Below are 284,260 nucleotides of genomic sequence, written 5' to 3'. Positions count from 1 at the left end.
CCTGGAAAAGAAACACAAGAGAGAACAAACACGCAACTCATGACCACAGCAGTAAAAGGCACCAAATTAGCAGCGCACACCACCTATTGCATTTCTAAGAAGTATTTTCAAACGCCAGTCCTACATACGGGCAACCCCTTATGTAAATCACACCAGATCTATATACACAAATTTAATGACTCTCAAACAAACCTCGGAAATTACAACAGGATGAGAGCAAGTCCTTATGAGACCATGATAAACTGAAACGAAAGAAATACACAGGCGTTTTTATCTTGGGTGTAATAGTTTCCCATTTCAAACCTCGTGTCATTCCCTAGAGTATCATTTCTTTATTTAACGGTTGTGCATGAGAATATATCTCATTACCTTGGGTGCAATGTTTTCCCATTACAGACCACATGTCACTCTCTTAAGAATACGATTTTTTTATTGAGTTGTATCCATGTTCATGTGCCTTCTGCACAACAGTTAAACAAAGAAATGATACTTTTACTCAAGGTAAAAAGTAATGTTCAGTGGTTTTGCAACAAGTCGTACCATGTATTATTTTGTAACACTTAACATTTTCACTCTGTTACTATACTCACTGATTTGCGAGAGTAAATACTTGAGCACGGCTCCCTTGGTTGACAAGTTAAACAACAGCTTCACCAGAGACCTGTAGCAAAGGAATCTGGGTCCTTTGGTTAACTTGGGGAAGTGTTCAAACAGGACTATGATGAGTCTCTCGAGGGACACAAGAAAGCCGTCCGTGATCTGTTAAAAAAGAAGCATACCGTGACCAAGGGTTTTGATTGGTTCGTTACTAATTTCGCGCGCGGTTGCTCGTACAGTGACCGTATCAAGTGCAATTATTTTATGCAAAATAATTCTCTCTAAGTTAGAAAAAAAATGAAAAAGTTATATTGCTATCTTTCCTAATGCCAAAAATGCTAGAAAGCTTGCAAAATGTTCCTCTTCTATTTAGAAAACTTGCTAAAGGTGTGTAAACACCGATTACGACAAAACCAACCTTGGGAGATTTTTTTACCTCGTCAAGTTCTTCAATTTCTATTCAAAAAACTTGCTAAAAGTGTGTAAAAACCATTATAACAAAAGCAACCTTGGGCAATTTTTTACCTCGTTTAGTTCTTCAATTTCTATTCACAAAATTTGCTAAAAGTGTGCAAAAATACCGATTACAACAAACCCAACCTTGAGCAATTTTCTTACCTCTTCTAGTTTTTCATTTTCTATTCAAAAAACTTACTAAAAGTGTGTAAAAACACCGATTACGACAAAACCAACCAATTTTCTTACCTCGTCTAGTTCTTCAATTTCTTTTCAAAAAACTTGCTAAAGTGTGTAAGAAGCGATTATAACAAAACCAACCTTGGACAATTTTCTTACCTCGTCTAGTTCTTCGATGATAAATGACAAAGCCTCCAGGAAATTTGGAAGCTGGTGGATTCTGTCTTCAATGAGTTCTCCTTTGCTGAAAGAGTAAAAGGAGGGGAAGGTTTGTTAATGGTTTAAATAACCGTCCTTGCTTCCTAAGAGGGTAGCACTTAATAGCCAGTTACTAACAAACCTGTGGGACTCATTCCATAATCGAATTTTAATTATAGGAGTTGATTTTTGGGGAAGGAGAAAAACCGGAGAAAAACCCTTGAAGCATAGGAGAAAACCACAAAACGGAAGCTTAGGCTGCGTTTCATAATGTATGGCAGAGGAGGGGGGAGGGGGGGGGGGGTGCAGGTGAAAATTTGAAATGTTCAGAATAATTCTTAACACCCCCCTTAAAGTCATGCAAAAAAATACAATCCCCCCTAAGCAAGGCTTGTAGCTTCTTCTAAAAATTGTGCATGCCCCCCATTTTTCTGATAAAAATTTTCCCATCCCGCCTTTTTCCTACCAAAATTTTCCCGATCCCCCCTCAATTTCACCTGCCCCCCCTACCATACATTATGAACGCAGCCTTAGTCCAGAAGCTCGACAAAATAAATTATTAGTTATAAGACACATGTCAATTAAATATATTATGACCCGACACACAAGTTCATAATTTAATTACCAACCTGAGATAGATTTGCTCACTTCGCTGCATCATTTCTGTAAACATAAACTTTACATCCTCTGTCTTCATGAACATCTTACATGACTAAAATAATCATACGTTAATCATCCGTCGTAAGTAGATAGAATAGACCTATTTACCTTGGGCGTAAAGTTTTCTCATTTCAGGTCACATGTCATTCTCTTGATTATTATTTCTTTGTTTCTTCGCACGAGAAGACACATGAATATGGGTATGACTCAAACAAATGTGGTGTGAAATGGGAAAACATTACGCCCAAGGTAAAGAGGTCTAATTATCACGCGACCTTAGAGACACGAGGATTGTAACAGGAATGGGAAGGCAGAGGAGAGACGAAGAGGGAAGAAAATGTAAACATGGAAACGAGAAGAGAATCATGTTAATGCAGAAATCGTGCAGACCTTTACATAAAATTGAACGAAAAGGACACACTCCACTTATATTGACGAGGGCTTCCTAAAAATGGATTGGCACCTACAACACAATGCTTGGGACTGAAATTTGAGCAGTAAGGTGGGTTTAAAATGTCTTGATTAAAAAACCCGATTGCAATCACTGGGAAGGAGAGGGTAGGGGAGAGAAAAGGAATCATGACAGGTGGAAAGGATGGCAAAGAAGGGAAGCATACCTTAGCAAAGAATCCATAACCTTTAATTCCAATGGCCATTTGACGAGTATCGCTTGTGTTGGTGTCAAGAATAGACCTGAACTTCATGATGAAGTACTACAAAGAAAGTGGTTTCATTTTACTACCAATACCATAATTCTTTGCAAATTTCATTTCCTTATTCAAATTGTTACTCTCTCATGGGAATGGTAAGAAAATGGATCCCTCTAAAATGATTTTAGATGCAAAGCTAACACTAAAATACAAAAGAAATGCTACAAATTCCATCTAGAAAAAATGATTTCTTTAATTAGTATTTTCATGTGAGCCTCACATCCAAGATTCTTTTGAACAAATTAAAGTTTGCAATATAGGCATTCTGGTAGTGGTAGTATATGTCACTATAATGCAAATGATCTATTGATGTAACAGCTCTTTTGAAATATATATCTTGTTAATTAAAACACCGAATGATTCTAGTGATTTAGTAAGTTTATTTATTTTACCTTAAAAATCTTCTTGGAGTCCAACGTTTCTTGGGGTTGTGAAATAATGTACTCTGACACCTGATAATTACACAATCAAAAGTAAGTCCTTGTATGTCATCATTGTCATCAACGTTTATACCAACACCATCATCATCATCATCATTACCATTATAATCACCACCGTCATCATCAATTATTAAGATATCATCACATTATCTCCACACCATCATCAACACCATCGTAACTATCATGACCATTGTCATGACCAACACCATCACCACTATCCCTGTCACCATCATCATCATCATAATCACCACCACCATCAACATCATCATGACCACCATCATCAAATCATTAACCATTATTAACACCAGCATCATCATCATTGTCATCATCATCATGACCACCAGCAGCATCATTCCCTTTATCATCATCATTATCGCCATTTCATCAACATTATCATAAATAAAGTAAACTTATTTTTTGCCAAAGAAAGCTTACTTCTTTCAAAAATGAGTCCATTGCAGCAATACCAGCATACTTAGTTTCTGTGTTATGATGACAACACCAGCGATAAAAACAATCATACGAAGCCTATCACAAATCAAACAATGGGTGAATGGAAACATCAGCAATGCCATGCTTTTCTAACAACAAGGAGAGGTACAACACAATTAAAACAAGTAGAAAACAATACGATGGATTAGTTGATGGATTAGGTTTATAGGACCCTTCTAATTAGCTTGGGCTAATGTCTTACTATTCCAAAACTCATGTCATTCCCTAGAGTATCATTTCTTTGTTTAATGGTTGCACATGAGGAGACACATGAATATATATAAAAATCACTTTATTTAAGTGTCTAATGGTTCTAGCGCTTTTGCACTAATGAGGGACTCACACACTCACACGCACTACCACTACATTTAATGTTCTATGCACACAACGCTCAACTCACATGTTGATTTTTAAGGAGGGAGAAAACTGGAGAACATGGAGAAAACCCTCGTAGCACAGGAAAGAACAACACATCAAACAAACTCAATTCACGTGTGGCAACCGCAGGGTTCGAACCAGCGACATGACCTGTTGGACTCACAGTGGTGAAAGAGATGCATTAGCCGCGTATGCCACCATGCTACCCATGGATAGAACTTAAACAGAGAATCTTATTCTCATATGAATGAAACAAGCTCTGTAATGGGAAAACGTTATGCCCCAGGTAAAGACATCTATTATGTGGTAATACTTAGATTCAAAATTTATGACTTGAGTGAAGAACTGGTATTTTCTCACATCATGCACATTCCCTCCCTTTCCCTTCCTTTTCCTCATCCTACCCATGTTGCATTCTGTGCAACATTTGTGTCTGGTAGCAACAACAAACCTGATAGTCATTCGTCATGTATCCAATAAGCTGCCCAGCATGCTTTGCAAAAAGGTTAAGACCAGCTGAAAGAAAGAGAAAAAGTTCTTAAAGGCACTAGAGTAGATGTATACACACTGGTTGTACACACTGGCGACAAAGGTAAAGTTGTAGTTGTTGTTACAAGAATGGTTACTTATGATGATGTCTATCTTGATGCCACTGCTCCTGCTGATGACAATAATGAGGATGATGGTGATGATGAGGATGATGATGATAAAGATGGTGATGATAATGTTGATAAGGATAGTGATGATGATGATTATGTTAATGATAATAATGATGCTGATGATATGATGAGTATGGTGATGACAATAATGATTATGATGATGATGATGATGAGTATGGTGATATAATGATTATAAAGATGGTGATGATGATGGTGGTAATGATGATGTTGAAAATGATGTGGATGATGATAATGATGCTAGTGTTGATGACACTAAAGATGATCAAGGTATTGACGAATAATGCTTTTAGTAAGTATGGTGATGAAGCTAATACACCTGTATATTGATGAATGATGATGATGATGATGATGAAAATAAAGAAAATGAGAATTGATGATTCTGTTGATGATGTTGATGGTAATACTGTTAAAGATAACAGTATTCACACATACCTCTAGGGACTTCATATCGAGTCAGGTCAACCTATGAAACAACCACATTCATAATATTATGAGCAAGAAATCCATGCACATAATGATTGAAGGATTTGGTATCATATCTTTGATCATATGTCTCTGAAGTAGATTGCCTAATATCTTAAATTATTATTTGGAAAAGGATAAAAAAATAAATACAATCATACTTGAGGATCAACAGCTCTTCTTACAAATCCATAAATATCTTTGGAAAATTTTGAACCTAAAATAAACAGTTTTAAGACAAAAATGTGAGCCCAAATCATGCAAGGTTGCAAAAGGTACTTTGTTTCTGCAGCAAGAAGGGAGGTAACAAGAATAACGTTTTAGGTTTTAAACCCACACTGAGGGTACGTGATATTAAAAAGTATATTTGCATATGAGCATACAATAAATATATAGTACAGACTGTGTAAAATGTTACCTTCTTCAACTGACTGAGTAAAGTTGACCAGAAATGACGTCAGGCCCTTCAAACAGCCTGCAATCACTGTCATATCTGGTTTCTTTGATTTCTTGCTAACCATCTAATTTCACAAATGAAGAATTGTATATCACCCTTTATAGTGTCAAGGAATCAAGAGAACTTTTATATCATCCTGAAGTGGGGTTTGAATTACTACTGAGGAGGGGGTGGGTCTGAATAAGGGGCACATGACGTATATACATGCAATAAAATTCCTTTCCTATTCCAAAGAGAGAAAGATTGGATCTAACAAGGGGTGGGGTAGGTCTGTACAGGGGAATATTGTGCAGTTTCAAAAAATATCCATACCTCCTTATTGAGGGGGATTGGAATTTCCAAGGGGTGAGAAGGGAGAGGGTCTGAAAAGGGTTTATTGTGTAGTACCAGAAAATATTTATTCCATTATTCACCAAGAGTGATTTGCAAGGGGAGGTGCAAATACACTCTACTGAGGTGTGACATTCAGATGAAAATTAAAAGAAAGTTTAACATTATAAAAACCTACCTCAAATTTGAGTATGTTGATGTAAATCAAAAGAAGCCTGTCAGAATAGTTGATCATGTACTCAGGGAATTCCTCAGCAAAAATACCAAGAATTGCATAAATCCAATGGCGCACTACAAACAAACATTATACAAGCATTATACAATATAATTCATTTAAAACAACCCTAGCCTGCATAGCGGCACTTTGGGGAAGGGGGCGGAGAAGGAAAGGGGACTGGGGAGGAGGGAAGTCCCCCTCCCCTTACTCCTCTCCTCCCCTCCCCAATGTGCAGGACACAAGCTAAATCAACCAAACCTGTGGACTGTTGTTTTAAAGACTGCATACAAGCACTGAAATATCTGTAAAATTTTAAGGTTAAAGATTCATGCATCATCATATTTCACAAGCTTTAAAAATAAAGTATTACTTATTATAAAGTAATTTCACAATTTTGGGGGCATTTCTTGGCTGGGGGAAATTTGGGGGAGGGGGTGCAGAGGCATTCAATAAATCTCCCCAATATCTAGAAGAGACAACTAGCTAAAAACTAGTGTGAGCTGCATCTGTGTTTCTAATGAAACAGTAATGGCAAAAGGGTAAATTTAACACTGGAGTAAAAGACTCAGAAGAAGGACTAGTGCTGAAATGTCAGTAAGTTTTTTCATCTTTTCATGGTGTTAAATTTACCCTTTTATCATTACTCCCCAATATCTGTGATGGGACTAGATGATTTTACTTGTTCACTGTTCTAGTGATTTGTGATGGGTTGCCTCTTTACCTCATTGTAATATTGGTCACTCCCCGTCCCCCCTCCCACCACTGGCGTAGGCAATAGAGTCAGCTGTCACCTTGCAGATACCCCAATAATACGGACAACTATTGCAGACAAAAGCAAAATTCCCGGTGGAAAACAATGACAAAAAATGCTAGTGCGGACTCTACCTATTACGGGCATAAAGTGATGGTCCTGAGTGTTCCAGTGTTACAAGAGTTGACTGCATTAGTTCTCATTAGTTTACAGGTTTTCAAGCATGTAGGATTTTCACTCTTTTAACTTAAGCCGGAAAACCGGCGCATGTTAGTAAAAGGGTCACCAAAGGATACTTGTCAACCAATTTTGGGACATCCAGTTTGTCAACAACAGACTTCTCAAGCTTCATCCCCAGTAACTACATTGTAAATTTAAAATATAAATATAAATATATCTACAGTACTAGTTGAATAATGCTTATAATTATTATAAAGACAAAAACAGAGTGAAAGACAACAGCTTGATAGAGCAGCTTTTACATGACTTTGAAAATGCCATGCAATGTATGTGCTGTGTTGTGCTTTGCAATGCTGTGCCATTCCTTGACCCTAAAAGCTCAATGACCTTGACAACTAAATGACCTTGACAACTCCATGACCATGAGCTATGAAAATGAAAAATTCCATGTAATGTATGTACTGTGCTGTGCTGTGTCATGGTGTGCTGTGATTTGTCATGCTGTGCTGTGCTGAGACATGCTATGCTGGTGTACTGTGTCATGACCATGTTGGTACCATGCCAAGGCATGTTTATCACCTGCGCACCGTTTTCATGGCTTAATTACCTGAACTAATAAAGGAAAGGTTTCCACTTTTACTTTACTTGTTTGTTCCAGTGAAAAAAGCTTCACACAGATATCCTATAATGTGAAGATTAAAGATACTGTAGTCTCTAAAAAAACTTTCTACTGGTATTGTGTAGCATGAACCACAGGAAGCCCAAAACAAACTATTGAGCATCTCATACTCCCACCCCAGATAGCAATTATTCTGAGTTTGTAATAGTAAACAATATGACCTCCAAAGAGGTTGTTGGTAGAATATTGTGAGGTTTTTGGTAGATTGTTGGTAATATGTGGTGGAATGTTGGTAAATTAATGGTAGCTGGTTGTTGGTATATTATCTCTGGGTTGTTTGATAGGATATCTGTATGATGTTCATAGTTTGTAGGTGTCTGTAAAAAAAGTAATGGCAGGTTGATGGTAGGTTGTCAGTAGACTAATGGTGTGGTATCAGCCGATACCTTACTGACTTACTATCCAACCCTCCACTACTGGTAGTATGTTACATGTACCACAGGAAGCCCAAACAAACATATTTTAAAACTAGTACCTTTATTTCAACAGCATAGGGGTTAACATGGCTTTCCAGCTTTTGGATATATGACTTTAGGAACTTCAAGATTTCTGTCTTACTCTCTGCAAACTGAAAGTGTAGACAGAAATGTTGACAAAACTAAATATCTCAAGTCACCTGAAATATCAATACCTCCCTCATGGATGGGAAATGGAATTTCCAAGGGGTAGGGGATGTCTAAGAAGTGTATATTGTGTAGTTCCAAAAAAAATCCATATCTTCCCCATGGAGGGGCTTGGAATTTCCAAGGAGTGGGGAAGGTCTGAGAAGGGTACAGCGTATATTGTGTAGTTCCAGAAAACATCCATACCTCCCCCATGGAGTGGGATGGGAATTTCCAAGGGGTAGGGATGGTCTGAGAAGGGTATATTTTTAGTACAGTGTAATGAAACTTTCTGCAAGAAGGGTACATTCCAAACTACAGGTATATGGGAGGTATAGAAAAATCCTAGAGATAAAAATCTAAAGGGATTACTGTATACCATCATTGTGCATATATTGATGTTTTGTCATCCATTCCCAAGAGAGTCAAAGGACAAACACATGGCAGCAATGTTGGTGGCATTAACTAATATGGATTCCAAAGTTAACAAGGAATCATACAAAAGATTGTTACCACCAACCTGAAGGGGTAAAATGGGAGTTGGGATCCCCCCTTTTGGTCTGGGAAAATGGGATTTTATGCAATGGGAGTGGGAATAAAAAAAATAGAATGGGATTGAGATTTAAGCAAACATAGGCTGGGACTATGGGATTTGGTCAAAATGGGGGCTGGGAAATGGGATTAGCCCCCCCCCCTCCCCCCCTCGAGGACCCTCTCCTAATAAAGAATGGTTTCACACACCTCATTATTTCCCACTGTTTTCTGCAGGAAACTGATAATGCCATTGCTTTCATTGAAGAGCAAAGATGAGCAATAAGCTGTTAAGAAGTATTAATGAAACATTAATAAAATAATAGTGGTCTTAGTGGCCTAAGGGGAGGGGGGATGGTGGAAAAGGGGAAAGGGGAGGAGGAAGTGAAGTGACCAGTTTTTCCCTGTACTCTGTCTTTGTTTAACAGTTGCAAATGAGAACACATGAATATGGATACAACAAAATGAAGAATCTTATTCTCAAGAGAATAAGATAGTGTTAAATGGGAAAACATTATCCTCAAGGTAAAAGGGTCTAATATTTTGTTATTAAAGTTAGGTGGTATGTGTACTCTCATTAACCTGTCCTCTAAGATCTTCTTGTCGTTCACTCTTTCAATCCCTTAGCACTTTTCTTAGTTATGATTTTATATTGTCCCTTCGGGAATGGGGATATGTGACTCTTGACCGACAAAATATGCCGATCAGGAAGTCTTGACAAACGTTCTTGTCTTAAAGTAACAAAAATCGCAATTCTACAGGCTCTATTGTATCTTATAAAAGTATAAATTCTTACCCAACTCTGAGTCTGAAACGCTTTGAAGACAGAACGTGCTCAAATCGACCACATGATTCGCTGAATCGACTCCACGATGAGGAGAATTCATCAACAACAAGTCGTGCATATGATTCAGGCATCTACTGACCGTATCTGTCATTTTGGAGAGGTTTTTTTCAACTTCCAAAAACTTTCAACTCATTTATTCTTTCTGTCATTTCTACCCACTGAATGTTTACGATTCCCCGGGAAAAGTCACGTGACCGATGGAGCATTCTACACAGGAAACCCAAACCTTGATTCAAACATTTAAGAAACTAATAAAATAATGATGAGGAACATGAACGGAGCTGAAACGGAGCTTCAGCTATTACTTATATTCTCTTCGAAGTTATAGAAAAACATAAAGAAGTTTTCTTGTCCCCCCCCCCCCCCCCCCCCCCCACATTTCTAGACTGAGTCACTAAAATCGAGCTTGGGCTTCCTGTGGATTTTTTAGCGTTTCCATTAGAAAATTAAAAACAGATCTAAAAAATGATAAGATTCAAAATTCTGGTTTAGGAGAGTTATTTTCTTGTCAGTTTTCAGAGAAAAAGTCTGGTTTGATATAATTTTTAGTTGGGAAAAGTAAAGAAATTGATCGAGGGAGCCTGGGTGGATGTTGAGCCCGTCGTCCAATCTGCTGACACAAGGATTGACGAAGCTCACCATCTGAAGAAATCTAAATCCTTCACAAAAAAATCCGGATTTTTTTTGCTATTACTCTAAGATCGGTGGTCAATTCTTAAAAATTCAGAATGCCTGAGCTTCATTCTCTTGAAGATGAGGTAAGATCCCCATGTTTTGCGATGTTGTGCTATAAAAATTGATTTGTGCTTTGAACACGTGGGTGGTTTCTTACACAAGATCTTTGCTGTCTTCAAGAATTTTCCTTGGAAAAAAGGCATAAAAGAGTCAAAAAGTAACAAACAAAAACCATATTGCTTTCCCAATATCAATCTCTTGATCAATTTGCTAAATTCGTAGCTAAATAAATTGGTTTAGGGTGCACAAAAAATCTATGCAACTTCTAAACTTATTCTTTGGCTTCAACTACATGACTCAAATTCCCTTGGGATACGAGTAAGTGACACAGCCGCCATGTTTGTTGATCTAGCAAGAGAAGCTCATGAGGAATGCTTTATTACCGTCAACCAAGATGGCGGCTATGATGTAACATTCACCCCTAGAATAATGACAAATTGATTTTGACATGTTCTTGATATATTTTAAATTCATAGAATCTCGACAATGTACAAGAGACAGTACTAGAAAGAATAGTTGGATTATCAGAGATGTTTCCAGAAAGCCTATGTAATGCAGCATCTTCTATGACAGGGTATACCTTCAGCGGAGCAAAGTGGTTGTACAATTTCACAAGCCAAAGTCTTTGGATAGCCGGCACCTCCTTCATGATTCTTGCTCTACCAGTGATTTTTGAGGTAGAGCGGGTGCAAACAGAAGAAGCTCAGCTGCAGCAACAGCGACAGATTTTACTGGGACCCAATGCAGCGGCATCTGGTGGAATGGGGGTACCCCCACCACCAAGAAGATGAACAATTCAAAAACTTGTTAAACTTCTTAACAAAAAAGGCCTGAAAATTGTGCACATTGCATGTAAATATGCAAGTTGATTCAAAATTTGTGATAATATATGATGTTTAGCAGGGTTAAAAATAATGGCTGGTCAGTTGCTGGTCATAATAAAAACCCAAATTAGTTTTAGCTCAGTCATACTGGACCTTTTTTATGGGTCAACCTTACTGGTGAAAATGACTGGCAAGGCAAACATTTGACTGCACAAGTTTCAAATCTAGCTGGACATTGTCCAATGACCAGCCCTCATTTTTAGCCCTGTTCATTGATCTTTTTTCAAGACAAATCCAAATGAAACTTACCAATATTACCATTAGCAATATGGCATCATTAACTACAGCTACCAGAATCCTTTGCACACTTTTTCTGTTCAGTTAATTAGCACCAATTGTCTTACTATTCTCATTAGGAAGTACAAATGTTGGTAGTGGTAGTTAAATGCCATCATGTATTTGAATGGCCTATTCCATACTGTTGTCAGCTTCTTGTTTCTTTATTTATACCATGAAAATAGAGTCTTCTGAAAACGTTTTTTGAACAGAGCATTGTTTAAACTGTTTTGAGTCAATTCAAGAAGGCATAGCAAGGTGACTATATAGATTGAAACTAGTACAACTGTGAACAAGAATTACTAATTTTTATACCATACGTGTAGTTTCATCACTTCCACACTCCCATGCTTTTGACATTGATAGGAGACATGCCTTATTTTATGTGTTCTGTTCAGTAATACAGCACTGAACAGAACGCAAAAAGGGTTTTACTTATTTTATCATGTAGTTTTTAATGTTGTTTCTTTTACACTTCCTTGCCAGCGCTGTTGTGTATGCCCACATTGCATTAGCAGCAATGCTCCATTGCATGTGTATAGACCTGCCTTGCAGCACGTCGCAATGCAGCTCAATAATTGGAGGACATAACAATAGATTTCCAATTCTCATGAGATTGAAATTATTTTGTTTTGTCCTCCAAATTGAGCTGCTTTTATGTAACATGCAAGGGTCTTTTAGAGGTGCATACTATCCAACCTATACTAATAAAAATAGATCAAATGCCTTGTTTCTTTATTTATAACTTTGATAAAAAATGTTATGTACATCCAGTACTTTAATGAGTTTAAAAATTTTAAGTGAGCTAGTTGAGTCCATAGAGTCCTGAGGACCAAGTGAACATTTGACAATTTACTAAGATATTAATGGTAGATTCAGCTGGAGAATTTTACTCCAATACCAGAGCATTCTGAGATCGCCAGCACTTTATGAAAAACTTGCTTTTTTTACATCTATACATAAATACAACAAATACAAATTTATGAAGTTGAGGTCGAACACAATAAAATACTGTAAAATGTATGAACAAAGTAGGTCAAACTTTAACTTGGAGCAATTATTTCGTGGACATGGAAGGGAAACATGAGTTTCCTAATAAACAAACTGGTAAAGGTGTAATTGAAATTAAGCACCACGATGCGGCATCATCAAGAAAAAGCAACATTCCTGATTGTCATAGGGCACAACTAAGAGATGGAATAGCATTCAATAAAAAGCAGATGTTCAATGCCAGTCTCTTCACTCCTGATTTTAATACATTGTGCTAATCAGTCTGGACAGATTAGTTTGCAATAGACTAGAGTGCATACCATATTTTTTTGAAAAAGTCAACTTTGTACAAAATAAATGTCAAATTAGTACAAAGTTTTGTAGGTAGATGCAGTCTACTGAGATCTATTGAACTTACTAATGTGTGCAATTTTGTGATATATTTTACTGATATAAGGTATGCACTCTACCATCAATCAAACGAATCATTCCCATGTACATGCATCTTTTTCAAGTGTATGTTTAGTCTGTTGTTATGTTGCAAGTTACGACACTAAGAATAAAGTAAGGTCAAGTCTCTTTTCTCTGCAAGCTTCGATCATTCCCACATGGCTTTCCACAGTTGCCATGTGTGTGATTGGTCTCATTGAAAGTAGTATACTTCTGGTTAACCTGTTGTGATTTTGTTGTCACTACGAATGAAGTAAGGTCATGCCTTTATCTCTGCATGCTTCGAGTTCTCTTCTGACTTTGTAATGTTTCTAGTTCTTTTTCTATCACATTGCAATCTGCTGTAGTTGCTGCAAGCTTTAGAAATAGAAAATGAAATCTGTTATTCATTTGTAAGAGGAATTTTAGGTAAATGATATCCCATAATGGGTACCATTAATAATCAACAGTGTCGAGCTACAAATATACATTATATATATGTATGTTAGATGAACCTTAGATAAAATTGCAAAAAAGGAATAAAATAAATGCATTCAACAAAGAAAAAACACACAAAAGAAATGAAATGCATGGGATGGGGAGGGCCTGAACAGCAATGGAGGACAAAGCTCGAACAAACCATCAACCATATTAAAATGGCAAATATTAACCCCCCTTTCCAATAGTTCTGGCAATGGGCCTTCTGAGTAGAGTATGATAATAGCAATTTTTAACGATATTCTTAAACTAACCATGTCTAACAGAACATCAATTTTATACTTCAAATAGTTATTTTCTTCTTTTAACTGAGTATTTTGCTTCTGTAGTTTGTTAACTTCTGCGCTGCCTTTGCCTCCAACTCCCGGATTAGTTTCTATAAAAGAGATTCATAAACATGAAAAGGAATTAACTTCTGAATACCTGGTATAATTAAACCATACTTCGAATTTACAAGACTTGGGTTATTTAAAAAAAACTATCAGCGGAAGAACTTTTGGCTCAATTTAACAGAGGGGAATTAAATTTAAAATACTTTCGTACGGAAATCAAATACAAGTCAAAAAAAAGAGTAGACCTTTCGTGTCAATGCAATGATTTTGTCATAGAAAAGTTTATAAAGTTAGTTTATAAATCTTAAAGTTAGCAGATTTACAGGATTTACCTGAATACCATTCGCCATCTTGGAAAACCAGCTCGTTTCCCCCAAGAGTTAATTTTACAGGATTGTTTGGATCACTGGGGTTTCCACTATGTTCTGGTAGACCTAGTGAAGACTTTAGAGTGTTAGAAGCCCCCGCTTCTAGCTTTCTACGAGGTGATTTGTGCCTCTTTCCAAACAACGGCATTTTTTGTTTTTGTTTAAAAAATTTTGACTCCTTAGCTACGTTGCCATGCCTTGAAGGTTGGCCGCGCGTTGGATAGGAGTCTAGGGTCGAATTATAGCAAAATGATTTCTACACGACCTATCTTTTTCTTTTCTTTTCTTTTGTTCTTTCTCGATTCAGTTTTATCATTTTAATCTATCTTCAAGAAGAAATTATTCCAAAATAATGAATGATGCTTTTGTGCCCATAGCACGCATCGTATATTTTGGATGAAATAGAGCACGTCATAAAGCAGTTCATCAAGATTCAGAACCTTCTTTGTATTACTTTATTTGAACTTAGCAACTGAAAGAGTGTAAAGACGTTATTTTTGTGTGGGTTGTCGTAACGCAAATAACACACACTCATTAGAACGACAGCGCGGACCTTTTGATCAGTTTAGGCGATCATTTTATTTATCTCACTATTATTGTCTTAGTTTTGTTATTTACACTCTAAATCTTAAATGTAAAAGCCTTTGTTTTAGTAAGCTCTCCGAAATATAAGTCCATAGGGCTAATTTTAAAATTGCTGGGTTCCCGGCTTGACGTCATTTCCTGTCTCATGCGGAATGTTCATCAACTGAATTTATAGCCGACAGCACATTGTGGTTAGGGTTTCACCAGCTAGGCCGAAACTCAACAATAGACCTGTAAACTATAAACCAAGAGACCTCTTTACCTTGGGCGTCATGGTTGTCTTTCCCATTTCATATCACATGTCATTTCCATGAGAATAAGATTCTTTGCTTGAGTCATATCCATATTCATGTGTCTTCTCATGCGCAACTGTTAAACAAAGTAACAATACTCTAGGGAATGACAAGTGATTTGAAATGGAAAAAGATGACGCCAAAGCAAAAGGGTCTATTGCCAATTACGTCCCAAAAGGCCATTATAACTCCGTACGTCTTCTTTTGTTCACTCGGGCTACTTTGTTTCCTACATTGAAATATCGCAAGTCAATTAATCATTTATGGATACCGAACCTTACTTTTTAAATCGTCAGAAACTGCTGGAGGTCATCTAGGTACTTGTTTTTATTTTTATTTTTAATGACTGTGCACGACTGACGAAATGTAGAAAGGCAGGTAAATGAAATATTCAAAAAGGTTTAATTGGATACGTGCTCGTTTACACGATTTATTGATGCTTTGGGCTAGGCTATAGGAATTGTTAGCAATTAAAACTGGATTTGTTGCAATGCACGCTCCCTGTGTGGTTTCATTGATACGGCGTCGCCCGTAGGTCGGGAGAAATCAGCCACTTTGCACTGCGATCCCCATAGGCTGAACGTCTCGGTAGCACAGTTACCTCGAATTATTTTTGAGCCTTTAACCTATTCATCTTTTTATCACAACACATTAAATATTCACCATCAAAAACTGCCGAATCCTTACTGATATGTCCATTTTCATAGATTCTGCTTGCCTGCTTTAATAACGTACTATAAAGAACATTAAGTGAATAAACTGGTTGAGACAGAGCGCACCGAAAACAAGCATCCCTCAAGGGTAAGAATACGTGGTTAAAACAACGGTATGTAAAAACGAGTGAATTGTAAATTGTATATATTTTAGTATGTTAGTATCAGTGTCCTACGTGGCCTTGTAAATGAGAAGAAAAAGACCAAAAACGTGAATTATATTAAGATATACCATATGAATCATATTCTCTGCATGTTCCACGAGGAGTGGACTCTTACTACCAGTTTCAAACTGAATTCCACATTGTCCGATTTTATAATAAAATTGAAGATAAATTTCAGACTACATTTGACTAAACATAACGAGTAAATTCTGTCGAAAACGGCTATCCCATTTTTTCTGTTTTATTCAATGGCTCTTCGTGGCCACCTAATAAGAATAACAATTACTATATACGATCTCCGTTGAAGAGAGCATATTATTATAAAATGTACGTAGTGAAAACACCAAAGCTTATTTACTTATAAAGTATTTTTTTTTCAGCAACCCTGGACTCGAATATAGTGAAACAAGGTTAGAATAATTAAACGGCTTCCTTGCTAAATTTGTGTATAAGCAGAGTACAGAATAAAAGTAAATTTATCATGTGGCTACGCGGTGACTTAAAAAAAACCTTTCCCTAGAATGACTATTATTTTCATATTGGAAAAGCTATCAAACCTCACAGTATGGAGGGAGAAGGTAGACATGACAGAAGTATAGAAGAATAAAAATTCATCATCTAGAATCATATTTTGTAGGCATCTGTTATTATGGACTGGCTTGTAGTAAAATATGAAGAAAAATATATAATGTTTAGCATCAAATATTTTACCATGAAAATAAATTACAAATTTAGAAGCAATGAGATAATGGTCTAAATACTGTTGCTGTGGAAACGAAAAGTCAGGAAATGGAATGATTCGGACTGTTTTTTTTTTAACTTATTTTCATTCACCCTTGCTAACCGAAAAAAGAAATTAAGCAAAACAACGACGAATAATATTCCAAGGAAAATGTCATAATGGCGCCATTTTGTTATTTTAACTTTCATCTTACGTGTCAACTAGCCAATCTTGATGCTTTTGATCAGTCCGGGTTATTTTTAGAAGCGTCGCGTCCTTTCTTTGATAATTTATAAGCTACATTTGATCAATGCATACAGTAATTGGTATTTTTAGAATATAATATGAGAAGATCTAATATTTTACCAAAGCAACATGCAGGACTGAGCGAATATTCAAATAACGAATAAACAATCTAAAATAAAATATGTTTGAATTTCATATTATCAAATTGAGACAAGTGGTTTTGTTTCGGAATTTTTTCTATTATACCACGAAATATGATGATTCAAAAATAAAACGAGGCGTCGACTGCTATGTACGGCAGATGTGTTGAATTCGTTAAGTTCGTACCCAGGTCCACTCGGAAAGGGCCACTTTGGAAAACGAGGGAAAAAACCCTAGATTATGACTAAACTGACTTCCCTTTCTTTTGTAGCCCGAGAGTTGAAATCTGTGAAGCGAGTTTGGATTCCAATGCGGTATTCAATCGACTTCCCACGAGGTATGATTGCTTATAATGATATAAATAGTTATAGATAGTACGTTAGTGTTTATAAACTGATGCCATGCTAATAACGAGGTATAAGATCAAAGAATACTGGTTTTAACTGGACTGGGGATCAAGAATAAATAGAAATTCTTGGATTCTTGGATTAAAGTTTTCATTTAGGTAAAATGAGAGGCAACCCAGAAAGAAACTGAGAGAATAACTAATAATTCATCATTATTTCAGGATTACGGGTCAAAGGTTTTTGGACAAAATTAAAATGCCGAATGGTCAAAGATTGACTAATAAGCCGTTTGCATGATGGCGTCGTTACAACTACTGCTAAAATGCTTCGCGAATTTTCTTCAAATTTTTATTTCCTCAAGAGAATAATAAGACAATTGGTGCTAATTAACTGAACAAAAGAAAGTATGCAAGGGATTTGGGTAGTGGTAGTAAATGATGCTACAATGCAAGTGACCTATCATCGTACTATGTTTGGAGGTATTGATGGCTGTTTAACCATTCCCCAGAGAATTAAATAGCAAAAGACACGGCGGCCATGTTGGAGGATATAACAAAAGAATTCATTGACAATTCTTTTGTTAAGTTCCTCCAACATGGCCACCGTGAAGACCATCAATAGTAGAGTGGGGTTTATAGTAGCAAGGGAGGTATAGTAGAATTAGAGGTACAGTATAGTATTGGAGGCAAATAGCATTAGAGATTGAAAGGATATTTTAGATAGAAAATCATTTGCGCATGCGCATTCTACATTCTATCGCGATCCCGTAGAATCTCGGTGAAATGAAAGAGAAACAACAGGGGAAAAAAAGAGGTTGAAGGGACAGTCTGGAAAAGGGAAGTAGTATACGGAGGGGGATCAAGAAATTTGATCATGGCATACTTCCCTCTGCACCAACCTATCTGAACGTGCAGCAAAAACAAACAAACAACAACAACAAAAACAACAACAACAACAACGAATAATAATAATAATAAAAGATAATACTAATAATAACAATAATAATAAAAAGTAGAATGCCCTTGGCCTTGGTTTATTATTTCACTATGTGAACATGTAACAAATACTATCTAGTCAACAAATAACCAAAGCGATAGTAAACTTGTCCGGAGACGTATTTTATCTCGCCGTATGTTGAATAAAAAAATACCATCTGCTTGGTGTCAGATCTCATGATAAATGCTTAAACGCTAAGTTAGATTGATGCTTTTAAGAAAACGTACGTGTTGTGAGCTTTATTTATTTACCTTCAAGCTGTGTTCAATGGAGTCGTCCATTATATCTTTATTCATAATTTGAGCATGACATGCTAGTGCTATGAGCATTATTGGAAAATGTGACTCGTGATATTCAAAATGTCTTAAATTTGATAAATGTGTGAGCTTGGTATTCAATGATTGTATTCAGTTAGAAGGTCTCTCAAATACAGTCTTGTGTATATTACTTATTTCAATTAAAGTTAGTCACCAAAATCCTAGAAAGCTGTGATTGCTGAGAATCATGGGAAATATTTCATATCCAAAAAGTAAAGCTTTTGACACAAACTGCAGCAGCTGAGGATGCTCAGAGGAGGTTAACTTGTTACTGGTAAAAGATCTCAAGTCTATCAACAGTTATCAAGCGGCTGAAACATGTAAAATGTATCTATCTATAATCCTTGCCGGTCTCAGCTTTGTAGCTTTTCAGATGACTAATTTTATTGAAATAAATGTATATCTATGTCCTGATCCCCAAGATGGAGATTGAGATGAAGATCATTGAAGCGACTAATAAATTTTATTTACACTACACATGTACATGGTAATAATGATAATAATTATCATCCCAATTATTATTATATTATTATTATTATTATGGTGGCAATGATGAAGATGATGATGGTGATAATAATGATCATAATGATTATGATGGCAATGATAAGATAGTGATGATGGTGGTTGTTTTGATAAAGATTAGATAATGATGATGATGACGGTGGTGATGAAGATAGTAATGATCAAGATCATGATGGTGATGAAGATGATGATGATGGTGGTGGTCACGATAATGATGTTGGTCATGATGGTGATGGTGGTGATGATGAAGTTGATAACAGTGATGATGGAGCTAGAAGACGTTGATAGTGAAGATGATGTTGGTGTGGGGATGTTTGCGATGATGGTGGTGGCGGTGCTGCTGGTGATAATGATGGTGATGTTGGCGGTGATAATGATGGTGATGGTGATGATGGTGATGATGATGGTGATAATGATAGTGATGACTGACGATGATGATACAAAATACTTTTCCATTCACTTAATGCTTCGATTTTAATGTTTTTCACGCACAAAAAATCTACTCATATCTTAAATCTTTTATATCCATTAAAGCGATATCATGAAATCTTCAAATTGCTCCAAACCTGCTGTGCGCGTAGGCAAGATAAAAACCAATAAACTAAAAACGAAAAAACGATTCGTTGGCATATTCCTAATTCAGATGTACATATCAATATGAGAACTAAAAAAGCTTAAAACAGGGCTAGTCTTCTGTACGTTAAAAAACAACAGAAAAAACTTTATTGTAGTTGTTTTCTTCCAACTTTCACACAAAGTGGTAAGAAATAATGTCGAATATATATAAAAAACATCATTAATTATTAAAAGAGCTGTTAAAGCCTGTGGGCCTTAATGAAACTAGAAATTTCAACCGTGTAAACAGCTTCAAAATACTACCCTAAGTTTCAGCTGTTTGGTTGTTGTTTGCAGTTGCCTTAGATACGCTTTTTCAAAACGTTCGATTTTTAAAAATTCTGTATTATATCTAGTGCTTGTTTGTTAAAGAAATTTGCAGCTGGTCAAAATAAGGAAATGCATGGAGTTTGAGCTGCTATGGAAATGATGGACAGATTAAATAGGTAGTCGACATGTTAGGAAAAAAACAAGTCAGTGACAAATTAATGGATGGATGGATGGATGGATGGATGGATGGATGGATGGATGGATGGATGGATGGATGGATGGATGCATGGATGGATGGATGCATGGATGGATGGATGCATGGATGCATGGATGCATGGATGGATGGATGCATGGATGGATGGATGCATGGATGGATGGATGGATGGATGGATGCATGGATGGATGGATGCATGGATGGATGGATGCATGGATGGATGGATGGATGCATGGATGGATGGATGATAAATTTCTCGACAAGTCAATATAGTGTTCTCTATCTTGTCTATCTGATTATACTAATCAAGAAACTAGTATAATGATGATGATCTTTCCAATTAACCATTACGCAGCTTGTACATAATTAACGATGACGAAGCGATTAATATATAAGTTTTCTTTTAATTGACCTTATTAGGTAGAGAGAACCAAACAGTTCATCCCTGCGTCATTATCGAAAATACCTATTCAACCTGTCCTTGGGTGCCTATTGTATGACTCTTAGGTTGTCTCACGGCGTACAGGGCTGCCTGTTCACACTCATCTAATTTTATTTGCCGTTAATAACCTAAGTTATTCGTAGTGGGAGAACCTATATAGCACTCAGTTGATGTAATATATACTCACAAAATCTATTGTATTAGGTGTGGTTCATTGTATGTTTATGCATTATTTGAAAATGCCCCACAAGGGAGGTAATTATGCCCCAAATATGGGGTGTACACACGAAAAGGTATACTAATGTAGTAAAGCAGGTGTCTATCACAAATTCCGCTGTCTGATTGGCTAAGCTACAAGTGATCTATTAGGGATTGACTTGTAGACCATGATGGCGAGAGACCTATTTTTTAAATCTAAATCTACTAATCGGTTGAATAAATGGATACAAACAATTTTGAAACTAGGTTGAAAACGCGACTTAATTCCCATTGTTGTGGCTTTCAATACCGGAACTTTTCGCTACTAGTGGACTATATGACTAATAGACCACTTGTATGCCAGCCAATAAGAGTGCAGGATTTGTGATAGACCATTAGTAAGTTTAGATTGACTGATTATACTCCACAAAGGAGGTATTTGTGTCGTTACTAGATGTGTAAGCGTAAGGACGTATTCACGGTTGCCTCTAAAAAAACATAGTATATGTACTCTTCAAAAAATCATGAATATTTAATGAGCATTAAGACCTTTAGGTCCTTCAAATCCATCACGTGCATGGATCTTTACACCTGATAATAGCTCAACATGGATATCTTTATATAAAGATTCTGAAATCTTTGTAAAGGACCAAAAGAGTACAAGAGCATGTCACGAAAAAGAGCATGTCACGAAAATTATTCATGAGTTTTTTAAGCCGTTTAATAAACTCGCAGATCGTGTTTTTGAAAATTAAAAATTTAGGTTAAAATATGGCGGCCATATTTGTTCATTCAGTTTGTTTGTTCGATGGGAAGACAGTTTTTTATTCTATTAGAATAGAAAATTTCGATAGCATTTTTATTAAAAAAAAGAACTTTAAAATAAGTATTATTTATTAGCAATACAAAAAAAAAAATCGGCAAAAATCCATTTATTAACTTTTTTCGCTTGCTAAAGGTTGAGCCAAAAATATACGGACATTAGTTTGAGTTGAAAATAAATTTAAAAACATATGATAGCAGTTTGCATGTTTTGCCAAGAAACTTGCATATCAATATAAGAAACTGCAATTATTTTACTAAAATAGGAATGAAATAGGTAATAGTGTGATATTCATATAATGTTCTAACGTACATAACAAATCTTTAAGGCACGTAATTTTAGAACTACTTTTCTTATTAACTATTAAGCGTATAGCTATGACACTTGGACGGAAAAGGGTTAGTAATAAGCATTTAATATTTAGAGAATATTCAAATCATCATGACGACCCCTAAACGTCGCTTAATGAAAGCGTTTCCTTGAAATTTTGTAATACATCGAATCATACCTCGGATATTTATGATTCTTTTGGTACATCTTAATACTTAAGAAAAACTTAATAGCTGGTTAAATAAGAACAAACATTACTAAGGAATACATACAACCATCAGTGCAGATAAAATAGCATTGTGCATGTAAGATTCTTCGTATTTTTAACGTTTTAAAAAACGGAAGCAAAGACATTTTCCTTTAAGATTAAACATCAACCTTTATTTTACATTATACATTATAAAGTACATCATATGTACTTTAGATAAAAAGTAATTCGTGTTTCTTTGTAATATTATTTAAGCCACCCGCACCTGGTAAAAAGATGACCCGCTTGTACAATTTTGATTGACACTTCCTAGAAATTGCTCCTGAATAATTCCATAAATTTCACAAAAAAGGCATTTTTTTAACAGTAAGAAGAGCAAAGTTAGTTTCAACTCAGTCTCAATGAAATATTGAATTTTCAATAAAGACAAAGAAAACAAGCTGGATATGATAACCACAAGATGTTTGTCGAAAGATAACACGGCCAACTTGTAATTTTCAATTTGATCCGAAGCACGTCCCCTTTGATAATTCTATGCTGTCATATCATTGACTTGATAACATTTAGTTATTCTGTACATGACAAAACTAAATTTCACCTAATTAAAGCTAATTTATGTATAAAAAATAGCACGAAAACGCCTTTTTGTAATTACTGATTTTTCATGGGCATTTAACGAAGGGTTTCGGAATAAGATAGCCGTTCGCCCCTCTACCTCTTTAAAAGCTATATAAACCGGAGCAGTGGGGTCTACTTATTGAAAAGTTGTTGAACGTTTTCATGTAATTAAGTCACCCTGTTACTCAAACAAATAATTGAAAAGCTCATCTCGCTTACAGGAACAGTGAAGTGGAGACTTACAACAATGTGATAAGACTGAAGGTGAGTTGTTGCATGTTGGCTTTACGTTTTAGAAAGTCTTTTAGTTGTCTACTCGACGTTTGTTTTTCTTATTCTTATTCTTTCTTTTCTTCTTACTTTTACCGCTGAGTTGTTGTTGCTTTTTTTTTACAAAACCTGCTTTTTTTCCTAATTTTTTCTTGAAGCTTAATGTTTTATACTTGTTTTCATTAGTTTTACTTTTTGTTTTTTCCCTTTATTATCTTGCGGGTGCTTTGAGTGTTTGGATGACGATTTTTTTTGGCTTTTATTTCAACAAGAAAATACAGGGGGTAAACTGCTGTAGGAACCTAAGTATTCATTAAACAAAAAAACAAAAAAACAAACAAAAACAAAAACAAAACAAAAAACAAACAAACAAAAACAAAACAAAAAAAACAAAAAAAAAAAAAAAAAAAAAACAAAACAAAAAACAAAAAAAAAAAAAAAACAACACACACATTAAAAACCAACAACAACAGTAAACCAATACTAACGAGATGACATTGATAATGACGATAGTATCTACTCAATAAATAGGAATCTGAAAACAAAGTAAAACTACAAAATTAAAGAAAAAAGATTCCTTAAAAAAACTTATATCGGCATTCGTCATTTTGTGTACAATTTACTTGGCCATTATCCTTTTACTTTTACTAAGCCGGATGTCAGATTTCAATTTTGTAACTCATTTTTTTATCGGCGAATTGAGTCGCAGCTTTTTAGAAGCTTCAGGATATACTGGCTATATCTTTTACAGAAGTTCATTTAGATTGGTTTTCTTTGAAAGACCTTGCTTTAAAGCTAATTTCTATTGTAATTAGTCGGTTATTCTCGTAAAATGATCCAGTGATTATTGAAAAAATATCATATGGTGCAATCTGACCTATATTGACGTGGGTAAAACCAATTGATCTTTTCATCGAAAGATTTCGATAGATTCAATGTGTACAGAATAATAAAAGATATTTGAAGTGGATATATGATATGTGAGAGAACGGATACATATAGGAACAAAAATAACGGCGAAGGAAACGACTGAGTGAAGACAGAATAATTAAGGTGGAAAAGTATTACGCTTTTGGCTTAACTAAAGCGAATAATTACTCTTAAAAAAAGGCTCTTGCTAGAACGACTCTGGCCATGATGCCCAACTTATACGCCCCGCACTAACGTAAACCTCGTAATTTGAAATCCTGCTAACATAAGCTATACTTGGACTAATAATACGAATAATACTAAAGAATAAAAAATGGTTGTGAGAGTGATACTTTATTACGAACGGTACCAAATGCATTCCAAATTTGAAAAATCTTGATTGGATGGCGTCAGAAGTACTTCTGACGGCGCGTGTTTTTTCGCCGATTTGGCTGGTTAAGTTGAAAGCCATTCAAGTGTCGTGATGCCACATTTTCTACTGAACACGGTTATCTTAAAAAGAGCGACTTAAAAAGAGTCATAATTCACCGGAAAACCGCAAGACCGTCAACAAATGAGAACACGGGCAAGTCATTTGAAACAAAGTTAGGGCTTTTAGTTAAAATTACACAGAAATGAGGCATGAAGTATCACAAACGTTTTAGAAAATAACCCGGCGCCATGACGTCACAGAATACAATTTAGGGCGTTTTGGATCGTGATGACGTCATACACGGCACGTAAAGAAAACTGTGGGATCACGGAAATAGAAAGCTAGAAATTCAAAGATAGAAGTGAAAATCGCAATTTACGATGAAAATAGTAGAAATTGTTGGAAGCCGTACGCGTGCTGAGCTGAGAGTACCGTGTAATTTCATGATTGTCTTTCAAAAATCAAAAAATATTGCTCTAATTCCCTTCCCTGGTTGGAAGCCGTGCTGTGCTGAAAGTATCGCTAGTTTCAGGTAAACGGCCAATACCACGTGTATTTCATGGTTATTTAAACTCGGATCGGAAGAATTGAGTAACACATGTAACCATGATTTCCACTACTGGGTGGGAGATGGGGAAATCGTCACACCCTAAAGTTATGTTTCCAGTATGGGACGTACATGGGATTCCCATGGGGGTGGAGATGGGGGCACACCTTAACGACCCATCCTTCGATCCTCTCCTCAAAGACTCTCCCGAGGGAAAGGGGACTCATTTGAATCCTACGACCCCTTTCCCTTGGTTTCATAAATCGTGAATCAAATCGATTCAAATATTTCCTGTCTTGGGGCTTTTACTTTTGATCCGAGAGTTAGCCTGACCTAGATCAGCGCAGAGGTTGTTTCAGGGTTCTATCTGTGAGTTAGCCGTGCCCTAACTTCGATCAGCCCAGAGGTTGTTTCAGGGTTCAATCTGTGAGTTAGCCATGCCTTGACTTAGATCAGCCCAGGGGCTATTTCGGGGTCTAATCTGTGAGTTAGCCATGCCCTGACTTAGATCAGCCCAGAGGTTGTTTCAGGTTTTGACCTGTAAGTTAGCCGTGCCCTGACCTTTATTAACCCAGAGGCTGTTTCAGGTTTTGATAAAAATCAAAAGTCGTAAAAGGGTTTATTAATTCGAAAATCCATACTCATGATAATTGAAAATTTGATATTCACATCAATTCAAGACTAATTACCGGTCAACCCGGCAATAAGTTTGACCCCCAGTCAGCATTGGAACACTCATATCATTAAAAACTAACATTATACTCGTGTACTGGTTAAGAAGCTCGTTTTGGTCAATCGTATTTAACGTCTGAAAGCCCATCGGATGGGACGATCTTAGAAACCACTAGAATAGTCTTTCTATTTGTTATCAAGTTTCAAGTAAGTAGAAAAGAATTCGATTTTTTTTGAGTACGCCGGTAACGTATGGTAATCGAGGCAGGCCATAACGCTTTTAGCAGCGAATATCGCATTCCGAGTTTGCAAAGCGAGTCTCGCTTGTATTAGGGACCTTAAGCTGCAGCTCGGCAACGTGGTCGACAACGTCGGCGAAATTGAAGCGCTTCAACCTTCTACAATTCGTGTTTACCTAGTGTTTTACTCAATAAGCATCCCCGTTTTAAAGTGAAATGACGTCTTTTGTGAGCGCTTTACTTATAACGAAAATCAGCAAACATAAGCTTTTGGCGTAGCCGTTCTCTTATTAGTACGTAAAAATAGGACATTCCACGCCTTACTTTCAGCATAAGACGGCAATGATGCACAGTATTTCGTACATTCCAACGAGTATCTATTGAATAGCACAATTAGTGCTATTGTATGTTTGCCGTCGTCGTCGTCGTTGCCGTCCTGCAGCTTAAGGTCCCTATTATCAACCAGCGCGCACAACTTTTTTTCGTTTTAGAATAATATTTTTTCTTTTCAAAATAGAATTTGGCGCAAAAGGAATATTAGTTCTACAACTTTCAAAGCAGTGAGCGTGACGTTGCAGTACTGTAAGGAAATTTGAATTCATTATACTGATCCAACGAGAGTATATCTATCTTAAAAAAATTGTTGGAGCCAAACTGGGAATAAGAGATAGATCGTCATTATCCAGGAATAGCTTTTCTTGCAAGAAAACGTAGCTTAGTTTTGAAATATTCAATGTTGTTTGTAGCGACGAAAGTATCTTAAGGCCTCAATCATTTTTTTCGCTTTTTTAATTACAAAACATAAAAAGACAGAGAGCTCGTAACAGAGAGAAGAAGAGACGTGATAAGAGTTAGACACGTTCAAGATTACCGTCCTTGTTCCGGGCACCACTATCACCTTCTACACCCACACATGCATTGATTCACTCCAATCATTCTTAAGTTGCTTTTGTCAATGTTTTCATGCAAAAGAAAATCCTGCTTCAATTGTTAAAAAATTGGACTTAAACACTTCACTGGAAAAATATTTTGCCATTGAGTATTTTAGTGATGATATATTTTTTAATAGTTTTTTATTGTCCTAATGGACTGTATTCAAAAGAACAGCTCGACTTTTTCTTGGTAAAACCTTGCTTAACCGGTTTTACCTGTATAACTCAGTCGCCTCCATATATAACGCGCTGTCTGAAAGCCATTTTAGTGAAATACAAAGTAAATATATAAAATCGCTATTAAATTAAAAGAAAAAAGTAAAGCTTTTATTAAGGGGGGAAAAAAGAGGATTTTTAAGTATTCGATTTAACCTTGATCAATGCGCTACATTTTTAGATTAAAATGTTTCTTGGAACAGCCGGAACAGTTTGAAATTACGAACTCGTATAAATTACGTGCACAAAAGAGTGCGCTTTTAAGTAGTACTTTAGTCTAATTGAAGGGATATGATCAGTTTAACAGAGCTGGCTCGCCTGGGGACAGTCGGATTTGTACATGTGCGGATCGAGTGCAACGAAGCTCGAAATGAAAGACACCAACGATTTTTAAAATAATTAAGTCATAAAGGAAAGGTTTAAAGACATCAAACTCCTTTTAATGGCTTGTTAGCTAATAGGGTTAATATTTATCCAATCAGATTGAAGGAAAAACAATTTTTCAAAATGACGAACTTTTTGTGACATTGAGGATCTCTTTAAGCCCCGTTTACACTGGCGATTTCTGCGGTGATTTCTGCTGCGTTTTTTGTGGCAATTTTTGGAAATATGAGACATTCGTCTAGTAAAATCTTGGTATCCTGAAAAAAACTTTACAAGTAAATTCTTTACCATTATTTATTATGGACAAAATCGAAAAAAAAAAAAAACCGCAGCAAAAATCTGCGCAAAAATCGCTAGTGTAAACGGGGCTTTAGGGACGATTTGTTCGTTCATTTGCTTGTCATATCTTTCATTTTGGTATGTTTGCTTATTTGTTAGTTATTTGTTTTTCATGTCATTAGGTAGTTTGTTTATATTTTGTTTATTTGTTTGCTTGTTTATTTGCATGTGTCTGATCTTTCGTTTGTCTGTTCGTTTATATTATTTGTTTAGTAATTTGTTTGTTTACCATTCTATTAAGTACTTCGTTCGTTCGTTCGTTTGTTTATTAACTGACATTTGTCTTTTTACTTATAATGTTTCCTATCTGACTTTGAATTTTAAATGAATTTTTCAGAAGTTTTGATCCATGATCATTTGGTTCTTTGTCTGTTTGTTGGCTTGCTTCTCTTATCGTCGATTGTCTGCTTGCTTGTTTATTTGTTTGTTTGTCTGTTTGCTTGTTTATTTGTTTGTTTGTCCGTTTGTTTATTTTGTTTTATTAGAAGTGCTAGACTATTAGCCTTTTCAAAAGCATTTCGTTTTTTTGTTCGTTTGTCTGTTTGCTTGTTTTTATTGTTTATGATGTTAATCTTTATAGCTTATAGCGCCGTCGGTTTTTTGATCGTCCCCAAATAGCGCAGCGCACTGATTCTAAAGATAGCTTAAAGATTCGGACAAACATTGCATTCTGTTTAACCGCTACGAGGATTATACGAACCGATTTTATTATTTTTACTTAAAGTTACAATAATAACCCATGTAAACTATAAATCAACTTCGATAGGCTGTGAAAATTATCTGCTGAAAGTAAACTTGTAAGTTTGTTTGTCCGAATTTCGCCTTTGTCTTCGTTTTTATGACGTCACGACTGCGCTGCGCTATTCGCAAAACTAATTATCATTTTTAATCCGTTTCACGGTAGGACCGTTTACGAGGGTCGTAAACCCGTTGATGACTAGCAATTTCCATTAAACGTACCAAACATGCTAAGTGCTGACTAAGCACATATCTAGCCGTGTCTAGAATATTGAAATACGAGCTGCGCATGCTCTTAACACACTATCCAATCAAAATGATTTGATATCCGACGCAATATTCGACACGGGTTTTTCCTCATTTATCGAGAAACAAATTTTAAAATCTTAGTCTCAGCTTATTCAGATAACGAGATGGTGATAGCGGGAAAGTAAGAGATGGGGTCAAAAGAAATGGAATCTAAAATGGCCCTATTCGTACCGGTAGGGGTAGGTTTAGCAGGTACCTACCATCTCTAGAAAAGTGTTCTTGAATATCTCCAAAAGTAAGATTATAGTAATGAATGTATTGTCTGTTTTAAGGTATGTTATATGATATTCAACGGAATTTTGCAGAGATAATCGCTACAGACACTCAGTATTGAGAATTTCAGGGAGCCCATGATGTGGTCCAAACTCCAGACTCTCTTTTCAAAATGGGACAGAGTAGACCGTGTAATAATCCCAATGTTTGGTCAAAATTTAACAGAATTATTTTTATTTGTCACGCAGGAGCAGATAGATCCTGTCACGCAACAGTAACGCAATATGCAAAACTCGACTTTCGATCAGTATTTACCTCCGACGCCATCTTCGCTTGGACTCCACGCACAAAAAGAGCCCACACAGGCATGGTACTGGGTGATCCGAGCCACAGTTGGTTTCATTACAATCTTCAATAACACGTTAGTGGCTGTTGTCATAACAACCCGTCGCCGACTTCGTAACGTGAAGTCCAACTGGTTTGTCCTTTCTCTTAGCTTAGCAGATCTTCTTGTTGGTGTCATAATAACGGCTGTTCAACTCTCGGATGCAGTTCAGCTGCCAACGTTGCCTGAGATACGCTTCGTGATATATGACTTTCTAATGGACGCGACTATTCTGAGCCTGTGTACGCTGTCGTTAGATCGTTACAAAGCCATTGTCAGTCCGTTGCGTTACACAAACTATATGACGCAGTACAGAGCAGTTGTTTTGATTCTCTGCTCGTGGTGTATTCCTCTGTTCGTAGCGCTTCTTCGTATCACTATGATGTTCACGGGAATCAAAACGGAGAAAGAGCGCGAAAAAATGTTCATCGTCGTCCAGACCATCTTTTTTGTGGTTCTTCCTTGCGTGACGTTGAGCGTCTCGTATTTTCGGATTCTCTTGATAGTACGTCGACATAACAGAGACGAGAAGAAAATCCGTGCACAGGTCGACTACAACTACTCCACCGACAGCAATCTTCACTCGACCACCGACGACGAAAGTCGACCGCCGAACTCCAACTCATCAGTCGAAATATCTTCGGCAAGAATCGGAAGAAAGCGAATGGCCATCGAAGCTATAGATGAGGAAGTTTCGGAGAGTACGGCTGCGCGGATAATCAGCGGAATCCTGTCGCCAAAGACGGACAAGTCTTCGTTACCAGCGATCGGAGTAGTCATTATCCTCTACGATTGCTTTTGGGCTCTCGGGATTTATTCTTATGTTTGTGACTCGTTTCTAGATATGCGGGTTGCCCAAGACACGAAGCACATAATATGGCTTCTCATACTCATGAATTCCGCCTTGAATCCACTTTTGTACGCGATTCTTAAGAAGGACATTCGAAAGGAGATCAAAGCAGTGTGTCCTTGCTGTAAGGCAAGTGAGAACGGAACTGTTGAAATAACCATAGAAGTATCGCAACCAGTCCCGCAAAAAGAGAACATAACAATGTCCTTCAGCTCGCCTTCATAGGTTATGGCGCATGCGCAGAGCCAGACGTCATATTATTCGTCAATTGCGTCAATAAATGGAGCATGGGAAGCAAGACCCTTCCATTGGTCAAGTTTTCAAGACCTGAGCATGCGTAAATAGACGCCGACGAATTTGTCTTAAACTATGGCACGCTTCCACGAAAAGAGCATGCGTAGCAAGACGCCTTCGAATTCATCTGTTTCTTCCGCAAATCGATCATGCGTAGATTGACTTGCTCAGCAAGTGATGAAATACTTTATATTTTTATACAGTTGCTCTAAGACTTTAAACAATCAGTCAAGCAGGACCTTTGACTTCAAAAAGAATACATATCAAGCTAGAGAAAAATTAGAAGACAAGAGACATACAACTTGTAGGCCTTCCCTCCAAAGATCGAACACGGTGAATAAGATTGCAAGAACCTGGTGCCAAAGTATAATCGTTTTACAGTACTTTGGTGAAGCTTCGACATTTAAGTTATTTTTATGGAATATGTAAATATTCAACGGAGCCGATAAATTATCGATTTGCAGGATGCGTAAATGGAGTCGATGATATATCGATCTGCTGGATGCGCAAACAGATCCGATGATATATCGATCTGCTGGATGCGCAAACAGATCTGATGAGATATCGATTTGCAGGGTGTAAGAACAGAACCGATGAGATATCGATTTACTGGATGTGCAAACAGACCCGATAAAATATCGATTTACTGGATGTGCGAAAAGAACCGATGAGATATCGATCTGCTGGATGCGCAATAGCACTTTGTAAGACTGTAAGAGTAAAACTAGTTAAAATATGTAGACAGTCTATAATTTTAGCGTAAATTAGATCGCGCCATCACAAAAAACATTTAAAAAAATCAAGCGACAGTCTCTAAATCTTGAGAGTAATTTTCTAAATATTTATACGAACGTATTTCCAATAGATTTTAAGTATGTATGTATATATATATATATATATGTATGTTAGAATGGATTTATGTATGTATGTTAGGACTGTGTGATATCGTAAGTACACACTCGCAAAAGCTATTTATTAGTGTTGCTTTTACCACGGACTGCTAAGTATCAAAAATTCTTTTAAAAAGATTTAGATTGTACGATAGAAAGTCTATATTTATAATTGTCTAATAAAACGACCTAGCTACGTTCATTTGAGGCTTGATGTATCGCTGTGTCCTGACTGGCGCGAAGGAATAGTAACGAATTATTCCCGCAATGGATTCTGGGTATAAATTGTGGAACTGGATCGCGGGTAACAATATGAGTGATTTGAATGAAATAGTAATTAGATTTTGAATCAATAATGATAAAGAAATTTTAGATTTTTTAATATACGAAGAACGTAGAAGAGTACCAAGATTTTCAAGACTGGGAAGATAAGAAAAACCGCACAAAAATATTTTTCAATGATCTCAATTCAATGAAGACCAAAAATCGGATGGAAAACCACAGGGAGCCCAAACTAACGAACATACACACTAAAAAAATAAACAAAACAAAATATTAACAGATACAAATTTACTTATTTATTCCTTAAACCAATTAACAAGTAACTAAACTATTTTGAAGCATCTATTTTCACTTGCGTTTTTCGTACGGATTGTAAGGCTTGAACGTCGCTCTGAAGCCTTTATAGAAACGGTCATCCTTCGAATTACTGTAAAAGTGAATCCACATGAAATTCTGCGTGATGACGTCACCAGCGAGAGGACTGGGACCGGACCACGATATTTCCAGAGGCGCGGTCACCCAAGGTCCGTGAGCGACCTCAAGTCGATCGTAGGCATTTTCGGTGCTGAATTCTGGGATTCTTAGAGCGATTTTGGTATTGAGCATGCGCAGAAGCCATGTGCAACTGTGGGATGCCGGGTAGCCGTTAGGAAAACCGGGTGAGCGTATTTCACCTGACTGAGACGTGAACATACCTCCGCAATCTAAAAAAGTGGATTACTTGGGTTTAAAAACACTCGTCAAAAGTAGGAAAAAAATTCGGAAGAAACAAGCAGTTCGTGCGATTTTGTTCGAGCCATGAGTTGTTAAAACCAAAAAAAAAAAAAAACGACAACAAAGAATGACGATATTCATTATAAGTGTATTGATTAACGAGCAATAGAAAATGGTTTAGAATTTATTAGAACAACTTGCTCTGGGTCGTCGTGTGATTCATAATGGTATTCATAATGAATTTATATTTTTAAATAGATATTTTGGATGTTGCCTCAGAAACACGTTTAAACCGTAAATATTTTCCCTTCGTGTATTTGCAATAAAGAAATCAAAGAATAATAATTAATTCATATTAATTTATAAATATTACTAATAATAATTATTTTCGTTATCTTACCTGTCTGCTTGTACGACAACTTGAATCCGTTGTTCACATTCGCTCCATCAGAAACAAACCTGACCCGTAACGAATTCCCAGATGACGTCAGTGCACGTGGTTTGTCCTTGATACCGCTGAACACTATCATCGGCGTCGCCATTCCCGTGTCATATATGAACAATTTATCCTTGCCTTCTTCTGTGCGGAATTCTTGGAAGTCAATTTGTACTTTTTTTCCCTGAGGAACACGGATTTCCCACGTGCAGTATTCGTTGTTAGGGTAGTTGTTAGGGAAGTTGGTAGACTGAATCGTTCCTGAAGGACCGTGAACGATGCTTCCACAATTTGATGCTGAAATAAAAAGTGTTTTTAAATATTTCAATAACCTTTCAGATCCCCCCCAAAAAAATCCGCGCATGCTCACCACTGGCACCTCTCAAAGTGGGCATGAGCACAAGCATTTCTTATCTTGCACCCTGCATTTGCGCAAACACATTCCCGTACTCAGAGCTCATCGAATTTTCAAATTAGAGGAGCTCTGGGTACGAGAACGGCACGAATTTTTACATTATGATGAGATGAAAAGAATAAAGCTAAGCACAGCTTGTTCATTCATGTTAATTCAGAGAAGTCTTACCAACGCAGGTAGCCTGGGTTCCAGACCAGGCACCAGTCGCCTCGCAGACTCTCTGACTCGAGCCTTGCAGCTTGAAGCCTGGGTTACAATCAAACCACACATCTTTGCCATACGTGAACTCGGTACCAATCCTAAGGCCGTTTGCTGGTGTACCTGGATCGCCGCAGTTCTTAACTGAAATGGAAAAGATTTTATTTTTATTGTCAATTATTGTAAGATTATCATCTATTTTTGTTGATTAGAAACCACTCAATACTTTTTTTTTACGCTATTTGAAAATTAGTGAGACAACACAAGTTATGAGACATTTTTAAACAAGTGTAAAGACCTCTCGGTCTCTAGCTTGTCCGTATTTTTTTTCAGTAGTTCAGATCACTTCTAATTACAGTTTCTCGCGACCAAGATTCCTTTTTTCCTATTTGTCTCATTCATATTAATTAATGTATTTACTCAAAAATTACTGTCAAAGAAAGAAATAATACTTAAGGTACTGAAATATGTTTTGGACTAGAAAAACAATACGCAAATCAAGATGAAACTGTCTATCAGGCATTATGGTTTTTAGTTTTCAAAGTCTAAAGAAAATTGGTATTGAATACTGAAATACTGGATCAAGAAAGCTTCAATCATCTTGTTTCTAGAAATCTTCCACCATTCCATGCGATATTAGAGACGGGATGAGTTAGTCACCTACCCCCTCTCAAAATTCAAAAAGGTCTCCCTTACTTGTGCAAGTAGGTTGTGTTCCGTCCCATTGACCACTCATCTGACAAGTTCTTGATGCAGACCCGTGTATATCATATCCTTTGTTACAGGTAAACTTGACTGTAGCGCCGTGGCTAGGGTTACTTCCAGTCTTGATTCCGTTGATCGGGGTTCCTGGGTTCCCGCATGAGTTTTCTGCCATGTATTAGAAAAAAGAGATCTTTTTCCCAATATTCCAGTTTCGAATTATTCGTTGCTTAGAGTTCTATTCGTACTTCGTAAGGCTCAGGTCAAATGTCGAACCTCACATGAGCAGAACCTAATTACATCAAAGAAGACCGCCTTGTTATCCATTGCTGGTTTGGCTCACGTGAAGTTCGACGTTTGATCTGAGCATGAGACGGTCTTGGCTACTAACAACACCATATGACGCATTATGATTAAACATATCTGTACCCAAGCTAGACCAGAATGCACTATGCTTTCTATCTCAGCAAAGGTTAGATAAGGTGCATTCTGCTCTAGTTTGGGTACAAACATCGCAAAATGCATGTGATTAAAATATTCTGTACCCAAGCTAGACCAGAATGCACTATGCTTTCCATCTCAGCAAATGTTAGATTGGTGCATTCTGCTCTAGTTTGGGTACAAACATCACGAAATGCATGTGATTAAAATATTCTGTACCCAAGCTAGACCAGAATGCACTTCTCATAGTGCATCTAGGAATAGACCAAGGAACATACCCAAGCATCTTGGAGTAGATCCAGTCCATTTGCCATCAGCGCCACATTTTCTCTGTCTATCACCCTCAAGGAAATGCTTGGGACGACAACGGTACGAAACAACTGCATCATACGTGAAGACAGACCCGTCTAGATAGCCGTGCCACGGTGTACCAGGATTACCACAGTCGATGACTTCAAAAAGTAAAAAGTACTTAATAAACTGAAACACAGTTGCAAGATATTTCAATAGACCATATTCGTTGGTTCGCAATGTTTTTTTTTTCCCATTTCAGACCATGTGTCATTCCCTTGAGAATAAGATTCTATGTTTGAGTTGTATCCATATTCATGCATTGTCTTGCCCTCTAAATAGCACGTTTGCATGATGGCGTCATTGACCTCTACTACCAGATTTTTCTTGCACGCTTTCTTTTGTTCAGTTAATTAGCACCAATTGTCTTACTCTTCTCATGAGGGAATACAAATTTAAATAAGAAAGAAAATTCGCGAAGCATCTTGGTAGTGGGAGTCAAATGACACCATCATGCAAACGTCCTATTGAGCTGCATTGAGAAATGCCGTAATAGCGCTATACATTTTTTGTGACTTTTCTAAAAATCATTTTTCTAGAGATGTTTTTCTATATAGATTTCCTTTGTGGAGGATTTTTGTCGCGTCACGTGACCACTCTTGTCCAGTAAAATCAGAGAAAAACCCATAAATGCCTTTTGTTGCTTACTTTGGCAAGTAGGGTCGGACCCAGTCCAGCTCTTGTCAGACCCGCAGGTCCTGAAGGCTGCATTATCAGGTGTAACGCGATATCCCTTGTCACATGACACGCGTACGGTACTGCCGATCTCACGGCGGATTCCTGCAATCGTGCCATGCGTGGGAGCTGAAAGCTTTGGACAGTCAGCACCTGGAGACGCAAGGTTGGTAAGATTTTAAATGAGCAGGGTAATTGACCTTTCTCACACAGCAGCCATGATGACTAGAACTATAGATTTAGACTCGCATTCAAGCGTTTCAGGACGAGTTTACGCAGGTTTAAACAAAGTTTATTTTTTCAATTTTAACAGGAGTAACCATGGCGCCATGCTCCGTGATCAACGTCCATCCTGCCTAGAGTAGTGGAATACAGTATATAGTATAATCACTACCGTGGTTTAAAATAACATAAGACAAGTCAGCTGCTGCTAAGCATCACGGGATATGTTAGGGTAAAAAGTTTGCTTTTGTGAGGAATAGAAAAACCTACAGTGCATTGCGCATCACTCTGTGGACGCACGTGATGTCGCGTAACCTAACGCCTTCTTAATACTGGATACTCACGAACACATCTCGGCTGTTCTCCACCCCACCGGCCATCCTGTTGACATTTCCTTGTTGCCATGCCAACCAGATCATAGCCAGCCTTACAGGAAAACGAGGCAATGCTATTGTAGGACTGGCCAGCGGTTAGATGAACCACTCCATTCTTGATCGTTCCAACAGCAGCACAACGAACAGCTAGAAATAAATAGATATAAACATGGCTTCCATTTATAAACAAATTATTAAGGATTATTAAGGATTACTACTAGTAACTCACCTTCACAACGAGGCTCTGCCCCAGACCACTTTCCATTAGCCCGGCACGTCCTTGTAACGACCCCAACAAGTTTGTAGCCCGCATTACAAGTAATAGACATCATGTTACCAAGGATACCGTCACCTTGGATACGCTGCTGACCATTAACAGGTGCCGTCGTTGAAGGACAACGTAATTCTAAAAAAATTGAGGACAAAAATAAATACCGAAAAAACAGACTCTGGTAACGTTGGTTCAAAAAAGAAATCACTTGGAAGCCACTCGGAAGCCACTCGAAAGCCACTCGAAAGCCACTCGAAAGCCACTCGAAAGCCACTCGGAAGCCACTCGAAAGTTACATGTAATCGACTCAGAAGGCACATGGAAGCCACGACAGAACAATACTCATAAGAACGAATTTCATGACTGGGGAACTGAATGGAAAGGCCTTCTTGACCGTGCCGTGCGCGAGTATTTTGATTGGATGAACGGTAAACTTGCACGCTGTGCTTGGGTGGTTGGGCGTTGTCACTCTGTCCCGTCACCTTTAGGTTGATAATTAACAACACCATATCCCTAATATGCACGAGCATTTCTATTGGATGAAAAGTAATTTTACGCGCTGTGATTGGTTCGACGAATGTCAACGTTTACCGTGACCGTGTCGCCATAGTTCATGATCAATCTCACCATGCACCCTCATGCACACATAGACTCAATAGTAATGGAAGAGAAGAGAGAATAGGTTTCGTTACATACTACCTTACCTGCGCATTTCTTCTTGTCAGATTCCAAGGTATATCCTCCTCTACAGTAACAGGCTCCATTAAGGAACTTGTTAACGCATTCATGTTCACAGCCGTGATTACCGACACTACATTCATCCGCGTCTGAAGAACGAGCAGACAAGAATTGTTTTAAATTTGTACAGGGGGAGAGACGTAGAACCAATAATGATAAAATATGAAAGGAAACAGAAATTTTATGTGAAATTCCTGCGAATTTTCCAAAAATTAAAATGTGTTTTGAGGCAGGATTTCCGCAACAGCTAAATGAGAAATACTGCATCATAGAAAGAAAAGTGGATCCTTAAAAAGAAATTGGAAAACATGCAGAGAACTAAGGTAACGTATAGCAAGTAAGCCGGGGACACTGATGTCACACACGTTAAAGTAAGAAGACAAGGCAGTATATGAATATGTGATTTAAAGATATAAGACTATATGTACCTTTGCATGTGCGTTCACCACTGGTTAGCGTCATTCCTGCGGGACAGCTGCACACGACACTGCCAGGTTTATTGTAGCACTTGTGGCTGCATACTCCTAGCGCACACTCGTCTATGTCTGATGAAGAGATAAAAAGAATATTGAATAGAAAGGTATATTTACTCCTAATCTTGTGAATGTGAAGGTGTATATCACAACATATCTACTCCTAATCATGTGAAGTGAAGGTGTATATCACAACATATCTACTCCTAATCGTGTGAATGTGAAGGTGTACATCACAACCTATCTACTCCTAATCGTGTGAATGTGAAGGTGTATATCACAACATATCGACTCCTAATCGTGTGAATGTGAAGGTGTATATCACAATATATCTACTCCTAATCGTGTGAATGTGAAGGTGTATATCACCACACATCTACTCCTAACCCTCGTGTTTTCATACCATCACATTTTTTGCCATCACTGTTGAGTTGGTATCCGATCTGACATGCGCACTTGTAACTTCCATCAGTATTAGTACACAGCTGACCACAAACACCGTTGTCGCATTCATCGATATCTGCGGAAACAGAATTCCAACAAACTCACAGAATTTCCTCAATTCTTCAATATAATTTATAGATGATAAAAACGCGTACTTCCTTCTTTTAGTGAGTAATTTTTTGAGGCATGACAAGAATAGCAATACCCGGCTGACCTATACATGTTGGTGCAGTTCCAATCCACTGTCCTCTGGTACACGTCCTGGTCTTGGAGCCTCTTAGTTGGTAACCTTGGTTACAGTACACGTTGACTACGCTACCGTGATTGAATGACGTAATAGGGGTTCGTTGTCCGTTGGGCGGGGTTCCTGGGTCACTACAGGGCGCCTCTGAAGAAAAGCAAGTAGAAGATTATTGTTTCTTGATTACAGACTCATTTACTCAGGGTTAGCCTCGAATCATTGTCCAAATATTCAGAAATACCCAAGCTAATGTAAAGAATGCAATACTTCAACAATATAAACACCCGAAAATTCCACAGACCTTCACTGGGACGCATAATTATTCTGCACAAAATCGAGGCTAACCCTGAGCAGCCAAGAACTTGAAACTGTAGTACTGGAGTGCTAACATTAGCATAACTGAATTTGCATACAGGAAAATAACTTCATTTTCTATACAATCGATTTATACGAACCTATTTGACAGTTGTTTCCTTGGTAACCGTCAACACAGAGACAGCGGTAACCGTAGAAGAGCTGGACACAAGTGCCTCTGTTGACACAAGGGTTTGCAGAACATTCTGAAGATGCTGAACCTAGAGTGAATGGGACTTGTTGTTTTACATGACTCACAGGTAGTGATTAATCTCCCATCCCTTTTATTCACTTTCTTTCTTTTTCTCCCTTCCGATTGTATAGAGTGTTTTCACGTGACGTCACAGCGGCCATTATGGGTTACCGAAACAATACATTTTCTATCCTCCGGGAATTGAACTCTATTTTTATGCAGATACTGTGCAGAAAGTTTCTATCGTTTATGGCTGCCTTCTCACGTGAGTGAAAACGCTCTGTTCACCCCCTACAATCCTCTTTAGTTTTCAGACCACAATTACACAGGAAACCCAAAAATGAACAAATTGTGTGTGTCAAGAAAAATACATGATCTAATGAATTCTGGACAGAATGATCCATACAACTGAATAAAAATGCAAAGAACAACCAGTCAATCAAGTCACCGAGTCTGCGCGCGCTTATCAAAGCTACACAAATGAAAGATATTTATTTTACCGAGGACAGGCTTCAAAGGAATCTTAGCAGTCGCGATACTCGGTCCTTTCTTTCGACCTTTCTGCACATGCGCAATCCAAGCTGGCTTAGTGGCTCCTGCGTAGCCAATCAGCGCTAGGGATCCTCTGTACTCCGTAAGGATAGGACTACTAGCGCCCAGTCTTATCAGCTGAGGAGTGAGCGCCTTTCCTTGGGTCCAACCCTCGTCTTGGATCGCCACCAAGACTATTTCACTGTAACAAAAGAATCACAGGAAAATAGGAAAAAAAATTTGTGTTCAGTCTCTCTCGACTTAAATTGGAAAGTATTGGTAACGAGAATAGAGAGCTTAAGTTTCTCGTTTACGGCAAACGTGAAACGTCAGTTGAACATCAAAAATTCTTTAAAAATAGTGAAAAGGAATCGCAAAAATCTCCAAGTAGCAGATAAACAAAAGAATACTTGTCTTTGTCGAGAAGGTTTGCAAAAGGTAAAGTGAAATGTAGGGAAACGATGAAAACATGGTCACGTTTGCCGTTTGCGGGAAGGAAAAACGAGAATCTTAATCTGCCTAATAAGCCAAAACTTACTTTCCGGCGAAGCTACTAAGGAAATTAATAGCATTATTGGTTTGGGAGTTGCTACCATGGGTATCAAAGGAACGAGAGCTCAACAACTGACCTAAGAAATGAATGAATGGATAAATGAACAAAAATGACCGAATGAAAATAAGAAAGAGAGAAAGAAAGTTATGGATGGATAGTAGTATATATGGAAAATGGTGGATGGATAAATAGACGGAGGAAGAGGAGAAGAGAGGGAAGAAGGGAATGGTTGGATGGAGGGATGCATGGTCAAACGGACGCCGTATGGATAAAGTTCGATGGATGGATGGATAAGAGGAAGAAGGAAATAACTGGACCAAAAGATGGAGGGGAGAGAAGGAAGAAGGAATGGAGGGAGGGATGGATAGAAAGAGAAAGAAAAAAATGAAATACGGTTTCAACCTACCAGTTTCTCCATTCAGTACTACAATGTTGAATCCTCGTTTCTTGAGAGAATGTTCTTTGCCATTAACCTTGATATACGCATGACCACACCCTCCATTCAGTTTATTCAAATCCTCACAACCCTCGCTACGAACACTGATATCCAATGGCGCTGGTGCTAGCATAAAAGACGCGAGTGAATCAAGCTAAGCATTTACTGGCCCAGATATAAATATAGCTTGGGTGTAATGCTTTTTTTCATTTCAGACCACGTGTCATTCTCTTGAGAATAAGACTATTTGTTTAAGTTGTATCCATATTCATGTGTCTTCTCATGTGCAACCGTTAAACAAAGAAATGATACTGTAGGGAATGACACGTGGTCTGAAATGTGAAAATATTACACCCAAGGTTAAGAGGACTATTTCTTATGGCCCTCAAAGCGTTGCCTACATTACTTGGTGTTAAGCGGTTGTTGCTAGGGTGAAGGGGAATCAACTTATTAACCTAACGCAGTTGGCCGGCGCAGACTCGGTGATGTTTGTGACTGATTGTTCTTCTGCACACGTGATTAAAAAATGATACGAATATATTCTGAGTTAAATGAAAATGATAACAGATGAATAAATGAAAAAATGTCTAGTGGGAAAGTAAATGTCAATAGATAAACTAAATGTGAGGGAAGTAGAAAGAAAAGAATGAAAACGAATAAGACAAAGGTAGTGAAAAAAATTGGGAAATGCAATAGTGAGAGAAATGATAAATAATTTTGATTTCGAAAACAGACCAAGGAATGAATAACTTAAAAGGATGCATGAAAGAATGAAAGGATGGGATTATATGAGAATGTAACTAGACTTCTGTTACCTTTCATGAATGATGGAGAGGAACCTGTCAAAGACAAATCACACATAACGTTAGACAAACTGTTTTGTTTCATGTTTAGCTTTTCACATTATTAAGGTTATGTTGTCTACATCTGACGTCAATAAAAACAAGAATATTGACGTCATTACGAAAAAAGATACATCTGACGTTGTTATGAAAATATGTATAACTTACGTCATCACAAGACAAGAATATCTGACGTCATCTCGAAACAGGTACGTACAGGTACGTTTGAAGTCATTATGAAAATTGGTACAACTCAGGTCATCACAAGACAAATATGTCTGACGTCATCTCGAAACAAGTACGTCTGATGTCATCGTCAAACAAGCACGTCTGACGTCATCACGAAAACAAGTAGGTCTGACGTAATTAACTGGTCGATTTACTTCATTAAATATTATAGTTTAAATTATTATTGAATATTTACCTATTTCACATCCATGGACGTCTACACGAAGTGCGATACGACCGTGCCATGCCTGTGGTCTGAAGCGAATGTAACGAGCTGGGAAAATGTGAAGTTGATGGAGAACAACCGTGCTGTCGTCACTATTGCCGGTTAGTGTCTGGGAAGGGAAAAGGATGAGTAGATAAGTGGGAAAATAGGAAAAATGAATCAATGAAAAATGGGAAAGTTAGGATAACGAGTAAAGTTGATAAAAATGAAATCAATTAAGTAAATGAAAAGTGAATGAAATGAATATTCAAATGAAAGTGAAAAATAATTGACAAAATATGACAAAATAAATGAGAATTAACACACAAAAAAAAAGAAAAATATAAATATAAAAACGAAAGTAAAAATGAAAAAATGAATAAAAGGGAAAGCAGTGGGATGAAATAAATGATGAGAGATCTTACACTGGTATAATAGTGCCACTGAGATCCATCACTGCTGTACTCGAGCTTGTATGACGTCACCCATTCAGATGAACCGTCTGCTCCTTGGGTAGCCACGCCTGATATCTTGTACGGTCGCCCAAGATCAATCTAGTATATACACAGATATCAATATGGTTTATATAGTTTTATTATATAGCTTAGGTAGCTGGTGCGCTGTGATATTGGTCGAGAACTGTGCTGTATTGGTAAATAGACCATGGTGCTGACACCATCCATATATGAGCAGTCGGCTTATATAGTCCACGCGCTCTGATTGGTCGAGAACTGTGGTGTATTAGTGAACAGACCATGGTGCTGACACTATCAACATGTGTACAGTCAGCTTAAATAGTCAACGCGCTCTGATTGGTCAAGGACTGTACTGTATTAGTGAAAAGAGCATAAATACCTGTAAATACTGTTGATTGTTGTTAGCACTTGGGCTCCATCCCCCTCTACTATTGGACATCCCGGTTATACCAGATACCCGTGGATTCTGTAGACGACCTTCTTTTGCACCGGAAGTGGAGTCAAGAGAGGAAGAGGCAGTCAAAGAAGAGTCTGGGATAGCTTTAGCCTCAATTCCAAGGGAGCCGAGGCAATCTGTTGAAGAGTCAAAATATGACAACTGAAAAAGGTGGTCTGTATATAACTAACGTTCACCTAAAACCCCCGTAATCTGGGGGGGGATTGAATTAAAGGGTTATGAATCACCCTCCTCTTACCTAACACATGTATGTTACAAAATATACTATTCTTCGTTTGCACATGACGTCATAGCCGCCATCTTGGCTAAATTTATCCAAGTCATTGCCAATGAATTATTCACTCTTTTGAATGATCGAAAGCCTACGATTGCTTGGCATCAATTAATTAAATGAGTCTCATTACCGTAGCAGCCAAAAATGACTGGAAAACACTGCCTATACGCTTACTGAGAACTTGCTATTAAAAATTCCCACGGGACCGGAAATGACGTCTTTTTTTGGGGTTCCTATTGGTTCATTTTATCTTACCTGTTTGATAGAAATCAAAGCCCTTAGCCATCACTAAGGCACTGCTCCCTTCGGCTACAGCTCTACTGAGATAGCATCTTTTATTAGCTCGGTCATAGTCAAACGATCGGCATGGGAAGCCTGTCTCGGATTCACAGGCCTGCGCACACTGTTCAGCGGTCTTACTGAGGAGAGTTTTGTGGTCTTGAGCTGGATACCGTGAGTCGTGAGTGAACTGGTAACTACGGAGTTTGCTGTTAACTAAAATTGGAAAAAAATTTGGATTTTGTTTCATTTCCAACACAACAATCTGAAATAGACTTTTTATCTTGGGGTATAATGTTTTCAGACCACGTGTTATTAAGATAATAAGATTCTTGGTTTTCATGTGTCTTCTCATGCGCAACCGTTAAACAAAGAAATAATACTCTAGAGAATGACATGGACCAGGTCTGTAATGGGAATACATTACGTCGAAGATAAAGATGCTCCATACTTACAATCACAGGCATGTGATCTGCTCGTTTTTACGTAGACCCCCTGAAGTCCAGACAAAAAGTCGCCCCAGGCCTTCACGTTGCCTTCAGAGGCCTGGCAGTTGTATACAAGATTGGCCACGTCATTTGCTGACAACGCCCGATCCCATACATTCATTTGGCTAATGTCACCGAAGAACGCTTCCTCTGGAGTGAAGCCATCGCCCAGGTTATCTTGTTCTTGGCCTAGCACCATGACACCTCCGCCCTTGATGACAGCGTTAGCTTGGAAACCAATGGATCTGAAAAAAATGTTTTATTAAAATAAAATAATTCATTAAAGACTTTCTAATTTAGAGAACTTTGGAAAACTAAAAGAAAAAATTTCAAAAAGATTATTAGTGTCCTCAATTTTTTTTGCGTCAAAGCATGCTTAAATGGACGCGTCAATCAAGGCGTTTACATGACATTCTATAACCGCGTGCGTCCTTGAAAACTTTGTGCCTTCCTACAGTGTCATGGACACATTTTGGTTGACGTGCACACAAACCTACTACGCTTTGTCGCGACGATCATCCCACACGTGCTATAAAAATATGAGAATATGGAGAGATAACTAGGTAAAAACTTGTGTGAGCTGCGTCGGTGTTTCTAATGAAACAGTAATGATAAAAAGGTAAATTATACACCGTGAAAAAACGTACTGACGTTTCGGACGCTAGTCCTTCGTCGGAGTAAAAGAGAAAGAAGTGGTAGAAAGGAGCGTTTATATGATAGAATAAGACAAAAGAAACCAATGAGAACAAGGTAGGCAAGGAAACAAAAACAAACAATCAAAAGACAAAATATGGAGAGCGATTATCATCACCTTTTCACTTCACTACCATCCAAGTAGAAAACCCACAGTCCATCAGAACTTCGCCACGTGACAGCCACGTGATGCCAGCTCCCATCATTGGCCGACACACCAATGAACTGCTTCTCGTTGTTGACATGAAGAACAAACGCTCCGTAGTCCTGTAACACTAAAGCGTTATCCACAACCTTCCCTTGGTCGGTGGTCGCGTATGAGAGTGGCGTGCCTGGGTTTGATAAATCTGTGGTTCGTAGCCAGAACGCGATGGTAAAAGCTCGTAGGTCCGGGATATTGGTTACTGATGATGATGACGTAGCTACACGAAGCGGGAACGTGACGTCATAGTCCGTGGAAACTTCTGGAAAACAACAACAAAAAACAAGATGGTGACTTTTGGCCATTTCAAAAACGAGCAAGGGACTGGGGCAAGTTTTGAATTTGAGAGCATCTCAATATAAGTAAGTCTGGTAAATTTGAACCCGTTTTAATGCGAAGAATCAGAATTGCGAAGTTTCAAAAGTGCCAAAAATGTACAAAAAATGTCCGTGCTAACCAAGCAATACGAGTCTTTCTTCATAAATAAATGCTCATACTTTAATTCAAAATTTAAATATCGCTTACTTGTTTGACATGTTTTCCCAGCAAAGTTAGGTCTACAGAGGCATTCGTAGCCATTGATCTTCTCTACGCATGCGCCATTGTTTTGACATGGGTTGGGATAACAGTTGACAGTGTTTTTCTCACACCTTGAGCCAGTGAATCCATCTCGACACGCACAGCGATATCCATCAACATCATCAAGACAACTCCCGCCATTCTGACACGGATTGCTCGCGCATTCGTCGACCTTTCGTTCACACTGATCACCTGTATAACCAGGCCTACACGTGCACTGAAACGAGTCTCCTACGTTTCTACATAGTCCTTTGTTGAGGCATCGGGACGAGGCACACAAGTCAATTTTCATTTCGCAGAATTCCCCGCCATAGCCATTAGAGCATTTGCAGACCTCCTTGGGAGGCTGTGCCACGCACGTGCCACCGTTCCGGCATGGATTCGTGCTGCAAAGACCAACAGCTACGTCACAGTTCTTTCCGGTGTAACCATGGGAACAGACGCACTCGTATCCATCGACCTACGAAACAAAAAAAAAAAAAAAAACAACAGAAAAATAAAGAATAAAATGGTTTTATTTACATCTATACACACCCTCTGGTGATTTTTATACTCCCCACGCACTAACAAATAAAATTGTTTGTTCTTGTCTAAATTTTGTCACAGTTGTTTATCCTTCATGGGTCATCTCTTTGAGGAATTAAAACCGTCATGACCATTCTTCTCCGCCACCTCTACACCTCACTTACCATGTGAACACCTTGTCACACTCGTCATGACCATTCTTCCCCCCTCCCCCTGCTTACTTACCTTGTCTACACAGGTAGACCCTTGGTAGCACGGGTCAGACAGACACTCGTCTTTCTCTACTTTACACTGTTTTCCCGTGAACCCAGCAGCACATTCACATCTGAAGCCATCTTTCTCGTCCACACATCTTCCGCCATTATTACATGGATTGGACGCACACTCATCAATATCTGGTGGATAGAATTCAAGATAAAGTGATGTATGGTTGTCTGGGTAACACATCCGGGAGACCACAGTACAGATTTTAAATGTGAGGTCAATCGCATGTAAAAATGAGTTTCGGGTCCAAAACGAAAAGCAGTCCTATAAAGTTCTGTACGTTTTCTTCACGACAGGATTCGATGTCCAATTTTCTAATTGCTTTAGGTGAACGTTATATCATTGAGAACATTTTTCGCGGTTTTTGTAAGCAGTTGGACCAGGAAATACATCACTACTTAAAAGCTGTAAATGTTGGCAAGTAATGTAGATGAAAGGTTTGACCTTTTAAAATGAGGTACCAAGTTAAGTTACGTAACTGATGTCCGCCATTTTGGATATGGCTATTGAAAATATACTGGAAAGTCGAACAAAAGGAGTAATACATATGCTTTGCTACTAACCTATACACATTGCCTTTGAATCCGCACCAGGACCGTACGTCGAGTGAGTTCCCTCACACTCTTTACATGACAATGAGCCAATAGCATCCTGGTAACTACCCTTTGCGCATGGCTGGCATGGCTCAACACCGCTGGCTGAAAAGGTACCGGGGGCGCATTTCACTAGAACAAAGATATATAAATTAGCATTTTTTCTCAGTGTCTAACAATTTAAAAAATATTTGTAACTTATTATTTGTCTCGTATTATCCAATCAGATCCCGCAGTCAGACTATTAAAGTGAGATTTTTTACTGCTGAACAGTCCAGCTGAGTGGTGAACGCGGCGCGTATTTTTGATGGGTTTGAAGAAGAATCGGGGTTTTGGGGTTCCTGTTTCGGCCAAATGGCCAGCGAGAAAAATGGGACCTAGCAAAAAAAAAAAAAACAGTTTTTCCCCAAACCCACAAGAACGCCTGCTTTGCAGGCTAAGCTTGAAAGAGTAAAGCAAACATGGCAGTAAAGTGAAATTTTTAAAATTCTTTCTTTCCATATTTCTGCTTTATGTAGTCATATGCATATATATTATCTTAGCCAAAAGAAAACAGAAAAATACGGGAATGACAGCTAAACGCGCTGTCATTGGCCGAAACAAAATTCACCACTCATCTGGTAGTAGGAACGCGGAGAAGCTTTAGATATGAAAGTGCGTTCCCATCCATTAAAACTTTTAGAAATAATAATAATTAATAGGGACAGATATACTTACTACCGCAGTCCTTCCGGCTGGCGGCGGCGGCCAACACTGTGGTTGTTCCTTGCGGGCATGTTGTGCACTGTTTGTTCATGAAGCCAGAAGAATACGTACCACGAGGACACAGGAAGCACTTGGCGAGTCCATTGTAAGAAAAATAACCTGGCTTGCACTTCTCTAGAACATATTATGGTATATCATGACGTCATATATACGTTATTGGAGATTGACAGAGAAGTTTTATTTTGGCAATGTCTACAAGAGGATATGATGACCACTAGGGAATCAAGGGTAGTGTAGCAATAAAGCATTCGCCTCTCGCCTTTGGGGTCTCAGGTTTGATTCCTGGACTCGTCATTACAAGTGAAGTAGAGTTTGTTAGGTCTCTACCTTGATTCAAGGTTTTTTTCGGGTCCTCGGGCTCTCTCTCCATTTGATAATTATTCATAAACTTGCCAATGTATATATCTAGTATAGTTTTAGACTTGAATATAGAGTTTCTCAAGCTGTGATTGGTCGAGCGACCGGTGATTCTGAGACAATAGTCACCGTTGGAGCGGTGATTATGAGGTTTTCCAAAGTTTTTCAAATCGGAAGCAATACTAAAAGGTATTTTTTACCCTGAATTTCGACTTTTCTCTGATATTCAAGTCTAAAATTATGCTAAAACAATTATTCCCCTCAGGCTCAGTGATTATATTTGTATATTTGTTTCTTCCACGTTATTTATTTTATAAACAATTGTTTGATATTTGAAGCGTTTGTAACAACATATTCTTAGCGATGAATTCGTAGCGCGAAAGCTTGATTATAAAATACATAACGTGGACGAAACAAATACATAAATAATGGTCAAACCTACGTACCAAACCATTCTAGAAATTGTGAAAAATATTTTTGAATAAAAATTCTTACTTCAAATTCTTAATTCAACGAATTATTATTATGACTTAATAAACGTGAATGGGTTAAAAGAGACAGGTACACAAGTACTCTTAACGTAAAACTAAAGTAACCGACCTCTACAAGATGTGAAATTCTTTGCTTCTTGTCCGACAGTCCAGGTTCCTTCGGGGCAGTCGTTACAGTGGAATCTGCCCTCTTCGTTTTGGAACGTACCGGGTTTACAGTTGATACATTTCTCGTGGAGTAGATCGTAGAAGGTTCCTGCGGGGCATCGAACTAAGCAAAAAAATAAAAAAATAGAATAAAAGTTTTGGGTATTTAATAACTTCCGATAGATTAATCAGCACTTTCTTAGCCTTTTGACAGTAAAGCAGCCCCCAGCCAGTCAATCGGACGGTCGGTCGGTGGTCTGTCCATCAATTTCTTATTAGTCTTTGGTCATTTAAACGGTCGGTTCGTCAGTCTCGGTCGGTCGGTCACTCAATTAATTTCTTAGTCTTTGGTCATTTAATCAGCTGGGTGTTGGATCGAAGTCGGTCTATCACTCAATCAGTAAATCACTGTCAGTTGGTCGGTCGGTCAGTTGGTCGGTCGGTCAATCACCCAACCAGACGGTCGGTACGGTTCAGCTATCGCCCTCTCAGCCGTCAATTCTCCATTTCCCCACCCGATACTCACTGCATTTTTCAATTTTGCCCACTTTGGAGTTACAAGAGCATCTGGGTTGTAGCTTATTCTTCCCGTCACACCCTGTTTCATATGAATCACATTTCCCTAGAACAGCGCCTTTATCAGAGCAATAAGCGTCTGCGTGTGATAAGCTGTAACTTCGGAATTCCAGCCCAGTGCTTGATCTTAGTGGCTTCCAATTAGTTTTCTTTGCTTCGGTGTCCAAAACTGGTCGTGCTCGCGTCTCCATGGTTGATTTGAGTTGTGCTAGTGTCTTTGGAGCTGATTGCTTTTCTCTGGCGACAAAATTGACCTGAAAAAAATGAATGGGAGGAATATTTGAACATTTGTGATGGGAAGCACTAGTTGTGGGCTTTCAATGCGCCAGGCATTTCTCGCCGCTCGATTATGAAACGATCTAGTCATGTAGGTTTGTTAGCCACAAGTGCTACCCTGGAAAGGCAAGACAATAATAATGATACAATAATAATAATAATAATAGTAATAATGATAATAATAATAATAATAATAATAATAATAATAACAGTGGTGATACATACAATGATTTGATGATGATAATAATAATTATTATTATTAATAACTAATATCAATCTTAATAATGATATTAATATTAATGATAAATAAATACCAATTCATGGTTTACCTGGATATAAACTTCTTTAACAACGGCTCTCCTTCTCCTCTTACTCTTGTCAGTTTCACCACAGAATACATTGATGTTATCAGCTTTGCAAATCGCTTGGTCTGCGCAAGCATGCCCGAAATTTGCCACCATTCCCGTTCGTAGAATATTCATAAAGTTGCTCTTGATTTGCGCTTGGGCTTCTGCGTCGTTACAGTTTCCTTCATAGTAGTAAAACTGTGGCAGAAATTGAACTTTAGCTTGACTTGGATCGTATCGGACTGTGAACAAAGTGTAAGGATGTAATGAGTTAATTAACTATTAATAAGTAACTGTTGAATATAAACCCCTTGAATATAAACTCGATTCGGAAGACCCAACAATAGGCTTCCAATTTCGTTTCTTTCTTCCAATTCCTTCTTTTTCACTCTCCAAGAAAGCCTTCCTTTCTCTCTCCCTCTCCCCCTACCTCCCTCTCCTCTATCTCTCTCTCGCCCAATATAGCCTCTTTCCCAATCTTCCTTCAATTATTATACCATCCTCCCTTTCTTCTTCCCTTCCTCCTTCAATCCCTTCTTTAATTTCTTCATTTATTCCGTCATCCATTCAAACACCTCTCCTTTTCATCCCTTCTTCATTTGTCCCTTCCTCCTTCCCTTCCTCTTTTCTTGTTTTCTTTCTTTATCTCTCGTTCATCTTACCTGAACAGTCAGGCCAAGGGAATGGTGTACCAAAAGGAAATGCTTGCCAGTTGCCATTAGAACAAAGATATGTACTTCCCGGTGGATAAGCAAAGTCATAGTTGTTATTACAGCTGACTTGACACAAGCTGTTAGCATTGCCATAGGCGTTACAGGCCAGCGCGCCATTCCTGGGGGGCTTGGTAACTGGGCATGTCTTGGCTGAAATAAGTAATGGCGCGATTACAAGAAGCAATTTTCCCTGCAACTTGTCTCGCAACGGCGTTGCGACACAAGTTGCATGGAGCATTGCAACGTGTAACCTACAGCACAATTTGAAAAAGTGTTGCAAGGCAAATTGCAGCAATCGTCGTATAAAGTAGAATTCGTTTCTACTTTTCGCAACGTTTGCGTCCCGTTGCACCGTGTAAACACTCTTGCAACTTGTGTCGCAACGCTGTTGCAAGACAAAAGTTGCAGAGAAAATTGCTTCACGTAATCGCGCCTTACAAGATGTAGATTGAAGTTTTCAGTGTGGCTTTCATAGTTTGGGGAAACATCTTTCGGGTTTAAAAGGAGTTCTATGAAGATTTTTCTTACATTTTCATCATGACAAGATTTGTCGTTGAAAGTTCTAATTGTTTTACGTGGATAACATTGAGGATATCTTTTCGCTTTATTTCCGAGTATTATTTGTGAGCAGCTGGAACCGGAAATACTTCACAACCTAAAAGCTTAATGGGAATATGTTTCCAGAGGTGCATTCCTCGAATACCATGCATACCTTTGATATGGATCTTAAATTGACACGATGAGTTGGTATTCCCAGCCTTGTCGGTGGCATAATAAGTCACTATATGTTCTCCAACATCCAAGATAGAGCCCATCCCAATAGAACTCTTTACGGCAGGCGGTATTCCAGAGTTGTCTTTAAAGGAAGGTGTATTCCACCTCACTCTCATACTACTCGCTCCCACTAATTCATGGGTTTGGTCTTCGGGGCATGACGTCACTTCCGGTGCTTCCTTATCTAGGATCATTAAATATGTGGCAAAATTAAAATTGATAAGCTGTAACATTAAAGTACGCATGCGCAGAATTTGACGAGCGCATGCGCAATCTCGACTTCAGCGCAAATATCTTAAGTACCAACTTGGGCCGAGTATGTGCTAGAAACTTAAATAGCGCATGTGCAGTATATTCAACTTCAAGTCAGGATTCAAATTGCGCATGCGCTAGACTTCACTCTCGGACGCTAGATTCCATTCCCTCGTTCCTAGCGTGAACGTGAGTACGCATGCTCAAACAAATACTTATGGCGTCATCGTACTCACCTTGTACTTCGACGTAAAAGAAGCATTGCTTTGAAAGATTCGCGCCGTCCCGAACAACATAGATAACCTTATGCTTGCCAATTTCAAATTTATCAGTCGATTTGAAATTCGAGGTAACCGTTAATTCAGCCAGAGGATCTACCCCTATGGAGTTATCGTCAGCTATGGGCTCCTCCCAGCCCACGATGACATATGGCTGGCGAGGGAGAGTAGTGGCTAAGATGTTACGAGGGCAGGTAATAGAAGGCTGATACACATCTGAAATCAAGAAAAAATAGTCATTCAATTTGATCTGCTAAAAAGCGAAATTGATCAGCCCAGAGGTTGTTTCAGTGTTGAATCTATGAGTTAGCCGTGCCCTGACTTCATCAGCTCAGAGGTTGTTTCAGAGTTCGATCTGTGAGTTATCCATGCCCTGACTTTGATCAGCCCAGAGGTTGTTTCAGGGTTCGATCTGTGAGTTAGCCATGCACTGACTTAGATCAGCCCAGAGGTTGTTTCAGGGTTAGATCTCTGAGTTACCCCAGAGGTTCTTTCAGAGTATATCGACAACGGTTTCTTTTACCTACCTACACAAGTATGATACGGTTTGTCCCACAGGCCACTAGTTTCACAAGTCCGTGTTAGGCTTCGTTCGCTTGTCCCGTTCATAGCATACCCCTTAGGACAGGTAAAAGAGCACTGTTTGAAGGCTGATATGTCTGTCTGGATGCACTCAGCTGGACTGACTTGTGTTAGAGGGATGGAATTCAGCTTTGGACAACGAATCTCTGCCAACAAAATAGGAAAACATTTAACAAACCATGCAAATAAAAGACTCTACATTCCCTTTAAAAGTTCCCTGCGCCATCTTGATAGTTAGCCTAGCCGTGCGTTTGCACCGAAGCGACACCTTGGACAATTATTGACATGTAAAAATGTAATGGTACCCAAGCCTTCGTAAATATACTTAGTAGTCATCATGTTGATTGACTTGAACGAAAGATATGTTCTTATTATTATTATGGCCTTGTTCCTTATTATTACTTTATTCTAATTGGGTATGAGCACCACCTTGAAAGTCATTGTTGTACGCGTAATATGTCACGTAAATGACGTCACGAACGTCACCTTTATAGTCATTGTTGTACGCGTGATATGTCGCGTAAATGACGTCACGAACGTCACCTTTATAGTCATTGTTGTACGCGTAATATGTCACGTAAATGACGTCACGAACGTCAACTTTATAGTCATTGTTGTACGCGTGATATGTCGCGTATATGACGTCATCAACGCGTCACTTGATGACGTCACTTCCTGCCAAGTCACGTGATTACCTTGACACACGGTGTCCTCGCCAGTCCATGTTTTGTCTAGTTCACACTGTCTTACACTGCTACCCTTCAAGATGTATCCAGCGTCACATTTAAAAGTGCATTTGCTTTTGTATGTCCAGTCACGAGGGACACATGTACCCCCCTCAGGGTCGGCGTGGGAGACTTTTAGCGGTGGACAAACAATCGCTACCAAAAAAAAAAAAACACATGTTTTAGAAATAAAAATTGATGATTCAGCAAACTTTATTCAAGTCAGCGGGCACATGAACCACTCTCACGAGTAGCGTGGGGGAGTTTCGACGACAAATTAACTATTTATATTTTAAAAGTGACAAGTTTCAGATATAGAAAAATGATGATAAACTCTGGCACCGAAAAACATTTTCAGTACAAGTCGGGGGAGGGGTGGGGTCTTTCTGGCTGACAGCACATGGTGGTCAGTGTTTGACCAACATTTGAATCAGATAATGAGATTCAAAGATATTTATCAGCTTTTTGATACCCAGCAATTCTACTATCATAATAATAAGCATAGAATTCAATTTAGAGAAGATAAAGCAGTACATACCTCTGCATCTTGGTTCTATTCCACTCCATACGGCATGTCCCTGGTCATTCAGTATGCATGTTCTTGTTCCTGGCCTATCCAGCTCGAATCCTTCCTGGCAGACCAGCTCACAGGAAGACAGGTAATCAACGTTACATTTTCCACCTCGTATTTGGCCGTGTGGTGGGACCTTAAACGCGTCACATTGCTTGACTGGGAATGGAAGAAGGAAATCGTGAGAGACGTAAAAGGAAAAGCAAATGACAAAAACGTTACAGTCAAACTAAGAAAACTGTGAACATCTAAAATATGTCTGGAACGTTAAACGTCGTGTTCTGATCAATCACCTGCGACAGTTAATCAGAAATGACTTCATTCTCGCATGTGATTGGTCAGAACAGGATGTTTAACATTCCAGACATATTTTAGGTGTTCAGGGTTTTCTTAGTTTGACTGTAAATGAAATTAAAAAAATTAATGGATGAATGAAATAGGAAATGGGATGAGAGAATGGTTGAATAGAACGATATGGGAAAGTGGGTGAGAGGAAAAGGATAGAAGGAAGAAACGGGACAGTGGCTGGTTGAATAGATGGAATGGAATGGAGTGGAATGGATGGATGGATGGATGGATGGATGGAAGGAGGGAGGGATGGACGGATGAATGGATGGATGGATGCATGCATGCATGCATGGATGGATGGATGGATGGATGGATGGATGGATGGAGGGAGGGAGGGAGGGATGGAAGGATGGATGGATGGATGGGATGGAGGGAGGGAGGGAGGGATGGATGGAGGGAGTGAGGGAGGGATGGATGGAGGGAGGGAGGGAGGGAGGGATGGATGGAGGGAGGGAGGGAGGGAGGGATGGATGGATGGATAGATGGATGAAATTCAACTTACCAGAACATGGCCCGTCCTTCTCCACTCCAGCCTTTCTTTCAAATCCTGTTTTGCATTTACAATCACTTTTACTGTAGCTAGCCGTGCGAGAATGAGCAGAGTTGTCAGGACAAGGAGTGCAAAGTTTGGCAAAACCATCAAAGGATTTGTACGTAGATACGGGACAAGCTGGAAGAAAATAAAGAAAAAAACACGAATGTCACTAGTGATAAACCAATATACTAATTCTAATATCACCATACTACTAGCATCACCACCACTACTAACACCATTAACACCACTACTACCATTACAACTACCACTACTAACACCACCATCGCTTTTACCACCACCACCACCACCGCTACTAGTACTACCATCACCACTACTGCCAACCCCAATACTAGGAATACCACCACTACTACATCGTCTAGAAATAAATGATTACTTACGGTGGCAGTCTCCAATGTACCCGCTACCATAGTAACCCTTTTGACAGGCACATTTGTACTCGCCAGTCAACAGTCCGCATGCGCAGCCTGCAGACGAGTCACATGATCCACAGATACTCTTGGGTTGAACAGCTAGCCAGTCTGAATCGTAGGGATCTAAAAACGGTTAAACAAAGCATTGTTTTCTTGATCTCAGTTAGTGTCTGTCTGTCTTTACTGCCTGTCTGTCCGTCTGCTCAATCCAATATGACTGTCTGTTCGTCCGTCTGTCCAGTGTGCCTGTCTGTCTGTTCAATCTGCCTGTCTGTCTGTCTTTACTGCCTGTCTGTCTGTCTTTACTGCCTGTCTGTCCGTCTGTCTGACTTTCCTGTCCATTGTGTCTGCTGTCTGTTTCTCCGTCTGTCCATATTACTTACCTCCTCTCAAGTAATAAGCGAGCTCTCTGAACTGTTTAAAGTTGCTGTACCTAAAGGCCCGTCCGGGAGACGCAATCTGCCTGAGCACTCCAAAATCCACACCTCTAGTGACACCAATAGCAAACACCTCTATCCCATCATCACGTAGGTTCTTTGCTGCAGCATAAGGGCTTCCTCCGACATTCCAGTTGCCATCAGTCAACAGGAACACGGCTGTCTTGGCCTGCTTCGTAGGCCTCTTGTTACCACTCAGGTCACCAAAAATCATCCTCTTGGCCTGTGCAAAGGCTTGGTTCATGTTAGTCATTCCATTGAGAAATGGAAGATTGTTGAAGGACTTTTGAAAGTTGCACTTATGGTTATTAGGGTTGGGATAGCTGATATAATTGATGTTGATGGAAGCACTACTGCTGAAAAGAATGACGGACACACGTGTAGTCGGAAGACTCACGCGAATAGTACTTAACAAAGACTTCACGAAGACTTTCTCGTCGTCAAAACCATTCTTGATAGTATATCTCCCATTCATATAAGAAAAGTAACGTAAACTCCCAGATACATCGACAAGAAAAATCAAATCAGAAATAGAGTTATTCAGACTGTGATCTCGTTGGAATTTGGTCAATTCTGGTTGTCCTTGAAGATTGCAATAACATGACGAAAAGACAGATAAAGCGATGTAGATGCCACATAGAGCGAGAACAACCTGCTTAGCCATGTTGGGCCGAAGTGGTCGAAGAGACTGAAGAGGATTATTTCTAATACTTGATTAATTAGGATATTTGATTTGAGTTTAACATCTGTTTGGTTCACAGGTTACTTCAGGTGTTCATACATGTCGTTCTTTCTAAACTATTACAGCTGTTATCTTTGAACGTTTATAGTTTACAAAGAATACAACAAATTTATAAGTTCAACCACCGCCAAAAAAAGCAAAACAAAAAACAAAAACAAAAAAAAAAAAAAACACAGAAATACAGAGCTAATAAGTAAATTAAAATAAATTTTAACGGAGGCATTTTCACGGAGTGGCTCTTTATCCACACAATTCCAATTGAAATTTCGGATTTTTGCGGATGCGGAGTTAGGAAAACCTGGAGAAAAACCCTCAAAGCATAGAAAAGATTTTCGTTTCGTTTCCAAACACACATTATTTCTCGATTTCAATAATGAAAAAGCATTCAGAATTCGTTTCCAAATACGCACAAATTCAACAGAAAAAATAAAAAATAAAATAAAATAAAAAAAGAAGAAAAGATCGCTTTTGTCCCTTGGTTTTGACTTGCAGTACGTTGAATACTGGTACAAATCATTTAGTGTGGATTTAGATCAATAGGCGCTAATACTTGCATGGTTCATCCCAATAACAACATCTTTTATGCATGCTTTTTATTGGTCATTGAGTTCGCTACTTTCTCAATAATTGAGTCACTTAATTTTGGCGTCATTATTTTTTTGGCGACTTAATTTCGCGTTTTTCATGTAATAAGTTATTTCAAGATTGTCAGAGATATAAAGTGAACTACTCTCTGAAATTCAGTGTTTTCTCAGTCAAAATAGTAGAACGGCTCAGATAGTTCGACTAGTGTGTATTTAAGCTGCAGCTGAGCCAACTAAGAAAAATAAATTAAGGACGTAAATAAATAATCTTAACGCTACGAGAACTAGTTCGAACTTTGTGTAACTAAACTACTAGAGAATTATGAAGTTACTCCATTAAAAACGTTCAAAAGTTTTATCAAAAAATTTTCTTTAATCACCTTTCAGTTGATTAAAAATGACATACGATTCGTGTCCTCTATTTAGGTGTTTACAAAGCTGTTTACATAGATATTCATTCGGCAAACATGTCGAATTCTTTGCGGTGTTTATCAACAAGTACTCAGTTTGCTCTTTCACTAAAGATGAACAAACAATTTACAGAAATGAAAACATCTCAAAATAAAAGTTTATAAATTTCTTAATAAAACTTATCCGGTAAATTATAGAATTCAAAGCTTTTATTCTACGCTAAAGTTTAATGATTTTAAGGAAAATATCTCAAACAAATCGATAACGAAATTAGGTTTACATGTGAAAGGACAGTATAGGCTGATGAGAAAAAGTAAGGCGACCCAAGACAAGTGCCATTTTCAAGCCATCAACGTATTATCAGTCACAAACGTCATATTTTTTTACATTTCACTTTAGATAACGTTTTTATAAAATTCTAAGCATCATGAAATGTAAAATTACGCCTACGCTGTAATTTTTACAGGAATTTGTTATGGTCGAAAGTTTTAAATTTTCAAGCTTCTTCAAGCATCTAAAAGTACATCAATAGAGGATGCGCACTGTTCCGTCCGTGACTGTAAAATGGCTTCCTCCATTTGAACCAATCAAAACACACTAAACTACACAAACAAGCCAATCAGAATCCTTGAACACTACTAAGTATTTGTTCACTTATAGTAAGCGTTTTTTGAAGCGCAAACAAAATTTTAGAAAACGCTGTTGGAGGTAGACGGAATAGATCTCCTTAGCATGGGCGTAATGCGTTTCCATTTCAGACCACGTGTCATTCCCTAGAGAATAAAGTTCTTAATTTGAGTTGTATCCATATTTATGTGTCTTCTCATGTGCGACCGTTAAACAAAGAAATGATACTCTAGGGAATGATACGTGGTCTGAAATGGGAAAATATTATGCCCAAGGTAAAGAGGTATATTAAAATAATTCTTAAGGGTTTCTGAGTCTTGATATATGATACTATAAACAATTCAAAGTGAATGTGTTTGAGAATGATTTTTTTTTACTTTGACTTTAAATTTAATTGGATGTATGGATGGATGGACGAATAGGCGAAACAACGAATGTACGAACAAACGTCAGGAAAATTAAAATCCTAAGAGTATAAATCTTAAGAGCTGTTTTGTAAAAAGAAAAAGCGCTCGCGGCATTATATTCACTTAGTAAACACGGAAATACAACTACGCCAGAATCTTCGCCTTGTTCAAAGACCGCATTTCCGCGCCTCGGATTTGTTTTTCTTTTGTTCTGTGCGTGCGCCGATGAAACGGCAGTAGAAAACGATTGAAAAAATAATTAGTTTGAAGTCGATGCTATTTAAAAGAAATGTATGTTGACTGATCAACGATAAGAGAGTTAGAAAATAGCTAAAACGGCTATCATCTAAGTTATATCTTTAACTTGAATTCGATACTGTCTGACCAGATATATTTTTTGGATTGATTTTTATAATCGAAAGATTCGGTCGGTCGGCGAATTTGATCGTAGGGCATAAACCACAGTAGACTACAGTTTGAACACGACCATTTAGAGCCATCAATATTTCTATTCCTTGAGGAATAGCAAAGACATTCATCTAAAAATGATTTCTTCAAGAAGAAAATGTGAGCGACTGCTCATTAAATTTTTTGACACCATAGAGTTGATTATTTTTTAATGCTCATTTGATGCTCTGACGTCATGGTCAATCTTCAACGTTGCCTAGCGACGAGCGCGAAAGGGTTCCTTTGATGTCGTAAGGCATGTGCAAACCATTAAAGTATCACCCATTTGTTTCGTTAATCTACTTCATTTAAAATGTTTTGAAAATAGAGGAGAGTTGATATTTTGGAAAGATCGAAAAAGAAGTATTAAATCGATTTTCGCTCGACAGTCGATTTAATTTAGAAAATTTGAAGGTTCAAAGGTTTTTGCCATGATAAAAAGTTAAGAAAAAAATCGTGGAAAATACTAGTCAACTGACGACCACGTAAGTACAAACTCATTAACCGTTTGAGTATTGACGACCGCCATGTAGTGTGATACTTCAATATATTTAACTACACCGCAAAATTGGGCTGGAAATATTGTCACTGGTATTGACAGGTGAACGTGCCAAAGACTCGAAGATAAAAAAAAAGATACAAAAGAGTCAAGGGAAAGAAATTATTGGATTTGAAGACACAATTCTTTCAATCGATGTGCATAATGATATAGTTCAAGCTTTTAAACAAAAAGAAAAACACAAAATTCGTATTTTGAGCAATTAAATGGCTTATGAGTTGAGACGAATGAAGCACTGAAACTCAACTTGGAGAAATTTGGGAAAAAATGGCCGTGGAAAAAGAAACAGCGATTGCTCTTTTAATTGGAGGATTTGTTGCTTTTATTCTGGTATTTGTATTGCTCGTTGGGTGCTGTGTTTGTATCATTCGCTTTCGACCGAACGAAGAGGACGAGACTTCAATCTGTGCTCTACAACGAACGCACGACACGGGAGCAGAAGACGAGGAAAACTATCTGAACGAAACGAGGGCAACAAAAGGTCAAGAACGTATTGAAATGGACATTCTTTGCCGACCGAATCAAATAAACGGCGAATCTACGAGCATCAATATCCTTTAATTTTGCCTTGCTGCGTGAGTCGGTCAAAGCGGTTTCATCTTACCTTTCCTTACCTTATCTTCATTGTCTTAATTCTCAAATTGCTTAGACTCAAAGATGACACATAGAAGAGCAAACTTTTAAAGCTAATAATGACAAACGAACTCATTTTTTCCTAACAGAGACTTTTATCACTTAAGAGAATGTGTCGTGTTAACCCTAACACATCGTTATTATAGTGGATGTTTGTCATTGAAACCACATCAACAGCACTGAAAAGAACCAGAATGGCTTTAGTCTTACTACCATATTCACTTGTATATTCGCACACGAAAGAAACGAAACATAAACGATAAAAAGACTTTCTTTTTACCATTCATGAAGAAACAAATTGTTAAGAATTTGCTCTTAAAAGCTTTTGCTTAATAGCCATGTCGTTAGTGGATTCGAGAACTCGAATTCACGAATTTTGAAATATAATCAAAGATGGAGACATTATCTACCTTATTTTGACCAAATTGCAGCTTTTTAATCAAACTACCAATATTAAGTAAGTTGACTTAGTCGATAATCAAATCAAGCCATTCGTGATAATCCCATTCTTAAATGGTTGATTTTAATACAAACGGTTTGATCTGGTAAACGATAGCCTTGATTTTTATTTACTTACGTTACTAGCCACTTAAATCTGATTCGTTTTACAGTCAAAACTTATGTTTATCGCATTTCAGAATTATCTTAGAAATTAGTCTTAACTTTAGGCTATCGGCATGAGTCATCGTTGCGGCTTCTAGATCATTCTACGACGTAATTGGAAAAAGAACATTTTGTTTTAACTACATTGAATGAGGTGTTTCCTTCTATTTTAATTCAAAGGCCATTTCTATCTAAATACGGTTAGTCAAGTTATTTGTCTGTGTTCCTCAAGGTTCTATTCTGGGACCCTTTTTATTGTCGACTTAGTACGATATTCTTCTTGGACACCTAACAAAACTAATGACAATCTAAAACTGTCTATAGATTTTTCATTGATTGACTTTATCGTTTTGTAATAAGGTACTTTGCCTCTTCAGGTGTTCCACACTGTTCTATTCCAGGTCCCTTTTTTATTTTCGACTTAATACCACATTCAGCTAGCGAACTTCAGAAATCCACCAACTGATTAGTAATTCCCTAAAGCTACCTAGAGCCTTTTCATTGTTCGATGTATCATCGTTTTAGTAATAAGTTACTTTGCCTCGTCAGGTGTTCCACACGGTTCTATTCTAGGACCTCTTTATTTTTTCCCCGCATGCTCGACTTTCACTGATTAAGTTACTGAAAACTAACAAGCTACCTGAAGCTTTTCATGTTATTATCGTCATTACGTTTTATGCTGAATTGTTACATACCAAGTGTCAAAGTTCATTTAATTTTCTCTTCTCATTGCCAATAGGGTGGTACGTGATAGTCATCAACATTTACTATTACCCAGCAACCAATCCGAGCTGCCGGGAGACATCATATTTATTTACCAGGGAATAACAAAACCTGGAAATGTAAGATATTCGAAGTTTTTAAAATCAAATACGAACGAATAAAAAATCGAAAATTGTTTTTTTGTTCTTTAACACTTGGCTTATAACAAAACTCGACTCGGGTAAAATCATCGGTAGGTACCACAAAACAGTGTTTCCCTCAGTCCGGGAATATAAGACTTAAACGTCGTCTCAGGTATTCCTGTAGTAGTATTGAGTAGTATTGATATAAAGATTTAACAAGATGAACGGATTTATTAATTCCTCAAAGCTCTATTCTGGGACCATTTTCTTGGAGGAAATTTGTTCCTAACAGTTTAAATTGCCGACGATTGTTGTAGTTTACGTTATTCGTGTCGTCAACAAATCAAATGAATTAAGTATTCATGAAAATTTAATCGCAAAATTAATCGACTCGCTTAAGCTCTCAAAATATCTCAAGCTTAATTGGTCTCCATTGGCTATTCGATAGTTTAAATGCGCGGATATGATATTGTACTTCACAAAAACTTATAAGAGGAACTTTACCGGCTCTTGAAGAGGGCTTTCAGACAAAATGTCAAATTGTTTATGGTGTAGTAATGCATAATGGAAGACGGTTATAAACTCAACTAAGTGAATACATTAAATCTTTTAATATAAATTTATCTTTTTCTGGATATTGAGTAAGGCTTCTTAAAGATAACTAAATAGGTAATTTTAATTTGTCATGCAAAATATAATTGCAAAACTGAAAACAAAAAAAAAAAAAAAACAAATAAAAAAAACAGCATTTCTTCTACGAGAGAAGGATTTTAGTCTCTTTAGAAAGTCGCCCTCAACTTGTAAGCAAAATTTCTTAAAATAAAAAAATGCAACAAGATTTTGTAGTCTTTTTGAAAAGCATTTTAACCACACAAAAAAAACACATGGTTATTTTGTCTGATGAAAATTAAATGTTTGAAAAATAGTGCATTTATTATTCATTTCAGTCGTATTTTTACTCGCTATGTAAATTTATTTTTGATTCCGAAGAAAATGTTTGAAGCGCCGGATGCCGGATGCATTAATTACCCAGCTGTATGGACGCAGACCAATGCGTTTTGTTTTAGCGCGGGCCGCCAAGCAAACTTGTATTTTTTGCGGGAAAATGTTATTTCTTGGTATATAAATATCCAATAAATGAAAATATATTTATGAAATGTAGAAAGAAACTTTACGAGCTTTACGAGCTAGGAATAGGCCCTTTGCAGTTAACGGTCACGTGTCTGTACTGGACTGCAAAATTTTTGTTTTTATAATAACAATATAATACAATATAATATAATATAATATAATATAATATAATATAATATAGTATAATATAATATAATATAATATAATATAATATAATATAAATCATATATCATATATCATCTCATCTCATCTCATCTCATGACCACCTCATCTCATCTCATCTCATCTCATACCACCTAATTTCATCTCATCTCATCGCATACCACCTCATATCATATCATATCATATCATACCACCTCATATCATATCATATCATACCACCTCATATCGTATCATATCATACCACCTCATATCATGTCATCTCATCTCATCTCATACTACCTCATATCGTATCATATCATACCACCCTCATATCATATCATATCATACCACCTCATATCATCTAATCTCATCTCATATCATACTACCTCATATCATATCATATCATACCACCTCATATCATATCATCTCATCTCATACTACCTCATATCATATCATATCATACCACCTCATATCATATCATAGCAGACCACCGCAGGAGCCAGCGCACTCATACACGCAAGCGATCGAGGACAACCACTCATTAGAAGGCAACCACCTCATAACTCATCTCATTCATCTACACTACCTCATAGCAATATCCAATCATATATACCACCTCAATCAGAGCATAGCGACCACCGCATATCATCTCATCCATCCAAGACGACCGTCATATCATATCATATCATACCACCTCATATCATATCATCTCATCTCATACTACCTTCATATCATATCATATCATACCACCTCATATCATCTCATCTCATCTCATCTCATCTCATCTCATACTACCTCATATCATATCATATCATACCACCTCATCTCATCTCATCTCATCTCATCTCATTTCATCTCATCTCATCTCATTTCATCTCATCTCATACCACGTATCATGTATCCATAAAACAGTAGAATTTTCATTATCGCCGTGGACAAACCTATGACTTAAAAAAAAACAATATCGGATTTTATCTTAAACAACGCACTAATGATAACATTCATGTTATACGTTGAGTCTTATCTAATTTACATAAAGTAGTCTCGAATATTTATATTCTTTTATTCTCGTGCAAGATAATCGCACTTTGCATCGCAAACACAAAGTAAATGCATCGACGCAAGGTCTCAATGATCCACTCTTCAACTAAGTACATACGTACATACATTTATCAGATATACATGAGTGTTTTACTGGGAAACTTTATGGTTTATTTAGGCTCTACGCATTTGCTTTCACTACATCTCATATCTTATCTAGCTTTATCTGTTTGACCAAATAAGTATTTTCTTTCTTTTCAATTAACCTAAATATATAATTTAATGTAATCTAACATAAAAGGAAATGTGAATAAAGATGTATTGTATATTATATCGTATTGTATTGAGTATTATCTAACTTACGTAAAGTAGTCTCGAATATGTATATTCTTATTATTCTCGTGCGAGATAATCGCACTTTGCATCGCAAACACAAAGTAAATGCATCGACGCAACGTCTCAATGATGCACTCTTCAACTAAGTACATACGTACATACATTTATCAGATATATATGAGTGTTTTACTGGGAAATACGCCATTCGTATTTTTCGTACAAACTACATCCGGGACCTGAGTAACATATTTTCCATTTATTATATAATTACCAATGAAATATCTATTTTTCTCTATTTCGAAAAATTGATATCTTCACACGTGAAAATAACATGTTATTTTCACGTGTGAAAATAACACCATTGCGATGGCTATTCAAAAATACACGGAAAGAATTGCATGAAAAAGCCAAAACATACTTTCATTGATAATTATATAATAAACAGAATATTACATGGGCGTTTGGAGATACGAAATTTATCTTCTCGTGTTGAAAATCTCTCACTCGTTCGCTGCGCTCACTTGTGAGAGATCTTTTCAACACTCGAAGATAAATTTCGTATCTCCGCGCGCCCATGTAATATCCTCTATATCTTCACTAGTGAGGATATCGATGACGTCACTTGCGATGTTTTCCCGCTCACTTGAGGCGCATTGCAATAGTTTTTTTATGCCCTCACTGGTGAAATATTTTTTTACCACTGGCTATATTATATATTCATCCATTTATTTCAAAAATAAAATAAAATAAAATCTAAAATATTAGTTGTTCTTTTCAGAGCATAAAATTAAGAGAAAATGAATTAAATTCGTTATTTAAATAAGTAGTACAATAACTTCATCCCAGCATATATTATATATTCAAAAATACAAAAATTCACTTCCAGCATTATCAACAGAAATCATGCTAACATCTGCGCGTTTGTAAGCGTTTTTCTCGATATGTTTAAGAATGAAACATTGAACAAACATAAAACGAGTGCTGTGTGCAGTCATAAAGCCGCGACGCCTGAGAATTCGATGGCAAAACACGTATGTATGTGTGTATTGTGTGTATGTGTGTGTGTGTATGCGTGTGTGTATGTATGCGTGTATGTATGTGTGTATGTATGTGTGTATGTGTGTGTATGCGTGTATGTATGTGTGTATGTGTGTGTATGTGTGTGTGTGTATGTGTGTATGTGTGTAGTGTGTATGTATGTATGTGTATGTGTGTGTGTGTGTGTGTATGTATGTGTGTATGTATGTGTGTAGTGTGTGTGTGTATGTGTGTGTGTATGTGTGTGTGTATGTGTGTGTGTGTGTGTATGTGTGTATGTGTGTATGTGTGTATGTGTGTATGTGTGTAGTGTGTATGTGTGTGTGTGTTGTGTGTATGTATGTGTGTATTTATGTGTGTATGTGTGTGTGTGTTGTGTGTATGTGTGTATTTATGTGTGTATGTGTGCGTGTATTGTCGTAAAGCACACAGCACGGCAAAATTTCCTATTTCTTTTCATGAAATACAATAGCTCTTCTTTAGGATAGCAATAGAAAGTGCACGCGCGTGCTGTGTGCTCCCATAATGCACGCGCCACTAACCAATCGGAAAGCGAGATTTATTACAGTTATTTTTAGTTTGAAAATTTGCTACACCATGTATTCGGGGTCGATGGACTCTCGGCCTTTTCAAGATCGTTGTATCTTCGACTAGAGTTATGCCACCGAGCTTGTTTTTGTAGCCTGGTAACGAGTCGTATTGCAAGGCGCGCCTGTTGTACACTCTTGATGGCAGTCTGGACGTTTGTCAATCGCGTCGAATGGTCGAACTCTGAGATCTCATCCGAATCATCATCAGGCGGCTTGTAGTAAAGTACGAAAATTCGGTATACTTGAAGCATCACCACCAGAGCATTCTTAACGGTTAAAAAGTACAATGTGCTGTGACTGACTTTGTAGTATGCGATTGCGATAAGTCGGATGGTAAGATAAGGACCATCCTGCATCATTAAAGGCACAAGAAGGTTAACGAGTTCGACATAGTCCTGACATTTTGCGACGAATGCAACTAAAAATCCCTTGAGACGAAAGAAATATCCCCTTGGACGCCCTGTAGCGTCATTTGCCTTTTCCGAGTCTTCGTCCAGACTCTCTTGGGTATCTGGCTTCACTCCGAGTCCATTCTTAGTGTGAATATATTTTAGCTTGATTTCTTCGACACTGTGATGGGAAGCAGACCGCTTATAAGTGTACAAAGCAGGCGCAATTTGGTTTCTTCTCCTAGCTTTCTCGAGGTCTTTGAGCTTTTTGATCTCTTCTTGAAGTTGCGCTTTTTCTTTCTCGATTCGTTGGGCGCTTCTCTCGGTAGCTGAAATGGTGAGAGTGAACTGGAAGAGACTGATACTCCAGAAGAGTATGACTGCGTTAACGAAATGCTTGTTCATCAGCATTTTTGCGTTGCGGATCTCATCTTCCTTAATGATCTCGGTGAACTCTATGATATCCGCTGCCACTCCAACGTAGACTAATAAAAGTTGAGATAGTTGGTCGCGCGATAAGGTTCCTTTGGGCAGAAGCCAGCGGCCAATGACGAGAATGAGAACTAAGGCTTGTTCTAATGTGTAGATGACGACCTCGTCGTCTGAGTTGGGGAATACTGACATCAAGGCCTACCAAAGGGGAAACAAAATATTATAAAGAAATTATGTGCACACTCCAAACTTTACCTTCAAATTTTATTGATACACCTAATTGAAAAAACGTAGTCGGGTTCGAGAAGGTCATATCATCAAAGCTAAGACCGAAAAGGATTTTGGGTACTCCGAAATGTGTATTATATTTGCATATTGACATGTAAAAATGCACAGTAGAGCAAAGTAGGTCGACCTAGATTAACAACATGCCAAAGCCATGATGCATAAAATGTGCACAGGAAGGGAAAACTGCAATACGCATGAAATTAGCATAATTGTTTGTCTTCCCATGCTCCCCTTCAGTCTTAGCTTTGATAATATAACCTTTTTTTTGAACCCGACGTTTTTTCAATTAGGTGTATACCCATGGCTAACTCACAGATGGATCCCTGAAACAACACTCATTAACATATTGGAAGTATAAACCTTGATATCTCCAAGATGCATCACTGGAATCATATGAAATTCTTTTACCATTCAAATACTCACTTTATGTAAATTTAATACTGAAAATATCAAGTTAGGTGGTATCGGCACTTTCGATTTCGACTTTTTTAGCAATCCGTTCAGTATCTCATGCGCGCGCGCGGATGACGTCAGTATCTGACCGCGGGCGACACGAGTGAAAAACGAGTGAAAAATTAGTCAAAACATAAGTAAATTTGACATTCAAACATGCCTGATAAATTGGACTTCACAAAATGCCAAAACTTAGTGTCCATGTTTGAAACTTAAGGCTAATTCTTTCATATTGTGTTTGTTAATACAGTATCTTGGTCTGACAAACGCATACTCTCGTATACTCTCAAACATTTATTTTCCCACTTAAACTCTTCAAAATTCTTAGAAAACGTGCTGAAGTGCACGCATGCGCAAACGTTTTTCTCTAGTGTCACCGCGGGCAGATACTAAGAAAATATTGCCTGCTAGAGAAGCTAATCAGAACGCACGATTGATAGGATACAGGAACGGGAAAAGAATTTATCATCTTATTGATATTTTATTTACCTTTCCAATACTTGAATTTATAGCGTTCTTACAGACGGAGCCAGGATTCTGCGCTCTTGTCTCTACTATGCACTTGAGAACCTCTCTTTTTGCGATCCAGTCGCAGGGAATCACAGCCAGTAGATAGAGAAACATACTAAGACAAAATCTGGATATAGGAACCAAAAAAGGGTTATGAGGTAGGCTTATTAGTGTGCCATAAAAATTTAAAGTTGAGATTACGATGATATAAAAAAAAAATTAAAAACTATAACTTCAGTCTACTATAAGGTTATGAAAGCAAGCAAATAGCTAACACGCTAAGTTGGTAGGTAATGAAATATTGTACGTAGTTCTGTACGTGGTCAATAGATAGTTAAGTAGGTAGGTGGGTAGATAGGTAGGTAGGTAGGTAGGTAGGTGGTAGGTAGGTAGGTAGGCAAGCAGGCAGGTAGGTAGGTAGGTAGGAGGTAGGTAGTTGGTAGGTAGGTAGGTAGGTAGGTAGGTAGGTAGGCAGGCAGGCAGGCAGGCAGGCAGGCAGGCAGGCAGGCAGGCAGGCAGGCAGGCAGGCAGGCAGGCAGGCAGGCAGGCAGGCAGGCAGGCAGGTACTCGACAATCGGAAACATCTTCCATTAACGGAAAATAAGTTTTCGATAAAATCAAAGCAATCTTTGATTTCCTAATAAGAAACGGACTAGACACGCTGTCTCAAAACCTGAACATCCGCTCTCATCCGGCACAGAAAGAAAAAATTATTTACATTTAATCCGCTAATAACAATGTTTCTTTCTTTTCTAGCAAACAAAAAAAAAAAAAAACGTCCGAGTACGTGCACAGATTATATCAACCCACGCGGTACTCTAGTGCGCATGCGCTATCCCTAAAATTCACAAACTTTACAAAACCATATGTAATACTTTACTGGACAAGCGAAAGTTGAAGCTATGTATATATAAGGATATATCTATATATGTGCAGTTTTGCATGTTTTTTTTCCTGAAAGTCTATTGAGTTTATTTATTGAAAAACGACATTGATACAATGTTTAATTACTAATATCTAACGAATTTCAATGAACCTTAACTTAAATATATAAAACATATAAAATAGACTTTAAAGTAGAATAATCACACTCATTTTAATTAATACTTTCCCTTTACTTGCGATAACTGACCCTTGAATTAATAAGCTTCGAATATAGAAATCAAAATGGTGGAGTGGGCGAGCGAAAATATTAAGTCCGTTCAAAAGAAATTCGGCGCCAACTCAGGATGTGTTGTATTACAGATTCTTAGAACTAAGAATGTGAAGAATGAGGTTACTTAGTAGGAAGATAAAACGAGAATATCGATTATTTAAGACGTGATTTGAGGAGGGAAGTTTTCGTAAGTGAATCTTTGAAATCTTATGATTTACAGGTGGTGAGATGTTAGCGGAAGGGCAAATATTCTATGATCAGACGAACTTGAAACTCTTACTTTAGAAAACCAATCCAATGTTTATGACGGGGACGTGACAAAAATTCTTTTACCGAGCCGAATAATATTTAGACTCTTTTTCAACAAGAAGCCAAACAAAGTGAAAACTTTTGTCTAAAAAGACAGTGCACGGAAGTCAAGACAATATCCCACCCTTATAAACATTTCACGGGTCGTGTTCGTTATTTTTTCAGAACATGTCGAGAAAGTCCAAGAGTGTCAAAACACAAAGTCGGCAAAAGTAGTCCAAAATGATAATTTATCACTCCTTAAGTACGAAAGCTCTCACTTACAATGAGAAATTTCTCTTTAGTTAACGATGACAGATCGAGTTTATGATTCTTATATTTAATTCAGAAAAGGAAAGCGCGTTATTCATTCAAACTCATGAAATTTTCAAAAGTGCGTGATTCTGAATAAAATTCTTAAAAAATCACACTAGAGTTCTCCTCATACTTTACGTTACCAAACGACTTTTTAATTTAAGAAAAACAATTCAACGATAAATTCAAAATTGTAATTATTGTCTTCATTGAAGTAGTATTCTGAAAAAAGTTTTGAGTTATTTGAAAAACTAATTAAATTTACTTTTTCGTTCAGATCTTTTTGATAAGTTTTAGCATGTGTTTTGGGTGTACGTCTGTTATAATGTCAGAGAGTTTCCGACAAGCTGAACAGACGTAGATCTTCTCAAAGTAGGCTATGGCAATTAAGTGTGGAAATACCGATTTCAAAACAACTATTGAATTTTCTCTGAATAAAGTAATTTTTTTGAGGCAATTTGGCCTGTCAGGGCTTATACAGCAATACGACATCGAGAAGGCTTTTTTAAAAGACTGACGGCGTTAAAAAATTAGCGAAAACTCATGAATTATAAACTACTTTTACGCCTAATTTTAGGTTTTCTATCACGTTAATTACTAGAATACAAGGAAAAGGAATGTAATAATGAGATTTGCTTCGATTTATAAAATATTTATTTGATGTAATCAAACTTGAATGACTCCAAATAGAGTCATAACAATTTTTCCATCTGCTAATAACAGCATGAACTCGTGAAAACGAAGTGAGAAAACTATTTTCCACACAACATTTACTACCCAAAACCTAGCTAACATACTAGTTAGCTACGACAAATAAAGTTAGAAATGCTTTTAAAAACAAATACTTATATCTGTTAGAAAATTTTGGATGGAACAAAGAGAAGAAGAAGTATTTTCGTTTTTAAGATGTGAATTTTCAAAACTCTTCAGTGTATTAAATCATGTCAAGAGACCTAAGTTATTTTTTCTAATTTAGGAAAAGTAGGTAAAAATAAATGCCTTAGAAAGCACTACGCTGAATAATGATATTTTCTTTTTCAAAACAAAAACAAAACAAAAAGAAAAAAAAAAAAAAAAAAAAAAACAACAACAACAACAAAAAAACGATATAAATTTGAGAAGAGCGGTGAATGTATTTACTTACCCATTGTGCTCGTGTCCTTTACGAAACACCACAGTATAAACTGTTTCAAGGACAAGAGCCACCAAAAGCACCAAAAACACGAAATAAAATCCATTACCCTTGATAAGAACAAGCCAGCAGATCATCAAAACAGCGTGAATAAGGAAGAGAAATCTTGTAAATACTGCAGCAAGATAGTGAAATATCTGTTCCATCTTTCCCAAAGTTCAAATTGTGCATAGCAACGATGCACAACACAACTAAAAAGCAGTTGAAGTTAGCGGATAAAACTGCATTAATATTTAATATATAATTGATATATCGAATTGTATCCGACTGCAGATTTTTTAGCAACTAGTAGTGTACCTTATTTTGGCAACGATCGTCGTCAACCGGCTTAATTTATTCATACATGCAACTGGAATAATATGCATTTGTAAATCATAGGAGGGGGTTGCAAACGAGGACAACAGGTAAGAAGGAATTATTGAAAAGCCTTCGGGCTCCTGTGAAAATCTAATTAAGAATTCTTTTCGAAACCAGCTGGTTTTGAAAATATCGCGTTGAAACCCATTTTAATTTTGCCATAACCTGAAATATATCCTACATAATTTTGTTAAGATATTTTGGGAATATTTTGTAGGTAAAAGCGTTGATCAAACTGGAATTTCTCAAAAGAGTTAGGAATCAGGAAACGCTTTTATTAGGAAATAATAATAATTGATAATAGCCACTAAATAACATCAAAGTGTTGGTGTAAAGTTAGGCAATGGTACAGCTCAAATCTATCTTTTTCCTGACAAATCAGAATGAAATTAAGACACGAAAATACGAGAACAAAACGACAACTTCAACATTAAATTCGTATGACATGGCAAGAGTAATGTCAACAAGATTTTCAATTCCAAACCTTTTTTATAATTTCTATACAATAAAACGGAAATTAACTTTTCTTGGACGAAAACATGTCTTTTAATGACTTCCCTTCTATGAGCGAAAAGTCTGAATAACCGACTTAGAAGTAGGGAGATGAACAAACATCTAGAAGAAAAATAAATAGGATTCTTGGATGGTACGAATAGATATGAATGGTGTGAATCCTTGGTTATGAAAATTAATTCATTAGAATAAATATTGACAATAAAGGGATAATTTTAGAGAATTAATTGATGACGTTCAAGGATTTTTGTTCAAGTACATTTTTCTGTTAAAAACAAAACACTTTTGAGAAGAAAAGGGTTCTTCCGATAGTGACAAATGTTGAGAGGGTAACGTTCCAAGGTAAAGTAATCTTGAAACATACTTTTGAGCTTTCTTTCTTTTCTTTCTTTCTTTTTTCCTTCCTTTCTTTCTCTCTTTCTTCCTTCCTTCCTTTCTTTCTTTCTCTCTCTCTCTCTCTTTCTTTCTCTCTCTCTCTCTTTCTTCCTTCCTTTCTTCTTTCTTTCTCTCTCTCTCTCTTTCTTTCTTTCTTCTTTCTTTCCTTTCTTCCTTCCATTTTTCTGTCCTTCTTACTTACTTTCCTTTTTTGCGTTTGTTCTTTCCTTTCTTATTGCCTAATTAATTTCTCAGTTCTCTCTTTCCATATTATCATTCTTTCTTCTTTCCTATTTTTTTTCCTATCTGTCTTTTCCCGCCTTCTTCCTTTTTTCTTGTTCCTTCTTTTACTTCTTCCTTTTCTGTCTTTTTGCTTCCATATTCTTTTCTTTCAGGGGAAAAAGCAGATGTATTCAAAAAGACGAAGCAACAAATCGTTCATAACTATAATCTTTAGCTCAAACAATGAGTACACTCAGACATCACGTAAAGAATTCTCTATATCAGAAGCAAAAAAAAGAAAAGAAAAAAAAAAGGAAAAAAAATGCGGGAGCTCAGCACAGGACAGGAATAAAAAGTAGAAAGCCGGATAGGTCATTTACATAATAAGCATAGTTAGCAGATTATCTTTGAAATACATTTATTTCTTTTTTTCATAGAATAGCAAACAAGGTACACAGAATATCATCCCATCGTTTCTTGGAAGTATCTGCTTTCGTCTGAGAAGATTTACTACACCATAAACGCTTTCCTAAAATGCGCCTTCAAACGCTAAAATATACGCCGACACGTCTCGAATGCTTCATGACGTAATCACAAACAGCGTGACGTAATCTCGATGTCTTAAGAGTTTTAAGAGCTTTAAATCTCTCGTGAAGCAATCGATCACAACTCTGACGAAATTGATAACTTTTAAAGCACTATTTACGTCAGTAAATCAATCACAAGGTTTTTCAGTAAGCTGTCAATCTCTGACAAATTGATCAGAAATTCCACAATCAGATTGAAATTCCCTTGAATGTTTTTCTTTCGTTAATAACAAACTGCGACGTTGACGCTTCTATCTTTTCAGTCAACGACCATGTGTGGCATTCCGGTAATGCATCTGACAATCCCGTCATGCTCCAGTCCATCCTGAGATACACTGGTCAATCCCATCATGCACCACTCCATTCTGAGATGCACCGGTCGATCTCTCATCATGCACCACTCCATTCTGAGATGCACCGGTAGATCTCTCATCATGCACCACTCCATCCTGAGATGCACCGGTCGATCTCATCATGCACTAGTCCACCCTGAGATGCATCAGTCAATTCCATCATGCACCAGGTGAGTTTCACCAGTCAATCCCATCATACATCGTGGGCAAACCCGCCATGTATTGACAAGTGTTATACATATATATTTCATATAACACCTTTTATCTTTGTAAAACAGACTACGCTGTTTCAAAGTTGAACCAAGTGTACCTTAAATCCTTGCATTTTCCTTCATATTTACACTCAAAGTATGTTTCCTTCTTACTTGTCACTCATCCCAGACAATTGAATCAGCTGTCGGCCCAAACCCTTGTTCGCCAGCTCTGCCGCTGTTTTCTTTTGCTGCAAAGTGTACAAAACTCAAATCAAGAGCCAAACTCAATCTACGTGTTTTTCAATCTTAAGTAATTTTTTCTCAGTTTGCCACAGGAAGCCAACTTCTATCTTTAAAAGACTGATAAAGCATGATGATGAATAGAGTGTGGTTTAAATTCCCCTGAGTCCCTATCCCTACCTTGTTTTTGATTGTCATATCAGCCCCATGTTCTACTAAAAAGACAGCTATTTGGGACCTTTCTTCTTCACAAGCCATGTGTCTGTTCAGGGAAAAACATAGAAAAAAATTTCATGTATTTTTTTACAAACATTCTCAAATGAACATAGTTATCATCCAACTTTCAAAATCTACCCTCTATATATCTTTAACATCAAATGGGTAGAAATGAAGTGTGGTAATTGGCACTCAATAATGGGCCTTGGGTTTGATTCTCATACTCTGCATCACATGTGAGTAGAGTTTGTTAGGTCTCTCACTTGAATCAATAGTTTTTTCTGGGTTCTCTGGTTTTACTCCCTCCTCACCATATCCCAACTTAGGTCAGTCCAGAGGTTGTGTCAGGGTTGAATCTGTGAGTTGTCCATGCCCTGACTTTGGATGGCCAGAGTTTGTTTCAGGGTTCAATCTGTGAGTTAACCATGCCCTGACATTGGACGGCCCAGAGGTTGTTTCAGGGTTTAATCTGTGAGTTAGCTGCGTCCTAATTTTTTATCAGTCCAGAGTTTAGTACAATTTTTTTGAGACCACGTTTTCAAGTTACTTACAATGCAGTGTTTCCCTCAATATCTACAGCTTGAATATCACAGCCTGCATTTATCAGTAACTTGACCATGTTAGAATGACCACTATTTGGGGGGAAAAAATTAAAACAAAAGTGAACAATTTAATATGACAAAAACATGCAGATTGCACAGAAGGCAAGAAGATCTTTCAGCATATTTGCTGTAATCAGGGGGATCCAGGATTTAAAAAAAGGGGGGGCAGGGTGATTGTTACAGGGTACCTCACACTACTACCACAGAAAACCCATAAAAAGGTGAAAAAATACTCCAGTTTCATGTACTCTTTTGCTCAGCCTTAGTCTCGCATTAAATACACAAACAAATTCAAACAAATACGTAGTAGTTTCCGTTATTATACTTAAGGCTTCCAAAATGTGTACCATAAATTTGGTGTCTCATAATGGCTATTATTTAGTATTATGAGTTAAAACAAATTACACTCAAAAGCCTGGGATGACAATACAGTCATTAATATTTAACATATTGGAAGTATAAACTTTCATAACTTAAAGGTGCAACATTCAAATGAAGAAATATTTCATCACTCAACTATTCACTTTGGAGAATCAATAGTGAAAGTATCATATCAGGGGTAAAGTGCACTTAAACAAAATGGTCCTCACCGAGAAGCAGCTCTATGCAGAGGAGTGGCATTACTAGTTTTGTCTCTTGAATTTACATTTGCTCCATTTTCAATCAATTTTTCTGCTATCTAAAAATGAAATATAATTTATACTATCACAAGTAATGTCAAAACTCTCTTCAAGAACAAGAATGAAATTTATATCTTAATTATATTTTTTGTTATTATATAGCTTAGATATTTTTCTTTCTTTCTTTCTTTCTTTCTTTCTTTCTTTCTTTCTTTCTTTCTCTCTTTCTCTCTTTCTTTCTTTCTTTCTATATATCAAAGCATCAAAGCACTTACTGTAGGAAGCATCAAAAGCACTCAAGAAGTGTGAAAAGGGCTAGCTTAAAAATTGCACTTCTCTTCATGCTTCCATTGTGCTTAATATGTCACTTTATTCATGTGCTCTGTAAACAAAGCACATAAAAAGCTCTTTTTAACTATATCTCACCTCAAATCTGTTCCTAGATGCAGCATAATGAAGGCATGTCTGACCATTGAAGTTGCAAGCATTAACGTTCGCATTAAGTCCAATTAAAATAGTTGCAATTTCTGTCCTGCCTGCAGATGATGCTATCATCAAAGGAGTCCAACCACACTAATGACAAAAAAGTATTGAAATATTAATAGTACTTTCATGAATTGGACCTTATAATTTTTTTTATCCTCTGACCCCCTATACCCCTTTTTAATTTTTATACGTCGGCTTACATCATCAATGTCGTCCACTGGAGATCCATTCTTCAGAAGGTAGGAAACTAGTTCAGTGTGACCACCTGATGCAGCCCAGTGTAAAGCAATTCTTTCATTCTGAAAACGATTTTACAGAGAAAATTAGAATTGAAATTCAAGAAAAACTTTCAAAATAAATGAGGCTATACAACTGCAGAGAGAAAAGATTTCGTACTGTAGTTTTCTAAAGACTAAATGGCATGCCGTTAAAAGTAAAATTTCACTAAAAAATACATAAAAAACAACTTTTTGTACTTGCCTGATCTTTCTTTGTAACAAGATTAGGCTGTGCTTCTATTCTTTCATAAACTTCTTTGAATTTTCCTTCATGTGCAAATGCACAAACATCGACATTCGACATTTTGACTGGAAAAGATTAAAAGACTTGCAAAATGCAAATACAACAAGGCGTTACTTGACTGAACGCTAGAAGTCTAGAACTAGTTTTAGACGCAGGAAGCCCAGTCAGCCCATCCACTTAAAGAATAAAAAAAGATTGGCTTAAAATAAAGCAAAAAGTATTAACGATAGATATTTTGAGAGAAGCAGAATTGATTGTAAAAGAAAAAAGGGTAAATATTTGCGAGTTGGTACTTGTATGTGTTGGGAACCCTGTGTCTGAATCACAAAGGAAACCCAGCATGAGAAAAAGCATTTTTTTAAAAATCAAATCTATCGGAGGTACTATTGCTTCAATGGCTGGGCAAAGATCTGTCTGCCTTGTTCTTGTTCTATTCACACTTTATTATATTGAAAGCAAGGCATTATCTTTAAAAGACTGCGTGAATAATACTCCTATCACATTGTACACAGCTAGAATCAATGCCAGTATGGAGGTGAACATATTGAAACATTTCTGGAAAAGCACTGGTTTTTGCCCACCAGACCCCCATCAGGACTTCTACAAGTTCATGTCAACCAATGATATTGCACAGAACATAGTCTATATTGGCTCTGTACCCAACAATGGCATTGAACAAATCCGTATTCATTGGTTGTTAGACTTAATGTCAATGTCTATATCTCATGATGGTACAAGGGAGTACTCATTCACCTACCTGGACAAGGCATTGAAGTTGTTGCTTAGCAACGGGCTCAGACCAGGATTTGAGCTGATGGGAAACCCATCAGACTATTTTACAGACTTTGATGACGAGAAGGAAATCTATGCTTGGAGGGATTTGATAAAGGCACTGGGACTTCACCTTATAGGTATTATCATACAGATGCCTATAATTATATATATCACATGTGGTTCTGAATGAGTAGCTCCTATTTCCCTCCCCCCACCCCCCAGAGGAGTACATTGATCTCAGATCCTAAGGATTTTTATTCTAGGATAAAATTACTAGGCATAACATTCATGTGCTTTTCTTGTGAGGGGCTCACTGTGCTTTTGTCAAGGCTGGACCCCCCTAGATCCAATCCATGGAACTCTCTCCCACTGTGAATTTCATTTATTGTTTTGGTCTTTTTATGGGCTTCCTGTGTTTTCTCTTTCTTATAATTGAGAAACCAAAAGCCTACTTAATAGACCTATGTTAATAGAACTCTGTAAAGTAAATGAGGGATTGTTCTCTAGGTATTCTAGTTAAATACTAGCATCCATGTTTCTGGCTGGCCTGATATGGAGGTAAGGGTGGATCCAGGGGGGGGGGGGGGGGCAAAGGGGGGCTGAAGTCCCCCTTCAGCAAAAAACAAAACAAAACAAAACAAAACTGAAGAATTAGATGATTTTTTTATTGTTTTTCATTGTGTTGATGGAAGAAACTCAATTAGCTCCCCCTAAACTCAATTAGCCCCCCCCCCCCTAAAATTTTGGCTGGATCCACCCTTGGGAGGTGGAGTCAATGAACCCTATTCTTATCAAGAGTGCAACAAATACAAGTTAAATACCTGCCACCCAAGCATTAATAAACATTTTTTCAATGCTAAATTCTTGTTAGAGCAATATGGACTGGAAGAAGTCTCTCAATGGAATTTTGAATCATGGAATGAGCCTCAGAACAAAGAACATTTTGATGGAATAAAAGTCTCTCTGCCCGGATATTTGAATTACTATGATGCTTGCTCTGAGGGGCTACGTATGGCACACCCCACTTTGAGACTTGGTGGTCCTGGTTCTGGAGACCCTGAGACACATCCAATATTCTATGTGAGTGGTCGAGAGCTTGGTTTTCCTGTCATCCTTGAAGCACATTATCATCATGATAAACATTTGTTAGCATTTAGTTAATCATACTATAATCATCAAAAATAATTATTATATTCATCATCATCAATATCAACATCAGCATTATCATCGACATCATCATCATCATATACCATTGCCTTCATCATCATCATCATTATCATGATAATCATTTATTGGCATATATGGATCATGCTATCATTATCAAAAACTATTATCAGTATTGTCATCAGCATCATCATAGCCACACACTCATTATCAATATATCACTATCATCACCATCAATCATCATCATCACCATACACATCACTTTAGATCACTATAAGGTTTAGATCCTGAAATCACATTGTGTACATTTTCCCTTAATTTTTTTCCACCTAGTCTCTTCTTGATCACTGTCACAATGGAATCAACTTCTTCACCGGCAAGAAAGGAGTGAGACTGGACTTTATTTCCTTCCACATCAAAGGGCAAGGACATTCAAGAACTATACTAGAGACAGAACAACGTGTACTCAGTACCATCGAACAAAAATTCCCCAAATTTGTTGGGATCCCTGTGTACAACGACGAAGCCGATCCCCTTGTGGGTTGGAGTAAGGAAGAGGAGTGGCGTGCTGATGCTAGGTATGCGGCTATGGTTGTCAAGGTAAGGTAATGCAAAAATGTAAGGCCATTTCATATAGCTGACACCAACAGACATATATAGCACTGAGACACTAAACTAACTGGAACCACTTTCAACCAACTTAACGAAGTTAACAAATTATAAAAACAAAGCAATCCAACTTTAACCAATCAGACAACTTAGAAGTTATCAAGGAAAAACCACCTTGTATTTGGCTATTTTTGTTTTCTCCTGATTATCTTCAATTTTTTACTGACATCGTGATTGGTTAACTTAATTTGTAAAAACGATCCTAGCATGTGTGTCTACACCGTAATGATTTCTTTCAAAAACTATCTGCTTTTTTTTACTGTACTAGATTATCGCTGAACATCAAAACCTCTTGATACCGACTCATAGAATGAAGTAAGTTTTACTGATGGTTTTACTACGAAAACGTATGATTCAGCCTTTTTTTGCGACTACACATGCCTTGCCATCCATCTTTTCACGTTTTATTCTTTCGCTCAATTTTTAAGAGTCCCACATGGAAAGGAGTGACCTTGGATATCAAGCCATTGGTGACGCAAGTGAAATATCGAGTTTGCTGGTCATAGGGGTTAATCATCTACGGTCTAGGGGCCGACTAACCTCTCCCTTAGGCTTCGGCCGAGCTTCCTGATCAGTCAGTAATTCTCCGGATAGCGGTGTCGGGGCCGAAATCTCCGGCGTAGCCGTAAATGCTTCGCGCTGCCATACGACGGTTCAGCACTCGATGTCTGGAAGTATGGTCCTGGTTATTTAATCTAATATTTTTAAAAAATCCCAAAAACCCATATCTCTAGCAGATACATTTCAATATATATGTGAAATTTATATACATTAATCTGGAAACGAGAGAAATCCCATTGCGCATGCGCGTCTTGTAGTTCTCAACATGTACGCTAGTTAGCGCGTCTCTCTCCAACAAATGTATTTTTCTCCACAGATACTCTCTACTTAGTAACGACAATGGATTCATGGGCTATCCTCCCTCTTTCTTTTCTCAAAGAACTCTCCTGGCTCGATTTCAAATGAACACGTCGCATCCCCGGAAAGTTGAGTTCATTAAGAAGCCTGTGTTTAGTGTGATGGGGCTGCTCTCCATTCTTGGTGACCGACAGGTCTTCACTGAAGTTTCCATGGTGACCAATTGTGTAAGTTAGCTGTCAGTCGTAGACATGCAACCGAGGCCGAAGAACATAAAATACTTTAAATAACGCGTTTACTTCTATAGCGGAAAAACGTTCCTTTATTTGCCACAATGGCAATACAAGAATTCCAAGGCTGAGGATGGACAAGCGCGCGATTTCGCGAAGTTCCCTCCAAACCCACAAAAAAATACCTCGGAATGCAGCTCAATTTGGAGGACATAACAATAGGTTTCCAATTCTCAGGAGATTGAAATTCTTTTATTTTGTCCTCCAAATTGAGCTGCTTTGACGTCACATTCAAAGGGTCTATTTAGTCGGACGGAGAATTTTTGTTATCCCGACATAAAGTCTGATAAATAATTTTCTAACATTTGTTATTTTTGCCTTTAAAATGAGACAAATAAAAAGCAACATTTTAGATGCGGCGCAAACCTGCGCGATTAAACTAATCTGTACGTACCTAAGAACTGCAATATTTATACGATTATTTTTTTCTCTAGTTCGCTAGGAACGATGATTTAGGACTACTTGCCTCCACCGTTCACGACCACGGCATCCGATACAACAACTGGGAGCTTACAGTTATTGCTTATAACAGTAACGACACGACTAACCGTACTGGGAAAGCTGTGGTAAACCTAAACATTAGTGGGGTACCTGTGGTGAACGAAGTATTGTACGTTGTATATATGATTGACAACAAGCATGGCAATCCTTACGGCACATGGAGAAAGATGATGTCTCCGGTGTTTCCTACGGAAAAGCAGTTCCACGAGCTTCGTCTAAATCAGGTAACTAGTACTTTTTCCTCTCTACTTCATAACAACCTAAAATTAACAGATCAAAAACAGTTTTCCGTGTTTGATACTCTGATCCCGTGTTTGATACTCTGTTCCGCTACGCGTCGTGGTTTCCTACGCTCCTCTCGTGTTCTCCCAACATCCCGCGTGTTTTGATCAGAGTATCAAACACGGAAAACTGTTTTTGATCTGTTAATTTTATTGCAAATCTGACAGTTGCAATACTCGCGCGCGCTAAAATGACGCGAGCGTGTTTTGATACTCTCATCAAGCATGGTTTTCGACCAATCGTAGCGCGCGTACTATCCCAATTATTTTATAAAAGACTTTAAAGAAGACTTAGGAAGCTGAGAATTGGAAACCTATTGTTATATCCTCTAAATTGAGCTGCATTTTGACATGCAATTGGTATCGTATTTCCCAGGAACCTGTGCGGGTGGCTGGCCCGCTTCCCCTTCCTCCAGAAGTGCGTCCAGGGATCATTACGTCTCGCTTAGAAGTGGCTTTACCTGGTGTGGTCTTGATGCATTTTTGTGCTAAGCCACTAACTCCTCCCTCAAAGGTATGAGGTAAAAGTTAAACTCATATTATCGTGGTTCAGTATTTTTTTAATTGGTTTTTAGGGACGTGCATGTGCTAGGTAAAAGTTAATCGAAAGACAGAAATTTGTAACACGTACCGTTACCTATTTCTAGATTGCAGAGGTTTCGCTTCTTGATGTTTCAAGCAACGAGGTCCTGGTGTCATGGAAACACCCTGGAGCCCGGTAACCACGTGATATATTGATTAGCTAAATAATATCTAATAACATCAATAGTGATGAAAGCCATTGCTTAGTTTCGTCACGACACATCCATTATTTTAATATCTTAATACTATCATTCAGCGATTAGTTATTGCGCAAGAGCATCATCAAGGCCGCATCACGTGACACTTAAAATATGTTAATAATATCTTATTAATATTTAAAAATACCCATTGCGCAGGTGCATCAAGGTACCACGTGGTACATTAAATATTTCTATAATATCGTATTAATATTATTAATTTTCATTGCGCCGGGGTATCACTTGACATAGAAGATTTTAATAATATCTTATTAATATTAATAACATTCATTACGTAGGTGTATCAAGACATATAAAGTTCTATACTCGAAGACTTTCGAAGCCGGTCCTTATGTAGTGGTGAACCACGTGGATATCATCTTCCTTGCCTATCAAGTGGTCGTTGAAGATGAGAAAGGTAATAGACCCTAACCCTAATGAGGTTCATACTTAAACTACGACAATCCTTTTCAAAATCTCTTTTATATTCGAATGTTAAAGTGCAAATGAACCCTTCGACAATACGAAGAGATAACTAGCTAAAAACTAGTGAGAGCTGCATCTCGAAACGTCAGTAAGCTTTTTCATCTTTTCACGGTGTATAATTTACCTTTTTATCATTACTCCTTCGACTATACTTCCAGTACTGAAAGTATTGTCGAAGGGTTCATGTGCACTTTAAAACTCTTTTGAGAATACCAAGATAATAATCAGCATAACAAAAAGCTAATGAAAGGGATTATGGAAGCGTAGATATAAAATGTCATCATGCCTGAGGTTTATTGAATTTCCAGACTTGATATCTGATATGACTCCAGCTGCAAGACATGTCTGACAATCCGGCATTAGACCGGATGGATCAACCGATGGAAAGATGAATGGATTAAAAGATGGATACTGTGACATGGAAAGATCGATAGGCTGAGGGAGGGAGGGAGGGAGAGGGGGAAATGTAATGGGAGGAAACGTAATAAATGGATGGATAAATGGATGAACGGATGGGAAGTATGGAATTGATTGCATGGATGCGCAGTACGTAGATAATTAAGGGGGTAACAGATGGATATAGGGATAAATGAATAGATGAAATGTTCACATGCTTTATACATAAATAATGGTAAATAAATATATAAATAAGCTTATATCTTATGTGTTGCTCACTGTAGTCAGTTGAGCCATTCAGTATTAATAGTGTTTGCTGACAGGAATGGATCCGGCGAACAAGCTCAATGTCTCATAGCTTGTTTAACAGAATCAGTAGCGATCGCTAACGATATTTTTCCACAGATCAAAGACGCAATTCTCACAAAGGTTGGTTCAAAGTACGCGCCGTCGATTACTGGGATCGGATTGGACAAGAATCGAAACCAATTGAATGGAATAGTCCTATTGGAAGAGTCTAGTTTCTAGTTTAACTGGTTAGTCACGTGACGAGGTCACCAACAACGAAAATACAGTAATTTTAAAAAGAGCTTAACGTCATTCTCTACTTTCACATCCCCATAATGCCTTGCGTCTTTGGGGGGTAACCAAAGGGTAAAAACCCACTTATTTTGCTGAAGGCTGATCAGACAATGTTGACAATGCCTTGAAGAAACTGTACACGCAAAAATAGCTTGGAATAAACTGATAATCAGTATTGTACAGATTTAAGCAGGTATAGTATAAATTCAATTAAGAAACCTTTCAACTTGGGACAGTTTTTTGATTGGTTACACCCCCCCCCCTCCCCCAAAGACGCAAGGCATTATGGGGATGTGAAAGTAGAGAATGCATAGGAAAGAGTTGGGGTAAACACTAATATATTTCCAGTCAAAGGAAAAGGAAAGTTGTAGTTGAATATCGACCCACCCCACATTACTTTCCGCAAAAAAACCTACAACTTTGGTCACCTTGTTTTTCTATTAGACATTCGGAGGTTGAGGGAAAACTTGGTTCGAGGTGGCATTGCAGAGCATTGTGAGGCTGTTTTAAGAGACGTATTTCCAAGATGGCATCTACCAAGTTGCACTGCCAACTCGAACTACTTTTCTTCCTAACCTCTGAATGTCTAATAAAAGCTTGATGGAAGACTCCACTCAGACGTCCAGCCCAGTTAATATAATGAATACTCTGTATTTTCCATTAGTGGTATTGTCTTATCTCAGTACAATCTATTTACCTATATCTATCATCTTAATACTCGTCCTAGAGATTCTGTTATGGAGTGAGTCTTATGGTACGTCATTAGCGGCTTATTACCGATTCACCCTAGATAGGATCTCGTTTGAAATTAAGGAAGGAAGCTTCAATCTCATCCCCCTTCAGCAGTTCCTGTTTTGGTTCTGTTAAGTGCATTGAAATTCCGCGTTTAAAAGCCATTGGAGAGTTTTGTTGGGTCGAAAAAAACAAGGGTCACGACAAACTTGGAAAAATCTCCACCAAGAATCCCGGGAAATATTTAGTTATAAAAAACGTTAGTTGTAAGAAAGCAGCTTTTTTGTCAAATAGTATTTTCATGAAAATTAATCGTAAACTTATTTCGAAAAATTTGTAGATATATATGAATAAAATAATGTACTAATATATATAAATAATATTGATATTCTATGGGTTTTTGTTACTGCTGACTAAGGCCACATCCACACTATGCCGGATAGATTTGAATCCGCAACTTTCACACCGAAACCGAAAAAAAAGTTTTCCGTCCACACATGAAAACGGAGAAAATGTTTCGCGTCCACACTAGTCCGATCAGAGGCGGCAAAAACGCTTCATTGCACATCTGAGCATGTGCATCGAAGCTGAAATCGAGCCTGCGGTGAATTTTTAGCCTTCTCGCCATGTTCCCATAACAATCATGACGTCATTGTATTCGAAAAATTTCGGATACGAAATGTTCTCCGTCCACACTAATGCGGCTAGCTGGCGTTTTCAAATTGTTCCACTCTGGAGACCGTATTCGAAAAAATTCGTTTTCGGTAAAGAATTGTTGTTCCGGATTCGCCCGGACTAGTGTGGACGGTAGGCCTAACCGAATGAATAAATATTCGGATTCAAATTTCTCCGGCATAGTGAAGCCGCAATTTGTCAAAAATATACTAACATTTCTCAAGTGATATGCTTATGAATTCATTAACTCAGTGTCAAGTGTTTATTTTGATTTTCGATAATGATTTCATTGGTTAAAAGAGAACAAAAAGCCAAAGTGGCACTCCTATGCCAAGATTACGTGCCAAAATCTTACATGACGTCATACTCAAAAAAATATTTCTAGGAACATTCTACAGCAATAAAAAAAGCACATCTTGGACTTTTGATAGTTTTTTTTCTGTTTTGTCTTAAAATCAATTTATATTTATTTAAATTAAATTTGTTAGAAATGATAAAACGACGCCCGAAAAACCTAGCTAAAATGTCTCTGCGTTGTCATGACTACTAATTTTGTCCAGCAATGACGTCATTGGTAGGAGATGACGAAATAGAAATTTACCCTGATTGGCTGAACAAAACATACTTTAGTTTTGATTCCTAAAAATAGCTCTGCAAAACTCTTTTTTTTTGGCGGGATGTATAAGTATATGTACTGAAATTTCCGGTCTAATTTGATCCATTATGATTATGCTAGTATACATTACGCGAGTTTAAGTACGATTACCCTTGCTTAAGATAGTTGATAATACTTAATCACCAGTAAGGACAAGCATTTGTAAGATCTATTCTTTTGAAACACAAAGAAAAGAATGCCTCGTTCCCTGGGGTGTTGGATTTAAGTGTTGTAATGTTAAAGATAGTTTTACTCGACCGTATAAAGGTTTCGATTGCACTACTTTGAAGACAGCTCGAAAGTATAAAAACGAAAAGAAAATTTCATTACGAAGCGTTGATATTTTAAAAGTTTTTGTCTTAAAAATACTTTCTTATTTCTTGTGGTTGCGCTGCTTTGTACCCGGAAACCGCTAAATTGTTTTAAAAAACAAAAAAATTACATTCATCCGCTTTTCTTACAGGTTTTTAGTAGCTTGTTTATATGTTCGAAAACTACATGTTGAGAAAATTTCACCCGTAACAGAATACATCTTTGCCCTTGACCCTGTTGCCTTTCTGCAGGCCTTGCCTTTATTATATTCAAAGTCGTCAGTTGTCGAATAAATTAGCTAACCTCAACTGTTGAACGAGCAGAAACAATGAGACAAAGCTGTTGATATAGTACTGTCCAATCAGAGAGGACTAATCCCGCGGAACCTATATTTGCATTTGGCTGTCTTACATCGACTTGGCTCTAGTAACGCTCGCGTATGACGACGGCTGGAAAGGGAAACATGAAACTAAAATCGTCAGTAGAAAATCCAGTTTGACGGAAAGATCCCTTTCTATTACGGAAACTTTGAATTCGCGTTCTGCAAAGACGGGATAACTACGGCTGTTTGGAGAGACGAGATAAAGGTGGTTTTTCAAACGACAAACTACAACAGCAAGACTTGTCTTGCTAAATAGAAATCTATTTTTCAAGGCTGTTTGAAATTTGGGAATTTTGGTGATTATTACTGGTTTTTCAGTTTTGAAGCTGTTATGGGGAACGTGTTTTTCCTGTCGCTTCGTCGTATTCGACCGATGTTAAAGGTGAAAAGACCTTTTCATGTTGTAATGCTTGGTCTTGACAACAGTGGGAAGACAACTATCCTTTACCGTAGTAAATTCCGAGAATTCGTAAAGACTGTCTCGACTACAGCTTTCAACGTGGAAATAGTTAGGCCATTCAAAGGAGTACGATTTAAAGTGTGGGATATTGGCGGAAGAGACCAGAATCGGCCGCTCTGGAAGGCTTACGTTCGACACACCGATGCAATCATCTTTGTCGTTGACAGTACGAACGAGTCACGGCTAGAGGAAGCTAAAGAAGAGCTTTTCAATATTTTAAACTGTGCCCAGCTTAACGGAGCTCCAATACTCGTATACGCGAACAAACAAGATCTTCCCAGCGCCGTGTCGCCCAGAGAAATCGCGAATAGACTTTCTTTACACGATCTCAACTCAAGGCATCAATGGTTTGTCCAGCCGTCGTCAGCATTACTTGGCGAAGGCCTGCAAGATGGCCTCCTAAGACTCTCCGAAATGATCATACAATGGAAATTAGATTTAAAACGATCGAAAGCCAACAGAAAAAGAAAAAGCTTGGCTTCTTCGAGAACAAATTCAATCAATAATATTATATAATTCTGATGTTACCACGAAAATATTAATTTATAGCTTTTATTTTGATTATCTGAATTCTTTTAATAGAACATGGATTTAGTTCTTAGTAGTTTTGGGTAAATAATTCGAAACATTGTAAATAGATCGAATTCTGTTGCGTTATTTTACAGAAATCCGTTTTAGGAGGAGTGGTTAATTTATTTAAATCGAAGAAGAGTTGTTAATAACTCCGTTAAGAGGAAAGGAAAATTGAGGAACACATTTATTTAGTCAGGTTACAAGAATTCTTTAATTCATTACATTCATGGAGAGTCAACTATTGATCTTCGTACATCAGAATTTGTCTTTGTTTTTTTGTCTAGAATATTGCTCTCCGTACGATCTACACCTGTAACCATTTTTACGTTCACAATTTTGCGTGGGCAAATTAAAGACCTCACACCAATGATCCCGAGAACTATATTTATTTGATAATTCTGAGTTCAATGGAGTACATACATTAGACTTTGAAGTCTTCTTACAAGAAGTCCACTTTTTCAATGCAAGGAGTCAAAAGCCATCTCGGCGCTATCAAAAAGTTGGCAGGACACAATGGTTCTTAAAAACTCTGCAGCCTACGATCTATCACTAGGAATTTTCCTGTTACGACTTGTAGTAATAATATATCTACTCTTCATCTTCAGTTACTATTCTAAAAAAATTGATAGCTAGATAGAATTACATTTAAAAAAACGCCATAAAACTAGATTCGTTGGAGTTGCCGAAAAATTTTAGTGTAGCGTAAATTTTCAGTTTCGTCAAGCAATTATTTTTTACTGAAAAAAGTAAAGTAATTTCTCTTTAAGTTTCCTTTTCTACTTTTAGTTTTAAGTTATGTTTTCAGTTCTTCATCTTTAAGTTGAAGTATTTCTGTTTTATTCAACGAAAAACGAATTTAAACTTGAAAAACGATTTGACAATCCTGTTTTGAAATTGCAAAATACTCGATAAACGTATTCCAATATCATGCACCCAGTTTCAATTTGCTCGGGAAATTTCAACTTTAGCGTCAAAGCAAAGTAACACGCGATTCCATTATTTGGGCACTTCTAAAATCAAAAACATAAAACATAATCTTGATATTTTTCGCTAAATTCCAAAAAAGATGCTTCAGTTATGAATAATCAAGATTTTTATACAAAATATTTTTATAATCTAAGAGCACTGGAATGCAGGGGCTTACAGCAGGGAGCCGGCGAAACTCACAGCATTGCAGTGTTGTTTTTCCTTTGAAATTAATTTTAAGAGAACATCCGACAGCAAGTCTAGAATATTCACGTCTACGCTACGGCTTCTTTATTTAAAAATTACGATTTTCGTTGTTTTATATTTTTCTAGCACATTGAAAAACACGGGAATTATCGTAAAGGCACTTATTTGCTATCATTTGATGTGTTGCCTAATGAAATGCCTAATGAAGTGGAAAAAGCAATGTCAGTATGCGTGCGAGATTCCTTCGAGGTATTCGTGAAAAGAACCACGCTAGTATGAAAACAAGTCTCAATTAGCTATTCATAGGAATTCCCCAGGATTGCTTTCAGATTTCGGCATAATTGAAGCCCTGTATTACTGAAATTAAATGGCTTTTCAGCTCAAGTAAGGATTTTCTATTTCTTTGAGAGTTCTTAATATGGTAGGTCTTTCTAAAAAAAAGTCATAAATGATGCAGATAAACTGCATCAGAAAATCTCAATATCAAAACACAAATCGTGTCAAACCAACGTACACGCCTCAAAGGCAAAAGAGTAAAATACATAGCAAGTTCAGTGCGTTTAACGAGGTATTACTGACGCACTCAAGGGGAAAATTCTGAACCCCATGCCAGAAAATGGCTGTTGGCTAATGATTAAAGGACTCAAGCTTGGAGCAATAGTGGTGGAGTTTTGTGGTTTTTAGTGATTTTTGCGGAGAGAGGTTAACCGTAGTGCCCGGGAGAATAACAAACGAAAATTGAAACAAAATGAATTTAGCGCCGCTCTAGTTTTATTGCTGTTAATCAGCTCCAAATTTGTACCTCATTTCCGCCCGAGTTCGCGTGAAGTCGAGGATGGATCTAAGGATTCAACTTCATTCAGTCCATTTACTACATCTTCAGTAATTAAGTCCAATTTCGAATATAAAAACAGCCCTTGAAAAGGTTTATTAATGCGTATTTAATTTTCTTTCTAGAAGTCAATCTCTTTAAGTATGATATTTTTAAAGAAGAAATCCAAATGCCACGGCTGCTTTTCGAACAACATAGGCGTGTCGAAATTTTCTCTCACAAAAATGTCCTCAGAAAAAATCTTTGCGCAAGTCCGAAAATATGATGTAACACCGAAAAGGTTTCTACATTCACGCTCTTTCATTGCATAGTACGCTGTTTTCTTGTTTGTGATTCGTCCAGGGTGGAAGCCATTTTGGTGTCAGCAGCGGGGCGTTTCTCTCTCGTACAAAATCCAAACTTCGTCTCCGAATCAAAAAACCCGAAAAATTAAAACTTTATGCGCTTGTCAAATATATACGCATCAATATATATCTCTACCACGAAGTATTAATATTTAATCGAGGAAGAATATAAGCAGCGACGCTGAAAAATAACCGCTTAAATGCTGAACAAAGGGATTAAAATTACGGCACATGTTGGTGAAGCACGCAAGTCAAAGGAATACACGAATACGATTGATTACGAATGATTTGGAATAGGAATTGAAAATATGAGCTATAATTGATAGAACTACATTTTGTTGTCGATAAAAATAATAGCTCAAGCTAGAAAAGCAAGGATAAACTATATTAATCGTATCTGGTATTTTTTCTTTAATTATATTGATTGAAAATTCGCTGTTTGCTGATGCAGCTGCCGAAGAAATTGGGGGGAAAAGAAGCTGCTGACTAGAAGAGAGATAAAGGGAGATGAAGGTAGATGTAAGGGAATTTTTTCATCACAGTTACGATACAAAATGTGATAAACATTTTTACGCATTTTTAACGATCGAACTGGGATTCTAAAAGCTCTGCACGAATTCTAAAATAAGGCAGGTTTTTCTGTTACTTTTTTCAGTGAATTTTGTAGTTGAAGCTTGTTCAGTTTTCCTGGGATATTTGAAAAACATAGATTCTACTTAGCTACTTTGGCTGCTGTCCGTTCTGGCCTCTTAGCTCGCAAAGCCTTACCACGGATAGGGTACGAGTTTGCTGCTTCTGGGAAGTTCATAACATTCAGTTCGAAAAATCGTAAAACACTTGAGGTAAAAACAGATAATTTTCTAAGGCGAAGACGTTGTAAATTAATTTATATTTGATAAATTAAACATTGCCAGGCAATTACTTTATACTTTATATTTTATAAATTCTGAGACAGAGAATCACCTAAAACTATCCGAGGAAAAAACCAGTATTTGCTATGATTTCGTAAAAATATTTCAGAAATGATAAGAAATTCAGCAACTTCCACGGTTTGAAATAAAGATGAAAGGGAAAATTAAAGACAACAACTCAAGCAGTAATAAAAATATTGCTTTCCTTAATGGAAATTAAAAAACTTCCCACTGCGCGAAAATTGAAATAAAACCAATTTATAGATAGTGTTTAGTCTAAGGAAACACCTAAACCTGTTTTATTTAAGCATTATGAATTCAGTAAAGGAAGTAAACACGTCTGACAAAAAGATCTTTTATATGTAAAATAATGGCATTTTTAAAAACAATCTTTTGAGCGTTTTTCAATATTTAAAGCAGAAAATCTTTTTAATCTCATTAGACAAATGAGGAAGTGACTTGACAGAATGATTTAATGTATCGAAGGATTAAGCTAGGACTGATCTATATGGATTGGTTTAATACTTTTACTTGGGTTTGAAAAAATTTCCTCATGTCTCCTCAGGAACCCATTATGTGACCATTAGATATTAATAAAACATGAATATGATTTGTATGCATGGAGTGTTTTATTATTCTTACTGGGGTTTAAAAGAATTTCCTCATTCCTGAGGAACACATTTAAGTGTCCCTGTCACAGGACAATGCAACGGACTTTAGATATTATCAAAATATGAATATGATTTGTACGGAGTGTTTTATCATTTTAACTTGGGTTTGAAAGAAATTCCTTATTCCCGAGGAATCCATTAAAGTGTCTCTGTCAAAGGACAAAGCAACGGATTTTAGATATTTTAGAATTTCCTTATTTCTGAAGAACCCATGTCGAACAATGTCTCAACGGATTATAGATATCATCCAAAGTTCAATATGATTCCAGATAAATTAGGAATTAGGAAAAAACGGTTTAAGTATTAATATTGTGTAGGCGATAATATTATTTATAAGCAATAAATAATCTTAATACTACTATCATAAAAGATTGGCATTTAAGCGCATTTGATCATATTCACATCGAATTTGCGCCATATAAGTATTAAATCATTATTTATTATTATTATTACTATTATTATTATTGTTGTTGTTGTTATCATCATTACAGCTTATTTTTGTTCTTTGACATATCTTTTTTACTTAAAAGATCAACATTGCGGACACTACTCATTACTTTATCTTTGAAGTTTAACAAAAAAAAAAAATCAGTTTGATATTTGAAAATAATCTTTTTACAAAATTTGTACAAGATTTTAAATTACAATTTTTCCATATTAAGCGAAAACGATTTGTGCACCTATTATCACAGGGGTTAACCCAGGGAGGGGTGCTCCCCTTAGAATCAAAGGGAAAATCATTATTTTGTATTGGTTATATTCGAAGTATAGGGGCACAAAGTCGAACAAGGGAGGGGTGCGCACCCCCTGCACCCCTCCCCTGGATTCGCCACTGTATCAACTTTACTAGATACCATGGTAACCCGGCCAACTATTCCACCCACTTCTCTGGGCTACCTGTGTTAAAATGACAGGGAAAAAACCTATACCTTTTTTCCAACCTTTACAACTAAAAACGTTGTAAAACATCAAGATATGCGATCCCTGGGTTGAGAAAAAGAGGGGGACTGGTTTTGCCTAAATATGGTTGCATTCAGTTGTTATGGAAACAGGCTGTTGCCGGGTCTTCGTGTTGGCATAAGAACAGAACATCTCTGAATTTGTCCAATAGGGTCAAGAGTTTTGATCGTCGAAGATTCTCGTAGTACATTATCTCTTCAAGGTGGTGTTTGCCTCGAAAGTAAGGAACGAGCCTAGACATGCGATCGAGGGAGCATGGAGTTAAAAGGAATAGCCAACTTTCGACATGCGCTTTGCTTGTAACCGACGCACAAAGGTTTCAGTGCCAGGCTACGTGCTAAATAATTTTTTTTTCCTGTCACGAATCACTGAGTGTTATGCACATTAAAGCCTTTATGCGTAGTGAAGCAGAGCGAACCATTCTCAGTTCCCCTAATTTAACTCTTAATAACACTACTACCAGAATTTTTCTCCGAATTCTTTTTCATATTAAATTGTTTTAACTTATTTGGAAAGTCGCATGATAATGGTATTGACTAAGCGAACAAAAGAAACTACGAAAAGGATTCTGGTAGTAGTAGTATCAAGACGGGAAAAGGAGAATGGATAACTGGAACTTAAGGTTTAAAGAATTAATCAGAAAAGAAAATAGGCACATATTACGTCAGATGAACGGCAAGGTTGTCAAATGACGTGACCTGTGACATGAACATAATTTATGGAATAGTAAAATGTTTCCGACGCTCGACTTGTTCGCATGTTCGCAAGAGGAGGGTGGGATATCATTTGATACTCCTAAACAGACGTCTTCAACTAGAAAGATGGGGGGGAGGGGAGGGGAGGGAAAGTATACTTTTTGCCACTCCTAAAATAGTTAACTTACCTCGCAAAAAGCTTAAGATCTTCTTCATCAGACGCGACTGCCAATTGCATTATACTTTTCCTCTCAGCGAACGACAAATCTTTAACACTGTTAAGGATATTGCTGTACTCTGTCTCTTCATCACTATCATTATCTCCAAGGGGCGTGTCATCGTCTGCAAATGTGACAAGATCATCTGTGAAGCTGCCACCAAATATCCATCGGATGCGTCGTCGACCTCGTGCATTTCCTAATGCGTCAGACTGCTGATCCCATTGAGCCGTGGGCACCAAGAAGACGTAGGTTTGTAACTGATAATTTGAAACAAGTGTTGATAGATTAAACATAGTATGCGTAGCCAGGTGTTCCTTGTGGGTAGCAAAAGATAGGAGTGGGTCTGCTCCGACCCTACAACGAATGCCCGACTACGCAGGCTACATTAATCCTCGATATTTTACAATGAGTTGCGGTGTGGTGTAGTCGGATCAATAAGATTCACTCACAGCAGTTGGATGGGCAGAAAGGAATACAAGGGGGAGTAGGGTGGGATGGAGAGATGTGAACAGGGGGGTAGGGAAGGGAAGGCTTTGGCCAACCTGTATAAGTAGTCTGTGCTGCAACATCCAGAATACCATTTGAACCTCTTCTGCCTGAAAAAAAAGAGATTACTGATTAAAATCAAACAATACCATCAAGGTTAAGTAAAAGTTGATAGTTTATTGCTCTAATACGTACAGCTGCTTCCACAACCTTCCTCACATTTTTCCTTGAGGGGGAAAAAACCTTACCCAAAAAATGGATAAGTAAACCTGAGCTCAGCCCTCCTCCAACACAGTACATCAGGGAACCCATACTGAAGAGGATGGACTACCTTGCAGTCTACCAAAAGAGCTACAACAAACCCATCCCAAGACACTTTACCTGCTGCTGTGGTGAACCCAATGGATTGTGATGCTCTGCCAAAGGACTTGGTAATGAGAACTCAGCTAGCATTGCATGTAGGGACATCTTGGGAAAGCGTGATGAGAATTCATTAACAAGTTTTGATGATCTTTGAAAGAAGTTTAGAAAAGGATTATAAGGGGAAATTTTATATTCAATGCGAAGTAATGAATAATGTATGTGGCATCCACACTCCCTCCCCCAGGAGATTTTAGTTGTACTTACTTGTCTACTGATATCCCAGGAGCCACAGTGTAGACATTACTCTCACATAATGGGAAGATGATAGAGGCTTTACCCCAGTACACAAGATGGGCTGCAATAGCAAATATCTGAGAAAATGAAAACAAGAAAGTTTAATAATTGATGGTAAATGATGATAATGAAGTTAGGGGTGTTGATGATGATGAATGACAGTGATGGTGATGGTAATGATGATAATGAAGTTAGGGGTGTTGATGATGATGAATGACAGTGATGGTGATGGTAAATGATGATAATGAAGTTAGGGGTGTTGATGATGATGAATGACAGTGATGGTGATGGTAAATGATGATAATGAAGTTAGGGGTGTTGATGATGATGAATGACAGTGATGGTGATGGTAAATGATGATAATGAAGTTAGGGGTGTTGATGATGATGAATGACAGTGATGGTGGTGGTAATGATGATAATGAAGTTAGGGGTGTTGATGATGATGAAATGACAGTGATGGTGTGGGTATGATGATAATGAAGTTAGGTGTGTTGATGATGATGAATGACAGTGATGGTGGTGGTATGATGATAATGCATTAGGGGTGTTGATGAGATGAATGACAGTACGATGTGTGGTGTGTAAATGATGATATGAAGTTAGGGGGTGTTGATATGATGAATGACAGTGATGGTGGTGGTAAATGATGATAATGAGTTAGGGTGTTGATGATGATGAAGACAGTGATGGTGGTGGTAATGATGATAATGAAGTTAGGGCGTCGTTGATGATTGATGAATGACAGTGATGGTGGTGGTAATGATGATAATGAAGTTAGGGGTGTTTGATGATGATGAATGACAGTGATGGTGGTGGGAATGATGATAATGAAGTTAGGGGTGTTGATGATGATGAATGACAGTGATGGTGGTGGTAATGATGATAATGAAGTTAGGGGTGTTGATGATGATGAATGACAGTGATGGTGGTGGTAATGATGATAATGAAGTTAGGGGTGTTGATGATGATGAATGACAGTGATGGTGGTGGTAATGATGACTAATGAAGTTAGGGGTGTTGATGATGATGAATGACAGTGATGGTGGTGGTAATGATGATAATGAAGTTAGGGGTGTTGATGATGATGAATGACAGTGATGGTGGTGTAATGATGACTAATGAAGGTTAGTGGGTGTTGATGAGAGATGGAATGACACAGTGATGGATGGTTGGTAATGATGATAATGAAAGTTAGGGGTGTTGATGATGATGAATGACAGTGATGGTGGGGTAATGATGATAATGAAGTTAGGGGTTGTTGATGATGATGAATGGACAGATGATGGTGTGGTAATGATGATAATGAAGTTAGGGGTGTTGATGTATGATTGAATGACAGTGATGGTGTGGTGGTAATGATGATAATGAAAGTTAGGGGTGTTGATGATGATGAATGACAGTGATGGTGGTGGTAATGATGATAATGAAGTTAGGGGTGTTGATGATGATGAATGAAAGTGATGATGGTGGTGGTAATGATGATAATGAAGTAGGGGTGTTGATGATGATGAAATGACAGTGATGATGGTGGTGTGGTAATGAGGATAATGAAGTTAGGGGTGTTGATGATGATATGAAGTGATGATGGTGGTGGTAATGATGATAATGAAGTTAGGGGTGTGATGATGATGAATGAAGTGATTGATGGGTAATGAATGAAGGGTTCTGCTGAATGTTGCTGTGCCAGTGATGGTGGTGGTCATGCTGTTAGGGGTGTTGATGATGCTGCCTGCCCGTGATGGTGGTGGTAATGCTGCTGCCGTTCGGGGTTGTTGCTGATGTGCTGTGGTGGTCCTGCTGCTCCTGCCGTTAGGGGTGTTGCTGCAGTGATGGTGGTGGTACTGCTGCTAATGCCGTTAGGGGTGTTGATGATGATGAATGACTGTGCTGGTGGTGGTGATTGCATGATGATGATGATGGTGGTGTAATGTAATGCTAATGAAGTTAGGGGTGTTGATGATGATGAATGACAGTGATGGTGGTGGTAATGATGATAATGAAGTTTGGGGTGTTGATGATGATGAATGACAGTGATGGTGGTGGTAATGATGAAGATGATGAATGAAAGTGATGATGGTGGTGGTAATGATGATAATGAAGTTAGGGGTGTTGATGATGATGAATGACAGTGATGGTGGTGGTAATGATGACGATGATGAATGAAAGTGGTGATGGTGGTGGTAATGATGATAATGAAGTTTGGGGTGTTGATGATGATGAATGAAAGTGATGGTGGTGGTAATGATGACGATGATGAATGAAAGTGATGATGGTGGTGGTAATGATGATAATGAAGTTAGGGGTGTTGATGATGATGAATGACAGTGATGGTGGTGGTAATGATGATGATGATGAATGACAGATGATGGTGGTGATGATGATGAATGACAGTGATGGTGGTGGTGATGATGATGATGGTGAATGACAGTGATGATGATGGTGGTGATGATGATGATGATGAATGACTGTGATGATGATGGTGGTGATGATGATGATGAATGACTGTAATGATGGTGGTGCTAATGATGGTGGTCATGGCGACTGTGATGATTTTGATGATAATGGTGTGATGAAAATGTTATTGGCCATGTCGCAACAATGAAACATTACTATCACTCAATAGAAAGCTATGTTTCTCACGACAATCATATAAAATCTACACATACCTGAGACAAGGGAATATCTGTATCTTGTGAAAGTGTTGTGAAACTGAAATAAAGTAACAAAAAATCCATTCATCACTGGACAAACAAAATTTTTGCCAATTATTGGCATATTTACTTAAAGAAACTGATTCCAGGAATCATACCTGACATCCCAGATGTAAAAGCGTATGTACTAATACCCTTGATTCCCTTGGATATAGAAACAATGCCAAAAGGTCTCTTACTACTCTGTATTGAAGTTATCTGTTTTCGAATTCTTGCATCAATACTCTTCAAAAAGCAATCTGAGGACCTTTGACACCCAAGTTCACATAGAAAACAAATTAATCTTTAAACTAAATCTTAGTACTCTGTCTTGCCTTTTTAAAGGAGATGCTCTTCGGATGAGCCTCATAAGGGCTGGAGAACAGTCGCCTGGGAGTGAGGCTAGGAGGGTTTCCTCATCCACTAAGAACAATAATGTATGATAGGGCCTAAGAGAGAAAGAGAAACAGCAACATCAAAACATTCTAGTTAAAAATATTAAAAACAATATTAAAGCATCATAATAATTATTTTTATCAATTTTGATTTCTCATTTGAATTAAAACTTTTTGCTCACCTCATTGCTGCTAATGATGCTTCTATTGCCTTGGGCTGAAAATAATTCAACAAATTTGTAAAATTATGCATGCAACTAAGGTCATCTTCGTTTTGGCCATTCATCAATTATAAACAGTACTGCTGTAAATCAAGCCACAGTCTGAATGATGGAAGCCAAAAGTTAATCAAGTTAAAGCTTACTTTAATTTTTGAGAAATAAAACTAAATATTTTCTAAAGGAAATCAAAACATCTTAGAAAGATTAAAACACTGTATTATGGACATCTATGTTGGACCTAGCTGATATATATAAAAGATGTACTTGGTATTAATTCTCTTACATTGATTGTCAGCATTCCCTGGTTCAAGTTGTGTACTTTATGAGGTAAACAGAAACTGACATTGACCCATCCATTCACTTTGAGCTGTACAACTCCACTCTCACACAAGCTGTAGTACAAAGCATTTCATTTTTTATTAGATATTGTACAATTATACTGAAACTTTCATTTAGTTAAAAAATGCTCTGAAATCATTCCCTAGAGGGGGAGGGTCTGAGGAGGGTATATTGTGTAGTCCCAGAAAATATTCTTACCTCTCCCATGTAGGGGGATTGCAATTTTCAAGGGGTGGGAAGGGTCTGAGGAGGGTATATTGTGTAGTGCGAGAATATACCCATACCTCCGCTCTTCCCATGGAGGGGGATTTGCATTTTTGAGGGGTTGGGAGAGTATGAGGAGGGTATATCATGTAGTTTCCAGGAAATATTGGAACTTTGGCAATTTTTGAAGAGTTGAGGAATTAAATAGATGTTTAAGACTGGATTGGAGTGCTTACCTTTCAAAAGTATCCCTTAAAGCTCTTGCTAGAGAGCTTCTTGGCAACATGTGATGGAATGGGGATTCAGTTAAGTCTGTAAAAATGAAACCAGTTATAAGAGTGGTTTGAGTGGAGAGAGGAGTAGTCTCCTACAAAGCTGCTTTCATCAGAATACTATGTAACAGTAGTTGCCTAGGAGACTATGATAATAATAATAATAATAATAATAATAATAATAATAATAATAATAGATTTACAGTAAAACTAATTTAACCATGGCCACCTGAACAAAATTTCTACAAATTAGCCAATCGAAAGTGGTAAATGTAAACAATAGAATACCTAAAAACTGATTTCATGTAGAATGTGTTTTATACAGTTTCTAATTTGCTTCTAAGTCAATCACTATTGGATAATTTGTAGAAAATTTGTTGAGGTGGCCTTAGTTGGAGTAGTCGCACTGTAACAGCCGTTCCACAGAGTGGCTCTTTTTCCACTAAACTCCAATTGGAATTTAGAAGTTGATTTTTACTAAGGGAGGAGAAACCTGGAAAACCCGAAAAAAAAACCTTAAAGTACAAGAGAGCACCAGCCAGCAGCTCTTCTTGTAAACATATGACACCAAGTCTGGGCATCAATGCCCTGACTGGCATTGATGAGACTAGGAAGGGAGGGAGGGATGGGTGGAATGAGGGATGGAGGGAGCGAGGGTAAACCTCCAAGTCAGCCAAACAAAGTCCACTTGCTGCCACTGGACAAACTACTGCAGAACCAGGCCATTTTGATTTACTAAAACAACAGCAGGAGCTAGATCAATGTATTATGTATAAATAATCATATACTCACCAGCCTCTGGCATCGTCGACATTTCATCATGTACTGTTAGCATTTTTTCTCTTTGTGATGTCAGATAAAAACACCTGGTTTCAAAATTAAACAAACCATGATTAACATAGCAATTGGTTCTCAAGCCCAAATGGGCTATTGACTCATAGGCCATGAGGGGGAAAGGACTATTATTGTTTTAGTCAAATCCAACTATAGTGGGTCAAATACATAGAAGCAAACAATTAAAGTACAAATTTGATATTTGGGTTTTCAAAACCAGCACTTTTCACTATTAGTAAGCTATAAATCATAGCCTAGTAGAAGCTCATCCAATCAGAATGCAGCATTGATAGACCACTACTGATGCACATACCTGTGTTCTTCATGTTTTAGAGCTATGGCAAGTCTTTTAGAAAGATCATGATAACAGTTGATCACAGAGTTTTCTACTCCAGCCTATAAACAAAATATACAATATCAATAGCAGAAAAGATGCAGAATGCATTTGCATCTGCTTTCTTTGAATTGCTGCTCATTTGATCTTTGGGTTATCTGTGTCCCAAACAGCTAGCCCAGAGGTTTTTTTAGAGTTTGATTTTAGAGTTTGTTTTCAGATCAGCCCATAACCAAGGATGTTTCAGGGTTCAATCTATTGTTAGCTGAGCCTTGACTTAAGTTAAATTTTAAGTTTGCTTATAATTTGTATAGGAAATCACACGGTCTCAAGTACGATTTGGAAATTGATAGACACAAGTAATGTTTTGAAAGTTCTTGTAATTACATGAGCCTTTAGGCGAGTACAATTAAAGAACTTTCAAAACATTACGAGTTTATATTAATTCCAAATTGTACGAGAAGATCGTGCGATTTTTTGTTTATAGTTCACTCAACAAAATTTCAGTAAAAAATGCGAAGCGACGTTGTTCATCTTTGTCTATTTGGTGGCCGATTTTCAGTCCATCGTGCAACTGAAATGCATAAAAAAGATCAGTTCTTACGGCTTTAAAATTTTATTTATATGTTTTTTAAGTACAAAATGATAGAAAATAATTGTTTTGACATTGTTTTGGCCGTATTGCCATAGCGACTTAATTCGGTACTCTTACGGAGTACAATTAACGCTATAATTGTACTCCTCTTGACCAATCAGAGTCGAGTAATTTTGTTGAGTGTACTATAATGAATAAAATTGAAGGTTTTTAAAAAATTGATTGAAAGGCATTTTTCCAAAAGTGTACAAGTTTTAATACCTTTAAAACAAATACGATGTTGAAAAGTTTCAGCATTACATTTTCATTCCTTTTTGAGCTATCAACTCTCTGGAAAACAAAAAAAAGAAGTTATAATTACTGTATATAAATAAATTCAAATCGCATCATTATTCTATCTCACATGAAGAAAAAAAACTTCTAGCATTAGAAAAAGCAGGTACTCAAAGCACACAATTCGGGCTTTTTTTGGTACAAGTAAACTAGGTATGTTCTATTTACCTTTGATTCCTGTTTTTTTTGTTGAAGTTGAATAGGATGTCCAACAAACAAAACATTGTCTATCTTGAGCTCAAACTTCTTGCCGCCCAACTCTATATTGGGTGTTAGGATGTTGGCTAATGTACTGTCGGAAAAACTGCAAACACAGGAATTGAATGAATAGATAGATGACAAGATGGAAGGGAGGGATATCGATAGATGGCAGGATAGAACAGAACTAAATAGAAAGAAGGGATTGGATAGGTTAGGCTTAGGATGGATGAGTGGATTGATGGAGGGAGGGAGGGATGAATGAATGGATGGATGGATTGATGGATGAATGGATTGGATGGGAGGATGGATGGATGGATAAATGGATAGACAAATGGAATGGATAGAATGGATAGAATGGTTGGATGGGAAGATGGATGGATAAATAGAATGGATGGGAGGATGAATGGATGGATAGGAGGATGGAGAGATGGATGGTATATCGATTAATGGATGCAAATATATAATACATCATATATATGTATATGAGTATATATCTTCTGTACAAACCTGTAATTGTCTTCCACCTTTGCAGGAGCTATATAAAAATTCTTATAAATCTCTGAAAATCAAATAATAAAACCAACAATTAATTATTCTCTCTAATCCACACAAAAAAATAAATCTAGTCCAGATTATATAAAGTAAGCTTAGGTAGGTAGGGGTGTCGCAAGATAAACATATATTTTAAGCTTACCTTTCTTGTCATTTGCCACTTCTTGTCTTCTGTAGTGATCTGGATATCGAAACAACACTCTTTGCCCTCTACTTCCAGCAGTAACCAAAATAATAGCAACAGGATCGCAGCTCGTGTCTTTGGAATTCATCTCTGTTCATTGTAAAAAATCTCTATAACGTTTTAACAAGAACGATAGTCTTGATGATCCAACCCGCAGCCATTTTGAAAACCGAGTAGAGGCTGGGGCTTCGAACCACAGGACGTCCATTCATTAAAAGCAATTTTTGTAACTTTTAGTAAATTTTCGCAAATAATTAATAAACTACATAAAATAAATAAATTAATAATATAATATGTATTGAATTATAAAATATTGCGACTGAGAATAAAAGGGAAGCTAAGAAAAAAGAAATATACTAACTGAGAGTATTATTGAAAGAAAAATAAGCAAAAGAATATCAAATGAACAGAATGGAATAAAAGAATGTTATGGATCTAGAATTGATTGCAAATATTTTTAGGTAGATACAGGGAAAATAATTTTTTCTCAATTATGGTCCAATGAAGCGTTACGAAGTGTGACCTGTCACGCGGCTCACCAAGCGTGACATTTCTTAGTACCAAGACAATGAAAGCTATACTTTTTAATTTGCTTTTTCTAGTGTGTATTTTTATGGCTAATAGCTTTCAAATTCAATCCGAAAAAACAAAGCTGGACAAGAAATTTCAAGTACAAGAATCAAATACTTACAAGAATAAATTTCTACCCTCTTGGGAGTCTCTGGACTCTCGGGTGCTACCGAGTTGGTATGATGAAGCCAAGATTGGTATATTCGTCCACTGGGGAGTTTTCTCTGTACCAGCGTTCTATTCAGAGTGGTTCTGGTATCATTGGCATGAAAACCTTCCTGAGCTGACGACATTCATGGCCAGAAACTATCCACCAGGGTTTCAGTACGCGGACTTTGGCACACAGTTTAAAGCACAGTTGTTTGACGCTAATCAGTGGGCGAATCTTGTGGCTCGCTCAGGAGCAAAGTTAGTAAACAAAAGAAGCATTGTTTTTAGTATCAACAGGGTCCTGAAGGGAAGGGTCCTACTCCCATTTCCCAGCCCCCATTTTGACCATATTCCATAGTTCCAGCCTATGTTTTGCTCAAATCTTAATCTCAATCCCATTCCCATTTTTTGATTCTCTTTTGTTTGTTAATCCCATCCCCAATGCATAAAATTCCATTTTCCCAGCCCAAAAAGGCTCCCATGCATTTTCCCCCTTGAGGACCCTCTAGAGGATGGTTAAAATGTATTTACATATCCCAATAGTGTAGGCAAGGATCATCAGTATTTTCATTAAATCCAAACTTCTGACACCTAAGAAGACTGGCAAACAATGGGTAGTATAGGGTCACATTTTTTATTCCTTTGAAGAAAGGGTTCGGCTGTTGATTTTCCTATGAGACATGTGGATTTAGACTGATTCCAAGACGGTGTTTCAGCTCTTCGGCCGATTTTGGATATTGGTTGATCGCAATCCCCAAGAGAGTTAAAAGACAGCATGGAGGCCATTGTGGTTCCATTAACAATATAATGGATGGTAATAAGAACTCTATCCTTACCGACATCACAGTACACTCGTGCCATTGCCATGGTTTGTTCTTGCTAAAGACTTGTTAATCGTTATTATAATGTTCAAGGAACATGTTGCCTGACGTTCTGGTTCTTAAGCTCGTGTTTGTTTTCTTGTCGTCTTTTCAGGTATTTTGTCTTCACGAGTAAACATCACGAAGGGTTTGCTAACTGGAATACAAGCTATTCTTGGAATTGGAATTCAGTATCCATTGGTCCACATAGAGATATAGTGGGTAAGACTGGATGATGATGATGATGATGATGTTGATGATGATGATGTTGATGATGATGATGTTGATGATGATGATGATGATGATGTTGATGATGTTGATGATGATGATGTTGATGATGATGATGATGATGTTGATGATGATGATGATGATGTTGATGATGATGATGTTGATATGATGATAATGATAAATTATGATGATGATGATGATGGTAATGATGATGATGATGGTGATGATGATGATGGCGACGATGATGATGGTGATGATGATGATGGTGATGATGATGATGGTAATGATGATGATGATGATGATGATGACGATGAGGGTAATGATGATGATGATGATGATGATGATTATGTTGTCGTTGACAATGATGCTGATGATGATGATGATGCTGATGATGTTTATGATGCGCATGCTGACATAAATATCTACCTTCTCCTGGTCAGCAGAGGCTGACTTCAGTAATTAGTTCAGTTCATCTCCGTATCTTGATCCCAGTCTCGTCCCCGTATGTTCGTTCAGCCTTGAACTGCACTCCCGAAACATGAGCTCTCCCTATCATTCTTAATGCGCATGCTCAATATAAGATAAAATGCCAGGGACTCCGACCAGAGAACAACCGGCAACAATTTAAAGAATAATATGTAAGAGTGGACCTGGTTTTTTGAGTGGAGAAATGTTAACACAAGTTTTATTTCAGGGGAGCTCGCTGAGACGTTCCGTAAAAACCACAGCGACATTACTTTTGGCTTGTACTTTTCTCTCTATGAATGGTTCAATCCTCTTTACTTAAAGGACAAGGCAAATAATTTTACGACTCAAGAGTTCGTTAAAGTAAGGAGGCGCGTATTAATTTCAAAAAAAATTCATTTATTGATTTTTACACGAAAATATTTGTGGGAAATGATATATACATACACGTATATATTTATATTTTCTCGATCCATATCATGATACCTATGAAAACCCCAGTGAAATTAATTGAACGTATCTCTGATTATCTGTGGTTAAATCAGTTTATGTTGCAATTGATTTGGCGGGAAATGTGGGCGCCAAAACGCGCGCTAGACTCTTCCACAGTCTCTCGCTCGTCCGTTTCGTCTCCACGCTTAGAGACTGTAACGGTACAATGACCGAAAGGACTTATGGGTCCCGAAAACTTGGACCCAGCGTGCTTTGGGAACCAAAATACTCGTCCACAGTCTCTCTCGTTTTCGCCGCCATCTTGAAAATATTGAAACGAGAGAGACTGTGGACGAGTATTTTGGTTCCCAAAGCACGCTGGGTTCAGGTTTTCGGGACCCATAAGTCCTTTCGCCTTTCGGTCATTGTACCGTTACAGTCTCTAAGCGTGGAGACGGAACGGACGAGCGAGAGACTGTGGAAGAGTCTAAACGCGCGCGTGTTGCTCCATCTTCGGAATCGTACGTCTTTGATCTTCCTGAATTAACCACTAATAAGAAAATAAATGGGGAAATTTTTAATCTTCCTTTTCCTGGCTAAGAGAGTATCATTTGGTACTAATAACGTGTTTTCAATTGTCTCAGACAACAGTTATGCCACAACTAAAGGAGCTAATTGAAAGGTATAAACCGGAATACCTGTGGTCCGACGGGGACTGGGAAGCACCAGACGAATATTGGGACAGCAAAAAATTTTTGGCGTGGCTTTATAATGAAAGGTAAGGGAAGAAAGAGATGGAAGGGATGAAAATGTGGTCACAACAAAATGTAAGTGTATGAAAGGAACTTTGAATCAAACTCGTTTCCAGGCTCTTTCTTTACCTGAAGGAATTGCATTTAAGGTCTCCTTTGTCTTTGCTACGCGGAAAGCACTTAATAGCCAGTGGCTAAGACAGCCTGTAGTCCTCGTTCATGATTGAATTGGAATTTATAGGAGTTGAATTTTGCGGAGGGAGGAAAACCAGAGAACCCGTTGAAAACCCCTCAAAGCACAGTAGAGAACCACTAAACGACTGTAATTACACAGCGCTACTCCATCGCAGATTGTCCTCTATCTCTCGCCCTTAAACGTTCCCTACTCATGCGTAATGCTCGTTATTATTGGACTACAGCCCAGTGGCATCATCCGTCGTAGTCAATGATCGCTGGGGTATAAACTGTTCATGTAACCATGGAGATGTACATGTATGTATGGACAGATACAATCCAGGTATGTCTAATGAAGAAAAACGCGCATGGCTTTCAAGAAGAGTAGCATAAGGGGTTACTTGTGGTGCCAAGAACATATTACGCCTTGCGGTCAGCGGTAGTATGATAAGATCCTCGAAATCGCGGAAATCAGGACAACGTGACTGAAAGCGAGGGAGACTAAGTATGCTTAGTAGAATTAATGAGTGGCAAAAATCCTAGAGTGAATATCTTTCATTCAAAAGTATTTCCAAGAAGAAAGTAGATTTTCTTCACTTCCAAAAAGATGTTATGTCGATACAATACAACGATTTTAAGAGTCTCCGCATGCGCGGAGAGAACTTAGTTATCCAATCACTGAGCACGATGCATATTCTGTTATATATCCAATCAAAATTCTAACTTTGTTTAACAGGAACGCTGGACCAGCATAAATGGGAGAATGCTATGACGCTTTTGAACAATTCCTGGGATATAAGAAGAGACAGCAAGATAGAAGAGTATATGACGGTTAACGAGATGCTAAGAGAAATTGTCTCTACCGTCAGGTGCGTACAACTGTCTAAAAGTTCATTTCTTTCCATTATTAGTGTTTATTTGTATATTACTAATTTCTTTCGAGGGGACCCAACCTGAATCTCTGCAGGACTCCATAAATGCACCAAATTTATCGAAATCTAATACTAAAACTGCAGTGTATTCAAGTCTCTAAAACCTAGTGGAACCAAGATAGATCTCTGTAGAACCCTATGGATACGTCATTTATGATGTTGCTAAAAGTCTGTGGCCAACGCTCTATAAAACTGAAATGCAGAGTGGACCCAAAATGAATCAGTGAAGTACTCCATAGTCTCATATTAACATATTTTTAGTGATTGTTTTTAAAATGTTACGATCAAAATTATTTTTTAGTTGTGGTGGCAATATTTTAATAAATATCAGCCCAGCATCGGATGGTACCATCCCCGTGATATTCCAGGAAAGGCTTTATCAGATGGGTGACTGGTTGGCAGTTAATGGTGAAGCCATATATGGCAGCAAGCCCTGGAAGGCCCAAAATGATACGAGGGACCCCAATGTTTGGTAAGAACCATTGAGATGACATTTTGGTAAACAATGAGCAGAATTGTACAGTCTGGACAAATTAGAGGGAATTAAAGCTGACTAATGGTCAAAATTTAAAAATATTTTTTTAAATGTATGATTTGACTTTAAAACACTTTAATTCATTATTTACTATGGTTACCAAGTTCAAAGCAATGACGGAAAAAATGAGAGGGAAGCAGAAAATTTGATTTCGAATTGAGAAATGTTCTTCTTGTTCAAATTCTCAGGTATACAACTAAAAGTGGTAATGTATATGCAATCACATTATCATGGCCAACCTCTGGTACTCTCCTCCTGGATGCACCCACTCCTACCAAGATCACAAGGGTATCAATGCTGGGTTTGGAAAACAGGGTGTTTAACTGGAGATTTGAACCAGAAAAAACAGAAGAATCTGGACAAGCAGACTCAGATGATGAGCCATTGGATGAAACTGAGGAAGATATAGAATTTGCAAAGCCATTCTTCTCCATTTCTGTCCCTCCTATTGCAATTTCCGAGTTACCGTCACTTTGGGCTTGGGTGTTTAAACTCACTCATGTCAATTAACAAAACAAAAATGATGAATTGTCAGTGTCTGCATACATGTACATACTATAAAAATCACTTGTTAATATTCTGTTTATTTACAACATTGCGAGGTGGATGGATACATGGTGACTAAAGTTGGTGGCTCATTATTTTCACATCAACAGTTCTTTAAAAAAATCATTACTGTATTGCCTCAAAACCTAGAACATACAAGCTGAGACCAAAATGTATTTTGGGAAAATATGACATAATTATCCTCAGATGTACTTATTAGAGATACACAGTCAAGAGGAAATGTGTTGGAAGCCTCCATGCTTTCTGTAAGTGCAACTTATAAAGCAACATTCCATATTGTATCCAATAAAAAAAGGTGGGGATGTTGGTTGTACCTTTTAGGGTTCCAAAACTGTGAATTGGTACCTCTTAGGGTGTCACACAATTAAATGGACCATAAGACAGTAAGCAGTAGTACCTCTTTGGGTGTTTGTTGAGTAATAAGATACCTGAGATTATGTTAATGACAGCTAGAATGGTATTCGTAATTCAGGATAATTTAGTTTTGGTTCATCATCTGACTTTGGTCACTTGAGGGGTAAATATCATCAGTTGCCCTGGACAAGACTTGGGTACCATTTAAGGGTCACTTTCGAAATTTCCGACAAGCATCCCTGCCATTATATATTAATGTACTTCCCATGTACCATTTCAGTCCCAGCTTATCTTCTATATTTTTGAACCGGGCAATTAACCTTCAATTGAGTATTATTTCAGTATAGTATAAACAATTTGTTAAATATTGTGTGCTTGCATGTGCCATGTGCAGGTCTTTGGTGGTAAATAATGTGAATGATATCAATTTATTTCTAAAAAAAAACATGGATAAAAATAAAAATCTCTTTGCTTTGCAAAGAATTAGAAGTGCTAGTGAATTGATTTCATGGAAGAGGCTGCCCCTTACGAACTGCCTGACTTACAAGTGACTTTGTTGTATTGTGAGCATACCGTTCATACATTTGTATTAAGTCTTCTGTATCTCTGAGTGTCGGCACAACAGCCGAGTGCCTCTTGACTGACTCCCACCACTTATGGTACCTTGCAAACTCTGGTGTATCTGGGATTTCGAAACCTTTAAAGTGCTTTAAGACTGGCATGCGCTGAGCAAACGGTGCTAACATGATGTCGAAATATCCCAGGGATTTTTGCTGAAAGTAAGATCCTTCAGGCTTCATGGCTGCAGTTATTTTCCTGATCCCATCTAGGTATTGTTCCTTCGCTCTGTTCTGTTCTTCTTCGGTTTGTTTCAAAAGAATGGCATAAAAATGAGGAATTACATTCTTGGACAAGAAGTCACCCCAGATACGAGCATAAGCACGTTGATATGGATCTTTCGGAAGCAGTGAGACATCACTTGAGAAAGCTTCATCAATATACTCGATGCATACCGAACTTTCATAAACAGTATTGCCATCATGCACTATGACTGGTACGAGCCCAGTCGGACTTATTGCCATCCATTCTGGTGTCTTGTTGTATGGGTTTTGTTCAATATATTCAAAATCTACCTTCTTGGCCAACATTGCTATCCAGGCACGCTGAGCAAATGGGCAAAACCATGCAGTGTATAACTTTGGCTTGGAATCTGCCATAATTGAAACTATTGAGAGTTCCACAGCACAGTACAAGGTATTGCTGTAAATGTTGTTAATAACAAACTTCAATCACTGGTATTCTATATTTTACCCTATTATAGTTTTGATGTTTCTTTATTTTATAGGTGCAACTTTTTTGAATCGAATTAAATGATTTAAACTCTTGTTACATCCGTTGGTGACAAAACCACCCCATTAAAACTTCCTCCAGCCTCCCCAAACATGCAAACACACACATACATTAACCTTTTTATCATCACTAAAATCACTACGAACATGAGGAAGATGGAAAAAAAGAAAAATCGATAAGTAAGTATTATTTGGTATCAGACTATTAAAAGAAAACCCTGAACAATGAAAGATTGGGCAGACTGAAATCTTTGGATATTCTTCGTTTGCAATAGATGTCATAGCCGCCATGTTGGAAGAATTTGACAAAAGATTTTTCAATGAATTCTTTTGTTATATCTTCCAACATGGCGGACATCCCTTTTGTTATTGTGCTCTCTTGGGATTGATTGCAAACCAAGAATACTTATGATCTGCTATATCATCTTTTAGAAAATATCATCTCATTTAAGACAAATACGAGCTAATGCAATGAATAAATGGTTAGCTGCATTTAATCGACGTTTTCTAGCACGGATTTCAATAGTAAGAAAGCTGTTTCATTTCTAAAGCGATTTAATAAATATTTCAATCTTCTACAAAACTTAAACGAACCAGTTTGAGACTTGATCGTCCAAATGCAAATGTAATAATGACCTAATTCTATTAAAGTTATCATACTTTAAAGCTTTAGGATGAAAAGTTTATTTTTTTGAGACTAAATTATTTATTAACGCTTACTAATCATCACTTACCTTTACTCAGCAGATGGATCAACAAATAAAATGGCCGACGAAAAACAAGTCTTCCAACCACAGGTAGCCCATAAGAATCATATTTACTATCTACTCATAAATATTAATTAGGTATTTTTTATTAGCTGGCCCTGAATTTTGTCATTTGAGATAATGAAAGAAAGAATTGAAAAAAATATTATTAGTATATAATAAAAGAGAAATCATGAATCACAGACATTTGCCATTTTGATTTTTATTACAATCACAATCACAATCTCCACAAGTTTTTAACTTGAAGTTGAAAAATACTTTTCGTATCTTGCAATGAATTTTTCAATTGGGATCTGTGTAACTGGTATTATTGCTGGGTGACTCTTGACTGCATCCCACCATTTGTGGAACCTGCTGAACTCTGGCACTTGTGGCACCTCAAAACTTATGTAATGCTTCAAGACTTTGAGCAGATTTGCAAAAGGTGCCAGCATTATGTCAAGGTATCCTATGGTTTCACCCTGAAGAAATGTAGCATTGGGATCCATGGCGGCAAGAAACTTTTTCAGTCCGTTCTGAAAGTTCTCTAGCTGTTCCACTTGCTCTTCCTTCGTCTTCTTCTTAAGAGCACTAACGAAATGAGATATTACATTATTCCCAAGAAAATCTCCCCAGATACGTGCCACTGCTCTTTCATAAGGATCTTTTGGGAGCAGCAGGACTTCAGTAGAGAATGCCTCATCGATGTATTCAATACAAACAGCACTTTCATAGATTTTGTTCCCATTATGGACAATCACAGGTACTTTTCCAGTGGGACTGATGGCCATCCACTCTGGCGTCTTGTCATATGGGTCATGTTCAATGTACTCAAAATCTACTTTCTTGGCCAACATTGCTATCCAGGCACGATGAGCAAATGGGCAAAACCATGCTGCATATAACTTTGGCTTGGAATCTGCCATATTTGAAACAATCAGAGTACCACAGCACACAAGGTATTGCTGAAAAGTTTGTTAAGAATAGAGTTTCACCACTGATGTTTGAGATTTTACTCTCAGTACGTAGTGTAGAGTCCAGAGTTCATTTGTTCTTATTCCAGGTGTTGGCTAAGTAATCAATAGGTGCACCCCACACTCCCCCCCCCCCCCCTTCCCCTTTATAACCTCTTTTTACATTGTCATTTTTGACTCAGCCAGCATTGGAACTTTCTAGCCTCCCCAAAAAAATCCTAAATCTCTACCCCAGGGGGGGGGGGGGGGTACTACCACAAGGACCTCAAAACCCTGACCCTATCCCAGACCTAAAATTTTGATTTTACATACCCTACCCCAGACTAAAACTAAGAATTGTACACCCTATCCCAGACTAAAAGACGGAAAAGACGGTTATTCAATAGATTTCAATCAATATTAACTACATTTTTGTTTTTGTGCTAAGACTAAGAGTTTTCTTCAAAAAATATTATAAATAATATAGGCTGGAACCATTGAATGTGGTCTAATCTGATATACATTAGAAAGAATTCAGTTTCCCAGGGGAAAAGGACTCTATTGTTACGCCTCCTATCATGGCTGCCATCATGTGATGGTGCAAAGCCTTGATATGCTCTTGTACCAGAGATATTTGGACTGATCTAGTAATCTTAATCCAATACGAACTAATATAATCAATAAATAGCTAACTGCATTTTTTCGACACTTTCTATAACGGATTTCAATATATAGGCGGCTGAATTATTTTGTCTGTTTACAAACGTTTGAGCTCAAATTAAGACTTGAATTTTACGCATCACATATTTAAAGATGTGCTAAAACTAAGCAGTTTGAATATTGATTGTACGAATTAAAATGAAACAATGATCCAATTACATCAAACTTATCATACTTTGGAAACAAAATCGCTTATCACTTACCAGATACAGATCAACAAAATTTGATCGATGAACCTCGGCAAGTCTTCGAACCACAGGGTGCCCATAAGTAGCTATTTCTTATATACACATACTCCTGAATTAGGAATTTTAAGGGCTTTTTTTTCCGCTTTACTTAAAACTATCACCTACCCTATCATTTTGCTATCAAACCCGGAATTCTGTCCCTTGGAATAATGAAATAGATAAATGACAAATAAAAAATGATAAAAAAATACTAAAAAGCATGAAAAATGTACTTCCTTTGAATAAAGTGTGATATTCCTGGTGTGTTTATACATATATATAGTATACAAATCAAGAAATGTGTTTCAAATATATCATATTCTTTATCATTTATCACCCGTAAGGCATCACGATGGCAATATTTTTGGCATAGATAAATAAAATACATATTTACACTTAAAATCAATAATATCATATTTACAATAAAATCTAAAGTACATATATATATAAGATTTAAAATTTTGCTAGATAATATTACTAGATAATATACAATAAAGACATTATTATTATAATATTATTATTGTCTTTGTTTATTTAAACTTTCAGTATGCATAATACTTTACAAGAATAAAGTGGAACTTTTATAGTTCTAGGCTATATCCTTAGTGTGTCGCTAACAAATGTCTATTCAAAGGTGTAGAATGTCTTTACTATTTTGCAGTTTTGCGATATCACCCATTTTTGGCATTGTCTTATCAAGTTTTGTTCATCATCTATACCTACATGTACCTACCTACATACCTATTATTATTTCTTTATTGCACAGTAAAATAAGTATATTGCAAGTCTTTTGCTGGTGTATACATTAACCTTCAGCTCGAGAGAGTCTACCCAGCTCCTGAGAGCTAAAGTACTCTTCTTAAAATGTGTGCCGTGCTTAAAATTACAGATTTCTCTAGGTCTAACAAGCTCATACTATCTACACTGTAGTCTCTGAACATGACCCTTAAATTGTTTTGATATTGTTCCGAGCGATCCAATGACTATTGGAACTATTATTATTATTATCATTATTATTATCATTATTATTATTATCATTATTATTATTATGACAGCAGTGTAAAACTTTTGTATGCTCCATACAAGTGACACAATAGGGCGCTAAGCGTAACCTAAAGGCCAAATTAACCCTAATTAAATTCTAATTCTAATTGTTAATGAATGACAATATAATATGTTCTGTCTAAATTTATAGTTACTAATATTCCAAAAAAAATAAAGAAAACGTATGAAGCTTAAAAACTATTATCCTAAATTCTGAGTACATTATTATTATTATTATTATTATTATTATTATTATTATTATCATTGTTATTATATTCTTATATCATATCCAGGAAGTCCTTTGATTTGAGGGAGGCAGATGCGATGAAGGGATAATTGGTTAAGGTTATAGTGGGAGAGACTCCTCTTCTTCAGGATATGCCTTACTTTCACAGTTCATAATTTAGGGGTTAAAAACTGTCTTATATGTTGCAATGAATTTTTCAATTGGGATCTGCATAACTGGTGTCAATGCTGGGTGACTCTTGACTGCATCCCACCATTTGTGGAACCTGCTGAACTCTGTTGACTGTGGCACCTCAAAATCCCTATAATGCTTTAAGACTTTGAGCAGATTTGCAAAAGGTACCAGCATTATGTCAAGGTATCCTATGGTTTCACCCTGAAGAAATGTAGCATTGGGATCCATGGCGGCAAGAAATTTTTTCAGTCCATTCTGAAAGTTCTCTAGCTGTTCCACTTGCTCTTCCTTTGTCTTCTTCCTAAGAGCACTAAAGAAATGGGGAGTTATATTTTTCCCAAGAAAATCTCCCCAGATACGTGCCACTGCTCTTTCATAAGGATCTTTTGGGAGCAGCAGGACTTCAGTAGAGAATGCCTCATCGATGTATTCAATACAAACAGCACTTTCATAGATTTGTTTCCCATTATGGACAATCACAGGTACTTTTCCAGTGGGACTGATGGCCATCCACTCTGGTGTCTTGTCGTATGGATCATGTTCAATGTACTCAAAATCTACCTTCTTGGCCAACAATGCTATCCAGGCACGATGAGCAAATGGGCAAAACTGTGATGCATACAACTTTGGCTTTGAATCTGCCATAGTTCAAACAATCGAAGTACCACGACAAGCAAGGTATATTGCTGTAAAGGTTGTTAAAAATAAAGTTCAACCACTAATATTTTATATTTTACTCTAAGGACATAGTGGACAGAGTTTATATACTCTCATTCTGGTGTTGGCTAAAGTGATAGATGCATGGAATGTATAAAATCACGGGGGGGGGGGGGGGCATGGACCCAACCAATGGGGGGATGGAAAGAAATTGTGGGGGTTGTGTGTAGTCAGAATCATAGTGAGTTGGGTGGAAGAACGAGTTAAAAAAAGGAAGGTTTTTAAAGCACAGAACTTTAAAGCCATCTTTTAAACAAGAAACTGATATTAAATGAAATGCTTCAACGGGTTTAATGGCGAACAGCCCGGATGGCAGGCAGAGGTATGAACGTCTAAGCTGACAATCCACCATTCCCCAACAGACTAACACACACTGGATTTAGGTATCTTGGTTCTGGGAATGCTCGTTTACCAGCGATCAAATCAGTATACTTACTCGTATGATACCGTGAATAAATCCTTCCTAGGCAAAGGTTCTAGACCGGACAGCTGAAACCGGATGAACACGACGATAAAAGACTGAACCGTCTGAACCAGACTGATCACAAAGAGAATCGCGGGCTCACACAGGGAGCCCAACAGCAAAGAAAGGCAATACATATCTTCTATGATTTTTATTTTGTGTTTTCTCGTTATTTTATTATTTTCACTGCTTAGTTAAGTTTAATCGTAACTTAACACAGTTATTGGAGCAACTGACCTCTCGCGCTAATTATGGAGGGGGAGGGGGAGGGGGGGAGGGGAGGGGGGAGGGGAGGGGGAAGGGGATTCTTCGTACCACTCCCTTACAGAGCATAGGAGCTCCTAGATCCACCACGCGCAGTTTCGTAAGAAACTTGTTCTGGAAATTGCGGTATTGACGGCTTTCTATTTCTAAGTCCGCCTACCCTTTCGCGCCCTCCCTCTCCGACTAGTAACTGTATATCAGTCTTTCCCACCCTGTGAGAGGAGAGAGTGGATTGTCTCAAGTCTTTGTGTTAGCCTGCCTTCAGTCAGACACTAACAGAAGGATAGGAACGTTGTTCTTGTTTTTGAATTTTTGGAGTCCATAGTCTAAGAAACAGATAGATACAGTAGAACCTCTATCAAGCGTCCAGCCTCTTTTTAGCGACCAGTTGTCAATCTCCCATAGGGGGTTTTCACACTAATTTATGCCTCTATTAAGCGACCAACCTCTATTTAGCGACCAGTTGTCAATCTCCCATATAGCTAATAGGGGTTTTTCACACTAATTTATACCTCTATTAAGCGACCAACCTCTATTTAGCGACCAGTTTTTAATGTCCTAAAGAGGGTTTTTGCACTAACATATTTCTATTAAGCAGCCTACCACCTGATTTGGCGGTCACTTCTCAATCGGTCTCGAAGGATTATCGTAATTTAACAATAATTCTACAATCAGGAGAGTGGATAATTGTCCCACTACCCAGGCCATCAAGAGACGGAGGCTCACAGCCCGAGATTGTCTCAAACTTGAACCGCTGCAAAAGATGCGACAGAAATAGAAAGAGTTCTGTTCGAGCCAGCACTTCACCCATGCACCCACGGGGACCTGCGCTGAACGGAAGCAAATCCCCACCTGGTGGGGGAGCGTACTTTCCTTCTTCATCGAGGAACCTCTTTGGATCAAACTTGAAAGGGTCCTTCCAGATTGATGCATCGTGGTGCAAGGACCATAAATTGACTATGACCATGGTATCCTTAGAAATATGGTACCCTTCAAATAACGTCCCTTGGGTTGTCTTATGTGGTATAGCCAGGGGTGTTACGTAAGTCATTCTGAGGACCTCGGACGTAAAGGCTTCCAACAATGGCAACTCTTTTTTATTGGACAGCTTTGGCGTATCATCTCCTCCAATGATATCATCGATCTCTTCCTGGAGAAGATTTTGGATTTCTGGGAAATGGAGAAGAAAGATTATCGCCCAGCATAAAGTAGTGGCTGTGGTCTCAGAACCCGCGGTGAATATCGACGTCAAACTGCTGATAATATTGTCATCTGTCAGGAATTTTTTATTCAAATTGTCTTCTTTTTCTGCGGCGATTTTGGCTCGAATCAACGCATCTGTGTAGTCTCTGGTGACATTTTCATCAAAGGTTTCTTGATGTTGTTGGTATTTTAGTTTTAACAGCTCAAATCTTTCACATTCTGAAGACCTTATTTCATCGTCCAAATTATTGACCTTGACTTTCATGAAGTGACAAAGTAAAGGAAAGACATCCGTGACAGAACGAACTACATTAGTATTCGTTATCGTTTCATTTAGGCTATAAACTCTCAAAAATTCTGGATCATCCACTTCATATCTAGAACCAAGAATCTGTGTACAAATAACATTAGTAAGCGACATCCCAATTTCTTTATTTATGTGCACAGCCTTCCCATTAAAGTTTTCTAGTCTTCTGCAAAGGTCTTTAATCTCTGTGCAAATAATATACTGAAGGGTATTTTCTCCGTATACTTTGAGAGCCGAGTGGCCCATTCTTCGGAAAAGACGCCATTTTCTTCCATAGTCTGCCATTACGAGTGATGGTGGATGCGAAAATTTGACTCCCATTTCAGAAAACGAAGGCCTTCCGGCAAAAGCCGTCGGCTGTCTCACTAAAGCAACTTTTATGGCTCGACCACTTAGGACGACAACTCGCTGTCTTCCTATGAAAATCCTGAAAATATTGCCATATGTACGAGCAAGATTATGAAAACAGCTGTGCAAAGGTTTTCCGTGAATTTGAAGAAGATTGCCAATGAAAGGCAACGCTGTAGGCCCTGGAATATCCAAGGAATCTTTACCCTGCTTCAGCTCAGCATAAATAAAAAGAAGAAGAAAAACACATAGACAAAATTCAAGTATCTCTGTCAGCATGACTGGTTTCTGCAAGATCTCAGTTCTTCGCCTTTCTTTCTTGCCACTGTAAACTTTGAATACAGAAGGATTTTACAGACTGAATTTGTTTCAGTGTCAAGGTGCTGGTGACCAAATACATGAATTGTGTTTAAGTAATTCAACATGTCACGCATGCAGCTGTTCGTCTTTAATTTACCCGCAGTTAAGATTTCGTGATACTGATGATAGTGCATGATAAAATATCAATTGGTCACGAAGTGACTCTTTCACTCTTGGCCACTTGACAGACTAGTTGAGTCATGAAACTTAACTAACGGCCGAAATCTATTTCCAAAGAATTTCTGTCATGCAGCTTTCGTTGAACTATTTTACGCTGCAAATGGAAAGAAACGATCAAATAATATGCATTTCCAGATCACGTGGCTGTGTATCCAGACCACGTGTATCGTATTGAGGTTTTTCACCTTTGCCGTCACGCTATCGGTTGAGACTGTGTTCTAGACGTGCTTAGTTGAACGTGCTTAGTTGAACGCATGCGCTCTTATACCGGAAGTCCAAGAAATCCTGGTCTCAAAAAATGGATCATGCCAGAGCCCTTGTTCTTCACCGCAGGCCAGAAGAAACGCAGGCTCGGGGTACGCAGTTTTTAATTTTCTACGATTTCTCAACTAAAACGAATCTAATCGATTTTAAGTATTATATCTTTGTATAGAAACTTTAAGCAAATCTTTTTAGCTTATACATTTCAATTTGACACGTTTGTCTCATTTCTCGGCATAGCATATACGAATGATTCTTTTCGTGGCACTTCTTCTATGAGGTCGATGCATATTTCGTTTGAAGGAGGTACAATCAGTCTTAACATATTGCTAAAAGATGCCAAAACTGTATAACCTGATTCTTTCTGTATAACAGGATTCTAAATCCTGCATTTTAAGAGTTTTTTTAATTGGAAAATAAAGAATCGTGTAAACTAGACTGGACTGGACGTCGGACCTCGGATCGAAAAAATAAACAATTCTCGTCGAATTTTCAGCTTTTAAAAGAGCATGGATAGTAATAACACATAGGAAAAACATGCGCACCTCTAATATTTGATTTATACTTCTAAATTCTGAATCCCGAGAGATTTAATGTTGGAAAATCCGGAATCTTGGATTTTGGATCGCAAAAAAAAAAAAAAAAAAAAGAAACATTTTGCGCTTAATTTGAAAATTTTATTTCAATAACATATTTTTATGTTAAAAGTTTGCAAAAGTCAAATATTTACATTTTTTTTTCACAATTAAACTGTATAATCCACCAACAGTCAAATATTTTAGTACCTTAGAGAGTGTTTTCACATATAGTTAAACGAATATCATTGGAAGTCAAACACTTTTATCTATATATTAATAAATACGCCATATTTTGAAACAAATGTTCATTACTCATATAAGTCAATATTCTAATCAGATTTTTTATCAGATGAGTTATATAACTTCTCTGATGCTGACTAACACTTTTCGGCTTTCATCTATATTACGTCGGTATTCTTTTTTCTCTCTCGGCTACTTATTCTTATCTTCTTTACATAGATTGCCAGTTCATCTATTGTCCCTTTTGTGCGGAGTGGCCATGCTCTGAGAAGCTGGAGTAATTTCTACTCTAGTCGAACAAGATACAATACGCTTCATACATCGTCGGAACCTTACATCCTGAATCGCATAAACAAATGGATTAACCGTAGAATTAAGTAAAATCAAGGCCCTACTGGTGTTATACAGAATGGGCACGTTGTTAACTAGTGAGGCAGCTGTTGAAGAGTTGATTGGCTTGTACGCGTTTGCAACATAGTAAGATAAATTCGGCGTCCAACAAACGAACAGAATGGCTGTGACAGTTATGACAGATTTCGTGACTCTCTTGCGTGACTTCAGAAGCGAGCGCTGGGCCACATCATTTGCTTTGTTCTTTGAGCACCAAAGAGTTTTGATCACCACACCGTATAGTACTATCATAAAAGTCGAAGGAAGAAGGGACCCGGCTGTTAACCATACCACAGAATCAATTTTTCCACCTGATTCGATGTTCCATTTATATTCACAAGATTTGATCTTTGTGCTATAGACTAATACTAAAGTCTCGTAAAAAGTTATCAGGACGCCAAAAACCCAACTCAACACAATAGCAATTTTGACATGTTTTAGAGAGAATCGCGAAAGAGGCTTCATAATAGCGTTATACCTCTCCCAGGCTATCGTTAATAGGGTGAATATACCAGCCCCCGACCCCACCCAGGAGAGATTGCCATAACTAAAGAACTTGCACAGCAAATCTCCTGCAATTCCATCTGGATGATCATAAAATGCGTACATAAGATGACGAGGGATTTGGAAGATTCCTAGCACAATGTCACTGATAGCAAGGTTTACTAAGAGATAGTTCATCGGCGTCTTCATGGAATTGAAGCGCTTGACAATCCAACATACTATGGTGTTTCCGACTAGATCCGCGGCTATTAAAAGACCATAGATGCATGTGAAAATGATATCTGTATCTGATAGCGCCATTTTGGTTCAACCACCATTGAAGGGAGTTATCTTTGTCAGTTCCCTTATTTGTTTTTCGTTTTTTTTTAATAAACGATTTTTTTGGAGTGACCTTATTTAATTAATTTTTGGTTTACTTGAAATTGCTGGATTCTGTTCGTAGATGAATAAAGCTGTTTGGCGGCAGCCGCTAATCCGCACTAGTTTGAAGTATAAAGAGCTCTTTAGTCGTTATTACCCGGCCAGTCGAGAAACCATGCTCCTTTTCTGGATTGGTTTACTACGCAAGTTCCATTTAAGGTGAAGTGTCGTACTATTTCGCTGCCTGACTAAGTGTTCAAAAGCGGTTTCTCGAGGATCGGCTTACAACAATCTGATTAAAAATGGTGATGAGATAACATACTTTTGCAGACTTCCTAATGGAAAGTGTGGTATCATTCATCTTCCGAATGCTACACTTCCTCTAAACCCGATAACAGAAGTCTTTATTCTGAGATCTGAAAAATAAAAAAAGTAAAAAAAAAAAAATTTAAAAATAAAAAAAACTGAGAAGCATCATTAATTGGGGAAAAAAATTTCCTGAATGTTTTTAAGGGCATGCTATGTTTGTTGCCGTTCAAAAAGAAATGGAGAAAAAACAAACAGTTATCGAATCTTGTAATCCCAGGACTCTGGGTCATATGTCGAAATGAAACTTAGTTTGAGATTTACAGTGGAAGGAAACTGGACAAACCCAGAAAGGAAGTATTGAATGACGGATTCGACAACTAAATACGCATTTTGCGTTGGTTCCGAATAAAGGGGAAGCGAAAGACTTCTTAATAACTGCGAAGTATTGTAGAAATAAAATTTCAATACAAAATGTGATCATGGATATTTTATATAGCGAAAGAGAATGAGTTTCAGTTGAACCAGTTCTGCGAAGAAAGATGAAAAGCAAATGCCTAGAAAAAACTTCCAAACAAACGGAGAAATTTAATGGCGTTTTACTGGCTGCTCTCGGCTGGTCATCCGATGTTTTTCCCTCCATCAATTTTACAAGTATACCATGAAGTTTTTAGTTAATATTAGTTATCGATTTGTTGTAAGAAGTTATTTGTTATATTATACAAATGCAAATTCAGCTGCTATAATAATTATTGCATTGTAATCAGTTATTTTTGTATTGTAGAAACATTTCGTTATTCCCAAGTTTTATTCTGATCATATTGAAAATACTTCGGACAGACTACCTTGTATTTAAATGAAAAAAAGAAAAAAAAAAAAAAAAAAAAAAAAGGAAACGTTTTTAACGTACCTGTTTCATTAAGCAACTTTTAAACCATGGTGTGAAGAGTACTCATTAATATTTCTCTCCTTCTTCAGACAATTCGCAGTCAATTTTTTCACAACAACCACGGTGAAACCACTTTGGGTTCAACTCCAGTTATATCTCTGAGAGATCCCAGTTCTTTGACTGAAACAAATAGATGTTTTTTTCGTAGTCTTACTGAAGGATAAAGGTGCGTCAGTAATTGCTGATAAAAAATGCCATTGCCCACGTGACTTCAGAAACGCCAATCACCGCGAAGAATTTGTCTACGCAGTCTACACAGCCTCACCTCACCTTCATCCTTTAATTATACAATTATCTTAATTTGTAGAATAAATTACCTCGTACTTTCACCTGCTATATCTAGCGTGGCTCTTTCTTTTCTTTGCTTCTCTCCTCTCCTCTCCTCTCCTCTCCTCTTCTCTCTCTCTCTCTCTTTTACTTTAGAAAGCAATAGGGAGAAGATGGTGAAAAATTCAACGGGGAATCAACCGCAGAAGGGTTCAAATATGCCGTTCATGGTATACTTGTAACTAAGAGTGAGCTGACATAAAAGTCCCTTTTTATATTTTCTCATTCTGTAATTTACCGCTGTGTTTTACGACTAGGCTCATTTGCACAGGTTTAGCCTCGTTTAAGAGTAAATCATTTGCAAAAGTCAACTGTAATATGCGAAATTAATCTATTGCTCATTATGCTCTTGTGTCTCGATTGCCTCTTTCGATCCCTCTCTTTGAACGACTTGCAGCACCAACTTAACTGCATGGTTCACCGGGGTGCATCGAAAAGCTAATCATCTATCGTTTAATGCTGCATCACGTCTTACGTGCCACGGCGTTTTAGTCAACTCCTTTTCAAACGTTAATTCGAATCAACCATTAACCCCATAGATCGCAATTGTAATTAGTAACAAACTAAGCAAATTTGTGACACGAGTAATTCTATACTCTTTAAGGACAATACACGGTTGACATGTTTACATTTTTGGGCCAATCACACGTCGTTTGCGCGTGACAGCTTATTAAAATATCAGAAATTCCCACCCACCCCCCCCCCCCCCATCCCGTTTGACGTATAGACGTCCATAACCCATGCAGCTATCGTATTAGAGGAAGAGCAAACGACTTAGGTATTAACTACATGTCAAAAACAGAATGTTTTAAAGGGTATTTCTCACTAGAGGTGCAAAAGTCTGGAGTCTCTGGAACCAACTCCTAGTCTGTGTGCAAGTAGTTAAAAGAGAGAAAAAGAATCGATTATTTCATTCATACATCCATTTATCAATTCATCCTTTTATCCATCCATGATTCTCTCTCTCTCTCTGCCGCTCTCTGTCTCTGTCTGTTTTCTCTCTCTCTCATCCTCATCATCATCAGTGTCAGACTGTCCAATAGTTTAAAATCTTTTGAGGAATATTTCGTCTGTTGGATCCTTAACACTTTAATTACTATAATATTTTTGGGGGGTAAATGATAATTTTTTCATAATCTGTCTATATATTCTTAACGTTATTATCAGTTTTAGATATATATTACCTATCAACTTGGTTTTCATGAAAACCAATTTGTACATTGATGAAATTTCCCGAGAAAAATAAAAGACATCTCTCTGTTTCTTTCATCCTCATCATCATCTGTCTGTCTGTTATCTCTCTGTGTGTAAAGTCTTGCGATCGAAAGTGGAGAAACTCAAACAATTTTCTTATCAATAGAAAATATTTTCAATTTATAATAAACTTCCCCTCATTAGAAAAGGATGAAAACATCCTCGCCCCCTGAGAGGACATACAGGAAATTAGAAAAGAGTTGCTCATAAAATCGATCGGTCTTCCAGGTCACTTGATAGGATGAAGTTTGATTAGAAAAAAGAAACGAAAAGAAAAACAAAATGAAAATGATGAAGCATACTGAAATGTTTTTGACAGACGGTTCTTGTCCCCCAAATTACGAATGCATGTCATTTGACTCTCAGGTGAAAGGAAATGTATAGAGGAGGAAATTAATTTTAAAAAATTGTGAAAGAAGAAAGTGAAACTGGGAAGGGAAAGGAAACGAAGTGAAAGGACAAATGAAAAAAAAAGGAAGGAAGGAATAGAAAAAGAAAGAAAGGGGGAAAAGAAAGAAAGGGGGGGGGAGAAAGAAATAAATAAAAGAAAGAAAGGAAGAAAGAAAGAAAGAAAGAAAGAAAGAAAGGAAGGAAGGAAGAAAGATAGATAGATGGAAAGAAAGAAGCAAGGAAGGAAGAAAAAAGGAAAAAAAGGAAGGAAGAAACAAACAAAAAACAAATAAAGAAAAAGTGAGTGAGAGAATGAATGAATGGATGGATGGATGGATGGATGGATGGATGGATGGATGGATGGATGGATGGATGAATGAATGATTGTGTGAGTGAATGAGTAAATGAATGAATGAATTGATGAATAAACGAATGAACGAACGAATGAAATGGAACCTGTAGTCCGCTTTCCTTTCAGTCTGTCGTTCTTCCTCCACATATTAATTAAAGCAACAGCGAACAATGATTCAAAAATAAAACTCCCCTCATCAGCTGATGTGGGCATCGAAGCGCAACTTCACAATATTCATCCAATAATAATAATAAAAAAAGCCCGTAATTTGACATCTTAGAATGCGCAATTATCAATTGAAACATGAAAAATAAAGTAGAATCGTTTAGTATTATTCGCACCTGTCCTTGACTATATTACGATGATAGCACAATGATATTTAATAAGTAAGAAATATTTTAGTCAGGATAAACTTGTCTTAGGATTGATTACGGCGTTTCTTTCGATTAAGTTAAATTCGTAATATTGTCTAACTCGTGTGTTTCAAGCTAATCAATAAGATAGAAAAGACACTATGACTTACTCAAAGGGTATTTAGATGAAATTAAGTAATATTGCACCGACGGATCGAAGAATAACCTCAGGCGCCTTTTTGCGGTCTAAACTTGTCGCCATAAATTTTAAAACAGTCATATACAAAAGCAATGAAAAGACCTTTTTAGCTTGGATATGGTTTATTTTTCATTTCAGAACACCTGTTATTCTTTTGAGAATAAGATTCTTCGTTCGAGTTGTATCCATATTCATGTGTCTTCTCGTGCACAACCGTTAAACAAAGAAATGATATTCTAGGGAATGACACGTGGTCTGAAATGGGAAAAATATTATGCCCAAGGTAAAACGGCAGTTTAAAGAAGGCTTGTGCAATTTCGTACCCAGAGCCAACGTTTGTTTGTCATCAACTAGCGCGCGTTCTTTTTCTGTTTCGCGCACGGGAGTAGGGTAAGGCGAAATTTAAACTGCATCCGGTCTTTTAAAGCGCAATTGTGATTTGCATTCTCGCACAACAAGATATTCCCAATATAATTTAGTATGTCCTTCTTTTAAGCGTAAGACGGAGGGAGGGAGATCTTTTAGTGTAACTACTTGTCAGCTATGGAACAGCTTGCCTCTAGCCTTACGTCAAAACGATTCCTTGACTGCATTTAAAAGCTCTTTAAGAAATTATTTCTTAGATAATCAAAAAACTTTAAATCGTTTTATAGTATAATCTAGTGCATTCTATTTTTATTTTATTTTATTTATTTTTTAATTATGATTTATTAACTATTAGTTATAATTGATATTTTAGTGTAGGGGTTTTTGTCTTGTAATTATAATTTTATAGTTTTTTATACACACATATTCGTAGTTCATATATTAGAGGGCCACAGGTTTGTTAGCATATTGCTATTTAGTGTACCCTCAGTAAATAAAGAGTTTATTATTATTATTATTATTATCCGGTTTCTAAAAATAGCCTAACCGGGAATTTTCATGGGTCGCGCGATATTAAATAGTTTCCCTCTCTTATTTGTGCTTTTTGGTGGTATTCATACTGAGATGGCACTGAGCGAGCAGAGGAAAGGATACAAATCAATTCACTACCTGTGGTATAAATACTGAGTCTTGCATGGGGCGAGTACACATAGATAGGAAGTATTTGCCCTATGTCATCACAAATTATTCCCAATGAAATAATGCGATTACTGCAAAACCCCAAAGACAAGAATCGGGTGTCCTGTGAAGTATAACCTCGGGCTTCATATGAAGTCAATTTTTTAGTTCTTAAAACTCAACGCACGTTGCGACGATTGCGCGCAACTTTTCATCAACGTTCAACCTTGAAGGTTTGCGCGATTCGCGTTAAAAAACGAACGTTAACGTCATGTTACGCACATATGCGCACTGGTTTATAATATGTGCTGGCAACACACATGCACGCTGATAGAGAAATAACTATGTGACAGATAAATAATATATGAGTAGAGTTTCTAGTTGGATCTTTTTTGTGCTTGGAGGGTTAACCTCTAACCGCGTCATGTTACGCACGTATGCGCACTGCTTTATGGTATGTGCTGGCAACACACATGCACACTGATAGAGAAATAACTATGTGACAGATAAATAATATATGAGTAGGGTTTCTAGTTGGATCTTTTTTGTGCTCGGATGGTTAACCTCTAACCGCGTCATGTTACGCACGTATGCGCACTGGTTTATAATATGTGCTGGCAACACACATGCACACTGATAGAGAAATAATTATGTGACAGACAAGTGGTATATGAATAGAGTTTCCAGTTGGTTCTCTCCTATGCGTCAAGGGTTTTTCTCCGGGTTCTCCGGTTTTTCTCCCTCCCTAAAAATCATCTCCTAAATTCTAATTCGACCATGGAATGAGGGCCACAGGTTCGTTAGCAACTTGCTATTAGCTACCCTCGTAAAACAAGGACAAAAGCTAGATGCTGACCCTGTGTGGGCACGACCTATTTCGTGGAGTAATAAATTGATGAACTAGTAAATAAATGAAGAATGACGAATTGATTTGCGAAGGGTTGATTAATTGAATGACAAAAAATAAACTAATTGAAATTTGATGATAAAAAAAAAAGCTCAAGAAATAAAAAACCTTAAATCATTTAATCAGTACATTATTGAATGAATTCATTTAGCTCTTGGCGGTATTTATGTACTTATGGCTTCATCCACGCAAATCCTTCATATTCTATCGATGCATGAAACAACTTCTAGACTTATCGAAGTCATAGCACGGCTTACTCGCAGATGGCATTCGCATTTAACTTGTTGGGTTTTACGGGAGAAAGGAAACCGGAGGAACCTGGAAAACACCCTTGAATGAAAAACGAGACGTGACCAACTATACCAAGTCAAGGATCGAACCCGAAGCAATGATTCCCTAATTATAATACTTTTTTTTCCATCCTGAAAAACATTTGTTTTACAGTAACTCCATTTTGAAAGAGTAGAATTTTAAATGCGGATCAACTATCGTCGAATCAATGACCTCGAGCAAGATAGCTAGCTAGTAAGATAACTATCAGCACATCTGCTGTACATCCGTACGCACGTTTCGTCCAGTAAACTATCTTAAGACGGGAAATGAAAATAGAATATATACACTTATCTCATCTTGAAGCTTGATCATTATATAAGGGAAGATGGTCTTTAATTTTACAGCTATGTCAATACTTATTCTAAGTGGTCATTCTTTTCAAGATTCTAATGACTATCTTTATTAATGTGCTGGCATGGAAATAAATTTCGTCCTTAAATTGTCTGTTTAAAATGAAACAACTTCCTCTTGAAAGGAAGGCGAAAGCTGGTTAATCTATAAAGCTGTCTTGAAACAGAAAACAGATCGTTCGTTAAGTATAGTATTTATTTTATCGTTTTGAAGGAAGTACCAAGGGCTATGAGATAACCTCGTTCGTCCATGTGTGCATCCAACCATCCTTCCACCCTTGCATCCACCCATCCCTTCCATCCATTCCCTCAATCCATCTCTTCCATCCATCCCTTCAATCCATTCCTTCCATCCATCCCTTCCATCCACCCCTTCCATCCATCCCTTCCATCCATCCCATCCATCCACCCCTTTCATCCACCCCTTCCATCCATCCATCCATCCACTCTTTCCTTCCATACATCCCCTCAATCCATCCCTTTCATCCATCCCTTCCATCCATCCATCCCTTCCACCCACCCATCCATCCCTTCCACCCATCCATTGCTTCTATCCATCCCTTTCATCCATCCCTTCCATCCATCCATCCCTACCATCCATCCCTTCCACTCTTTCCTTCCATCCTTCCATCCATCCCTTCCATCCATCCCTTCCATCCATCCCTTCCATCCATCAATTCCATCCACCCCTTCCACCCTTTCCTTCCATCCCTTCCATCCATCCTGATGTTTTTCTCCTGATAATAACTTTTTACTCGGCTTTTTCTGGCCCTCTTGTGAGCGATCCTGTCTTCAGTAATTTAAAATGGATGTTTCGCCTGAGGAGATAAACTCAACACGCGAAGCGAAAAAAAGTGCTAGCTGCCAAAAAATTATTCACCCAGGAATCGACGACGCCAGACAATGTGTCATAAAGCACACACAAAATAACTTCCTTTTAGAAATGTTTCCTTCTTTGCTTTTGCAAAATTCACCCCTGGATATACAAGACAACGATTAGATACATTAAAAGATATATTAGAATATCACAGACTTCTATTGAATGTGCGTGAATGATTTGTTTTTGCTCGTCTTGTAAGGTGGCACTACGCTGTTGTTAATAAACTATGTTAATAATGATCGCCGCCGCGTTGGTAGCCGTTGGAGTTGCTGAAAGATGCTGAGAAGAGAGATTTAATATGAAATAAGGCTTTTTGAATGCAATTAAAATAAGGGTTGCCCCGTCTAGCTGTGTTATTTGCCTGAGGATATTTTAAAGTCAGGTATGTTTTGTTAAAGATCATTAGAACTTTGATGGATGGATGGATGGATGGATGGGTGGGTGGGTGGGTGGATGGATAGATGGATGGATGGAAGAATGGATGGATGGATGGATGGATGGAAGGGATGGATGGATGGATGCATGGATAGTTGTAGGGATGGATGGATGGAAGAATGGATGCATGGAGGGATGGATGGATGGAATGGTGATATTTTCACGCTTATACGAAATATGTTCTATCACGCGTGTATAAGATCATCAAACACTACGTGATAAACCCAAAGGACAATTAAATTAAACTTGATTTATTCGTTTTCCTAATTCATATTTCATTTCGAAAATGGTCATAAACATGGTCTATCGAATAATCTAGAACACGATAATAAGAAAATTTCGGAAACTTTTCACAAAATCTTTGAAGACCCCAAAGGAATAACTACTTGGAGCTGCAAATCAAATAAGCCTTTGAAACCGGTTTAACGAGTTCCATGATCGCAGATTGCGCATGACGGTGCAGATCGATTGGAAAGCTGTTTTTGAAATGGTTGTTAAGTGGCTAAGCCCAAAGATCCTTGATGAACTTACTTTAGATAATACAAAAACATTTATAAAGGTCCGAGTGCTGCTGGAAATAGCTATCTCAGAGCTATCGTTCTTGGATCATTTTTCTCATAGCTGGTTCCTCTATACTTGGTTCTGTACATGGTATTCAGACAAAAGCACGCAGCTAAAACCGGCGGCAACGACTGAAATATTTTACGAAGTAAGTTGATTTGTGTAATCTTTTTACTTCTTTATCTCAATGCGCGTGTTAGAAATACAACTGAAAACTAGAACTCTTTTTAGCCACAATGTTGTTAAAATACCTCAACATCACAAGTCGAATTTTTCAAATTTTTTTTTTCTTCTCATGCTAGCCAGGAGACCAAAAACGATATTGAATTGATTTAGAATAAAAAATTCAAATTCCTAGTTAAAGAAAGTCAATGTGGGATTGCAAGCTCACTAGATACACTGTGCTGACGAGGCCCAATACAGGCCGCGAAACAGCTGTCCACGGTTTCTAGTTGAGCTGGTTCATTTTTTTACGCGACTTGAAGTTGTGAAAGGCTGATCTGGACTTGTACTTATGTATAGTTGGATCTGGATTGTACTTATATGTATCGCCAGATCTTAGCCATATGTAATTTCAAAATCATATGAGAATAGGTTGTTAAGGCTGCAGAAGAAAAACTGGTTGTTAGGACATTGGTAAATAAATATTGAACGGCTTGAACTTCTCCTATTCCGTCTTAAGGTTTTTCGGCCATGATACAGCTTGTGCTTGCGTAGAGTAGCACTGGAGGATAAACTTTAATGTGGGGTTTAAATATTTCGTGCTGCTTTGCTTCATGATACTTTTAAATTGAATTCCCGCTGTGACCTTAATTTTATCCGGTCAAAAGATATACGGGTAAACTATAAGAATTCAAAATAAACTTCTGTACTTAAGCGATGTTGGCATCCTGATTGTAAAGTTGATCATCGTTATTCTGTAACCTGGGGGTCAAAAAATGAAAAATATCAACATCAAAAAAGATTTTCGTTCAGTCTTTTCACCCCCAGCTTGGACAGTTTATTCTTTAAGTAGGGGGAGGGGTAGGGAAAGGGAGACGACTGCTATGGGGGGAGGTGAGAGTCAAAATATTTAAGTTCTAAATTAATATTTTAAAGAACAGTAGATAACGAATATGTTTGTTCGACTTTGTGTTCTTAGCCTAATAAGAGTGATAAATCAAGAAGAATTATAAGGACAGGTAAAAGTTCTTAAATGGTATAATCATCATGTTCCTTCCGCTTTTACTCGAGTCGTTAAGGACGAAAATCGAAAATTGTTTTGTCCAATTTCGCTTACTAAGTGCGTCTTAAACAGATTGTAATTAAAGTTGTAAGCTGGATTTGTCATCGACAAGAATAGATTGAATCATGCCGGAAGTCAAGGACGATAGTGCAGCGGTAGTACACTCGCCTCTCACTTTTGAGGTCTGGGTTCGATTTTTGTACTCGGCATCACGTGATTAGAGTTTGTAAGGTCTCTTTCTTGATTCAAGGCTTTTTCTCCCTCTGCAAAACCTAGCATGCTAAATTCTAATTAAATATGTGAGTAATCTGTGAGCCTTGGCCTTACTTTGATCAGCGCCCAGAGTTTGTTTCAGAGTATCGATAAAATTTGAAGGTTTTTTCTATCATACTGTCCGGTGGACACTTTGTGTAAGATGTCATAGAATGGCTTGGTCGTACGTTAGGATCTAGTTGAGTATCGTTTCAAACGATGCGTTCTGAATTTAACAGCATCTCATGTTTAAAGGAAATCTTGGCTTTGAGATTTACTGAACGGTTTGTTGGGGGACGAGGGGGACTGAGTACTTTTCTATAAACCGTCTCATTCCCAGTCCTCCCCTTCCTGTAAAACCTACAACTTTACTGACCCCATCCCCTATCTACCCTGTGACACACACTGATCCATGCATTGCCTAGGTCAAGGAGTGGCTGTTTCAAGATCTATCCCCATCTGTACTTTTGCGCTAATCAAATTCCATGTTAGATCCAAGACGCAAAGGTTGAGGTGATACATGAAGTATATTCCGCACTTGGCCGCCATATTGGAAACCCAAGATCTCGTCAAGCATGCCTTATAAGGCCCGGTTCATACGTCGAACTTTTCATGAACCGAACCTAACACGTTGAAGATCGACCAAAGACCGTCAAATATCTGCTTTTGCTTCAGACGTCGTTCCAAATTCAGTCGATCCAATTAGATTTTACCAAGTCAAGCATTTCGCGATTAAATATAATATATGCATTAGGTTCGGTTCATGAAAAATTCGTCGTTTGAATCAGAGTAGCTCCGAAGTCGTAATTTCCGACCGCTTCAGTCGATCTTAACGATTGGTTCGATCTCAATGTTATGGTCAAACTTAATTGGTTCAGACGTCGTACTTTTCATGATCTTAATTTTTAGCATTTGGTTCGGCGCATGAAATATTCGACGTACGAACCGGCCCTTAGAGAAAAAAACTGCCTTAGAAAGAAAACAAAAAGAAAATATGACAAATACATCTATATAGTTTCAGTAAGATCTCTGGATATGACGGTAAAGCCGGTATCGTTAAGCTTCGGGCTTTTAGAATGTTGTTTACGGCAAACGTGAACGGAAACGTTGGTTAACCATAAAAATTCTTTAAAATTAGTGAATAGGAATCGCAAAAAACCTCCAAGTGCTAGATATACAATCGCTATTATTATCCTTCTAAAAACCACAGTTAATAATGTTTAATATTTAATTTGTTTTTTTGTGTGGAAACTTCTAGTTTAGTAGTGACAGGCAATGATTTTCAAGTTTTTGGTTTTGAATAACTCAAAGCCAGATGGATTTGAATGGACGTTTTTAGATTGTTTATTTTTACCTTATTTTTTCTAACTCTGCCTTTTCATAAATGTATTATTCTTCAGTTTTAAGTTTTTCTTTATTGTAGGAAGCATGGAAACTTGCCGGATTCTTAAAAAAACACCTAAAATATGTGGTTTGTCTAAGTCACGAATCGATCATCGAATTGATTGTAATCCAGAGGGTCACGTGATCCTATGTTTCCTTATGCATAAGTTTTTTACCTGGCTTTTTCAAAATCCCCCAACAGAATTTCTACAAGCTTCTAAGTCTATTATTCCTTCCTGGTTCAATTAATCAAGTATTTTTAGATATAGCAGTATAAGATGAAGCCAACTTCGTTAACGTTGAACTGGGCTTCCTGTGGCAAGAAGAAAAACTGGGAAGGAAACTCCGTCTCATCACCAGTACCTTCCTTCTACCCGAGAATCCTAAATTATAAGTTCGAAAAGTTTGAAAGGTTTTGGCAAAAAATAGTACAGCTTTTTCTATTTTAAAAAAATCTTGCTTTTTGAGGGATAGCGTTCAAAACTAACCACTTGCTTTCCGCCTCATCGAGCCGTCTTGCATAAAAAATTTTATGAGACTTACAAGAAAAGATTACAGTGTTCTCAAAAGCCGATAACGTTGGTTTTAATCTGTAGTTTCTGCGAAAAGCTAAAAAGATTATGATTGACTATACAAAGATGTTTGTAATGGGGATTAATTTACGACTGGAAAACACGTTGGCAAGGTTTAGATGGTATTCGTAAAAGACAAAACTTAATAGGAAAAAAAGATGAACCAAAATAATAATGAAATATCATATTGGTTAGCTGTTAATATTAAGCCACGTTTACCCTGGAGATTTTTGCTGCGAATTTTGTTGCGATTTTTGTGGCAATTTTCGGAAATATGAAATCTTTTGTCTCATCCTTCAAAAGAGACATTCGTCTAGGAAAATCTTGGTATCTCTTTACCATTATTTATTATGGACAAAATCGCAAAAACATCGCAGCAAAAATCGCTAGTGTAAACGGGGCTTTAAAGATATTGAGATGGTGAACGACTTGATATGAAAGGAAAAATACCAAAATGAATGAATGACATGAAAATAATATAATAAAATGTGAGTGATGAAAATCTCTTAGAATATCGACTTGAGACAAACCACTGCTGCCAAACAGATTTGAATTTTTAATTTAAAATTTAAAAGAATTGATTTTTGATAGAGAATTTTTGGAGAGACCTTGGAAGACATAAAGGAAAGATGAAAAATTAAACATCGAGTGATGAATCAAACAAAGTAGGGTTCGAAACGCCGCTATATCAAGAAACGACAAATCAAAGGTTGGAAGGATTTTTCCTCTTCTTTTTTTTTAAATACCCCGACTATGAAGGTTCTATTTCTCTTTGGGCGGTTGTAAAGCAAACGCCGGAGGATAAATGTAATAATCTCTGGATACCAGTTTAACTTTTTTCGCAAGTAAGCGCTTTTTGATCTCAAAATAAATCACTCTACTGAATTTAACTCGATACACATAAACCGTATCTTTTTATAATATAAAAAAAGGTTTTATCTTTTTTTAAATGAAAAAAATACAAATACATCCAAGTTTCATTTTACCATACACTTTCCGTTACGTACGGAGCTCGTATATTTGGTTTTGTGAAATACCTAGCCTGCGTGCGTATAATCAGTAATCTATAGATGATGAGCTGTAAGTGGGAGGGTTTAAAATACGCGTTTAAAATTACACCGCTGTTTACCGCCTTTCCAATACTTATTAGTGTAAAACTGATATTATTTCGTATAAACTTGGAGCAGACGCAAGACTATGAAGTCATGGAAAATCCTCTTCAATCGGGTAAAAACGACCTGGTTTATAAGTATATATACGTATACTAGTACACATTCAAGTCGAAGAAAACTGACTAAAGATAGTAATGGCTTCAAATGGCGTCGTTTATCTTCGAATTTGAAGTAAATATCTTGCGAGTTTAAGAGGTAAAGTTAATACAGTTGTATGTACAAGACAATGAGCAAACACAGAATCTCATTCACACGAACTTTAAAGCGGAAAACATGTTGTTGAAGATCAAGTTTAAGGTGAGAAGAAATTCGAGTGTCACGGAAGTGTATTGATTTCAAAATAATTTTTGAAGCGACTTTAAGTAGCAACCTTCACGGAATGAAAAATAAATGAAGTTATGACAATCATATAAAGCGCAAGGATAAGAATGTAAACATTTAGCAAAATGTTTAATTGCAATCTTATAAATATATGAGTAAAAAATGAAAGACACTTACGTGATTATACGCGCTCAAACTCCTTTCAAAACTAGTCTTTAGCTTAACTTGTAAAGATTATTTTTCTTCTCCTGTTATAATTTCTTTCTTTTTCACTTTTTAAATTTCACTTGTTTTCCGACATTTTTTTGGGAGTATTTTTTTGAACATCATTTATGGATATCACACTTTTTCAGATTTGTTTCATCGATAACAGGTGTCCAATATTTATTGAAATATTGGTTTTCTAATATTTGGTACCATTAAACACATTCCTAAAAAGTCGGTTGAATACTGCCAAGGTGGTAGATTTGTAGTTTTTCGCGCTTTCTAGAAACTGATTCTCAATGTCTAAATATATTGATATGCATGTATTTTTCCGCGTGCCATATTGTTCAATAAATGTGTCGAAAATAGATTACTTAGTGGGCAATATGGCAAGCAAGTATCACACGTATAACTAAGTTTTTTATTAAAGCTCTTCCACGCGTATCCGTTTTCGAAAGGGTTGCATTTTCCAGTAGCGAATTCACCGGTTGTATGTGGACGGAAGGCCAATACGGAAATAAACTAATATGAAAATCAGTTTTCAAAAGTCTCCCATTACGTGTGGATGGGCGCCAAGTATCAAACACAGGACATACAACTAAACAATTAAGACTCGAGTTCCGCGCGCTCTTCTTTGCTGGAATTTTTTTTTGACATTTTTTCAAAAGGAGAATATCACTTTGACTTAAATGAGTATTTTAATTTTTCTCAAATCTCTGTTTCATTTGTTTTTTTAAAAGGGTGGGGAGGGGGGGGGGGATGACTGAAACGGAATAGTAATGAGACAAGCTGGAAATAACATATAAACTATATAAATGTCTGTAAAATTGATCTCTTTTTAACACACTGGTTTTTATGATGATTTTTAAGCATTTGTTGGACGTAAGAATTTCTTAATTTACGCATATTTACGGATTTCATCTTTCATTTAGATTTCCTATTAAAACTATACTTTTCGATGAATTTTTCATAAGTTATATTTTAGGAGTTCTGCAATTTTAGACCAAGAATTCAATATATTGAGTATTTGTCACTCCAGTTACTCCAAGTTAGTTTATAATATTTTTTAACCTGTTGGAAGCAACAAAGATATTCAGGTCGCTCAAACATGAAAATCGCTCTAATATATGACACAACCTAGTTATAGAACTCATCGCGAAATATGTCATTGCATTGAAAAAAAATCAAAGGTCTTTGAATAATAATAACATTACTGAATAACGTTTATTTTTTTAAAAACTTATTTCTAAAACTCAATGCTTTTTACAACAAAAAGTCAAAATTATAAAAGCAGAAAAAGAAAATTTAAAACTAATGAAATATATGTAATCCAATATAGATACATAACTAAAAAAGTAGATGGAAATAGCGCAAAACATGAATTTACATAAGAAGCTTTAAATGCCTTCTAGAGTAAAACTATATTATTGATAAACAAGTTGAAATAAATATGTCTTGAGCTTTGTTTTAAATATGTTGATGTTATCAGATAATCTATAGACCCTTCTCAAAATTATCTTGCATGCGAGGATAACTAAAAACAAAAACTAAAAGAAATTCCTTCAAGGAAAAATGTGATTTCTCTTGTGTTTTGATTTTAGCCTCGCATAATTTTAAGAAGGGGCCATACATTCACATACAGCTGGTTATCTCAGGACGGACTTGACCACTAATAAGGGTTTTTAGTATAGACGTACGTGCGTTTGCATCGTAAAGAATTAATGGAAATGGATGAAAATGTAAAACACAAATGACTTCCCCTGTAACAACCAATTACAGTCGCGCAAGCAATGTAAAGCAACCAATCAAAAACTAATAAGAAACCCATTTCAGAGTAGGAATTTTGATATTTATATCTTCATTGTTAGCACAGCATCTTCATTAATAATTCATGATCAATATTGGTTCGGAAAACCATAGAATCAAATATTTAGTAATTACTTCTTGTATTTAGAACCAGAGAGCTTCAAGGTCAGGTTAAACTGAGTCCTGGAAAAACGATGTGGTAAGACCTATTTTTTATTTAAATGCTTGAAATTTTAAAATACCTGTTTCTCGTCATTACCAGTGAGAATTTAAAATAAATAAAATGTGCTTAAATATACGTATTAGGATGAATATACGTATTAGAATTTTTACAGAAATTAGTATTTTCTTGGGCTAGCGGCAATCCTGTTCCGTTATAATGAATAAGAAGATTTTAAATTTAATTTTTGTAATTAGGCTACAACTGAATTTATGGCGTTTTTATAGGAAGTTAGTGGAATGAATAAGAACTAATGGTCAAAACATCATGTTGAATGAATAGCTTAAACTTTATGATTAGAATCATAATAAAAGGTTATTTGAAGACTGTGATAAAACCGAAAGATTCTCCTAGGATCGATTACTTAGTTAAATTTGCATGAGCTTCGAAATAATTTAACGTTATAAAAAGGGAAGTGACTGAAAAAGATTTAAAAAAAGCCGGCTATCTTAGCTTTATTTAACAAGACCACAAATATTTCACATTAATTATTAAGGTTTTCTTTTGTTTGTTTTTCATTTTCATTTTTTTTTTTTACCGCAAAAGCCGTCAATTATAGTGACATATTTTACATGTTAATACTAGAAATATGACAGACAAATGCTTTTAAAATCCCATAAGAAACCATGGAAGACATCCGTCGTAAAGATTTCAAATAGCTAGGCAATGTGCATTGCCGATAGATATAACGTGTCAAATATCTTTCAATAATAATAATAATAATAATAATAATAATAATAATAATAATAGTAATAATAATAGTAATAATAATAATAATATCTTTTAATATTTTAAAACAATTCAGTTGAAGAATCAGTTCCACAAAATTTCATTCAGAAGTATGCGACATTTTAGTTGATCAGTCCAAAACCTTTCTACTGTAATTAGTATGAAATTTAGCAGTATATTTTAAGATGACTTTGATCCAGGGGGGGTAAAAGGTATAAGCACCCCCGTAGCCTCCGAAGTGCCTTTTTACTCGTACCCAACATTTCAACCACGTTTAACGTTGTGCAAAATAACAGCGATCATTATTGCTATTTTTAAAACACGCTTAAAAATTATTAAAAGGCATTATTATTATTATTATTATTATTATTATTATTATCATTATCATTATTATTATCATTATTATTGGTATATGTAATAGGACTCCATGCTGTCCAATTAAGAAATAATTGGACGAGGAAAATTCCGAGGACTTCCAAAATTGGATGAGGCCGTAGGCCGAGTCCAATTTGGCAGTCAGAGGGATTTTTCGAGTCTAATTATTTCTTGATTGGGGAGCATGAAATCCCATTACCTATTAATTATATAGCTGCCTAATTAATTCCATATCTACAAGACCTGTCCGATTAAGAAAATAATTGGACAGTTACCTATATGGGATTAATGAGAGGCTGTATAATAATAATTATTATTTTATTCTTGACTTTTCAATAAAGTTCATTCAATCTGACCGGGTTTAAACCATAAACCTTAGGTATTCTAACTTTCCTAAAAAAATATAATGATAATAATAATCATTATTATTAGTTATTATTTATTATCATTATTATTGTACTCAAAGTGTGCCATAAGATAAATAATTTTTAGGAGCCTACAGATTTACATGCGAAGCATTTACGTTACACCCTTAGGGATAAATTGGATCATGAAGTGTGACGTTAGTTTGTTAAATGACGAACGGGGATAGTAAGGAAAGTACGCACTACTGAACAATACGAGTTTATTAAAATACCATGGTCTTTGGTTGAATAGCTGAATACAATAACGCACAACCGAGACTAAGGCTGAGAAAAGAGAAGTCGAAACTGGAGTTTTGCTGAATTCAAAATACTTCTCAATGTTATTTTTCTCTTGCAGCATCCTCTTGCAATTTCATATTTTTTGGCCTCCTGGATCCGCCCCTATAATGTTATTTAACATAGTGGCATTAATTTAAATCGATGTATAGGTGATATAGAGGAGCACGTGGGCGGATAATCACACGATAACTCAACACTCGAAAGGTTTCATTTGCCGTTTTTATAAACCAACCACATTGCGCCAAAGAAAAAAAGAACAGCCAATCAGAATGCTTGAATACCGCATCCGTATCGCAATTACTGTCCATTTATAATACTGAAATATCTAATCTAGCTTACAAACATATGGGAGGCCGTCCTCACCGACTATTCCATCTTTGAAGTGTTCCATATTTTCTGAGCAAGGGGGTGAGTTTCTCTATTTGGCTCTCGTCCCATTCGTGTAAGTTAATATTTTACGTAATTTCGCAAGCCATTACTATATTTTCTATTCGAGAGCTACAAAAAAAAAACAAAAAAAAAAAAAAACAAAAACAACAACAACAACAACAAAAAAATACCCACAATAGTATAGCGAAACGCTAAAAAAAAAAACTCGTCGTCAGTAGTTGCTTCGTGTCACCAGCCAATCGATCTCTGGTTGGTAGATGAACAACAAAAAGTCAAACGAAGTATAGCATTATATAAATCACAAATACATATCTTTTTACCTTGGGAATAATGTTTGCCCATTTCAGACCACCTGTCATTCTCTAGAGTAACATTTTCTTGTTTAATGGCCGTGCATGACTGAGATACATGAATATGGATATGACTCAAGTAAAGAATATTATTCTGAAGAGAATACTCCCTTTGCTAGATCGCGTAAGACCGCTGGAAAAAGATATTGGGGCGCGCTTCGATAACTTGGAATCGAGGCTATCCCTGTATACGAACTCATCTCTCTGTGACAGATATAAGAGGTTTTTAGTATTAGTTGCTGTTAAGAAAGCTTTTTGATCGTTTCAACGACTTATGGAGGTAAATAATACTAACAAGAAAAGGCAAAGAAGCCGAGGAAAGCAATGTGCAGCAGCAGCTTGCAATAGCTTTGAATACTTGAACGATGGAAGCCGTTCAAACATTCGGTTTTTCCAGTTCCCAGCGAAGGTATCTTTGCGAACTCGCTGGTGCAACTTGATCAAGAGGCAGCATGGGAGAGATGGATTTTATGTTAAGCCATCTACAGTGGTCTGCGATAAACATTTTCAGCAAGAAGACATTTACAAACCTCCAGGAGGAACGCGACATAGGTTACGGCCAGGTACGTGAGCTAAGTGATTATCGATCAAGCTGGATTTACTTTGTTTGATTGTTTCATTCAAAATGCTTACTGCATGCATGGAGCCTATGTAATGGCTTATAACATGTTCTTTCAGTCAAATGATAAGTAAAAAGTCAGATACATTAAATTCTACTTTCCTTGTGCCCATTATAGACTAGCTCGAACCTAGTAGCTTACTCAAAACTCGTTTCACTGTTTAAAATTACCTATTTATCACTATCGTTTCACTGTTGTTGCAGGTGCAGAGCCATCGATTTTCGAGTGGTCACCTCAACCCAAGAAAAAGACAAGAAGAGTTTTGACAAGAAGAGTGTTAAAAAGTAAAGAAAATGTGTCACCAAAGCCTCAAGAACAAAGCGTTTACATTGACATTGAAGAGAAAAAGGACCTTGAAGAGAGCCCCAGTGAACCTGCAGTAAATGTATGCGAGACTGACGAAACTGATATGCCTCAGGTAGTTACATACAAACTATTATGAATGTTTTTTTTCTTTTGCCCAAAAAATATACCCTTGGTATTATGGGTTTACCTTGCGAGTATAAAACTAATAAGTCTCATTTTATGTTGCACTGATAGCAGCACAGAATGCCATCCAAGTGCTCAAATATAAATGTTTGTAAAACTTATAAATGTGTTGTGCTGTTTTAAATAACTACCCATAATGTTATTGTTGTTCATTGCTATATTTATTATTATATATTTATGAGAGTAAACTTGACAAAAAACTTTCTTGTTGTATTGCAGGTACAAGAAAAATCCACACAGACTGACTGGTCATTTGATTTTCCATCATCTTCAAAGAATAATGACCATGATTATGCCTTCACCTTTACTCAAACACCTAAGTACCCTTGCGAATACCAACAGACTATGCAGGAAAGGCTAGAAGTCAAGTCAGAGATGTTGAACAGTCTTAGGGTTAAAGTGGGAAATTTACAGAAAGAACTTGATGACTACAAAGAAAGGGAATTCAGCCTTCAGAAATTTAAAGATGATGACTCTGCCATTCAGTTTTACACTGGATTCCCCAACTATGATACACTTGTGCACTTTTTTAATTACATTGAACCAAAACTTGAAAAAATGCAGTATTGGGGCAGTGGTGATGTAAAAGATTCCCAGACATATCAAGAACAAGGCAAAAAGAAACCAGGTCCCAAAAGGAACATAACATTTATAAATGAGTTTTTTATGGTATTAGTTAGACTTAAAGTTGGTCTTTTTGTCAGGGATTTAGCTGATAGGTTTAACATCTCTATGGGTCATTTTTCCAAGATTTTTTGTACCTGGATAAATTTTTTATATTTTGAATTAGACCAGTTATTTCCATTTCCTTCTCAAAGTGCAGTGAGAAGAAATATGCCAGAGCAGTTTGCTCTGTATCCAACAACAAGGGTAATAATTGATTGTACAGAGATATTTGTGGAGGTTCCCTCTTCTATGACAGCGCAATCATTAACATGGTCGAATTACAAACACCACAACACTTTTAAAGCTTTAATTGGTATTTCTCCAAATGGTCAAGTAACCTTTGTTTCTAAACTGTGGGGTGGAAGGGTTTCAGATAAGTTTATAACTCAGCAATCAGGCTTAATCCAATTTCTTAATACTGGGGATAATGTCATGGCTGACAGGGGGTTTGATATTGGAGACATCTTACCTCAGGGAGTACATTTAAACATTCCTCCTTACAAAGGTAGTAGAAATCAGCTTACTGCTGAAGAAGTTCAAGAGACAGTGCATATTGCATCTGTACGCATTCATGTGGAGCGAGCAATAGGGAGAATAAAGGGATATCATATTCTTGATGGGACCCTGCCTTTAAGTCTATCTCATGTAGCTAATCAGATATTTACTGTTTGCTCCTATCTAACTAATTTTTTGCCACCTTTACTCCCACCAAAATGTATCTGATTAATAATGAGATTATTATTAAGATAATTACAAAAGTATTTTTCTACTATAAAAGTCTTCGAATGACTATTTAGCTATCAAGTAACCAAGAACTTTTTGTACATTTCATACAAATCATGTATGTAAGATTTAGTAATAAAAATACAGTGACTTGTTTTGTCCAAAAACGTTTTTCTTAAAAACAAACCATATGTTGATAAAAATTTGTGCAAAATTGTTAATAGCCTGCAGTCAGTATACCCACAAAATACATGTACATGTAACTACTGACTGCACTTTAACTATATTTTACAAGGCTAAACACTTCTTTTGGCCTTTTGTGTCTTCTTGAAACTTTTCCAACCACCATGCTTATAAAGTGGGATGCCATGCTGAACTCTTCTTGTAAACACTTCGGGGAGAAATGCCCTTCGATAGAAGTATTCGATCCTTGGTAGAACAAAACTAAACCACCACTGTCTATCAAAGTATACTCTTTCAATGTTCAAGTTTGCTGGACCAAACCAAACTACAAAATCAATCCATTGTAGCTCACAGACAAACATTTGTCCCTGGACTTGATAGTAGTATTGATGACCATGTTTTAGTTTAGGAACTTGACCGTCTCGTATTGATAAACAGAAGTTTTTGTCCTGGCATGCTTCTTCAACAGACATTCCTTTCTTCGAAAAAGGACATTTCACTTCTAATCCACCCTGCTTCTGCCCATTAGCATTCTGGTCGAAAACCATTCTGTCAAGGCTTGCCCCATATCCTGGCCTGACTTTTGAAATAATTGTTCCTACTTCCCAGACTTTCAAATTTGCATTCCCCTCTCTAGCTTTCACTGCAATGTAGTCTTCAACTGCAACAGATTCATGCAACTGTCCATATTCAAGTGCTGGAACAGGCTTTCTGACATCAGGGATATACATCATCCTCTTTAGCAGCTTATCAGGTTCTGACGTCCTGACTGCTGCAGATTTGAAATTTGAAGCAGTCAGTTTAATCCTCTTTAATTCCCGCCAAGATGCATTTGCACTCTGTCCTCTTGTCATCCTCTCAATTGTTTCTATTTCATTGTCATCAGCTTTCTCAGTATAAATGTCAATCATTGACTTAAAATTCATAGTTGAAATGTCATAAAAATCATTGAATGGCAACTCAATATCTTGTTCTATTTCAATATCTGGTGCACTTTCAGGAACTGACTCACAAACATTGTCAATAATCAAATTCTCATCATCAACTTGCAGAGGCTTGATATCATGAAACAAGAAAAATGAAGAGCTTTGCATAGATTGAGCAAGATTGGAACACAGTGTTTCAAGTCTTCCTGTGTTTATTTGTCTGTCATCTGGAGCCCTTGGATCATACAGGCTGTTTTTTGCTTTTTTTCTTGCTTCTTTTCCAAAGCTATACTTTGTAATTACGATGTCATCCACTGGCTTAGGCTGTATCCGAACATTTCGAGGTACATTCCAACTACATAGCCTTGATGTGCATGACACTGGCTCACAGCTTTCCTTCAAACCTCTATGGGAGAAGTCTTCCATGGCAAATAAGACCCCACCAACATGATTACAATGGCCACGACCATGTACACCCCTCCCTGCTGGGCACATACAAGCAGCTTTTAAAACATCTCCAAGATGAGTGAAAGAGATAATGGCCTTGTATTTCTCTTGCTTCATGGAAGCCAACACTTCTGCTTCGACATACGTAACTCTCGTAGAACAACCGACTCGAATGTCTTTGATATGTCCCTCTTTAAAAAACTGATACGCTTTGAGTTTTTTGTAAGCTGATGTCTGAATAGATGTGTGGTTATACTTGGATGTCTTGGTTACAAGGTAATCGTAAAGCTGCACAAGGTTAAACGTGGGTAGGTTTCGTAAGTCCTTGCTCCACTGGCAGTGTGAACATTCACGCGATAGCTTTTCGTAGGTTGTTTCTTCGTTGCTTTTAGTGTTTGATACGATATTTACTAATGCTTGCTCTCTGGCTTGCGGTTTTACATAATGATCCTTGGTCTCAGCATCTCCTTGTAATCTTAAATCTTTCCTTTGGAAAGTTGTGTGACATCGAATCACAAGGTCAGACTTGTTTCCACTCGACGTCTGATTTTCACGACGTAAAATCTCGCGTAATTCCTTGACAGTAAACTTTTTTAGCTCATCAAGCGATGGAATGGTTTCCATTGAATTAGTTCACTTAAAAATTTCAAATAAAATCACCGTATTACTGACTTTTGCTACTACTTGGAATAAAAAACACACTCGTTGATAAGGGATTGTTGTTGTTGTCACGCCAGCAATACAGGGATAGCCTCGTTTTCGCGTTAGAAGCGAACACGCGGCTTAGAGTCCAGCGGTCGCTAACCGAGAACTCGAAACTGGAGTATTACAAATGGGAATTATAGGCCTTTTGGGACATAGGAGACACGTTTATTTGAATGAAAAAACTAAATTCTAATGCTTTATCTGGGAGCGTATCCCTGATTTCTTTTAGGAGAGTCACTTCCCACTGACCATAACAAACTACTCCTCTCTCCTCTGCCAAACTTATTACATGCACGTGACAGGGAGAGGGAAAAGCATCACAGGCACCCCAGAATACAACCCTGTTTTCTGTCTTTGATATTAAAGTGCTACTACGACGAAAATCGCTCAAACTTGGATTCAGCTGAAACTTCCTAAGAATACTCTTTAAAGGTCCAATAATCACTGTATGAAGTGTTTTCTCGATATTCAGTACGAAAGTATGATATTTTTACGATTATTTTTTGGAGTCTGTGACGTCATACACTCAACATCGAACATCGCTCCATACATTTCTTTGTAGTTTATGATCAAAATATCAGTAGTAAAGGGAGAAAGAAATACCCAAACACCCCAAAATATAAATTATAGTCACAAGTAATGTGAAATAAGCACATTAGCCACCCTTTGGGCTTCATAGGAATAAAATATATTAAGGATTTATACACAAAGAAATATATGTAGCAATGTTTGATGTTGAGTGTATGACGTCACAGACTCCAAAAAATAATCGTAAAAATATCATACTTTCGTACTGAATATCGAGAAAACACTTCATACAGTGATTATTGGACCTTTAAAGAGTATTTTTAGGAGGTTTCAGCTGAATCCAAGTTTGAGCGATTTTCGTCGTAGTAGCACTTTAAATAATCTTCATCATCATCACCACCACTAGATGCATCCTAGCAAATTTTTTGAACCTCACCCTGGACAAGTTCAGTTACTGATTAAAAGTAGAAAATAGCCAGTTTTCAAAAACATTTTTCGTGATTATTTGGTATTTGACCGAAAGTTTTGGCAGCAAGATTTTGGAGGCTCACCATCTATTTTTGAGCTAGTAATCCAACTGCAATGTTCAAATAGGTAAACTTTTGCCGCAAAAATCGAAAAAAATACTATTTTTAGATTTTTCTCCAAAAATCTTGGAGATCCCTGGAGTGCTCCTTATGCTGGTTCAACCTAGGATCTCCACCTTGTTTTGGGGTCACGTTAAATTTACGAGGCTTGCAAGTCTAGTGTAAGTTCTATAACTACTTGGAACCCTAGGTTTCAAAGTTAAGTCAATTTTTGAAACTTGAAAAAAAGTTGCCTAAAACATGACGCAAAATTATGAAACTTGCTAGACATGGTTTTTGAAGGTTAAGAGGAAGGTTTGCAAAAGAATCTGCATGAATTTCGTAATTTTACGCAAAATACAGCTAATGGTAAACTTTTTGAACAAGTTCAAAAATAATCTTTGGCTCTTTTCGACTATCAAATATATGAAACACACGACAATAATTATGGAACAGATAAAGATAAGCATCCTCTAACAGTGTATGGGATTTTTATGTGAAAGGAAGGCATTTTTATTTTTTTATTTAACATTTTCGGAAAAACAATAAGAAGCCATAAATCTTCCGAAATTCGTTTAAAAGGTTCCATACCTCGCAATACAGCTTAAAAGTGAACAAATAGTCGGGACAAAGCATGGGAAGTGACTAATTTTGGGATAATATTGAAAAAAATTGAGCTTATCCTCAGATGGGAATTCATGAAAAAATCAAAGAATATACCATGCAATTGAATTGTAGCTTGGATAATGCATTGAGTAAACATCCAACAAAGTCTGTCTATACGTTTTGAAGTGCCTAATAGATATTCTAGGCATCTTTTTAAAAAAAAAAACAAACCCCCGTTTTGCGGGGGGAGGGGTAGGGTTAGGGTTAAGGATATTTGGGATACCGATAGTATCGCCATTTTCAATCCTTATATATTATTTTGCAGGATTTAATACTTTTTCACTAGGACCTATCTTCATGCCCTTTTGTAGAAATTTTTTATAGCATTTGTATTGTGCGATAATGAGCCCCCTTAACTCGCACTCATTCTCTCAGCTCAGGCACATGGTTGAAGTTAGAGGTAAGTCATACTTTTGTCATACTATTTTTCTTATTTTAGCTTATTATGCTTGAAAAAAAAGGTGTTTAACTAAGAATCTTTAAATATTAGAATATTCTTTCAGATCTTGTTTCGATAAACGGCTGCTTGACATGTATTTAGTGAATTTATTGCATTTTATACGATCGACGAACGGGTCAGTTGATCATTATCGACAATTTCTGAAATATTTGCTTAATAATATGACCTCGTTTTCTTATGTTCTAGAATTTATGCACAAAAAGCTATTGTAAATAAAATTAATCTGGTAGAGTAGCTAGATTGCTAATTTTTTCATTCATATTCTAACCGAATACCATATATTTAAGGCCTTACCACAGGAAGCCAAACATATTTTCATCTTTAGAAATTTTTATTTATTTCATTTTTTATAGAATTTTTAAAATCATGGCGGAAGATGAGTCTTCTTCGATCTCAACCGAAGAAGAATGTAGAATGTATAGGGAATTATTACAAAAACGGACAAAGGAATCTCTTAAAAAGAATCCTAGAGTAAGTTATTAATTTTGTAATGAAGAAAGGCAAGTGCAAATCAAACTTTGAAAGTTGTATTTTTTTCTCAAAAGGGGCTACTAGGCTACGACAAGTCATATAGACAGAGGTTTGCAAACACTCTTAAAGACAACCCAGGCATGGGTAAGAACAGACTATTAAAAATTTAATCTTTTGTTTGATATATCTTACCATTTTACCGCTCCATTAAGTAAACTATGATTTCAATTGAAAATTTTATCACCGTGGGTATGAAAAAATATTGAACCGACGTTTCGGACGTTATTCCTTCATCAATATGCATAACTATTTGTAATTTGAAATGCGCTATATAAGAAACTCACATTAATCAATTACTTGTCATTCTATATCAGTTTCGATTTTTATTTTAGTAAAGGAAGCAGGGGCAACAACCTGGAGAGATATAATGGGTGAACCACTTGACGAAGAAGAAAGAGCAAGATTAGGCTATAATACTGATGATGACGTTGAAAAGGAAGATGGTTGGACATCCACTGAAGACGAAATAGAGGGAACAAATGAGAGTAATGTCGATGTAGATGAAAGGATAAAGAAACTTGAGACTATGATATCAAATTTGAGAAATGATAACAAGAAAATTCAGACAGAAAATATTAACCTCAAAAGTGAAAACGACAAGATAAAGAAGAAAATGCATGAGCAGAGAAGTCGTACTTTTAAGTCGTAAGTAGCGCTTTTTAACTCCCGTCAATGCACGAATTAACAAATTGGAGCAAAGGTCGTGTGATGTAGCAACAGTATTTTGCTAAGCTGAAAATAATTCATAAGCACGAAATAACACAGCACTGTAATATCTTTTTCAGAAAATACATTTACAGTTGTCCCGTTTGCAGCTATAAAGGGTTGAACATGAAGCGCCATGTGAGGAAGCAACACCCAAATGACATGGACCAAGTGAGCTTCGTATTCATTATTACAAATATGATTTAGAGAAACAAATAATAAACCAAATACAGCGATACCAGCTATTTTTTATTTATTTATTTTTTCTATTTTAGCTTAAAATACAAAAAGAAGAACAAAGACTTAGAGCAGCCAGTAAACAGCGATGGTGTAAACTATGCTCGGCTTATAAGGCCAGGATCCATCAACATCTACATGTAAAACATAAACTTCAAACGTAAGTTAAATGGCTCCTTGATTTATGCTTTAGAATCAAAATACTAAATATAATATGTGTATATATTTTTTGTTATAGAAACTCTGAGACCTATAGACAAGTATTAAGGGAGGCTCACAAAGAATTTTTCTCACGAAAACATTGCAAAGCAAGTGGCGAAGGAGAAGACGCTGAAGATGAATATGATCAGGAATCCGGCAACAAGCAGCACAGAAAGACGAACAAGCAAGGATGCAACGAAGAAAAAACAAGAACGTGCCAAAGCAACAGAAACCGGAAGAGACAGCTCGATAGCAAAAGCCTAGAGGGAGATATTGAAAGAGGCGAGAAAGCAAAGAAGAAAAAAAGGCAAGGTGCAGCTGGTTGCGAAAAGACTGAAGTTGAAAGTAACGTCAATAAAAGAAAGGAACAAGAAAAAAGACAAGGAAATGCAGAGAAAGGAAAAAGAAGATCCATTGATACTACTAGATGTGATTCTGAGATGGAAGATGTCGGCGACCGTACATATAGTTTAGATAATGATCACGATAGTGAAGATGATGACTATGAAGTTACACAAGAAGATGTTTCAGAGGAATATTCAACCGAAGATGAAAACAATTCAAGCAATATATTGGAAGATTGGAATTCTGAACTCAAGGAAGGGGACAGTTTGTACGTCAAAGTTCTAAAAGGCTTCTGCAAGCATTTACAAAATCCCGATGGCGGCAGAAAAACCATAAGAGATTCCATTCAGTGCGCACAGAGGATATTCAAAATGGCGACGATCTTATCCAACAACAAGAAGATAAACTTTAACTGGGTTGCTAAACACGACGTCATTTGGGGTGAATTTGTTGAAAAAGAATTAAAAAGAAAAGAGGCAAATCCAAAGTTTGGACTATCAGCAAAGTCTTTAAAAGTCTATCTCCTTACTCTTGAAAAGTTCCTTAAATATGCTCTTCAACAACGCATGATAAAACCAAAGAAAAAGCACGACGTGGAGCAGCTTATAAAGAAATTGCCAAGCTGGAGACATTCATTGAGAAGAGACACAAGAAAACAAGAAGAACAACACTTTGACAAAGACGTAGATGAAATGCCCTCGAAAGAAAATCTAAACGAGCTGCTGACCCACAAGACCGCCATCAGAATAAAGGAATTTCTTAAATCATACAACAGGAAACACGAGTGCACATTACCAGAAATATTGCTTGCAAGAGATTATCTTATTGTGAGAATGTTCATCGAAACTATGTGCAGGTCTGGTGTGGTGGCTCATCTTACGATAGAAGAAGTGTTGAAGGCGAAGGAGCACGTTGTAGACGGGAAGAAGCAGTACTCCATAACGATACTATCTCACAAGACGCTTGTCGATAAAGGATCATCTTATCCAAGCCTATCAAATGAAATGTACGAGCTCTTAAAGAACTACATCATAGAATGCCGACCTTTACTTGTGACAGACACCGAAAAGCCAAACAACGCCAGGCCAGTGTTTGTTAGCAGTAATGGAGAGTCATTTGATTCGTCTTCAGTAGGGCGAAGAGCTGTAGAATTTGCCAAGAAGTTGGGAATTCAAAGAAGATTCACTCCCACACTACTTTGAAAAACATCATCAACAGTAGTGGCAGAAGAAGACCCCAAAACTCAAGAAATTCATGCACAGCTTTTGGAGCATAATCTCTCAACAGAGATACGATTTTACCGTCGTCTCCATAAAGAAAAGATCCAAGCTAAAGCTAGTGTAGTGAACCAAGAAAGGTTAGGAATCAGTTCTGCTCTTGGACACGTGAACAACCAAAAACTATGTAAAAGGAAAAATGAAAAGGATACAAATGAAACCGAGGAAATTTCCACCAAAGTTACAACTAAGGAGCAGCCTATGCCACTAGTTTCAGAAGTGGAAGAGATGCCAATAACATTTGTTCCAGACTCACTTGAGCCAAAGCAAAAACAAGTCATAGGACGGCCTACCAAATTCGGTGAGAATGCAGACCAAGAAATTAAAACCTTGTTTGTACATTTCTTTAAAATTGGTGTATGCCCAACAAACAAGGAAATCCAAAAAATCGTCAAGAAATCAAAGGTTTTGGGAAAGCATACATTGGAAGAAATAAGAAGCAGAATAGCGTATATAATAAAAGACAACCAGCCAGAATTACCACGAGGTACTGTCGATCCCCAGACCCTGGTTCAGGACTGGCTTCAAAAATCTTCAATCGAAACTAAGTCATCAGCCGTTTCAGAAAGACGTTCATCAATGAAATGGAGTGGAGAAGACAGTGAGCTAATAAGAATTTCCTTTGAAGAGGACATGAAACTAGAGTACATGCCAAGGAAATCTAGAATACTAGAAGTTTTTGAAAGCCCATCAGCTACCGAAGAGTTAAAAGAAATCTTCAACAGGGAAGATAATAGTACATGGAGGCAAAGGTGCATTGAGAAAGTGAGAACAGAATGGAAAAGACTTCATGAAAAGCTGCCAGGTTGGAAGCCATCGCAAACCATGCCATAGAGAGACAACACGAAATCAAAAGTTTATTGCGACACTTAAGAACTGAACAAAGATAACATTAAAAGTTGTGTTTTTGAGAAAGTCGGCACCAATGGAAAGAGATCATGAAAAAAGTTGTGTTTTGAGAAAGTCCCGCACCACTGGAAAGAGGTCGTGAAAAAAGGTCAAGCTACGACAAAGGGAGAAAAGACAAAAATAAGAACTGAACTAAAGATATTACTAAAAGTTGCGTTTTTGTTGTTTATTATATAATAAATCTTATTTATTATTCTCATTTTGAAAGTCATAGAGGAACTCTATATGCCATTAACTTTTCACTACTTTATGCATTCGGTGCAAAGAATGTGTAATATTCTCTACTAGGTATGCTAAAAGAAAGAAGATCTTTGATTTTTGTTTCAAAACATATAACAAATAAATTTCAAGTTGCTGTATTATGATTTTGATTATTGATAATGATTTTCCATTCACAAAATCCTAAGGACAGGACTTTAGCATGATGGTGTAAAAAAGCTATAAATACGTTAATTGGACTAAAAAAATACATAAGAAGGAAGGAATTTTCTTGGGAAATACTATTTTGTGAAGACAAAGCTCACCATCTATAATTTCCTGAAATATGGGGGGAAAACGAAACAGTAAACATTTTGAACATGTTCAAGAAGAGCACCATGTTCAAAAAAATTACTTAGAAATAGGTAAACTTTTTGAACATGTTCTAAAAGTTTACTATGTCTAAGTAAGAATTTTGAACATGTTCAAAAAACTTACCTACGAACTAGGTAAACTTTTTGAACTTAGGTAAGAATGCATATGGCCACCATCATCATCATTACCACCACCACCACCACCATCTTCATCATCATCATCACCACCACCCCCACCATCTTCATCATCATCATCACCACCACCCCCACCATCATCACCACCATCACCACCACCACCACCACCATCACCATCATCACCACCATCACCACCACCACCACCACCATCACCACCACCACCATCTTCATCATCATCATCACCACCACCATCACCATCACCAACACCCCCACCATCACCACCACCACCATCACCATCATCTTCACCACCATCCTCATGGCGATGGTGATGATAACAATGATTGATTTATAATTGATTTATAATTCATAATAACATATCATCATCATAATGATGATGATGATGATTATATGATGATGATGGTCATAGTAAACATAATATGATGTAGGATACAAAAATAAGATAAAAAACTATTTTATCATATAATTATCCATTAAATACCTATATTTCTCTTTTTCGAAAAACTGATATTTTCACGCGTGAAAATAACATGTTATTTTCACATGTGAAAATATCGTTACCATGTGTATTTAAGCTATTAGTTTATAAATAAAAACTTTTTATGATAATAAGAAGCTTGTTAAGTTGATTTTATGGATAATTATATAATAAACAGAATATTACATGGGCGCTTGGAGATACGAAATTTATCTTCTCGTGTTGAAGATCTTTTCAACACTCGAAGGTAAATTTCGTATCTCCGTGCGCCCATGTAATATCCTCTATATAAAAATGGCTTACAAAATTAATGAGTTTTTAGTCTTGAGTAAATTGATTTGAAGCGGCAGACGATCTAATATCAGCCGATAAGAAGTTCCAAAAGGCACATTTCCTTGTCCTATTCTTTTCCTTCTGTTGGCCTAATGGCTTGGAGAAATTCAATTATGACAAAGAACAAAGACCTACTAACTCCGGCGACGGAATATACTATGTTACTATACTACTAGCGGTGCAATGTTTTCTTATTCTAAGAAGTTCAATGAGATTATAACATATTTTTTTGAGATTTCGTCTACACTAATGTATAATTTCACAAAGAAATACTTGTTAAAGCAATGGCACGTGAAGTCTCAATGGTTCATTACCATATGATCTACAAAACTGTTCGCCATTTAATTCAAGCTAGGTCGAATTCTTATCATAATCACTCTACTATCTTATCGAGAGGGTATCTACGCTGCTCGTTACTACTATGCCTTTTATCTGTAGTAAAGAAAGGACTAATGATAGAAAGAGTGGCGTGTGAGTGTGACAATGCGATCTAACTACCGTTATAGATACACCTACTTTATCGTATGGCCGATCTTTCATATCATTTATGATGTCCATAGTTTGGTCGTAGCTAATGTCTTCCAGTTTCAGATCACATGTCATTATCATTAGCTAGTATTAGGTATTATTAGAGTTATGCTCGAGGGCATGTATAAGTGCCACTATCTATATCAAAGTAACCACTAACTCAATGGTATCCATTATATCATCTACCATCATCCACTTTAACAGTTATTTACCGGATACTGACTTACATTGAATAAATAAAGACCAAAAAACCGGGCGTCTCAAATCAACTCGTTAGAATTATGGATGAAACTGATGGAGATATCAAACTGTTAAATTCAATTAATAGAAATGAACGGGATGGGAATTGGATGGAAAATGGAAATAAAAATAGGAAGAGAAAGATGGGGATCCGCTTCCCGTGAAACCCGATCCTCTGAGCAGCTGTTTTTGTCGTTTATCAGACACATTGTCTTATTGTATAGAGTTGCGTCCAGGCTTATTATATTTTCGACTAGCAAGCTAAGCCATTATCTACAATCTAAAGTCTTGTATCATTCCAATCATAGGTTCTATAAGGCTTCCAGTATAGTTATTTATAACTGGATAGGCAAATCCTTTTGTCCCTTTGAAGGAAAAAACCGTTTCATTGTATTTTGGTATTCCATCCTGTCATTATCATCCCTCAAACGATTGCTGGTCAAAATCACTTGGAATATGTAGATTTATTAATTCGCGCATGTCTAATGATTGACGCGATAAGGAGAACAAGGGCAGTCGCCTGTGTCTTTGAGAGAGAAAGTTAACCTGTTCTCTGCTGCGCGCGAATAAGATTGAGTAATAGAATAATTTTATATAGCTTGACTAATCTATTTGAAAACAATTGCTTTTAATTCTAGTCCAATTCACCTGCCCTTGGTAGAGGTTATTTGAAGCTGAAGTCAGAGGCGTTTGAAGCAGTTAGGACCACGCAGTCTAAAGATCGGGATCATTTAAAAGAAGGGCGAGACTAACGACCCTTTTCATACTCAGATTCATTCGAGAAGACTTGAAACAGGAAGCTTACCCATATAGACAAGGCTAACACATCTGGGGGAAAAAACAGTCTAAAGAGAAGAAAGAAAAAACTGAGGTCTTGAATGAAAGCGCAAAAACGCCATGGAGTCCATATCGAATAATTTGTCCTACAACAATTACTCCAGAGATAACATTGCTACTTACATCCACCATAGACCAACATGGTACTGGATTTCGATTTCGTTTGTGTCCATAATAACCACGTTGGGGAATTCTCTCGTTATTTTTCTCATTACTTCAAAGAAAACCCTTCGAAGCCGAGTGTCTCCGAACTTGTTCATCCTGTCGCTTGGAGTTGCGGATTTTTTAGTCGGATCTTTTAATATTCCTGCTCTTCTCCTGTGTCGTTTTGCGATACGTTGTGGCAACGTGTCCTTGTCGATTATATACTCTTTCATTCCGTTGTTTCTAACATCAGCGACGGTTAATGTTTGTTTGTTAACGTTCGATGTGTATTTAGGTGTCTTTCATCCATTCTTCTATCCTAATCTCATGTATCCCTCAAGAGTTCGCCTTTTAATCGCATTTGCATGGCTGCTATCGGTCATTCTCAACATCCCAACGTTTATAACAGTCTGGAACGAGTTTGATGATAAAAGCGCCGGTTTCGCAGATCAAATATTGACACTTATTTTCTCTGTTCTCGCTAGTGGGTTTCTAGTGTTTGCGTACGCTCGAATACTTCGAGTGGTAAGAATACATCGACAGCAAATCAAGAAACATGAAACACAGCTTGCTACGAACTCTCTAAGCTTCCATTCTGCTATAAGCCCGTCCATTGCGTCTGGACAGAACGAACAAGTGCGGAGAAAGTACAAAGATGGTACTATTACAGCCACAGGATTTGTGACACTGATATTCCTAGTGTGTAATGGATTTTGGCAATACTATTTAATACACAGAATCTGGCCTGAAGCTTTTCCTATTTCCTATCCATTGATATACCTGATTCGACTTCTGGTTTACTGCACGTCGTCTATGAACTTTGTCGTATATGCGCTACTGAGAAAGGATCTGAGAGAGGAACTTGAATCGTACGTTAAAAAAATTTACAACAAGTTTGCTGGGAAAAGGATCACAGCAACAACTGAACAATGACATTAGGCAGATAATTTTAAAATGGAGAGAATGAACAAAAGATATATTATTTGGGTGAGATATATTTCATGATATAGCACATGTATAGACCATGGTTAAAAAAAGTAACATTGCGACTATACACGAGATCTCGAGGCCGTATATCTTAAATTTTAAAGCGATGTACGATAATACTGTGAACATTTTGCGATGTCATTGAACATTTTGAAATCATGCCTGAGTATGTTCACAGTTTTTGGTTAAATGAAAAAATATACGAGTCAAAAATGAACTCAGGATTTTTAAAAAGGAAGGTTGCAAAATGGCCGCGACGCCGAGCTTTGTAGCTGGCGCGATTGGCTATTAGAAAGGGGAATTCCAATTTCATTCTACTATGTAGTACTGAGCAAAAAAAAAAACGTGGTTTGCTCCACCAAGGGAACTTGATGGAACCCATAGTACTACCCCTGGATCCTCTACTACTATCATTTATCTTCAATTATTACCTTTAAAAAAAAGTTTGAAATAAAACTATGTTTATAAGTAACTGGAAAAAAAAAAAACAACATGCAAGGCTATAACTATGTCAGTATTCGCTGATGTGGCATACATGTCGCATTTGACAACACGTACGTTTTTCCCTTCGCTGAGTAAGATATCAAGGAAGTAAAAATGATACTCAAAGAAATATTTATCGTATAAATAATTTTTACTGAAAGAAATATTGATAGTATATAAGATTAAGCCAATGTGAAGTTATAACGATTCAGTCGGTATGCATATAATTATTGTAGTATCAATATAGATTGATTACATTATTTGATTATGTACATACATATATATATATATATATATATATATATATAGAATGGTATCCATATTGTATATCGTTCGTAATTAAAGAAAGAACATTCAAGAGTCATAGTCCCTTTCAATTTTATTACACGAACGTAAAAGCAACATTAAAAAAACATTTTCTGTTGAGAAATGCATGCATGCTGACACTATAATGGATTCCATCTGGTATTTTGCGACTCCTATTATAATATTTAGGATATTATATATATATAGTTTTTTGTTTATATTATTCCAATTTCTGTTTATTTTCTACTTTCAGAAGAAAAGAAGAAAGAATTAAAAAAAAAAAAAAAAAAAAAAAAGAGAGAGAGATAAGAAATTTGGAAAATGAGCTCTTGAATTTTTGGGAGCCCACTGACACTTTACAGGCTTCCTTCGTTACCAAAATATTTTTCTCTATTCTCGGTTTTTTAACTTCCATTTATAATTTTATTCCTAATCTTCAAAATCTAAATTCGAAACTAGAATTAGAACAGGGAAAAAATGGGAAGATAAGTCCCCTTTTTCGAATTTTACTGCCACTTAAACGACTTCCAAAGCTTCTCACCATTCAGGATATATTTTCGCCTTATTTTAATTCTACTAAATTTAACTTCAGTAAAAAAAATTGGATTTTTTCAATGTTATCATTTTTTTACAGGCAATCATAGTCAATTTTTGCTCTATATTAACATTCCGTTCGAATTTCATACACTTTCTTCATATTTTTCTTGTTTTATTTTCATTTTTTATTTGTTTTGTGGTTTCGCCGCTTATAAACTCAATGACCTTGTTTGTTTTATCCTCAATTATGACTGAAAACTGCAACTATGAAAACCATCCTTGTTAGTTTTTAATGGTACATTCTTAAGTGCTCTTATGTCAATGTTACAAAATCCAAGATTTTTCGGTTTGAATTAATTTTAGCTTTTTTCAAATATTGAACATTTTAGGTTCTATCTTTAGTGTTATTTCACACAATACTAACGACGAAAATTTCTCCTTTCCTTATGCTAATAAATAAGTATTGTTTGTGAAGATCGGTTTTATAATTGGAATATTGATTATCGCAATATGAATCTCTCTTGTTCATCATTTCTCAATCTTCGATTATGGGATGACACAGCTGGTACTTTAATTACATCCATTCAAATTTTTTCGTCCTTTCTTTTCTTTCATTTTTCTCTTTTTGTACCATTGAGAAAAAATATACCATTCACCCGCCAATAAACACGCGTACGCGTGACATGTTTAGCTTTTTCGCCATATCCACAGGAATCCCGCGCATGAATGAATGAAATTTGGGTGCCAAGATAGGAGGTCTTGCAAAACAAAGAAATATTGCATAAATAGAAATTATATTTAATGTCTTTCACAAAAAAAAGAGAAAATGACTGAAAGTGTAAAATTTTCTTTTTCTTTCGGGGGGGGGGGGGGGGGGGATCGTCTATTTCATCCCCCTCCCTGCTCGTTGCGCCCCTGAGACAGATGGTTTGCTTGCTTTGCCGTCGTTTCAACTCCTTTGTAATTCAAAACCAATAAAATCAATTGGAAAATAAAATAGGAAAATAAAAGGGAATAAATTCCATCATTCATTAAAAACCTTTTAATGAAAAAGAAAACATTTCCTGTTAATCAATGATTCGCAGATAAGCAACGCAATGAATTGGTGTTTCTTTATTCCGAACGTTAAAAAGATAACACCGGGGTATTTTTTTGCTTACAATTGTTTTTTTTCAAAGAATAGGAGAGTTTCTGAGATGTTAAGCTTCCCTTGGGCAAGATAATTTATGGAGATTGCCAACCATTCTAAAAACAAGGATATTAAGATCATTTACTGCATTTAATGTGACAATGTATGAAAAATAAAGGAAAGAAGATCAATAAAACTACTGATTGTCATTCTTTTTATTCTTTTTAAAAGATTTCTAGGTTTATTAGGACAAGATCAATTAATCTACTATCAGCAATTTTGCTAGTTTAATTCTGCTTTCTTGTATTCTATCCGTTTCTTATGCAAATGCTTTATTTTGTGGGTCGCAATAAGTGAGGTGGAACAACACGATAATTGTTTGAGTTCCAAGTACTAATGTTCCGATAATTGCATCAGAGGTGTTATTTCGATTTTTCCTCCTCGCTGACGAAAGCCCTTTCAGAGTTTATATAGATTGTCTGGTATAATCGTTTAGATTTGTTGTTTCGTAGCTTCGATGAGCGAATAAAGGGTTATCTTTGAGCCCTCTCAAAGCCCCCTAGACATATTTTTTATTTTGCAGTAAGGATTTATTCTGCGTAGTGAATTATTTTGGAATGAATTAAGTTATATTACCCTTCCAGATACTCAAATGGTTGTGAAGGCAGCACTAGCACTCAAATTGATTCATTTTTTATTAATCCGAAAAAGAGAAACCACCAACATGCAAATCATGGCTTCCCCCTCAATTAACAAAACTCAGAAACAACTGGCCTCCACACTTAAATTGATTCCTTTTTGATTAATCCGAAAAAGGGAAACCACGAACATTTAAATGGTTTCCCTCGATTAACGAAACTTAAAAACAAAGATGGCCTCCACACTCAAATTGATTTCTTTTTGTGATTAATTAATACGAAAAATAGAAACCACCAACATGCAAATCGGTTTCCCTCTAAATAAACGAAACTGAGAATCAATGATGGCCTCCACACTCAAATGGGTTACTTTGCCATTAATCTGAAAACGGAAAACCACCTACATTGAAATGGCTTCTCTCTCAATTAACGAAACTCAGAAACAAAGATGGCCTCCACACCCAAATGGTCTTTTTTAAGAGAAGATGTCTGTAAAAACCAGACAATCGTGGCAAAGCTCAAAATATAGATTTTGCTCATATTTTAACCATAGATAGACCATAACATGAAACAAATCATGAGGTATTTTGTTTGAAAAAAAATTGCATTTTTTACGAGAAAATCGCGAAAAATGAAATTTCGTCAAATCGCTGCTTTGAGACGGTCAGATTTTAAGTCAACTTTGGTGGCCTCGTGTGGCAAACTTAAATACTCTTATGACTTCAAACCTTCTTAAAATTGTTAATTGACATCTTAAGTTTAGTCCAAAGGCTTTATAAAAATTTCTAGCTACTTTTTGATATTATTTTAAATTTATTTTAAAGTTATACTTTACGCCTTATGAAAAATAGTGTAAAAACAAAAAAATATTTTACTATGTGCTACCCAAAATTATTCAATAATATTTCGTATACTTAAAGTCAAGATATTAAATATATGACTATGAAAAAAACCGCTTGGGTAAATGTGATGGAGCGAAGTTATGGAGCTTCGAACTTTCGCAAAATCGTGCTTCGGTCTAAGGTCTACGGTCGCCTAAGATCTGTCAAATCGTCAAATCGTCAAGTCGCAACTAACAATTTGCATCAACAATCACGGGTTTTTTTCTTTTGCCGGCAAACTGTCTTTAAATCAAAACAACAAAAACAAAAACATATTTTGCCATTAAATTTCGTAGATTTCAACAACTTGTAGCTATAAATCTTGTAATTTATATAGTTCATATTTAGCCCGCCAGCGCTGGATAATTTATGCACAGGACTTCGATTAAATTGTAAACACTTTTTAAATTGCGGTTTTCCTTGTATTTGCTGTCTTATTAAAAATATATTAGTTTGATTTCTTTAGGGAATATGTGGACGATAAATTCGCCAATTTTCTAAAAAATATATATAAGCTTCGAAAGAACCAAACCCGACATTTGTTGATCGACACTAAGATAAGGATGGCGGGGACTAATTAACATTGACATGTTATGTGTGTTTTCCGACTACCCGACTAAAAGTTAGAGCAAAATCAAAATATTTTTAGATGGTTACGTTGTTTGGGCTTTTAACAAGTTCAACTCGGTGTAAAAATGGAGATACATTGTTTTTTTTAAAGCTGTTGCTGGAGGGAACTGTGGTCCTGATCCAAGAGATCGTCACAAATATTGTAAAGTGATTCCTTTCGTTGCATGTAAAAAGGAGATTTCTAGTCATGAGAATCTATTTCAATTTTCTGGACACGAGAATGAAGTAGATCTGATTTTAAGTAGAGCTGGATTATTTACACGTCCCAAAGATATCGAAACCTGGACGATTTGTGCACTTCATCGCGGAAAACTAGGGCTGGGTTGGACAAGGAAGCTTATTACAAGGTGTAGAGTACCCGTGCAAATCTCTAGTCATGGAAAAGGCAAAAGAAAGTGGCCGAAGGGTGAAAGGGGAATCGGTAAAAGAGATGCGCAATTTATCTTAAAGAAGACTGGCGTTTTTGTTCAACCTGGCTCAGGTAACATATTTTTGTCGATTCTATTTAATCAAGAGAATATGAACTAAGAGAAGGAATCCTACCTATATAGCCTTGTAACCATCATGTGCACAGTTTGATGCTATTTTTAGCTTGGAAATATTTTGAGCGAAGAACCTGATTGGTTGATTTCTTGAGGGTAGGCGGCTTCCAGTCTTGCAGTAATCAAAAGCCTGTGTTTTTGTTGTGAACGTAGCGAAATATGGCGCTTTTCGTGTCCTAAAACGAGGCATTAAAGGGAAGCATGATTATCGCGCGGGCATGGTAACGAGTTAAAAATAGCATCAATGATTCTAAAAATAGCGTCAAAGTGTGCACATGATGGTGCACGGGGATTCCTTCTCTTAGTTCATTTTCTCTTGATTTAATAAATTGATTCAGTCGCTCAGTCTAGTACTGGTTTTTGTCAGGTGTCTGCGTCAACTGTAGAAAACTGCTAAGGGAAATGGAAAAAGAAGAGGACGATAATCATGAAACTGAAGTCACCATTGAAATGAGTAATCTGAAACTGGTATGGATTGTATATTGATGTAATCGGCTGATAAATGCGATAATCAATCTAAGGCATTCATTTAGTCCCTCAGCCCCTCCCTCCCTGCGCCGTCGATTAGTATATGATGGCGATACAAACACAGGCATCCCAACCATTCGCCTGAGGTTATTGTTTCTCAATTCAATTAAAACTCTGAAACGGCATAGTTTTATTCACACATACAATTGTTTGTTTGTTTGTTTGTAAAAAAAGATTTAGAGAAGAAGGGATAATCAGAATGCCTATGCCAAAAAAATAATGAGCAGTAGAACTGATAATTTTGGTTGTTTCTATCTTTAGGAAGAAAACAAAGACGAAGAGGTGTCTTTAGGACCAGTATTTGCAAGTCCAGCACTCTCTCAAATAGATGATAATGAATGCTTTAGTCCAGATACTCCAAAAAGCCTTTACAAGCCAAGCCAAGAGTCACTTTTGTTTACTCCTGTTGCAGAAGAATCTCCGCGAGCAAAATTAAATGAATATCTTAGTTCCAGAGACATAAGTCCCGTCCGAAATACTCTGACGATTCCATGGGATTTTGCGTCGGAGCGTACTAAAAGATTGCATCTACGAAAGGCGCAACAAGTGGTTCATACGTGTCTCGAGGAAATTGCCCCAGGAGAATCAGCCCAGCTGTTTAATCACTTAGATAAAAAAAAGTTTGAAGGTTCTAACGTTGATTGCTCATTAATGGAGGCCCTGTCTGAATGTTATAATAACGCAGAACACTGGAGTTCTCGTCGCCAGATACTATCTATAATGGCTGATAAGGTTGGCTTTAAAGATTTGCTTAGGTGGATACCAACCTTAACTAAATATCGCTATGACATTGCTAGGCATCACATATTATTGCATGGCCGAGGCACAGCACTGCCACCTGTGAATAACACTAGGATGTGTGTGAAAAAAGAGAAACTCGATCACTTTCTTTCATTTCTAACGAGCACTCACATAGTGCAAGATTTGCCTTTTGGAGAAAAGACACTTAGGCTTTCTTGTGATGCAGAAATAAGGATCCCCAATGTTGTTCGAACATTGATACCAGAGCAGATAATCCGAAAGTATCAAGGCTACTGTAGTGAAATAGGATTTGAGCCAATGAGCCGCAGCACCTTGTGGAGAGTCCTTAACGTGTGCTCGGCATCCACCCGCAAGTCTCTGCAAGGTTTAGACTATTTTTCTGCAGTTGGAGCAGATGCTTTTGACGACCTACAAAATGTGATCGATAAACTTGGAGATGAATGTGGAAAGGGCCTTACTTGGACCAAAGATTTAAGTGACAGATTTAAACTTGCCAAACGATACCTTAAATGTGATTACAAGGTAAAGCAAATTTGAAATAACTATACGAAAAAACCTTAAAGCAACAGAAGACGCCTTTTCCGAGACTAGAGTAAAATCAACTTACATCATGTGTACGCGAGAAAATTCAACATACAGACGGGACGATGACTACGCCTTTTGTATAGTGTTATTTGTTTTATTCTTAATTATTTGGTTTTTCTTTCTTCATAGGTCCACGTTTCAAAAAGTTCAATGGTCGCCGATCATTGTAGAACTTTTGCACTCAGTGACCCAGATGATGACGATTTTACTAGTGATTGTGATCATGAGCACAATATGCAGTGTGACAGATGCCATCTTCTAACTGCTGCTATGGATGAACTACAGGTAGTTCTTGCAAAAGCCGAGTGTTCTAAGGAAGAAAGAGAAGAAATGGAGTATATAGTGTCAACGTCAGTACATAGTATCAGTGCTTGGAAAGCTCATCTCCTTAGAAACGTGAACCAAGATTCCGCGAGACAAGAAATTCTTGAGACCTTAGATCAACACTCTGTTCTGCTAGTATCAGATTGGGCAATGAAATTCTTGCCAAGGAAGTACCGAGAAAATCAAAGAGACTGGTTCGGTAAGAGGGGAATCTCTTGGCACCTTACCGTGGCTATTCGAAAGAGTGCTGATGGTGAAATGCAAATGCTGACATTTGTTCATCCATTCCAATCTTGCAATCAGGAAAGCTCTGCAATTTTGGCTATTTTCGATGACATACTTAAAGAGTTGAAAAACGTCAAACCAGTTGTGAAAAGCGTGTATTTAAAAGAAGACAATGCTGGATGTTATCATTCAGCATCAACTCTGCTTCTTATTCACCAAGTAGCTATGAAGCATAATATCTCTCTTAGACGCATCGATTTCTCAGATCCACAAGGTGGAAAAGGAAGTTGCGATCGTAAGGCGGCATTGATCAAGAATCATATGAAAATGTATTTAAATGCAGGCAACGATATCGAAACCGCTGAACAAATGAAGAGCGCAATAGAATCTTGTGGTGGCATAAGTGGTGTAGTAGTAGCGCTTTGTGGCCCGCAACCCTCTGTAAACTTAAAAGTAAAATGGGAAGGCGTGAGTCTCATTAACAATATTGAATACGACACTGAAGGAATCAAAGTTTGGAGGGCGTACGGAGTTGGACCTGGGAAATTCTTGCAATGGAGTAGTTTCGACTTACCCAAAAACTTGCCTGAGCTGAACAAAATCTCAGTAAACGAAAGCCCAACAGGCGCATTCGTTGCAATCAAGGCAAGAAAGAATTCCCTTTTAAGAACAAAGATAACCAAAAAAGCCGATGGAGGGAAAGGTGATGACAAAGATGTCGAAGCTGCTTCTGAAGGTGATGATGATGAAAAAGAAAAAGATGATAACGAAATGTTGTATTCCTGTCCTGAGGAGGGGTGCATACGGTCATTTCAGAGATACCATTCTCTGGAAAACCATCTCGATCTAGAACGACACAAATACGTGATAGAGCATGAAACACTGTACGATAAGGCGATGAACCTATACGCAAACAAATTGGAACATGGAGCTAGTACTATTTCTGAATCCGGTAAAGAAATGAACCAACCACTGGATAATGCAAAAGCACTACCGATGGGCTGGGCACTTAAGACGACAGCTAAAAAAAAGAGGTTCACCGACAGCCAAAGAAATTACCTGATCAAAGTTTTTCAAACAGGAGAACGGACAGGTCAAAAAGCCAACCCGTCAACCGTTTCAAAGGCGATGAGGACAGCTAGAAATAAGGACGGTGCTCGTTTGTTTGGGAAGAACGAGTTTTTGACACCACAACAGATATCTAGTTTTTTCTCGCGCGTAGCGGCAAAGAAAAAAGTCGACATCCATGATGGGGATGATGATTCAGAATTAGAACGACACCAACTAGACGTGGAAAATGAGCTACAAGAATTAAGAAAGAAAGTAATGTACGAGGTAGCTGTTCAACATCCAATTATGTTTCAAGCATACGACATTTGCAAAATGGCATCTCAGTCAAAACTATCAAACTTTTCCATTACAATGTTACAAGATATGTGTACCTCGTTGGAACTGGACATATCTTCTATTAAAATAAAGCGAAAGAAGCCATATGTTGATCTTCTCGAGAAATTGGTCGCCACCTGTAGTTGTTCAACGTCTAATATTTAAAGCGTATATCAGGTCTAGAATTTTTTTACGGTTTTGGCATCTCTAGATGATATAAATAAATATTCCAAAAAAAATTTTTCGATTTCGAATTTTTTTCACCTCGAAATCAGCCTTCAAAGTTAGATTTCTGGCGACGCCCAGTCGTGTTGGCCGTGTTTTAGGAGACTGGTAACTAGTGACGTAAATTCGAGAACCGAGAAAAGCGATTGTCAAGGATACGAGTAGACAAAGTATTGTAAACATTGACCCGTTAGTGACTTTCATTCCTTCAAAAAACATAAATTTCAATATATAATTTCACAAGATGGCTACGAACTATTACGGGAGTGATTGCAGCTCTGAAAGCGAGATTTCAAGTATATATTCAGAGGAAGAGGATGGAGAAATAGAGGACGAATGCCATCAACATGCTGAAACACACGAGTCAGATGATAGCTACCCCAGGTCTGAATCTCACGAATTGGTAGGACCATATTCTTCAGAACCACTTGCTGATGCGGAATGGCTCAGTGAATATAACGAAGAAATTTCAAAGATCGAGAAGAGAAATGAAAAGCTTCAAGAAAGATTTGATGGCGTCACGCCGAATAGCGCTTGGTACGTAACTATCAAGATCTAGCTACAAGCTCACTCTTTTTGCAAAATATTTAGTTTCGTTTTGATTTTTTTACTAACTCGCAAATCTAAACGTTTCCTCTTTTAGGTGTAGATGCGGTCATTGCAAGAAAGACTTACTTCAAAAACCTCAAGAGTGTAATTGCTGTCACGAAATAGAGGGTTGTCTCGAGTCACTGAAGTCTTCCGAAGTGCTCGAAGAATTGGAAGTACCTCCCATTTGTGTGACCTTACATCCAGGGTTTGAGCCTGTTTGTTTAAATCGCTGGTCCCTACGTTCATCATGTGCCAAATACCGCACTATCGACGGATATAAGTATAGACAAACTGGCAGTGAAGAAGAGTGAGTAAATCCTTTTTTTTTCTTCTAAGCTTAGTTTTAATTACATGGGCCCAGAACAAGTAAGATAACTATGACTAATGTTTTCTTCCTTATTTTCTTATATCTTTTACTGTTCACGTGCTTTACAAGTCATACCATGCCGTTTTAAAGTATTACTTATTTCCATGATAATGATGTAAATAGCAATTGTAACTGACAGTTGTTTATTTCAAGAATATATTCTTGTTTGTTTGATAAGTTTATATACTAACAAATTATCATTTCATATTTTAGGCTTCTCCGTGCAACAGCTTACAGGGAATTCACCCAATTGGTTCATGGTTATCAAGGAGGAGGATCCAAGAGAATCCCACTGCCTGCTTGTGCATACCACTCGATAAGAAAACAGTTTCCTAGCACCGATTTTTGTGGATACGAAGATAACGAGTGATACATATTATATTATAAACAGAACATTGCATTAGAGTGATTTTACTTGAAGCATGAAAAAAATTGCACTACATAGTAGTAGATATTCACTGTTTTCTTTTGTTTTACTTCGACTCTCCTCACTAATTATACAACTTTGTATCATGGGTCTAATAGAAATGACTCAAATTGCCTTTATGAGGGTTGTTTTGTATTTGTCACTTTGTATTGCACTTACAACTATAATAAGAAATTATAAAATAATTAATTGTAAAAAGTATTACAAAATGATACATTTCTACATATTAATATAAGAGTGAAGTCACTAAACCAGTGAAATGGATAGTAGACTAATACACCTTAGCACTGAGACTCTAATGCCATTGTTTTCTTTTGTGTCTATTTGACTATTACACCTTAACAAGTAATTTCTATTTCACGGGTTTAGTAACTTCACTCTAAAAGCAAGAGAGTATTAACTGCTTTTCTGGTTTTTAGGGCAGTCTTTCACATTCTTGTGTCCTTTCATGGGATTCTTGCAATGAGTGCAATGAGGGATTGATTTCTCTATCCTGCCTTCTCCAATCTTCTTTGTTTTCTTCATTTCGGCAGCTTTGGCTTCTTGTTCAAGTACCTGTGATACTGATAAAAGTAATGCACAAATTAGCATGAAGTGAATAGTTGATGACAAAATTGTTAGTTTATATTATACTTCTATTATGTTATGACTGTTAGATTATTCAACATATTAGAAATAAACCTTCATGACTTAGACACAACAGTCTAATTATGAAGAAAGATCTATAGTGAAAGCACTGAATAAGGACTTGGTGATATTTGAACACTGAAACAGAGTGCAGTCAGTATAATCAGTGAAATAGTACAAAATCTAAATAGTAGTAATAATTAGCACAAATTCATTTGTTTTCTTTTGTTTGGTAAGCACTATTCAGTGCTATTCAGCTAAGCAAATTTCACAGGTATGATGATGGCACTCTTCAAACTTAGAAACATCAATGGGAAATAACATCCTACTCACATGGTGTTGTGGGTGGTACATTGTCTACAACCATACTCTTTCTTTTTTCCTTTTTTTCCAAAGCCACAGTTTTACTTTCTTTTACCAGCATCATGTTCATTGATGGTGGGGTCATTTCTTTTAATTCTTTCTGTGCCTCTCTTAACATGTCTTCTTTCTGCAATGCTTCGAGAAAAGTGATGTATATCTCTTCCACATACCCTATTGATAAAAGATAAACAATAACATGTATACAAGTATTTTTTGACTTTTTGTTAAATCAGATGTGCCGAAATAGCAATTCTTACCATAATCTGGTTTTATTCTCACATCTCTTACAGTAGCCTCCCCATTTTTAAACTTCGGATAAATAAATCTCACTTGGTCTGATCCATCTGGCTTCTTTTTTGTCTCTCTAATGATATTGTAGTTGAAGTGGCTTACAGCAAGTATTTGTCTTGGAAGGAAAGAAAACAAAGAGAATGATTATAACAAATTATTATTCTTATTATTCGAATATCTTAGTTTGATTTCATTTGTTTCTTTGTTTTGCATATTGTAATTCAAGTTTTTGCAAGAATGCAAATATTTAGTCATGCATTTATGTCTTATTTCTTGATAGCTTTTATATGAGAATAATACTATGATTATAATATTAGAAAAATATATATAGCAAAAATACATATTGATACAAGTTATACACAGTACTAGATACCTGCAATACATTCCAGGGAAAGAGAATGCAATCATTTTGGGACAAAACTGATTTAGTAGCGAGTGAAATCCCTCGAGGCAACTTGTTTGCGATAAAGGAGAAGCCTGTTTAATGCCAGCAACAATTCCTTTTTTGCTCAATGCTTTGTCCAGTTTCTCATATGCCACAGAATCTAATAAAGAAAAATAACATAATTATAACAGTCAAATAGGTGCTAGGTACTAGGAGTCAACTTTTCTGGGCTAGAAAAATTCAATTTTATGCACCAGGTTTGGGATTTGCAAATAAGAAGTGGGAATTGGAGTTGCTCAAAAACATAACTAATTTGAGAGCATGGGATTTGGCCAGGAAATGGAATTTGGATCACTCTTCCAAAACCGTGTGAACAAAACAGTGGTGACAAATTTTGAAATTATCAACATAAAAATAGAGAAAGAGTACCAGGGATAAGCCATTTCCTAGGTGTTATGTCATCGGCATGTGAGCACTTATTGAACAGAGGGTCAGGTAGATCTTTATGCCTATTAAGAATGTGGCTTTTGAAGGAGTTGAATTTTGACCAGATGATTCTTCCGGTTCCACAGACAGTTGATGTCGCACTCCAATGGAGATGGTTTAAGCAAGGCTGAATCCAGTCCTTGATTAATTCACATCCTTTTTCTCTTGCAACTTTGTTCAGAGCCTTCTTGACAGCTGCAAATTAAATGCAATATATTACTATTATTATCATAATATACATATGCCATTAGAATAAATGTATTCATAAACAATCATTCTGACTCCAAAGGTGACATGAAAACAGGTATAGTTGACCAAGAGATATTCAAAGATAACTGTAGTAAATATTTACTAATATTTGCTTTGCCTTCATTAAATAAGTGGTGTAGAGGTTTAAAATATGTCACACCAATAATTAATAAAATATGATATTAATAATAATACCACTAGATATTCATACATTTCTTTAGGTGCCAAAGATCAAAATAGTGAGTAATATTTGGCAGCTTTTCTCGCATGTGTTTGGCAATGGAGAGATGTCTGTCAGATACGAAGGTGCCAATTGTAAGGCCAATTTGAAGAAGGAAGTTGATGCTCCTATTGAAACCAACGTACTCCATCGCCGTACTGCTACCAGTTTCATTTCTCTAAAAGGAACAATGACACAATGCAAAGATTAGCATTAATTATCTTATAGAGTCAAATAAGAATGTGTGTACAGAACATAATGAATGTAAAGTCAACAAAGTGCTTTTTTACAAGTTTAATTCTCACTACCTGTTTTGGCAGTAAGGACAGATATAGTAGAATCATAACATCCAATGATGATAACATACCTGTACGAGGGAAAAATGAATAATGTTCGGCAAATTACAAAGGAAGATTGAGTATACTCCAAATTTGGCGCTGTGTCCCATGCTGTCATGCCTGGCATCTCCAGATAGTGTTAGGGGCTCTGGCAGTGACTTTACTTCACTTAGCATTACTTTTTGGTACTTTTTCCAAAACAGCAGGATGGAAGGAAACAGCTTTTCCTAAAATTCAAAAAATAAATTTACATGGAAAATAATTCTCCTACTTCTCAGGTACAGAGCCCTTGTTTGCATTACTCAACTAAATTCAACTATGATAGATCATTTTTATAAATAAAGCATTTTGTAAACATTGCGTACCCCTTGATGTTTAAAGAAAGTAGTAAGTGTGATGCAGGCAACTCCCATGTGCTGAAATAGCCTGAAAACCTTGCTTGCAGAAGCACCTGCAGTTAGGACAGCAAAGCACAGGAGAATATTACCAGCTGGGATCTTAGTGCCTGTCATGTTGGGTTGGCTTCTCCAAGTATTTTCCTTCTTTGGGCATCTGGGGTTTTGGCATGTAGTAGTGATATTGACCATAGTCCCTACTTCTCGGTATGTCACAACAGGGTTTTCAGTCTTGCAGGAGTGGCAGAAGGAGAACAACAATAACAGCTTGGACAAGAAGACAATGTACTTAGGCTCAGTTCTAGTGCTATAGTTGCTTGAATTGAATCTGTAAGACAAAACAACAGCAAAACAAATTATTTTTTGTCAAGATTTAAACTATAAAGATCAAATTTATTCCATACCTCTTTCCTGTCATATGCTCTTCATCCTCCGTTTCAGTTTCTGTCTCTGTATCTGTGTAGGGGTGATAGTCAACGTCATCAGGGATACTCTCAGGCTCTTCCTCTGTAATGTCATAGTCAACTGTGTCCTCATCATCTTCCTCCACTTCCATATTTACATACTCATCGTCTTGTTCCAAATTCTCTCCGATCCTTTCTCCAAGACCTTCTTCATGGTCGTTCAGCTGTGTTAAATTACACTGAATACCACAGGACGATTTTGGAGTGGGTTCCTTTGCCAGAGAATCGATCTTGTTTTTTAAATCGATGCATTTATTATGTAGCAATCGTTTTTCTTCTTTGAGCTTTTTGCAAGCCAAGCAATCTGGAGTCTGGGTGCTGAAATCCCGCGCTGAAGAACAATCCTCGGCACTGATTACTGTATCAGGCTCCTCTGCATTGTCTACAGGTAACCTGTCTTCATTCTCAAGCTCTCTAACAGGTCCCATGGCTTCTCTGGACTCACCAGTACTAGCAGCGATCATGTCTCTAAGAATCTATATAGTAAACAAACGATAGTGCTACAGTTGGGGCATATAGTCCAATATGTGTGACATTTTTTTATTATCAATCGACGACTTACCTTTCGGCGATTTCTTTGAGAATCGTTGGCTTCAGCTGAACTAGTCGATGGAACTGGGTAAAGTTTTGGGTATGACACAATTCCGGTCTCATCCCTTACTAAGTGTGCCAGCTTTCTGTCGTCTTCTCCGAAAGAGTAACGCTGACTGTAGTCCTCTGGAGAAAAGTGCTCCGAGCATATTGCCGAAGTCGCCGTAGGCGTCCATTTTGCTCGTCTTTTCAACACAAAATCGACCCATCTTTTCCTTCTAGCCTTTGCTATTGGTCGGTCATCATTAAAGTAAGGGATCGTATGAAGTTTTATGCCTTTCTTCGTTATATTTGAACACCCTCCAACCACGCACCTACTAGGCATATTTACAATACTTCGAAAGGCCGATCTAAACTGTGTCACCGAATTTACGTCACAGAAAAACTAGTGCCAGTCCATTAGCGTCTCCCAAAACACGGCCAACACGACTGGGCGTCGCCAGAAATCTAACTTTGAAGGCTGATTTCGAGGTGAAAAAAATTCGAAATCGAAAATTTTTTTGAGGAATATTTATCTATATCATCTAGAGATGACAAAACCGTAAAAAAATTCTAGACCTGATATACACTTTAAAGTTGTCAACTGATAGCACGTCCGTTTTCAGGTATGTAAGGAAGTGACGTTATTAGAAAAAAAAGAATACAGGTTCTGGTTATTCGCAATTATTACAAGATCGAAGCTAGCTACCATAAAGTAGAATCCGCATGATCACTCCAATAAAAGTAATCTGAATCCAATGCTAAAATATATAAGGGAAATGTAGTCCCTATGTTTGTAGCATTTTACCTGAGAGGGTAGTCAAATCCCTCACCCGCGTGCACGCCCTATACCTTCTCGTTCTCGGGGTGTACATTAAAGGGGCCTTGTAGGAACGCAAATGCAATTACATGTTAATTATGCCGCCATCCTTATCTTAGTGTCGATCAACAAATGTCGGGTTGGTTCTTTCGAAGCTTATATATATTTTTTAGAAAATTGGCGAATTTATCGTCCACATATTCCCTAAAGAAATCAAACTAATATATTTTTAATAAGACAGCAAATACAAGGAAAACCGCAATTCAAAAAGTGTTTACAATTTAATCGAAGTCCTGTGCATAAATTATCCAGCGCTGGCGGGCTAAATATGAACTATATAAATTACAAGATTTATAGCTACAAGTTGTTGAAATCTACGAAATTTAATGGCAAAATATGTTTTTGTTTTTGTTGTTTTGATTTAAAGACAGTTTGCCGGCAAAAGAAAAAAACCCGTGATTGTTGATGCAAATTGTTAGTTGCGACCTGACGATTTGACGATTTGACAGATCTTAGGCGACCGTAGACCTTAGACCGAAGCACGATTTTGCGAAAGTTCGAAGCTCCATAACTTCGCTCCATCACATTTACCCAAGCGGTTTTTTTCATAGTCATATATTTAATATCTTGACTTTAAGTATACGAAATATTATTGAATAATTTTGGGTAGCACATAGTAAAATATTTTTTTGTTTTTACACTATTTTTCATAAGGCGTAAAGTATAACTTTAAAATAAATTTAAAATAATATCAAAAAGTAGCTAGAAATTTTTATAAAGCCTTTGGACTAAACTTAAGATGTCAATTAACAATTTTAAGAAGGTTTGAAGTCATAAGAGTATTTAAGTTTGCCACACGAGGCCACCAAAGTTGACTTAAAATCTGACCGTCTCAAAGCAGCGATTTGACGAAATTTCATTTTTCGCGATTTTCTCGTAAAAAATGCAATTTTTTTTCAAACAAAATACCTCATGATTTGTTTCATGTTATGGTCTATCTATGGTTAAAATATGAGCAAAATCTATATTTTGAGCTTTGTCACGATTGTCTGGTTTTTACAGACATCTTCTCTTAATCAATCCGAAAAAGGGAAACCACAAACATTCAAATGGCTTCCTTCTCAATTAACGAGCCAGAAACATAGTTGTCCTTAACACTCATTTGGCTTCTCTTTGTTATCCATCTGTTGTCAAGATATCAATCTTTCCCTCGTTATTTTGCTGGGCTATGTGACCAGTCTATCCTATCAATTTTCTTTTAACGGCGTTTTCTCCGTCATAAAGATTAACATATCAAAATCGACTCCCTTCCTTCCTCATGATACTTTTTGACGGTTATATAACGAGCAGAACATCTTGTCTAACGAAATAAAAAAGTGGGAAAAACTCACTGCTTTCTAAACATTATTCATGGTGTATGGACACAATTTGATATTCAGTATATAAAAATACTCTTCAAATTTTTGGTTTAAAAAATTCAAGAAAATATTCAGGTATTTAATTATTCCGGCAGCGAGAAAAGATAGACCTGTAATGAGCCTTTTACTTGAAGCATTTTATTATCATTATCGTAAAAAGTTTTTGTTAATACGAAAAATTGCTTAATTGTGCTGATTTCCATGAGAATAGAACAAGTGTCGTCAAACTCAGTTCTGAAGGTACTGATATAACCAGCTGATGTTATAGAAAATAAATAATCGTTTTGATACGGTGGAAAAAAGATAAAACAGCAATAATGACAATAGTTGGTTAATAATGACCACATATAGTCGTTTCCCTAGTGGAAGACGTTTTTTAGAACCATTTTAGGGGGTTATTGTTATCCTTTGATTTAATCATTCATGATGCGGTTTCTAGTTATCCATCCATCCATCCATCCGTCCATCCATCCATCCATCCATCCATCCATCCATCCATCCATCCATCCATCCATCCGTCCATCATTCCACTCTACCACCCACCCACCCAGTCATCCATCATCCATCCATCCATCCATCCATCCATCCATCCGTCCATCCATCCATCCGTCCATCATTCCACTCTACCACCCACCCACCCAGCCATCCATCCATCCATCCGTCCATCCATCCATCCATCCATCCATCCATCCATCCATCCATCCATCCATCCGTCCATCCGTCCATCCGTCCATCCGTCCATCCGTCCATCCGTCCATCCGTCCATCCGTCCATCCGTCCATCCAGTCCATCCATCCATCCATCCATCCATCATTCCACTCTACCACCCACCCACTCAGCCATCCATCCATCCATCCATCCATCCATCCATCCATCCACCCATCCACCCACACTTTTTTTACTGTACGCTAAACATATTTTATCGATATCGTAGCAATTTCACGCTCGGGTTTTAAAACTACTCATGATATAATAACACTAGACTAAAATTAGATCAACTTTATCCAGAACACTTCACATTATATTACATTTTTATATTTTGAAGTGCTGTTTTCCGACTGTTCGCTACGGGCGTTCACTGCGCCCAAGCTATTTTAAGGAATCTGTCATCAGTTGGCAGTCTGGAAGCATAATTATCGTTTGATAACATGGTGATACACTTAGAAAGAAGGCTGCGGTTTAAGAGCAAATACGATTAAGGTAAAAGGCCATTAGTTGTGAGAGGAACTAAAGAAAAAAACATATTGGCTGCTTGCCTAATGAGTAAAAAACAATTCCAGCGGAAAAAGGTGAAAATAGAAAAGATAAAAGCGAGAAAATAGAAAGGCATCATTCTTATAATCAGGGTTTTCCTTACTAGAGTTCAATTTCGGAACGGAATTTTAACTCCAAAAATAGGCTGTTGTTTTCCAAGCCAAACACGTGCACTGCTGTAAAACATCTTTGAGTACGAATAACTAATTTGTTCACAATTGAGCTTATCTGTGAGTTCGGTACGTAAGTTATAGCCTTTGAAGAAACAATTTGTATCCATATTCACGTATTTTCTCATGCGCAAATGTTAAATAAGATACTCAAGGAAATGACGGGTTGTCTGAAATAGGGAACACTATCTATGAAATCATTCTTTGAATCGTTCTTTTAACTTTATTGATATATCGTATGCGTAATAGGAAAAACAGAATTTACCACTGAAGGTAATGGCAAGAGAGGAAGGGCCTTTTTTGTGCAATTAAATGCGATTTATCGAGCCCAAAAACTTGGATCTATAAAACATAGAGCTATAGCATGTGGATGAGGTAAAAGCATGAGCTAAAACTATATTGATATAATTTGTACACCATCTCATCCTTTACACTAGTGCCCATTCACCATCCACTTAACTACCACTCCAAACTCATACCATACCATTCCAACCCACTCACCCACCCACTCACTCACTCACACACCAAACCTACACATATTCAGCATTGGTTTGGTATACAGAAATAAACAAACGAAGCCCTGATCAAAACTCAAAGTCGAAGGCTTAGACGCCAAATATTCTTGAAAGTAGGCGGGAAACATATGAAATCAAATACCATTATGTTTAAAATATCAAATAATAGGTTCATACGATGTTTTCGCGAGATCGAAGCTTTTACTTAATATATTCAGATTATCCTTACTGGCGGCCATGGATTTTTAAAAAATTTGGTCTAAAAAAGTGTCTAGATCCTGCATCGAGGTTGCGCCAAAAATATATGCGAGTAATCTTAACGACATCTCAATTTAAATCATCTCAAGATAAAATAGAAAAAGATTCCAGTCGTATTGCACAACTTTCGTCAATTATAACAGCCTACATCCTACCAATCACGTCTCACGAGATCGCTGTTCATAGAGTTAACGTCAAATCTTCAAAACATTTAGACAGGTCACGCGCACACTCTTGAAACTCGGTAAGCGCACTAGGTTCAAATGATGTACTTAATAATATTATTGCCAGGCAGCAGTGCAGTGTCGAGGACCTCAGTGGAATTACCTCATGGTATATGGTAAAATAATCGATGAGATTATTGGATAATTCGCGCCATAAATCTTGTAAAAGATTACAAGAGTAATCCAGTAGGCATGGTATCAATATTTTTCTTTTTTTAGCTAGTCAAATCGATCCGTGCCATAGTAGGTTCTTCTTGGTAACTTAGAGTGCAAGATTATGGTTCTCTTTGACTTAAATTTTTGCTGACAAGTCATTGGGTATATTTAAACACTTTTTTCCCCTGTCTTTTTGATAAAAGGAGAAAAATTGAAGGAGAGACAGAGCGCGTCACTTTCCCGCCTCGCCTCAGCCTTCCCTCTTTTCTTAGATTTTTTTCTCAAGAACATTATGAAGAGAAAAACCTCTCACTAACAGTAGAGTTCCATCTCCCTTCTTCTGAATTTCCAGATTTTTATTTTTTATTGTTATGATCAGTATTCAAAACAGTTCTCTCTATACCTTATTGGGCTCCCTGTGGTGACGTTTGTCAAGAGACTAAAAGCTAGCAGGTGAGTTAAGACTCGCCTTAATCTCTCTCTTCTGATTATTACCACAGGGATCCCATTATCATAGATATAGGAAAGGCAAAGAATGCACCAACAAATAATGTAAACTCACCATGTTAAGATCACTTGCAAACGTATTCAGTATTACATTTCAAATGGTCCAGTGAGGCAGCAGAAGTTCCTTCTCATTCCATGTAGTTCTTTGCTTAATTTATTACGAAGTCTGACAGTATAAAGACAAAATATGAAAAATAAGAGATTGCTTGTTTAGCAATTATTTCTTTAATATCAGAAGGTATTCTTTTTATTTAAACTATGACCAATTACAATAACAACATCGTGAAACAGGAGGAAAGATCCTCCTCCAGGGAGATAGACAGACAAGCAGACAGAAAGACTGATATAGACAAGATGGCTGGCAAAATGTAAACGATGTACGTACTAATAAACAGAAGGATGATAAACTGACAAAGAGTTGGACGTACGAGAAGGCTGATTGAAGGATAAAACTAAAGGAACGAACAGATAAGCAAATAAACAGACAGTCAGACGTGATGAACTAACAGCTGACCAACATTATTTACACATCACACATAATTTTATTTATTCATTAACCCTTGCGTCTAAACAGTTGGCATATTTTTTAAAAAAAAGTAAACACCAATCCCTCTTTTGCCTTTTTAGGTCTCATTAGATAGAGCAGGTTATGCATGGCAAGGAAAATGACAATTCATTCGTAACAGTCGCTGGACCTACGTTTTTATAAGTGTATGTTTATAGCTTTTTCTTTGCCATAGAGCGTTTTCACTCACGTGAGAAGGCAGCCATAAACGATAGAAACTTTCTGCACAGTATTTGCATAAAACTAGAGTTTGTTCAATTCCCGGAGGATAGAAAATAGATTTTTTTGGCACCCCATAATGGCCGCTGTGACGTCACGTGAAAACGCTCTATAGTAGGAATTTCTTTACGATCGGCAGCCGCCATTTTGGTGTCAGCGGCAAATTTAGGCCTCAGTAATACAGTCTTATTTTTTTATAAAGCAGTAGATGATGATAGAGTGACCACAATAAATCCGTGAAACTTGAGTAATACTAAATAGCACAATTTTATGCAAATTTTATTGTTTTCTATTGTTTAACTAGCACTATTCTGTACTATTTAGTAATTAGTGTTTCACGGATTTACTGTGGTCACTCTATGATAACGATGCTGATGATGACAATAATAATGATAATGATGATGATGATAAAGTTAATAACGCTGCTGCTGATGATGATGAAGATAATGATACGATAACGATGTTGATGATGACAATAATGATGATAATGATGATGATGATAGAAATAACGATGTTGATGATGACTGAATGATGAATGATAATGATGATGATAATAACGATGTTGTTGATGATGATGATAATGATGATGATGATAATAATGGTGGTGATCATGATCATGACAAGCGACAGGGGAATGGCGGAAAAGGTGCGTAAGTGAGACTGTAGATAAATTTATAATGGAAATAATAATACTGATATTAATAATAATAATAATAATACTAATAAAGGAAATAATAATACTGAAATGATAATACTGATATTTTGAAATCCCACGGACTTATAATGGCATTTGTGAAAAGAAGTTCTATAAAGATTTTTCACTCTTTTTACTTCATGTCAGGATTTGTTGACCAAAGTTTGAAATGTTTCAGGTGGAGATTAAATCATTGATAGCATTTTTCGCTTATATTTTATTGGTTTTTGTGAAGAGTTGGAAAAGGAAATGCGGCACAACTTTTAAAATAGTTCTAATCATGAAGTTTTGCTATCCACTCGAAACAACAAAGCCGTCACTTTCTTTCAAGACTATAGTCCCACGCAAGAAATTTTTGACCACATTTACATTAGACTGCGTTCATAATGTATGGCAGAGGGGGGGGGGATGTGTGCAGGTGAAATTAGGGGGTCGGTTTTACCGGTATCAAAATGGTGGGGGTTCGAAATTTTTTATCAGAGAATTGTGGTGAATGCTGTAACAAGAAGCTATAAGAGATTTCCCGGAGGGTTAGCAATTTTTAGGGGGACTTCTAGGGGGGTCTTTATCATTTTAAGATTTCACCTGCCCTCTCCCTCCCCCTCTTCCATACATTATAACCACAGCCTTAAAACGTCCAATATATTCAGATCTAATTTTTTGAAAGAGTCTACGCTTTTAATTGGTTTCCTATTTGATTGACAAAAACAAAAACCTTTGTTAACTTTAGGGCCACTGATGAAATTTGGCAGGTTCTCTCTGTACACAAACGCAAAAATCGCATTGTAAACTCCAGCTTTCCAGGTGGATTTTACTTATTCTTCCCGCGCTAAAAATTACGAATATTCTTTTCTCTAAAACCATCATCAAACCAGTCCAAAAACAATCAAGATTAAAGCAACTATAAACTGAGTAAGTACAAATCGAAAAATAATTGCGAAACTTGATAATTATCGCATGTTTTGACCGCCCAAATTTGGCGGCGTTTTTTTGGGAGCCAAGCAAGAGTGTGCCACATTAAAATCAACATTCCATATGCGTGCTTGAATTATTGCGGTTATTGAGAAGTTAATTTCGTTCTTGTTGCAATGTTCTTAACTTTTAGACTATAATTTTGAATTTTTAGCGCCTACTTTATAAAAGGATAATACTTTTTCTCGTGTGGTTTTTGCTTATCGAAGTTTTAATCAATTCTAACAGACTCGATTTGTTCAAGCTTAGTAACGGATTACTTTTATTTATCACGGCCGAAGCGATCTCTACCGAAAACAATTACTATCAGCTAATTTCTTTGACTTCTTTAAGCATTTTCTATTCTTTAAATTGTATCACCCTTGATCTTACTGGTATCGCGAAGAACTACAAGTTTGTTAATCTAGCTAGGTTTAAAATAAAACCTCTTAAATATGTAGCTAAAATTATATTCACCCATAAAAACGAATGTAAATCATAAGTCAATATCTCTTGTCTTTTTTCCTATTCATCATATAATTTTTATGGAATCAATTATATTTTAAGTCAAAGAATAAAAAAGCGATATATAATATCGTATTGAGGCTCGGAACTAAATTCGAATTTCAAAACGACTGTGGAATAGTTTGGTTTAAAAATTCCGCCCAAAAATCAATGTCAATCTCTAGAGATTAAAAAAAACTTCCTAAGGTTGATAAAAAAAAACTACACATATGCCAGGGTGTAAAATATTTTTCGCGTGCCATACACAAACAACATAAAATAAAAAAAATATATGAAGAAATAGGAATAGCAGTCACATTTCCGCATTGTGGCTCTTCATCCATTGAAATTCCATTTGGAATTTAGAAGTTCATTTTTGTGGAAGGAGGAAAACCAGAGAATCAGGGAAAAAACCCTCGAAGTACAGAAGAGAACCAACAAGCAACTCTACTCACAACGACACAATACTTGAAGTCATAATTATTAAGACGTCAAATTCAATACAATTTCTTTCTACAATTTAAAGATGCAGATTAGTAAAGTATATATCAAGAAAATAACGCAGCTGAAATTCTGACGTTTTGATTGTTCGAAAACAAATGATTAATTTTCCTCCATTTGGTTGGCATAGCAACTTTTTATTGAACATTCAAAATAGAATTTGAAAAGAAAGACACTGAAAAATCTTTTTTTTCTATTTTCGTAACTGTTATTTAACGAGAACTGTATATATTACATATACTATTAGCTAACGAATGTAAAATACAATTAAAATTAAATGAAAGAAACACCCAATTTTTTTTTCAAATGACTGAAAGAAAAAAAATGAATAGACATTTCAATCAGTTGTGAACTTAAAATAAAAACTAGACATAAGTATTCAGTTTTAATTTATATGCTAAACTATTTAATTTTCAATATTGTCAGTTATGATTATAAAAATTCTAAGGAAACATATTTTGAATCGAATCAAAATAGGGTGCCAGAGTTCTAATTTATCACAAGAATAATGGCTTCTATATTTTCATAAAAATTCCCTAGCTTGACATTCATTTCGATTTGAGAATTTTCATTGTCTATCATGTGACATTTTGATTTGAAAACGGCTGCCGACAGTTTGATAATAAATTGGTTCTCCATGCTGATTATATTTTGAGCAATTATAACTATTTTTTGGATGTAAAGGGGTAACGGACAGTACGAAAAAAATGATTACTTTTTTTATTTTTTCTCACGAGGAAAGAATTTTTAATCTTCAATTTTTATTGAAGCCTTGCGAAAAGGATTATGGTCGAAAGCACGTGTTATTGTGTCGCATCGGGACAGACTTCTGCCTTGGTAGATGACGACAGAAAAATTGAAAGAATTGAAACTAGAAGACAGCGCATTGAAATTCTGCACATATTTCCACAGCTGCTTGTCGTTGTCTCGGTTGCTGTTCTATTAGTTTATTTATGTCCTAAGTCATTTTTGAATCAGTCTATATCCTTAATAACAGCTTATTTCATACACCCTTCTCATAATGGCTGACAAGCGCACAAAAACGAGGTCACCCAGTCATCTTCCAAGGCTGAGCAAGGCTGCTCATTCAGAATAAAGGTGGATAGCACGAATACAGGTCAAAACAGGAGTTAAATTTCTATACTTTTCTCTTATAAACTCATTAATGTACTTTTAAATCTTGTATTGTGAACTAATGACTGGGTGACCTCGTTTTCGTGCATTTTTCAGCCATTATGAAAACGGTGTATTTTTAGCTTAAAATTAACGTTTCCATGATAGGATGTTTTGCATAATGGCGTCGTTGACCTCTACTACCAGACTACCTAGCACACTTTCTTTTGTTGAGTTAACTAATACCAATTGTCTTACTCTTCTCATGAAGAAATACAAATTTAAATAAGAAAGAAAATTCGCGAAGCATTTTAGTAGTGGGAGTCAAATGACGCCATTATAAAAACGTCCTATTATTCTTGTTATTAGTTTTCTCATCAATACTTCATGTCCAAAACGATTCATATAAAGAATTAATGAAATCCCACCCGCTAAAAGTTCTCAAATTGCATTTTTCTTATAATTATTTTACAGAAACCTTAAAACAGATGAGACAGATGTTTGACAGTAAGACATTTTGCCGTCAAATCTTTCAGTTCGCCAAAGGAACAGAAAACTTTCAATAGTCAATAGTCAACTGTCTCAACCGTTTGGGTTCACCGAGAGGAACTCCAACAGAGAAGCTTAGGTTTCAGCTCAGGTATACGCCCTACATTGACGCCCTACACGAAGCTGGGATCTGAAAAAAGTTGGCATAAGGTTATCGATGCTCTATCTTGCTAGCGTCCTCAGCAGCCACTGACTGGCGTACCCGAGGTACGTTCGGAAAAATATCTTCATAACTGATCTGCTTTCAAAAACGTTTGTGATTAGAGAATTTCTTGGATAAACATATGGAATCAATATTGAGAATTCAAATTTTTAAGTTCAGGAAAATAGGGCATATATCGCATTAGCATCGAAGATTTCAACCTTATCTGGTTTAGAGTGATTATTGCATTCTCCTGTACAAACAATTACCCATCAGAAGTTTAAAAACTGTAATTTGAATTCGTTCAAAACGTCAGTTCGTTGTCAGGATTGTCATTCAAAAGAAAAAAATTGAAGCTGCTAGGCGTATTAAATTCTGTTCAAGAAGCAGACTGACGAGAAAGCAACGAATGCATGAACACGTACAATTCATAAAACTGCTGAAAACAATAAGGTCACTAAGTTACGGATCGATCGAAGAAGACTTAAGGCAAGTTTTCTTACACAAAACGCTGGTCTTATCTGTTATTCGCCTTGAAAAGACTACTAAAGTTTACCAAGGATAAGAACCTGAGATTTAAAGCCGGGCTAGTGAAAATTGTGTTGGACTCAGGATTTCAAAGGAAGATTGCGTGTGAAAGAAGAAGATAGCTGAACGACACGTTATAACCAGTACGTCAGCAAGCCAAGCCTTTAAAGCAGTTTTAAGCGAGGTCACCCAAGAAAAATAAGCCAGATCTACTGGAGGTTGGCAGAGCAGTGAGCTAAGTTTCCAAATATAACCAACAAATGAACCCGTCCGGTATTTATATACGCTAAGACTTGTCCGACAGAAAACATCAAAGCTCTAAGACACTCAGGGTGAACGGCAATCAGTGCGCTTCATTAATCTAACAGAAAGATCTTGAATTAAGACTTGTCCGATTAAAAAAATCAAAGCTCTAAAAGACACCCTGAGTGATCAGTCATTGATCAAACAGAAAGATATTGAATTGTCAACCAATAGATTGACAACGACGTCATGGATTCCGAGTCAAAGACCATCGAAATAATTCGCTCAATCCAGCTAGCCATTATCGTGCCAGTTAACCTGATCGGTAACACGCTAGTCTGTATAGTACTGTACAGAACACCTCAATTACGAACACCTATGAACTACTTGCTAGTCAACCTGGCTATATCGGACATTATGGTCGCTTTTTTCATGACAGCCGACCAGCCCTTCTTCTATGGCTGGGAACACCCATCCGGCACTACCGGGGATTATTTATGTAAATTCATCACCGGGAAGTTATTCTCCTGGGTGGGGTCGGTAGCGTCGGTTTTTACATTAGTGGCGTTAGTATTTGAGCGGTATTACGCAATAGTATATCCGTTGCGCAGTAGAGCGCAGATCACGAGAAAGCAGTTTTACGCGATTATTATTTCATGTTGGACTTTCGCGTTCTGTTTTAACATTCCTCTGGTTGTTGTTCGTATATACAACACAAACGTGGCTGCCACGGGATATTTTTGTCGAAGCAACTGGTCAAGTGACGACATTGCCAAAGCTTATAACTTTATATGGTTGTTTTTTATTGGGATTCTTCCAATCACTGTTATGGGATTCCTGTATAGTCGTATTGCGCGCAGTTTATGGGGGACTGGTAATCGTGTCGGTCCCGAGCAATTTACATCTCAAGTGCGCTTCAAGGCAAGAAAACGCGTCACAAAGATGTTGATTACAATAACAATCCTTTACGCACTATGCTGGATGCCTAACCTACTCATTAATGTCATATCCTATTACTACACCCCTTCTGGGATATTCTCATACGGGTATCTTATAACAGAGGTCCTAGTGCTTCTCAACAGCAGTATAAACCCCTTTGTGTACGGAATACAGAGCCAACAGTTCAGGAACGGAGTGAAGGTCATCTTGTGCTGCAAGTGGTGTCCGAGAAGACAGAATGAAGCTCAGGGCAACGAGCAAAATAAGTTGGAGCTAGCCAATATGCGTAGCCCAAGAGCTTCCATGATAACAGCTGGGTTTGCTAACTAAAAAAAGCTTCCTAATGTTTCCATAGTAACATGAGTTTGTTAATTAAAAGTACTGCCCTAATGTCTCCGTGGTAATAACTTGCTTTTTCGCGGCGGTCAGCTGGACAATAGCTCCCAGTGGTGTGTGAGAACCGACTATTGCTAATAAAATGAACCTAATTATAATCATATACACTCCCCTAGTATTTCCATTGAAACAGCTTTATATTTTCCCTTATCAAATAAACCTATTTAATATTTTCATAGTAGCAATTAGGTTAGCCGTTCTTCTAACACTAGTTTTTAAGATACGTGTTTTTGAGAAATGAACTCAGTATAACGTTGTTGAACAGAAATACATTGTCGTATTGATGCATTTTAATAAATTAAAGGAATAATACTTTTTTGGTATCTCTAACACATGAGGGAAATAATATTCAACAACGCATTAAATATTCAACCGATATTATTTGAAATATTTATTCCTCAAAGATTTTGCATTTTCACATATTCTAGTTGTTTGTTACACTCCGATTTAGTTCCTTTTTTATATTTATTTTCTATATTTACTTCCTGGTCTGTGTTTGTTGCGAGAAAAAGAGATCGGAGCCTTCTTACCTCACAACATTCGCAGACGATCAACGCATGTTGTTCTTTTTGGATTTATGAGTTCAATTTATTTCTGTTTGTAACTGCTGCCCAGCTAGTGCGCACTCTCGTCTTTGTCTACTTGTCGCTTCCATTTTTGCCTATCCGAAGAAGAAATTAAGGAGAACTGGTGACGTATTAGTCGTATGGAACAGAATTCTGGGATTGAATTCCTGGAAGCAAACAAAGATTCGGCCATCTTGGATTTCCAGACTCCGATTTCTCGAATTTGCATTTTTTTATTTGTTTTGATGCTTTGCAATACGGAGTATGGTATAGAAATAAAACATTCTAACGTGTTGTCCGCTGTTATGTCATCTGATCTTCCGCTTGTGGGTTAATTACAGAACAAATTCTCTGCAAAGTGTAAACATTTACCACCGATAATTGTTAATCAACTCAAAAACGGATGTTTTTCTTCCTTAGACTTAAACAAATTAGGAATCACAGGTTTAATTGGTTAATGGCGAGCCAGAGCTAATGAATGTTTGATTGTCAAGCTGAAATGTCATCCTCCAATAATTGACATTTCCTTTAATTAATTGGTATCCCGACACTCATGTTTCATTATGCCTTGAATGATTCTATCATTCATTAGGCTCAGTTAAGGCTGATTTTGTTACATAACTTTGTACACATAAATGTTTTGAATGAATTTTGTTACGTAACTACATAAACTGTTTTGAACCAATGTTGTTATGTATCTTAAACAAATAGACATCAGTTTTTTATGTGTCTGTCCTCTTATTGACGATATTGCGTCATCAGATTGTCAAAGTAGTGTGGATCCACATATACTACTTTGACAACGTGATGACGAAATTTATCGTCAATAAGAGGACAGACACATAAAAAACTGATGTCTATTTGTCTTTTACAATAACAAAAACGATAAAAACTTCTCATTTTTAGCGGTCAAAACAAGCAACGGAAAGAGCGCGCGTTTGTTGACGTCTACTTTATCTGTCTGTCCTCTTATTTTTGTTAAAAAATAACCAATCAGCGCGCGAGAAATTTATCAGTTATTGTAAAAATACTGATAAACTGTTTAGAACCAATGTTGTTAAACCAAATTCTGGCTAAAACTCTATACAAGCAATCATCGGTAGATAAACAACAAAAACACGAAATATACGAAATTTCAAAGATTCCTCTCTTTTCTCTTCTTCTCTTCTTTTCTCTTCTCTTGTTTTCCCTCGTGTCATCTCCTCTCCCCTCTCCCGAGTTCCCTGGCCCTAAATTAGTGAAAAATAAAACCTATAAAAGGTACAAGAGACTCTCAACGCGTTGCTCAAATAGAAAAAAAAATCGAAGCCCAGCAGTTAAAAATTATTTGACTTCTTAAGTGCATAAATACATTAACCTGTTTGTTTTAACACACTGTCTACAGGCAGCCCAAGCTTTGAAATATTGTATTTACGTTTTATAAAATAGGGCGAAATTAAAAGGCTATACCGCGCCAAGTTTTCATCGGAGAAATCTTGAAATCTTGCCTGAAGATAATTGAACAAAATAAACGGGTTTTATGATTATCTTATCTTGTTAATGTTCAGTAGTTTAAGGTTATGGGACAGGGGATGGTTCTTTGGATTGCTCAAAATCCTATCTTGGGCTACCTGTGGTGGAGTATCACTTTCATTAGATCAGTCCCATGCGAACCACATGAGAAAGACAACAAAGCAAACAGTCTTAAAAACAACATATTTTCAACGAATTTTTCATTAATTTGGTCCGTGTTAATGACTCAGAATCTTGTAATTACAAGAATAATGTCAAGCTGACTAACATTCATTTTCCTCCGTCTACATTCGATAACAAAGTCATCACAAATTATCGAGTGTCAATCAAGACAAGAGCACACAGCTGTTCACAGTACGAACATCTAAAGATGCGACAGGAACAAAGTTTTGTCACGATACTGGCAAACATATATATATGTACAGAGTAATTTAACCTATTAAAACAAAAACTCCCTGAAAATCCTGGGTTTTTTTTCCGTCGAAAATCTCCTAAAAATCAAATGCATACTAAAACTTTCAAAACAGCGACAGAAATTTTAAATTAATTTGTTTTTATTTCTTTAATAAAGTGATCAAGTGCTTGGAGTTTGGATTTCAGACAAATTTTAATTACGCACTTCAAGGACAGTAAAATGAAATTGTTATTTTGGAATTAGGCTTAGTGTTTCGCGACGGTTCTTGCTCGCGCAAGTTTATTTCACGGTTTCATTTATCTCGTTTATTATTGTAATTATTCGCTGCTGAAGTGAAGGTTGATCAAAGCGTACAGTAAACCAAACCGTCCGGGATACCGTATGGGATTCATCTTCACGAGGTAAGAAACATTTGTGATTTTAAATAGTTTTAAAGGTCGATAACTAATATCAGTACTAGTAGCGCAACATTCGACGGATTCAAACTAAGTTTTTGAAATTGTTTCCATAGAAATAAAACTCTCGCTCGTGATTTTGATTTCTTACGCAATTCTGTCCCGTACTGTCCTGCTTTAAGAGGTATCTTTTTGGCTTTAGAGCCTGCAGCTGGGTATTGCGAGTGGGAAGAAACGTTTCTTCATGGGATATCCCCGTATTAACGCGTTCAAGTCGAAAGATCAATTGTGATCGCCTGCTATGAAAAAGCTGGGTTTTTTTAACGAAGTAAAATACATCTTTTTAACTCAATAACTATCCCTCTTTTAATTAAACATACATGACCGCTCATAGAGTTAACTTGCGCACCTAGTACAAACTTCCAGGAATGGTGATAAGACTACAGTACAAAAAGATTGCCCTTTTATTGGGTTAATTTTCCGATTTGTGGTTTCAAGATGAAGCGCTTATTCACCCTTAGACAAACAAGCTTTTTCAGTGTCACCACCATTGACAAAGGTGTGCAAAGAGAGAAACGAAGAAACCTTTATTTGTTTATTTTATTTCGAGGAAAAATTAATTTTTTTTATACTCCAATTATCCCAAGACTTACAATCTTCCCGAAACTGCAATATGTGCTTTGTCCGTTCACAAAGACAATACGTTGACACAAGTTTGGAAAAAAATATTACGAAAAAGAAAATTTTCTTTGTTTATCGTATTTTGTTTGAAAGGAATCGAAAAAAAAAAAAACTTTTGCGGTTTTGTATTGCGCGCAAGGGAATCTAACGAAAACAAAAAATATACGATCTGCTTTGGCTGATTTTGAATTGCACAACTTTAAATCATCTTCGCGCACTTTTGAGTCTAAGTTAACGAGATCGCAGTCTTGTTGAAATATAATTCAAAAACATATATGTATGGCTTTGCTGAGGTTGTGGACAGGCGGCACTAATGATTTCGAAAACAAGTTTCAAATGATCGATGACGTAATACCTTAATGAAGATTTGATTGAGAGATCGAGATCTAATTTCAATTTTGACTCCACAAATTGCTCTACAATTATTTATTAACAAAGTACTAAATTTGGTCACTTATGAATAGTCCCTTTCACAGTTCCCTGCACTGTCTTGCAAGGTAACCGTGCCTTTGCATCAAAGCTAGATGAACGGTGAGCTTGCAATGATAGCGACATGTGAATAAGGTGTTTAAAAGGTCTCCATCATTGCAAGCACACCGTTCATCTCGCTTTGATGCAAAGGCACGGCTACCTTTCAAGACAGCGCAGGGAACTGTGAAAGGGGGCTATTCTCTATTTAGAAAACCATCATTGAATTACTCTGAGAATGAAAACTGAGCAATGTTTGTCATAAACGAACAAACGGCACCCTAAAAGTTGAATTAATAAAGAGGTTTCAATTTCCTGAAGCTGTTCATAATCTATAGAGTTCATCTTATGGCATGTCGTCATGTTTACCGCGATTTACGTCATGTGTTGTCAGCGTGCGCACATGCGCAGTACGCATTTTATCATTCTTAGCGGTCATATTGGAAAGAAATGTTAACCTTCATGACATTTATACGCTGAAAAGTTCACTTCATATTTCATATACTTAATTTACTCCATTAGTTTAGACTAGTTTACGAGTTTCATGTAGGAAAAGCCAATTCAGTGTCAAGTCGAGTAACAACATTTAATTGGATTGTTATCGTAAAGCCAAATAAATGTCAAACTGCTACTGTATTACAAGTTTTTCTTTCGAAAATCACTATTCTAACTGTCACAGCTCGTCAAACCTTTCACGCGCAGTGACTCAGTACCTTACGCTCTGAAATCCCATGCAAGAATACCAAAATCATTATGAAGCCATTTCAATGTAGTTGGCATGCTATACCGAGTACTGTGATTTTCTCACCTCATATACGAAAACTTTTTAAATAAAGAAACGAAATGCTTAACTCGCTCTCTCTGCAAAACAACATGAATATTGAGGTAAAATTTAGCACAAAGTGAGAATATTAACCAAAGATATAACGATATTTCTTATTTCAGTGGTGATGAAAAGCCTGTTATGGAAGCTAGAACCTCTTACCTTTTTATTTTCTGTATCCTTGTGTTTCCTATTCATGGCATCGCGTTGACCAGGCAGCCAGATTTGAGGAATGGTGTCTTTGTACCTTCACGGCCAGGTAGGTGAAGACATTATCTGGGTTTGCCTGGAATACAGTGTGAACCAGCGACAGTAAGCAAGGATATTCAACAACCATATTGCTGGGTTTCACTCAAATGGTTTTCAAACACTGACTGACCACCATGTGCCGTCAGCCAGAAAGAATTCTATTGAAAACTTGCGATTCAGCTTAATGTCATTTTCCGTGTCTCGTGCGGAATAATCATCTTGTAAATATATATCGCACGTCTTCAATCAAAAATTCTATTTGGCTGATAGCACATGGTGATCAGTCATAGACTATCAGTGATTGTCCATCATTTGGAGCAATAAGATTCAAAGACTTTTATCAGCTGATTGAAACCCATAATATTCTACTTTAATAAAAGAACAAGTGTGATTGATCAATGCGGGTGCAAAATACATCTACAACATTGGTGTATTCGGGAAGGTAGGTTTTTATATGGGGAGAGGGGCTAAAGGGGAGGGTCATCAAACTGTTTTTGAACTTTTTTGGAGGGTGAATTTTTTTTATTTTGACGAAAGCTAGGTTCTTGCTGACTTAATAGAAGGGTCATGAATCTCTTACTGAGTGAAAGGGGGAGGGCTACAACCCTTATTAATACGTAAATTGCGAATCCCCTCCCCCCTCCTATAAAAACGTACCTTCCCTTGTAAGAACGAATGGCGCTCGATAGTTATACCCCTGCACACACCATCCCATCTTAAACATCCCATTATTACCTTACAGGTCATGCACTCAAAGGTTACGTGTTTCATCAGCTTCTGGTAGGAAGCGCCATTAGATGTGGTAATGCATGCCTTATGAATGACAAGTGTCAATCATATAACTATGGCAACACTGCTGACTCCGATGGAAAGTACATATGCCAGTTAAATAACAGTACAGGGGGCTCAAATCCGTCGGACCTCGTGGTGGATGAGGGGTTTTCGTATTATGAAGAACCGCAGTTACAGCCAAATCAGGTTCGTAAGGCGCGGGCAGGAACATTGGATGAAATTTCTTAGACATTCATCCAGTCCTATACGTTCATCCAATCCGTTTCGGGTACATTCTTATTCCTATGCGTCAATCCAATCCATTTCGTGTACATATCCCTATACGTTCATCCAATCCATTTCGGTTTCATTCTTGTTTCTTGCGTCCATCTGATTCAAGTCCATTCTTGTACCTTTTAGTAGGAACTAAGATTTTTTTTACACTATGATTTTGTAGGTAAAAATAAATTGTTACGAAGGTCTTTGTCAGAATGAAGGAACGTGCAAAGAAACGACAGAGGGTTACTTCGATAGATGTGAGTGTTCAACTTACTACACTGGGAAGTATTGTGACGACTCCAAAGGTAATATATTATGCCTTATTATTTACATAGCGCCCTTTTTTGCATATGAATATGTTGATAGCTAATACACTTTACCATCAGATATGAATTTTATTATGAGAGATGGTTAGTATATGAGGTGTAGCCGCTTGACCAAATTAAAAATGAAGTGCGCGCATGGACAGTACGTATGCATGCAAATTATGCGTTTAGAAAAAAATTCTCACCCAATTTCGCCGTATACTTCAACTGGAAAGCCTTGCCCCCTTGCATGATTGGCAGGACAGTAAAACCATAAAGCCAAGTAGGTCAGGTTACGAGACTGAGGGATTGAACTAGACATCGATTGGCGGATCTTGGATCGAAAAAAAGGTGTCATTTTTTAGCTTTTGAAAGGGTACGGAGAAGCTTAATGTACAGGAAAACCATGTCCAACCTTTATCATTTGATTTATGCTTCTAAATTCTGAGTTTTGAGTGGTTTTTTAATTTTGGAAAAACAGGAACTGTGCATGGCTGGACTGGACTGGACTTCAGTTGATTGGATCGTGGATCGCAAACCGTTTTTTTATGTCTAATCTTGAACTTTTATTTTATGATTCCTATTCTGATATTCATAACTAGTAGTTATATGCTAAAATCTTTCAAAAAAATGAAGATTTAAAAAAATTACAAATGCGATTACACGATAATCTGTATCCGTTATTTTAAAACCAGGTCAAAGTATACAAAGCCGACAACCTTTAGCCGCACGCTGATTGGTTTAAAAAAAGTTTCTATTGCTTTACTTGAGTTTTTGATTGGCTGAAATAAACTATCAAATTTATCCGAATTGAACATCTCGCGCGCACCGTAGTGGTATTTACTAGCTAAACTTATCTATTTAATTTCCAGCCCGCGATTGCAAAGAAATATTAAACATGGGTGGAACAAGTAACGCTGTCTATCCCATCAACCCGGATGGTCAGGGGATTATTCGAGTTCTTTGTGACCAGACAAGAGATGGTGGGGGATGGATAGTGATACAGCAGCGAAAAACTCCCTTCAATGCGAACTTCTATGCGAACTGGACCACATACGAAGAAGGTTTTGGTAACACTAGCTCAGAATTTTGGCTCGGTAATAAAGCGATACACCGTATTACTAAAACACCTAGACAACTCTTTATCTATCTTAAAAGCGACCAAAACGAAGGTACTGTGAAATACTACAATTTTACTGTCTCGGACGATTCTGGTAACTATCGTAATCAGTTCGATACCGTTCAGCAGAGCTTGGCTGCAGGGAATGCAATGTCAGACAACAAAGGAAGGGAGTTTTCGACATTTGATCGGGATAATGATTCAAATCAATACACCAACTGTGCAAGCATAATGAAGTCTGGATGGTGGTACGATAGCTCTTGCGGACACTCGGACTTGAATAAAAATCTACCACTTTGGGATACCTGGTTTGACTACCTTAAACTTTCAGAGTGTTGTATGAAAGTACGTTAGGTGAAAATTACATGCACAGCAAAGAAAGCATATTGATCATAAAAACACCGCGCACAAAAAAAAAAAAACAGATATAACTAGCTGAAAACTAGTGTGAGCTGCGTCGGTGTTTCTAATGAAACAAAAAAAAAAAAAACCACTTTGAACGACCTGAAGAAGATTCAAGGTAACTGTTTGGCGGTATAATGTTGCCGCAGAAAATATTGTTGATCTACTTGAAATGCGTGGCCTGGGAATCCATGATAGGCTACTTGGTTTTTTGTTCTAGTACATTTTGAAACGCCCAGCAAATAATGTAGATTAGATTCTTGAGCAAGAAGAAAGAAAAGGGAATAATAAAAAAATAGAAATAAAATAAAATAAAATAAATAAATAACGAATTCGGAAACAAACTGTTATATCAGCCATTGTGATTCCATTGTGTTTACTGAGACTTGATTCTAAGCACAGTTTATGTTTTTGGGCAGTATGTTACGTAAAATCAGTATATATACATTCTGAAGAACTTGAGATTATTATTAGCGATTGTATTGAAATGCCATTCTTTTTTTCTTTGTTTTGAGTTATTTTTAGAATTGTGAAGAACTGTTTGGACTACAAATTTCTAAGAATACCAAATCCCTTTGAAGACAGCACTTTGTTTTCCTAATTGGTCTGGATTATACTAGGTATTAGGACAATAGCAACCGACGGCACGTATTACTTTGTATGTGTATAACAAGAGCTGAACGCGTCTTGACGGATAGCTGGTAGAGTTGACCTGAGACTTGAACCTGTGCGCGTTTTTGCTCGTAGGAACATAAAGCAGTAATACGTGACTCACGATATCTTGACCTTATTGAAAACATGAATCGTACGGCTAGACTTTAAACAATCAGATAATGGTTTTACATGCATGAATATTCTTTGTTATCAGTTGTTTTCCTAAATAACTTTCATCTTATACCGACGCGTGCCGATAGGAATGAAAACGCTTGCGTAAGTGGGGGGAGGGCTACGGAGGATGATTAAATCCGCCTGTCCACATACAGAAAATGAACTATTATTTCGCTTTGGAAACATGACCCAGTCACGTCTGAAGTTTTAAGGACATATATCTAGTGACTTTAAACACGAAGGAATCGAGGGACTCAATATATGATCATTGCCGAATTGATCCTCTGATTGACCTTAATGAACAAATCTGCGTTCGGAATATACGAAAATTAAGGTAGCTAGTGCAACCTTTTCCCCATAGAGCACAAAACAAAAGCAGAGAGAATATTGATGTTTCTGAAAACAATTAACAAAAATTCCCCATCCTACCCATCATAAAAACGTTTGTCTTCCATAATAATAAGGGGGTAAGACAATGTAGCACGCGTCCCGACAAAAAGGGCGCGTGTTGAATCGGATGTTTTCCTTTCTCGTGGTTTTCATGAAAGATGTTTTTTTCAGAATCAACATGCATTTACCGGTACGAAGTAGAAAAACCTGGACAAAGAATTATATTGAGAGACTAATAAAACACCTGCGAGCACCGTTATTTAATAAACAGAAAGATTTTCCATACTGATATAACAGACCAACGCGTTGGGCTTTTCTGGATATTGGATGGACTGAAACAATGAAGATTCGAATACAATTTGATAATCAAGGCACGTGTAAAAATGAGGTAAATGGCGGAATCACGGGAGGGAACATTAGTTATATTTGCGTATGTGCATTCTATCAGCAGTATCGAGATGTACTACAAACTGGATAAAAAAACATGTTTGCCAGGCTCTGACTTAGATGTCATAACCTTTTATCTGACCGTCATGAAAATATATCGTTAATTTTTGCACGTTACTGCGCTATGTTTTCCTATTCACGAACGTACAAACAACCCCACGAGGAATACTAGGTCAATAAACGTTCCAGCGAATTGTCCTAATTTTCCCACCCCAAGAATTACAAACCTCGATGTAAGGCTTAATAGGATGCTTAGACAGTTTTGCTTGACGGGGTATAAAGACGAAATTCCTCAATCTAGGTTCTGGTAATAATTTGATACTGGAGGGAGAAGGCTAAAAATGGACCAAATCTTGGTGGTGACTTGGGCGTAATGTTTTCCCATTTTATTGTTATTTCCCTGAGAAAAAGATTCTTTATTTAAGTTGTATTCATATACCTTGTTATATATGTGCAACCATTAAACAAGGAAATGATACTGTAGGGAAAGATACACGGTCTTAAATGGGAAAACATAACGCCCATGTGGAATTGGTTCATTGAAATAAAAAATGCTGAACTTGATATGGACCCATAGTCCCATATACTTACTATACTGCTAACTGCATGGTCTATTCTACTCCTCCACAACCACGCGGTTTATGTGTTCGTAGCCGACCCTGGTGAGTCGTATCAGTTTTAGTTTATCCCGACTAACCCCCTCCCCCCTTGGAGATAATTCGTCACCATACCTCCGAGAAAAAAATCTAGAAATTAATAATAATAACTTTAATAATAATAATTATTATTATTATCATTAGAAATTAGCCTGTGAAGGTTATATAGAACAGTTAGATGTAAGGTTTTTAGAGAACAACCAGGGCTGCTAATCTCTATGATAAAATTATGGTCATAAAAAATATTATTTTGTTAAGACTGAAACGATATATTAGTGACAAAGAGATGCACCGCCATGAATAAATTATCTCCTGTACTGATCTAGGTATTTGTAAAGTTGTCAATTATAACTTAAATCCAACAAAAACGGAATCCCATGCAGTGACCAGGTAGCACGCAACTTTCCCTGGAAATTTTAAACTTGTTTGGGCACTGAAAATGTAAATTCCAGACAATGTCCTGCTCATGTAAACGTAAAGACAGGAAAAAAAATATTCCAAAATGGTTATTTTTCCCGTAACTTTTATTTGCGTGTTAAAAATGATCGCTGGGGGCATAAATCTCATTAACATATTTTAAAAAACCATTAAGATTATGGGTATGTTGCTGGTAATGAGAAAAGTACTCATGTAGCGATGATATTCGCACGATATCGCACGCTAATCCGAATAAGGCGAAAATTAATGGAAAAAACTGCAGCAAAATATAATGGAATGAAGTACTAAGTAAAGAATAAAAGAAAAGAAACAAAACAAATCTTTGTTCCTGGTAATGAGAATGGTAGTCATGTGGTGATGACATTCACACGATATCGCACGCTAATTCCTCACACGGTGAAAAAGAGAAAAAAAAAAGACCCTAAAAAAATGAATGAAGCACTGAATAAAAAAATTGAAAGAAAAGGGGGAAAAACCTGTAAAGACTGGTATCCCTCTCTTGTTTTCATGTGCGTGTTCAAAGGGCCAAATGATGATAGAATAAATGAATTAGCATATTTTCTTTTTTGAGATAAAAGGCACTTCTAAACAAAGAGTACTGCACTCTGAGTTGGACAATGCAATTAAAACTCTTCAACTTAGAACTACCAATAACTAAGAAAAAGAAAAGAAAAGAAAGCGGAAGTAAAGCACACTTTGTATCTATGTGGGAAGTAAGAATAAGAGGTGGGATGAATCTCATTAACGTTTAAAGAACCAAACTCTAATCCTGGTCAAAGTGGAAAGTATTGTACGCTTCTCTGCACGATGAAGGACTCTAATCAGTTTAATTAAAATTATAGTAAATATAAATGAAACGAAAAAATCGAAGCACGAAATAATAAGAAAAGTGGGGTTTACTTTCGTATAGTTTTAGCTTGCGTGCATAACGATGTTAGTAGAACCAGGAATACTCATTTGCATATGTATAGAGTTCAGCACTATTAAAGGAATGAGATGGTACTTGAGGTAACGATAGCTATCGAGGTATTGCACGGTATCTTGCGTGCTGGTCAAAACTAGCGGGTATTTATTTCTTTTTCGTTTCTTTTATATTAGACAAACCATGGTAGCTTGAGCGCTGCGGGATGATTTTCAAAATATTTTTGTCACAAATGTTTGGAAGAAAATTGCGTGCGACGCGTTCTGGCTTGACAAAATAAGACCACAGCGCATGCGCATCTTAGTTACTTGTATCTACTCAACAAAAATACGAAGGCACAAATAAAAGAATTTATTAATACAAAAATGAATGAAAATATTCATGAAGGTTGATACTCACGGCAAAAATTAAGACATTTTGACGGCAATCAACTAATAAATGCATACTGAAATATGATAATGAGAATAATAAATATAAATAAATAAATAAACATATTTATGGTCAATCAAGTTGTGTTGCGTAAAATAGCGCAGAAACAAGAGATTCTATTATCAGTGGTTTCATTGTCTTTTGAGACAGAAAGAGAAATGAAAGAGGATGTCGGCTAAGTGAGGTGTGGTCACTAAATAGTAAGAGTTATAAACTTCTTTGTCCTACTAATACACTGGAATACTTATCTGAGTACTAAGTTGACTGGTGATATAAAAGACGATTCTTTCACTTTAATGAGATGGTAGGCTGTTGCATCAAGGTCTAAGTCTTTCTATTAATAGGCTTTCGAAAGAAGACAAGACTTTAGAGTCGAGCTAGAGGAAGCCAGGCACCTCAAATCCCTTGAGCAACTTAGTTTTAAGAACTCCATAACATACTATTTTTGATCCTTAGCAATACATTTTTTTTCTTGTTTTTCACTTAGTTCTTTTAAAAAACTCTTACGACTTAGCAAGACGAAGTGAGAACGCCAAAGCCTGATACATTCGCCGAAGTACGTGCAGTTCCCTAGAAACAGTATCTAATGCTTGTGATATTTTAATGCCATAGTTTAATGAAATTGCATGGGGGTTGTGATCCTGAGAGACTGATATTGAGATCCTTTGAGAAGCTTGTGACACTGTAAGCTCTGAAAACTACACAAGCTTCTAACTGAAAGGATCTCTATATCAGGCCCCGTTTACACGAAGCCGGATATTTTTTTATCCGGGTAAAAAAATGTGCGTTTACATGCGGCTTCGTTTAAACGCTCATAGGAGTTAAATGAGCATGCGCATAGTTCCTGAGCCTGCGATCTCCTTTGTTTAGTGACGTCAGCGTTAACGAAAATATCCGGCTTCGAGTGTTTACATGGAAAGGCATAGCCAGCGTTTTCAAAAATATCCGCTTTGAAAAGCGTTTTCGAAAATAGCCGGCTAAAGACCGTCTCCGTGTAAACGCCTAAACGGATAAAAAAAAATGCGTTTACAAAATATCCAGCTTCGTGTAAACGGGGCCTCAGTTTCACTGGTTTAGAGGGAATGCGGAGAACTCTGAAATCAGAGAGATGCCAGGTGTACTAACCGAGTACGACACTGGCCAGAAGGTGTACTGAAAATATCGTGGTCGTCATGGAAGTAAACGTAATATAGAAGCAGTAGTAGCACTAATATTGCTTTCGAGTAATTTTCTGGAGCGTTCGCTTTCTTTATCGTCGTTTAAAAAGCTAATTCTTCCTAAAAGCAATCAATCTTTGCTACCAAAAAAAAAACTAGGAGGATAGTGAAGCTTATATGTTTATGAGGAAAGTTCCGACTATCATAGATCTTAGTGGTTTATTTTCTGAAGATCATGAGTACTAATCGTCATGAACAAAACATAATATTTACCATCGTCGTTAGGAAACATTTTTTATAGAAGCGGCACAAAAACACTGTCTTGTTTACGAGAAAACCTTTGTGCTCGCGGTCTTCTGAATTTTCCCGCTATGCGCTTGAACGGTCCCACGCTGACTTCCGCGTCAAAGCTCATCGTCAACAACTCACCACAATAACATGAGTCTAGCAAAAGAATAACAAATCATATCCAAAAATAGGTTATAGAAAATGTTCGTCAAATACTATAATTATATGAAGTGTGAAGAAAAAGACTTAAGATTTTAGGAAAGTTTAATGAGTATATTGTTGGTTATAATAAATTACTACTTCAACCTCCTGTTTTGTTAACATTTATTTTGCTAGCAAGCTCTTATCGTCTAGTCTTCTACGTCCGTATTAGACTAGTAATCGACCTACATGGTCGTCTCCAGGGAAGAGTCTAAATAATAAAAACACAAGGAAACATGAGCAAACAGCCTAACACGTATAGTATATTGATCTAAATTTTTCTCTAGAACCTCCGTTACGTTCCTTCCGCAAGAACCAACACGCTAGCCGTGCCTTAACTTAATTAGCCTAGAACTGAACTATTCCTGATTTCGATAAAATTGGACGGTTTTTAGAATCCAGAATATTTGAATTATTAAGCTTTGAACCAAAATAGACCAAAATTTTGGAAGAGGTAAAATCAGGGAAATGCTTCCTGCAAAGAAAAACGAATTGGTGTTTTGTTTCCGTTTAAGTATAGGAAAAGTATACTGAAAGTTGTAACGAACGCCAGTCATCTCTAAAAGGGAGTTAGAAGCATAGAATAATCATAAAGTCAAAATACTATACACTCAGTAAGCCAGAACGTACCGAGGTTAAAGGAAAGGGAAAAGAGAACCTAAATACGACTACAATTATTTACTGACGGCCACGGGGTATAGAGTTATGTAGGCCTCAAAGGAAGTATTCTAAAATACTGCTCAGAATTAAATTTAACTAAGAATTATTGTTTATATTTAAGAATTATTATTAAAATTTAGTAATAGCCGGTTTTGTTGGTTTTTCTATTCTAGATGAAAGTTTTTATAAGAGTCAGTTAATTCCATCCCAAATTCAAGACAGCTACGAAGTGATAATAGGGCTGGAAGTATCTTAGCGGTATCATAACTTAGTCGTGGATGGATAATTATTAATCAAGGAGAAAAGTTCATAAACAAGGCCGAGACCAGACCCCTTGGAAGGATTAAACTCTGTGTGATTTAATCCAAAAACCTGAATTGCTCAATTCAGAAATTAGAATCAAAATGTTATTTTTGGCAAGAATATCTGAAGCATTCATAATACGTAATTTTAAATGGAGAAATAAACTTGGGATATTATAGAAAAATACTCATTTTTCTTTTGAAGATATCGGACCGATTGGTAAAATGACTAGAATAAGTTGTCTTAGTTGTAGAGATGTGGGAGTGATATAGTCATTGTGCGGGTTGGAAAAACCAAGAGTAATCCAGAACCATTACCAAGGCTACCCCACACAGGCAACGTCAGAGTCGGTCAATATTTACGCAAGTGGTCATTCGGTTGTAACGCGTTCTGAACGTTAAGGCACATACTGTTTCTCATCCATAACGATATTTACGAGCCTGGGTAACTTATCTTATAAGAAGCACAACGTGTCACTGCAGTATTTTGGATTAATATATTGGTGGGAAAATTGCGATCAACCATGACTACAAGAGTTAGTGTTTGGTATGACTCGCCCACGCCTCACCAGCTTTGTGTAATGTTCGTTCGTCATCAAGTTAAAAACGGGAAAAAACTAATGAATGGATTACGTGTTACTACGACACAAAATCCAAAAATTAACCAAAGTCTGATCCAAGAATATAACAGGATGAAAAACAAAAATATCAAATACCAATATAAAAAGAAGAGAAATTTGGTAATTTCCAAGGGCGTGTGTTTATGATAATGTTATATGATTATCAATGAAATGGAAGAGGCAGACAAAAAATAAATGATTCATTTTATATTTTCATTAATATCTTTAATTTCAAAAATATACAGCAACATAAACACAAGTATTTATATAGCACAATACTGTAAGGTACAACTTTGCATCACTAGAATAATTAATCTATGAGAAATGGAAAATATTTAATCTTTGGGAAATGGAAAGTATTTAGCAAGGGTAAGACATTTCATTTACTAACACAATATTGCCTTACATTTTAAACTTAAATATTAAATGCTTAATAATAATAATCTAATAGAAAAATATTCACTAGAATACTTGCCAGCAAGACTTTTTGCTTTTACACACATAAATAAGCTAGATATCTTAATAAAGAACAAGAATATGTACAGGAATCTTTATGTACAGTATGTTATAGTCATGTCAGAGTAATAACTCTGTACCAAGTACAATCAATTTGATTGAAAAGATATATATATTCCACATAAACGTTACTTAAAGAATTTTCTCTCAACTTTCAAATAATGCATTTTGAACATCTGTGATAGATTAATTCAATGTCCTTAGGATAGTGAATGCAAAACAAGTAGATCTTTTATAAAATATCTTATATATATACATATATATTCATATTTTCTTGGCTTTTTCTCAAATCTAATGTCGAGATATAAATTCCATTTTGGCTAAAATATTTCACATTAATTTCAAACTCAACTCAACGAAGTCATATATACATAAATATCAGGATTTCAAACCAGACTATCATTTTTGTGCAAAATTTTATAATAAATAACAAAAACCAGGAAAAATTCGTTGAATTAAAGAAAATAACTTTAAGTTAGAGGTTTATTACCAAGAGAACAACTCTAGACTATAAGAAAGCTGGCAGGATGCTGGAGTGAGTTTAATTTGAATAATCACTAGACGTCGATAATCTCACTATCGAGTATTTCTATTTTGTTCAAAAATATCTAATCCTTTAGAAGAATTTTAAATCTTCCAAGGATTCCTGAAAGAATAATGTCGCAAAACAGGTTCTAGTTGTTATTTTGTTTGTATTTACACGTTACTGGGCGACAGTACCAGTAAAATTATAAATTCGCAGCTGTCTATTAGCATGTCGACATCGCACGCCAGACAGTTGTAGTAAGGAAAAGCCACTCATTAATATTCATGTCTGCGCCCCAACTAAGCCACTTTTTCGTCTCGTCTGGGAGTACAAGCGATAATGTTCAAGCTTTTTTTCATGTTTTCATTCAAGTCTTCTAGAGTAAGATCTTCTGGGTAGCCTTTCTGGATGGCAGTTTCTTTGTGTTCGAGGAAGCAGTGCTGTAATGTAGAAACGCTTCCTGGTCTACACATACGTAGCCAGCCTACTGCTTCCGCTGCTGTAAATTTATATTGCTTAATTAAATAACACGCGATTAGAGTTCCTGTTCTTCCAAGTCCTGCCCTACAGTGAACAGCAACGGCCCCTTCACACTGATCGACGACACGAGTAAACTTCTTTATGATAGCTTTAGTAGGAATCCCGCCATCTTCAAAGTACTGATCGTAGTGTGCGAAACCGTTTGCCGTGAAACAACGGGCATCATACACGAGACCATATTTTATCATGTTGTCATCTCTATTCAATCTTACTACGGATTTTACTTCATTCTGTCTGAAGTACTTCCTTAGTTTAGTGAATCGGCTGGCTTTTACGTTGTTTCTTCTTTGAGGATCAGAAATCGCCAGAATCTTCCCAGGCACGATCCAGTTTAAATCGAATGTACGTTCGTCCTCTTCGTATTTGTTCAAGTCAAAGTCTTCAAAACTAAAGAATCCTAAAGAAATAGCCTTCTCAAATCCTTTCAAACTGTCTGATATAGATAAATTATGAGATTTACTGCCATTTATATCGCAATAAGGCAGAAGAGAGTTCGGTTTGAATTGGTTTGCCATCGCTTCATAAGCTTCTTCGGCGGTCATGTTTAACTGACTAACGGCAAACGCGCCACATAAAAATATGGCTCTTGTTCTCTTTCTTTTCTCATGTAAACCATCTTCAGCGGTAGTGTACATGACTATCTTCTTCGCTGCCGGTACCATATGAAGCTTGGTATTCACCAAGCAGAAAAATCGGTAAATGCCGGCCAGGTTTGATGGGCCGAAGTAAGGTGTGTCGGCGAATTTACAACCGTCTAAGGTCCAGTCATGATCGACGCTGAAATAGTGGAAATTCGGGCTGTTTCTTGGCTTACACGTTACAGTGACAAAGAAAAGACGATCCTTGATTAACTCACAAGAACTCATCACGTTTCTATCCCACATTTTCGTATTTGTTGGCAAAAAAACTCGTGGTACAAGTCGTAGTTACTCCTCGTACGAAAAACCAAAACAACACTAACAAAACCGTCGTCGTGGCGCGCTATAAACTCATTCATTCATGTTAGAAACCGGTTCTGTTACGTCATGGACAACAATGACGCCGATTGGTCAATTCGCGATTGTTTGCATTTTGCTCCATTACATGGACCAATCAAAAAGCAGGAAAGAACAATTTATTCCTCCTCCGGGTCGAAAGTCCAACTAGCAGGAATTTGGCGCGAATCGCCGTTGCGTATTTGGAATGATCGTTACGTGTTGTCGAGCACATTCCCGCCAACGCAACCAAAATAGAAGGAGGAAATATGTTCGGATTTGTTTTGATGAGTGATAATTTGCATATATTCGAATAATAACAGTTTCTCGTATGAAATTGGGCTATATTATTCCACTAAGAGACTGAAAAATCCCACGTGTAAGTTGCGCAAGTGAGAACAATTAACATAACAATGTTTTCGGTAGTGATACCTTCTGTTCCAAGAAACGAGGGAAGAGGGGTTAAAGGAGCGTATCGTGACTCTAGAGTTTGTTGACAAGAATATTTGAGAATGTGAGATGCCGAGGTGTTTATGAACCATCATTTGCCTAGTATTCAGAAATAAATTTTTAAAATGTAGTATTTTGAGTGGAACAGAAAAAAAGTAATATCGAAGTACGTGTCTGAAGTGGCCGATGAATTATTCCCTTGGGTGCGAAGGTATTGCCCAAGACGGCATTTGGGATTAAGTCCATTAAAGGTGTAAGTTGAAGTTGGAGAGTATAGGGCTATAAGCTGATTTTTTCGAAAACTACTCTCGTTTAGTTATTGATCTTAAATGTTGATTTTACATCCGTATTTGCTTGAGAGCTGCGGTCTACGGGGGGCTTGACCTCCCATGTATGACTTATTTCATATTCTTTCCCACACTCACGTAGCATGCGAAATGATTCGATAAATATGTATAAGCGTCATTTTAAAGGGAAACAAAACGAGATGATTTCAAAGACGTCGTGATATCGCTAGTAAACTTTTTTGGCGCATTTCATCAATCAATGTTTGATCAATGAATAAATAAACTTTTTGGACCAGTTGTTTTTTTTTTTTATGTAGAACGTGTCTAGGAGGCTTTTGTGGTGCAGGACTGGCGACGGATCAAAAGGGATTACGAAGTATCAGCGTTTCCTTTGACCTGGGTGTATAAGCAGTGTCATGAATTAAAGCGAAATAGGAAGAAGTAGGATCTCGTGGTTTCGTTTCGGCTGCATTCGACTTCCTCATATCGGGATCATATGGCAGAGACTCATGCCACAGCACGTTCTCCATGTACCATTAGTACCACCCCTCTCTCTAGTAGTGATATTTAAAAAAAACTATATATGTTTTTCTTTTCGCACTATGAAGTGAGTTGTGGTTGGATATAATTTTTAGGGGACTTTGCTATCAAGCTTTATGTGGAACGATATTTTAGGAACATGATACTAGTAAGTTGAAACATTCTCTTGAAGAATGTAAAACCAAAGTTCTGTCTGACTGGTTCAAATATCAAAACAAACGTTTTCACATTTTTGAAAACATCGTAGCATTATTACCTTACATGGTTATAACGTAAAAATGGAAAATGTAAATTCAAAAATCCCGTTAAGAAATTAATAGACAGATCTAAAAATATTGTCATTAAGAAGAAATACTATCATACTTCGATTTTACAATACATACTTGAGAAACAGATATTGTTTTACATTTTTCGAGTGCTTCGAACCATCTCTAGCTGTTGGCATTTGAAAAATGACATCGTTAAATAAAAATATTACTTTGCATTGACTGCATAGTCAAAAAAGCTAGTCTCTGTGGAAATTTCTTTAAATATTTAAGACGAAGCGCCACTGAGTAGCTTTTGAATCTTTACTGGGAACCATAATAAATCATACCAAAACGCGTATTAAAGACATGCTTCTACAAACAGCGCAGCAATGATCGCTACCATTAAACACCAGAAGAGGATCAGTTAGGCCGGTTACCCACGAAGGAAATTTTGCAAAACATTTGCAGTTTCTTGGTGGTCAGCCAGAGAACACGATAGCACTTGTAGCGGACATCTTCTTTCGTTCAGTGGGGACATCTAATTCAGTAATGGGTACACAACGCAAAACGCTCGTCGATTATATCAGCGTTTTAATTCTCGATAATCTTGATGTTCTTCAGTTATTTCATTCACAATAGACAGATTTATAATTACGAGGTTCACTAGAAATAAAAAGTTACAAATTAAAAGCCTATATCTTACGGAAAATCAAATATAATCTTGACATACCATATGGTGTACGTATTACGATCGTCTTGCTGCCTGTCCCGGCTTACATCCCATAATTTCAACTTATGAATATTAATAACCTACGCTAATTAGGAAATCAAATAGTTGTCGTCTACATTACTGGCCCCAAATGAGGCATTTCTTATGGATCATTTCTTAAATCATTGTCCTGACGACAATAACAAATTAATTTGGTTTCATAGCACAATTATCAATTAACTCAACAATGTTCTTGTGTAATTCGCTAACAGTGCTTCCTTGATTCTTGAGGCTTTAATCAACTCCTTCCAGCAAGCACAATTTGTGAATGGGACGGACCAACTCTGTCTTAGACGTCTTGACTCTTGCGGAGCGTACAAGTCCCTCCCTTGCCTTGTAAACTTCTAGTACACATGCCAGAGGCCACTGGCCCCGTTTAACGGTCTCGTCCACCACCAAAACAACATCACCTTTCGCTAGGTTCCTTTGTGGGGAGATCCATTTCTGCCTCAATTGTAAAGTTGGTAGGTACTCTTTGAGCCAACGGCGCCAGAACAGATTGGCTAGATATTGACACTGTCTCCATCGACGTCTGCCATAGTTATCAGAAGCCGTGAATACACCTAGAGGCATACTCGCTCCTGGACGCAGTAACAGGATATGGTTAGGCGTTAAAGGGGAGTCGTCCTTGGGATCATCACTGCAAGTTGTCAACGGCCTAATGTTAAGAATGGCCTCCACTTGCGTCATTAAAGTCAACAGGACTTCGTCTGTAGTAACTTGCTCCCTCAACAGGGCCCTTAAAATGGACCTTACAGATCTTATGATTCTCTCCCATATTCCACCCATGCTGCTGGCTCCTGGGGGATTAAACTTCCAGACGATTTCTCTCTGTTTTAGGAAACTCTCGATCTTCTGAACATTCCATTCTTGTAAAGATTTGCGTAGCTCTCTCTCACCACCCTTATAGTTAGTACCATTGTCGCTTCTGATTTCGATGGGTCTTCCTCTGCGATTCATGAACCGCTGCAACGCATTGATGAAGGAATCTGCTTCCAAGCTATGAGCAACCTCTAGATGTACGGCTCGTGATGTTAAACAAGTGAAAATGCATCCGTACCGTTTCTCTGTGCTCCGACCTCTTTTCACTAAGAATGGACCAAAGAAGTCTGTTCCAACAAATGAAAATGGTGGTTCGTCAGGGGTGAGCCTGTCAACTGGCAAGTTTGCCATCTGTTGGGATATAGGCGGGGCCTTACGTCTTCGGCAGTCAAAGCATGTCGTCAGCACACGTCTAATTAGGGATCTTGCGCTTACTATCCAATATCGCTGTCTTACAAGGGCCAGTAGGTGTTCTCTTCCAGCGTGGCCGTACAGTTGGTGATAATGTCTAATAACAAGCTCGCAGACAGGGTGGTTCTTCGGTAGAATTGGTGGATGTTTGGCTGCATCAGAAATTGGGGCGTTCTCTAAGCGGCCTCCAACTAATAAAACTCCTCCTTTAAGCACGGGGGCTAGCTTGAAAATGCAACTTGCCTTTGGTAGGGGTTTCTCTCTTGTGGAAACTTTGACTTTCGACTTCTCAATCTGTTTGCTCAAGATATTCACTTCCCTTGTGAAGCCTTGGCCTTGTACATCCTTGATAATCGCAACTTCTGCTTCTCGAATCTCTTTCACAGTTATTCTTCCTCTTGTAGCAGGCTTAACTTCAATATCATGCTTTGAACTTCTTAACTTGTTTACGAAGTAGTTTCTGAATCTCAGCATCCAGGCAATGGCCACCTTTAAGCGATACCAATCAGAGTAATGCTCGTACATTCGTTGCAGGAAGTTCTTTGAGTCCCTTTGCTGTGCCATATAGACCTGTCTCTCTCTCTTCACTTCTGGGTCGTCACTTGGTACCTCAGATATCTTGAGAACTGGTGCTGGCCACGAATCTTGGCCTTTCCATAAAAACTCAGGGCCGCACAACCATCGCCTTCCTTCGTCTCCTGTAATTTTCTCCGCGGTCAAACCTCTGGACGCATCATCCGCAGGATTGTCTTTGGTATTCACTTATCTCCACTGCTTGGGGGTAGAAAATTCGTGAATGATAGCAATCCGATGTGCCACGAAGATGTTGAATCGTCTTGAGAAGTTGTTGATGTATTGAAGCACTGTTGTAGAGTCAGTCCAGAACGTCGACTCAGTCAGCGGCAGATCTAGCTCGGCTGTTAACATCTTATCAATTTTGACTGCTACAACGGCCGCCGATAGTTCTAAGCGAGGAATGGTCACTGGTTTTACAGGAGCGAGCCTTGACTTCCCGTTCAGGAACGAACAATGTACTTCCCCATTAATGTCAACCATCCGCAGGTACGATACGGTGCCATAAGCTGACTGGGAAGCATCTGCGAAATGGTGCAATTCATAGGTGACGATGTCTCCAAGGTCAGGTGACTTCAAGCATCTCGGTAGCTTCATATTTGACAGTCTTGGTAGGTCTTCTAGCCATCTCTTCCACTCAACGAGGTTATGTTCAGGGATTGGGTCATCCCATTTTAGTTGCTGTCTACAAAGTTCTTGCAAGATTAGCTTGGCTAACAGGACGAATGGAGCAGCGATACCCAATGGATCATAGCCAGAACTCGTTATGGATAACATCCCACGTCTTGTAAGAGACCTTTCCTTTACCTGTGTCTTAAATCCGATGCAATCTTTCTCGACATTCCATTCAACTCCTAAGGCTCTTTCCGTCGGAAATCGTTCAAAGTCTAGTTCCTTTACAGCCTTAGCTCTTTCAGATTCAGGTATCGACTTGAGGACTTCTTTACTATTGCTCATCCACTTTGTGAGACGAAATCCTCCTCGTCGTAGCAGTTCAGTCACTTCAGATGCAGTTCGTATAGCGCCTTCAACAGTACTTGTCGACTTCAGCATATCATCCACATAGAAGTTCCTATGCACGATGTTCACAATCTCATCATTAAATTCGGTTTGATTGTCGTCAGCTGTTTTTCTGAGTGCAAAATTCGCACAACTTGGCGAAGACGTTGCACCGAAAATGTGGACTAGCATTTGAAAATTTGCTGGCTGTTGACTAAGATCTCCATTAGGCCACCAAAGGAATCTAAGCATGTCACAGTCCTTGGGCTCAACCTTGACTTGCAAAAACATAGCTTCGATATCTGCTGCTAGTGCTATGGGCTCTTCGCGAAATCTAGTAAGGACGCCTACGAGATTGTTCGTTTGATCAGGTCCTTGCAATAGTTGGTCATTTAATGACATGCCTTTCCATTTGGCGGCGCAGTCGAATACCACGCGTAGCTTCTTGGGGGTAATCACAGCATGGTGGGGTAGGTACCACACTCTCTTCTGGTCAAAATTCTCGTTGGGAAGGCGACGGGCATAGCCCTTAGTCAGATGGTCATCTATAACTTCTTTGTATTTCTCATAAAGTCCAGGATCGTTCAGGAATCTTTGTTTTAATGTTGCAAGTCTAAACTCAGCCATCGGTCGATTGTTCAATGTACAATAACTGCTGTTTCTCCACGGCAGGGCCATTTGGTAGTGACCCTCAGATAAAACCGTGCTTTCCTGCATGATAGACAACGCTCTTTTATCTTCTGCTGACATGCATTCTTCGGAACTTAGTACTGCATCTCCGAAATCGGTCCTCCAGAATCTTTCAACTTGAGCCTTAAGCTCATCACCATGGGAAGATATGTAGTGTGCGTTCAAGCTTTGTTGATGCCTAGACTCAGTCATCGGTCCTACGATGGTCCATCCAAGGAGTGTCTTGACCGCATACGGTTCCTTCCGTTGTCCTCGTTTCTCTTCTAACGCCCAAAAGGCTTCAGGCGTATCATTGCCGATGAGTAAAGTAACTTCATCAGTGTCTATTTCAGGTATTTGTATTTCTGCTAGATGTGGCCACCTACGAATGTCTTCATCTCTGGGTGCACCTTCTGTAGTGATGTGCAATTTTTTGACTGTCCATACGGTCGGTATCTCGACGACATTGTCTGAGTCAAGAGCTGTAACTTCCAAACTCGCGGTTAATCCCTTTCGCTGAACGTTTGCCTTTTCGATAGTTGTCAACGAGAATGTTCGTTCGGCGCCTTCGATTCCCAGCTGTTCTATTAGGCGTTTCTCGCACAATGTCGTGTCGGATCCTTGGTCCAAAAGAGCGTAGGTGACAACAGATCTCTGACCTTTCTTTCCACGAACCTTTACGGGCACGATTGGAAGACATACTCTTTTCTCCTTGGCAAGAACATCGACGCTGTTTACGCTATCAGCCTTGACGACATTATAATTTTTAGCACTGTTCGTATTGTTACTTGAATCCTGGCTCGGCTGTTGATTAAGGTTAGAGCTGTTCGGTGGATGCAGCAACGTGTGGTGTTTTCCCTCACAGGAATCCACTTCACACTGTTTTTTCTGATAGCAATTCTTTGCTCTATGTCCTCGCTTAAGGCAGTTGTCACATAACCCTTTGTCTCGAACAAACTTCATTCTTTCACCTTGCGTCTTCTTCTTAAATTCATCGCAGCTTGTGAGAAGATGTGCTTGGGCACAAAGACCACACTTTACCTGGTCGTTTAAAGTATATGCGGCCCTCGAAGCTAATTGTGAATCCTTTGTTGTTGCCGTCACTTTCGGCGTTTCTGCTTGGTGTGTCGCTAGGGTGGTAGCTCTTGGCGGCCTTGGCGTGTTCTGAAACGGTTTACTTTGGGGTCGCATTCTGTCCCTGGACGTGTCCTTTGAGTCCATAATCTGTCCGAAAACAGGATCATTTGCGGCCTTTGCTCTCTCAGACAAAAATTCGGACATATGGTCTATGCTGGGTTTTCCTCCTCCGCTTCGTATCACTCTAGCCTTCTCGAGCCACCTAGCCTTTAGGTGGACAGGGAAACGTTCTGCTATTTTCTTCAAGTTGTCAGCATTGTTCAAGTCGTCATAATATCCAACGGCACGTAGAGTTAATTCACAGTCCTTTAACTTATCGGCGAAAACTTGCAGGCCTTGTCTATCAGACGCCCTCAGCGGGGGTCCCTCAGTTACAAGATCAATGTAGGCCGTGGCTATGACATAAGGTTCGCCGAATCTTTCAAGCAATAACGTTCGTGCTGTGAGGTAGCCGTCGGTAGAGTCCAATACTACACAGTTCTTGATCACTTCTTTCGCCTTGCCCGTACAATATTGCAGTAAATAATTCAATCGTTCTCCGTTATCCTCAGTCTTTGCTTCAATGTTCTGTTCGTAGTTGCGAATAAACCTCCAGTAGTGTAATGGGTTTCCATCAAAGGTTAATAGCTCTGGTTTAGGAAGCATTAAAGCGTTGGTCATGGCGCTGGTGATCCTTTCTTGCTGCTTTATCAGTTGACTGAGGACCTTCTCATGGACTGCTGGCTTAGGTGGTTCATCGTTATTGGCAGTGTCGCTTAGACGGTTATCATAATCAGCGACGTAGAACTCGGGTGTGTTCAGGTCCAGCCATGCCTGTGGTGTCGGTGCATGTGCAGCATGAACAAACTTCGGTTTGGGCTTCCTGTGTACTACATCAGGCCATTCTGTCGTCGTAAACGGGTTACTTGAGCTTCCCCTTGTCGGTGTTGCTAACGAACTGCCAGGCGTCTGGGCCATCGGGGCTGCGAATGGGTTAGTGGAGATCGGTGTTATCGGAGTTGCAAACGGGTTCACAGGGAGGCGCTGTCTAAAGTCTGCAACTCTAGTCGATTCCTTTGGGGCACTTCTTGGTGTGGAGCCAAAGGGGTTTGAACCAGGTAACACGTCGTCGTCGTCGTCGTAAAAATTGTATAGCTCAACTCGTTCGGCCCTTTCATAGATTTTTAGTTCAGTGTTTCTTTGTTCCATTTCGTGTTGAGCTTTTAGTAATGTGTGTCGACGTTTTATTTTATTGACTTGAATTGCCTCCTCTAACCGCAATTTCATCGTCATCTCTTCAATTCTTTCTTGCAATTCTTGCTCTTCCTTCAACTGTCTAATCTTAAGCTCGGCAACAGCTTGATCTGCCCTCGCTTTCAACTTTAACTTCGTTGCTGTACTTGATTGGGAACTTTCGTTAGAGCCTGCTTGGCTACTAGAATCGCAGGGTTCGACAAGAGGCAGATCAAAGTCAATGAACGGTCTTTTGTTCCGGTGGGTCCACGCATCAATTTCTCCCTCAATGTCTTTTTTAGCTTCTAGCTCTCTACTGTAAATGCCTTCAGCTTCTTCAATATCCAACTGTTCCTTCAAGCATTCTAAGTGCTGTTGACAACACCGTTCGAAGTTATCAAATGTGTTCAATATTTTCTGCCTTATCCTCAGAACGGTATCAATATCATTGAAATTCTCTGATTTCATCACTTCTTTTATATTTCGATAATTCTTTGTCAATTGGCCAATATATCCCGATCTTGAGCGTCTTAGAGCTTCAGCTCTCTCTTCTCTCACTCCGTCACAACTTTCACGATCAGCGGGCTTCTTGCGTCTTGCCGGCGGGCTTCCTGTGTCATCATCCATCGCTGCACATGGAAATTCGAGGAATTCACAAGCCGTACGATTCTTGTAAACACTCTTCGGAGATGAAATAAACGCTGGATAACTGCAGAATCAAGCTTAATAAATGTCCATCAGTCGGTGAATGACATATGTGAACAATAATGTAGCGGACATCTTCTTTCGTTCAGTGGGGACATCTAATTCAGTAATGGGTACACAACGCAAAACGCTCGTCGATTATATCAGCGTTTTGATTCTCGATAATCTTGATGTTCTTCAGTTATTTCATTCACAATAGACAGATTTATAATTACGAGGTTCACTAGAAATAAAAAGTTACAAATTAAAAGCCTATATCTTACGGAAAATCAAATATAATCTTGACATACCATATGGTGTACGTATTACGATCGTCTTGCTGCCTGTCCCGGCTTACATCCCATAATTTCAACTTATGAATATTAATAACCTACGCTAATTAGGAAATCAAATAGTTGTCGTCTACAGCACTCGCAGCCACCGTTTCCCGGAGGTGACGATCTAAGGGAAGAAAGGTCATACTGGTATATTGTAATGATGGTCCATTGTAGCACGTACAGTGAAGTTTATATTTTACGGCGCTAGTTTTTAGTCCTTTAAATTGAGCAAGAATATCCTTTACGAATCTATCTATAGACACGGCATTAATGGTTTATATGTATATTATATATGAAACACCTGTTGTGGATTTATAACCTGTTAGAATCTTATCTGTAACCCGTCAAATGCACATGTCACATGATTAGTGAATGACCACCAGAGCTTATCTATTGTATCAATAGACAAACGCGCAAACACAAAACCTTTATAAATCATTTGTAAAAAGTTTAAAGAAGGAATAAACCGGATTAAAAAAAAAATTCCATTGAATATGAGCTGGAACGTAACAACGAGGAAGCCATTTCTTTTAAAACATCAAAAGTAAAATGAATTCGAAATATGCAGGTGGTTTGCAAAAATAAATAACGCCAGTTTTCGTTAGTTTATTTTGTTGATCAAAAGAAACAAACTCCGTACCGGTCCCACAAAGATATACTAGTATACATTATACAATAAAAAAGCTCTATAAAGAATGTAATCATGTTGAAAAAAAAGTAAAGTACGAAATGATATCAAAATAGAATAAAACGTAAAAGTTAAAGATTACTCACCTTGAAGTACACCTTGCATCTTTCTAAAAGGAATTTAAACTTGACGTCTGTAGCTTGGGTTTGTGTAAAATTTAAGAATTCAGTTGCCTGATATCATAAAAAGAAAAAGAAGATTGCATGAAAATAATAACAAAGTGTTGAAATGGGAAGGGAAATAAATGAGAAAAGATATATATTTACCGTGCAACCAAGCAAAGACTCCACGCATTTGCCCTTCATACGGCAATGCACCATTCCTGTGTGGTCAGAAAAAGAACTGCTGATTTCAAAGTCAGTTTTAATTTGCGCATCGCCATTGTTAGATGCGGAGCAGTTTGGGTTTATGCATACTTCTGATGGACCATCTAGTTTCTGTCCACAAGAGCCACTGAAAACATAAAATACCACGAAGGGCAAAAATGGGATGAGCAGAAATGATATTATCCCATATCACTCAAATGATTTATTTTTTCCATTTTCCCATTATTTAATGTTTTCATGACATTTTCCATTTATTATACTTCTCTGCTTTGACAGAATGGATATTGGGAGGGGGAGATGGTCTGAATCCCCTAACCCATGAATGAACCCCATGATTGAACCCCCTAAATGACAACTATAAACCCTCTAATTAGATAATCTTGATATTATCAAACCCCCTGAGAGGACAAGTACAGAAGTTCTACTTAGGAGCAAGTGGTTGTGGTTTTTTGCGTTTGCCAAACTACATTTTTTCAGATTTGGTTTGCCAGTTTGAACCCCTTAGTGAAAATCCTGCATCCCTAAATTCAAATATTCTTACCATCTGGTGGCAATGAAGCGTTGCCTTTCATTATCCAAATCAAGTTCAGTAACAAATGCATAAATAATGCCAGTAACTTCCTGTGGGACACATTCTTCATCAGCCGTCAAAAGTTTTTCCAGTACTTGGCTGACGGTAAAGATGTCTTGAATATTAGAGACTAGTGAATAAAAAAAATAAACTTGCTTGTTATAGATAGCAATTCAGCAATAAAAACTAATGTGCATGGACTTTTTCAAAGTTTGGGTCTAATACAGGCCAGTCTGTAGTGCACATACTTTCAAAGGCATCATCTCCTGATCTTTCTAAATCATCATCCACTATGTCTACAGTCTGTGTATACTTAAATAGTTGCTGTGCCTCTCTTGTATCTGAAATAAAAAAGAATTGTAACTAACAATCTCAATCAAGTTCTGTTAAGTTTAATATTTTAATTAATAAACAATAAAATAAAATAAATATAATATAAATGGGATTTAACAGTGGCATTTCTACAGAGTAGCTATTCATCCACGGTAATTCCAATTGGAATTTAGGAGTTGATTTTTGCGGAGGGAGGAAAGACGGAGAACCCGGAAAACCCTCGAAGCACAGGAGAGAACCAACAAACAACTCTACTCACATACGACACCGAGCTCAGCGGGACTTGAACCCGGGTTGCATTGGTGAGAGGCGAGCGCTCTCACCGCTACGCCACCCGTGCTTCCCTAATTGCCACTTAAAATAGTAAATATGCAAAATCCATGCAAATATGTGAATGAGTGCAATGGCATTGATTCTATACTTGCAGCACAAATCATAACACAGTGATGGTTCTAGAAATCTGAGAAAAGGGAGCTGTAGAAATTCAGTGTTAGAATTATCTCACCACTGACTATGCAAAACGAAAGCAAAGGAAGTCCAGGGGCATGGTTTCCAGAAATGCTATTCAGTATTGTTTCACAGTTTTGAACAAAAAAAGTTTAAAAAACCATACTGAAATAAAAGGGGGCTGCAGTGCAAACAGCCTCCCAAAATCTGTCCCCGTAAAATGTCTAGATACTTAGTCTAGTAATTATCTGCTATCAACAGCAGCTAACCTACCAGGGTTGGTAGTAATTATAGTTTTTGAGTCACAGGTTGCAACCATTGCCTTCTTGAAGTTATCAAATGTCACCTTAACATCAGCAATGAACAAAACTGCAAAATAAAAAAGATTCCAGTCAATTTTAATTCCACACAGTTTTGAAAACTGACACTGTATGTAAGACTCATAACTAATAGATCAATAACTTTTAAACCTACTAAAATCTTTTGGTAACCAAGTTTGTGAAAGCTCGACAAGCTCAGCATCCCATCTATGAATAATGAATAAAAAGCAGGAAATAACTAAGAATTATATCAATAAATTATCATTTCAAATTTTTCCATTAATTTAATTTAATTTTTCAAAATGTTTATCTTAGAAATATTTACATTATCAATGGGAATGATGAGACTGTATCATCAAAAAGTTTGATTTCGCATCTCTTCACTTGTCTGCCTGTTTTTGTTGTGATGTCTCTTGGCTTGCCAATCTTAAGATTAAGTAATCATAAACCTTATCATTTGCAAAATGATAAATAATATTGAAATGTTATAATCTGAAAAATGCAACATACAAAACACTTTTTATCTCAATCCTGAGTTTGTCACTAAGGAGCAGGGGTGATAAAAAGACACTGATAGCATGCTTACATTTCTTACTGCTGCCATGATATTGATGTGTTCTCCATGAAGACTTTGACCATTGGCTATAATATCTCCCAAAGTATAGAAATCATTGCTTGCTTTTATTGGCACATGAGCCACCACATCAAAATCATTTATATCCCATCCACTGTATAGACTGACTGATGAATGGGACTCATTGACACTAAGCTGAAATCCACTGTAAAATATTAAAACTAATGAATGAGGTAAACACACTCTAAATTTATAGCTCAGATCACTGCTAGTTCGCAACTAGTACTTCGTTGGAGGTGCAGGTGCAGAGGGAGAATCAGACCTTAAAGAGAAGTGGGAGCAGGGCAAGTGGAGTGTAGTGGGTAGGGGGTCTAGGGAATCTTTGAGAAGGTCTGTTAGTGTTCACCAAGTTCATTCATACCTTGGGGTCCAAGGACTCCATCTTTCTTCTGATTCTGTGTTTCTCTTTGCCTGAACTTGTGCATTTCTGATCTCAACTATGAGATAATTCAATAATTCAAGACTATCAATTAAGTATTGATGGTTTTCATGTTGGCCATGTTGGAGGAACTTAACAAAAGAATTGTTAATGAATTTTTTGTTATATCCTCCAACATGGCCGCCGTGTCTTTTGTTATTTAATTCTCTTGGAAATGGTTGAAAACCACCAATATGAATCCAGCATCTGAAGCAGTGGTGGATTTAGGGGAGGTCACAGGTGCCTGTGCACTTCTCTTTATAGCTTGAAATTTGTCAAGTTGGTTAAAACACGAAAGATTGCAAATTGCTAAAAAGATTTATCTTTAACTTTCATGATCCCCCATTCAAAATCCTAGATCTGCCCATACCAAGAATTTCCTTATAATATGGTGTATTAAACTGGTATTGATACTATAAAATTGGCCCGTTATATCGAGAAAATATTGATTAATCTTGACAATGATATGAAAAGTTTCTTACCAACATCATTAATCTTGAATGCTTTTGCTAGGTTGCTAATATGAGTATTAGATCCCCAACAGCTGACATTGATAAAATCAGTGGGGGTGTCTCTCAATGTGAAATGCAAGTGGGATCTAGTGGTTCCAGGATCTAAAAGATAAAGGAATAATGAGATGGGTTGGGATGAGGGGAGTGGGAATGTAATACTTTCACATCTTTATCAAAAAATGTACAACAGTGAAAGGAGGTGCACTTATATCTTGGTGCATGGGCATTCCATCTTTTAAAGGAATGCCTTGCAAATTCTTCAATTCTGTGTGCTAATTTTACTGAGAAAAATGTTTGACAAACATTAGCATAGAGAGCCCGGGGGGGGGGGGGGGGGGTACTCCGCCAGAATTTGGGTAGGGGTGTTCCCCCTATTCTGAAAGGGGTACCCTGTTTATGACAAAAAACACTCAAATTTGCAGACCCTGTTTATGATTTATTGCACTGAGTTCCTGTTTCAATTATCATGTCATCCTGCATATCGTTTTTTTACGACCATAATAACCAGTTTCGGTCAATACGAAAGTAGAAACCCTGAATATGACAGGAATCTCAGGAAGAACTTGGAACTTGAGTGAAATTGCATACCCTGTTTATGACAAGAAGCTCGAAAAACCATACCCTGTTCAGCGGATCATCCCCGTATAGTCCATATATGGGAGTACCCCCCCCCCCCCCTCCCGGGATTGAGAGGTTAATTTGCCAACCATTATCGCGATATTTCTTGACAAGTTGCTTCATTTTATCATATAGATTGCCAAATGTGGAATTGGCTGAGTTACTAATTAATATGCAGCTCCATGTTATTAGATTCTACCCCTGAATATAAAATTAGGTTAGACAGTTAGATGGTTATAGATGAACCTACTTAAACTTTAATACCCTATATAGGTTTTTACGAAATATTCTACGAATGGTACCCTGAGTGCCAGAGGCCGTGTGGGGCTTAAGCCTCTGGCACCCAGGGTATACGAATGGGCGCTTTGAGCATTTTAAAGTAAGCTAGTATTTCGATAAGTTGAAAACTGGTGAAACCTCTTTTAATTACATAAACATTTTCATTCTTACTTTTCTTGTCTTCAAATGAACGTTTTTCTTGTTTAGTTATGACCAAGCCCACCAAAACCTGAAATAGTTAAACGAGTGAGATAATTCAGAAGTAAAAAAAGGTAAAAAAAGCGCTGTAGCAATAAAAAAAACAGAGCGAAAATTTATGGCTTCCTTACAGTGTTCTGCATTCCCTGAGTCAGGTCTCGAACATAATTTTTACCATTAACAACAACTCTGTCATCTGTGAGAGCAGTACCGTCCGGCCATGCTGTCTGTGTACCAAAAGCATCAAGGCCGTTCATATTAAGCCGTATAAAAATGACTTTTTACCATCAAAAACTAATAAGAAAAATCTTGTACTTCTTCTTCTTCTGCAACTTTGAAAAATATGCCATCCTTCGCGTAAAATTGATACAAAAATATAACAACACTTTTGATTGGTCAATTCAAATGTCTCTTTTTTGATTGGCTCTTGATTGAGTCTAAAAAAAGAGCGGGAAAAGATTGCCACGCGCGTCCGATACAAAACTCTACTCTCTCGGGTGGGGAAAAACATTTTTCTGAGAACAAAATTCTCCTCTCCCTACCTGTGGTGGTGATATTTTGGTCACGATTTGGGGTCTGGGAACGAGAGGAAGGAAAAAATGTCTGCCACCATGACAAAGAGTTCTAGATGACAAGAAAATGTTGAATTAAAAATTTATTTGCTTTAACTTTAGAGCTTCAAGATGGCGACAAGGTCAGTATATAAGCCTAAATTGCAGCTAATTACCTGATTTTTTGTAAAATTTATGGATTGTATTTTTTTTGCTGCAGACTTGATCGCCTGCTGCTGTTGTTGGATACTGGTTCTACTCCTGTTATAAGGAAGGCTGCAGCTACACAGCTTGGTGAAGTACAGAAACTACATCCACATGAGCTCCCTAATCTTCTTGCTAGGGTATCTTTTAGCACTGTTCTTTCTATTCAGAGAGTATTGTTGTATGTAGGGTTTTACTCCTTCAAGTATAAACTTACGTACTATAAAATACCTCAATATTTCCCCTCCTGTCATTATGTCAAACAACAGCTTGGATCTTTCTAGTATTTCCTAAAGATTTAAAGAGACCTTCAGCAAATTTTAGTTATTTTGCACACAATGATGAATAATGAACACAGTTTGAAATCGATGTGGTCAAAATGATTTTAAGTTCATAATCAATTTATCAATTAGTCCTCTGAATATTTGGTTCAGAAATATCTCCAACAAGATATCTCTGTGATTAAATATGTTTATATTTTATTAGCAAATAAGAAATTTGAAATATAACGTGCATGCTGATTGGTTGCTACCATGTTTGTCTATATCAGAGGGCATAGACACGATCACGCAAAGTCACCCAAAAATATTTTACAAAGCGATGTGAAAGTGCTGTGTAGGAGCTGTAGAGTACTTGAAAAGCAAGAGGAACTTTCACTATGCCTCATGTTCCTAAGCTTGCTTATCTCATGCTCTACAGCTGTCACAGTACAGAGATGCTGTACAATATGTGTTCACATTTATACTATCGATTGTTTCCAGTGCATTTTGTACAATAAATGTTCAATGTTCGTAAACAGCAAATATCGTTATGATTCCTGTTTTGATCTTGGCAGGTCCACACATTCCTTAAAAGTGATAACTGGGACACTAGGATAGCTGGTGGACAAGCTATTGAAGCTATTGCTAATAATGTTCCCATGTGGGATCCACCAGGAGTTCAAGTTAAAGGTAAAGGTGTTCAGGATTACTCTTATTATTTGTCCTTACAAAATTATAAGAGAGAGTAATGTCAGGTCTGGTTCAATAGCCAGCGTGCATGAGCATAGGTGATAATGGAATTTCAATTCCCAAGCTACCTCCTTAAAAAAACATTTATTTGTATTTTTAGCAATAATGCCATATAACAATCCTTTGATTTACCTCACTTGCTCGGTCTTTTAATATGGGAAAATATCAGACCTCAGTCTTTTATGTACAGACCTTAGTCTCATATTTTCCTGTAAAGACCTTGCGCTCTGTTGGAATTTCAACTCAGAGTGCTTCAAATCCTCTACCCCCTGGTATAAAAGACAGGTGGCAGGTGGAGAGGGAGGGGGGGGACTTGTGATGCACTTACACTCCATCAATGGGAATGTTAAACAGAAACAACATCCTAATATTTGGTGTTTTTCTTCTTCTACTTGTATTTGATAATAGCTGAGGCACAGGATAGTAGTTCAGTCAGCAGTATGGAATCAGAGCAGCTTGAGTTTTCAAAGTTTGATATCAAAAGAGTCCTTCAACATGGTGAGCCATTGGTTGGGTCTTCTGGTGCAGAATATGAGTTGCCTGATGAGGATCTTGCTGGTAAGATACTGTACAAAATAATGTCCATTAAATAATACACATGATAATATAATAATATTATGAAGATATAGGAAGCTTCCTCCTTTTTATTGGTTGGTCCTAATTATGATAAACCTGCTTCTTAAGAGCTTGCTCCCTTGGCTGCTGGCGGCGGGGTGGGGAGGGTGGGTGCGGTTGGCGTGTCTGGCTTCTTCGGGGGTCGGTGCGGCCATTTTTCTTATATTTTTCCCATATTATTCTCTTTCATTCTTACTCTTTCATTCTTTTATTCATTAGTTTTCCTTTCTATTCCTTTCTCGATCCTTCCTTTCTTCTTTTCTTCTTGTCATTCTCTTTCACACACACACACACTCCCTTCCTTTTTATACTTTTTTAATAAAAATTTTGCTGTTTGTTGTAGGTCTGGACCCAAAAGAAAAGTTAATGTATCAGAAGAAAATGGTGCGTAAGAGACTGGGGCTTGATATAATACCTGGACTTGATGTAGGGATGGACAAGTTGTTTGAGGATGAGGACTTGCTCGTAAAACCAGAAGAGACAAGACCCCAAAACCTGAAGAAGCAGTCCTCTTTTGAGGTATGTTCTGATTTTTGAGTTTGTTGTAATAATAACAGGCCTCTTGCATGTGACATCAAAGCACCTCAATTTGAATTGAAGGACAAAAGAATTTCAATCTCATGAGAATTGGAAACCTATTGTTATGTCCTCCAAATTGAGCTACACTCCAAGGTGCTGCAAGGGGTCTGTAGGATGGGAAATGCCAAAGGAAAAAGGGATGTGGTTCTGAATATTATCCATACCTCCCTCATGGCTCCAAAGAGATTGGAATTCCCACAGGGTTATTGCAAGCTGGTTCTTGGAAGGATACATTTCTCTTGGTTCATAGGGAATTTGATATTAAACCCATTCCATTTCTTTTTTATGTTGATTATGTTACTGCTACTGGAAATCTTTCAGAGTGCAGCTGATGCTGTCGCAGCAGAAATTGCCGCCATCAGCTCCTCTTCTAAACTGAGTGCTAGAGAAAAAAACAGAGCCAAGAGAAAAGCAAAGCTGTTGGCCAAACAAAGATCAAAAGATGCTGGTGATAATGCAATGTAAGTTATTGATGGTATAAAAAATAAATTAAGATTAATCTTTTGAATGTCCATATCATGGTTTACAGTTAGTTGTTACATCCTAGTTGATTATTGCATGGCTTAAGTTGATTGCTTACCTTTCTTTTTACCTATTGTGATTGGTTCACCATGGTTAAATCTTTGAATAGTAGCACAACAATGTATTGTCAAAGATTTATTATCATGCATGATCAAATTTGTATAACTTTTTATCAGCGATAATTTAGCCTTTAAGGAAATATTGCCATTTTGGCTGATTGGGACCCTTGTGTTTAATTACCAAAGCAAGCCCAAACAGTAAAATATTTGTGGATGACAATCCAATAACATAATATAGGTGTTTGTACTGAGGTGAACTGACTTAATTGTTGTCTTTAGGAATGATGAGGATGATGCACCATCATCAAAGAAAAGAAAGACAGCAAGTGTTCTAGTGGAACAACCTGCCGACTCAGATAAAATTGTTGTAGACAATGTTACTGATGTTGCTGCCACTTTTGAAGAGGTTTGTTCCCCAACTCCCACCCCACTTCACTTAGACATGTTTATGTCCATCGTAGGAAATCAAGGGTGACAGTGACTCACCCGTTACCTCTGGGGCTCTGGTTTAACTCCTGGACTGAGCATGACCTCCCTTGATTTAAGAGGTTTTCTCTAAGTTCTCTGGTTTTTCTTTTTTCAAAGACTTAGAAAGCTAAATTTCAATTTGATTTGAGAATTAGCCATTCCTTGACTTTGATCATCGAGGTTGTTTGTGCATATCATTAAATATCTTAAATGTTTTAAATATTTTAGTTTCAAACTATTTATCATTAGCATTTTGATGGTCTCTTCAAAAGCACACATGTTATAAAACCACTTTGTCCTTCTTACTTTCAGTCTGGAGAATGGCCATTTGAGGCATTCAGTGAAGAATTATGTCAGGAGCTTTTTCACCAATCATGGGAGGTAAAGATGATTTATTTAACATGCATGTAGTGGTAGTTGTTGTGTCCGCGTTGGAGCAAACCTTTTGTAAAAGGCTGTTTACAGGGAGGGATAGCTCTCAAATGATGATGGCAGTGGTGGTAGTAGTGGTGGTGGTGATGATGATGATGGTGGTATTGGTGATGATGATAATAAAGGTGATGATAATGAAGATGATGATGATAAGGATGATGGTGATGATGCATAATAATGATGATGATGATGATGGTGACGGATTATAAAGGTGGTAGTAGGGATGGTGATGGTTGTGGTGGTGGTGATGAGGATAATGATGGTGATGATGATGATGGTGGTGGTGGTAGTATGATGGTGATGATGACGAGGATGGTGATGGTGACAGTGATATGACGATGGTTATATTTCTATCATCATTTTTTTCATTATGATCATTATTATTTGTATTAGTACTGTAGTAATAGTAGTAGAAGAAAATTTTCTAATCATCGCTTGGTTAAAATAATACCCTTGGTTAAATAATAATCGATATTATTGTTGCTGGTAGGTTCGGCATGGAGCAGCAACTGGTCTGAGAGAAATTATCAAGGTGCATGGAAAAGGTGCAGGAAAGGCTGTAGACACCCTTAGTCAAGATGTGAGTATTTAGGTTCAGGGTTAACATTAATTTTGATAGAATAAAATATCAAACCAGATAAAAACTAATTACTGTAGTATTAGATTGTGCAAAATCTTGTGTAACAATCATAGTTCTTGCTATTTTACTTTTCTTGGGTTCTTTATAACAGCAATAACAACAGTAATGACAACAATAAGGACAACAGCAACAGCAAAAATAGCAGCACTCACAGGCATAACAAGATAAATAATAGCTAATTATTTTGCCTTCTGAAATATTCATTTTCTCTTATCATTCCAATCTAAAGGCAGTTCCATAATTACTTCTCACCTTTCTTGTTAATTAGCTCCAAAACCAGAACATGAAATGGATGGAGAACATGGCTGTTCATCTTCTTTGTGTTCTTGCACTGGATCGTTTTGGAGACTTTGTCTCAGATGAGGTAAGTAGTTCATGGTATTCTGATGCAAAAATGAGTTACCAATAGCAATGATAGCTCTTCTCATGTTTTAAGGGCTAAAAATAATGTCTTGAGAATAGGCAATGTTCAGTCAAAATTTATGGCCAAACCCTCTTAGACTGGTCCATTTGACTGGTCACATTGATTGGTCTCTGCTACTGTAAGTGCAAAGTGGCTGGCCATCATGTCTAGCTATTGAGCAGACATTATTTTTGACCCTGTGTTTTATCAAAACATTTTTACAGGAAATTTTTTTTCTAAAACTGTTTTAGGTAGTGGCACCGGTGAGAGAAACTTGTGCACAAACTCTTGGTGTTGTGTTGAAGCACATGGATGTAGAGGACTGCAAGAGTGTCATGACGGCATTGTTGACACTTCAGGATCAGATTGAGTGGGAGGTCAGACATGGTGGACTGTTAGGAATCAAATATCTGTTAGCTGTAAGACAGGTACAGTAGACCTCTTTGTTAAATACTTGTTACTACTGTTTATTCTATCCATCCATCCATCCCTTCCATCTTTCCTTGCATCTGCTTGTCAGCCCACCCTTTCCTCCATTCATCCATCCCTGCAAAACTGTTTCTCTCATATCAGGATGCCTTCATTGTTTGTTGTTGTTGCTGTGTTCTTCCATCAGGATTTAACAACAGACCTCATACCACTGGCATTGCACCCAATCATGTATGCATTACAGGATGATGATGATGACGTCAGGGCCTTAGCTGCCTCAGCTTTACTTCCAGTCATTGAGGCTGTAGTCAAACTAGCACCTGATAAAGTAAGTCCAATCACTACTTGATTTTATACCATCAACTTTTGACAGAATGAATAAATGAATGAATGACAGTTTGACGGACTGGCCGACTGACCAACAGACCAATTATTGTTTAATTAGCTGACGAAACAACTGACTGAACAAATGAAGTAACAAACAAATGAAGGAAGAAGGGAAGGAAGGAAAGAAGGAGAAATGAAAAAAATGAATGAACGAATGAATAAACAAATAGATTAACCAATAAAGGAATGAATGACTCTCAGCTCATTCACCAACTGACTGATTTTTTTAGGTGCAAGAGCTTCTGATGATATTATGGGATACATTAATTGAGCTAGATGACTTGACAGCCTCCACCAATAGCATCATGTCGTTGCTTGCTGGCATGCTGGCTTGTCCATCTGTTAACATAGATCTTCTTGGGGCAGCAGGTTCACTTACTGAGCTTGTTCCTCGACTGTGGCCATTCTTGAGGCATACCATTAAATCTGTACGACTGGCTGCTTTGAGGACACTCAAGACATTGCTTGTGGGTTCAGCATCAAATAAGGTATTAAATGACCATTAATTAATAGATATTAAAAGGGAAAGTTTAGTTCGTAGATTGAAAGATTCATGGAGGAAGACTTTGTATGCGATTCTTAGGTTGAGGAAAAGACTGGTTTGAGTTGGTATTGCAGTGTATTGTGGGACTGTTTATGGGGATATATTTCCAAAACGGTGTCTATTTTATCTCCAAAACAGTCCAAGAATGCACTGCAATGATAATAATAACAATAATAATAATACTGATGATGATGATGATGATGATGATGATTTATGAAGATGATTTTTACAAATCGATTTCTTTTCATTACAGGATTCAGGAGTTGAGTGTACGTGGTTGACTCCCATCATGCAGGATGCTTTCAGGCACATTTTCCAGAGATTTATTCTTGAACCTGACCTCAAAATACTTGAGTTTAATTATGAGGTATGAAACTAACAAATAAACAAATATCCCTGCTGTAACGCTCATGTTTACTTGCAGTTCACTAAGGATCAATTTTATGGATTCTTAATAATCACTGTTGGGCTGATCTAAGTCAGGGCAAGGCTAACTTAGATAAATTTTAATTTAGCATGTTGGGGTTAACAGAGGGAGTTGAACAGGGGATCCCAGAAATATATATAGTCCTTAAATCAAGGGAAATAAAATAAACTTCACATTCACATATGATACCAAGTCAAGGACTGAAACTTTAAATCACCTCTTATCCCAATATAATACTGTAAAACAATTATAAGCATAGCTTATTAAGCTCTAAGTATTGGTGGCTTTCACAGCTGCCATGTTGGATGAATTTAACTAAAGATTTGTTGTTAGTCTCTTTTGTTACGTATATCCTCCAACATGGCCACCATGTCTTTTGTTATTTCATTCTCTTGGGAATGATTGAAAATCAGCAATATGTATTTCATGTAGGTTTGGTGTGAATTGCTGTGCAAGAGCTCCAAGAACTATCTTTCAGCCTCAGTGGTTCCATTCCTTAATAGCTGGATAGGTATCATGATGCTGCCTCCGTGTGTTCCTATAGAATCTTCCTTACTTCTCCAGGCATTACACAAGCCCCGTAACAAGGTACCACCAAGATACCTGAATATCATTTTATTGAACTCATAGAGTGGATTCTTTTTACAAAATATAATAATTATATGAAATCCTACATCTACACTTGCATCTACACTTTGTCTTCTAGCTTGATAAAAGCCAAGACAAAGGTGCAAGAGGGCGTGGTCAGCTTGTGGCTGAACCTACCTCAGAAATGATAGCAGGGGTGCCAATCAGTATGGAACAATCAGAAAGAGAGACTGCTGTGCTGAGAGCTAGATTGGCTGCTGCTAAGTAAGTGTCATTGATTTACTGTACAGTAGTTATTCCAAAAGGTTTGGTGATGGTTGTAAAGGAAATTGAGTGCACTTGTTAAAATGCACTGTCTTTTAAAAGCCTACCATTATTGTTGCTGTCATTATCACCATTATTTGCCATCATCATCAACATCATCATCATCACCATCAACACCACCACCATCATCATCACCCTCATCATCACCAACATCACCATCATCATCACCATCATCATCAACCACAACAACTATCATATTATCATCATGATCATATTTCTATCAACTGTTAAAGTGTATTGTAATTTCATTTATCTATTTAACAAAGATTTATAATACCTTCATCAGATGCCTAGGGCTGCTTGCATCATATTTGTCCAAGTATCCTGGAGGGATGATGCCGACGCCATTGGATTACCTCATGCAGACATTGGTTTTCCCTCTGATGTCTACTTCAGGGACTCAAAGAATGTGTGCTGCGTTGATCCTGGAAGAATGGTCACTTTGTCACCAGGTACAATATGGCTTGAAACCATTGCAGCATGTGAACGCATTTGTATCACGTCGTTACAGGGTCTGGTGCACACAAACTGTACGCAGAATGGATATGAATAATTATACTGGTGGCATGGTTGGCTGCTATGCCACTGTAGTATATGACTGGGTTCATAGGTTACATCCTCACCAACAGAACCATTAGAACCATATGTGTGTGTTAAGTTTGTTTGATGTGTAGTTCTCTCCCTTATTTTCTCTGGGTTCTCCGGTTTTCCGAAGGTTGTGTGTTGTAAGTAAAGAATGTAGTGGTAGTGTGTGTAGAGGGAACCTTGCAGAAGAGCCCCCTACGAGGAGTGATGGTTGTTAAATGTATAGTTTTTTAATGACTGTATATTTTATAGGTATAAGCCTGTTAACGATTTGTGATTCGTGATCGTTATCATTTATTTTATTTATTTTAACAATGTTTATAAAGGGATGTCTCATTTAGTAGAACTAGTTTAAAAAGTTGTTATCAGGTCATATATTGTAATCACTTGTCTATTTTGAGGTATAAACAGCTCAAGTGTACAACCACATTTCATAACTGTTACAATTCGTGATTGCTTTGTATTTAAGGGCTGCCAGTGTCCCCCAAACATAATACAACAGCTTAATACCATGTTATCTGAACAAATTGTATATGATGAGATTGCAGTGCTTAACACAAGATTACAGACTGACTGTCAGGTATGCCTTATATCATTATCTTACTGTAAACAACACCATCATCATCAATACCACCATCACCAACATTATTACTATCATTAGCAGCGCAGCACTTTAAAAATATTTTTCAGCATTATCACATTGTGCCATCACCATTGTCATCATCATCATCATTGTCATCATCATCACCTTCAATGTTATCATTATCGCCATTACCATTGTCATCATGACCATCATCATCTTCAATGTTATCATTATCACCATAACTATTGTATTCATCACCAACATCATTCCTATTCATCATCATCATTATCAATGTCATCATCATCATCATCATCATGATCTTATAAACATGTTGGGATTATCTTGACTTGTTTTTTTTTTATTGTTATAGAGTTTACTGATTGCTCTGAGAGACAAACATATTGATGCTCCTGCTGGATCACAACCAGGGTTAGTTTAATAACACTAGTTTTTTAGAATTTGTAAGTTTAATTTAATACATGTTAGTGAAAAATTCTATTAAATTGACCAAGCTCACAGCACTGATATTTCTCAATACTCTTGTATGTTACAAAGGCCTGATAGTATTTTGTAATCATCCTTTTTTCCCTCCATCTTAGCTGCTACACTGTAGATACAGCAACCCAGCTGGCTACAACATTATTCACAGAATTAACCAAGGCCTTGCCAGCAGCTGAAAGGAAGGTTAGTCTAAGATTTGAGTGAAAACTAGATGTGATAGATAATGCTTGGACATGTTTTCCACTCTTGGCAGGTTCATGATGCTTAGATCTTTTCTTGTAGGTTTTAGAAGCAAAGAGGCGGCACTTGATTGCAACAGTAAGCCAGATGCAATGTGAATACAATAAACTCCACATTAGGTAAAATGCTCTGATAAAATGTTATCTATATTGCAAGACAATATCATGGTACATTTTATATTAATCTTAATGTGTGGTTATTCTACAGGGTGCAGTGTAGTATTGCTTGTACTCTTATTGCACTGAAAGAGCTTCCTTCCAAATTAAACCCTGTTATAAGACCAGTGATGGATTCAATCAAGAAAGAAGAACAAACAATACTTCAGGTATGATATTCCAAAACCTGGTCCAAGGCTAGAGCAAGAACCATAAAGCATGCACACTAAAACAGAGAGAAGAGGGCTTAGAATGGAAAAATGTAGCAAATAAAGTGTATACATAAAGATTGAGGTCTGAACATTTATTGGGTATTAGCCAAAAATGTGTGTGTGTGTGTGTGGAGAGGGGGGGGGGCTATAGCCCCCCTGCCCCACCCTCTTTATGGTAGCTGTTTACTGACCAGTAATTTTTCATTTTGTTTCCACAGAAAAGAACGGCAGGAAGTCTGGCTTGTCTTCTTCAGCTGAGTATGCCAAGAGCACCCTGTCCAAACCCAAAGATCATTAAAAACATCTGTTCTTTTGCATGCTGCGATCCATCTGTTACACCAACTGTTAACCTGATATTAAGTATCGATGCAGAGGAAGCCCCACCCTCGCCGTCTGTGTCGGGGGCTACCCCTTCATTTAACAACTCTACTGGTTTAAATGTGAATGACAAAGGACCTGTTCTTCATTGTGATCAGTATAATGGTATTCTTACCTTAGTACAACAACACAAGGTAGGATGGGATTAATGTCATTTATTACATTTATTACTAGGGAGGAGAGGGAAGGGAAGTGGAGAGGAGAAAAAGATATTTTGTTCAATGCTAATCCTCTTAGTCTAGGACCTTTACTAAAATGTCTTGACTTATTTTAGAGGCAGCTTGGGTGCAAATTGGGAACAAAAGGTAGTTAGTAGTAAAGTGAAAAAAGTAAAACAAAGAAGAAATAATAATCAAACTGGTGTAAAGAAGGGGTAATTAAATCTGTAGAAAGTGGGCAGCATGTAAGGGGAGAGTCAAGAAAAATTTGAAATGGCATGTCTCCCCCCTCCCCAGATATCTTAAACAAGTTCAGTGCCACTGGTTGTTCTTATGTGCTGGTTTGATTCTAGAACGCTGCAGCTGCTGTGTCAAAGAAAGGAGGGCGTGGCAAGGTATCCACCTCTACTATTGACAATGCTGCTATGGCAAACACAGAAAGCACTAACCATGAGGATAATGAGGTAAAGACCTGTTGCTATGATAACAACACTGCCATTGTGACCTTAGGGTAAACAATATTATTTTAAACTATTTGTTTCGCAGTCTTCTAGAGTATTATCAACACAAAGACGAGGTGCAGAATTTGCTCTAATAAGGTTGGCAAAGCACTTTGGTGAATCAGTCCCTAGCAGTTTGCCTAAACTGTGGGAAACAATGGTTCAGCCTCTAGGGACTATGGTTAGCAACAAAGTATTAGGTGAGTGTAGAACAAGGTGATCTAAGTCAGGGCACAGCCAACTCACAGATCAAACCCTGAAACAACCTTTTGGCTGATCTTAGTCACTGACAGATCAAACCCTGAAATGACCTCTGTGCTGATCAAAGTCAGGGTATGGCTAACTCACAGATCAAACCCTGAAACAACCTCTGGGCTGATCAAAGTCAGGGCATGGCTAACTTAGAATTTAGCATGGGTTTTGCAGACAGAAGAAAACCAGGGTAACCAGAAAAAACTTAAATGAAGAGAGAGATCTAGCAAACTCTACTCTGATATATGATGATTTTAGGAATCCAATATCTTACACCCTAGAGGCCAGAGGTGAGTGCATCATCACTGACTACACCACTCTTGATTCCCTGCAGGGGCAGACAGCATTCTGTCCCAATACACTTGCAAAGATTCAAAGTGGTGTGAATCTTTACTCATATTATTATTTTGGGATATATGCTTTAACTTTTAGCTGATGAGAAAATCCATATAAATGAAAGTGATGCTCAAGTTTTGGTGAACTCACTACAAGTTCTAGAACTGCTTACTCCTCACATTGAGAAAACATTGTTGAATAAGGTATTATGTGTGTGTGTTTACTGCATATTGCTCTCAACATGATGATGATGATAATGATGATGATGATGTGTGGTGATGAGCATGAACATAATCATGGCTAATGGTGATGATGATGTTATGGCATGTTGATGGTGATGAGCATGGAGGTGATGTTGATGCATTATGATGATGATGAGCATGGATGTGGTGGTATTCATGATGATGGTGATGACAAGGAAAATGATGGTTGAAGGACAGTATAAATGATGAAAATGCTGATGATTAGAAGAATCAGAATGAAGACAAAAAACTACAACATGATGATTATAATGATGAAATTAATAACAGTGATAGTAGCAACTACAGCGATGATGGTGATGAGGGTGTTAGCAATGATGATCTTTGCGATTACATTAGATGTTATGCTAAAATAATACTCATTTGATAATTGTATATCTCACTGTTTTCACCCACAGATTGTTGAACTGCTTCCCAACCTCCTGCTGTGCCTGCAGCATCCATTTTGTGCAGTGCGTCACATGAGTGCCAGGTGTGTGGGTGTCCTGAGTACTGCTGCCACCCAGCAAACCTTGAAGACAGTCATAGAAGATGTCATTCCTCTCCTCGCTTCAGGGGATAGTGTGATCAAGAGACAAGGCGCTGTGGAATCTGTCAACCGTATCTTTTCATTATTAATCTTTTCTTCATGGCTTTTCTTCCCTATCTTTATATCGTAACTGTTATACAGGCATAGACAGAATGTTCATAATTGTCAAACGTCACAAACCACTATGGACATATCCTATGGGGTCACTCCCCCCCCCCCCCTCCCTCAAAAAAGTCTACCAACACTCCAGTTTTAAAGTTCTCTGTTGCTCAGGGTTAGCCACAACTTTGTGCAAAATATTCCTGTGTTCTAGAGAAGCTCCATGGAATTTCAAAGTGTTTGTTTGTCAAAGTTGCGCATTCTTTACTTTACCGTTGGCATTTATGAATATTTAGACAATTATTCAAGGCTAACCCTGAGTAAATGAGTCTGCGATGAAGGAACACACAGTGGTAACATGCAACTCGTAACTGGTCTATTGAAAGAGTCGCTGAAGGCACTCTAGGACCCCTGGGTATGCCCTTGAACTTGTTCAAACTTATTAAAAAACTACATCTTCTTAACTGGGGTTCAGATGTAATTGAGCATATGGGTATTAATATTGTTCCTTACGTTGTACTTCTGGTTGTTCCGGTATTGGGATGTATGAGTGATCAGTGTGAAGATGTTCGTCTCTTAGCAACACACTGTTTTGCTACCTTAATTCGGCTAATGCCTCTAGAGGTAGGTTCAACATGTAATAATGTTCCATTTGCACTCCCTATTTTGGGGAGCATATGATGTCATATAGTGGTCCATGTTGGTTGTGGTTTCTTTTGTCATGTCATCCAATATGGCTTCCATTCCTTTTGTCCTTTTATTCTCACGGAATAAAAGAAAAAGGTGCTCACCAATGGACTTCTTTGTCAATATGGCAACCATCTTAGATCACAAGACATTATGGGGCATTCAGGGGGCAAATAAAGCTTTGTTACAGTTTAATGTCATCGATTAAAATCAACAGCCCACCACAAAAACAAAAAAAAGAATGAAGAAGGCACATTGATCACCTTTACCCATCAAAGACAAAACACGAAACTCTATACAATATTGTTGTCTTTGTTTTGTTGGTAAGGCAGCTCAGTGCCGTATTGTCAAAGAAAAGCAAAGAAAATTACATTACTATCGTAGTCCTAATTGCTCATTCATATTCAGGCAGGCATACCTGACCCACCTCACATGTCAGCTGCTCTCATTGAGCAGAAACAGAAAGAGAGAGTCTTCCTTGAGCAGCTTCTTGATGCTAAGAAACTACAAAGCTACACAATCCCTGTACCAATTAAGGCTGAACTGAGGAAATACCAGCAGGTTAGTATCATCTTAGTCTCCCTCGTAGCCGTTTTTAGTCTCATTCCATTCCCCCACAGTGCACTTCTCTGGGGAGAGAAATGAACTGTAGGGGGATGTAGCAAGACTAAAAATGGCTGCGAGGGGACTAGTAATGATCATCTCTCCCATTCATTCCATTTCATCCATCCCATGCAATCCTATCCGGTCCCACCTGACCATCTCTTGATCATTATTTAAGTAGTTCCTATTCCATTCCTCCCTACCATTTTTCCCATTGATTTTGATTGATTGCATTCCATCTCTTTTGATCATACCCATTTGCTTCATCCATACACCTAAATCCTTTTCATGCTATTATGTTTCATTTAACTTTATATATCCCATTTTTGATATCATTTCCATTTCTTCTTGATAATTCCATCTCATCCCAGTTTGTAATTCGCTCAATTCTGTGTTGTTCAATTCCATCCTAGTAATCTTTATTTCCTTCAACAGGACGGGGTCAACTGGTTAGCCTTCTTAAACAAGTACAAACTACATGGAATATTGTGTGATGGTATCCTTTGAACATAATCTAGCATATAAAATATTATGCTGGTGCACAGAAATATATATTCCTTTGTCTAAGTTTGAAAGGCAAGGGGCATTCTGTTCTATGCATGAAGAACAACAGATATAATGGAGCTTTAGTTTTGAAGACGAGGACAAGGATGAAAATATATCATCAGACTTCTTATGGTCAATACTACTTGTCCTTGTTATCAAATCTAAAGCTCTCTGGTTACAGCTCAAGCTAAAATAGAATACACCCTGATCACTATCTCTGAAAAAAAAGAACTAAACACAGGGTGAACAATAACCCTCTACCTGGTCTGTTAGGTAGTAAGTGGTTTTCTCTTTAGTGTAGCTATAAGTTCTTAACTTGTTGTCTAGATATGGGTTTAGGGAAGACTTTACAGTCAATATGTATTATGGCAGGGAATCATCATAATCAACTACAAAAATTCAAGGTAAGATTAATTGGCAATGATGTTTCAAAATAGGGACCCAATTTGTTTGATTTAGGTGATGGGTACTGACAAATACCCCCTCCCCCTTCAGATAACTGTTAGAATGCTTGATACTGGACGTACGTAGTGACAATTTCTATGTTGCAGAAACATGTTGTTTAGCATACATGCAAACAGATAGTACAGATAGAACAGATAGTTTGGAGGTATTTGAGGACAAAATCCAGAGTTTCACTTCCACAGGCGAGTATAGGTAACTGGGTTACTGGGTATCCCACCTCTCCCTTTTGAATCGGATCTGTCAAGGACCTTGTCATGAAATCTGTTATGAATACAGTACTAAAGAAAGATGACGTCTGATAATAGAAGAATCTGATCTCCCCACCCCCACCCCCACTCACAATTTCATTTCTAACTACATTGCTCCATACCTGGACAACCCTTTGTTTAGTAATCCTGTTCTCATCTTATGGTATTTCGTTTTATCCTCTATTGATTGACAGGAGACAGCTAATCCAGACTGTAAACCACTCCCCTCTATCGTCATATGCCCTCCAACTTTGACTGGTCACTGGGTGTACGAAGTAGAAAAATTTGTCACTAAAGATTATTTAAAACCTTTACATTATACTGGATCTCCCATCGAGAGACAGAGGTAAGAGGGTGTGGCATACACGTGTACATTTATTACCTCATGCATTTTAGTATCGAATTTGTCACTCTCCCATCGAGAGACAGAGGTAAGAGGGCGTGGCTTGCGCGTGCACATTTATTACGTCATTCACGAACATCTTCACACTGGTCTCAAAATTGTTTATAGCATTTCAAAGAAAAGAAGGTGTGAGTCATGAGGCTGTCGGCATACACGTGTAAACTGTTTTCATTTTCATTTCCAGATTGCGCTCTAAAGTCAAGAATCACAACCTTGTTGTAGCCTCATACGATATCGTCAGGAATGACAGCGATTTTTTCAAGTTAGTAACTTACTTCCCACCCTTCTTAACTTACCCTGTGGTAAAGTTGTGTTCCTTATACATAGCTCTTATTAACCAAGTGCGAGGTCCGTACCGTAAATTATGGACCGCAAATTGACCAATCATAGCGTGTAAAATTACCTTGCCATATAATAATAAATGTCATTTTTCAGGTCAATAAGATGGAACTATTGTATTCTAGATGAAGGGCATATCATAAAGAATGGGAAAACAAAGGTATATTATTTTCTATATAAAATATTTGAGATATAGCACCATCACATGCCATGCCCATAATACAGCTTGGGTTGCCTGTGGTTAGATGACAATGAAATCCCTTTGCTCTCGGGAATTGAATTATTTCTCATGTAAAACGATTTTATTGTTCCTGCCATCTAACATGGCTGCCATCACGTGATGATGCAAAACCTCTATATAACCTGAGTGAACTAGGGTGCTGATTGGGAAGCCACAAAGCTTTGTCATTTGTGCATATATACCTCATAAGAATGGAACGAAATCTTTTATCACTTATTTTTCATAGCTTTCTAAAGTCATTAAACAGCTTCAAGCAAGTCATAGATTAATCCTCAGTGGAACACCCATACAGGTTAGTAAATATAATTACTTTCACTTTACGTGATTTTCTGATTCATGTGGAATGTTCATCATCTGAATCGCAAGTCTTGAGTAGAATGTTTATGGCTGAAAGCCCATGTCAGTGTTTGACTACTATTTGGAGCATATAATGAGATTCGAGGAATTTTATCAGCTGAAGGGAATCCAGCAATTGTCTACATTTTGGGTGTACCGTGCCGTGCCCCGCCCCCGTTCTGTTTGCCTCAAACATACACTGGTAATCAGAAATGATCCAAACTCCAAGGTGACCACGAGTGTGGTGAGCTAAGAGTCTTTTATCCTTGTTACAGAATAATGTACTTGAGTTATGGTCATTATTTGACTTCCTCATGCCTGGATTCCTGGGAACAGAAAAACAATTCCAGGCTCGCTATGGTAAACCGATTCTACAGAGCAGAGATGCCAAGTCCTCATCCAAAGAACAAGAAGCTGGTTAGTCTTGTAAGCTAAGACCTAGCCTGCGTAGTGGCCCAAAGTGGGGGGAGGGGGTAAGGGGTAAGGGGTGGGGGGGCCTGTGTAGGAGGGGACAGGAATTTGGGCCGCTATGCAGGCTAACTTAGACCAAGTGGGGTGGTATTGCAAGATGTTGCTTGATTAATATGATGGGTGTGGTCCCTTGTTATTATTGGTCACTTAGGATGTAAATCTGTTTGGTCAGTGGGCGTGGTCACTTGCCTTCTGGGTCTATTTCAGTGGGTGTAGTCACTAAATGGGACGGTCACTTTAGTTGGTCACTTGAACGGTGCTTACTGTAGGTCGTCACTGTGGGTGGTGCTTACTGAACATCGTCCATCACAGGTTCAGCTTCCTTCGTAGAAATTTATCACTGGAGGGCAGTGTTTATGGATGATGGTCGCTTACTGGATAAGATGGCTCATTGTTTACTTGGTTTGTAGGTGCACTTGCGATGGAAGCTCTACATCGCCAGGTCTTACCATTCATTCTTAGACGTCTGAAAGAAGATGTACTGCAGGATCTACCACCAAAAATTATCCAAGATTATTACTGTGAATTAAGCCCAATACAGGTAACTGAATGACTGACTTGGTAGTTTTGTAATCATCGGATTTTTAAGGATTGTTCTCCCATTTATTAGATAGAGGGTGGTCTGCTTTGATCAGCCCAGAGGTTGTTTCAGGTTTTTGTTCAGATTTGATGCTGTCTTTTGAAGGTCTGTGTAAGCAAAATATTGAAGGGTGGGAGAACTACGTAATCTACTTAAGATTACCAAGGGCGGATCCAGGGGGGGGGGGGGGTAAGGGGAAAAGGGGGACTGAAGCCCCTCTTCAGCAGAACAAAAAAACAAAACAAAACTGAATTAGATGCTTTATTTATTGTTTTCCGTCGTGTTGACGGAAGAAACTCAATTAGACCCCCGCGTAAACTCTATTAGTCCCCCCCCCCTAAAATTTTGGCTGCATCCGCCCTTGCTTACCTATAAAGAAATGCGGAAATCAGGAGTAATAATAAAAATGAAAGTAAATGAGTGGGAAAGAGAAAGGTAAAAATGGAAAGTAGTTTGGAAAATGGAAGGAAATGAATGGTTCGAGTCCACAATATTTGTTTGTCCCTTGTCTATCCACACACAGGTAACCCATACTGACCTAATGATTATATTTTTCATGACAGGTTCAACTATACGAGGATTTTGCAAAATCACAGACAAAGAAAGGACTGAGTGATTCTTTGTCTCTAGTGGACGGTGGACAAGACAAGGCAAAGAAAGGGTCGACTCACATATTTCAGGTACGTAACATCCATCCATGGGTAGCCTGTGGTAAGGGTCCTAACTATGAGCCTACCAGTGACTAGGGGCGCAAAGAATGATCCTTGCGTGACGTGGCGTCGAACCATACGCTATTTTATTTTCCCTCCCTGCTCTTTAAGGATTGGTCGCTCAAAGATGCTATTCGCAATCCGATTGGCTAATATTTTATCTTTAGATTACCTGGTATGTATTGCTCTTGTCTCTCTTGTTTTACCAGGCTCTCCAGTATCTACGTAAGGTGTGCAACCATCCATTATTAGTGTTAACGCCACAACATCCTGAATACGAAAAGATTACAGAACAAATACGGGACTCCAAGACATCTATACGGGACATACACCATGCTGCTAAACTGGTGGCGTTGAAGTGAGTAGGAAAACTGATTCCTTGGGGTGCCTGTGGCTTTCTGGTTCGCAGTGGGGGTGGAGTTTAGAGCCAGGATAGAAAAATGACTCTGGCTTTCCAGGGCTTTATGTAGGCTCTAGTGTTTGCTGCAAGCCTTCATTATCATGAGTACAGCGGCACCACAGCACAAACGCCCATTGGACGCCAATAGGACGCTTACATGATGGCGTCATTTGACTCCCACTACCATAATGCTTTGCGAATTTTTCTTATTCAAATTTGTATTCCTTCACGAGAAGAGTAAGAAAATTGGCATTAGTTAACTCAACAAAAGAAAGTGTGCTAGGTAGTCTGGTAGTAGAGGTCAATGACGCCATCGTGCAAACGACCTATTTGTGACGAATAGAAAAAATCTTTTTTATGTTATGAGTATTCCAAAGGAGGCCCAAATAATAAATCACTCAATAATTTGTTCACGCTTCATTGTTTTCACACTTCATTGTTTTCCAGGCAACTTTTACTTGATTGTGGTATTGGCATCAGTACATCAAGCTTATCTGGTGACTTGGCGTCAGAACCAGTTGTCTCTCAGCACAGAGTACTGCTCTTTTGTCAGATGAAGAGTATGCTGGATATAGTGGAAAACGATCTACTTAAGTATGTCTTGCAATCTTCTTAAAGTAGATTCCGTATGAGTAATTGTATACCCCCACGGTTGTATGGGTATGGGTATGGGTATGGGTATGGGTATGGGTATGGGTATGGGTATGGGTATGGGTATGGGTATGGGTATGAGCATGAGCACGAGCACGAGCACGAGCACGAGCACGAGTACGAGTACGAATATGAATATGAGCATGAGCATGAGCATGAGTATGAGTATGAGTATGAGTATGAGTATGAGTATGAGTATGAGTATGAGTATGAGTATGAGTGAGTATGAGTATGAGTATACCCCCATTACCGGTCTTGGCACGACACTGTACTGTCTTAGTCCCAGTTTCCTTAGACTAAATTCTGTAGGAGTAGGAGTAGGAGTAGGAGTAGGAGTATATCCCCGCTGTACCCTTCACGGCACGGTAGCGTCCTATCCATGGCAAACTTGTGATACTCAGTACTAACACGACTTTTCTGACCAATCAGGTGTCACTTGCCCAGTGTGACGTACCTCCGTCTAGACGGCACGACTCCAGCTGGATCGAGACAATCTATTGTGCACAGGTCAGTTTCACATTCAGCTTTATGAATTGTTAAATACCTTCATTTTCAAAAGATTATCAATATCTTGGTTTAGATTCAATGACGATCCTTCAATTGATGTGTTGCTGTTAACGACGCACGTAGGAGGACTGGGGCTTAACCTCACTGGTGCCGACACGGTCATTTTTGTAGAGCATGACTGGAACCCAATGAAGGACCTACAGGTATGTTTGATGACGTAATCATTATGGTGGCTTGAATAATGTGCACGTGTAATTCAATAAATTAGTAACTCTTGAAAAGAGACTTTGTTTATATTTAACTCGTGGATACGCGAAGCGTAGAAACGAGTTATTGTGAGGGGTCTGAATATGCAAATGTGTCACTCACTCGCTCACTCACTAAGATGTTAGCAGATCGATAATTAAACGTTTATCGATCGTCTTACGTCATCTGATTACGAACGTTACACGACACTAACAAGTAAAAAGCTCTTATTCAGTATAGACTACTTTCGCTATTTATATGACGAAATGAACTGCTGATGTTTCATGTGGGATATTTCTAGCACTGTGGACTGCTAACCGAGCGACGTGATTTTGAAGTCTTTACTAATTCATCCATAAGGCATCCGACTCGTATACGAAGGGTCATGGGGTCGATTTTTTCTGACTTCTCGATGTCTACTCCATTATTTTATTATTATGACATATGATTATTATTATTATTATTATGGCATATCATTATTCTGATAATTCTGTTGGTTATTTCAGGCCATGGATAGAGCTCACCGTATTGGTCAGAAAAAGGTTGTCAGTGTCTATCGACTGATCACCAAGGGAACACTAGAGGAGAAAATTATGGGGTTGGTAAAAAATTCATTTCTTTCTCATTTTCATCGTGCTTTTTTCCTACTTCTTTTTTTTTTAGTTTCTCATTTTCTTAATAATTTTCATTCATTCATTTTTTCATCTCTCCATCCGCATCTTTTCTTCAAAAGTTTGCGTTTCAGAGCTCAAAAGTTTTATACATTGATTTCTTAATTTATCTCTTTCACCACAAGCAATTTTTAGACCAGCTATTAATATAACTCAATCCACACCTATTCCTCTCCAGTCTTCAGAAATTCAAACTCACCATCGCTAACACAGTCATATCCCAAGACAACTCGAGTCTGCAGACCATGGACACTGGCCAGCTGCTTGATCTATTTTCAGTCGAGAAACAAGGCAATGAAACGAAGCACGAAGCTCTACGAGAATCCGAGAAGAGCAAAGTGTCCCTGAAGTCGATGCTTGAAGACATGGGCAAACTGTGGGATGAAGATCAATACGAAGCTGAATATAATTTAGATAACTTTATTGAAACGCTAAAATAGTGAAATTATTTGGCTTGGCTAGCTGTTTTGATAACTTTAGCATGTGCAGGGTGGGTGGGGTGGTTCTAAAGGCGTGTGAAGCAAGAGCTATCACAGGGAGCCAAATTTAGATTAAACTGCTAGTCAAAAACAAAATCTGGAAAATATATCACTTGAACAAAGATGGCTTTGGGTCTAAGGAAGCGTGCTCAATAATAAAAGCAAACAGAAATTATCAAGCAATACGATTTTTTTTTCTGCGCGCCTTTTTTCCTAATGTAATTCCCCTTGATCGCAGTATGTCGGAAGATGCAGAAGTGTATTTCATTTTCGTCTAGCTCTTTTTCCTAACTTGGGCTCCCTGTGTATCTATTATATGAAATGATCGATTCAGTGCAATTGAAGAAGAGGGGGTGGTTTAGGCAAGGAAAAGAGTGTTGGACTTGGGGTGTGGTAATCCCCGTTTACACTGGCGATTTTCCCGGCGATTTTTGCTGCGATTTTTGTGGCAATTTTCGGAAATATGAAATCTTTTGTCTCATCCTTCAAAAGAGACATTCGTCTAGGAAAATCTTGGTATCCTGAAAAAAACTTTACAAGTAAATTCTTTATCATTATTTATTATGGACAAAATCGCAAAAAAAATCGCAGCTAAAATCGCTAGTTTAAACGGGGCTGTACACTGATACCATACCAGCATGGATATTTACGTGGTCAAAGGGTGGAGTCCATAAGATAAGGTGAAACAATCCAATAGGGAAATGGAACATATATGATATAATATATCTTTGATTTCCTACGCTGGACTTTCTGCTTGAAAAAAAGATTGAATAACTCGATGTTATTTCCCATATTCTTGATAAAATCAACGCAAAATCCGCTTTCTTTAGAAGATGGATAAAAAATCATCCAAAAAGACAAATGTAAACTCTGTTTTATAACGTTTTCTATTTTCTTTTACCCTGGTTAAGATCCTGTAATACGATTCAAAATCAAGAAAGAACTATTGCTAAATGAATAAAGAAGTTATTATATTTGAAATAGATCTGTGTAGCTGTGGTATAGCCTATGACTGACTTCTATCACTTAGAAGTTCCCATGCCCAAACAACTGGACTTCAGAAGGACGCCTTCTCCTATCAATGTAATTTCTAAAATAAGCTTACCTCGGTGTCCTTTTGAGTGCTGTGATCTTTGCAAACCTCGTTTCCAGCTCGTACTCCATCACACTCTTCATGAGAGGGAAGCCTCCTCCTGTCAATGTCATTTCTAAAACAAGCTGAGTTCGGTGTCCTTTTGAACGCCGAAAGGAATTCATGGGATCGACTGAAAGTTTCCGGCTTCTAAATCATAAGTTTCCTTTTGAGTGTTGTGATTTTCGCAAACCTCGCTTACCCCGTACTCCTTCACACTCTAAAGAGGTACGCCTTCTCCTGTTAATGTAATTTCTAAAATAGGCTTACTAATTGGTATCCTTTTGAGTGTTGTGATATTTGTAAAACTAGGCTTCTCCGCACGCACCCCTTCACACGCTTCAGAGAGACGCCTTCTGTTAATGTAATAAAATATTTGGTGGTGATGAGTTTGCATTAGAACTGACTCTATGAATGCAGAAGTTTATAACTATTACTATTAGGACTGGATTAGTCTGTGATTTTTTCACTGAACGAGTGGTATAAATTGATAATATGGAAACTACATCGGTTTCAAAGTGAAGGCTTAGATACATACGGATGAAGACTACATCCCGGGCGGAGAGAGGTACACGTAAAATACAGTAAATGTATGGAAATTGGGCTGTGAGGGGGCTGTGAAAAGCACTCTACCCCTGTGATATAGTTTCTTCTCAAAACACACCGTTCACTCTTAACCCAATCCTGTTATTCTTTACCCTTGCAGTTGGTTTTATAGCGAAGCAATCGTACACTAAACTGAGGCTAATGAGGGTGGATTTCTAACCGCCAAACTGATCTTGGACGAAGCGACGAGAAACAAGTTTACGATGAAGTTAGCCGAGACATTCTCAATAATAGACATTTATGCCTGAAGTTAAATCGATAATTAAAGCTAACAAATATATAAGTATTTTTAAAAAAGGTGTGAAAAGAGCATACTCTTACGTATGGTCATTTGAAAGAGGATACTCTTAAATATGGTCAAGGATACCCTTAAATACGTTCATTTGAAAAAAGATATGTACTCTTAAATACGGTAAAGGATACTATTAAATATGGTCATGGATACCCTTAAATATGGTCATTTGAATAAAGGATACCCGTAGCCAAAAGTCGTTTTACTGGATGTGAACTCCATGATAGCAAAATAATCAACATATCCAATGGCGCAAATTTACAATCTGGTTTCTAATAGTAAATGAGATCAATTAAAGTAAAGGGGTTGGATTCCCTGTGGTATCTTGGTTCAAAGTAGATATAACTAATAAATTTCATTATTTTCTTTTCGTTTTGAGTATATTGATTCAAATATTTATGTGTGAAGCTATCCCTCTAACGAGTAAGATGTCTACTTAGTAAATGATTGTTATTGTTTATGTATTCTTTTGTGGCTATGAAGTCCGATTCTAGAAAAACATCGTCTTTGACAGGTAGCGCATACGAACTCTGTAGCTGTTGGTTCAACTGTTGGAGAAGTTTGTTGCCTTGATTTTCTTTGCGACCGAAGTCTTTCTCTGTGCTCTTCTCTTCGTTGTTCACTTTGCTTATGTAACTCTTTGATTACGGAACAGGTCCTTTCAATGGATATGAAATAGTCATGGTAGATGGTCTTTCAGTGAAAGGACCTTGGAAGCTCAGTCATAACCACTTCATTAACTAACCGGCATGTTAATGTTAATGTTAACGAAGGAATTCAGTTGGTTAAGGAGTTGATTACTAGCTTCAAAAGTCCTTTCACTGGATGTGAACTTTGTGCTAGCAAACTGATAATTAACATATCCATAATTTGGTAAAGGGTAAAGAGGTAGGTCCGAAGATGGTAAGTTACAATCTGGTTTCTAATATGAATCAGAACAATGGTAAAAAGGGATTGGTGTGCCTGTGGTATCTTCAACTTCGTCGCACCACAGCCGCAGTCCATACTTTAAAATAATAAAAAATCAACCCACACTGTAAATTTTTATTTTTTTGACCACACATAAAAATCACTACTCACGTTTCCTGTTTCCCGCTTGAATAGCATTGATGCAGGAATACTGTTCAGAATATCAGTCTCTTTGGCCCAAAGACTTTCTTTTTACCATTTTCGGTATCTATTGCAACTGTACTCCGTTCTATATTCTGTTTTAGCTTGTTATAGTGGCAGGAACACAAGTGAGGAGTTTTTGAACGTCTTCTTGGGTTCCTTGATCGATAAAAAAAGAGAAGAAACGAGATAATAAGTGAAATAAATTCACAGATTCTCACCGGGTACCCCTTAAAGTATCATCCTCATAAAAGCCATAATTTTTGATAATCTTTCAAAATAACTATTTCAAAGTAATTTTTCTAGTATTGTTAGACTTTTGCCTATGATTTCAAGTCGAAATACTAAAGTAAAAGTTTTCACCGTTCCGACACTCCACCTAGAAAAAGTCCGATCCAAGGTTTGAATCCAGATTGTGATTTTCCACAATTTTGGATTTTGAGGCAAACAGTAACAAATTCTAAAACAGCAAGAAAAATGGGGATCAAAGGTGCAATTCGTTTTGTTTTGGTCGTAAAGGAATGGAATTAGGAGCATCAAAATAATGGACCCGCAACCCACTTGTACTCCTATACAACACGCCCACCTCCCCAAGCCTGTACTAGGTACTACAATTGGCCTTTCTGGGCCCAAACTCTGGGCGCTAGCTTAATATGCAGAATGAAAGGGTATCCTTTCTGCGGAAAACCACTATAATACTAAAATCCAATACGATATCTTTTTTAGTCGCACTGTGATATTAATTGGCTGGAGTATCGATAAAATGCTAAGGATTATCCAAACACGGTTTTCTATATATGGTATATGGATCAAGCGTAACATTTTGTTACTTGTCATTTGCGGCGCGCTATCGTCGAATCACAAGATATACTTATAAATACTTATAATTCGAAGTATTTAAAAAATACTTATTTAGGCCTCAAGCACAATGCTTGAACTGTTTGTGGGTTGGCACTCGTTCAGACGCTTCAAAAGGAAAGTTAGCTCTCTTGTAATTTGGTTCCACCTTAATTCCTTTTCATAATTATAAAATTGTTAAAACTTGAAAACTGTAAGGCATTTGATCTGTGTCGCGCAACTAGTTATTTTTTGGTTTTGCGTTAACTGATCAAAACATGTAACTTTTGATTATGGAAGAGGTCCTTTCAATGGATGTGAAAAAGTCGGTCCCTCATATGGTTTGATGATTAGTTCACATCCAGTGAAAGGACCTTTGAACCTCAGTCACTTAAGCCATATTCGTCCATTAAAATTCTTTTCTGTCGATGTAATTTTTAAAATAAGCTTAGTCATTGGTGCCCTTTTAGGGGTTGTGATTATTGTAACGTTAGCTACTCCGCACTTCTTCACACGCTTCAGAGAGACGCTGCTGTTTCCAGTCAATTGTATAAATCAGACTATCGAAAGAATATTAAAATATAATGTAATAATGTAATTTCTAAAATACTCTTACTTTGTGATATTTGTAAAACTAGCTACTCCGCACTAATTTACACGCTTTATGATTAGACGCCTTAATTCGGTCAATGTAATAAAATATTTGGTGGTGAGTATGAATGAGAACTAACTCGATGAACATTAAATTATAACTAATAGTAAAAGGACTGGATTAGTCTGTCTTTTTAGTTTTTCACATCCATTCAGAATCTACTAATTATTCTTTTTTTCAAACTACAAGTGGAAGGAATCGAGTATATGATAAAATATATTGGTTTCAAAGCGAAGGCTTATAGGTACATACGATTGATGACTATATTCCGGGCGGAAAGAGGTACACGTAAAATACAGTAAATGTATGTAAATTGGGCTGTTAGGGGGCTGTGAAAAGCACTCTACGCCCGTGATATACTTTTTTCTCAAAACACAACGTTCAATAGCAACCCAAACCTGTTACTCTTTATCCTTCTAGTTGCTTTTATCACGAAGCAATCGTACACTAATCCGAGGCTAATGAGGATGGATTTCTAACCGTCAAACTCATCTTGGACGAAGCGACGAGAGACCAGTTTTTGACGACGAAGTTGGATATTCTATCTCGATAATAGACATTTATGTCTAAAGTTAATTCAATAATAAAAGAGGAAAAATATATCAGCATTTAAAATAGGCTTGTTACTACAAAAAGACTAATTTCAGTTTGTTTGGTGCTTATCCTTGAAAAAAGGATACTCTTAAATATGGTCAAGGATACCGTTAAATACGGTCATTTGAAAAAAGGATACTCTTAAATATGGTCAAGGATACTCTTACAACTACGGTCAAATTCTTACTGTAGAATTCTCTTCTGTCGATGTAATTTTTAAAATAAGCATCAATTCATAATCTTATTATAATCATTTTTTCAAACAAGTGGTTGGAATTGAGAATATGGAAACTATATGGTTTCAAAGTGAAGGCTTAGATACATACGGATGAAGACTACATCCCGGGCGGAGAAAGGTATACGTAAAAAACAGTAAATGTATGTAAATTGGGCTGTGAGGGGGCTGTGAAAAGCACTCTGCGCCCGTGAATGCGGTCATATTTGTCCTTTAAAATTCTCATGGATACTCTTAAATATGGTCAAGGATACTCTTACGGTCATTTGAAAAAAAAGGATACCCGTATCTAAAAGTCCATTTGATGGATGTGAACTCCAAGGTAGCAAAATAATCAACTTATGCTTTGATTTGGTAAGGGATTAAAAGCCCACTCCAATGGCGCAAAGTCACAGTCTGCTTTCTAATAGTAAATGAGAACAATTAGTTAAAGTAAAGGGGTTGGTCTCCCTCTGATGTCTTGGTTCAACGTAGGAAACTCGCCTAAGGCCTTACTCACCTATACCAACTTCCAAACATATAAAATCACATATAAAATCAATATAAGTGGTATGTCGGTTACATTTTTTTGTTTTTCTTGACCAGCTGTCGTTCATTGAGCCAATGCAGGGTGAAATGTGTAAAAATATAATGACCGGCAGCCGTCAAAAGAAACACTAAATTTGAGGAATAAAATTCCCCGAGAATCAGGTCAGGACATTCTCCAAAATCAGGTGAAGGAGTACCCCTGGATTATTCTATAAAGAAGCATTTGCATACAACGTAGCCACAACTCGATCGCACAAGGCTTTGTTATATCTACTTACTAGAGTAATCGTGTAAAACGCTATTGGGCTTGTGGCTGTGGAAACCCAGTACGAACTGTGCAAATTGACCCAACTGCTGTTGGATTAGCGTGTAGGTTTAAAAATCTATCTTTACTTTACTTAAATGGTTTTACACAGTAAAAAGAAAAAGAAGTCATGTGAAGATTGGATAAACTGTTAGAAATAAAAATGTTCCGTAAAATTTAATGCGGGTAAAAAAAGAAAAAAAAAATCTTTCAAAAGGTGGTATTTGGACTTGAGTACACAAAAAAATTTCAAAAGAAAATCGATTCCAAGGTGCCATACCCCCGAGACATCCGCAGAGCTGAGGCGGCGTATGGACTTCGGACCTGACGGCAATTAAATCCTTCTGCCCTTGGGTGCACGAATTACGCAAGAAAATGTTCTAGCCGAAGCATCAGGGGAGAGACCAGCCGGCCCCCAGACCATATCGGCTAATCCCTTGCATCTCTGCCACGCACGGAATCGGTTAAAAAAATGTTAAAAAGTCTAGTCTATCTGATGCACTGTTTCACGGCCTATTGTTATGCTGATTACGTAGATTCGTGGCCCAGTGGAAAAAACGTGAGCATCGCCTAGCAGACACCGAGTCAAGCCCGCAGAGGGGGGTTAGTATTTAGATGGGTGACCTAAAAATGATACCTTCTCAACCAAGCTTTTGATCGTTATTTTTCTTTTTGATGAAGCAAACTAACCTATCAATCCTATGAAAATGGCTTGAAGTTTCTCTAGAAAGTAATATTTCAAATGAACTAGAATTTTTTTTAGAAAACAGGCTAACAAAACTTTAAAAAGACTGCAGGGCATTTCATTTTCTATAAGTTTTCATATTTAATTATTTTTGTTTGTTTTTCGTAGCGATTAACTCAACATCTATGTAACTTTTTGATTAAAAAGAAGGTCCTTTCAATGGATGTGAAATAGTCATGGTAGTCATGGTCGTTCAGTAAAGGACCTTCGAAGCTCAGTCATAACCACTCCTTAAATGGCCATGTTGATTTCATTCGTTTTCTTTTGATCACTGTTATACTTTTATTTATACATAAATATTGGTCATGTTTGGAGATGACCAAAATATACAGGTTTTGAAAATTGATAAGCGTCCTTTCAATGGATGTGAAGAAGTCACAACCTCGTGGTCTCACGCTTAGTTCACATCCAGTGAAAGGGCCTCTGAACCATCTTATCAACTGTTGAATTGAACCACAATTTTCCATTAGGTTTCTTTTGAAGTATTTTATTTTACATTTTGGTCTGCGTTGACCAAAACATATTATATTTGGATTCAGAAAAAGAAACGTATGATGTTTATAAAGTATCTCCTTTTGCTCTCTATCTGAATAAAAATTGAATTCAGTTGATTTAAAAGCAAATTAGTAGCATCAAAAGTCCTTTCACTATATGTGAACTTTATGCTAGCAAAATAATCAACATATCCTTGATTTGTTAAAGGGTAAAGAGAAAAGGTCCAAAAGTGTCAAGTTACAATCTGGTTTCTAATCGTTTCTGATATGAATCAGAACAATCGTAAAAAGGGATTGGTCTGCCTGTGGTATCTTCACCTTCGTCGCACCACAGGTAGTCCATACTTTGAAATAGTAAAAATATCAACGCACACTCTATATTTTTTTTAACACACATAAAAGTCACTACTTACGTTTTCTGTTTTCACTTGAATAGCATTGATGCGGGGATACTCTATGAATACCTATCCCTTTGGCCCAAAGACTTTCTTTTTACCCGTTGCGGTAACTATGGTAACTTGACTCTGCTCTTCAGTATGTTATAGTGGCAGGAACACAAGTAAGGAGTCTTCCAACGTCTTTTTCGATTCCTCGTTTGATAAAAAAAAAGAAGAAATGAGAAAAAAAGTGGAATAAATTCACAGATTCTAAGCGAGTACCACTGAAGTATCATTCTCATAAAAGCCATAATTTTTGCATAATCTTTCAAAATAACTGCATCAAAGTCATTTTTCTAGTAATGTTTGACTTTTCTGTCTGATTTCAAGTCGAAATACTTAAGTAAATTGTTCCTCATTCCGACACTCCACCTAGGAAAAGTCCGATCCAAGGAGTGAATCCCGATTGGGATTTTCCACAATTTTGGATTTTGAAACAAAAAGTAACAAATTCTAAAAGAGCAAGAGAAATGGAGGTCAATGGTGTAATTTGTTTTGTTTTGGTCGAAAAGGGACTCGATTAAAGAGCATCAAAAGTATGGACCCGCAAGCCACTTGTACGCCTATAAATACAACACACCCATCTCTCCAAGGTACTAGCTACTACAATTGACCTTTCTGAGGCCAAACTCTGGGCGCTAGCTTATTATGCAGATTGAAAGGATATCCTTTCTCCGAAAAAACAGACCAAACATACTAAAATCCAATGCGATCTCTGATTTAGCCGTGCTGTGACTTTGATTCGCTGGGAGTACATATCGAATAAAATGATAAGAATTATCCAAACGCGGTTTCTATATATGGTATGGATCAATCGTAACATTTTGTTACTTGTTATTTGCGGCGCGGTATCGTCGAATCACACGATATCCAATTAACCCAAGCTATTGTCCTCGTCTTTAAGATAACTAAACGGCACGTCTGTAGCTAGAGTAATTCAAGACTTACTTTTGCGGCGTGTTTTCAATGGGTGTGATAGTCATCTTCGTCCATCAAAATTCTTTTCTGTTACATGTAATGTAATTTTTAAAATATAAGCTTACTCATTGCTGTACTTTTGAGTGTTGTGATCGTTGTAAATTAGCTCCTCCGCACTCTTTCACACGCTTCAGAGGGACGCCTACCTTTGATGTAATAAAATATTTGGTGCATGGCGAGTATGCATGAGAACTGACTCGATGAATGCAGAATTTTATAACTACTACTATAAGGACTGGATTAGTCAGTCCCTTGAGTTTTTTACATCCATTCAAAATCTACTTATTGTCATTTTTTTCAAACTACAAGTGGAAGGAATTGAAAGTATGGAAACTATATTGGTTTCAAAGTGAAGGGATAGATACATACGAATGAGGACTACATCACGGGCGGAGAGAGGTACACATAAAATACAGTAAATGTATGTAAATTGGGCTGTGAGGGGGCTGTGAAAAGCACTCTACGCCCGTCATATAGTTTTTTTCTCAAAACACACCATTCACTCTCAATTCAAGCCTGTTATTCTTTATCCTTCCAGTTGGTTTTATCACAAAGCAATCGTACACTAAACTGAGGCTAATGAGGGTGGATTTCTAACCGCCAAACTGATCTTGGACGAAGCGACGAGAAACAAGTTTACGATGAAGTTAACCGAGACATTCTCGATAATAGACATTTATGCCTGAAGTTAAATCGATAATTAAATCTAACAAATATATCAGTATTTTAAAAAATAGGTGTGTAACCATGCCACAAAAAGACTAAATTCAGTTTGTTTGGTGCTTAATCTTGAAAAAGGAAACTCTTACGTATGGTCATTCGAAAAAAGGATACTCTTAAATATGGTCAAGGATACTCTTAAATATGGTCAAGGATACTCTTAAATACGGTCAAGGATACTCTTAAATATGATCAAGGATACTCTTAAATAGGGTCAAGGATACTCTTAAATATGGTCAAGGATACACTTAAATATGGTCAAGGATACTCTTAAATATGGTCAAAGGTACCCTTAAATGTGGTCATTTGAAAAAAGATACCCTTAAATATGGTCAAGGGTACTCTTAAATATGGTCAAGGATACCTTTAAATATTGTAAATAAGAATAATTAGTTAAAATAAAGGGGTTGGGCCCCCTGTGGTATCTTGGTTCAAGGTAGGTCAACTCGCTTACGTCCTTACTCGCTTATGCCAACTCGCATACGTATAAAATCATCGATCGCGCTTAACTGATTGATTCCAAGTTCACTTTTTCTCCATTCAGACAAGCTGAAAAGTAGAGCCCGGAAAAAAATGTTAGGCTGTTGTATTGGATAAAAAAGATGTCCACTACTGGATTTGTCTATACCTTGACTGTTTTAACGCTCATACAGGATCTACTATTTATGCCTTATGAATCCTTTAAGTGGTAGCAATCGAAAACGTTGGCTTCAAAATGCCTTTAATAGTGAAGCAATTAAAATGCAGGTAAATAGTACATCCCGGGCGATGAAGGACCACATAAAATAGAGTAAATGCATGTATACCACACTAATACCATGTCAAATTATACACCTGGACTGCAAGTATACCACATTAATACCATGTCATATCGTACACCTGGACTGCAAGTATACCACACTAATACCATGTCATATTATACACCTGGACTGCAAGTATACCACACTAATACTATGTCATATTATACACCTGGACTGCAAGTATACCACACTAATACTATGTCATATTATACACCTGGACTGCAGGTACACCACATTAATACCATGTCATATCATACACCTGGACTGCAAGTATACCACACTAATACTATGTCATATTATACACCTGGACTGCAGTATAACCACACTAATACCATGTCATACTATACACCTGGACTGCAAAGTATACCACACTAATACCATGTCATATTATACACCTGGACTGCAAGTATACACACCGAATACCATGTCATAATATACACCTGAACTGCAAGTATACTAACACTAATACTACGAGTCACTTATACACCTGGACTGCAAGTATACCACCTAATACCATGTGAAAATTATACACCTGGACTGCAAGTATAACCACACTAATACCATGTCATATTTTACACCTGGACTGCAAGTATACCACACTAATACCATGTGAAATTATACACCTGGACTGCAAGTATACCACACTAATACCATGTCATATTATACACCTGGACTGCAAGTATACCACACTAATACCATGTCATATTATACACCTGGACTGCAAGTATACCACACGTAATACCATGTCATATTATACACCTGGACTGCAAGTATACTACACTAATACCATGTCATATTATACACCTGGACTGCAAGTATACCACACTAATACTTTATCATATTATACACTTGGACAGTAAGTATATCACACTAATACCATGTCATATTATACACCTGGACTGCAAGTATACCACACTAATACCATGTCATATTATACACCTGGACTGCAAGTATACCACACTAATACCATTGCATATTATACACCTGGACTGCAAGTATACCACACTAATACCATGTCATATTATACACCTGGACTGCAAGTATACCACACTAATACCATGTCATATTAATCCCCCTGACTGCAAGTATACCACACTAATACCATGTCATATTATACACCTGGACTGCAAGTATACCACACTAATACCATGTCATATTATACACCTGGACTGCAAGTATACACACTAATACCATGTCATATTATACACCTGGACTGCAAGTATACCACACTAATACCATGTCATATTATACACTGGACTGCAAGTATACCACACTAATACCATGTCATATTATACACCTGGACTGCAAGTATACCACACTAATACCATGTCATATTATACACCTGGACTGCAAGTATACCACACTAATACCATGTGCATAATTATACCACCTGGACTGCAAGTATACCACACTAATACCATGTCATATTATACACCTGGACTGCAAGGTATACCACACTAATACCATGTCATATTATACACCTGGACTGCAAGTATACCACACTAATACCATTTCATATTATACACCTGGACTGCAAGTATACCACACTAATACCATGTCATATTATACACCTGGACTGCAAGTATACCACACTAATACATGTCATATTATACACCTGGACTGCAAGTATACCACACTAATACCATGTCATATTATACACCTGGACTGCAAGTATACCACACTAATACCATGTCATATAATACACCTGGACTGCAAGTATACCACACTAATACCATGTCAATAATACACCTGGACTGCAAGGTATACACACTAATACCATGTCGTAATTATACACCTGGACTGCAAGTATACCACACTAATACATGTCATATTATACACCCTGGACTGCAAGTATACCACACTAATACCATGTCATATTATACACCTGGACTGCAAGTATACACACTAATACTACAGTTCATATTATACACCTGGACTGCAAGTATACCACACTAATACCTATGTCATATTATACACCTGGACTGCAAGTATACCCACTAATACCATGTCATATTATACACCTGGACTGCAAGTATACCACACTAATACCATGTCATAGTATACACCTGGACTGCAAGTATACCACACTAATACCATGTGAATATTACACCTGGACTGCAAGTATAACCACACTAATACCATGTCATATATACACCTGGACTGCAAGTATACCACACTAATACCATGTGAAATTATACACGGACTGCAAGTATACCACACTAATACCATGTCATATTATACACCTGGACTGCAAGTATACCACACTAATACCATGTCATAGTATACACCTGGACTGCAAATATACCACACTAATACCATGTCATATTATACACCTGGACTGCAAGTATACCACACTAATACCATGTCATAGTATACACCTGGACTGCAGGTATAGCACACTAATACTATGTCGTAGTATACACCTGGACTGCAAGTATACCACACTAATACCATGTGATATTATACAGCTGGACTGCAGGTATACCACACTAATACCATGTCATATTATACACCTGGACTGTAAGTATACCACACTAATACCATGTCATATTATACACCTGGACTGCAAGTATACCACACTAATACCATGTCATATTATACACCTGGAATGCAAGTATACCACACTAATACCATGTCATATTATACACCTGGACTGCAAGTATACCACACTAATACCATGACATAGTATACACCTGGACTGCAAATATACCACACTAATACCATGTCATATTAAACACCTTAACTGGAAGTATACCACACTAATACCATGTCATAGTATACACCTGGACTGCAGGTATAGCACACTAATACTATGTCGTAGTATATACCTGAACTGCAAGTATACCACACTAATACCATGTGATATTATACACCTGGACTGCAGGTATACCACACTAATACCATGTCATATTATACACCTGGACTGTAAGCATACCACACTAATACCATGTCACAGTATACACCTGGACTGCAAGTATACCACACTAATACCATGTCATATTATACACCTGGACTGCAAGTATACCACACTAATACCATGTCATATTATACACCTGGACTGCAAGTATATCACACTAATACCATGTCATATTATACACCTGGACTGCAAGTATACCACACTAATACCATGTCATATTATACACGTGGACTGGAAGTATACCACACTAATACCATGTCATATTATACACGTGGACTGGAAGTATACCACACTAATACCATGTCATATTATACACCTGGACTGCAAGTATACCACACTAATACCATGTCATATCATACACCTGGACTGCAAGTATACCACACTAATACCATGTTATATTATACACCTGGACTGCAAGTATAACACACTAATACTATGTCATATTATACAACTGGATTATTAGCAGAAAAGAAAACAGTATTTGGATTAAAGAAACTTGTCCTATTTCTTATTTGTAGTGCTGTATAGTGCTACAATATGTCAAAAAAAGTCAAAGAGATAGCTCGACAGAAAAGAACTATAGACTTGAGATAAAGACATTGAGTAAGAAGCAGCAATATAAACAATTCAACGATGCTGTCTCACTCCACAGTGACAGAAGTTTATGGTTGGGAAATACGAAGTACAGCAATATAGTCGCCTTCTAGTCGCCATTCTACTAACTACTATCTCCTATTTCTCTCTAAGTTCTTTTAAGTAGGTGTACGAGCACATATATTCGGGAAAATACTTACTGAAAAGATGAATAAAATTCTTACCCACGAGGTTTTTCTTTCAAATTAAAAGAGCGGGAAACGATGAATTATTATTCTTACTTCGGGCTTCCTGTGGTCAACACAGGTAACCCATCTAACACTCAAAGTTAACAAGAATCCAACATGGCGGACAGACGTATAGTTGAATCGTTTGAATGTGATCCTGATTTCTGTCCAGAATGTGGTTCGATCTTGCCGTTACCTGGACTAGACGATGTTGTTTCTTGTAGGATTTGTGATTTCCAAAAAGATACCTCGGGTAAAATGAAAATTCTCTAAGGTTTCAAAATGTTCACTGAATAATGACTTGAAATCTCTCTTTCTGAACATCTCAACCAGATTTATTTTCTATTGTAGAACGATTTTGAATTCTTTTCCTATGGTATTTAATTTAATTTTATAATTAAATTACAATGTTTAGAATTTGAAGGAATAGAAGTTCACTCAAGAAAAGTCTTCAACGAAGTGAAAGAAAAGAAAATCAGTATAGAAGATGATGAAGATCCAATAGGACCCATGGTTAGTGGCATTTATAGAATTTTACCCCACCACCCTCAAGTCTACTCTTCCATACCCCTATCCCTCCCCCCTAATTTTTTTCCTATACAGGATATTCACTTCTCCGTTCAGGTTTATATACCCTTGCAATTGCTTTCCAACCCTCTCCTCCCTAAGCTATTCAAAGCTTTTTTTACCAGTGGCAAAATGCTATGCCAAGAGCATTGTATCTTGAGAGGGGGGTCATTTTCTTCATGCAAATAAAAAAAACTGGTCATGAAGTCACATACAAATACTGGCACTATCAGGGTTCGTGCTACTCCTTGAAATCCTTGAAAGCCCTGGAATTTAAAACCCATTTTTAAGTGCACTTGAAAAGCCCTTGAAAATATCAAAGTTGCTGGATACTCCTGGAATACTCCTTGAAAATGCAACGGTTACTTATTTATTATGATCATCTACTGTAACCTAATTTTTGTTGAAAATTCATTTATTACCTACGTGAATGAAGTTGTTAACTTATAAGCTATTTTCCATTATTTTATGTCAATGATATGGAGCCTGAAAATAACGTATTGTTCCTATGCATCGTTAAAAGAAATTCACAAACAAAATTGATTCTTGATAATCCTCATTTTGGACCTTGAAAAGTCCTCAAAAAGTCCTTGAATTTTGTGTCGGAGACGTAGCACGAATCCTGCACTATGGTGTTCCCTCATTTATTTTTGAACAGACATAACCTCTAAATAGCTTTTCCAAGTAGTGTCTCCTCAATTTCATTCACGTAGTGTAGTAGATGTGCTACAAGTCAACCACACCTCTTATTCTGATTAAAGGTGGACAGAAAGTGTTCTAACTGTGGCCATGAAGGAATGACATACCAAACGCGACAAACCCGATCAGTTGATGAAGGACAAACAGTGTTTTATAACTGTCCTCATTGCAAGTGAGTACTTAATTCCTGATACTGGTTCCAATCTAAATAGAATATAACCTACTTATCTTTCACACATAGAACATTACAAAATAAACCTTTCTCACAAGGCAGACATGGTGGTTGGAAGAATTTATATTTTTGCCCATCTAGCCTCACATTCAAATGTATATGTAACTTTATTACCTGAAAATTCACATAATACAATACAGTAAAAAATAACAGAAAACCTGGTAAAAGGTGCCCAGAGAAGTGGAAACTTGTCGAGCCGAGTAGCTGATGAGCTCTTTGAACAAGCAGAAACAAAGGATTTCCTTTTCTTTTCCATTTGCTGATTCAACATTGGTGAGGAAAAGGAGACTCTGCCCCAACCGTCACCTTTTCTGTTGCTCATATGTGAGTGTTACTAGGCAACTGATGACATTGAAAATAGTGTGCTCGTTAATATCCAGCAGTTATTGTAAAAGGATATGCTCACTAGTATTGTGGGCTCAAAAATCTTACAGCAGACTCTGCGGTTGTCATGCATACAATCGTTAAATTAATTATATATAAAAAATGGTTTTGAAACTTTTTTTTTGTCCACAACCATCGACCACTGTTTGATCAAATTAATAGTCTAGTCAGCCTAGCGCTTTTGCACTAATTAAAGACACTTGTCACTCACATCCACTACAACTACATTAAATGTTCTATGCACACAATGCTCGACTCACATGTTGATTTTTACGGAGGGAGAACCCAGAGAAACACTCGTAACATAGGAGAGAACAACACATAAATTGTTGCTGCTTGAAAGAACTCCTCTACAAAAAAATACTTGCTTCTGATTGGTTGATTGGCTGTCAATTTCCTTTTAATTTGTGCAATTTCTTATTTGTTCACATATTTTAATGATACTAAAAATGTTTTGCTGTTTTGAAATACCACTTGAAGTACAATGTACCAAGCATCATCATACCATTGGCTGTACTCAAAGAGATCTGTCCCATTACCTATACCCTAACGGGTTTGAAGTAATTTAAGAAAATGATACATCTTTTCAGAAATTCTGTTTCCTTTCTTATATATTCTACCTTGTCTTATCATTTTTCCAGATACCAAGAAACTGAATATTCTTGAAGGAGCAGTGTACTGTGAGTGTACTGTGACTGTCATCATGAATACCAACAAGAAAACAAAAAGCTGCAAATGAGGATTACCACTACTACCAAAATGCTATTTGAATTTCTTTCTTATTCAAATATTTTTATCTCCTTTAATATCGAATTTCAAGATAGCAATTAAAATAACCACCAGACATCGGACAATGTCTGTCCAGAACTGGGACTTGTCAGGCCAAATCTTTGCCTAGAAGGTCATTTTGACCAAGAGTAGAATGTTAGTCAGAAATAATGTATGACTAAGAGCTAAAACTATTTTGGCCTTTGATTATGCCTGGTGACTGATAATGATGTTAATTGCAAATCAGTGATAAAAAAGAAACTTCAAAAAGGATTCTGGTATGTGCATATAGAAGAAATATATAGTATAAACTGAAGAGAAGTGGAATGGAGAATTTCTTTTGCCGTTAGAGTAAGTATGAACCTATAGTTTGTGGTGAAGTGTGATTGTCTGGGTAAGTGTAGTCTTGAGAAAGACTGCTGTTGTGAGGACTGATGTTTCAACAACCTTAGCTGAAGTCATCTTCAAGGTAAAGTGATAAAACAAGATATTCATTTCATTTCTCATTTCACAGTAAACTTCAAAGCCTGGTTTCTTTTATGAACTATAATAGCTTAAAGTGCAAATGAAGCCTTCGACAATACTTTCAGTACTGGTTCTACATGAAATAAATAGTTGATTGGTAAAATATTTCTTGATTTGAGTGATGCATCTCTAAGTTATGAAGGTTTATACTACAACTATTTACTTTATGCAGCACCAGTACTGAAAGTATTGTCAAAGGTTTCATTTGCACTTTAACAATGGTTTGCTACAACAAAAAAAGAAGATTAATGAAAGTTAAACTAAAGATTTGACAAACAAGCAAAAAGATCAAAGAGAAGTAAACAAAGCAAAAACTTATGAGATCTGTAATAGTATAAAGCATAGTCGTTGCAAACTGAATCTAAATAGTGCAGTTTTTGTATGACTGTGAAAAGATCAAGGTACAAACACGGTCGTGACACAGCAAGCGATATGCCAGACCAATCACATTGCACGATAATTTACTCTTCATCCAATCAAATACCAGAAACACGGCATAAGCATGGCGCGGACACAGTCACTGCGTGTGAAAAAAATCAGCCAGTTAAAGTCTAGAAAGCATCACTGTCACAGCACTGAGCTTTTCACAGTCATACGAAAACTGCTCTAGATTACAAACACTATAAGTGTGTAACATAAATACCACTAAATAGAGCTAAATTATGCTAATCCTATTGTTTTCTATCGTTTAATTAGCATTATAATATAACTAGATTATTACGCCCGCTCTGATTGGCCAAAAACCAATGAACTATTTCTCCATGGGCTGTACGTTCGCGCACGCTGATCTCAACGGACGCTCGCCTTTTTTCTCTAAATTTTCAAACCCGATGGCGTCAATAGCGCGCGCACGAGCGAGATTTGCCCTGATTGGCCCATAGATCGCACGGTAGATTTTTGGTAATATTATAAATCAGTTAGACGACAAAAAAGCGCTCGCCCATGGCGATATAGACGCACGAGAGAAAATATAAAGAACTCTTAACAAGCTAGAGTGTCACTCGGCTACGCCATTTCAATGTTGCGGCATGTCGTACCGTGTACGTGCTGTAAGTCAGTACTGTACGTTTCCCACTGATCCGATAACCATTCTTATGGGAAGACATTTAAATGTAACGACATGTCGTACCGTGTACGTGCTGTAAGTCAGCTTCTATACATGCCATCGGCGTGTTGGGAATGAAGTAAGAAAATACTGATTAAGCCCCAGCTAGGTAGGTCTGATGTAATCCTATCAGTTAATAGATCTGCTTTGCATTCTCTTTTCACAGCATTTTCGATGATGATCATCCTTGCTCTCATTCGCATTCATCAAGGTAAAGGCAAGAATCTACACGTCAGTGCTGGAGACTTCGGTGGCGTCCCAAACTTATTCGGCGTCTGCATCTACGCGTTTATGTGCCAGCACTCTCTCCCATCCTTCATAACACCAATGAAAAGCAAATCCCATGTCAATTTGATATTTGTAGTGGACTTTGGCATCATCTTATTGTTCTACTCACTGCTATCCTTCTCAGCCATGTTTGCATTCGATGACCTCCTAGATCTATACACGCTCAACTTCCACGCTTATGACCCATTCATTCATTATTTCCTAGCACTATTCCCTGTTTTCACTCTTAGTACCAACTTTCCTATAATCTCAGTAACACTCAGAGACAACCTTAAGAATCTATTCTACCGCGCAGGACACCCATATCCTTGGGTTATTGACAAGATTGTTTTCCCTCTTGTGACCATCTTACCACCAATCGCTGTTGCATTCGCGACGGACAACCTTGAAATATTAGTAGGAGTGACTGGTTCGTACGCCGGGACTGGAGTACAATATATTATTCCAGCCACACTAGTTTACTTTGCTAGAAAGCAATTAATAATGGTAATTGAACTGAGTGGAGTGCAATTTGGTCTGAAATCAAACGCGCGATTACAAAATCGCACGACCGCGTAGCGGGAGTGCGATTTGTAATTGCAAGTTTGATTTCAGACCAAAATTGCACGACACGAAGTTCAATTACCACTTTATTATATCCATTTTGAAATCTTTTTTGAAAAAGACGTTTTTTCCAGTTAAACCGACATGACTTACAATCTAAAAGCAGTCGATTCAAACATGCTGTCAAGAGAACTTGTTTATACTGATCGAGCAATGATTCTCATTTTGAAAACCAACACTTTCAATCCAAAACTAAAATGAATTTATATCGGACCAAAAGGCATTACATTTATTAAGAATCGTTTACTTACATTAAATAACAAGACAATCCTGCCCAAAAGGGTTGTAATGAACTGGCTGTTGTCCATATTACAGCCAATGCTCACTGCTTGTATTTTTACGATTTCTGTTCAACATGTTTAGATCACACTCGTGCCCACAAAACAGCAAAAATCAAAGGTTGTTTAGTCCTTCGGTTGTCCTTAAGAAGTCACGTAGCTCAGCAAAAATCTTCTTCTTAAGAAAAACTTCTTTTAATGACTGTATTTTCGATGTGTTGTTATGCTTTAAAGATTGAAAAGGAAACCACTTTCCACGATCAATCGCCAAGAAGTCACATTCAAAAGATGCCGATTGCATTTTCTCCCACTGCTTTTCGCTGTAATATCTTCAACTTACTTAAGCAGTTACTTTACAAAGATGCTTTTGACGATTTTAAGTGATCAGTTGGTCTTTTTAAGTCCTTTTTACGGCTTTTTAAGTCTTTTTGTAAGACTTTTGACGGTAAAATCGTTCTTCAGAAATTTTTTTTTGAGCCGTGGCTCTTTTTTTTCGCAAGAAGCGGTGAGCTCAACACTCAGATGGATTCCTTGATATAATTGGCTAGAAAATGACATGTCTCTCTTGTGATTGGTTCATATCAGTTGATGTGCAAAATCGTGCAATTTAGAGCTCAAAATCGTGCAATTTATGCTGAAATCACTGCTGCAGGGAACCAATCAGATTGCAGGATTTGCTTGTGATTTCAAAATGGATGTAATAAAGAGAGTTAACCAATAGTTATGATAATAAGCACAGGTCGAAGTTTAGACAGAGGTTCTGGATATTCCTTGTCCTTAAATGGGCTGTTATCGGTATAGCATTCATAACAGCCAATCATATCATCACAAGGAAATGATGCAACATTTCTCAATCTACTGAATAACCCTGTAAAATATTGTGAATTTAGGATTGATTAATAAATGGGATGTCGAGAGGCAAGTTGTCTGTATCTATTTATTTGAGCGACTGTTGATAAGTTTATACTAAAATAATTAGACGTCTCGCTCTCATAGACAGTTTAATGTCATTTTATACGAATAAAATAATGGTTATCATCTGTAATGTATTCAACTATATCTTATAATTTATCTCGAATTGATAAACGCTAAATATATAAAAATAATATTTCCAATTGCTGGGTTTCAATCGGCTTGTAAAAGTCTTTGAATCGCATGGTCAAAATGGTGGCCAAAGACTGACCATCCATGTCAGAAAGGACTTGCAATTCATTGATGAGCATTCTGCACAAGACAAGAAATGACGTCAAGTGAGACCCAGCAATACTGTACTAAGAGATGATATCAAATCTGCTGTCACCTAATTCATTATTAGCCATTCCAGGGTTGAGAGGGAAGCTGGGTCGAATTGGCATTGCAGTGCATTTTGGGACTGTTTTAGGAGACATTTCCAAGATTCCCTAAAACGTTCCCTAAAACAGCCCCAAAATGCACTGCAATGATTACTCGACCCAGTTTTCCCCTCAACCTCGGAATGGCTAATAGAGCCATAAGCGAGAGGGACTTACCCCGGTACTACATATAGAAATAAAACTAGGTTTGACCACCTCCACAATATGTTCTGATTTGCAGAGCACACAATATAGAGGTGAATAACTACAGCACATATGGCAAGTGAATGGTAGTGTGACATTTGGTATGTTCTTATTTGCAGAGCACACAGTATAGAGGTGAATAACTACAGCACATATGGCAAGTGAACGGTAGTGTGACATTTGGTATGTTCTTATTTGCAGAGCACACAGTATAGAGGTGAATAACTACAGCACATATGGCAAGTGAACTGTAGTGTGACATTTTGTGAAAGAAAAGGTCCCAAAACATCAATAAAAAAGTTGCTTAAAATAAGAAATAAGGATTATGAAATTCATAGCATAAAGCAAGAATACTAAAATACGTCAAACCAAAGCATTTTCTTTGATCCATCATTACGATTTCTATATCTAAAGATAATCATGTTAAATTTCTAACGCTATGAACGAAAAAGTAATGATGTCGTTACGCCATATTGGATCTCAAGTCAATATAAGTCGCCAGTGTTAGAAAATATCAATATCAAAATGCGGTGGCGTTCAGGTAGATATTTGATATTTGGCATTCGGCCATTTTCGTACCTAGACCCTACTCACGATTTGGCTAATGAGTAGAGTTTGGTTAAAAGAATTGCATTTGGCAGGATACGAACAGATTAGACTTCTTGCATGTGACGTCAAAGCAGCTTGATCTTGGGAAAACTAAAGAATTCCAATCTCCTGAGAATAAGCCTGAAGCAAGATGACGTTTTACCCCCGACTCTATACCATAATAGTTTTTAAAATTCTTTCATATTAAAATTTTAGATTCCTTAGAGAATACAGGAAAAATAGTCATAATTAAAGAACAAAAACAATATGAAAAGGATTATGGTCTAGAGACGGGGGTAAAACGTCATCTCGCTTCAGGCTTATTAGAAACTATTTTTTTGCCCCAGATTGAGCTGCATTCCAAAGTACTGCAAGGGGTCTATACCAGTAACCCATATATTAAAGCGACTCTTTGATACTTAAAGTCTTGTTTTATCAGTTGTGCACCACACGTAATCTTTCTCATGATCAGGTGGGAGTCTGTATTTACTTCTCAGATTCCTAAAGGAAAAGATTAAAATACATATTATAGAGATGCATAACAGGTAAACACGTCTACAGACTATGGTATGAACGCAACGCAGTAAGCATTTCTTTTGTTCCTTTATTCTGTATTTTCCTAGTGGGCTACCTGTGTTAATACTAAATTGGCCGAGTGGGACTGAGAATGAAAAGGCGTCACACACACCAAAAAAATGCTGACAATGTCGTTCACATGCTGCATAAGGACAAGTCTTGCGTAGCCCGGAAGTGCCTCACAGCGGCTAAACAGGACGCTAGTCTTTCGAGGAGAAAAAGAAAACAAGAGTTCATCCCCAGGAGAAGATTCACCCTATTTACATATTAATAATGTTGCACAAGCTGTAGAGCGCGCAGGGAAAAAAAATCATAATGAAACGATCATTCTCTCACCGGTATATCTATGACTGTCTTGTCATAGTTTGGATTTGAGATAGATGTCTTGCTTGATTGAAAATCTTTCCCTTGTGATGAACTAAAATGAAAGCCGAAAAAGAGTATTCTAAGCAACTCCCATAATACGTATATGGCATTAGTAGGTACCCAATGGTTATCTGTTTCCCATCATGCTTTGTTCTAAAGATTCGTGCTCGTGCACATTGCCTATCATCGCGAGATGTCACAAATCAAGTTCTTTTCGCAGCGATTACATGAGCATTAAAACGTTCACACTTTCATATGCATTAGCACGAGAACCAGAAGACCTTGAAAAATACAAGTTCAGTTAGTAAATGTCTATACAATAAAGATACAGATACTCACCCATTCCTAGTGGGGGCTTGATCTGATACTACTGGTGTTGCAGTGCATGATACCCTAGGGTATACAGATACTTACCCATTAATAGTGGGGGCTTGGTCTGATACTACTGGTTTTGCAGTGCATGATACCCTAGGGTATACAGATACTCACCCATTCCTAGTGGGGGCTTGGTCTTATACTACTGGTGTTGAAGTGCATGTTACCCTAGGGTATACAGATACTCACCCATTCCTAATGGGGGCTTGATCTGATACTCCTGGAGTTGCAGTGTATGCTACCGCAGGCATGGAGTTATCTTTACGTCGTTGACGCCTGAGTCATAAAGGAAGCCAATCTTAATAAGACGTCCTATGAGGAAAGAGGAGAAACAGTTTCTCAAAAGCTTACCTTCTGTAGAAAAAACACAACCACCAGACAATCACCAGAATAACAACCACGAGAGGGACAGTCATCGCGACACCAACCAACATTCCGACATTATTGTCTTCCTCCATGCGTGCGAGTTCATTTCCTCCTGCGCTGTTAGGCCTCGTAAAAGGCGATGACCGGTTTCCTTTGGTTATATAGGCGTCCGTAGCTGGTGGAGATCCCGGGTCGGTCGGTGGAAGTGATGTAAATTGTTGTGTTATCGTGGTAATGGTGTCTGTTTTAGGCGAAGGGGATATGTTAGTAGAGGAGGGAGGGGATGACGTACTAGGTGCTGACGTAGTGGTGCTTGGTGTAGGTGGTAGTGCTAGAAAAAGGGATGTTAAAGGATTAATATTAATATCATCAATTCATCACTTATTTATCATTTATCACATTTATCTTCATACAGGTGACAAGTAGTATTAGAAGTGCAAGTTGTTGGATGAATATTAGAAATTAATAAGGAGAAGCTGGAAAAAATAGAGAAATAATTCAAGTTCATTAAGAAACACAATAAACCGAATTAGTCAGTGTTTTTCCTTGCTAAAAGGTTTAAGATTTAAGTTATTCTCGCTATATAGTTATTCAGGTTCAACATCACTATTTCATTAGAGTGAATGCATTTAACCCGTGAAACAAAACGTACTAGAGTGCACGCACTAAAACCGTGAAATAGTACTAATTAATAGTATTTCATACAGAATCCTTTGTTTCTTATTGTTTGATTATCACTATTTAGTACTTAAAATTAGTATTTGTTTCACGGATTTAGTGTGAGCACTCTAGTCAACGTGTAATAATTGAACAGACACAAAAGAAAACGATGGAATTAGGGTCTACTAAAGTGTATTAGTCAAATATCTATTTCACGGGTTTAATGACTTCACTCTAGCACATAAAGAAAATAAAATTTGTATTAGGAGAGTGTGTATTTCACGGGTTTAAGAAAACCACTTTATACTATGAATTAGCAATAAGATAGTTGAACAAGCCGTGCGCAAAGCGATCTGAAAACAATTCGTTAAAAAAGAACAAGAATGATCGCTAGCGCTTCGTCATGAATTACGCGACTATCACAGCCAAGGACGTCTAAGCACTTGGCTTTTGTCAATCACAAAAATACTAATTCAGACGGTTGGAAATTTGTTGGACGGAAACTAAAAAAACAGATATCTCAAATTATAGTTAATTTTCTGCGTCACGTTATCATGAAAATAGTGACAAGTTGACGATGCATAGTAATTTCGAACCACATATAGGCCTCGTCCACACGTATCCGGATTTTTTTGTATCCGCAAATTTTTTTGCGGATACGGGTTGCGTCCACACGTATCCGGAAATTTTCGATAACGGTCTCCAGAGTGATTATCTTTGTGTTGTTAAATGAAAAGCTAGAGGGGCGGCTCCTCTTGCTACTGGCCCGCTGCATACAGAAAAAAAATTCCATTTCCAGTAACAGTTCCTTACCTTTATCATTAGGGCAACCATATATCTCAACTCGCAGGCACATGTCATTTTCAAAGGTGATTGGATATATTCTCAGATACTTTGTGACAAATGTCTCATGAAAGCTTATTTCCTTTACTGTGGTTGCATCTGTGTTGGCATCAAATTCCTTCAAAAAAGGAAAAAGAAATTGAATTGAAAACATTATTTTACATGTAATTCCATATCTATAAAAAGTCAAAGTATTTTTTTTTTAATCTTCAAAAAATTATTTTTTTAAATCTTTTTAAAAAAATGTTCAAAAAGATTAGTTAGAAGACAAAACATATGTCTAGTGTTATTAAAAATATATTAAAACACAATCAAAAAAGATTTTTGCCAATCTGATCATTACTTTTAGCATAGATTTGTCATACTAAGTTTTGAAAACAAAATAATTCAGCTTATATAATCTGACTAGTTTAAGTCTTTCATCAGGGTTTTAAAATATTTAAAGTGTCTCTAGTAGTTGGTTAGCAATTAAAGATGTTTTTGACTTTCAATATCAACAATTGCAATTGCAAAAGTCAAATGTGTTTATTGAGTAGTAAGTACCATAGTAGCTACCACATCTGTAGACATCAGGCATGTGGAGCACACATGACATTTCAATTATTGTGTGAAACCACAAAATGTATTTGTTATGTTATATAGCCATATATGGACCATCAGCTAAATAAAATGGTTTTTCTTGCCACCTTGTGTGAAATTCATTATAAATTTTTTAATGTGGTGAGCCATTAAATCATGTATAAATTACATACTTCAGCCTTTTATTTGGTTGAAATTTAAAATCTAATATCCTGTCAATGCATATAATGTGGTTCCTTATAGCTGAGAACTCAGAAGGGCCGGGTGTATAAAGGACTGGAAATGGTGGGAGTGAGTGCTGTTTGGTTTGATTTTTAACTCATTTTCTTTCAATGAATCTGATTAAAATTATTTCTGACTGACAAAAATTAAAACGATCAAGGGGGGCTTCCCCTTTCACCTCCTCTCCCCTCTTTCTACACTTCTATGTCAGAAAAATCCTTTTTTTTTCAATTGCATGTTCTATCAATATAAATGAAAAACTAAAAGAACAATAGTTAGAGTTACAATTTTTTTTTAAGAGAAGGAGAGTTCTTAAATTTTGTTCAATCACATAATATCCTCTTCATCCCCTCTTCCGTACATGATCATCCATTATTGATTTCGCCCTAAACAACTAATGTAACTAGAAGGAAATCTATTTTTTCACTTAACATTTCATCGTAATATTAATTGTAAAGCGCATTGAGAATCTATAATGTGCTATATAAGAACATATATATTATTATTATTAAGGATGAGTGCACAGTACAGTATATATTACCTTCATAGAAGCCAAAGGTTGATCTTTATACCAATACCAGGTCCGGCCATCATAACTGTACTTCACGGCATATGTTTTTACCCAATAGGAACGGCCCATAATAAATGTTGAATAACCTTGTGTAGCCAGCCCAGACACATGCTGTACTTTGTCCAGTATTATCTGGAAAAAGTCTATCCATGGTTTTTCAGTTTCGCTACACCAAGCTCCATTTCCATTCAACCGTCCCCTTGTTGGTCCATATCCAAATTGTTTGGAAGAAGCACTTAATTGCCAGTCCTGAATTTTTCCATTCTGCATTCCAAGGGTAACATTACAACCTCAAATAAAAATTATTACATTAAACAGGATTTCATAAAATGCATTGGAACAGTTTGTTCCTAGAAATTTTAATAAAATATGAACATGTTGCGAAAATACTAGGATATTGAGCATATACGATGATGAAAATTGGTTGTTTAGGTTGACTGATTTAAATTGCTTAAACAAGAAATCTATTGGACAATCCAATAAAACAAAGTGACAAAACGTATTGTTAAGATGGTTAGCACATTAAAATCACAAAGGCACCCCATTTGCCACCCACATCTACTTAGCTATTGATTAAACATTTGCAATATTATATTATGGCTACAAAATGTTAGTCTCTACTTCACTCCCCCCAACCCCTTCCAGGGCTGCATAGCAGACATGACACAAAAAGAACAGGAAACCTCTCTACAAGCAGGGCAAGATAGCAATGTCGACATGGATTTTAACAATAACACATTAATCTTAATTAATTTTGTTTGAAATGTGAAACCTTAAAAAAATTTGGGCTTGACCTCCACATCTGCCTGCTCACCGTACCATATCGCATAACTACAAAAATACCATTTTTATTAACATACTTACATAAGTTATTATAACAGATTCCAATTAAGTTTAACGCTTAATATTAGCCCAAAAATACTTCTACATCTTTAAGGATGTTGATAATAATATAGCTCACAACAAAAAAATTATCAACATCTAAAAGATTTTAAAATAATATTAAAAATGGTTATTAAAATTCTCAATCACGCCCGAAGCCTTTATTTATCGTACTACAAATGTAAAAGAAAAATTCATCCAATATTTTTTCATAAATTAAAAACGATTCGTGATCAACACACATAAATATTTATACTGCATTAGGGATTAAGAAGGGGTATTTTATTTCATAACAAAGGGAAAAATACACTTATTAAGATATTAAAAGAGCAAATTGGCTCATAAAACGTCGACTTTTTAAGGTGACTGCCTACTTTTGAAAATTGATTTAAACTTTTTTTAAAACTTCGATTTTCCGAATTGAAATTTAATGCTGATTCCAAATCTGAAAAAAAAAATTGGGTGTCCCGAGCTTGTTTTCAAGATAATCAGCATTTAATGGAAGCCAGTAACAGTTCCTTACCTTTATCATTAGGGCAACCATATATCTCAACTCGCAGGCACATGTCATTTTCAAAGGTGATTGGATATATTCTCAGATACTTTGTGACAAATGTCTCATGAAAGCTTATTTCCTTTACTGTGGTTGCATCTGTGTTGGCATCAAATTCCTTCAAAAAAGGAAAAAGAAATTGAATTGAAAACATTATTTTACATGTAATTCCATATCTATAAAAAGTCAAAGTATTTTTTTTTTAATCTTCAAAAAATTATTTTTTTAAATCTTTTTAAAAAAATGTTCAAAAAGATTAGTTAGAAGACAAAACATATGTCTAGTGTTATTAAAAATATATTAAAACACAATCAAAAAAGATTTTTGCCAATCTGATCATTACTTTTAGCATAGATTTGTCATACTAAGTTTTGAAAACAAAATAATTCAGCTTATATAATCTGACTAGTTTAAGTCTTTCATCAGGGTTTTAAAATATTTAAAGTGTCTCTAGTAGTTGGTTAGCAATTAAAGATGTTTTTGACTTTCAATATCAACAATTGCAATTGCAAAAGTCAAATGTGTTTATTGAGTAGTAAGTACCATAGTAGCTACTACATCTGTAGACATCAGGCATGTGGAGCACACATGACATTTCAATTATTGTGTGAAACCACAAAATGTATTTGTTATGTTATATAGCCATATATGGACCATCAGCTAAATAAAATGGTTTTCATTATAAATTTTGGTGTGAAATTCATTATAAATTTTTTAATGTGGTGAGCCATTAAATCATGTATAAATTACATACTTCAGCCTTTTATTTGGTTGAAATTTAAAATCTAATATCCTGTCAATGCATATAATGTGGTTCCTTATAGCTGAGAACTCAGAAGGGCCGGGTGTATAAAGGACTGGAAATGGTGGGAGTGAGTGCTGTTTGGTTTGATTTTTAACTCATTTTCTTTCAATGAATCTGATTAAAATTATTTCTGACTGACAAAAATTAAAACGATCAAGGGGGGCTTCCCCTTTCACCTCCTCTCCCCTCTTTCTACACTTCTATGTCAGAAAAATCCTTTTTTTTTCAATTGCATGTTCTATCAATATAAATGAAAAACTAAAAGAACAATAGTTAGAGTTACAATTTTTTTTTAAGAGAAGGAGAGTTCTTAAATTTTGTTCAATCACATAATATCCTCTTCATCCCCTCTTCCGTACATGATCATCCATTATTGATTTCGCCCTAAACAACTAATGTAACTAGAAGGAAATCTATTTTTTCACTTAACATTTCATCGTAATATTAATTGTAAAGCGCATTGAGAATCTATAATGTGCTATATAAGAACATATATATTATTATTATTAAGGATGAGTGCACAGTACAGTATATATTACCTTCATAGAAGCCAAAGGTTGATCTTTATACCAATACCAGGTCCGGCCATCATAACTGTACTTCACGGCATATGTTTTTACCCAATAGGAACGGCCCATAATAAATGTTGAATAACCTTGTGTAGCCAGCCCAGACACATGCTGTACTTTGTCCAGTATTATCTGGAAAAAGTCTATCCATGGTTTTTCAGTTTCGCTACACCAAGCTCCATTTCCATTCAACCGTCCCCTTGTTGGTCCATATCCAAATTGTTTGGAAGAAGCACTTAATTGCCAGTCCTGAATTTTTCCATTCTGCATTCCAAGGGTAACATTACAACCTCAAATAAAAATTATTACATTAAACAGGATTTCATAAAATGCATTGGAACAGTTTGTTCCTAGAAATTTTAATAAAATATGAACATGTTGTGAAAATACTAGGATATTGAGCATATACGATGATGAAAATTGGTTGTTTAGGTTGACTGATTTAAATTGCTTAAACAAGAAATCTATTGGACAATCCAATAAAACAAAGTGACAAAACGTATTGTTAAGATGGTTAGCACATTAAAATCACAAAGGCACCCCATTTGCCACCCACATCTACTTAGCTATTGATTAAACATTTGCAATATTATATTATGGCTACAAAATGTTAGTCTCTACTTCACTCCCCCCAACCCCTTCCAGGGCTGCATAGCAGACATGACACAAAAAGAACAGGAAACCTCTCTACAAGCAGGGCAAGATAGCAATGTCGACATGGATTTTAACAATAACACATTAATCTTAATTAATTTTGTTTGAAATGTGAAACCTTAAAAAAATTTGGGCTTGACCTCCACATCTGCCTGCTCACCGTACCATATCGCATAACTACAAAAATACCATTTTTATTAACATACTTACATAAGTTATTATAACAGATTCCAATTAAGTTTAACGCTTAATATTAGCCCAAAAATACTTCTACATCTTTAAGGATGTTGATAATATAGCTCACAACAAAAAAATTATCAACATCTAAAAGATTTTAAAATAATATTAAAAATGGTTATTAAAATTCTCAATCACGCCCGAAGCCTTTATTTAGCGTACTACAAATGTAAAAGAAAAATTCATCCAATATTTTTTCATAAATTAAAAACGATTCGTGATCAACACACATAAATATTTATACTGCATTAGGGATTAAGAAGGGGTATTTTATTTCATAACAAAGGGGAAAATATACTTATTAAGATATTAAAAGAGCAAATTGGCTCATAAAACGTCGACTTTTTAAGGTGACTGCCTACTTTTGAAAATTGATTTAAACTTTTTTTAAAACTTCGATTTTCCGAATTGAAATTTAATGCTGATTCCAAATCTGAAAAAGAAAAATTGGGTGTCCCGAGCTTGTTTTCAAGATAATCAGCATTTAATGGAAGCCTACGCAGGGGTTTTTGAAGCAAAAATTACGCCACCGGAAGTGATTAGAATAAAAATCAATAAGCATAAAATTATAGCTTTATGCAAACTAAATAAATGCACAAATGATTGCAAGTGAACCATTTTACAGCATTTAATAAATGTACTTGACGAAGAGACAAATAAATACCTGTATTCTCCATATTTCGTCCTTTCGGTGGGGTTGAAGTTTAAATGTGGAACATATGAAAAATAAGATTTTTGTCGTCTTTTTTGTTTGATTTTGTACTCACTTTTGAGACCAACTTTTCTAGAAAAATTGATATGAGGTAGATTTTTAGATGCTTTTTCAAATATGCACTAAAAAATTATAGGGCCCCGTGTAAAAATAAGGGGTTTTACGCCCTAGAAAGTGCGAAAAGTGTCAACCTGCAATACCGCCATCTGGGAATTACAAAGCGCGCTTTGAATGATGGTAGTTTGAATATAAGAATGATTTTTATTGGGTAATGTGAACCAATAAGAGAGAGGTTTATATCGGTGCGTCACGTGTGTCAAACGTTCGGACATGTTGAAAAGCTTGCTTTCGATTTCATTTTGAAGTATGAAAGATGAGTTTTCATGATCATGAATGCTGTTGAAGTCACTTGGATTTTATTTACAGAGAAGGTTAGTGGATTTTTTTATCATTTGAAAGTTAATAAGTATAAGCCTATCATAAGCTTACAAGTACGGAAGGCCACAAGTTTGTTTAGTTTCGCACACTATTTTATAGTGCTACCCTCCGTAAATAAAGTTGTTATTATTTACTAATACGAGATACAAAACTTATATTTTCGAGATTGCTGTGTTTGGAAAATCATAGCTAAATTCTGTGATATTAGGGACTAAGTTGGGTTGGTGATATGAACGAATATAAGCATGTTCAGTAAAATATATTTACGTCGTAATCTTATACATGTAGTTTAGCTTATTATCTATCAAAATAAGACGCTATTTTTTCAACGATTGTTAAGTTCTTAGTAACTCTAACTCTTCCTTGCTGTGTTCTTTCAGAAAGAAGGGATTCCAACCCATCGATTCCCCTTCTTCTGTGGGCCAATTTCAAATGGTATAAGGTGAGACCACTACCAGCAGCCTTTGCAGCCATCCCTTTGCTGACAAATTTGCCTTCTATCATTGGATACCAGGACCTCAAATTCTTGTCTCTCTGCTCAAAGAAAATCATGGAATCCTTAATATACTTGGAATTGAAGGAAAATTTCTGCAAAGTATTAGATTGCAAGGAAGCAATGTCCATCAGCTCTTTCAGTGCTTCTACATCACAAAGAGCATTGTGTGAGTGATATGTCTTTCCAGTTACATGATTGTACAGACTCTCTTGTTTATATGACTGTAAACCGACATGTGTATCCTTGAAACCTGCAACTGCTTGTTCCAAATTTCCAAACATATTACAAGATTTTGCAGCATTGACAAGAACATGGCAGTCGAAGACTTTTATATTGTGGCCTATGAGCAGGACAGGGTCTTCCCCAAGGAAATTGGTGAACATCTTTAATGCTTCTTTTATTGGTACAGCATTCACCAGCTGATTATTGTGGAATAGTTGACCATTTATGCATTTCAAGCCTGTCACCTCAGATGCTTTTTTTTGAATGGGTATTTTTGGGAGAACATAACAATTGAATGATTTGCTTGAGTGACGTGCAACTGCTGCTATCTGTGTGATATGACTCTTTCTTCCTAAAGAGAAAATAATACTGTTACTATTGGGCCTCAGGTAATCTAAATTACTTTTTTTTTAAATAGACTTACCTAGTCCTGTTGTCTCAATATCAAAAACGAAGCTTGAGCAAGGAATGTCTTTTATAGATTCAGCTTTAGGTTTCATTACTGGTTCGGGTATTTGGTAAACATCTTGATCTTCTGTCATTTAAATAGGAAACATCAATTCATTATAGTATAGGACATAGGCAGTACACCACATTAGAAGAGGAAACTTATCTATAGCAGTAAGCTCAGATGTCTGTGATTTCATTTCCGTATAAATCTGTATGAATGCTATTTCTGGGCTTCACTCTGTACAGAGGTGCTTTGCACCATCACTTGATGGCAGCCATGACAAGGAGCAGGAACAGTTGAACCTGGTTTACATTCAATTTCCCAGATAGAAAATAACCTATTGTTATGCCCCTGTCATGTTGCTGATACAGTTGATGGTGCAAAAGATCATATTAAAAACATGAATAACTAACAGCATACCAAAAATTATGCTTGTTACCAACATTTTACCTGTTATTAAGTCTATACTTGTTGAATAAGTATCACCTTCCCGTATTTCATTTGATTGATTACATGATAGTTTCTTGGCCTTTAGTTCAAGCCTTTGTCACTTTACTGCTCTAGATGATTTTCTTGATTTGTTTCTTTTCATAAAGGTATTGAGATATTTTGCACGTTTTCTAGTATTACATCCTGGAGAAAGTCCAGTTTTCTTGTTGACCTGTATGTAAAATACATTTTGGGATTACAACTCTATCTCACCATTTATAGGGTCAGTAAATTAAAAGGCAATAATGTTTGTACTGTCTTCGCAATGCTTACCTCTACTAGGTAATCATATCCAGTGTTCTATCTTTTGACAGATGGATGCACTAACCCTGTAGTCTAAGCTTTCTGATCCAGAATAATGTTGTCTCTTTGGGGCCTTAGTACTAACAATACCATTCAAATTTTCATTGGCTTGAGTTGATTTCATGTTTGCTAGTTTCTTTGCTTGGGATTTGTACTTGATGAAAATGGTTTCCAAACTTTCTTGCAAACCACTATCTTCTAGGGGTCTTCCATAAGGCAGAGAAGGATATTTCTTTTTTTTACCATTTTTATGATGGCACCATGAACCACATGCAGAATGATCATCAAATGGATGCTTGTGCAAGGCATCAAGATCTCTGGTTATTGCTTCTGGGTTTCCAGCGTTCTGTTTTACCATATATGTGAAGAGCCTTTGAAGATACTTTATAGTTTTGACTGATAGCTTGTGTTTCTCTTTCAAAGAAAACAACTGAGAACCTAATATTTTCTTGATGTGGTTTCCATCAGATTGCTTTTCAATGTCTTTGCTGACTTCCTTTCTAAGTCTAGCAGTGATGGTTGTATCTTCATCGCCTACAATAGCACCAATGGTAATCTGTGTGATAAGAATCCAATTATAATGATTAATGTTAATGATGATGATTCAAATAAACGCAGATCGCAATTGAAGTAATTTGTATTATACATGTGTATCGCCTTGATCATGTTGGAATCTTCATCAATATTTTTGCATGAGGTATGTGTAATAGGAATTCAATAATACTTTCCATTATAAAAATGGTTTATTCAGTTACATCTTTATTAAGCTAATGCATACCAAACTAAGTACCTTTGAATCGTCTATGTTCTCAATCATGCCAGGGTCTTTATCACCTTCATTACCTGATATCTGTGTAATTAGAATCTGTTATACTTCCCAATCCATAAAAAAGTTTATTTAGTAACATCTTTTGTGAGCTAAATCAAACTAAGTACCTTGGAATCATTTATGTTCTTGTTCATGTCAGGGTCTTCATCACCATCATCGCCTGAGGTCTGTGTAAATATAAGAATTTAATTATACTATCCAAAAGGATTAATTTAGTTAAAGATCTAGATAATTAGGGCTTGGTGCTCACTAGCAACATAAGGATGATAATCATAAACATAAATTATCATCATTCTTATGTCACTATTGAGTAACAAGCTTAATATATACCAACCAATTACCTTTGATTTATTTATGTTCTTGACCATAGAAACAACCATGTCTGCCTCCATAGCTTTTGATGACCCGGTCCAGTTTTTGCAACAAGAATGTGGTCTGGTTTTAGGAAGACCTGGTTTAGCATATTAAGATACTGTATTAAAATTACATCATGACATAGTACAAACACTAAGTGTATGCAACATAAGTAGTGCAAAATAGTGAAAGCAAACACATGGGAATGTGAGCTTTTTGAAAATATATCACATTTGGCAATCTAATATGAATTCTAACCTTTTGTTTTGGCATATTCACAGACTCGACATGATTTTATCCTTGTCTCATAGGCAATTACTTTACCAGTTTCTAATCCTACCACAGTTGCGTGCCCTTTGATTATAAAATATTGAATAAAAATAATTAGGTTGTTGATATTTGCTCTTACCAGTCTTTGTTGGTTTATTATTAACTGTTTATTTGTCTGTGTGCTTGTGTTTCTTTACTGCTTTCATTCAGTCATATTTTAAGTTTCAAGAATTTCTGAAAATGTGTACTGTACATACATACCAGACAAACTACTATATGAATGGCCACTTCCTCTACTTTGCCATCCAGCATCCACACTAGCAGTTATTGTGCTTTTTCCTCTATGTTAATTCATGGATATGAATAAATGGAAAAAAATATAAAAGGATAAGAAAATGTTAAAGGATTAACAATAGTTTTGCATTTTCATATGTTTGAAATATTTTGAAATATTTTGAAATATATATTTTTTATCACTTCTATTTTATCCATTATGAATTATTACTGAGTTGATAAAATCTACTCACTTGGACTTTGAAGCATGAACTTCATATTTTAGTGCATCTGCAGTTGTTGATTTTGCTATCGACTCAATAATTTCTCCTATTTCCCTTTCTCTTGCTTTAAGAGTTTTTTTACTGATGGCTGGCAAATTTAATGTTGTAAGTAAATTATTGAGTTGGGTCTCCCCAATGCCAATGTGTAACATGCCTGAAAAGAATCACAGCAAAATTAATAGGTTCCCCACTGTTAATTGTGATCAAAAATAGATTATTATAAAGTAAAAGCAATTATTGATTAGTTTACACACTGTTTGTGTGAATGTATGCATAAAGCTGAGGCACCATAAAGACTATAGTCCCTCTCCCTTTTAACCCCTTTTCCAATGTTATCACTCCTCTCCCCCCCCCCCCCCCCACCCCCACCCCCACCCACCACACCCACACTCACACACACACACTTTTTCTCACAGAGTGATTTTCCTAATCGGTGCACTACTGACTAAAGCTGTTATGAGCAAATACACTCTAGCTAAAATACACTACACATTGACAAACAAAGATGGTTGCAATGTCTGACGTTTTTTTGGTTTAGGCTTTTACATGCCGCTAATTCTTATTTGTTAATTAAAAGTGCCCAGGTTTAGGAAAACGACTCTACTTTTCAATCTTGACCCCCTTTTTAGGGTGCTCCGCGGTCCTTGAAGATTTGAAAAAAACCTTTACTGTTTTAGAAAAGTTCCTTGTCGTATGTGTATGGGTGTGGCGTACCATCCATGCTGTGCGGGTTGTTACATTTTGTGAATGAATTGCACCTTTGCCTGCACTTTTGGCGCCTTTGTAATAAATGTTAGTGAAGGGAGACATGACACAGAGCTTTGCCGAAATTTTGTCTTCAAAAAGCGTAGAAAAAGTTAAAAAAAATACAAATTTCAAAAATTCAAATCCTTTACGAGTTGGAGGACTACTACGTGATATAAATCAAGTTGAAAGAGAACTCGAACTTGATATCTTGAAGAATCTGGAAGTCCGTTTGTTATCACCACGTTTTCATACACAACCTGCTGCTGAGTATCTCGAGATTTTGGTGACTTTACTTAGTCAAAGTTATGTAATGAATTAATCCTTTTTACGTCTCTAACTTTTGATTGCCATGAGAACTTTTGATGGTCTCCAAATCTTGGCGTAATGAGAGTTCAGAAAGTCATTCCAACTCTAAGCTCATTTGCACATGTGAAAAGGTATGGTTTATGGCTTTAAACTTCGAAATGGGGAATAACTTTCAAGGTAAGCAAGACAAAAGATCATATTTTTTATAAATATATGATATTACATGAAATATCGGATTACTAAAGGTGTTGAGAAACTCGGACGAGCCAATAATTATCCAATGCCGGGGGAATTTCTACTTTTATATGCGACACGCGGGACCTATGAATTTCTCATACTATGACTCATGAAAATAGTAATTACATAATAACACTTACCTATAGCAGCTTTACTGTTGACGTCCCAAATTCGAGTTTTGCCACTTTTTCTGTGTTTTGTTTCTAAAGCTACGTTATTTACGAAGTAGCATCTCTTGCAGAAGATTTCGATGAAACCACCAAGGCCAACTTTAGCTTCACCTACGATATTTTTCAACCCGATAGGATTTTTACATTTCTTACAAGCTTTCAATTCTTCGACAAGAACTCCAAACTGGACAATTCTTCTTCCTGTTTTCCAGCTTTCGTTGGTTTTTCTTTTTGTTGTTGTTTTTTTAGGTGTCGCTGCACAATAGTCGTGGTCGAGTAGATGTGCGGTACTGAAGTTTCGCAGTCTGTACTTTTTTAACCCTTTCGAAAGTCGTTGCGCCCTTGATTTTGCTTTGTTAGTTTTGAAAGATGTTTTGTTCTTCATTTTGAGTACTATTTTTCAGATTTTACAGGTGTAATGATCAAGCTAAATGATTAATGTTGTGACGAAATAAGTTACTAGACTAAGTATCACGTAAGCCTTGCCGGCGACCAAACAAGTTTTGCATGTATTCCCGAAATTTAATGATTTCATTGTTTTCTTATACTTTATATATTGCTGACTGGAATATGTTACTTTGGAAAAGTATTTTTCATATTAATTATAATTATAATGAAGTAATGATTTCTTTTTATTGTAAACTAGTCGAGGAATATTTTGTAATGTTTACAACTTTCATATCCGTATAGCTGATTGGCGATTCACATAGCTCAGAATTTCTCAAAATATCTGAAACCCAGTTAAGTTTTTTACATTTCTAAAGTTTAGATTTTCATTATTGATGAAAAGAGAGCATTTTAACATTTCTGAATTTTTATTGTTTCCTACATTTTCGCAAAAATACGAGGCCCAAAATATCCACTGATGCGCGGAAAAATGCGCAGTAGCGCACAATTTCAAAAGTAGGCAGTCACCTTAAATATGATCAAGGATACTCTTAAATACGGTCAAATTCGTCCTTTAAAATTCTCTTCTGTCGATGTAATTTTTAAGATAATCATCAATTCAGAGTCTACTTATAATCATATTTTGTCAAACAAGTGGTTGGAATTGAGAATATGGAAACTGTATGGTTTGAAAGTGAAGGCTTAGATACATACGGATGAAGACTACATCCCGGGCGGATAGAGGTACACGTCAAATACAGTAAATGTATGTAAATTGGGCTGTGAGGGGGCTGTGAGGGGGCTGTGAAAAGCACTCTACGCCCGTCATATAGTTTTTTCTCAAAACACACCTTCACTCTTAACCCAATCCTGTTATTCTTTACCCTTGCAGTTGGTTTTATAGCGAAGCAATCGCACCCTAAACTGAGGCTAATGAGGGTGGATTTCTAACCGCCAAACTGATCTTGGACGAAGCGACGAGAAACAAGTTGACGAAGTTAGGCGAGACATTCTCGATAATATACATTTATGTCTGAAGCTAAAAAATATGTCAGCATTTCAAAAAATAGGTCTGTAACCACAAAAAGAATAAACTGAGTTTGTTTGGTACTTATTCTTGAAAAAGCAAACTCTTACGTATGGTCATTTGAGGCTAATGAGGGTGGATTTCTAACCGCCAAACTGATCTTGGGCGAATCGACGGGAAACAAGTTTACGACGAAGTTAGCCGAGACATTCTCGATAATACACATTTATGCCTGAAGTTAAATCGATAATTAAAGCTATAAAATGTATCAGTATTTTAAAAAATAGATTTGAACCAAAAAAAGACTAAACTGAGTTTGTTTGGTACATATTCTTGAAAAAGCAAACTCTTACGTATGGTCATTTGAAAAAAGGATACCGCTAAATACGGTCATTTGAAAAAAAAGGATACTCTTAAGTAAGGTCAAGTTCGTCCTTTAAAATTCTCTTCTGTCGATGTTATTTTTAAGATAAGCATCAATTCAGAATCTACTTATAATCATTTTCTTTCAAACAAGTGGTTGGAATTGAGAATATGGAAAATATATTGGTTTCAAAGCGAAGGCTTAGATACATACGGATGAAGACTACATCACGGGCGGATAGAGGTACACGTCAAATACAGTAAATGTATGTAAATTGGGCTGTGAGGGGGCTGTGAAAAGCACTCTACGCCCGTGATATAGTTTTTTTCTCAAAACACAACATTCAATAGCAACCCAAACCTGTTATTCTTTACCCTTCCAGTTGGTTTTATAGCGAAGCAATCGTACGCTAAACTGAGGCTAATGAGGGTGGATTTCTAACCGCCAAACTGATCTTGGACGAAGCGACGAGAAACAAGTTTACGACGAAGTTAGCCGAGACATTCTCGATAATAGACATTTATGTTTGAAGTTAAATCGATAATTAAAGCTAAAAAATATATCAGTATTTTAAAAAATATGAGTGCAACCACAAAAAGACTGAGTTGAGTTTGTTTGGTGCTTATTCTTGAAAAAGGAAACTCTTACGTATGGTCATTTGAAAAAAGGATACCGTTATAAATACGGTCATTTGAAAAAAAGAATACAATTAAATATGGTCAAGAATACTCTTAAATGCGGTCATATTTGTCCTTTAAAATTCTCATGGATTCTCTTAAATACGGTCTTTTGAAAAAAGGATACCCTTAAATACGGTCATTTGAAAAAAGGATACTCTTAAATACGGTCATTTGAAAAAAGGATACTCTTAAATATGGTCAAGGATACTCTTACGGTCATTTGAAAAAAAAAGGATACCCGTATCTAAAAGTCTATTTGATGGATGTGAACTCCAAGGTAGCAAAATAATCAACATATGCTTTGGTTTGGGAAGGGATTAAAAGGCCATTTCAATGGCGCAAAGTCACATTCTGCTTTCTAATAGTAAATGAGAACAATTAGTTAAAGTTAAAGGGGTTGATCTTCCTCAGATATCTTGGTTCAACGTAGGTCAACTCGCTTACGGCCTTACTCGCCTATGCCAACTTGCAAACATATAAAATCACATATAAAATCAATATAAGTGGTCTGTCGGTTACATTTTTTTGTTTTTCTTGACCAGCTGTCGGTCGTTGAGCCAATGCAGGGTGAAATGTGTAAAAGAATATAATGACCGGCAGCCGTCAAAAGAAACACTCAATTTCAGGAATAAAAGTCTCCGAGAATCAGGTCAGGACATTCTCCAAAATCAGGTGAAGGAATACCCCTGGATTATTCTATAAAGAAGCATTTGATACAACGTAGCCACAACTCGATCCCACAAGGCTTTGTTACACCTACTTGCAAGAACGTTGTCATACGATATTAGAACATTAGAAATTTAGTGAGAAAGGAATACATTAAAAGGCAAAAGAAAGCGTTCAGCTTCAGTGATCTTCTTTTGTTTTTTAATATAATTCTATCCCACTAAATCACTAATGTTCTATTTTCGTATGATGACGTTCTTGCAAGTAGGTGTACATCTATTTACTAGAGTAATCGTGTAAAACGCTATTGGGCTTGTGGCTGTGGAAACCCAGTACGAACTGTGCAAATTGAAAGAATACGTACTGCGGTTGGATTAGCGTGTAGGTTTAAAAATCTATCTTTACTTTACTTAAATGGTTTTACACAGTAAAAAGAAAAAGAAGTCATGTGAAGATTGGATAAACTATAAGAAATAAAAATGTTCCGTAAAATTTAATGCGGGTAAAAAAAGAAAAAAAAATCTTTCAAAAGGTGGTATTTGGACTTGAGTACACAAAAAAATTTCAAAAGAAAATCGATTCCAAGGTGCCATACCCCCGAGACATCCGCAGAGCTGAGGCGGCGTATGGACTTCGGACCTGACGGCAATTAAATCCTTCTGCCCTTGGGTGCACGAATTACGCAAGAAAATGTTCTAGCCGAAGCATCAGGGGAGAGACCAGCCGGCCCCCAGACCATATCGGCTAATCCCTTGCATCTCTGCCACGCACGGAATCGGTTAAGAAAATAATCTTAAAAAGTCTAGTCTATCTGATGCACTGTTTCACGGCCTATTGTTATGCTGATTACGTAGATTCGTGGCCCAGTGGAAAAAACGTGAGCATCGCCTCGCAGACACCGAGTCAAGCCCGTAGAGGGGGGTTAGTATTTAGATTGGTGGCCTAAAAATGATACCTTCTCAATCAAGCTTTTGATCGTTATTTTTCTTTTTGATGAAGCAAACTAACCTATCAATCCAATGAAAATGGCTTGAAGTTTCTCTAGAAAGTAATATTTCAAATGAACTAGAATTTTTTTTAGAAAACAGGCTAACAAAACTTTAAAAAGACTGCAGGGCATTTCATTTTCTATAATTTTTCATATTTAATTATTTTTGTTTGTTTTTCGTAGCGATTAACTCAACATCTATGTAACTTTTTGATTAACAAGAAGGTCCTTTCAATGGATGTGAAATACTCATGGTAGTCATGGTCGTTCAGTAAAGGACCTTCGAAGCTCAGTCATAACCACTCCTTAAATGGCCATGTTGATTTCATTCGTTTTCTTTTGTTCACTGTTATACTTTTATTTATACATAAATATTGGTCATGTTTAGAGATGACCAAAATATACAGGTTTTGAAAATTGATAAGGGTCCTTTCAATGGATGTGAAGAAGTCACAACCTCGTGGTCTCACGCTTAGTTCATATCCAGTGAAAGGGCCTCTGAACCATCTTATCAACTATTGAATTGAACCACAATTTTCCATTATGTTTCTTTTGAAGTATTTTATTTTACATTTTGGTCTGCGTTGACCAAAACATATTATATTTGGATTCAGAAAAAGAAACGTATGATGTTTATAAAGTATCTCCTTTTGCTCTCTATCTGAATAAAAATTGAATTCAGTTGGTTTAGAAGCAAATTAGTAGCATCAAAAGTCCTTTCACTATATGTGCACTTTATGCTAGCAAAATAATCAACATATCCTTGATTTGTTAAAGGGTAAAGAGAAAAGGTCCAAAAGTGTCAAGTTACGATCTGGTTTCTAATATGAATCAGAACAATCGTAAAAAGGGATTGGTCTGCCTGTGGTATCTTCACCTTCGTCCCACCACAGGTAGTCCATACTTTGAAATAGTAAAAATATCAACGCACACTCTATATTTTTTTTAACACACATAAATGTCACTACTTACGTTTTCTGTTTTCACTTGAATAGCATTGATGCGGGGATACTCTATGAATACCTATCCCTTTGGCCCAAAGACTTTCTTTTTACCCGTTGCGGTAACTATGGTAACTTGACTCTGCTCTATTTTCTGTTTCAGTATGTTATAGTGGCAGGAACGCAAGTAAGGAGTCTTCCAACGTCTTTTTCGATTCCTCGTTTGATAAAAAAAAAAGAAGAAATGAGAAAAAAAGTGGAATAAATTCACAGATTCTAAGCGAGTACCCCTGAAGTATCATTCTCATAAAAGCCATAATTTTTGCATAATCTTTCAAAATAACTGCGTCAAAGTCATTTTTCTAGTAATGTTTGACTTTTCTGTCTGATTTCAAGTCGAAATACTTAAGTAAATTGTTCCTCATTCCGACACTCCACCTAGGAAAAGTCCGATCCAAGGAGTGAATCCCGATTGGGATTTTCCACAATTTTGGATTTTGGAACAAAAAGTAACAAATTCTAAAAGAGCAAGAGAAATGGAGGTCAATGGTGTAATTTGTTTTGTTTTGGTCGAAAAGGGACTCGATTAAAGAGCATCAAAAATATGGACCCGCAAGCCACTTGTACGCCTATAAATACAACACACCCATCTCTCCAAGGTACTAGCTACTACAATTGACCTTTCTGAGGCCAAACTCTGGGTGCTAGCTTACTATGCAGATTGAAAGGATATCCTTTCTCCGAAAAACCAGACCAAACATACTAAAATCCAATGCGATCTCTGATTTAGCCATGCTGTGACTTTGATTCGTAGGGAGTATATATCGAATAAAATGATAAGAATTATCCAAACGCGGTTTCTATATATGGTATATGGATCAATCGTAACATTTTGTTACTTGTTATTTGCGGCGCGGTATCGTCGAATCACACGATATCCAGTTAACCCAAGCTATTGTCCTCGTCTTTAAGATAACTAAACGGCACGTCTGTAGCTAGAGTAATTCAAGACTTACTTTTGCGGCGTGTTTTCAATGGGTGTGATATTCATCTTCGTCCATCAAAATTCTTTTCTGTTACATGTAATGTAATTTTTAAAATATAAGCTTACTCATTGGTGTACTTTTGAGTGCTGTGATCGTTGTAAATTAGCTCCTCCGCACTCTTTCACACGCTTCAGAGGGACGCCTACCTTTGATGTAATAAAATATTTGGTGCATGGTAAGTATGCATGAGAACTGACTCGATGAATGCAGAATTTTATAACTACTACTATGAGGACTGGATTAGTATGTCCCTTGAGTTTTTTACATCCATTCAGAATCTACTTATTGTCATTTTTTTCAAACTACAAGTGGAAGGAATTGTAAGTATGGAAACTATATTGGTTTCAAAGTGAAGGGATATATACATACGAACGAGGACTACATCGCGGGCGGAGAGAGGTACACATAAAATACAGTAAATGTATGTAAATTGGGCTATGAGGGGGCTGTGAAATGCACTCTACGCCCGTCATATAGTTTTTCCTCAATACACACCATTCGCTCTCAATTCAAGCCTGTTATTCTTTATCCTTCCAGTTGGTTTTATCAAGCAATCGTACACTAAACTGAGGCTAATGAGGGTTGATTTCTAACCGCCAAACTGATCTTGGACGAAGCGACGAGAAACAAGTTTACGATGAAGTTAGCCGAGACATTCTCGATAATACACATTTATGCCTGAAGTTAATTCGATAAAAAAAGCTGAAAAATATATTAGTATTTTAAAAAATAGGTGTGTAACCACAAAAGACTAAGTTGAGTTTATTTGGTGCTTACTCTTGAAAAAGGAAACTCTTACGTATGGTCATTTGAAAAACGGATACCATTAAATACGTTCATTTGAAAAAAAGGATACTCTTAAATATGGTCAAGGATACTCTTAAATACGATCATTTGAAAATATGATACTCTTAAATATGGTCAAAGGTACCCTTAAATGTGGTCATTTGAAAAAAAAGATACCCTTAAATATTGTCAAGGGTACTCTTAAATATGGTCAAGGATACCTTTAAATATTGTAAATGAGAATAATTAGTTAAAGTAAAGGGTTTGAGCCCCCTGTGGTATCTTGGTTCAAGGTAGGTCAACTCGCTTACGTCCTTACTCGCTTATGCCAACTCGCATACGTATAAAATCATCGATCGCGCTTAAATGATTGATTCCAAGTTCACTTTTTCTCCATTCAGACAAGCTGAAAAGTAGAGCCCGGAAAAAAATGTTAGGCTGTTGTATTGGATAAAAAAGATGTCAACTACTGGATTTGTCTATACCTTGACTGTTTTAACACTCAACCAGGATCTACTATTTATGCCTTATGAATCCTTTAAGTGGTAGAAATCGAAAACATTGGCTTCCAAATGCCTTTAATAGTGAAGCAATTAAAATGCAGGTAAATAGTACATCCCGGGCAATGAAGGACCACATAAATTAGAGTAAATGCATGTATGCCACACTAATACTGTGTCATATTATACACCTGGACTGCAAGTATACTACTCTAATACTATGCTATATTATACACCTGGACTGCAAGTATCCTACTCTAATACTATGTCATATTATACACCTGGACTGCAAGTATACCACACTAATACTATGTCATATTAAACATCTGGACACCAAGTATATCACACTAATACCATGTCATATTATACACCTGCATTGCAAGTATACCACACTAATACCATATCATATTATACACCTGGACTGCAAGTATACTACACTAATACTATGTCATATTATACACCTGGACTGCAAGTATACCACGCTAATACTATATCATATTATACACCTGGACTGCAAGTATAAAACACTAATACTATATCATATTAGACACCTGGACTGCAGGTATACCACATTAATACTATGTCATAGTATACACCTGGACTGCAAGTATACCACACTAATACTATATCATATTATACACCTGGACTGCAAGTATGCCACACTAATACCATGTCATATTATACACCTGGACTGCAAGTATATCACACTAATACCATGTCATATTATACACCTGGACTACAAGTATAACAAATTAATACCATGTCATATTATACACCTGGACTGCAAGTATACCACACTAATACTATGTAAGAGTTAATTACCGAGAACGGAGGCAATAAGCCATATACATCCAGAGGGCCGCAGGCCCGAGTGATGTACAGCCTTATTGCCGACGCTCGAGGTAATTAAGTATTTTATTTATCAATTGAGAAGGTTTTCTATCAAATGTTGCTCATTATCAATGCGAACAGTCTATATATAGTTATTAACCGGGTTAATAACTTTATATTGACCTTGCATTTATAATGAGGGTCATAACAAAAAAAAGCCCTGTGAACAACAAAGAAAACCATGTCAATTGAGAAATAAGTCATACTATACACCTGGAATACAAGTATACCACACTAATACCATGTGAAATTATACACCTGGACTGCAAGTATACCACACTAATACTATGTCATAGTATACACATGTACTGCAAGTATACCACCCTAATACCATGTCATATTATACACCTGGACTGCAAGTATACCACACTAATACCATGTCAAATTATACACCTGGACTGCAAGTATACCACACTAATACCATGTGAAATTATACACCTGGACTGCAAGTATACCACACTAATACCATGTCAAATTATACACCTGGACTGCAAGTATACCAAACTAATACCATGTCATATTATACACCTGGACTGCAAGTATAGCACACTAATACCATGTCAAATTATACACCTGGACTGCAAGTATACCACACTAATACCATGTCAAATTATACACCTGGACTGCAAGTATACCACACTAATACCATGTCATATTATACACCTGGACTGCGAGTATACCACACTAATACCATGTGAAATTATACACCTGGACTGCGAGTATACCACACTAATACCATGTGAAATTATACACCTGGACTGCGAGTATACCACACTAATACCATGTCATATTATACACCTGGACTGCGAGTATACCACACTAATACCATGTCATATTATACACCTGGACTGCGAGTATACTACACTAATACCATGTGAACTTATACACCTGGACTGCCAGTATACCACACTAATACCATTTTATTTTATACACCTGGACTTCAAGTATATCACACTAATACCATGTCAAATTATACACCTGGACTGCTAGTATACCACACTAATACCATGTCATATTATACACCTGGACTGCGAGTATACCACACTAATACCATGTCATATTATACACCTGGACTGCGAGTATACCACACTAATACCATGTCAAATTATACACCTGGACTGCGAGTATACCACACTAATACCATGTCATTTTATACACCTGGACTGCAAGTATACCACAGTAATACCATGTCATATTATACACCTGGACTGCAACTATACCACACTAATACCATGTGAAATTATACACCTGGACTGCAAGTATACCACACTAATACCATGTCAAATTATACACCTGGACTGCGAGTATACCACACTAATACCATGTCATATTATACACCTGGACTGCGAGTATACCACACTAATACCATGTCAAATTATACACATGGACTGCGAGTATACCACACTAATACCATGTCATATTATACACCTGGACTGCGAGTATACCACACTAATACCATGTCATATTATACACCTGGACTGCGAGTATACCACACTAATACCATGTCAAATTATACACCTGGATTGCGAGTATACCACACTAATACCATGTCATATTATACACCTGGACTGCAAGTATACAACACCAATACTATATCATATTATAAACCTGGACAGCAAGTATACCACACTAATACCATATCAAATTATACACCTGGACTACAAGTATAACAAATTAATAGCATGTCATATTATACACCTGGACTGCAAGTATACCACACTAATACCATGTCAAACTATACACCTGGACTGCACCTATACCACACTAATACCATGTCAAATTATACACCTGGACTGCAAGTATACCACACTAATACCATGTCAAATTATACACCTGGACTGCAAGTATACCACACTAATACCATGTCATATTATACACCTGGACTGCAAGTATACAACACTAATACCATTGCATATTGTACACCTGGACTGCAAGTATACAACACTAATACTATATCATATTATAAACCTGGACAGCAAGTATACCACACTAATACCATATCAAATTATACACCTGGACTGCAAGTATACCACATTAATACCATGTGATATTATACACCTGGACTGCAAGTATGCCACACTAATACCACGTGATATTATACACCTGGACTGCAAGTATACCACACTAATACCATGTCAAATTATACACCTGGACCGCAAGTATACCACACTAATACCATGTCAAATTATACACCTGACTGCAAGTATACCACACTAATACCATATCATATTATACACCTGGACTGCGAGTATACCACACTAATACCATGACAAATTATACACATGGACTGCAAGTATACCACACTAATAACATATCATATTATACACCTGGATGGCGAGTATACCACACTAATACCATGTCATATTATACACCTGGACTGCGAGTATACCACACTAATACCATGTCATATTATACACCTGGACTGCAAGTATACCAAACTAATGCCATGTCAAATTATACACCTGGACAGCAAGTGTACCACACTAATACCATGTCAAATTATACACCTGACTGCAAGTATACCACACTAATACCATGTCATATTATACACCTGGATTGCAAGTATACCACACTAATACCATTGCATATTATACACCTGGACTGCAAGTATACCACACTAATACCATGTCATATTATACACCTGGACTGCGAGTATACCACACTAATACCATGTCATATTATACACCTGGACTGCGAGTATACCACACTAATACCATGTCATATTATACACCTGGACTGCGAGTATACCACACTAATACCATGTCATATCATACACCTGGACTGCAAGTATACCACACTAATACCATGTCATATTATACACCTGGACTGCAAGTATACCACACTAATACCATGTCATATTATACACCTGGACTGCAAGTATACAACACTAATACCATGTCATATTATACACCTGGACTGCAAGTATACCACACTAATACCATGTCAAATTATACACCTGGACTGCAAGTATACCACACTAATACCATGTCATATTATACACCTGGACTGCGAGTATACCACACTAATACCATGTCAAATTATACACCTGGACTGCGAGTATACCACACTAATACCATGTCAAATTATACACCTGGACTGCGAGTATACCACACTAATACCATGTCATATTATACACCTGGACTGCGAGTATACCACACTAATCCCATGTCATATTATACACCTGGACTGCGAGTATACTACACTAATACCATGTGAAATTATACACCTGGACTGCGAGTATACCACACTAATACCATGTCATTTTATACACCTGGACTGCGAGTATACCACACTAATACCATGTCATATTATACACCTGGACTGCGAGTATACCACACTAATACCATGTCATATTATACACCTGGACTGCGAGTATACTACACTAATACCATGTGATATTATACACCTGGACTGCGAGTATACCACACTAATACCATGTCATTTTATACACCTGGACTACAAGTATATCACACTAATACCATGTCATATTATACACCTGGACTGCGAGTATACCACACTAATACCATGTCATATTATACACCTGGACTGCGAGTATACCACACTAATACCATGTCATATTATACACCTGGACTGCGAGTATACCACACTAATACCATGTCAAATTATACACCTGGACTGCGAGTATACCACACTAATACCATGTCAAATTATACACCTGGACTGCGAGTATACCACACTAATACCATGTCATATTATACACCTGGACTGCGAGTATACCACACTAATACCATGTCATATTATACACCTGGACTGCGAGTATACCACACTAATACCATGTCAAATTATACACCTGGATTGCGAGTATACCACACTAATACCATGTCATATTATACACCTGGACTGCGAGTATACCACACTAATACCATGTCAAATTATACACCTGGACTGCGAGTATACCACACTAATACCATGTCATATTATACACCTGGACTGCGAGTATACCACACTAATACCATGTCATATTATACACCTGGACTGCAAGTATACAACACTAATACCATGTCAAATCATACACCTGGACTGTGAGTATACCACACTAATACCATGTCATTTTATACACCTGGACTGCGAGTATACCACACTAATACCATGTCAAATTATACACCTGGACTGCGAGTATACCACACTAATACCATGTCAAATTATACACCTGGACTGCGAGTATACCACACTAATACCATGTAATATCATGCACCAGGACTGCGAGTATAACACACTAATACCATGTGATATTATGCACCTGAACTTCGAGTATACCACACTAATACCATGTCAAATTATACACCTGGACTGCAAGTATACCACACTAATACCATGTCATATTATACACCTGGACTGCGAGTATACCACACTAATACCATGTCATATCATGCACCTGGACTGCGAGTATACCACACTAATACCATGTCATATTATACACCTGGACTGCGAGTATACCACACTAATACCATGTCATATTATACACCTGGACTGCGAGTATAACACATTCCAATGGCGCAAAGTCACAGTCTGATTTCTAATAGTAAATGAGAACAATTAGTTAAAGTAAAGGGGTTGGTCTCCCTCTGATGTCTTGGTTCAACGTAGGTAAACTCGCCTACGGACTTACTCGCCTATGCCAACTTGCAAACATATAAAATCACATATAAAATAAATATAAGTGGCATGTCGGTTACATTTTTTTGTTTTTCTTGACCAGCTGTCGGTCGTTGAGCCAATGCAGGGTGAAATGTGTAAAAGAATATAATGACCGGCAGCCGTCAAAAAAAACACTAAATTTCAGGAATAAAAGTCTCCGAGAATCAGGTCAGGACATTCTCCAAAATCAGGTGAAGGAATACCCCTGGATTATTCTATAAAGAAGCATTTGCATACAACGTAGCCACAACTCGATCCCACAAGGCTTTGTTATGTCTATTTTCTAGAGTAATCGTATAAAACGCTATTGGGCTTGTGGCTGTCGAAAGCTAGCACGAACTGTGCAAATTGAAAGAATACTGTTGGATTAGCGTGTAGGTTTAAAAATCTATCTTTACTTTACTTAAATGGTTTTACACAGCAAAAAGAAAAAGAAGTCATGTGAAGATTGGATAAACTGTTAGAAATAAATATGTTCCGTAAAATTTAATGCGGGTCAGTAAAAAAAGTAAAAAAAAAATCTTTCAAAAGGTGATATTTGGACTTGAGTACACAAAAAAATTAAAAAAAAAAAAAAAAACGATTCCAAGGTGCCATACCCCCGAGACATCCGCAGAGCTGAGGCGGCGTATGGACTTCGGACCTGACGGCGATTAAATCCTTCTGCCCTTGGGTGCACGAATTACGCAAGAAAATGTTCTAGCCGGAGCATCAGGGGAGAGACCAGCCGGCCCCCAGACCATATCGGCTAATCCCTTGCATCTCTGCCACGCACGGAATCGGTTAAGAAAATAATCTTAAAAAGTCTAGTCTATCTGGTGCATTGTTTTCACGGCCTATTGTTATGCTGATTCCTTAGATTCGTGGCTCAGTGGGCATCACCTTGCAGACAACGAGTCAAGCCCGGCAGAGCGGGTTAGTATTTAGATGGGTGACCTAAAAATGATACCTACTCAACCAAGCTTTTGATGGTAAATTTTCTTTTTTTGATGAAGCAAACTATCCTATCAATCCTATGAAAATGGCTTGGATTTTCTCTGGAAAATAATTCTTTAAATACACTAGAATGTTTTCAAACAATTTAACAAAACTTTGAAAAATTGAAGG

At 37.1% G+C, this 284,260-nt stretch overlaps 31 protein-coding genes and 2 pseudogenes across 42 annotated transcripts in view; 15 read left to right on the top strand and 18 right to left on the bottom strand.

Annotated features, from left to right (window-relative positions):
* The window catches only part of LOC116309119 (DNA-dependent protein kinase catalytic subunit), a gene marked incomplete at its 3' end in the record, with an annotated part of 61,076 nt that extends 51,066 nt beyond the window's left edge, over positions 1 to 10,010 (bottom strand). The window contains exons 1-18 of the mRNA XM_089031677.1: positions 9,797 to 10,010; positions 9,211 to 9,287; positions 8,343 to 8,435; positions 7,796 to 7,870; positions 7,305 to 7,369; positions 6,516 to 6,559; positions 6,219 to 6,331; positions 5,672 to 5,774; positions 5,415 to 5,470; positions 5,224 to 5,254; positions 4,563 to 4,627; positions 3,677 to 3,769; positions 3,194 to 3,253; positions 2,709 to 2,804; positions 2,061 to 2,143; positions 1,393 to 1,477; positions 591 to 759; positions 193 to 242 (exon numbers count right to left, since the gene is read on the bottom strand). Of these exons, the coding sequence (XP_088887803.1) occupies positions 193 to 242; positions 591 to 759; positions 1,393 to 1,477; positions 2,061 to 2,143; positions 2,709 to 2,804; positions 3,194 to 3,253; positions 3,677 to 3,769; positions 4,563 to 4,627; positions 5,224 to 5,254; positions 5,415 to 5,470; positions 5,672 to 5,774; positions 6,219 to 6,331; positions 6,516 to 6,559; positions 7,305 to 7,369; positions 7,796 to 7,870; positions 8,343 to 8,435; positions 9,211 to 9,287; positions 9,797 to 9,938 (1,500 nt within the window). The remainder of the gene's footprint in view (positions 1 to 192; positions 243 to 590; positions 760 to 1,392; positions 1,478 to 2,060; positions 2,144 to 2,708; positions 2,805 to 3,193; positions 3,254 to 3,676; positions 3,770 to 4,562; positions 4,628 to 5,223; positions 5,255 to 5,414; positions 5,471 to 5,671; positions 5,775 to 6,218; positions 6,332 to 6,515; positions 6,560 to 7,304; positions 7,370 to 7,795; positions 7,871 to 8,342; positions 8,436 to 9,210; positions 9,288 to 9,796) is intronic.
* Positions 10,011 to 10,477: 467 nt separating this feature from the next.
* LOC116286232 (mitochondrial import receptor subunit TOM22 homolog) lies at positions 10,478 to 12,971 on the top strand. The gene is made up of 2 exons (XM_031692694.2): positions 10,478 to 10,605; positions 11,059 to 12,971. The coding sequence occupies exons 1-2, from the start codon at positions 10,576 to 10,578 to the stop codon at positions 11,371 to 11,373; spliced, it is 345 nt and encodes a 114-aa protein (XP_031548554.2). The 5' UTR covers positions 10,478 to 10,575; the 3' UTR covers positions 11,374 to 12,971.
* LOC116286231 (protein chibby homolog 1) lies at positions 12,461 to 14,548 on the bottom strand. Its single transcript, XM_031692692.2, has 3 exons — positions 14,324 to 14,548; positions 13,914 to 14,035; positions 12,461 to 13,539 (listed from the first exon to the last, which is right to left on the bottom strand). The coding sequence occupies exons 1-3, from the start codon at positions 14,505 to 14,507 to the stop codon at positions 13,450 to 13,452; spliced, it is 396 nt and encodes a 131-aa protein (XP_031548552.1). The 5' UTR covers positions 14,508 to 14,548; the 3' UTR covers positions 12,461 to 13,449.
* A 1,216-nt stretch (positions 14,549 to 15,764) lies between these two features.
* On the top strand, positions 15,765 to 31,944 carry LOC116286229 (octopamine receptor beta-2R). The gene is made up of 4 exons (XM_031692688.2): positions 15,765 to 16,063; positions 17,494 to 17,559; positions 23,344 to 23,386; positions 29,572 to 31,944. Exon 4 carries the CDS (start codon positions 29,608 to 29,610, stop codon positions 30,781 to 30,783), a length of 1,176 nt encoding a protein of 391 aa, XP_031548548.2. The 5' UTR covers positions 15,765 to 16,063; positions 17,494 to 17,559; positions 23,344 to 23,386; positions 29,572 to 29,607; the 3' UTR covers positions 30,784 to 31,944.
* Positions 31,945 to 32,297: 353 nt separating this feature from the next.
* On the bottom strand, positions 32,298 to 56,194 carry LOC116286217 (sushi, von Willebrand factor type A, EGF and pentraxin domain-containing protein 1). 2 transcript variants are annotated; one of them, XM_031692673.2, is made up of 39 exons: positions 55,443 to 56,194; positions 55,027 to 55,182; positions 54,596 to 54,763; positions 53,713 to 53,904; positions 53,145 to 53,330; positions 52,395 to 52,595; positions 51,826 to 52,083; positions 51,276 to 51,521; positions 50,513 to 50,713; positions 49,833 to 50,092; positions 49,178 to 49,481; positions 48,614 to 48,775; positions 47,609 to 47,770; positions 46,862 to 47,023; positions 46,260 to 46,429; positions 45,456 to 45,969; positions 44,847 to 45,192; positions 44,003 to 44,280; positions 43,524 to 43,763; positions 42,917 to 43,110; positions 42,487 to 42,615; positions 42,053 to 42,191; positions 41,602 to 41,625; positions 40,757 to 40,912; positions 40,336 to 40,426; positions 39,767 to 39,999; positions 39,175 to 39,294; positions 38,693 to 38,866; positions 38,438 to 38,554; positions 37,990 to 38,106; positions 37,528 to 37,650; positions 36,782 to 36,958; positions 36,523 to 36,699; positions 35,930 to 36,109; positions 35,209 to 35,382; positions 34,484 to 34,657; positions 33,758 to 33,931; positions 33,139 to 33,471; positions 32,298 to 32,728 (listed from the first exon to the last, which is right to left on the bottom strand). In XM_031692673.2, the coding sequence occupies exons 1-39, from the start codon at positions 56,158 to 56,160 to the stop codon at positions 32,373 to 32,375; spliced, it is 8,286 nt and encodes a 2,761-aa protein (XP_031548533.2). In that variant the 5' UTR covers positions 56,161 to 56,194; the 3' UTR covers positions 32,298 to 32,372. The 2 variants fall into 2 exon arrangements, with proteins under 2 accessions (XP_031548533.2, XP_031548534.2); XM_031692674.2 differs by lacking the exons at positions 39,767 to 39,999; positions 40,336 to 40,426; positions 40,757 to 40,912 and having other exon boundaries at positions 55,443 to 56,193.
* Positions 56,195 to 63,615: 7,421 nt separating this feature from the next.
* On the bottom strand, positions 63,616 to 71,234 carry LOC116286223 (transmembrane protein 26). Its single transcript, XM_031692682.2, has 3 exons — positions 70,607 to 71,234; positions 67,683 to 67,830; positions 63,616 to 66,650 (listed from the first exon to the last, which is right to left on the bottom strand). The coding sequence occupies exons 1-3, from the start codon at positions 70,798 to 70,800 to the stop codon at positions 65,616 to 65,618; spliced, it is 1,377 nt and encodes a 458-aa protein (XP_031548542.1). The 5' UTR covers positions 70,801 to 71,234; the 3' UTR covers positions 63,616 to 65,615.
* A 554-nt stretch (positions 71,235 to 71,788) lies between these two features.
* LOC116286222 (alpha-L-iduronidase) lies at positions 71,789 to 84,549 on the top strand. Of its 3 annotated transcripts, XM_031692678.2 has the most exons (12): positions 71,789 to 71,866; positions 72,972 to 73,231; positions 76,454 to 76,852; positions 77,587 to 77,795; positions 78,213 to 78,479; positions 78,817 to 78,863; positions 79,426 to 79,633; positions 80,131 to 80,421; positions 80,855 to 80,992; positions 81,126 to 81,196; positions 81,557 to 81,675; positions 82,545 to 84,549. In XM_031692678.2, exons 3-12 carry the CDS (start codon positions 76,471 to 76,473, stop codon positions 82,658 to 82,660), a joined length of 1,848 nt encoding a protein of 615 aa, XP_031548538.2. In that variant the 5' UTR covers positions 71,789 to 71,866; positions 72,972 to 73,231; positions 76,454 to 76,470; the 3' UTR covers positions 82,661 to 84,549. The 3 variants fall into 3 exon arrangements, with proteins under 3 accessions (XP_031548538.2, XP_031548540.2, XP_088887889.1); XM_031692680.2 differs by lacking the exon at positions 71,789 to 71,866 and having other exon boundaries at positions 72,369 to 73,231; positions 79,489 to 79,633; XM_089031763.1 differs by lacking the exons at positions 71,789 to 71,866; positions 76,454 to 76,852 and having other exon boundaries at positions 72,370 to 73,231.
* LOC116286224 (uncharacterized) lies at positions 72,523 to 76,039 on the bottom strand. The gene is made up of 7 exons (XM_031692683.2): positions 75,900 to 76,039; positions 75,620 to 75,718; positions 75,360 to 75,506; positions 74,904 to 74,992; positions 74,263 to 74,343; positions 73,676 to 73,757; positions 72,523 to 73,503 (listed from the first exon to the last, which is right to left on the bottom strand). The coding sequence occupies exons 1-7, from the start codon at positions 75,999 to 76,001 to the stop codon at positions 73,423 to 73,425; spliced, it is 681 nt and encodes a 226-aa protein (XP_031548543.1). The 5' UTR covers positions 76,002 to 76,039; the 3' UTR covers positions 72,523 to 73,422.
* Positions 84,550 to 85,486: 937 nt separating the features above from the next.
* LOC116286227 (ADP-ribosylation factor-like protein 4C) lies at positions 85,487 to 86,880 on the top strand. Its single transcript, XM_031692686.2, has one exon. The coding sequence runs from the start codon at positions 85,809 to 85,811 to the stop codon at positions 86,451 to 86,453; it is 645 nt and encodes a 214-aa protein (XP_031548546.1). The 5' UTR covers positions 85,487 to 85,808; the 3' UTR covers positions 86,454 to 86,880.
* A 3,497-nt stretch (positions 86,881 to 90,377) lies between these two features.
* Positions 90,378 to 100,776, bottom strand: LOC116286218 (GATOR1 complex protein NPRL3). The gene is made up of 16 exons (XM_031692675.2): positions 100,575 to 100,776; positions 100,388 to 100,439; positions 99,848 to 99,983; positions 99,608 to 99,676; positions 98,731 to 98,813; positions 98,376 to 98,449; positions 97,548 to 97,623; positions 97,052 to 97,160; positions 96,730 to 96,764; positions 96,488 to 96,601; positions 96,129 to 96,171; positions 93,431 to 93,537; positions 93,185 to 93,314; positions 92,860 to 92,913; positions 92,285 to 92,574; positions 90,378 to 91,634 (listed from the first exon to the last, which is right to left on the bottom strand). Exons 1-16 carry the CDS (start codon positions 100,702 to 100,704, stop codon positions 91,475 to 91,477), a joined length of 1,662 nt encoding a protein of 553 aa, XP_031548535.1. The 5' UTR covers positions 100,705 to 100,776; the 3' UTR covers positions 90,378 to 91,474.
* A 453-nt stretch (positions 100,777 to 101,229) lies between these two features.
* Positions 101,230 to 106,249, top strand: LOC116286220 (alpha-L-fucosidase). Its single transcript, XM_031692677.2, has 8 exons — positions 101,230 to 101,594; positions 102,312 to 102,418; positions 103,119 to 103,252; positions 103,966 to 104,099; positions 104,493 to 104,590; positions 104,984 to 105,116; positions 105,481 to 105,651; positions 105,903 to 106,249. Exons 1-8 carry the CDS (start codon positions 101,230 to 101,232, stop codon positions 106,222 to 106,224), a joined length of 1,464 nt encoding a protein of 487 aa, XP_031548537.2. The 3' UTR covers positions 106,225 to 106,249.
* A 29-nt stretch (positions 106,250 to 106,278) lies between these two features.
* Positions 106,279 to 108,773, bottom strand: LOC116286219 (uncharacterized). The gene is made up of 2 exons (XM_031692676.2): positions 108,719 to 108,773; positions 106,279 to 107,895 (listed from the first exon to the last, which is right to left on the bottom strand). The coding sequence occupies exon 2, from the start codon at positions 107,850 to 107,852 to the stop codon at positions 107,142 to 107,144; it is 711 nt and encodes a 236-aa protein (XP_031548536.1). The 5' UTR covers positions 107,853 to 107,895; positions 108,719 to 108,773; the 3' UTR covers positions 106,279 to 107,141.
* Positions 108,774 to 108,937: 164 nt separating this feature from the next.
* LOC116286234 (uncharacterized) lies at positions 108,938 to 110,662 on the bottom strand. Its single transcript, XM_031692699.2, has 2 exons — positions 110,607 to 110,662; positions 108,938 to 109,695 (listed from the first exon to the last, which is right to left on the bottom strand). Exon 2 carries the CDS (start codon positions 109,654 to 109,656, stop codon positions 108,988 to 108,990), a length of 669 nt encoding a protein of 222 aa, XP_031548559.2. The 5' UTR covers positions 109,657 to 109,695; positions 110,607 to 110,662; the 3' UTR covers positions 108,938 to 108,987.
* Positions 110,663 to 111,142: 480 nt separating this feature from the next.
* On the bottom strand, positions 111,143 to 113,349 carry LOC116286228 (uncharacterized). Its single transcript, XM_031692687.2, has 2 exons — positions 113,249 to 113,349; positions 111,143 to 112,781 (listed from the first exon to the last, which is right to left on the bottom strand). The coding sequence occupies exon 2, from the start codon at positions 112,738 to 112,740 to the stop codon at positions 112,078 to 112,080; it is 663 nt and encodes a 220-aa protein (XP_031548547.2). The 5' UTR covers positions 112,741 to 112,781; positions 113,249 to 113,349; the 3' UTR covers positions 111,143 to 112,077.
* Positions 113,350 to 113,817: 468 nt separating this feature from the next.
* On the bottom strand, positions 113,818 to 116,027 carry LOC116286226 (steroid 17-alpha-hydroxylase/17,20 lyase). Its single transcript, XM_031692685.2, has one exon. The coding sequence runs from the start codon at positions 115,674 to 115,676 to the stop codon at positions 114,183 to 114,185; it is 1,494 nt and encodes a 497-aa protein (XP_031548545.1). The 5' UTR covers positions 115,677 to 116,027; the 3' UTR covers positions 113,818 to 114,182.
* A 937-nt stretch (positions 116,028 to 116,964) lies between these two features.
* LOC116286214 (tachykinin-like peptides receptor 86C) lies at positions 116,965 to 184,827 on the bottom strand. Of its 2 annotated transcripts, none has more exons than XM_089031858.1 (4): positions 184,712 to 184,827; positions 172,401 to 172,511; positions 119,487 to 119,645; positions 116,965 to 118,686 (listed from the first exon to the last, which is right to left on the bottom strand). In XM_089031858.1, exon 4 carries the CDS (start codon positions 118,208 to 118,210, stop codon positions 117,245 to 117,247), a length of 966 nt encoding a protein of 321 aa, XP_088887984.1. In that variant the 5' UTR covers positions 118,211 to 118,686; positions 119,487 to 119,645; positions 172,401 to 172,511; positions 184,712 to 184,827; the 3' UTR covers positions 116,965 to 117,244. The 2 variants fall into 2 exon arrangements, with proteins under 2 accessions (XP_088887984.1, XP_088887985.1); XM_089031859.1 differs by lacking the exon at positions 184,712 to 184,827 and adding an exon at positions 180,220 to 180,509.
* Positions 126,793 to 152,806, top strand: LOC116286233 (5-hydroxytryptamine receptor 6). 4 transcript variants are annotated; one of them, XM_031692698.2, is made up of 2 exons: positions 126,793 to 127,058; positions 150,740 to 151,000. In XM_031692698.2, the coding sequence occupies exons 1-2, from the start codon at positions 126,801 to 126,803 to the stop codon at positions 150,851 to 150,853; spliced, it is 372 nt and encodes a 123-aa protein (XP_031548558.1). In that variant the 5' UTR covers positions 126,793 to 126,800; the 3' UTR covers positions 150,854 to 151,000. The 4 variants fall into 4 exon arrangements, with proteins under 4 accessions (XP_031548558.1, XP_031548557.1, XP_031548556.1 ...); XM_031692697.1 differs by having other exon boundaries at positions 126,817 to 127,058; positions 150,740 to 152,806; XM_031692696.1 differs by lacking the exon at positions 126,793 to 127,058 and adding an exon at positions 131,576 to 131,811 and having other exon boundaries at positions 150,740 to 152,806.
* LOC148910369 (uncharacterized) lies at positions 136,725 to 139,265 on the top strand. Its single transcript, XM_089031775.1, has 3 exons — positions 136,725 to 137,176; positions 137,437 to 137,651; positions 137,942 to 139,265. The coding sequence occupies exons 1-3, from the start codon at positions 136,888 to 136,890 to the stop codon at positions 139,109 to 139,111; spliced, it is 1,674 nt and encodes a 557-aa protein (XP_088887901.1). The 5' UTR covers positions 136,725 to 136,887; the 3' UTR covers positions 139,112 to 139,265.
* Positions 138,680 to 141,485, bottom strand: LOC148910368 (uncharacterized). The gene has a single exon (XM_089031774.1). The coding sequence runs from the start codon at positions 141,289 to 141,291 to the stop codon at positions 139,408 to 139,410; it is 1,884 nt and encodes a 627-aa protein (XP_088887900.1). The 5' UTR covers positions 141,292 to 141,485; the 3' UTR covers positions 138,680 to 139,407.
* LOC148910367 (uncharacterized) lies at positions 143,946 to 146,825 on the top strand. The gene is made up of 6 exons (XM_089031938.1): positions 143,946 to 144,063; positions 144,138 to 144,207; positions 144,456 to 144,768; positions 144,909 to 144,999; positions 145,104 to 145,225; positions 145,304 to 146,825. Exons 1-6 carry the CDS (start codon positions 143,959 to 143,961, stop codon positions 146,811 to 146,813), a joined length of 2,211 nt encoding a protein of 736 aa, XP_088888064.1. The 5' UTR covers positions 143,946 to 143,958; the 3' UTR covers positions 146,814 to 146,825.
* LOC148910366 (uncharacterized) lies at positions 157,005 to 161,190 on the top strand. Its single transcript, XM_089031653.1, has 4 exons — positions 157,005 to 157,154; positions 157,583 to 157,683; positions 158,005 to 159,027; positions 159,220 to 161,190. The coding sequence occupies exons 2-4, from the start codon at positions 157,618 to 157,620 to the stop codon at positions 161,188 to 161,190; spliced, it is 3,060 nt and encodes a 1,019-aa protein (XP_088887779.1). The 5' UTR covers positions 157,005 to 157,154; positions 157,583 to 157,617.
* Positions 161,480 to 162,578, top strand: LOC148910365 (uncharacterized). The gene is made up of 3 exons (XM_089031657.1): positions 161,480 to 161,787; positions 161,894 to 162,148; positions 162,422 to 162,578. Exons 1-3 carry the CDS (start codon positions 161,495 to 161,497, stop codon positions 162,576 to 162,578), a joined length of 705 nt encoding a protein of 234 aa, XP_088887783.1. The 5' UTR covers positions 161,480 to 161,494.
* Positions 162,335 to 167,544, bottom strand: LOC148910364 (uncharacterized). Of its 3 annotated transcripts, XM_089031654.1 has the most exons (10): positions 167,016 to 167,541; positions 166,394 to 166,929; positions 165,960 to 166,317; positions 165,624 to 165,821; positions 165,248 to 165,434; positions 164,731 to 164,982; positions 164,290 to 164,461; positions 163,883 to 164,031; positions 163,596 to 163,796; positions 162,335 to 163,198 (listed from the first exon to the last, which is right to left on the bottom strand). In XM_089031654.1, the coding sequence occupies exons 1-10, from the start codon at positions 167,367 to 167,369 to the stop codon at positions 163,032 to 163,034; spliced, it is 2,574 nt and encodes an 857-aa protein (XP_088887780.1). In that variant the 5' UTR covers positions 167,370 to 167,541; the 3' UTR covers positions 162,335 to 163,031. The 3 variants fall into 3 exon arrangements, with proteins under 3 accessions (XP_088887780.1, XP_088887781.1, XP_088887782.1); XM_089031655.1 differs by lacking the exon at positions 163,596 to 163,796 and having other exon boundaries at positions 167,016 to 167,542; XM_089031656.1 differs by lacking the exon at positions 162,335 to 163,198 and having other exon boundaries at positions 163,602 to 163,796; positions 163,956 to 164,031; positions 167,016 to 167,544.
* Positions 174,609 to 179,792, top strand: LOC116292743 (neuropeptide FF receptor 2-like). The gene is made up of 2 exons (XM_031700098.1): positions 174,609 to 174,735; positions 177,367 to 179,792. Exon 2 carries the CDS (start codon positions 178,604 to 178,606, stop codon positions 179,621 to 179,623), a length of 1,020 nt encoding a protein of 339 aa, XP_031555958.1. The 5' UTR covers positions 174,609 to 174,735; positions 177,367 to 178,603; the 3' UTR covers positions 179,624 to 179,792.
* On the top strand, positions 182,419 to 187,704 carry LOC116292733 (ficolin-2). Its single transcript, XM_031700087.2, has 5 exons — positions 182,419 to 182,583; positions 184,672 to 184,808; positions 185,541 to 185,776; positions 186,027 to 186,153; positions 187,026 to 187,704. Exons 1-5 carry the CDS (start codon positions 182,564 to 182,566, stop codon positions 187,625 to 187,627), a joined length of 1,122 nt encoding a protein of 373 aa, XP_031555947.1. The 5' UTR covers positions 182,419 to 182,563; the 3' UTR covers positions 187,628 to 187,704.
* Positions 187,705 to 195,216: 7,512 nt separating this feature from the next.
* LOC116292713 (dual specificity protein phosphatase CDC14AB pseudogene) lies at positions 195,217 to 197,564 on the bottom strand (annotated as a pseudogene).
* Positions 197,565 to 199,173: 1,609 nt separating this feature from the next.
* On the bottom strand, positions 199,174 to 201,854 carry LOC148910363 (uncharacterized). The gene is made up of 2 exons (XM_089032086.1): positions 199,825 to 201,854; positions 199,174 to 199,757 (listed from the first exon to the last, which is right to left on the bottom strand). The coding sequence occupies exon 1, from the start codon at positions 201,658 to 201,660 to the stop codon at positions 200,098 to 200,100; it is 1,563 nt and encodes a 520-aa protein (XP_088888212.1). The 5' UTR covers positions 201,661 to 201,854; the 3' UTR covers positions 199,174 to 199,757; positions 199,825 to 200,097.
* Positions 201,855 to 206,791: 4,937 nt separating this feature from the next.
* On the bottom strand, positions 206,792 to 212,309 carry LOC116292702 (meiosis-specific with OB domain-containing protein). Its single transcript, XM_031700057.2, has 13 exons — positions 212,184 to 212,309; positions 212,026 to 212,083; positions 210,928 to 211,059; positions 210,389 to 210,464; positions 209,980 to 210,172; positions 209,719 to 209,819; positions 209,548 to 209,600; positions 209,347 to 209,442; positions 208,542 to 208,634; positions 208,264 to 208,423; positions 207,663 to 207,849; positions 207,483 to 207,569; positions 206,792 to 206,832 (listed from the first exon to the last, which is right to left on the bottom strand). The coding sequence occupies exons 1-13, from the start codon at positions 212,307 to 212,309 to the stop codon at positions 206,794 to 206,796; spliced, it is 1,401 nt and encodes a 466-aa protein (XP_031555917.2). The 3' UTR covers positions 206,792 to 206,793.
* A 336-nt stretch (positions 212,310 to 212,645) lies between these two features.
* On the top strand, positions 212,646 to 234,588 carry LOC116292722 (TATA-binding protein-associated factor 172). Its single transcript, XM_031700080.2, has 44 exons — positions 212,646 to 212,746; positions 212,824 to 212,947; positions 213,643 to 213,757; positions 214,226 to 214,375; positions 214,776 to 214,951; positions 215,333 to 215,472; positions 215,872 to 215,998; positions 216,373 to 216,441; positions 216,983 to 217,072; positions 217,401 to 217,496; positions 217,787 to 217,963; positions 218,152 to 218,292; positions 218,582 to 218,839; positions 219,149 to 219,262; positions 219,755 to 219,910; positions 220,029 to 220,174; positions 220,521 to 220,686; positions 221,289 to 221,399; positions 221,773 to 221,831; positions 222,002 to 222,086; positions 222,186 to 222,262; positions 222,351 to 222,468; positions 222,729 to 223,022; positions 223,400 to 223,510; positions 223,593 to 223,746; positions 224,231 to 224,337; positions 224,793 to 224,994; positions 225,498 to 225,646; positions 226,118 to 226,270; positions 226,748 to 226,808; positions 227,186 to 227,262; positions 227,766 to 227,917; positions 228,159 to 228,236; positions 228,410 to 228,473; positions 228,781 to 228,846; positions 229,166 to 229,307; positions 229,772 to 229,902; positions 230,505 to 230,621; positions 230,861 to 231,009; positions 231,499 to 231,645; positions 232,132 to 232,209; positions 232,283 to 232,412; positions 232,962 to 233,053; positions 233,305 to 234,588. The coding sequence occupies exons 1-44, from the start codon at positions 212,736 to 212,738 to the stop codon at positions 233,564 to 233,566; spliced, it is 5,622 nt and encodes a 1,873-aa protein (XP_031555940.1). The 5' UTR covers positions 212,646 to 212,735; the 3' UTR covers positions 233,567 to 234,588.
* A 13,330-nt stretch (positions 234,589 to 247,918) lies between these two features.
* LOC116294441 (DNA-directed RNA polymerase I subunit RPA12-like) lies at positions 247,919 to 251,109 on the top strand. Its single transcript, XM_089031931.1, has 4 exons — positions 247,919 to 248,060; positions 248,223 to 248,320; positions 249,136 to 249,245; positions 250,331 to 251,109. The coding sequence occupies exons 1-4, from the start codon at positions 247,925 to 247,927 to the stop codon at positions 250,353 to 250,355; spliced, it is 369 nt and encodes a 122-aa protein (XP_088888057.1). The 5' UTR covers positions 247,919 to 247,924; the 3' UTR covers positions 250,356 to 251,109.
* A 143-nt stretch (positions 251,110 to 251,252) lies between these two features.
* LOC148910362 (putative sodium-coupled neutral amino acid transporter 12 pseudogene) lies at positions 251,253 to 254,178 on the top strand (annotated as a pseudogene). The gene is made up of 2 exons (XR_016120092.1): positions 251,253 to 252,166; positions 252,254 to 254,178. The product of XR_016120092.1 is annotated as a putative sodium-coupled neutral amino acid transporter 12 pseudogene (transcript).
* A 64-nt stretch (positions 254,179 to 254,242) lies between these two features.
* Positions 254,243 to 264,567, bottom strand: LOC148910361 (lactadherin-like). Of its 2 annotated transcripts, none has more exons than XM_089031917.1 (9): positions 264,302 to 264,567; positions 262,717 to 263,036; positions 261,343 to 261,490; positions 259,908 to 260,227; positions 258,536 to 258,683; positions 257,048 to 257,393; positions 256,886 to 256,972; positions 256,292 to 256,373; positions 254,243 to 255,880 (listed from the first exon to the last, which is right to left on the bottom strand). In XM_089031917.1, the coding sequence occupies exons 1-9, from the start codon at positions 264,312 to 264,314 to the stop codon at positions 255,866 to 255,868; spliced, it is 1,479 nt and encodes a 492-aa protein (XP_088888043.1). In that variant the 5' UTR covers positions 264,315 to 264,567; the 3' UTR covers positions 254,243 to 255,865. The 2 variants fall into 2 exon arrangements, with proteins under 2 accessions (XP_088888043.1, XP_088888044.1); XM_089031918.1 differs by having other exon boundaries at positions 257,048 to 257,303.
* Positions 264,568 to 265,084: 517 nt separating this feature from the next.
* Positions 265,085 to 268,024, bottom strand: LOC148910360 (uncharacterized). Its single transcript, XM_089032046.1, has 7 exons — positions 267,919 to 268,024; positions 267,685 to 267,744; positions 267,539 to 267,598; positions 266,774 to 267,304; positions 266,572 to 266,617; positions 265,930 to 266,040; positions 265,085 to 265,857 (listed from the first exon to the last, which is right to left on the bottom strand). Exons 1-7 carry the CDS (start codon positions 267,967 to 267,969, stop codon positions 265,085 to 265,087), a joined length of 1,632 nt encoding a protein of 543 aa, XP_088888172.1. The 5' UTR covers positions 267,970 to 268,024.
* Positions 268,025 to 284,260: the final 16,236 nt, after the last annotated feature.

The sequence above is a fragment of the Actinia tenebrosa genome, unplaced genomic scaffold (genome assembly GCF_029948245.1).
Source record: "Actinia tenebrosa isolate PJP-AT-01 unplaced genomic scaffold, QUT_ActTen_1.0 PGA_scaffold17__23_contigs__length_9995812, whole genome shotgun sequence".
In the NCBI taxonomy this organism is placed as follows: Eukaryota; Metazoa; Cnidaria; class Anthozoa; order Actiniaria; family Actiniidae; genus Actinia; species Actinia tenebrosa.
Note: the sequence above shows the minus strand (reverse complement) of the source record. Positions and strands in the feature narration are given on the sequence as shown.

Bases quoted from the DNA above. Each gene is read 5' to 3' on its own strand.
- LOC116286232 (XM_031692694.2), top strand. From the start codon at position 10,576: ATGCCTGAGCTTCATTCTCTTGAAGATGAG. The intron at 10,606-11,058 runs GTAAGATCCCCA...TTAAATTCATAG, and splicing joins TTCATTCTCTTGAAGATGAG to AATCTCGACAATGTACAAGA.
- LOC116286231 (XM_031692692.2), bottom strand. From the start codon at position 14,507: ATGCCGTTGTTTGGAAAGAGGCACAAATCACCTCGTAGAAAGCTAGAA. The intron at 14,036-14,323 runs GTAAATCCTGTA...TCTCTTTTATAG, and splicing joins AGATGGCGAATGGTATTCAG to AAACTAATCCGGGAGTTGGA. The intron at 13,540-13,913 runs GTTAGTTTAAGA...CTATTTCTAAAG, and splicing joins TTGATGTTCTGTTAGACATG to CTTGCAGCAACTACAGCAGA.
- LOC116286229 (XM_031692688.2), top strand. From the start codon at position 29,608: ATGCAAAACTCGACTTTCGATCAGTATTTACCTCCGACGCCATCTTCG.
- LOC116286217 (XM_031692673.2), bottom strand. From the start codon at position 56,160: ATGGCTAAGCAGGTTGTTCTCGCTCTATGTGGCATCTACATCGCTTTA. The intron at 52,084-52,394 runs GTAGGTAAAAGA...TCTTGATTTCAG, and splicing joins ACCGTATCATACTTGTGTAG to ATGTGTATCAGCCTTCTATT. The intron at 42,616-42,916 runs GTATTTATGCTC...TGTATATACTAG, and splicing joins ACAATCAACAGTATTTACAG to ATTGATCTTGGGCGACCGTA.
- LOC116286223 (XM_031692682.2), bottom strand. From the start codon at position 70,800: ATGGAACAGATATTTCACTATCTTGCTGCAGTATTTACAAGATTTCTC. The intron at 67,831-70,606 runs GTAAGTAAATAC...TCCTATATCCAG, and splicing joins AAAGGACACGAGCACAATGG to ATTTTGTCTTAGTATGTTTC. The intron at 66,651-67,682 runs GTAAATAAAATA...CCCCTTTGGTAG, and splicing joins TAAATTCAAGTATTGGAAAG to GCCTTGATGTCAGTATTCCC.
- LOC116286224 (XM_031692683.2), bottom strand. From the start codon at position 76,001: ATGTCGAATGTCGATGTTTGTGCATTTGCACATGAAGGAAAATTCAAA. The intron at 75,507-75,619 runs GTAAGCCGACGT...TTTTGTCATTAG, and splicing joins CAGTGGACGACATTGATGAT to TGTGGTTGGACTCCTTTGAT. The intron at 73,758-74,262 runs GTAAGTAACTTG...TTCCCTGAACAG, and splicing joins ATTGAGGGAAACACTGCATT to ACACATGGCTTGTGAAGAAG.
- LOC116286222 (XM_031692678.2), top strand. From the start codon at position 76,471: ATGGAGGTGAACATATTGAAACATTTCTGGAAAAGCACTGGTTTTTGC. The intron at 78,480-78,816 runs GTAAGGTAATGC...TTACTGTACTAG, and splicing joins ATGCGGCTATGGTTGTCAAG to ATTATCGCTGAACATCAAAA. The intron at 78,864-79,425 runs GTAAGTTTTACT...TTTTCTCCACAG, and splicing joins ATACCGACTCATAGAATGAA to ATACTCTCTACTTAGTAACG.
- LOC116286227 (XM_031692686.2), top strand. From the start codon at position 85,809: ATGGGGAACGTGTTTTTCCTGTCGCTTCGTCGTATTCGACCGATGTTA.
- LOC116286218 (XM_031692675.2), bottom strand. From the start codon at position 100,704: ATGAATTCCAAAGACACGAGCTGCGATCCTGTTGCTATTATTTTGGTT. The intron at 98,814-99,607 runs GTATTAAAACTT...TTTTGTTTATAG, and splicing joins ACATCGTATTTGTTTTAAAG to GCTGGAGTAGAAAACTCTGT. The intron at 98,450-98,730 runs GTATGTGCATCA...TTTTGAAACCAG, and splicing joins CTAAAACATGAAGAACACAG to GTGTTTTTATCTGACATCAC.
- LOC116286220 (XM_031692677.2), top strand. From the start codon at position 101,230: ATGGCTAATAGCTTTCAAATTCAATCCGAAAAAACAAAGCTGGACAAG. The intron at 103,253-103,965 runs GTAAGGAGGCGC...CAATTGTCTCAG, and splicing joins CGACTCAAGAGTTCGTTAAA to ACAACAGTTATGCCACAACT. The intron at 105,117-105,480 runs GTGCGTACAACT...ATTATTTTTTAG, and splicing joins GAAATTGTCTCTACCGTCAG to TTGTGGTGGCAATATTTTAA.
- LOC116286219 (XM_031692676.2), bottom strand. From the start codon at position 107,852: ATGGCAGATTCCAAGCCAAAGTTATACACTGCATGGTTTTGCCCATTT.
- LOC116286234 (XM_031692699.2), bottom strand. From the start codon at position 109,656: ATGGCAGATTCCAAGCCAAAGTTATATGCAGCATGGTTTTGCCCATTT.
- LOC116286228 (XM_031692687.2), bottom strand. From the start codon at position 112,740: ATGGCAGATTCAAAGCCAAAGTTGTATGCATCACAGTTTTGCCCATTT.
- LOC116286226 (XM_031692685.2), bottom strand. From the start codon at position 115,676: ATGCTGACAGAGATACTTGAATTTTGTCTATGTGTTTTTCTTCTTCTT.
- LOC116286214 (XM_089031858.1), bottom strand. From the start codon at position 118,210: ATGGCGCTATCAGATACAGATATCATTTTCACATGCATCTATGGTCTT.
- LOC148910369 (XM_089031775.1), top strand. From the start codon at position 136,888: ATGGAGGTAAATAATACTAACAAGAAAAGGCAAAGAAGCCGAGGAAAG. The intron at 137,177-137,436 runs GTACGTGAGCTA...CTGTTGTTGCAG, and splicing joins GCGACATAGGTTACGGCCAG to GTGCAGAGCCATCGATTTTC. The intron at 137,652-137,941 runs GTAGTTACATAC...GTTGTATTGCAG, and splicing joins ACGAAACTGATATGCCTCAG to GTACAAGAAAAATCCACACA.
- LOC148910368 (XM_089031774.1), bottom strand. From the start codon at position 141,291: ATGGAAACCATTCCATCGCTTGATGAGCTAAAAAAGTTTACTGTCAAG.
- LOC148910367 (XM_089031938.1), top strand. From the start codon at position 143,959: ATGGCGGAAGATGAGTCTTCTTCGATCTCAACCGAAGAAGAATGTAGA. The intron at 144,208-144,455 runs GTAAGAACAGAC...TTTTTATTTTAG, and splicing joins TAAAGACAACCCAGGCATGG to TAAAGGAAGCAGGGGCAACA. The intron at 144,769-144,908 runs GTAAGTAGCGCT...TATCTTTTTCAG, and splicing joins AGAAGTCGTACTTTTAAGTC to AAAATACATTTACAGTTGTC.
- LOC116286233 (XM_031692697.1), top strand. From the start codon at position 150,999: ATGGAGTCCATATCGAATAATTTGTCCTACAACAATTACTCCAGAGAT.
- LOC148910366 (XM_089031653.1), top strand. From the start codon at position 157,618: ATGGAAAAAGAAGAGGACGATAATCATGAAACTGAAGTCACCATTGAA. The intron at 157,684-158,004 runs GTATGGATTGTA...TTCTATCTTTAG, and splicing joins AAATGAGTAATCTGAAACTG to GAAGAAAACAAAGACGAAGA. The intron at 159,028-159,219 runs GTAAAGCAAATT...CTTTCTTCATAG, and splicing joins ACCTTAAATGTGATTACAAG to GTCCACGTTTCAAAAAGTTC.
- LOC148910365 (XM_089031657.1), top strand. From the start codon at position 161,495: ATGGCTACGAACTATTACGGGAGTGATTGCAGCTCTGAAAGCGAGATT. The intron at 161,788-161,893 runs GTACGTAACTAT...TTCCTCTTTTAG, and splicing joins GTCACGCCGAATAGCGCTTG to GTGTAGATGCGGTCATTGCA. The intron at 162,149-162,421 runs GTGAGTAAATCC...TTCATATTTTAG, and splicing joins CAAACTGGCAGTGAAGAAGA to GCTTCTCCGTGCAACAGCTT.
- LOC148910364 (XM_089031654.1), bottom strand. From the start codon at position 167,369: ATGCCTAGTAGGTGCGTGGTTGGAGGGTGTTCAAATATAACGAAGAAA. The intron at 166,930-167,015 runs GTAAGTCGTCGA...TTTACTATATAG, and splicing joins CTCAAAGAAATCGCCGAAAG to ATTCTTAGAGACATGATCGC. The intron at 165,822-165,959 runs GTACGCAATGTT...TTTGAATTTTAG, and splicing joins CTTTCTTTAAACATCAAGGG to GAAAAGCTGTTTCCTTCCAT.
- LOC116292743 (XM_031700098.1), top strand. From the start codon at position 178,604: ATGGATTCCGAGTCAAAGACCATCGAAATAATTCGCTCAATCCAGCTA.
- LOC116292733 (XM_031700087.2), top strand. From the start codon at position 182,564: ATGGGATTCATCTTCACGAG. The intron at 182,584-184,671 runs GTAAGAAACATT...TTCTTATTTCAG, and splicing joins ATGGGATTCATCTTCACGAG to TGGTGATGAAAAGCCTGTTA. The intron at 186,154-187,025 runs GTAATATATTAT...TTTAATTTCCAG, and splicing joins GTATTGTGACGACTCCAAAG to CCCGCGATTGCAAAGAAATA.
- LOC148910363 (XM_089032086.1), bottom strand. From the start codon at position 201,660: ATGGCACAGCAAAGGGACTCAAAGAACTTCCTGCAACGAATGTACGAG.
- LOC116292702 (XM_031700057.2), bottom strand. From the start codon at position 212,309: ATGAACGGCCTTGATGCTTTTGGTACACAGACAGCATGGCCGGACGGT. The intron at 209,601-209,718 runs GTAAATATTTCT...CATTATTCATAG, and splicing joins TCATCATTCCCATTGATAAT to ATGGGATGCTGAGCTTGTCG. The intron at 209,443-209,547 runs GTAGGTTTAAAA...TTTATTTTGCAG, and splicing joins TTGGTTACCAAAAGATTTTA to TTTTGTTCATTGCTGATGTT.
- LOC116292722 (XM_031700080.2), top strand. The intron at 214,376-214,775 runs GTAAGATACTGT...TGTTTGTTGTAG, and splicing joins GCCTGATGAGGATCTTGCTG to GTCTGGACCCAAAAGAAAAG. The intron at 221,832-222,001 runs GTTAGTTTAATA...CCTCCATCTTAG, and splicing joins CCTGCTGGATCACAACCAGG to CTGCTACACTGTAGATACAG.
- LOC116294441 (XM_089031931.1), top strand. From the start codon at position 247,925: ATGGCGGACAGACGTATAGTTGAATCGTTTGAATGTGATCCTGATTTC. The intron at 248,061-248,222 runs GTAAAATGAAAA...TACAATGTTTAG, and splicing joins TTTCCAAAAAGATACCTCGG to AATTTGAAGGAATAGAAGTT. The intron at 248,321-249,135 runs GTTAGTGGCATT...TTCTGATTAAAG, and splicing joins AAGATCCAATAGGACCCATG to GTGGACAGAAAGTGTTCTAA.
- LOC148910361 (XM_089031917.1), bottom strand. The intron at 260,228-261,342 runs GTAAGGAACTGT...TTTTTATTTGAG, and splicing joins TGGTTGCCCTAATGATAAAG to GTTGTAATGTTACCCTTGGA. The intron at 256,973-257,047 runs GTAAGCTTTTGA...TTTATGACTCAG, and splicing joins TTGTGTTTTTTCTACAGAAG to GCGTCAACGACGTAAAGATA.
- LOC148910360 (XM_089032046.1), bottom strand. From the start codon at position 267,969: ATGGAGGCAGACATGGTTGTTTCTATGGTCAAGAACATAAATAAATCA. The intron at 266,041-266,571 runs GTGCAAAATATC...TTTAAATGACAG, and splicing joins AGGATGTAATACTAGAAAAC to AAGATCAAGATGTTTACCAA. The intron at 265,858-265,929 runs GTAAGTCTATTT...TTTTCTCTTTAG, and splicing joins TATTGAGACAACAGGACTAG to GAAGAAAGAGTCATATCACA.